This window comes from Ursus maritimus, unplaced genomic scaffold (assembly GCF_017311325.1).
Source record: "Ursus maritimus isolate PB19 unplaced genomic scaffold, ASM1731132v1 scaffold_8, whole genome shotgun sequence".
NCBI lineage: Eukaryota > Metazoa > Chordata > Mammalia > Carnivora > Ursidae > Ursus > Ursus maritimus.
In genome coordinates this window covers 64,962,150-65,250,507 of record NW_024426996.1, presented here as the reverse complement: position 1 = coordinate 65,250,507, position 288,358 = coordinate 64,962,150, and the positions used below count along the sequence as shown (strand labels likewise).

General features: G+C 41.5%; 1 protein-coding gene and 2 pseudogenes across 2 annotated transcripts; 2 read left to right on the top strand and 1 right to left on the bottom strand.

Moving 5' to 3' along the window:
- The first annotated feature begins 109,102 nt into the window (after positions 1–109,102).
- On the top strand, positions 109,103–117,276 carry LOC121101414 (annotated as a pseudogene).
- A 32,349-nt stretch (positions 117,277–149,625) lies between these two features.
- Positions 149,626–150,060, top strand: LOC121101430 (annotated as a pseudogene).
- A 12,620-nt stretch (positions 150,061–162,680) lies between these two features.
- On the bottom strand, positions 162,681–286,339 carry ADGRA3 (adhesion G protein-coupled receptor A3). 2 transcript variants are annotated; one of them, XM_040625212.1, is made up of 19 exons: positions 286,089–286,339; positions 251,980–252,051; positions 238,635–238,706; positions 232,369–232,440; positions 226,337–226,408; positions 223,910–224,070; positions 221,562–221,775; positions 217,159–217,323; positions 214,204–214,405; positions 213,139–213,294; positions 197,830–197,991; positions 195,285–195,488; positions 187,810–188,023; positions 187,391–187,599; positions 177,852–177,976; positions 176,607–176,730; positions 166,918–167,063; positions 164,390–164,485; positions 162,681–164,250 (listed from the first exon to the last, which is right to left on the bottom strand). In XM_040625212.1, exons 1-19 carry the CDS (start codon positions 286,337–286,339, stop codon positions 163,008–163,010), a joined length of 3,960 nt encoding a protein of 1,319 aa, XP_040481146.1. In that variant the 3' UTR covers positions 162,681–163,007. The 2 variants fall into 2 exon arrangements, with proteins under 2 accessions (XP_040481146.1, XP_040481147.1); XM_040625213.1 differs by lacking the exons at positions 232,369–232,440; positions 238,635–238,706; positions 251,980–252,051; positions 286,089–286,339 and having other exon boundaries at positions 187,810–187,969; positions 226,337–226,402.
- Between the last annotated feature and the right edge of the window lie 2,019 nt (positions 286,340–288,358).

Below are 288,358 nucleotides of genomic sequence, written 5' to 3'. Positions count from 1 at the left end.
GGTCTTCCAAGGAGTAGGTACATCACGTAGAAAATAGTCGTGACTATACAAAGGATGGCTACATTTGGAAGAGCTACACATTTCCACACTGCTTTTTCAACTCCTTCCATATTTTTCCTCAATTTATATTTCCTTTATCAATGAATATTTAAGTTGAATATGGCGATCTGACTTTTCTTAGTGAGTGTCTACTATGTGCCAGACACCATGTTTTCTATATCCATTTAGTCTTCCCAACAACCCCAGAAGGGAGTCATTATCATGCCTGTGTTACAGATGAGGAAATTTAAGTCCAGAGAGATTAAGTAAATGACACAAGGAGCTGGCAATGTTGGTCTTGACACAACTCAAACCTTTGTGTCTCCAAAGCTACGTCCTTTCCAATATGTCACTTCACCTCTCATGCAGCTCTGGAGATTACTCAGGACAGACAAGAAGGGGTGGCAAGGCCTTGTGTTACTCTGAGCTCCACAGAATTCAGATCATTTTCTCTTCATATTTACTTAAGATACTTATGTACAGATGTACTATTTCTTATACCACACAACTCATTGTAATCTCATCAATGCCTCTTGTGTCCATAAACTGCCATTCTTTCTTCCTTTCAAACTCACTGATTCAGGCCGTGTCTCCTCAGATCTTATCTGATTGTAGAGAAAGAATGTTAATAGTGGAAATCAAACCGAATACCCTAATATCCCATTCTGTGGAAAACTTCCACTAAAGTACTCACTATAGACCATAATAGCAAATGTATCCCCCATTATTATAAAATCCCAAAGAAAGAGACTGTGGTTTACTCGGGGGGGGGGTGTGAAAGAATGAATAAATACTTGGCTTTGTGTCATACAGATCTGAGTCTATACCCACATTTGTCACCTTCTGACATGGGACCTTAAGCTGATTACTCAAGCTTTCTAAACCACAGCACTATTCAGTCCTCTTCTTACCTGCAAGGTAAGCTTAGAACCCCCTTCATTTATAAGGAAGGCTAAATGAAATAATATATGTTCGGTGTCTAGCTAGCTCGTTAGATAGGCCTCCGATATGTCCCTTCCTCTTCTACTCTTTCTGCCAATCCCTCTCCCCCAAAATTTGCATTCACCCTGCCTGCCAAAGTCTATCTTCCAAGTAACAATTTCAAATCCTGATGGATTGAAATGCTTCTCTGCTTCTCGTGTCTTCTCTCAGTGAAGAGGTGAAATAGCATCTGTGATGTATGGGAGCAATGTGGTTGAGTTGTTTGGAAATATTTTGCTCCTAGAAGAGACTATCTCAGATGGACAACAAGTACAATATTGGAGCTGAATTTCACCATAAGTCAGAAACCATTAATCTAACACAATTCCTCTCCCCTCTACCTCACTCCTGCTTTACCTATTGATTAAAAGGAAAAAGAAACAGTCTGTTGTACTTGTACAACAAAACAGAATCATGATAAACACGGCCAAGTTAACAAGTTCCCAGTGGCATCACATCAAGCTGGGCATGAAAAATAAGAAACAGGAGATGACTATCAGTTAAAGTCCTGAACTCAACTTCATCTGGGGCACTTCATTGTTTCTGGTCGCCCTGCTGGGTTTTTTTTTGAAGGTCTGCAACATGATAACAAATTTGACAACCCTACCAAATTTACCAAAATCCTAGCAAAAGACTGGAATATAAAATCTTATCTACGCTGGTAGGTGTGAGATTGTTTGGCATTCCATTTCAGTGAAATAAGATGTGTCTGGGCTTTGAATCATGATGAAAATAAAGACATTTAACGCCTGTGGGCCCTTCCTGTTTTATGAACTCTAAGTTTTGGGGCCTAAAAACTCAGCAACACAGGAAGATTTTGGTTTAGGAGCACACAAAACTTGGAAATGGTCTTAATTCTTTATTTCATGGACTTGACTCACTTGACAGCATTATCATTTCAATTTTTTTTAAATAACATTTGCCATCTTGGCATCAGGAACTCTAACTTCAACCATCTGACCCTTAGCAGTAGTCTGGGGTACAAATTGGTAAATTTCATATTTATATATGAATATATATATATAAGTTATATATAATATATAAACGTATATAATATGTAAAATACCGATTTATATGTATTTATATATTTCCAGCGTTAATTATCTCATCTGCATCTGGCCAGATGACCCTAAAACTTCTCAGATTAAAGTTTGCTGAGAGGCATGCCCTGCTGCATGATTCCTTCACTGAAGAAACACTGGCTGATGTGATGAGCCCACTGGAAGCTCCCCTTTCCTGCATGTTGCTTTACTGGGGTTCGGCTGCTCAGAACCCGCACCGCCTGGTCCCATCCTCCCCCACTGGTGTGATGGAGTCTGGCAGCGATAACTTAAGGTTTCCTGGGGGAGAAAAGAAGCCACTTCCACTCAATGTTAAGCTCAGTCAGGGCCATCTCAGGCCCTGGAACCAGAGTACCTGCTGTTCTAGCTCCATAACCCCTGCTCCTGCAGAGCCCCATGCAGTCTCCTGGGATTTCCTGAAAGAAATCAGTCCCATTCCTTCAGCACTCTTTATGCCCAACCAAGGGTGTTCAAAGCTTGGGCTTCCCCAGGTCAAGAATTGAACTTCCATTCACACGTTCCTTATTTTTCATGGAGCGCTGCCTTGGCTCCAGGTTGCTGGAAAAAGTACTATAGCCCAGGTGGCTGATGAACAACAGAAATCTGTTTCTCACAGTCCTGGAGGTGGGAAACCCCAGGTTAGAGAGCCAAGCAGGGCTGGATTCTGGGAGGGCTCTCTCCCAGGTTGTTGAGAGCTACCCTCCTCTTACACTCTCATGTGGCTGTGAGAGGCCAAGAATGCTCTTTGGACACTAATCTCACTCATGAAGACTGCATCTTCATGACCTAATTCCTTCCCAAAGGCCTAATTAACTTTTCTAATACATCACATTGGGAGCTAGGATTTCAATATGTGAATCTGGAGGGTCTCAGAGTCATATAAATATGGGGTCAATTGCGAGCATCAGTCATAAGGAAAATCCAGTTTCAGCTGTTGAGGATCCAGTCATGAACTAGGTACCATCATTCTGCCTTTTTTCTGTTGAAGCACACCATTCATCCCAGAATGTCTGATTTGGGAAGGGCATTAATGCTCAGCTGCTTGCTGAGCCAGAACCAGCACCCCACCCCCATCTCCCCCAACAACCTAAGCCCAGGCACAGATTTAAGGCAAAGTTTCTGCACGACGAGCTTCCCCCTGAGGACTGGATGTCTTTTCCTGACAGCAAAACACCATTAGTGAACAGATTACCTGGATTCAGGTCCTAAGTCCTTGCGTACCAGCACTTTGCCTTTGGACAAGTTACTTAAATTCTCTGTGCCTCCATTTCCTCATCTGTAAAATGGAGGCAATAGCAGCACCTACCTCACAGAGTTCTTAGAAAGTGCCTATTCCACATAAAGTGTTGCATGAATGTCAATTAAATAACTAAAAAATGAAGCTTTATGTGTTAATCACTATGTAGTTATTATTCTTTTTAAATAGTTCACACATATTAAGTTACTTAATTTTGAAACACCTATGAGGCAAATTTTTATATTAGAGATGAGGAAACAGGCCAAGAAACTTAAAATAACTTGCAAAGGTCATAGAGTTGTTAAGCTCACAGTTGTTAGGTTGTGACCCTAGGCCTTCTGGATCCAAAACCAGAATTTCTCAAAACATGGATTTTTTAGAGCAATGTGTTCAGGACCTTGACATATTCTTTTTTCTAAGTTCACTGGGCTCTTATGTAAATTCTCTAGGCAGCCAAGACACAAACACAATCTCTTCTGATGTAACCCACTGGTGACTTCCAATTGGTAGTCTCCATTATGGAACAAGATTTAGGTTCCCTCTACCCACACACTCCTTGAAAGGAAGAATTCTACAATGGTTCCCAAGATTCCTGCATTCTCATGTACACACCTGTACAATTACCTCCATGTGGTTATAAGCAGGACTTGTGAATACAATGATTTCCACTCACATGATCATATCATGTTATACAGCAGAAAGGATTTTGCAGATGTAATTAAAATCCCTAGTCAGTTGACTTTGAGCTAACCAAAAAAAGAGATTATACTTGGTGGGCTTCACTTTATCATGTAAGCCCTTAAAAGATGTCAGAGTTTGGGACACCTAGCTGGCTCAGTCAGAAAAGCATGTGACTCTTGATCTCTGGGGTCATGAGTTTGAGCCCCACAGTAAGCATAGATATTACTTTAAAAAATAAAATTGAAGCATAGCAACAAAAATTTTTAAAAAAAGATGTAAGAGTTATACAAAGTGAGCAATTCTCCTTGTGGCCTTAGAGGAGCAAACTGTCATGTTGCCGAGGGAGTGATGTGGCAGGAAACACAGGTGGCCTCCAGGACCAGAGAGGAGCCCCAGTTGAGAATCAGCCAGAAAATGGAAACCTCATTCCTACAACCACAAGATGTTAAATTCTGCCAGCAAAAGGTAGTTTAGAAGGCGACTCTCAACCCCAGAAGAGAATCCAGTCTGCCTTCTGAGACATTCAGAAGAGAACCCAATAGATCCCTATTCAGACTTCTGACCTAAGAAATGGACATGGTTTTTGGCAATGATTTACTGGTTATGACACACAAAGTACAAATAGCAAAAGCAAAAATCAACAAAAATGAGACTACATCAAACTTAAAAGCTTCTGCACAGCAAAAGAAATAACCAAATGCAAAGGCAACCTACAGAATGGAAGGACATTTTTGTAAGCCTTATATCAGATAAGGGATTAATATCTAAAATATATAAAGAACTCTTACAATTCGTAACTACAAAAAAATCCAGTTTAAAAATGAGAAGAAGTGACTAGCCATTTTTCCAAAGAAGACATCCAAATGGTCAACAGGTCCATGAAAAGATGGTCAACATCACTCATCATCAGGGAAATGCAGATCAAAACCACAATAAGATATCACCTCACCCTGTTAGAATGATTATCATCAAGAAAACAAGAGGTAACAAATGCTGGGTGTGGAGAAAACCAAAGTCTTGTTCACTGATGGTGGGAATGTAAATTTGTTCAACCGCTATGGAAAAACAATATGGAGTTTCCAGAAAAAATGAAAACTAGATCTACTCTGATTCAGCAATTCTATTTCTGGTTAAATACTCAAAGGAAATGAAGACAGGATAACAAAGAGATAGCTGCACTCCCGTGTTTACTGCAGCATTATTCATAACAGCCCTATATGGAAACAACCTAAGTGCTCAACAGATGAATGGATAAAAATGTGATAAATATATACACGATGGAATATTATTTGGCTGTGAGAAAGAAGGACATCCTGCCATCTGCAACAACATGGATGGAGAGCACATTGTGCTAAATGAAACAAGTCGAAGACAAGTACTGTATGATATCACTTATGTGAGGAATCTAAAAAAGCCAATCTCACAAAAACAGAAAATCAAATGGCGGTTATCAGGGAATAAGATTGTGGGGACAGGGCAGATGTTGTTTAAGGGTACAAACTTACAATGAGTAGTAAATAAGCCCTGGAGATCTAATGCACAGTATAGTGAATATTGACAATAACATTTTATTATAATCATCAAACTTGCTAAGAGACTAGAACTTAATGATGTAACACGATAGAGGTGCTAATTATCACTACAATGGCAACATATTACAATATGTAAATGTATCAAATTAATATGTTGTACATCTAAATTTGCACAGTGTTATATGTCAAATATATTTCAATTAACAAAAAGAAAAGAAGTGGACACTGTTATAATCCACTATTTTTGTGCTAATTTGTTCTGCAGCAATAGGAAATGAAGACACACTGCTTTATACCCTGACATAGAAAAGAGTGACTCGGTTGATAATTCAATTGCATAAGAGGATTTTCCAAGACAGAAGCATCTGATCCAGTCTCTTTACTGTTCAAGTGAAGAAATAAAACTAGAGGGGAAAGAGCTCTTCACAAAGTTAACACTAGAATCTAGGTTACTCGAATCCTGTTTCATGCCTAATGTAGAACATGCTGACTGTAGAACTGAGACTTGGAGCCAGGAACTTGCATGTCTCCTCCATCCAGTGTTCTCTTCCATGCAACGTGAATTATTTTCCTGTTGAATTGCTACCAGTGTTGAGAAACATCAATGTGGCCAAGGAAAGATGTGGAAGAACCCATATGGTTATATTATTGGACTGGATGAGTGACTTTCTGTGTAGAAAGGTTCCATGAGTCCAGTGGTAAAGAAGAAATAATTAATTTCTATATGTGAGTTGGATTTAGATTATGCCCTGGAACATATGCAGCTAATATCCCAAGGCCATTTGTAGGATCAATAGAGTGAGAAATGAAAAGTTAGAGTACATAAAATAAGCCTTCCTGGATTAGTTTTCAACTAAAGACCAATATATACACAACCCCCATTTTATATTAAGAGGCTCATGCTGTGGTTGGTTACAGACAGGGGCTCTTAAGCTGGGGACCTGACTCTTTATCCTGGCTTTGAACTTGTATCTAACTTTGAACCACCATCTGGGTGTATAACCTTAAGTCGTATATCTCAATTTTCTCATCTGCATAATTGAGATAATGAATATAAGTATCTCATAGGGTCTTGTCTACATTAACCAAGTTAGTGCATGTCCAAAAACAATGTCTGAGATATGGTCAGTACTCTTAAATGTTAGCCAGGATTTCTTATGTTTCAGTCCCTAAATACTTTGTTTGAAAAACAAGTATCTAGCACAATTTGTCAGGTGGTCCTGATATTAGGATTATGACTCATAAATTCAATCATGGTATGTATTCCTTTCAGTTATACACCATCTTTTTATTTTATTTTATTTTATTTTATTTTATTTTATTTGAGAGAGAGAGCGAGAGAGTGAGCATGAGTGGGGAGGAGCAGAGGGAGAGGCAGGGCTCAATTCCATGACCCTGAGATCATGACCTGACCAAAATCAAGAGTTGGGTGCTTAATGGACTGAGCCATGCAGACACACCACCCCGCCTTCTTTTTATTTGAGAGAGAGAGAGTTACACACCATTTTAAATGTCAGAAGAGGTGTGGTGTTTCACAAGTGCCTATTGCTTAATTTAGAAAAAGGACTGTACTTGAATAAAACAAGTCCGTGATTTCAGATGGCACTCAAAGTGGATTAACAGACAATTTCATACCAACATTTTTAACCAGCATCTTCCTTGTTAAAGAACATTAGCGGATTGCACTATGTTTCATTAAGTATTGAGGGAAGGTGATGCCAAGATGATCAACACAAGAATCACTAATCATTTTCCCCAAAACTGTGTGTTCTAAAAATTCTCTAAAATTGGACTGATACGGTTCTTAACTTTTTGGAAACACAAAACTTATCTATATGGACAAAGTGAACATGTGATAATCTGTAGGTCACTGATAGTGTGTTCATAGAGCTGCAAGATTACCTAGGGACCTATTCAAAATATTTAACCCCGAAGATTATACATGTTTTTCTGTAAAGACCTACAGTGCCTACTGGTAAAATAGCAGTCCTATCTGCTAAAGCAAAGAACTCTACTCCAATTTGAACTTAACGATTGTGGCTGGGTTTTTGATGGGGACTTTGCGTTGGTTTTATGCTAAATCATGGAAAATCTATAAACACATGCCCTGGGATGCAAGATGAGGGATCAGCATGCATTTCCCGGAAGAAGGGATTTTGACAAGAAATATCACAAGTGGCCATTAGGAGGAAGTTAATTAAATTCTTAATTTGAAGTCTGAGATGGTGATTTTGAATGTTTCTAAATCCTTCTGCATGTTGGGGAGAGCCTATGTGTGTACTTCCAAATAGACATGAGCATTCTGCACCGAGGATGCTAGGAAATATGCAAATCAGACGAAATGAAGGAAGTAGCTCCATACAGAGAATCACTGGCTCTCTGCTATTACAGTGCGTAATTTCTTGCTATGCATGACAGGTGACACAGAGGAAGTGGTAGTATGCTCCTGCCAAAGGAAACAATGTCTATTTGGGACTCTGCCTGCCAATTATCCAACTGCTTTCTTCGGAAATTGTGATGTGTACAGTCTATACAGAATGAGCTCATCAGTGACTTAGGTTTTGGATAATCTCAAGTTATTTGTGAGTTTATGTTAATTGTTATATGTGTGCTAATAGGCAGAACACAAACACAATGTTTCAATCTTAAATCAACTGTTGCTAAATTTCTGCCTGTAATTCAGTGGAAAAAAACTTCCCTGAGTTGGGGAAGTATAGTAGTTAAAAGTAGGTTACAGTTATTATAAAAATACTATAGGAGAACAAGGAAGACACTTAGATCTGGATTTTCAATAACTAGAGGTTATCTCCTTTCACATCCCTTTGTCACAGAGTGGCTTTGCCAATAATGGACCTTCAGCTATTTTTGGCATGACGCAAATTTTATGATACAAAGATTATGTACTCTAAACTTAAGAAATCAGCTCATCCCCACATATTAAAACTAAACTCAAAACTAGACATTTCTAATCTTTAATCTTTGGCCTTGTAGCAAACACATTTGTTTTCTGACATCCATAAAATGGTTCTTACAAAGAAGTTGCTTATTATGAAATCCTAAGTATCAGTTTGTGGGAAGTCATTCCTGAGGGAAAAAACTAAAGCCTTACCCATGGGCTGAAGGAAATATCATCAGGGTTCTGAAAGATCTGGCAAAACCCAGAGGAACACTGAAAGTGTTTGCTGTTCCATTCTGACCCGGCAGCATCAAAATGTGTCCTCATAGTACATCTCAGAGTTTCAGAATCCTAGCATTAATGATTTGTTCACACTAGAACTTCAGGTCCATAGAGATAGAGACTTTGTCTATCTTGGTCATTGGTAATATCTTGGTGCTTAAAATAGGACCTGGTGTATACTACTCAGTTAACACTGAAACTTACTTCCTAATAGGTACTTTTAAAAGTAACTTACATTTATCAATTCATTTAATCCCCTTGACCACCCAATAAATACATGCTAGTCTCTTCTCATTTTATGGACAGGGAAACTGAGGCACAGACCATTTTCATAATGTCTCCAACATAATGCAAGTAGAAAGTAAAGAGGTGGGTGTAGAAATGATGTAAGGAGAAAGTACCAGGGGGGAGGTGGGTGGAGTGATGGGTGAAATAGGTGATGGGATTAAAGAGTACACTTATCATGATGAAAAATAATAATAAAATAAAATAAAATAAAATAAAATAAAATACAAAGTAAAGAAAGCCAGGTTTCCAATATAGCCATGCTGGCCCCAGAACTTCCACTCTGATCACTGCATGCTGATTGAATCAATCAGAGAGTAAGGGTTCACTGGAAAACATGGGCATTTACAAGAATTCTATCTAGGATCCGAACTCACAAATTATCCCCAGCTGCTTCAACCCTCTCTATCCAGCGGAAGAAGCAGGGCACAGAGCACCAAGGTTGGTCTTCAAGAATCAACAAAGTCACCACGGTGCGGTAGCAGCACTACAGTCCTGACAGCGAGCTAAATACTTAATTCCCTGCCATCTTGCCTTGCAGGCTGCCAGAGTAGACAAGATACTGAACCCAGGAACCAGGAGATGGTAACAACTACCATTTATTCAACATGCACTTCAAGCCAGCCCTAGGCTGGATGCTGTTCCTACACAATCTTCTTTCACCTTCCCACAACTCTATGGAATATAGATTTTCACCCAATTCAAAGGTGAATGAGGTAAAGGAATGTCATCACATGGTAGAAGAAGGATTTGGCCCTGTCACAGGCCATGGTCTCTTCATGGGTCATGGTCTCTTCACAGTCATGGTCTCTAAGTGGTTTTTGAGTTCAAGCCCCCCTCTGCTTTTCACCTGCAGTGCAGTGGTGTGATTTTGGTGAAGTCCCTTAGCAGCTCTCTGACCTAAGCTTGGTCATCTATGAACATGGTGATGATAAAGAACAATAATAATGGGGCCCCTGGGTGGCTGCCTTCAGTTCAGGTCATGATCCCAGCGTCCTGGGATGGAGACCTCCATCTGGCTCCCTGCTCAGCGGGAAGTCTGCTCCTCCCTCTGCCCCTCCCCCTGCTTGTGCTCTCTCTCTGTCAAATAAATAAAAATAAAATCTTTAAAAATAATAATAATATTTTATTATTCAGCCTATCCAGCTATTCTCAAGGTTGTTATAAGAAAAATATATGTAAAGTGACTGTTAGTCACTTTGAAACTTTGTGTCAAAAAAAACACCACCACCACCTTAGAGTGTCTCTTCCACTCGATTACTTCTCATCCTACATGTTCGACAAAACAAAATCGATACAAACCACAAAACCCAAAACTTAAATAAAATCTGCAATTAAAATAGACAGCATGTTGATTTTCTTAATTGCAAAATTGTGGGTAAATATGCTAAAGCCGGACGCCATGCCCATTCCATCAGACCCCACCTTTGCTGACGCTCCAAGCACAAGCTGGTGGCCTACCTGATACTCGTGCACTTGGACACGGGTTTAGAAAATGTGAAATGCTCTGGAAAGGTAAGAACTCACCTTTTGGTGTGACTGTTAGTTATCATTTTACACCTCGTTGTCTTCCCACCGAGCTCAAGAGCTCGCTACAATGATCTTGATGATCTTTCTAGCTCCATGTAGAGTCAATGCTCAGACATCCCTGCCCAGAGAAGCTTTCCCTGATTGGGCAAGGCTGAATTAGGTGCCTCTCCTCTGTGTTTCCATAGCGGTCTGTCCTTATCCTTGCCATAGCTCATTCTAAGACTTCGGGCATACGAAATAGAGAGCAATAAAAGGGAAGAATGTCCCCCTGCTAAATCACACTAGAGTTTGACTAAAGAACTGGATCAGAGTCAGTATTCCAGAACCTAGAAAAGGAAAGAAATATATGGCCAAAACCCCTGGACACCTTCCCCCACCTCTATCCCAGTAGCCAGCCGAACTGCCATGATAATGACCTGATAATGACCTTCCTGGGAGTTTGCAGCCCTCCCTCCTGGGAGTGCATTTGAAAGAGGAACTCGGTGAGCAGTGTTTGCTTAACAGCCTGGCTCTCCAGAACTCGTGTAGAAATCGATGACAGCCAAGCGCGCCTTAGCACATCCTAATGGGATGAAACCTCGCTAAAAAGGCCAAATGAGCAAAAGGACAATTCAATTTCCAGGGCAGAGCCGAGGCTGTGATAGAACACAGGCAGGAGAAACTCCCCAGGTGCGCTAAGACGGAGGCCGAGTAGACAGGAGGTCTATAGCTTTCAAACCACTACAAAATGGGCAAGAGGAAAAATCATTAGGGAGACCTGCCAGTGACCCCAGCCGCCGTCACCGAGTGCCTGCCAGGGGCTGGCGGTGAATGTCTAGGGAGGGAAAAGGAGGGGATAGAAAAAGCCATGTTTATGGGAACCCTTTTCCCCAGAAGCACTCCTGACACAGAGCAGAAGGAGGGGGAGAGGCACCCCGAGAAAAGGAATGATATCCCCAAGTCAGTGGTGGGAACTTGTGGGGTCTCTGCGGACACCAGCAGTGAGAAGGTAGAACACTTCAGGGTCTCCAGGGTGTGAAGGGGAGGGGCGCACAGGCAGGAGGANGAGCGGGGTGAGGCATTCTAACGTTTATACAATATGAGTCGTGGGAACTTACTTTTCTTATGAATGCATAATTCTTTTTTTTAATTTAATTTTATGATGTTATGTTAATCACCGTACAGTATATCATTGTTTCTGATGTAGTGAATGCATAATTCTAAGAGTCAAAGAGTATGACTAGATTCTAACCAAACCCCCCCTCTTCAAAAAGACAGTCGCCTTCTCCTGTCCCTTCTTACCCTCAATTCCTAACCTCCGGAGTCACCACCTTCCACTCCTTTGTCGTTTCTTCTGACATGTGCCACCTTGTTTCATCATAAGATACCTGTTTTGCTATCTCTTGACTTTGCAGTTGTGGACATTACCTTCATTTCCTCCTCCTAGAAGGAAGAAGGGTTTTGTTTGCTCGGTGTCCTCTTTGTGAATCAGCTCCACATTCTCAAACTCTGTCAGAGCTGCAAAACACTTCCCACCAATCTCAAACACGTTGATACCTGACCGACTTTTTTCCTTTGGGACACCTCTCCTGGTATCCAAATGGTCTGGTCCCCCCTTGGCCAGCTGCATAGGAGACATAACAGACCTCCTCTTCCTTTGCACTTCTCTCTACTCTCGGGGACCCTCTGTTTCCCGGATGTCATGCTTTATGGTTTCTTCTCTTACCTGCCCCGAGGCACTGAGTGAAGGGCCATGGCAACGAATCCACTACCATCTTCTTGCACGGCTGAAAATCTGCAATTCCACCCTCCGACTTGATTTATAGGTTTGGTTGAGGATGCAATTCCAGTTAGAACTCATTTCCTCAGGACTTCGAAGCATTTCTCTGTTGTCTTCTAACTGCCAGTGTTGTTACCGAGATGCTTGACACGCTTATAATTCCTGATCATAGGTGACCTGCAAGATTTTCCTGTCTGGAAGCTCTTAGAATTCTCTCTTTAGTGCTAATGTTCTGCATTTCTTGAGGCTTCAGTGTGGGTCTTTTTTCTTCATTGTGCTGGGCATGAAGTAGACCTTATTCATCTGGAAATTTATGGCCACCAATTAAGGGAAATTATTTGTTCATGGGCTATTAAAGGGAAAATGTCAAAAATTCTAGATTCCGATTAAAGTCTTTTGGAATCTAATCTCAGAAGTGACATCCCATCAGTTGGCTGCATTCTATTTGTTAGAGGCTGGTCAGAAAATTCAAGGCGGGGGCGGGGGATCACACAAGCATGTGAGTACCAGGAAGAGGATCATTTGGAGCCATGTTGGAGGCTGCCTACCACACCCTACTTAAAAACAGAGAAAATCATAATCTCTTCACTTCATCTGCTTCTCCTGAGAGTGAAACTATATTCCCTGGTGGCAACATAGGGCCTCAGATCTGATGTAGAAGATTTTCCTGAGATCTTCTACAGGGAGGAGAATTTCGTTGGGGAAAATACTCGATTTTCTTTTCCATATATAAAAGTTGACGACACTTTTTGTGTCAGGAAACACAGAGTCAAATACTACCTGAGTAGATATGGTGAAAATTCATAGTTTCTTTTGCTACAGAAGACTTTTTTTCCTAGAATAGCAACTACAATAATTCTCTGAGATGACCTTATCCTACTAAGAGTATCAACAAGAAAAATTACTAATAGGAAAATTAAGGTGAAGATTCAGGTAATTAATCATTCAATTAATTTGAACAAAATATTCATTTGTCTTAATAATTAAGGTGTATAAGGATAAAAGATTACTTCTCCAAAACTGTACAGATCACTGTATCAAAATTTGTTTTCACTTTGCCAACAGAGACATTCATTACAAAAGTGATTACTCAAACTCGAATACGGTTATCTCATTTCTCAAAGAAAAGCCCCCAAAGCCCAGAGAATTAAAATTGGAGTTTTTGAGGCCATTTCCATAACTCCATCACTTCCAGTAGGGAGAAAAATCAGGCATTGAACACAACCTAGTTGGTTAATTGAGTTTTTCTCACTTCTTGAATTGATTGTTGCGACCGCAGCACCCCTAGCTTTCTTTTCCCTATTTGCTGTATGATAGCCTAATTATTAAAACTTCCCAAAGTCTGGGAAAAATGGATTTGAGGCTTTGGATCCAAATGTATAATTCAACACCTGTTCTCCCCTCTAACTCTGCGTGTGCACGGGCACGTGTGCGCGCATGTGTGTGTATGTGGTATGTCATAAATGTGCTGAACTTTATATTAGTCCTCTCACACACAAAAAAATATTGTACGTTAGCATTGATTGTTCAGTGCAATATCTGAGCTATTTTGAGCTCAAAGGTGAGCAAATGTGACATTTTATTTAAGTGAGTTAGAAATTAGACGGGCATTGTGTGACACCTTCTCTCTCAGTGCCAACAGCTTACTTCCCATTATCAAATTCCACTCAAACTCACATCTGCTGAAATTAACCAGCCCTGGAAGCAGTTATATGGTACAAGAAATGTTGACCATGCTATTAAATTCAACTTTCCTTATGTGCTTTTGGAGCTTATCATTTATTGGTGTATTTTCAAACCAATGCTGAAATATTATTTCAAAATACGTGTTAGTTAAAATAACAAAATTTGCATGTTTTAAAAAACAGGCATTTTTTTAATCTCCTATTACGTGTCTGCCACCAAACTAGGCATAAGAGAAAAGAGAGAAGTAATAGAAGTTATAATCCAACAATTCACTGGTAAACCACAGCACATATAAGAGAATTTCACGGTAGAAATTTGATGTTATTTGATATGGTCCCTTCCAAATAGCTATTTGATGTCTATTCCTCACGCACATATCCCTTTGGACTATAAAATCTTGGAAGCACAATTCATGTTCTATTCGATATACCATTGGTATCTAACTCAGTAACTGGAACAAAAAAGATGCTTAAAAGATGGCTAATGAATGGTGAATAAGTGAATCAATAAGTAAATCTGTATATGAACCAGATGCATGATACAGAGTACTATGGGAGCCAAACAGAGGAATATATTCCTATAGGCTAGTGAGATAAGGAAATGATACATGTAAGACATGGGGTACCATAGGTTGAATGTGTCCACCCTAAAATTCATATGTTGAAACCTAACCTCCAGTATGATGGTATTAAGCACAGGGTCTCTGGGCATTGGTTAGACCTTGAGGGCACAGCCATCATGAATAGGATTGGTGCCCATATAAAAGAGACTCCAGAGAATTCTCTTCTCTCTTCTACCATGTATGGGCACAGGGGAAGGACAGATGTCTATGAACCTGAAGTAGGCATTCACCAGATACCAAGTCAGCCAGCACCTTGATCTTGGACTTCTAAACCTTCAGAACTGTGAGAAAGAAATCTGTGTTGTTTATAAGCCATCCAGGCTGTGATATCTTTATTATGTCAGCCCAGATGGACCAAGACATGGGATTTACTCAGCTATTGGAAAACTAGGGATATTTTGGGAGGATAGAAAGAAGGCAGGAGCAATGTTGGAGTTGCTTTCCTAAGTATCCTTCACCATCTTCTCCAAACACTCAGACACCAAGAGGCAGTCTCATAAAGGTTACATGGGCTGGGTTGAAATCCTGCCTTCTCATTCCTCCATTCTCATTAAATCAGTGTAAACAACTGATCTAACTTCTCTACTCCAATTGTCATCAATATTCTAGGAAAGCTAACCAAACTTAATGAAATGTGATGATTTAATGGTATATGAAATGAAAGTGCTCAGAGCAGTACTCAGCACATAGTGAGGATTAAATAGATGGTAGCTGTTTTGACAGAGACCAGCCAGCTCTCCACCAAAGTCTGTCACCCCTTTCCAATTACACAGTGTTGTGACTAGAAAGAGACTGTGTCATCAGAGACTTTTCCCAGCCTGTCTACATGTAGGTGTGACCAAGTCACTAGTTCTCAGACATAGAATGTGAGCAGAAATGATACTGTCCCTTTAAGAAAAGGACATTAAAAAAAGCACATCTGGTGCCTGGGTGGCGCAGTCAGTTAAGTGTCCAACTCTTGGTTTTGGCTCAGGTTGTGATCTCAGGGTCATGAGACTGAGTCCCACGTTGCGGGTCTGCACTCAGAGTGGAGTCTGCTTAAGACTCTCTCTCCCTCTCCCTCCCCCACTATGTACATGTGTGTGCCCATGCTCTCTCTCTTTAAAATAAATAAGTAAATCTTTAAAAAAAAAAAAAAAACCCATCTCTTCTCTGGGCTCCCTTTTATTCCTTCTTCTCTCAACTGACTGGGCCCTATAACAATTTATTAAAATATTCATTATGTAATGAGACCTAGAATAATTTATCACTGATAAGAATTAGTGAAAACATACCTTGCCATTCTAATTAGAGACTTTTTTCCTGAGTTTTCATCATGATTACCTTTACCTTCAGTTGGAAACAGCTAGTAGGACAAAGCCTAGGTATCTTTTGGCTTTGCTTTCTTCCAAAGCAAGGAACACAAAAGCCACATGCATAAGTCTTCAAGTCAACCCAATTACAGAAACATGTTCAGTGATCATGTCAAGACAGCAGGAATTGTAGATCTTTTTCATGAAAAGAAGCCTTGCTTTGAAAAGTCGAACTTTACCAAAATCTGCATTTGCTTTAATCAAAACACCTAATTTTGAAGCATCCTCCAAGAATGCTTGCCACATTGCCAATCAAAGAAAGCCTCACATGATTGGCAAGATATTATAGAATCCATGTGTATTAGTTTGCTGGGGCTGCCATAATAAAGTGCCCCAGACCAGGTGACTTAAACAACAAAAATTTATTTTCTAACAAGTCTGGTGACTAGAAGTCCGAGACCAAGGTGTCAGCAGGGTTGGTTTCGTACTGAAATCTCTCTCCTTGGCTTGTGGATGGCCATCGTCTCCTTGCCTCCGCATGGTCTTCCCTCTGTAAATGTCTGTGTCCTAACTCATCTTCTTATAAGGACACCAGGCATATTGGATTAGGACTCACCCTAATGACCTCACTTTAATTCAATTATACCTTTTAAACATCCTATCTCCAAAGGCGGTCATATTCTGGGGCACTCGGGGTTAGAACTTCAAGATATGAGTTTTGGCAGCACACAATTCAGTCCATAAAACCATATGATTTAGAAATGGCCAAATTCAAAAAACTGAAGTCCTGCCTCTATCAAAAATATTATCCTCCCCAAAACTGCCAGTATCCCTTCTTATATGTTTCAGGTAGTAATGCGCCTTATTTTTCTCCTTTAGCATTAACTGGATGGAACCACCATGGACCCTCTCAGTGGTTCCAGTACCTAAACTTATTTTCTACTTACTATATCTATGCAAAAATGACTTTTTAATCCCCTTTGAAAACTGTGGATACAAATGAGAACTCAAAAGAGTGAAGAGTTTATTTGCCAAGGACAACTCTGGCACACAAATTCTTGGTGTTTTCTACGGATGCATCACCTGTCACACATGACATTAATATATTTTTCTGCTTTAATGAAGAAGGGAGCTGTACACATCATGGGGTTTCTTTACTGCAACCTGAAATCACAGACAACCTATAGTCCCAGGGGTGTTGTCTGCTGCCCTGAAATCGGGCTCTTTCGTCTAAGCTAGGCCTTGAATCACAGCCTCTTCATGTGGTTTTGGCTCAGAGGAGACAGAATACAAAGATATCTTCTACACAGATGTACCCTGGCTTACAAGAGTCTTGAAGGACTTGATTGAAATTTGGGCAGCAGTTACATGTTTTTATGAGAAAAGTAAGTCATATTCCCAGAACAGTTGGAAGGGGTGGAGTTCATTTATGTCTTGGCGCAGCTGACAGCTGTCTGGGCACTTAAGAAGGAATTAAATCATTTCACTGGAAACACTGGAGTCACCTTTATGGACGCTGCTGCCGGACAACTGTGGATTCCATTGGCCAATTTGCCACATTGGAAGAGGAGATGAGAATCACAAATTTGTGAAAACTTTCCAATACTGGAGGAAGAGTTTCATCAGGCTAAAGTTGAAAATGATAAAATCTAGTCAATTTGTCAGAAGTCTGCAGACACTCAAAAATACTACAAAAGTCTGCTGAAAATTACTTCTGTTGAGATTGAAAAAGGACTCGCGACTCTTTTCTAGCAAACATATATAGCGTCAATGATGAAACTTCAGGAAAGATACCCTCATTGATTTGAGGATGAAGGAAATGAAATCATGAATTCAACCTCAAAAGAAAGGGTCTTGGAAATATCTAGTGTTTCATAAGACAAACCTCCCTCATATAACAAAGACCATAATAAAGCATAATGAAAATGAATACTCAGCTTGCCTCTTATTCCTTTATAATTTAGGGTTTTCAGCACTATTCCTGTGAAAATAAAAGTCAAAATCAGGGGCGCCTGGGTGTCTCAGTCAGTTGAGCATCTGACTCTCCATTTAGGCTCAGGTCATGATCTCAGGGACATGAGATCGAGCCCTGCATTGGGCTCCACACTGGGGCATGGAGAGTGCTTAAGAGCCTCTCTCTCTCTTTCTCCCTCCACCCTTCGCACTGCACTCTTCTCTCAAAATAAATAAATCTTAAAAAATAATCAAAATCAAATGGATATCAAAGATACCTACACATTGTTACTTCAATATGCTCTCTACAATCTTACCACCTCATTATAACCAAACCAAACCAAACTGATATTAGTATAATTTTGATCTCTGTCAACCTTTTTTTGGAAAGCAGAGATAATTTTTGCATGAAAAAAGAACAAAAAATCTTAATTCTTAAAAAAGATTATTTCTATTCTTCATCATTAAATAAATTTCCAATCAACTGCTTTCATTGCACTAATAGAAGCTTTGCTTTAGGAAGCAGAACCAGGCCCTAATTAAACTGGAGGCTTGCATCCCTCTGGATTTCAGAGCTACCAGGGACCCATGACTTGCTATGTGTCTCTTACCTCGAAACCAGAGTTTTTTGCACTTGTCCTATCTGTACCAGCAGCACTGTATCATGGGTGTGTCAGGGGCACACGGCTTGCCCTTAGTGCCAAGATTTTTAGCTTAAAAGAACCTACAGCCAAGAAACCAAATCTGTGGAGCCTCATCTACACATACACCTGACTTAAAGGATAATATGCTCCTTAACCTGGAGCCTGAACCTCAGGCCCAGTGGATGGACTCTTGCAGGGGTTTGGGGAGAAGTGAGCATATTTTACAAGTGGAAGGATCAAAATACTTTGTGGCCAAAGGGCAGAATAGGGTGGTTTCCAAACATGCCAACATTTGTTCACCTTTTTCCCATGGGAGGAACCATGCCTGGTTCTCTGGGGACATTCACTCCGAGGGAAGCCAGCTACCATGCTAGAAGTCCAGTATCCTGGGACTGAATGTCAAGGTGAAAGGTAGGCAATCTGGAGGGCAACCTCGCTGGACTCTCTGCCAACAGCCAGCAACAATGACCAGTCACATAAGGAAGTCCTCTTGGAAGTCCAACTCTCTTAGGCATTCCAGTGAATGACTGCAACTACATGAAAGGCTCCGAGTCAAAATGACCCATCTGAGCCACCCTCAAATTCCTGATGCCCCCAAATCAGGAATTAAATAATTATTTTAAGGCACTTAGTTTGGAGTAACTTTGAACAAAGCAGTAGAAACTAGAACAACAAACAGAAAATGGGCTAATTTCAAAGAAAAATAAGTTTATTGAAATAATAAATGTGGCTCATAGAGTCAAATGGGCAGAAGCCAAGGCATATTCTTGGAGGCAGGTATCAGCAACTACTTAACAATCTCATCTGGGTCCTTCAGCCAGAGTGAATGTGTTTGGCTCAGGCTGCTATAACAAAATAGCCTAGACTGGGTGGCTCAGACAATACACATTCATTTCTCACAGTTCTGGAGGCTAGAAGTTCAAAGTCAGTGTGCTAACACAGCCAGTCCAATAAGGGACTGCTGCTTTTTTTAAAGATGGCTGTCATTTCATTGCATCCTCACAGGAAGGAGAGCAGAGAGAGAAGCAAGTTCTCTAGTGTCTCTTCTACAAAAGGTACTAATCTCATCATGAAGGCTCCACCCTCACCATTCAATTACCTCCCAGAGGCCCCATTTCCAAATGCCATCATTTTGGGGATTAGAGATTCAATACATGAATTTGGGGAGGGGACAAAAATATGCAGTCTGTAACAGAATGATTACAAAAATAATTTTTCTCCCTATTTTTCATCACCTGACTCAAGATTTAAAGTCCTCCACTGGCCCAGTTTTTGGCCATTGTCAATATCTTGGACAGAACAAGGACGTAGTATTGTATTTGTAATTCCACTGTGTCAGTTACCTATTGCCATTATAACGCTATATAATAATGACAATAAACACTCATGGGTCTCAGTGGCATATGGCAATGGGTGTTTATTACACAAGCATCTAGGGTTAGCTCAGGGTCAGTTAGGAAGCTCTTCTTATGAACTGAAATTGTTCATATGTCTACCATTAGCCCACTGTTAGGCGAACTCCAGTGGCCTCAGCTTTATATGTCCCTTTTCTATATGTCTCTCATTTTCCATCAGGCTAGCCCAAACATTTCCTCACGTTCACACAGACACAGGAGAAAAGGCAGAAATACTCGAGGTCTCTTTATGAAGGTGGTACGCCTTCACTCCCACCATATTCTGGAGGGAAAACTCATATTGAAGGGATGGGGAACATATACTCCATCTTTTCTGTGACAGGAACTGCTGAGTCACATGTCACATGGCAAACGGCATGGATGGGAGGCGGGGAATACTGGGACCATCAGAGCAACCTCTATCAAGGCTACACATGGTGGGGGAAAAAGAACTCACCAGAAGGAATCCAAACTGCCAAAAGGAGGTTTAGGTTAATTCTGAGAAGCCATTTATAACAATAAATTTCATACAAAATACTGCATGCGTGTGTTTAGATTTCTTTTACTCGGGGTGGCTCAGCCAGTTAAGCATCTGCCTCCAGCTCAGGTCATGCTCCCAAAGTCCTGGGATTGAGCCCTGCATCAGGCTCCCTGCTTAGGGAGCCTGCTTCTCCCTCTCCTGCTCCCCCTGCTTATGTGCACACACTCTCTGTCAAATAAATAAATAAAATATTAAAAAAATAAAAATAGATTTCTTTTATTAAGTGGTCTAAAGTTTTCATCAGACTCTCACATCAGTTTTAGAGTCAAAAGAACAACATACCGGGGTGCCTGGGGGGCTCAGTCAGTTAAGCATCCAGCTCTTGGTTTTGGCTCCAGTCATGATCTCAGCGTCCTGAGATGGAGCCCCATCAGGTCCCATGCTCAGGGGGGAGTCTGCCTGAGATTCTCTCTCTCCCTCTCCCCCGCCCCATCATGCTCTAAATAAATAAATAAAATCTTTTAAAAAGAGAGAGAGAACAACACATGCATAATCAGAACACATGGTGGCAGTTCTCCCAATACCTGAGCTGTAAAACTTCCACATAGCTCTGCACCATCGGCCTCCAACTCTTTGTAAGCTGTAGGCATTGCTTCGCTACTTGAGCAGGGTTTCCCATTATTTGTCCATTCTTAGAAGGCCCCGTGGACATATCGTTGACTGAGATATTAGTGTTCAGTCCTCATATATTCAAAAACTCAGAGTAGCCAGATTAAAAGGGCAAACACCAAACCTGAGACCAGGTGATTAAACCCTGCCTTGGCCATTTACTAGTTGTGTGAGTTGGGCAATTCACTTAACCTCTCTGTACTCCAGTTTTCCTTGTCTATAAAATGGGAACACTAATAGCAGTCTGGGCCCCTCCAGTTGTTGAAAGGCAGAAATCACGGCCACTGCTGGAACTTTTCGTCCTAGTAACATATCATGGCTGCCATCCAGAGACAGGTCGCCAGCACCCTAATGCTAGGATCTTGTCATGCCCTTCACCCTCCTCTCGTCACCCCTCCGATGCTGGTGACTCTGTATCAGAACACTGCTGTGTGAAGACCACTATCGTGGCTGCGCTTGATGATGGAACGGAGCAGCTATGGGCAGATGACCTCGGCCACACTTCACCTTCCACATCTCAGGTGAGTGCATCAGACTGGTGGAAATAAATTATGTTCACAACAGCAGCTGCAAAGGAGCCTATAAAATGCAGAGTTCTTTTTCTGCCTTTACAACCTCTGGGTAGACAAAGGCAGCAACCCCCGGAAGACACCGCGCGCATTTGATCAGATTGCCCAAGGAAAGGAGAGGGAGGCAGAAGCTTATTTGGCTAGCGTGCTGATTGGAGAAGCCGTGAAGGCAAGGGGAGGGTGAAATTTCCTCAGAGGAGAGGATGGCTTTCTGAGGCTCCCACACAGAAGCAACCCTACCACCACCACCACCGCTGCCGCCTTGGAAAATAGATGCGTAGACGCCACTCACGTAGACGTCACTCACGTAGACGCCACCTCGTCTCCAAGAGACATTAAGCATATTTAACCTCAGGACAAACCTATTACTAAGATCTTAGTACCATCCTCAAAGACACTGGTGAGAAATTCATGAGATGATGGGTAGGAAGGCAGTTATTGCAATAAATGGCAAAGATACTGAATTCCATGGAGGATTCTTCTAATTGCCAAGGGCAGGGAATGCGCCCTGTTCCCTGTCATTCTCACGCATGGTACCTGACCCAGGATCAGATGTCAACGCTATTTATAGATTGTACCAACCAGAAAGGACAATTTTACTGCGAATGATGATGCCTAGAAGTCTAGGGATTGAGAAAGAGAAGAAAGTAAAGGGAAAAAAAAGGTTCCTTTACCAAAACCAGAGCAGAGAGAACATCTATTCTGCCTCTGTGGAGAACTGGACTTCAATCCTAACTAGAAGGATTTAGCAGTCATTCCAATGAAGAGTGAATTCTAAAGAAACAAGATATTATTGCCTTTTTAGATTCAATCACTATTGAAAACACTTAGGCTTCTTATTCTATGTCTACTTAGGCATTCACTTATTGCATAAATTTCTGAACCCCATCTTCAAAAATGACAACCTTCAGAATTAACAGGACAGGTAAATGGGACTCATTTGCTGCTTTAAAAGCTATTATTTTATCGACTTTGGAAAGATACTAAAGAATATTATTACAGTCAAGGTAATTCCCCTATTTTTATGTGGTTTTTACCCCCCTAGAGTCAGACAATGTGCCAAGTACAGGACAGTAAAGGTAAGAAAGCCAACATTTCCTGAACCTCTACTCCGCTGCTCACTCTGCTGGGCTCTATACACAAGACATCTTTGAAGAGACAGACTCTACATCAATGGACCTGTGTTCATGCCACACTATCACAATGACAGTTGTCACCCATGCTCCTGAACACTTCCATAGGGCTCTTGTGATAATATATGCAAAAGCAAAATATGAAAAGCATGAAGTGCTTACCACATTGAGAGGTTATTAATACTGAGCAATTTGTAGAGTTTTAATTATTGAAATAGTCAGTTGATATTCTAAGACATAAATATTTCTAAAATACAAATTTGAATATCCGAAAATGACTTCCAGTTTGATGAATTTTCAAATATTTAACATGGGAGATATCATTGACACGCCAGAGGACACAAAAGGAAATGAGAATGAAAAAAGTAAAATCAAAAATTAGAAACCTGTCTAGAATTTATACTTGAAGTCCAACAGTCAAGCTACAAATACCTTTTAAAATTAGCAATAGTTTCTAACAGTCTCTTTAAAAGTACAGGATTCTTCACAATAACTTCTATGGAAATTTTCGCTTTGCTTAAGCTGATAAAGACTCATATCAGATAGATAAAATATCTCTAGAGAAAGAAAATCAAATTACATGCCTTATAAACTTCAGACTTGCAGACGGCAAATCAAATCTGGCTTGTCTACAACAATTACAAATCGAGGAGTGGAATTTTGAATTACCAAGTTTTGACTTTAGTGTCTCCTGAAAGTATTGCTTAAAAACAAACAAACAAACAAACAAAGAAAAATCCAACAGTTGCTCACAACAAATTATTCTGCCAAGTATAACGTGCCAATCTCTGAATGCCAGACTCCATATTGATTTTATCCAACAAATGTTCCTAGGTTATGATGCTTGCAGAAGAACTAATGTCATTTACATGTCCAGGGTAGGTGTTCTCTTAGACACAAAAGCAATGACTTTATTGTGAAAGAGAAACAGACAAAGAGGTTTGCTTACCATAACTCCAAGAACAACTGGTGATGGAAAAGCAAATGATTATTTTAGTGAGAACTTCTAACCATGGTCTAGAATATCAGAGAGGAAAGCTGAATGTAAGAATTAGTGCCGCTGGGGGGTTACTGTTTCACCTCTGTTTTATTTTTATTTTGTCATAATTAATAATTCCACATGACTGCCTAGTTTCTCTCCTCTTAAAATCTTCCTTTATCAGTTCCATCATGTGAGATTTTCCTACCCCAAGAGTGTTGGTGAAACAGAATATAATCTTCCAAGGCCTCCCTTTCTTTCTGTCTCTTTGTTTAAAGCATCTGCCACCGTAAGGGAAATTAAAATACACATGGGGATATGATAAAGCTTTGAAATCCATGGTCCCAGTTCCCCTTGAGCAGACATGCATGGTTCCCACTTCTTCTGGTGGCCTGGCTCATCCCTCCAACTCTAGGGTTGGCAGCGGCTTCCCACAATTGCAATTTTGAGGTTCCCTTGTCTTCTGGTTGCACTTCCTAATGCTTCCACAAATACATGTAATAGATTCATTTTTTTTTTAATTAGCTAATATTGCTTCTGCTGGGAGGTCAAATCCTCTCTGATAAGGCAGGATATGCTGGTGATTCTTTCTTCATCAAAGGCCTCAAACAAGGTCACTGACCTACATGATAGCAACATTTTTCCATACCTCCGGTTCTGGCGAAAGAACAAATTTCAGAAAAACCCTAAGGACGTCAGTGAGGGGGTTACTTCCAGGAAGACCATTGGAGCTTCAAATTTCCCTCTGCACTGCTGCTATCAAAGAATGGCTTAGTTAACCCAACTCTCCAATAGCCAATTACTCTGTGATGTGTACAGTTTTATTCTCTCAATTTCCTATAGTGTGGTCAGAAAAGTAGTTCCAAGCTTCTCCTCCATCCCTAGAATGGGAGACCATGGTCTCTAAATTCTTCCTGCACAGCAATTCTGGAGAATCCTCCACATTTGGTTGGGGAACGAGGCAACTATGTCACTGTTGGGGGAGCTTTAGAGTTAGCCTTTCCCCAAAACCTGTCTCTTTGGGAGCTTCTCTATTGAAATCCATGGCAATTCAATCCTAGTCTTTCCTCAGTTCTGAATCCCTAGTATCATCCGCAATGCTCTCTTTCTGCCATACCCTACATCTAACCCATCAGCAAATCTTCTTGACAAGATTGCTCACATCCCGCCTGTCCCAGCATAATCCAAACCGCCATCATCTTCTGCCTGGAAGATTGCAATAGACTCCCAAGGGATACTCTGTCCTGTCCAGAATCCTGGTGCTTTATCTCAATCTCTCTAAGTTTCAGCTTCTCCACTTTCATCCCTCACTCCCACTTAAGTTCGACTCTCTGTCTGAATCTCAACTTGGCCTGTAGACGCTGTCTTTCATAACTCCCTTTGCTCCATAATTTGCTTCCTGAGGGCAGATCACACTGCCACCCTCATGCCCAATTCCAGCCCTATAAATAACAATCTATTTTTTTTAAGATTTGTATTTATTTTTTTGAGAGAGAGTGAGAGTGAGAGAGATCACAAAGGGAGACAGAGAGGGAGAAGCAGACTCGCCGCCGACTGGAGAGCCCAATGCAAGGGCTCGATCCCAGGACCCTGAGATCATGACCCGAGCCGAAGGCAGATGCTTAATCGACTGAGCCACACAGGCACCCCCAATAACAGATTTTAATTAGTAGTCTAAGCCCCCACTTTTTGAACAGAGATGACTAGGCCATCGAAGAGCCAAAAGAAAGAGAACAAAGAAAAATATCAATACAGGCCCGTATTGGAAATGATCACAGGATTGTGTTTCCAAATCTCTTCAGCTTGAATTAAGTTCCATGGAGACACAACATTATATGCCCATACCCCATGTCTTAAGCACTTTAAAAACTATTTCTGAAGTCATTGGAATGGGGTAACATTTGAGCCCTCTGGGCCAAAAGAAAAAGAAAGCAGGGAAATCATAATGAAATAGACGTATTTATTTCCTGTGTGACACAAGAACTTAATATAAACACAGATAGCATGGAGGTCAATGAAAAAGATGTGTATTTGTGAAATCTGGGTCTCTAGAAAAGAGGCACACAAAAGGCAAGAAGTTCTTTTCACATCCTCCTCTCCTAGCCTGTTAGCAAGGAGGCCAACCTATGAACCGCCGGGATTCCCATCCCCATCGCTCTTGCTCTCCTCCCGACAGAGGCTGTAGTCATGTTAGTTAAATTGGGGAAACAGGATAAAGTCTGGGTTCTTCCCTCTTATTTAACGAGTAAGTACTCCTGAATATAAGGCATGATGTGGTACATTTAACAAAATCTCAGAAAACAGAACTGGGTATAGTCACAAAGGTGGCTCATAGACCAGTTGGGTTCTCCATCCCTCTCAATGATTTGGACTCAAGTAAATAAGCCACAGTGCCCTGTATCTCAGAAGAGAAGGTAAAGAGGGTCAGAAAAGGAAAAATGGAGTCAAGGAGACTTACTTCATTTTTTCTCAGCATAGAAGCCTGGATGGAGTCTCCACATTTAGTATAAGCTGGTAGAGGAGGGAAAAAAACGAAAGGGAGGAAGGAAAATGGAGAGAAAAGAGAAGATGAAAGAAAGAAAAAAGAATAATAACAGAGGGAGAGATGGAGGATGAAACACAGTGAGGAGGTAGGAGACCTATCTTTTTATACCACAGACCCTTTATAAGGCTACAGAGCCTTTCTTAGAAGAATATTTTTAAATGCATGAAATGACATACATAAGGTTGTAAAGCAATCTAATTATATTGTAAATACACTTACCAAATATTAAAGCAACAAATTTATGATACAAAATATATATGCTTCTTTGTTATTCCATTAAATAACAATATACAACAATAGGCATGATAATGATCATAGTTTCAAAGTAGTAAGAGACAGGTCTGCCTGGCTGGCTCAGTTGGCAGAACACGTGACTCTTAATCTCAGGGTTGTGAGTTCAAGCCCCACGCTGGATGTGGAGCCTACTTAAAAAAAAAAAAAAAGCAAAGTAGTGAGAGACAAAGTCTTTCAGAACCTCAACAGCTGTAATGTAACGTGAAAATAGCTGTGATTTCTATTGATGACAAGGTCATATTAATGTTAATATGTGATAATAATGTCATATTAATATTAGATGACAAAGTCAGCTAATATGACTGAAGGATATTGGCTAAATTTATAATGAAAGACCAGTTTGATTTTAGTCAGAGATCAATGAAATTAAAGGTACAATATTTTCCCCACCCAAGTTCATAGTACCACAGCATTCTGTTCAAGAATCCTTTGGGAGACCATGGACCCCTAATCAGAGCCCCTGTAAGAAATATATAAACCAAGGAACAAAAGAAAATTTCTTTTTTTTAAAAAATTTTATTTATTCATTCGACAGAGAGAGAGACAGCCAGCGAGAGAGGGAACACAAGCAGGGGGAGTGGGAGAGGGATATGCAGGCTTCCCACTGAGCAGGGAGCCTGATGCGGGGTGATCCCAGGACCCTGGGATCACGCCCTGAGCAGAAGGCAGATGCTTAACAACTGAGCCACCCAGGCACCCCCAAAAGAAAATTTCTTATGTATGTCTCACGCTGAAACTAACTGGAAAAAATGTCAGTGAAGCCTTTTGCTTCAGGAGTTTCCTTTATGTTACTAGGCCCAATGTTCAGAAACTCCACTCTTCCCTAGAAAGAAAAGAAACACAGCTGTGCTACTTGATGGACAGCCCAGTTCAGTTACTTTGAGGATCGCCGTTACAAGTCTATGTTCTGGATTTCACTACCCAGCACTTGTCGTTTTGAGTGGTTTGACTTTGGTTCTTATGGGTTTGCTGCAATCTGTGGAATGGGAACAAGATACCTGCCTCTCAGGGGTGCTTGTTGCTCGTGACACAGAGTAAATGACTACTCACCAAAGCCCCTTCCCTTCCCTTTTCACGCCTTGAGCACCAGTGAGATCTCTGGACCAGCCCGGTTTCTAACAAAACTTCTGCACCCTAGTCAGAGGATGAAAATGTGAGAACTGATTGAAAGAGCTCCATCTTCAGTACTTAACAAAAATTAAAGCATGAGGCTCTCGCAATCTCTGATCGCATTGGACATTGAATTCCTAAATGCTGACATTTTATCTTATTGGAGGAGTAAGTTTTTATAGGGTTCATTTTTTTCTGGATAGAAAATTATGTTTGGATTTTTAATATGACTTACTTATATCCAAAGAGATCTTTAAAAATGCTGACAAGAGATTCTAGAAACACTTAAATTCCAAGGCTGAACCAGTTCCAGCATGCATTAAAATAATGGTGGAAGGAGATGAACTGAGAGGACCACTTTTTTTCTGTCTGGAATTATGCACAATCCTTTAAAAGTCAGGAATGGGGGATAAGCTCAGGGGCTTAAGGATAATTCTCAATTTGGCAAGGGAATTTCCTTGAAGCAGGAAACACTAGCCCAAAGTGTATTAATGTATTTATGAAAGTAGTTACATCATCGTGGTTTGGGGAATGATTTTAAAGCTTAGCAAAATGTGGAATTAATTTTTGATGTCTTTGTTCCAGACTCTTCTTCAAATCCCTGCTCTGCTCATTTAACAGATATATATTCCTTTTGTTGGAAGCATGTTCTTTTTTTCTGAATATTTGTTTGTTGTTCATATTTAAATTCATTCTTCCAAATATGTATCAAGTCTCTCTCATGTATCGGACACTGTGCTAGGAACTTGGAATACAAAGTGGAATAAGAGATGGTCATTCCCACCAATGGATTTAATAAGGCAGATGGCTCGCCTTAAAATGAATCGCAATAGGTCCCTAGATGTATCAGAGAGATAACTGTACTCCCATGTTTATTGAAGCATTATTCATAACAGCCAAGACATGGAAACAACCTATGTGTCCGTCAAGAGATAAATGGATAATGATGTGGCATACACACACACACACACACACACACACACACACACAAACACACAATAGAATGTTAGTCGGTCATGAGAAAGAAAATCCTGTCATTTGCAACATCATAGATGGGCCTTGAGGGCATTATGCTAAGTGAGAAAAGCCAGAGAAAGACAAGCACTGTATTATATCACTTCAAATGTGGAATCTAAAAAAGGGAATTTTATAAAATCAGGGAGTAGAATGGTGGTACCAGAGATTGGGGTTTGGGGGATTGGAGAGTGGTTAGAAATTTGCAAGGGTATCAACTTGCAACTGGTAGATAAGTAAGTCCTGGGGATAAATTCAAAGAATAGTGATTGTAGTTAACAAGACTGCATTATAAACTTCAAAGCTATGAAGAGACTGGATCTTAATAGTTCTCATCACAGAAAAAGAATAATTATGTGACAGAGGTGTTAGCTAATGCTACAGTGGTAACAAATTGTAATATATAAATGTATCAAACCCACCTACTATACTCCTTAAACTTACATGTTACACATATACCTAAATGTTGTATGTCAATTATATCTCCATAAATGAATATTAATTATTAACAAAAGTGTTTACCTAAAAAAAATAGATACATGGACTGGTGAGTGGATAAAGAAAATGTGATATATACATGCAATGAAATATTAAATATTAAATTAATTATTAATATTATAAATTAAATATTAATATTAAAAAGAAGACAATCCTGTCATATGTTACAACATGGATGACCCTTGAGGACATTATGCTAAGTGAAATAAGCCAGCCACAAAGTGACAAATACTCAAATATTGCATGATACCACTTACACGAAGCATCCAAACCAGGCAAACTCATAGAAACAGAAAAGGGAATGGTGGCTGCAGGGGCTGCGGGAAGGGGAGGTGGGGAGTTGTCGGTCAATGGGTGGAGAGTTTCACTTATACAGGACAGGAGGGTCTGTGTGTCTGTTGCACAACAACGTGCATGGGATTGATCTTGTACTGCACACTTGGGTAGTGTTGGGTGATTTTGTGTCGTGTTTTTTTCCTGCTACAATAAAAAATAAGAAGCCCTTGCAATAGAGCAGGTAGCACCACCAGAGAAATCTTGAAGATGTAGACTGAAGTGTCAGCCCAGTGGAGGGAGCAGGAGGGGCCACCCGGAAGTCAATCAGGGACAGCTCCCCGGAGGATGAAAACTTAGGATGACTGATTAGTAGGTGACTGATTAGGATGACTGATTAGTAGAAGCTTGCCAGGCACGCAGATGGGAGGGGAAAGGGCCCAGGGAAAGTCAAAGAAGCATGAGGCAGTGAGGACCTTGAGGACCCTACAAGGAGCTCTAGGGGGTTGGTGTGGGGTACGGTGCTGCTAAAGAGGGGGTCTGCTGTGTTGGAGAGGAGGCGGGTGTGGGGCCAGGTGTACTGAGCGTAGACATTCTCACTGGAAACATTACGCATGAGAGAGCTCAAACCGTGGTGTCTTAGCTCAGGCTGCTGTCACAAAATACCACAGACCAGGAGACTGACACAATAGACATTTGTTGTTCGTAGTTCTGGAGGCTAGGAAGTCTAAGATCAAGATGTCTGCAGAGTGAGGGCCCCCTTCCTGGCTTGTTGGGGGAAGGCCCCCTTCTCCCTGTGTGCTCACATGGCAGAGAGAACAGGATTCTGTTTCTCTCCTCCTCTTCTTCTAAGGACACTCATCCCATCATGGGGGCCCCATCCTCATAACCTCTTCGGAAGCTAACTAACTCCCAAAGGCCGCACCTCCAAATGCATCACATTGAGGGTTAGGCCTTCAACATATGAATTTGTGGGGCAGAGGGACACAAACATTCAGTCTGTGATCCTTGGCTTCATAGACAGCAAGCAGCCGATGCAGTAAATCTACAAGAAAGGCCACGAACCACACACTTCAGAAGAGCAGCAGAACGTTACTCCCAGATCTGTGTGACACAGAGTGCAGGACTAGAAGGGTACCTGAGATACTAGTTAGGAGTTTGGGCTCTAGATTCTGACTGAGGCAGGGTCAAATCCTGGCTCTCTGACTCCTGGCAGTTGTGTGGCCTTAAGCACTTCACGTCATGCCTCTGACCCTCTGGATCCTCATCAGCGAAATGGGGATGAAAGTCACAGTACCTACCTCATAAAAATTTTGGAAGACCTAAATAAGGAATGCTCAGCCCAGCACCTGGTGGAACATAAACACTCAATAATCATCACTATGGTTGTTTTTATTATTATCTGACCCAGGAATTGCAAGCCACTCATGGAAAACCACCAAAGAAGGTTAGGTCCCAAACTGACCTTGTAAGTAGGATAGATACTTGGTACCAATCACGTTTCTGAAGCTATCGATGAAGAAAACCCAGACAAGGCATCTGAACACACCCAAACACCCCAAAACAAACTTCTGAGTAGAAAAATGAAGTAAATCCACCCTAGGGTGAACTGCCTTAATAAAGTGCTTATTTGCATAGATTTTCACAGTTATGCTAACAGCTGTACTGAAGAAGATACCCAACAAAATGTTAAGACAACACACAAAATAAGTGTCATCATTGTTTAGATCTTTTAAATATTTAGTAGTTCATCAAGTTCATTTTGGTTTGTTTTTTAACTGGCACAGTTTTATTTCCCCCTTGTTACATAAAACCTATCCAAGAAATGCATTACCCAAAGTAATTTCATTACTGGAAGAATAGTCATTAAAATGTTTGTGAAGTCCCATGGTTTTATATAATTTGCAGTTGGTTCAAAACCTTTCAGGACTAAAGCATCTCCAATTTGAGAGTGGTAAACACCCTAAAACCCGTCCCCATCTGCGCTTCTTTCGGATGAGGAATGCTTCTCGATGGGCAAGAAGTCTATCATCCCAGCCCGGTTTTAGATCCAGTCAAGCTGGGCTCCCCCAAACTGATCAAAAGCCGACCCCATGCTTCAGAGGCAAAGTATAATGTGAAGACGGAGTTTGGGATAAAGAGGAGCAAGAGCTTTATTGCTTTGCTGGGCAAGAAGGCTCAGAAGGCTCTGGCCTTTGAAAACTGCAAAAGCCCTCCCCTCCCCCCCCCTCCTCTCCCGCCACCGCCCTCCCCCAGGAAGGGACGGGGCTGTTACAGGGACATACAGGATCCAGCTGGTTTTGACAGGGAGTCTGTACTTGCTGCCGGCTTCCTTGTCTTGTCTTCAGGGTAGTACTAAGCTCCTGGTAAAAACGCTAAGAAGGGAGGACGGGAGGCTTGCAGAAGAGAGAAAAGAGTTACTTTAAAATCTAACTTCACTGATGCATTAGTGCAGCCATTTTGATTTTTGTTTAACTCTGTTTTAAGTGGTTTCAGTCTCCCCGCTTTCATGCCTGCACATCTATGAAAAGGAGGGTGTTGTACTCTTCTGGCTGCTTCCTGCTGGTGGGGGGCGAAGTCAAGGGATTTTTACTATGGAAGGCTTATTCTTGCTTTTCCCAGATGATGCTTTCTGGCTCTTAAGGTGGATAGAGTGTGTTTACAGACATAATGTACACAACAAAAGATGACCTTTAGCAGTACATACACTACCGGGACCAGTAACAAAAGGGCTGGAAGAAAACAACAAAATGCCCAAGAAGATGGGTTTAAGTCCATCTGGGATCCATGAGAAGAGCTGAGAACCTGTCCCTGAGACCTGTGTGCATTCCCTCCAAAATAGAAGTTTGATGACATAGAGATTGTTGCAACCGGGTACTCTGTGGTCTAATTTTTTTCCACACTAGTTTCAAATTGGCAAGAAATATTTATATATGCACAGTAGGATGTATTTGCAATGGCACAGACAGCCCCTTGCTGGGCCAATATATAATCTAAGGCCATGCAATTCCGAATCACTTTATGAGGATAATGGATTATTCTGACCCTACACCTCACCACTTGGGATTGGGGAAACCTCAGTAGCAGCATCCATTAGGGACTTGGGAAAAATTCTTTACTGGATGTATGACTGGGTCACGGTGATCTAGCATAGACTTTGCTCTTGGAAGGCAAACCCAACACTCAACGGCCTGTGTGGATGAGGCCAAGGTCTGAGCAATGTGAACTAGGAAATTATCTCTCCATCCTACAGAGAAGGCAGGTAGAAGGCAAAGTGTAAATAATACTGCACACTCATTTTTCTTTTTTCTTAAATAAGTATCTCAAATCTCCCAACGGTTGACTTTCCCACTGGGACTGGTTATCTGACTTAATATTTGGTGTAGGACACTGTCAATTTGAGGGACAGTGTGGGTCATCAGAAGAACATTGTAGGGTCCTTTCTACCTCTTTTTTAGCTGGTAACAAATCATTTGACACTGTTCCTATCAACAGGTGGAGTCTACGTTCCCTCCCTTGGAGGCTGGGAAGGCTGAGGTCTGCTTCCATCACTAGAGTCCCATGGAAGGGACACCATATGTTTTTCCAGACCATTTCATAAAAGGCTATATAGTTTCTACCTCCTTCCCTGATCACTGAGTGCCATATGAGAAGGCATCATGTGGGAGAGGCTTTGTAGAAACACTCTGGATGACAGCCTTAGCTGTGCCAAACCTTCAAGCCAACCATCCATCCCTGTCAAGAAGCCAAATATATGAATGAAGAGACCATCTTAAAAACAGATCTCCAGTTTCAGCCCTTTCAGCCCCCAGATATTTGAGTCTTAGCTGATGCTCCAGACATTGCAGGTGGAGAAAAGTCATGCGCACTGTGACGTGTCTGAGTTCTTGACTCCCACAACCTATGAGCATAATAAAATGGTTGTTAGTTTACACCACTAAAATTGGGGAAGGTTTGTTAGGTAACATTAGTAAGAGGGACAAATAGCACCTACTATTATCAGTGGATTAAAGGTGTTAAAATTGGTGAAACACTCAGAATAGTGCCTGGAATATCGCAACCCCTCAATAACATAAAATTATAGTAAGATTGATACTTCGTCTTTTTCTCTCAGCTCTCCTTTTTTGCCTTTTCCTCCTTGCCCTGGGTCTCATGGTTCCTTGCCTCCGATTTAACATTGCTACCACCAGCATCTGTTGGGTTTCTTTTCCCTCAAAATTGGCTGTAGAGTTGGATATAATCCCTTTACTTTGCTGTCACCCCAATTTCCTTCTCAAAGCAAGGACATGTGTCTTTATGATTATTTTTATTGCTAATCACTATGAGGAATATACAAAGGAAAAACAAAACAACAAATATGTAGAAAGGTACAATGTTTTCTGAATTTCACAAAGATTTGAAAGCTATTGTCTCATCAAGAGACTTGGACCTCTTTCTGAGATCATCGGTGGGAGTTTGGTCTACTTTGTGCTCTCTGTCCTTATTCCTAAAGTAAATTCATCACATCCTCATCCGCATCTGCAGTTGTCAGGAGGAGAACATGGTGACCCACTCCTCCTTGAAGGTCGTTGAGTCAGAACTACACCTGAAGGATATTTGGTGGAATTGGAAGAAAGATGGACAATCAAATCAGCCTCTGAGAATTTTTAGAGAAGTATGCTGGTAACCTCAAAGGGTTTCTAGATTGGAATGGTCACATTCCAGCATTTCCGTAAGCAAACATTAATTCTTCACTTAATTTACTTTACTCACTATTTCTCCTTTAAGCAGTGTAATTCCTCCTCAGACTTCCGTCTTCTCTCCCTCTTTTTCTCCTTAGCAGGAGCTCAGTCTGACCTCTCCTGCTCTGGGGGTGAATCACTTAATCTCATTTCCTCCATCAAAAGCCAACTCTGAACACAAGCAAAATCAAAGGCCTTGGTTTGCCTTTTTTTGGCCAGGGGTCTTATCCAGACAGAATGGAGTAGGTGGAAGTCTGCTGAAGGTCAGATGGCCTCTGGTCATATGAAAGCATTTCTGAGAAAGAGAAGTACCCAACCAAGTTAAGGAAAGAGAAGAGAAGAACCCAACCCAGGCCAGAGGAGAGTAGGAGTCACCTCAGGCCAGTTGCTGGGAAGCATTTTTGTTCCACTTTGTCAAGTATTTGTACATGAAGGTAAGGAAAGGAAGTGGAACTCTCTGCTGCATTTGACAACATAGATGATTCCACCCTTGAAACTCCATTTCTCATCTTCCAGGGTCTTCTCTCCCTGTTCTTCCCCTGCCCCACACCCTCCCTTCTCTTCCTGATTTGCAGTTCTCCTTCTATCCACCCTCAAAATATTGAGGCTTTGGAGTTTTACTCTCACCCTGCTTTTCGTATCACATATCCCCTCTGGTTGATACCATTCATTCCATGGTTTTAAATTCCTATTCCAGAAGACTGCCAAATGTCTGTACCATGTCCACATCTGGCACAACTGACCTGTGGTGGATGGTTTATTGCCAAGCAATAAGCTACCTCTATCCTTGTATTTACACAACAGCATGCGTACCTATAGAAAATGGTCTTTAAATAATGAACCTCCACCAAAAAACTATTAGGAGAAATGAAGTCAATAAAATTTCAGGTTACAAAACCAACATACAGAAATCTGTTCTGTTTCTATACACTAATAATGAACTATCAGAATTATAAAATGAATTGTAGAAAATATATATATATACACATATGTATATATATATATGACAATACATACTTACAAAGCATACTACTAAGAACACAGGGACGCCTGGGTGGCACAGTCAATTAAGCCTCTGATTCTTAGTTTCCACTCAGGTCATGATCTCAGGGCTGTGAGATCAAGCCCCACACTGGGCTCTGTGCTCAGTGCAGAGTCTGCTTGAGATTTTCTCTCCCTCTCCCTCTAACCCTCTCACTCATGCATGCTCTCTTTCTCTCTCTCTCGAAAATAAATAAATACATCTTAAAAAAAAAAAAACCCCAAAAACACAAACTCTAGAGCCAGAGCGCTGGTGTCTGCCCAGCTCTTCTACTGACCTTGAGGCCACAAACACATCTGTGAAACTCTCCACATCCAGTTTCCTCATAAAATGGCATTGCAAATTATAGTTTTCTTACAGAACTTTTGTGAGTATTAAATGAGTGAATATATACAAAGTTCTGAGAAGAGTCTCTTAAGCATTTACTAGCTTACTTAAGCATTGTTACTATTATCATTATTATTTTTACAATAATTATTCTTTACAATTTATAATTTTACAATAATTATTCCTCATTTTTTGCTTTTGCTTCCCCCAACTACTATAAATATCTTTTATTCTCCAGCAACTAGGACAGAAATAGGCTTTATCATAGATACTCTGTGATATTTAATGAGTGAAAGAGCAAATGGATGTAAAAAACAAAATAAAAGAACTGGAAGGTTAAGGTGGATGACTGAAAAGAGGAGGAAGGGGAGAGGAAGAAAGAACAAGATTTGGATTAAGAAAAATGAGTTTTATAGGCCAGCAAATTCTGACAGGAAGATAATCTGAATGAAAAATTACTAGAAGGGAATCATTCTTCAGAATTATTGTGTCCTCTGGCATTGCATTTGATGAGAAATTCCGTTTTGCACTTTCATCCCCAAAGAAATTTCATCTGGCCCTCATGAATCAGTTTCAAAGATGGGCTGAAGCATGGGTTTGGCTGTTGCCAAAGAGCAGAGCCTGTCTCTCTCCCACCAACTGGAGAGCACACGGCATTTTTCTCATAAGGTTGTCCTCTTGGCCTCTAAGAACCAAGAACGCCTCAGCATCCTGCTTGTCAGAGAAGCCCTTGGGATCCCTGCCTGAGGGTAGAATGAGCAACAGCAAGAGATGAAGCTTTTGACACATGATAACTTCACCCTCTCAACCGGAAAGCAGGGAGTGATCTCAGGGCAAAGGCAACAATTCCTGTGAAAATGTGCGGAGATCTTCTTAAAGAGGGAGCTCTCTCTTTGTGAAATCTTGTTTTTTGTTTCTTGTTAAGGAGTCTCCTTTCCAAAGTTCTTTTCTGCTGCTTTAGGATTAAAATTAGCATGGACTAATGAGAAAGAACATAAAATAAACCCTTCCTCAAAAGAATATGAAAGAAACTAAAAACTAAATTGAAAAACTTGTGTCTAAAAAGGACCCATTTATATCTCCTCTCTTCAAGTTATGGTTTTCTTTACCCAACCCCCATTTCATCAACTGTATGTTAGAGCCAGAGCATTGTGCTTTTTCTGAAATTGGAAACCTGAGCATGTCACTTCTGTATTTCAAACTCCTCACCCACTGTCTCTTGGACTTGATCCTGACAGTACAAAGCAATCTTGGCCCAACCTACGTGGTCTAAACTACCTCTCTCTCAACACTCTCGTGTCCAACTCTGGACTCCATGCTTACCCAAACTTGCAATTCCCCTACAGAGCATCCTCCACGTTTGCTAGATTTAGGATGTAAAAAACATCGGATACCCAGTTAGATCTGAGTTAGATCTTGTTTATATAAGATTTAAATTTAACTGGGCATCCTGTATTTTATCTGGCAGACTTGGCTCCATTCTACCCTACAGCCCACCCTTCAGGACACAACTTAGTGAACACACCTTCCTCTTCCCCATCCACCTAAGGCTGAGCTGTATGGCTTCCCTGACGGGCTTTAGCATCCCCCCCCCCGCCCCCGCTGACCCAGGTTCACCCTTTTTGTAGAACTTACTACACTATTTACAATTGCTTGTTTACTTCTAAAGCTCAGTTATTAGATTATAAATTCTATAAGGATAGGGCTTATGTCACATTGATCACTGCATCCCCAAAGCCTAAAAAGGTAGCCACAGTATAACAGTTGTTCGATATTTACTTATTAAACGAATAGAAATTCACTGTTTACAAAGCACCTTCACAACTCAGCAAATTATCTATTTCTATAGTTTATGAATGGAAATTTGCTTTCTGTCCCAGAGTAATCCAGGAGGACCATTTTAAGCATTGGCCATCAGAGCACTTTTTGCTCTTGATGAAATCTTCCAATGGCTTGCCACCATCCTTAGAAAAAAAAAAAAAAAACCCAAGTCCTCTATGGCTCACAAGTCCCTGCACCATCCAACACCTGGCTGTTACCTCCAGCTCATCTGGTATCAGTCTTATCCTTGCTTGTTTTTCACCAAGCACGTGCATCCTTGATATCCTTGTCTTTGATGCTTCCACCCAAGGCTCAACCACAGGGCCTTTGTACTTGCACTTCCCTCTGCCTGAAATCATTTCCGCAGGTATATGTAGGGTTCCCTGCCTCACTTCCTTCAGGCCAGACAGTCTACTCATAGGAAAAGCTTCCCCGACCACCCTTTCTAAAATAGGCCCCTTGCCACTCTCCAGGCCTTCACTCCACCTAAGTCTTCTTCAAAGCACTCATCACTATATGATACCTTATTGTGTATTTTTTTATTGGTTTGCAAGCTGGTTTTCCCACTACAGTGTAAGTTCTGATGGCAGGGACATCATCTGTCCTCTCCCTTGTATTCTTATACTTCGAACAAAGCCTGGAATGTAGAGATGCTTAATAACTATCTGTGGAGGGGAGGAAGGGAGGGAAGGAAGAACAAAAGAAAAAAGACTTCTACATGTTCTTTGGAGCCTATTCCCATCTAAGATGAAGGTTTATTTTTTTTAAGATTTTATTTATTTATTCATGAGAGGAAGAGAGAGACAGAGACAGAGGGAGAAGCAGGCTCCCCACGGAACAGGGACCCCGAAGCGGTACTCAATCCCAGGACCCTGGGATCATGACCTAAGCTGAAGCAGATGCTCAACTGACTGAGCCACCCAGGTGCCCTAAGATGAATATTTAAATATATATGTTCCATGGAAAAGTATATACTGCCTTAAACTTACTGTAAGGTACACATGAGTAAAATTAGAGCCATTTCAGAAGTAAAATATTTAAGGATGATGGAAGAGGTGCTTTTTACCCAAGGGCTAGGTTAGGGAGAAATACAGGAATAAGAGCCATGAATGGAAGAGAATGTTGAAGAAGTAGGTGACCACAAATGTTGGAGAGGATGTGGAGAATGGAGAACCCTCTTATACTGCTGTGGGAATGCAAGCTGGTACAGCCACTCTGGAAAGCAGTATGGAGGATTCTCAAGACATTAAAAATAGAGCTATCCTATGATCCAGCAATTGCATTACTGGGTATTTACCCCAAAGATACAGATGTAGTGATCCGAAGGGGCACATGCACCCCAATGTTTATAGCAGCAATGTCCACAATAGCCAAACAGTGGGAAGAGCTGTGATGTCTATTGACAGATGAATCGATAAAGAAGATGTAGTTCATATATACAATAGAATATTACTTAGCCATCAGAAAAGATGAATACTTGTCATTTACATCGATGTGGATAGAACTGGAGGGTATTATGCTGAGCAAAATAAGTCAATCAGAGAAAGACAATTATCATATGGTTTCACTCATATGTGGAATGTAAGAAACAGCACAGAGGATCATAAGGGAAGGGACAGAAAATTGAATGGGAAGAAATCAGAGAGGGAGACAAACCATGAGAGACTTTAAACCAAAGAAAACAAACTGAGGGCTGCTGGAGGGGGCAGGGAGGATAGGGTAACTGGGTGATGGATATTAAGGAGGGCATTTGATGTAACGAGCACTAGGTGCTATAAGCAACTGATGAACTGCTGAACCCTACGTCTGAAACTAACAATACACTATGTTGGCTAATTGAATTTAAAAAAATGAAAGAAAAAAAAAGAAGTAGGTGATGATTAAGAGAGATACCACGCTTCTGCAAAGTTTAGTTCACTTTCAACCTTGTCGTCTTTTTTTTTTTTTAAGATTTTATTTATTTATTTGACAGAGAGAGAGAGAGAGAGCACAAGCAGGCGAACAGCAGAGGGAGAGGGAGCGGGAGGAGCAGGCTCCCTGCTCAGCCTGACACAGGGCTCCATCCCAGGATGCTGGGATCATGACTTGAGCCAAAGGCAGACACTTAACCAACTGAGCCACCCAGGTGCCTCTCAACCTGTCGTCTTTATCCCCGCATCACCTCCAACCTCCATCACCAACATTGTGACAGTCATTTTTAATTTCCTATCCAACATCCATTCCCGCTTTCTCTCTTGCCAACAAAACCCATTTTTGTTTGCAACAATAATGATTCCATGGGGTGCCTGCGTGGCTCAGCCATTGGGCTTCTGCCTTCGGCTCGGGTCATGATCCCAGGGTTGGGATTGAGCCCCGCATGGGGCTCCCTGCTCCATGGGAAGCCTGCTTTTCCCTCTCACACTCCCCTTGCTTGTGTTCCCTCTCTCTCTGTCTCTCTCTGTCAAATAAATAGATAAAATCTTTAAAAAAAAAAAAAACAGAAAAACAAAACAAAAAAAGCCCAATGATTCCAGCCTTAGTCTATGAATCATTATTTGATCTAAACCAGGGATTGGTAAACTTTTTTTCTGAAGGACCCAATGATAAATATATTAGGATTTGCAGATCGTAGGGTTGCCATCACAACTACTCAGCTCTGCTGCTATAGTGTGAATGCAGCCATAGAAAATAGGTTAGTGCATGATTGTAGTTCTGTTCAACAAAACTTTGCTTACAAAAACAGGCAATGGGCAGATCAGCCTAGGAACCATAGTTTGCCAATCCCTGATCTAAGCTATCCTGATCCCCATATTCACCATTTCACACACGACTAAAATCAGGTGACTCTATACCAAAAATGAGACTGTGAATCTAACGGCTAGTTGTGGGGGAGAGACACAGGATCGTTGCATGAATAGCTTTTGCTTTTATAACAAAGAGAAGGGACAACACCTCTCTATCTTTTTTCACCATTAATATGGCTAGAGCTCCAGTGTCATTGCGGAACCATAATGGAAAGGACAAGAGAATTGCTGAGTCTTAGTCCTGGCACCACTGGATCCTTGAACCAACAACAGCCTACCCAGAGTCCCTGAAATGTGAGAAAAGTGAACACTGACTTACTAAACTCTACCCTAGCTTGGTTTTCTTTTACTAACAGCCAGACGTATTCGCAATTGACACAAAATACACACGCACGTGCATACACATACAGAGAGACACACACCGGAACACAACAGTTACAGGAGTGTGCTCGCCCAAGCAATAACACTAACTTCTTGCCCCAGTATCTGGAGGACTTCTCTTTTACTTTTCTGTTCTGCATTATTGTTATAATCATAAAAAACTATGAGCATTTTTTTCATCTTAGGAAAAACAAATTTTTTTTTTTAAGATTTTATTTATTTGTCAGAGAGAGAAAGAGCATGCACACAGCACGGGGGGTGGAAGACAGGGAGAAGCAGGCTCCCTGCTTGGGAAGCTGCTCACTCGGACCTTGGAAGAGCAACAGTCAGAACCCCCCTACACTTCGTCCATCTCCATCCCTATTCCTTCTCCAGAAGACATTTGGGGCTTGTTTCAAGGGCCGATTTTTGCATATTAGCATCTGTTATGGTTTGACTTGTGCTTCCCACTTTCCCACTGTGTCCACAAAAGATATGTTGAAGTACTGCTCTCCAGCACCTCACAATGTAAACTTCTTTGGAAATAAGGTTATTGCAGATTATTTAAGTTGAGATCAGAGTAGAGCAACTTGGCCTCCAATCCAATAGGTCTGGTATCCGTATAAGAAGACAGCCGTAGGAAGACACAGAGACACACGAGGAAATGCCACGTTACCAATGTAGGCAGAGATTGCAGAGTGATGTCAGAGGAGGCCCTGCATTGCCCATAAAGCACCAGAAGCTAAGAGAAGCCAAGAAGAAGGATTCCCCTATGGGCTTCAAAGGGAGCATGGCCTTGCCGATGCCTTGATTTCAGAGTTCTGGCCTCCAGAACCATGAGACAAGAATTTTCTGTCTTTTAAAGCCACCCAGGCTGTGGTACTTGCTCGAAGAAACTAATAGAGCATCTTTGTTTTTGTTTCTTTCCTCAAAGATAAAAACAATTGCTAAGGAACTTTTGAAAACACTCATGAACTTACTTCATTTTCCAAACAACCTGTGGAATACGCGAAACGGGGTGTGTGGGTGTGTGTGTCTGCATATATTGTTTTAATGAGAAAATTAAAGACAAAAGGGTTCTCGACAACCTCAGCCCCTTCTATGTCACAACACTCCTGGGACGTGTCTTTATCGGTTTACAAAATTCTGTCTCACGAGGGAAAGGGTGTATTGGTCTAGTTACTGCTGATCTTTACTTCCTGCTACTGGGCCTACCGCACGGTTCCCAACACACATTTATTCAGTGAACAACTGAAATGATTTGTCCAAGAAAGAAGGGAAGAAAGCAAGCTCACATCTACTGAACATATTCTCTGCATCAAGTCTTTACCTTTTGAACGTCTTACATTTTACCCCCCTCCTGTCTGAGAAAGGAACTCATAATTTACATGTAGAGAATCAGCGCCCAAAGGGTATCCCTGGTTTGGCAAGAATTACACAGCCAGGAAATGGCAAAGCAAAACAAAACAGAAAACAAGTCAGTCCTCATCAAGAGCTGGTGTGCTCTCAAAAATTGCTCATGGAATTGCAAGATGTATAACCTTCACAGAGAAGAATTTGGAAAAATCTACCAAAATTACTTGTACATTTACCTTTGACCCAGCAGCCTCATATCCTAAATGTACACAAGCAAGTAAGAGGAAGGCACAGGACCCATTGCATTTGTAATATATTCGTAATAACAAAAGATTGGAAATTACCCCAGCATCCAACAAAAGGGGACAGGTTGAATAAATCTAGTATAAATAAATTACGGAATATCATGTAGCTATAAAAAGGGATGAGAAGGATCTCTATATACTGCCATGGAATGATCTCCAGGGCAATTTAAGCTAAAAAAGGGAGGATGAATGGTGTGCTAAATGGCTAATTTTTATTTAGGTAAGGAAAACTATAAATATATGTATATATATTTTTATATATACGTGAGTGTATATATATATATATATATGTATGTATACACACACACATTTGTATTTTCTGAATTAAAAATTGAATAACCTGGGGACACCTGGGTTGTTCAGTCAGTTAAGGGTCCAACTCTTGATTTTGGCTCAGGTCATGGTCTCAGGGTCATGAGATGGAGCCCCGAGTTGGCTCCCTGCTCTGTGGGGACTCTGTTTGAGATTCTCTTTCCCTCCCTCCCTCGCTCCCTCACATACTCTCTCTTTCTTAAAAAAAAAAAAAAATAGAAGGACCTGGAACTAAGAAGTAATAAAAAGGTTACCTATGGAGGAAAGGCAGTGAAGATCAGGAAAGTAAATAGGAAGGTAGAACTCTCAGAATGCCCCTTGTTTTATTTATACTTTTTACTCTGAAATTATACAAATATTTACACATTTAAAAACAAAATTTTAAAACAACAAAAAACCCTCCAAAAGTAAAAAGAAAACAACAATAAAAATAAATGCATTTAACTATAAGAAATCAGTGATATAACCCCTTAGTGAAGAATACTTTGACACTTCGAAATACAATATGTTTACTGTACTTCCCTAAAGGAATAAATTCTAAGAACAACAACTACTACAAACAGCAAAGACCTCTTAAAGCAAATTCAGCAATCTTAAAGCAAATTCAGCAATCTTAAACCAAAGTCAGTAATATTTGCATTGTTAGATAATAGAGAAAACAATAAATTACATTAGTACCATTAGAAAACAAGATGTTTAACAGAGATTCAAGTACAAAAATCAACGCATGAATCATGTACTGCAATCTTTGAATTAGAAATTTAATATAAACTCGTGATTTTTTTTTTTTATTTCTAAGAAACAAATACTACATCCTAGCTCTGTCTACTGAGTTGGCCTTAGAGCAATGACAAGAACACCCCAAGCACCCAGATTGCGGTCCTTAAAAGTTCCACCCCCAAAACACAAAGGATTCTTGGGGAAATGTACAATGCAATGCCTGGGGCATAAAATATACGAGATGAACACCAGGTAATTTGTAATGCCAGAAAGAATGCCATCATAAATAATGAGGCCTTAACAAAAAGACAGGAGGATTGAACTTGAAAGGCTTTCCAAGGGCCACAAATGGGACTGTTCAAGCACCAAAAAGAAATTAATGACAGCAATGTGGTCAAAACACACAGATAAATAACACTTCATGAATTCATAGTAATACCAACAACAACAACCAAGAAAAGCCTAATGGGTCACCTTCAATTGTAGCAAAACCGCCCTCTTCTTATTCTGAAACCTAATGACGAGAGAAGACTCTGGCATTTATCCTGCTTTTCATATACCAAATTTCTTCAGCGAAACGAAATTATTGATGAAGTTCTTCCTTAGAGAAGAATTCCAGCTAATGAATGCAGAAGGAATGCTAGAAAAATCAGCGTTTTGTAACCACGAATGACAACAGATCAGAACAACAATCGTCAACAGCTGCTGAGGCCGCTGGGCGAGAGTCCCCGAGAAGGTTCTGGGTCCCACTCACAACACCTGCAACCACTTGTATTATTTTTCTATTGCTGTCCTAACAAACACCGTCTAGCAGCTTAAAACAACACACATTGTGTACCTCACCGTTCTGCAGGGAAAAGTGGGCTCGGCTGGTCCCGCGGCTGCAGATCTTAGAAGGCCAGAGGCGAGGTGTCAGCCAGCCTGGGCTCTAATCGGAAGGCTCTGGGAAGACTTGGTTTCCTGGTTCCTTCAAGCTGTTGGCCAAATAAGCTTTGGATCTGGTGCTGCTCTTGGCTCCAGAGGCCTTGCTCAGGACCCCATGTGCCACGGCCAGCGAGGGCACACACGCCTCTCCTGCCGGCTGTCTCTGCCGCTTCCCTCCTACCTCCTTCTGCATCTTCCTCTTGCTTCTTCCGACTTCTGCTGGGAAGAGTTCCTGCCTTTAAGGCTCATGTGACGCAACTGAACTCACCTGGGCAATCCCCCTCCTTCTATTGGAAGGCCTGTTACCTTAATTACATCTACAAAGTCCCCTTTGCTGGGGAGCATAGCCGATTGCCACGTTCCAGGATCAGGGCGCGGACGTGTTTGGAAAGTGGGGGTATATTTGGCCTACGACACCACTGACCGAGTTTAACCTCACTAGAGTGAGAACTGTTCAACCTCCCTCAAGTGGCCATCATATATCCGCCCGTGCTGTGAGAGGCTTTCATTCAAAAATGGAACTGGAGGATAGGAAATGGAGGATTTCTTGCACGCGCCCTCAGGAAAATGAAATTTAACAGACTGACAGACTGGTTTCCCCCTCATTCCTGATTTGTAGAAAACGGAAACATTCCTCAGCCAATGATTGCTACCAGGAACTTTCCCTCTCCCCAAGCCAATGAACTTGCTGCTTGAGCTCTAGCTAAACTCCCCTCTCTTTGCACTCCTGCCCATAAAAATAGCTTACCCCAAACCCTCCAAGACTCCCCTGTAGCTTGCCACAGTTTGTGTGACCTGAAATGCAATTCTTCTGCTATCCCTGAATAAATTCAACTTCTGGTCATTCGAACCTGCCTCAGTTTACCTCTTTATTTAGGTTGGCAATGCAATGATAGAGACAGTACATGGCATCATCTATGACTTATTCTGGTGTCTAGATCTAGCTAACAGTTTTACATAAATTGGGAGGATAAAGAAACATTTTTCAAATGCCACGTGGTTCAGTCAGCCAAACAGAGTATAGGGGAAATTCTACAGAGCAAATGACTCAGGATTCTCCACAACAACAAAATGGCAGAGAAAAATAAAAGGATGGCTAAATTCAGAACGCTGACAACACCAAATACCCACGAGAATGTGAACAACAGGAATTCTTATTTCTTGCTAGCGGGAATTCAAAATGGTACAGCCACTTTGGAAGATGGTTTGGCAATTTCTCAAAAGTAGATATACTCTTACCATATGGTGAGCAATCATACTCTTTGGTATTCACCCAAAGGAGTTGCAAACTTCTGTCCATAAAAAACCCCTAAATATGGGCATTTATAGCTGCTTTATTCATAAATGCCAAAACTTGGAAGCAACCAGGATGTCCTTCAGTAGGTGAATGAACTAAATAAACTGTGGCACATCCACGATTTAGTTAACAGAATATTTTTCAGCCCTAAAAAGATACGATCTATCAAGCCATGAAACGGCATGGACGAACCTTGTGAACACATTGCTAAATGAAAGAAGCCAATTTGAAAAGGCTTCCTACTATATGACTCTGACTATATGACATTCTGGAAAAGGCCAAACTATGGAGATGGTAAAAAAGATCTGTGGTTGCCAGAGATTGGGGTAGTGGAGAAGGTTGAATACACAGAACAAAGATGATTTTTAAGGCAGTGAAAATACTCTCTATGAAACCATAATGATGGATACATGCCATTATACATTTGACCAAGCTAACAGACAGTACAACACCAAGAGTGAACCCTAAGGTAAACATGTTCTTTGAGTGACTACGATGTGTCAACGTAGGTTCATTTACTATGACAAATGTACCATCTTACTAGGGGTGGAGATAATGGGGGAGGCCATGCCTGTGTGGGGCCCAGGGGGTATATGAGAAATCTCTGTACCACCTTCTCAGTTTTCCTATAAAACTGCCCCCCCAAAAATTCAGTCTCAGTCTTATCATAAAAGCATAAAATAAAATAAAACCAAAAAAATTCTAAACATAAATAAATAAAAGGGTGGGAGGAGGTAGGCGGTTATAGATTAAGGAGATTTATGTGACAAATTAACCAAATGCAATGGGTGGACCTTCTCTGGATCCTGATTTGATCAAACTAACTGTAAAATTACATTTTTGAAAAATATTAAACTTGAAGGCACATTGATTTGAGATGGTAATAAACAATATTTTTTACTTTGGTTAATATTGTGGGGTTTTTGTGTGTGTGATATTGTGGGTTTTGGTGAGGTTTTTGTTTTGTTTTGTTTTGTTGTTTAAGTTCTGGTTTGTTGAAGACACATACAAAAGTATTGATGGGTGAAATGATGTGATGTCTAGGGTTTGTCTGAATGCCCAGAACGAGAAAAAAAGAGTTGTAGGAAGACATAAGCAAAACACAATTGGTGAAATCTTTTTTATTATTAATATTGAGGTATAATTAACATATAAAATTAATTTCAGGTATACAACTTAATGATTTGATATTTATACACTGTGAAATGATCACCACTGAAAGTCTAGGTACCAAACGTCACCATACAAAGTTACAAAAAAATTTTTTTTTCTTGTGATGCGAACTTTCAGGATTTACTCTCTTGGCAACTTCCAAGTATGCACTACAGTATTATTGACTATAGTCACCATTACATCTGCTGACTTATATATTTTATAATTTTTACCTCTTGTCCTCCTTCACCCATTGCATCCACAACAAAATCTTCATACTTGTTCAATCTGAGTGGTGGGTACACAGTTGACTTTACTATTCACTTTACCTTTATGCATGTTTGCAGATCTTCTAAATAAAATGTCCACTATATTTTGTCATTCCCAAAGGCACACATATGACTCGAGTTCTACAGCAGAAAAGCCATATCAAATTCGTTGGTTCTACTTAATACAACATCTCAAAGAAAACCATTTCTCACCACAACCATGTACGTCCTAAATTACTGTAATACTCATCTGCTAGTATTTCCTTTACTCTTCACTGTTTCCGTAGAACAGCTGGAATGATCTTTTTTTTTTTTTTAAGATTTTATTTATTTGAGAGAGAGAGAGAGAGCATGAATGGGGGGAGGAGCAGAAGGAGAGGGACAAGCAGACTCCATGCTGAGTGTGGAGCCCAACGGGGGGCTCGATCCCACGACCCTGAGATCATGGCCTGAGCCAAAATCAAAAGTCAGACACTTAACCAACTGAGCCATCCAAGCAGCCCTGGAGTGATCTTTCTAAGACATAAATCACATCATGTCATTCCTCTGCTCAAGCTCTCCAATGGCTTTCTACTACACATCAATAAAAGGGAAAGTCTTACCATGGCCTATAAGGCCCCATGTAATATAGCCCTCTAGCTTTCTCCGAAATTTATTTATCTATCATCCCTGCTTTCTTGGCTTAATCCTCTTTAGCTACCTGCCCTCCTTATTTGTTCCTCAAATAAATCAAGTTCACTCCTGCCCCAGGATCCTTGCACATACTATTCTCTCTTCCAGGAGCATTCTTCCCCCAAATTCATGTCTTGTTCTCTCACTTCTTTCAAGACTTATTTCAAATATTAACCCCTCAGGGAGTTCTTCTTTGACCATTCTCTCTCTCTCCTTTTTTTTTTTTTTTAAGATTTTGTTTTTTTGACAGAGACAGAGACAGCCAGCGAGAGAGGGAACCCAGGCAGGGGGAGTGGGAGAGGAAGAAGCAGACTCCCAGCAGAGGAGGCTGATGTGGGGCTCGATCCCAGGACTCCGGGATCACGCCCTGAGCTGAAGGCAGACACTTAACAACTGAGCCACCCAGGTGCCCCTGACCACTCTCTCTAAAAGAAAACTCAACACCCTTTTTAATCCCCCTGCCTTACTTGATTTTTCATCATAGCAATCACTATGTGATGCTATTTTTTTGAGTCTCCCTTACATGATAAATATAAGCTTCCTGAAGGCAAGAACAATATTTGGTTCAAAATTCTGTCCCTGGAACCGAGGATGGAGCCCAATGCTCAAATATTAACTCTTTGAATGAATATTGACCGAATGAGAATTAGAATATAGGTCCTTTTATTCACAGCTACAGTGCCCAGTCATTTTTCTTCTTCCTGTCTTTAGTCTTTCATTTACTAATATTCAAGGAACCTAGCAAATTCTCAGTGCCTAAAAGCAATGACTACAATGTTAAGACACATACAACTTCCTAAATGAACTTAATATCTTTCTAGAGTTATAGAACCAGAGAGGAAATAACTCATTGCCTGGAAAATTCTCAAAAGGTGGCTTTCTTGTAGATATGATTTCAAATTCTTTGGCGAGAGCATGAAGCTGCAGAAAGTCAAGCTTTCCTTCTTATTGTGAGGCCAAGCACCCAAGGTTTACTTAACTGGACTATTATAGTCCAATGCAATATTAAGGCTTAATTGCTCGGAGAAGGAAGCACCTCTTTCTCCCCTTGGCTCACAACCTTAGGCCGAGTCCCAATTTACCTTAAAATGCACAAACAGCCCATGGTTCACTTTTCACCTACCTGTCCCTGAGCTTTGTGTTCTCGCTTTGTACTTTCCCTTTGTAAAAACCCTCTGCTTATTTTTATCCACAGGCTTGTTACCCGGCTTTTAGCTTTTAGCAGAGACATTTTAAGGTAAACCTGAAATTAAGCTGTACATTGGCACTGAATTTGGCAGACTTGAGATCTAAAGAATTGTATCCCAGATTCGTTAATGCCTTCATTTTTACTGCTCTGCAAGCTACCCAGTGTGAGCATACAAATTCTAATGCAAATGCATGTATTTTCATTAGTTTAGTATTCTCCATGACTTGTGATCGCTGAATGTCAAGGAAGCACCTACAGTAAGTCCTACGCTAAAGCAAAGGTTGCTAGAGAAACTGCAGGTTTTCGGAGATACTACTCTGGAGTAGGGTTGCCACCTGTAAAGTTTACAAAATATTTTCCTTCTAGTCTATTATTTCTTTTGTCCCTCACCTCCACCTTCCAAGGAAAATTATTACACAGATGAAGACCAAGTTCAGAGAGAAATGACCTAATTAATATTAGAGGGGGTCATTGAGAGAATGTGGCCACTGGTTGACCCACAAGCTGGACCTGGCAATGGGAGGCACCTCACCCCCTCTCCTGTCCTTGGAATTACCTTCTGCCCACAGTTCCCACAGTAGTAGCTGTTTTCAAGGATGCAGCCTTGAGAGAGTAAGATGTTCTTGAGAACATCTGGACTGTGTACATGCAGTTAAGGTCTCTATAAACTTTAGAGATGTAGGTGGGTGGGTGTGGCGATCTATACATCTTGCAGCCATCCAAGACAAGACTTTTATGTAAGTTCTCTTGCTTATTAAGCCTACTGCCTACAATGTTCCGTTCCCAGGTATTTTCAATGGGATTTACCCTACCCTCCTTTTTACCCAATCCCAAGGGTTAGAGGAACATGACGTTGGCCAAGCTACTGACAACTTTCCATTCTCCTGACCAAAGTGATTACTCTGGGGACCCAAATTTGGTGGATCTTATGGAAACATGGTCTCTTTCTCCGAGATCACAAGCTGTAGGGAAAACAATGCCAAAGTTATCTCTGGCGAATCTCCTGGGTCAAATTTGGATGAGATCTTTCAACATGAGAAAGCCGCCAACAGAACCAGAGTCAGAGGGAGAATGAGATTGCATTTATTTGCTGATGCAAACTGGAGCTGAATTTCTGGCCAAAGTTTCTGGTATCATTAGACTAGACTCAAATCCAGGTCCTCCAAGAACCAATTCTCCCCTGTTACTCCAGCCAAGCAATCCTAGCCTTGTCGGATCATAAGAGTCCATGTTTCAGGCTTTTTTGTCACTCAGAGGTTTTACCTCTAGACTTTGGTGTCACAAACAGCTGGTTTCAAGGGCTGCTGCATCACTGACCAGGCCTATGCTCTGGGACAATTTACTTGACCCAAGACTCAAAAGCATCATCACTATAATGAGAATATACATAATAGGAGAACCTATCTCATAAAGTTGTTACTGTCTGTCCAACATTTAATTGGCACATGGTAAACACCCAGGAAATTGTAGCTTCCATAATTATTATTCACTATGGAATGAGAGCCCTTTAATGAGATAAGGCAGAGAAACATGAACTTTTCAGACACTAATCTACCAATATATAAAAATAATTCAGTAGAATGCACAGATGACCTTTAGCAGTGTATGTCGCATGGATTTGCAGGAAAGGGGATGGAGAGGGGAAGGAGAAGACCAGGAATTCTGGGTTTTATTGGAAAACCTATTCAGTGCTTCTGATACTAACAACTTGTACTGAACCATGGGCTGTTTGTGCATTTTAAGGATAATGAAAGAAAATTAATATTTACTGAGCATTAGCCAGATGTCAAGCTTGTCCTAAGCACTATCATAAACAATACATCATTTAATCTCTACAGATAGCCTATAAGGAAGTAGGCATTATTATACCAATTTTATGGACCCAAAAACTAAAGTTCTGAATGTAATGAATGGAAACATACTGCTAGTAAGTAGAACTAGGATTTACAAGCAGTAATATCCCGTCTCAGATCCGTGTTCTTTTTCCATAGTGTCCCACTCACAATGGACCAATATAGCGACCCCTATGTATTTGGAAAACACTTAAGTTCTCCTATAGATGTGGAGAGGTAAACATTCTTCCCAGATCGTAAACTCCTAAAGGTATGCCTAGTGTTTCACCTCTAAGAGAAGGGGACCCAGCACCTTAAGTCATGGAACCAAGAGAAATCTTATGCCTATTGTATCCCCCATTCCAGATACCCCACCTTCTCCCTTCAATTCCTACTTGACTCTTCACTCTGAACCCCCAGTGAATTGAATCATTGTCTACTAGAGCCAAAATAGAGTCACCATCAAAATGTCTGGACTGTTTCCAAATTTTTCACTTATCAGCTGTGTGATTGTGAATTTTCTCCACCTCTCTATGAAATAGGAATAATACTTGCATATTCACATTTATCGAGGTAGTGTTTGTAAAAAAGCCCCAGAGAGAACCAACCATACAACAAAATAAAACCTGCATACATGGTTACTTGCGTTGCTCCATTGTGTTCATTGCCTTTTCCTTCATCCTCTCAACATAAATTCCTAGGGAAGCAAGCTGTATCTCTCCTTTTTCAATTCCACTCCCTGGCCCCGTGCTGTATGCACAATTGGAATCTATTGATTTATGAACCTTTCACTAAATCCTAGAATACCACTTCTTTCCAGTTCCTTGGGCTCCAACACCAACCTCTTAAGATTGGGGAAGCAGTTATAAATGAGGCTTTGTAACAACCTAAAAATAACTTCACAGCATCCACAGAGACTCTTCATTGGTTACCACATTTTCTGCCACCCTTTCACTGTGCAGAAATGACCATATCAAAAATCTCTATCGTGAAAGGCTGTGGGTGTGATGAAGCTCACAGTATTTTCAGCACACGCCCTGTTCCAACTGCAAAATATCTTCGAATGTTCGTGGAATTCGTAGCTGTCTTGGACTGGACTGCGTCAAGTAGAGTTCACTGTCATTATTCTTACTATAGTCCCCCTCCAAACCTTCAGCTTCTTCACCATGCAAGGGAGTCTTGGCCTTAGCTATTCGCAAACACTGTAAAATAAAAACAGCTGCTTTCTCTGTTTATTAAATTCTCCGGGGCATTGTTTTCTGGGGCTATGTCCCAAGAAATAAAAATAAAAGCAAAATCGAAAACACGTTTGGTGGTCAAATAAATTTTGGAAATGTTGCACTTTTAAGAACCTTCTTGGAAAGTCACTATGTGTTCATTTGCATATTTAAAATTCATAATAGACCTGCTCTAAAAGGAGACTTTTAATTTAATTTAACATAATTCTTCCCTTGATGGACCTTGTGCAGGTAATACTAGATAACAGTAAAGAATTACTGTTCATTTTGTGAAGCATAACAATGTCTGTAGTGGGTGCTACGATGAGCCACCCTGATTCCCCCTTCAGAAGTTCAAGATTATTCCCTATGCCGCCCAGGTTATACCCACTTCCTGCGAATAACCTGGTCAATATGCAAGTGTGACAGGAGCATGAAGGCCCAACTTTCTCCCCAAGACTCCGGACAACTGAGAAACGCTCAGCTCTGTAGCTTTCCATGGGGGCCATGGGATCCTTTACAGAGCCTGTCTATCAGCTCGTTCGGCTCCCTTTCCGTTCCTCCTACAGATGCTAATCCTGAAAAACTAGTAAGCTTTCTGCTGGCTACTCCTCATCTCAGTTTGCTTTCCAGGGAACCCAACCCGCAACAATGGCACGGGCGAAATTTTGTACCCATCGGAGATAAACCCGAAGGAATTTAAGAAGGAGATGATATGATGCCTCACAATGGCAAAGGGAAAAAAATGTGTGGAAATCGATGGCAAAAGATTGGCAAAATGTTAATAATTGTTGAGACTGAGAGCAACGAGCACATACAGGTTCTTTGTAACAACTGTTTTTTGTATGTGTTTGAAATTCTCTATTATACTGTGTTTCTAAGATATTATTACTGAAGCTTCCAGCGAATCCTCTTTTCAAATAACACTGCTATCATCTTGAGACAGATATGATGCTCTTTGGTCTTAACTAGGACCTACGTAAGCCCGGGAAGTTTCTCGATTACTTCCTACGGCATGGAATAATTCCACTGGCTCCGGGTCTGAGTTCTTCGGAACGGCCTCATTAATGTTCATGGAAAGGTCACAGATGCTAATGAACTGCCAGTTCCCTGCAACCAACTGCAGTAGCCAGAGAGAAATCAATTGTTCCTGATGATAGACCCACCCTTCAAGGTTACCTAAATGTGCAGAGCGGGCTGGACTCGAAATGCCCTCAGAGGTAGGAAGGGAGTGGAATGATGTAGAAAGCCTCAGGACACCAGCCCAAGATAGCAGAACCAATTAAGCATCTGAGCTGCCACTTGGACAGTTGGAAACCCAGAGTGTAATTACTTCTCATCTGGAACATTAGCGTTTCCTTGAAATCCTGGGAAATGATCTGGGGGCAGCTCCAGGGGACTTTGTACATAAGAAGTAGAACGCGGAGCTTTGCCTCTCGGACCTGAATAGCCCAGGACGGATGTGCTAGCATCTCGTAAACGGAAGAATAATACTATTAATGATGGAAGGCAAACCAGGCGGCTATTAGGGTTTTTTTTCATCTCCTTAATTAAGACTCCCTTTCTTGGAGTAGCCTAAAGTGTTCAGCTCCTGTTCACCAAGCCATCTGCTCTGCCTGCAGTTTCTCTCCCCTCGTTTCCTCCCAGAGGAATCTTTGGAGCTTCAAGACGCGAGGAGACCTGCCCGGAGCTGGATTTGCATCTCTAACTGAATCTATTTTAAGGTTTCTTTTGTGAACCTAATGGCTACCTCCTGTCATTTCCTACTTTCAGGGACTGACTGTGTCTCCTCTGAAGACGGAGGAGGGCCCAATTCTCCCCCAGGGTTTCTGTTTGACGTCCACAGACACTCGCCACCATAGAAACCGCCTGGCACGGCAACGTGTGATAAAACCTTCACCTTCATCCTTCAGGGTCAGGAGGAAACACGTTGCTCCAGAGCCTTCTCTGCAACCGTTTCACAGACAAGTCCTTCATTCAAGAGCACCCTTGGGCCAAGAGCTGCATAGTCCCTGCCTCGTCCACACTGCGCCTCTGCTTTATCAGACCCTCTGTGACCCAGAGCCTCCCTCCTTCCTAAGCCAGCTCCTAAACATGCCAGTCACATCGCCTCCCTTCTCTGCACTTTGCACTTCTGCTCCCTTTCCCTGAAACGTTCTTCTCCGGGTCACTGTTGCATGGTCGGCTCCTTCTTGTCATTTACATCTAGACGGGATGTCACCTCCTCAGAGAAACCTTCCCTGACTGCTCAGACCGAAGTGGCTACCTCATCACTGTCTAGCACATCACCCCATTTTTTAATATATATATATTTTTAAAGATTTTATTTATTTATTTATTTATTTATTTATTTATTTGAGAGAAGAGAGCACAAGCAGGGGGGAGGGGCAGAGGGAGAGGGAGAAGCAGGCTCCCCATGGAGCAGGGAACCCCAGGTGGGGCTCTATCTCAGGACCCCGGGATCATGACCTGAGCCAAAGGCAGACACTTAACTGACTAAGCCACCCAGGCGCCCCACAACACCCCATCGTAATGGTCTACACAGCACTGATATTTTCATTTGTTTCTTTGCTGTCTCCCTCCCTCTCAACCAGTATGGCAGCTTCACAGGACAAGAGACTTTATTCTGCTGGCTGGCTGCTTGTCCACAGTGCCTGCAACTGGGTCTGGCATGTTGTGGGAGCGTCACAAATAATTGCTGGATTAATTAATTATTAATTGATCCTGTTTTTTATTTCATCTTCCTAACAACACTAAAGGTGCCCCTGATTATTCCCTTTACCAAAGGAGTAAAGGGAGGTTTAAAAATTAAGTAGCACGGACAAGGTCACTTAGATCTCGGGAGGAACGGGTTCAGGATTCCAGTCCACGGCTGATTCTACCTTCCAGAGCAGTCAGGTCTGTGAGGCCTCCAGTGAGATGTGAGAACAGGTCAAACGTGTGTCTGCCACATCTACGGATATCATTTTGCTTTGCTCCTGGGATGTGTGACCTACAGCGATTGTTAGGGACCAGTTCGTTTTGTGCCACTCATCGTGCTAGGGAATACGCCAACCGACGAAGGGAGAGTGACTGGCCCAAGGCAAACCCACAGCAGCCAGAAGCGAACCCCAAACTGGGTCCCCCTGACTCCTCACTCAATGCCACAAGCCACCATATATGGCTGCACAGGTCAGACCCGCCCGGAGATGATGAAGGACAGCTGGGCGGAGGCCGGACTCCAGGGGCACTCAGGGTGCCCTGCCAAGAGCCCACATGGGCCTCTATGCACCTTCCCAGAGGGGACGCCATTTTCCATTTTATACACTATTAAACTGCCCACCATCTCTTTGTTTACTCGCCTCCTCAGAGAATTCAGATGTCTAGAAGTCAACTCTTTCCAGCCTCTTGGACACTAGAAGTTCTTGGAAAAGTAGTTGAAGGCCCTGAAGTTATTCATCTCAGAGGGATGAGCCGTTAGTGCTCAATCAGTTGCTGACTCATCACTTCCCTCCCTGATGAATAGATGAATCTAAAGGTGCAGTATTGGAACTAAGCAGCACTCTGGGAGTTCACAACGACGAAACGCTATTATAGAGAGTGTGCCCAGGTTTATGTTTCTTCTGTGTCCAACGTTTTTCTCTCTTTCTCTCTCTTCCCCTTAGGACAGTCTTACCAAACAATAAAATCCCACTTGGGAAGCCACAATATTTGATGAGTAAGGTATAATGAGAATAGGCCAGGAATCTTCCAAGTCTAAAACATGCTTAAAAAAAAAAAAGAAGTCTACAAGGAGATGTAGCAATATATGTACAATGTTTATCTTTAGGGGTGGGGCTAGGAAAGAATTCTTTTTCCCTTTGCATCTTTCTATAGCAATTTCCTATAGGAAGCACGTGTAACGTTTATAGTGAAGAAGAAAACACCGTATCTATGAAAAGACCGTGAAATAGGAAAGTTAGGCTGTAGCTAACAGCTCCAGGCTAGGATTTGGAGCCACAGGCAGAGCTGGTTTCAGCCAAATGAGCAGCACAAGGTACTACAATGTAACGTTTTTGCCATTTACAGCAGGAATAAAACCACGTGTCCTTCCCTGGTGACAGCAGAAAGGTAGCAAAACCTGGAGCTGGGAGGGGGTAAAAAACCAGACCCCAAAGAGGGAATTATTTTTAAAAGCACCTTTGATTTGGATGGCAGGCACAGCGCTCTGTCTTTAAGGCAGTGTCACTGGGCCCAGCCTCACTACCTTCAGGCAGGTGGCCAAAGCCAGCAGGCTTCTCACAGGCCATTTGGTGCTGTTTGTTTCCTTTGTGCTGACTTCCCCTGCCTCCTATAAAATAGTTAGCAGGGAAGGAGGCCCAGGAAGGGTTCAGAAATGAATCCCGAAGAAAAGAGTGTGACATCAGAAAGCCTAGAAAAAACCAGGCAAGAGAGGAGAGAAAATGTTCTCTGCACTCTTAAAGAAGTGGGAAAAGCAATAGTTGAAAGAAAAGCACTGCAACCCTTTTGCATTTCTATTTGTAAATATTTTCTTCCCCTATGCCCTCCTCCCACCACCCTCCAAGAAAGTCTGGAAACAAAACTTTTATCGAACTGTGTTCCCAAGACCTGCTCTGACTTCTCCTAAGCCAGCACACTGGCTGGGAGTGGATGTAAGAAGCTGTCAGCTAACTTGGGTTTCACGGCCCCCGTAATGCAGTCTTAGACCTGGGGACTTTCCTGGGGCATCCAGCAACAGAGAAAGCACGTAGGTTTGTTGATGAAGGCATGCTAAGGGTGTTGGAGAGAAGGAAGCTGGGGGACAGAATTCTAAATAAAAAACACAAGCCCCCAGCTAGAAGTGAGAAGCCAAAGGAAAGAAAGTAGGAAAATCCAGGACTTTTCCTCAGAACAGGATGCAGTTACATGGTTCTGCCTCTACTTGGGTGGTGGCGCTGTGATGTGTGGTTGGCTCTGCCGGGGCTAAAAATTGGTCCAGGGACTAATTCAGGCTCAGCAACTTTGCAGGAGGCTCATGTGTCTTACAGTCCTCAGCAAAAGGACCCTATGAGAGGGGAAGACAGCCAGGCCAAAGAGAAGGTAGGCTTTCTGAGACTCATTTATTCATTTCCTTTGACTAATTTGTATTTGTGACTTTGGGACCTTGGGCCAGGTGCTGGGAATACAAGAGGGATCAGAAGCACAGGTGTGCTCACCCCTTAACTCCCCGTGGAACTTCCTAACTAATTGAGAAGACAGATATTAATCATATACACATCATATACAAGAAGACAGAATTAAAACTACAGTTAAGCGATATGAAGCACTGTGGCTTTGGAAGGCAAATCCATTAAAGCTCGATCCTCACTACCTGAATCCTGAACTGTTGAAAAATACAGAGGATTCAGGCAGGTAGAGACTGACAAAAAGCTGGCCTGCAGTGTGGGGTCAGGCGTGAGGCAATATGACTGCCTGGCTACAGCATGCCTGAGGTTTGAGCTACGGGAAGACACACTTACCTAGCAGGACTGCACTGAACAGATGTGGAAACAGGGCCTAGAAAGGCTGCACCGGTTATTATGAGACACCAACGGGACCACTCACCCCACTGTCTGAGGGGATCAGGGTAAGGCTAGAGGCCAGGACTGTTTAAGGAAAATTTCCCCTCTTGGGTTGCAGGAGTGGGAATAAGTATCCCTCCCCTACATTGCCTGTATTTTGTTCTCTTAAACCATGGTCAGACAGGGTTGTGTGGCCATGAACCTTGGGAGGGCTCAGAAAACTGTACCATCCTGCTCCGACCTTCAAAAGTCTAGAACCCAATACCATCTCTGCTTATTTGAGTATCTTCCTGGGTGCCTTGAGGACACTTTGCCCTCAGAAGATCTTTAGATGGCTTTGAAGAATATAGTAATAAAACTGTCCCATTTACTATTCTATTTTCCATCCAAATTGTATCAGCTATTAACAAATATATGGCCTCTTGAGGGTGATGCCACCGTGTGAGTGTTATTACAGTACAAGACCTTGGCCACAGCTAATGCAGTTGACATAGCCAGAGCCAAACTCAGATCACGTGTTGGGGAGTGACCTCTAAGATCTTGTGGATAAGGCTCATTGTCCATACAGATTATCACAAATCCAACAGTAGTGGTTTCCTAACTTGTTCCTCAATGTTATTCTAAATAACAGCCTCACCTAGGCCATACTCAAATGATTTACAACTAGAAGCTCTCACACCCAAACTCTCTGGAGCATACACGGTGCTTAGTTGTATTTTGAACCCCTGACTTGCAGATTTGGCAGAAAAACCACATAAATGCTAAAATAACTGCTCTATCCACTAGATTCTTAGACATATGAACTTAGATGGTGTTGGGAAAACTGGACAGCAACATGCAAAAGAATGAAACTGGACCACTTTCTTACACCATACACAAAAATAAATTCAAAATGGATTAAAGGCTTAAATGTGATACAGGAAACCATTAAAGTCCTAGAGGAGAACACAGGGAGTAACCTCTTTGATGTTGGCTGTAGCAACTTCTTACTGGATATGTCTCCAGAGGCAAGGGAAACAAAAGCAAAAATAAACCTTTGGGACTTCATCAAAATAGGAAACTTCTGCACAGCAAAGGAAACAATCAACAAAACTAAGAGGCAACCTACTGAATAGGAGAAGATATGTGATAATAGAAGAAGACATATGTGATAAAGTGTTAGTATCCACATATATAAAGAACTTACAAAACTCAACACCCAGAAAATAAATAATACAGTTTAGAAATGGGCAGGAGACACGAATAGACACTTTTCCAGAGAAGGCATACAGATGGCCAACAAACCCATGAAAAGATGTTCAACATCACTCAACATCAGGGAAATACAAATCAAAATCACAATGAGATATCACCTCACACCAGTCAGAATGGCTAAAATTAACAACACAGGAAACAACAGATGTTGTTGGGGATGAGGAGAAAAGGGAGCCCTCTCACACTGTTGGTGGAAATGCAAACTAGGGCAGCCACTCTGGAAAACAGTAAGGAGGATCCTTAATAAAGTTAAAAATAGAACTACCCTATGATCCAATACATTGCACTACTAGGTATTTACCCAAAGGATACAAAAATACTAATTTGAAGGGATACATGCACTCCGATGTTCTAGCAGCATTGTCTACAACAGCCAAATTATGGAAACAGCCCAAGTGTCCATCAACTGATAAATGGGTAAAGAAGATGTGGCATATATATATATATATATATATATATACATACACACACAATGAAATAATACACAGCCTTAAGAAAGAATGAATTTGCAACGACATGGATGGAGCTAAAGAGTATTATGCTAACTGAAATAAGTCAGTCTGAGAAAGACCAATACCATATGATTCACTCATATGTGGAATTTAAGAAACAAAACAAACAAACATGGGTGAGGGGGGAAGAGGAAAACCAAGAAACAGACTCTTAACTATAGAGAACAAACTGATGATCACCAGAGGGGAGGTGGGCAGGGGAATGAGTGAAATAGGTGAGGGGGATTAAGGAGGGCACTTGTGATGAGCACTAGATAATGTATGGAAGTGTTGAGTAACTTAATTCAACTAACATACATTGTAGGTTAACTCCCTGAAATTTAAATAAAAACTTGGAGGAAAAAAGAAAGTGTGAACTTGGAAAGATTCTATCTTCTTATTATCAATTTTTTAAAAGAGCTGTGCCCTCCCTTGAGACCTGCACATATAAAAATGCTAAACCCAGGCTCACTAAACTATGTCCCGTGCGGATCACCACACAATGTAATAGTGTAAATTGCACTTGGTGTGAGCTAACACCCAGTGTAGAATTGTGAACCACCTGCAGTGTGAGCTAATATCCAGTAGTGTAATGTGAGGTATACACAGAACTAACACACAACAGAGCAATGCAAACTGCTAAAGAGTGTGAAGTGATTCAGTGTATAGTGTGAATTAGCACATGGTATATTATAGTCTAGTGTGAACTAGCACACGGTATATTATAGTATAGGGTGAACTATAGTTCACACAGTGTCTAGTGTGAACGAGCACACAGTATATTATGGTATAGAGTGAACTATAGTTCACACAGTGTATAGTGTGAACGAGCACACAGTATATTATAGTATAGGGTGAACTATAGTTCACACAGTGTATAGTGTGAACCAGCACACAGTTAATATTTGACCCTTGAGCAACATGGTGATGAGGGGCACCAACAGCCTGCACAATCAAAAATCCACGTGTAATGTCTGACTCCTCTAAAACTTAACCATTAATAGACCACTGTTGATCAGAATCCTTATTGATAACATAGGCAATTCACACATATTTTGTATATGTATTATATACTGTATTGATAGAATACAGTAAGCTAGGGAAAATATTATTAAGAAAATCATAAGAAAAAATACATTTAGTAAAAAAAAAAGGACACATTTACTTAAAAGAAATACATTCACTGTACTGTATTTCACACCAAAAAATCCATGTGTAAGTGGACCCACACAGTTCAAACCTATGTTATTCAAAGGCCAACTATATAGGAGTGTAAACTGTTAGACAGTGTGCACTAATACACAGAGTAGTAGTAGGAATGGATAAACCCTGTGGACAATGACACAGTGTAATTGTGTGTACCCTACAGTGGGAATGACCATACCAAGTAGTAATAGGAACCATCACACACACACACTAATATTCAGTACCATGGTGTTAACTACCACACAGTATCTTTCTATGCAGGTGACACGATCTTTGAAACTTTTCCAGAAATCTAGGATGACTCCAAAATAACAGTTTATGCTCAAGAAAGCTTTCACTAAGTTCTACTGTCCTCATAGTTTTCAGACGTCCTCCTCTTCCAGCAGCCTATTACAATAACACGACCTAAAGATTCCAAAGTAATTATTGTAGTTTCACTGGAAATTTGATTGGGAGCATTCTTATGAACAGTAGGATGAAGCAACCTAAATAGTGACAGTAATTCTTTGGAATACATCATGGATAAAAGGAGTGTGCTAGGCTGAGGATATCTCCAACAAGCACATTAAAGAACAATACATAGAGCATGATTCTGGTTACTGAAAGAAACAAATCTGGGAAAAATAAAACAAGATGAAACCAGAGAGGGACACAAATCATAAGAGACTCTTAATCATAGGAAACCAAACTGAGAGCTGCTGGAGGGGAGGGGGATGGGGGAATGGGGCAAGTGGGTGATGAGCATTAAGGAGGGCACGTGAGGAATGAGCACTGGGTGTTATATAAGACTGATGAGTCACTGACCTCTACCTCTGAAACTAATCATACACTAAATGTTAATTAATTGACTTTAAATTTTAAAAATGAAACCAAAAAAAAAATCGTGAGACAAGCAATTACAAAATTCTTAATATTGGAAGGAATGCAACTTACCAGTTCCTTAGCACAAGCATAAGCTTTTCCCAGAAAAAATCATCTCAAGTGAGACTTTATTAATGGGACACCCAAGTGCTATGGAAGGCAATGTTCTCAGAGGCAAATGCAATGAGAAGTTTCAAAGGGTCTTTGAAGTGACTTTCTATAGATGTTGAAGGTAAAGCTGCACGAGAATTCTAGGAAGGCAATTCCCAAAAGGCTAAATGAGCTAATGCTACGCGTGTGACATTCTGGAGGCACGGCCGACTGATGACAGAATGCAGATTGCCTGGGAGGGAGACAGGATGCATATTCCATACCCCATACCCTACAAGTTCGCCCTCCTTGGGGAAGGCTTCTGTTTAGGGCTGGGAAGCAGAGAGCTCAAGGTTGGCTCTGATGCAGCCTAGGATATAAAGATTCTGAGTAGCTGGCTGGAGACATCTCACTTGAGGTAATACATAGTGATTAAATGAAGAGACAGGGTTACAGGATTGTATTTAAGAGGGAAATACTTCTTGAGTTTCAAAGTAATTGATAAGACAATGGACAAGTTACTTAGTCTCTTTAAATGGGAACAACAGTAACTGCCTTGCTGTTACTACCACCCAGAAATTCACCTGGCCAATAATAATAACGGATGATAACACTAACAGATAACAACAATAGTAACAACCGCTGTCATTTAGAGTCCTTGCATTATGCTTACACATACATACTAAGCCCTATAGACATATCATCTTCCTTAGCCCCTGTAATAACCCAATATTGTCAATATTTCTTCAGAAGAAGAAACAGATCCAGAAAGTTCAAACAACTTACTGAGGGCACAAAGCTGGTACTTGTCACAGCCAAGTCTGAATTCAAATGCCAGCTCCAACACCAACTACCTATGTGACCTTGGGTAGGTTACTCAAATTCCACATGCCTCAGTTTCTATATCTGTGAAATGGGATAATAACAATCCTTCCTTCATGGGGTTGTTGTAGGATTACATGAAATAAAAGACATAACATGTTTAACACACAGTAAATCCTCAATGAATGACAGGTTTTCATATTATGTAAACATCACATGGAAAGCAGTTAAGGCTGACACTCTGTAAAAATGGGAGCAAGCACTTGACCAGAATCTTCACTTGGATCAAAGGCTACCTGAGCTTTCGCTGAGAAGCAAATTTCAGTGAAACTAGACTTTTCCTCAGAAAGCAATATGAAGAAAGAAAGAAAGAAAGAAAGAAAGAAAGAAAGAAAGAAAGAAAGAAAGAAAGAAGCAATATATCTGATGTAACGTATTTAATGCACTTTCTAACGTTTTATGAATCATAATCGCCATTACCAATGTAATTTTTTGGGCCCTAATTGAATAGTACAGCATTCATCAAGGCACATTAGGCCATAGAAGGAAGTCTTATACCAAGGGTCCTCCATTTGCAAGGTTAATGTAAGTGATGAAGGTCCCATTTCTCTCTAAATATTACAAGAATGCTCATGTACCATTTCCATTATTTCTGCCATATAAGCAGGTAACATGTTTTAATGTTATAAATTTTCTCCAAGTTGAAACACTTTTTTACTAATTCAGGTTCTACTGAACTACTAAAAAGGAGTACCATCCATAATGAATATCCGTCTCTGTGGACCATGACCTTAAGAAAATCAAGATGATACTAAAATGGGGAGTTAAAGAAAAACCAAGCAGCAGGCTTACATTTTAAAGACACCGTTGAACGTTGAACGAGGCATTGAAATGGATTTGGATTCCAAACACTGTTGGAAACCCTTCTATACTTTCCTTCAAGTGATCAGCTTTAACCACTACTGGGACCGAAAAGCCATGACCTCCCAGAGCCAAACATTTTATCTTTGTACTGAAATTCACTATGAGGCCGATAGTGTGTCCGCTCAGTGTAATAGCCTTGTTGTGTCTAACTCAGCGCAATTTTCTTGCCTCATACTTACAAAATCTAAGCTGTTATTATATACACTTATTTCTGAAATGCGACAAAAGTCAGGAAAACATAAATTAAAACCACAATGCAAAATTACTATACACCTAACAGAATGGCTAAATTTTAAGAAGACGGACAATATCAAATGTTGGTAAAATACAGAAAACTATATTGTCGTAACTGCCATAGCAACTAAGTTTGTACATGTGCCCTGTATAGAATGTCTGGCAGTATCTATCAAGCTAAACCCATGTCTGTCGTATGACCCAGCAATTCCATTCCTAGTTAAACACCCAACACAACCGGGTTTCTATGCTCACAAAAATGAAAACAACCTAAGTATTCATCAATGGTAGATAACGCATGTAATGCATAATTAAACTGTAGTATATTCACCTTGGGAAAGCTACACAACTATGAGAGTGACCGGTCTACATATACTCATAACAGGATACATGCATCTCACAGACATAATATTGGGAGAGAGTGGCCAACACAAGTGGGTTTTACTCTTTTATTCCACTTGTCTAAATTCAATAACAAATTCTACAGATACAAAGAATATCTCTGTTTCTGACATTGCATATTTACCACCTTATTTCAGAAGGTTCTGACCCTAATGATTTTCTATAAATGTATTATTTCATTTGCTCATATTTGACACACATTGAATCATAATTTAAGTGAATTTAAAGTATGGTGTACTGGTTGAAATTGGTAAATAAAACAAACCTTTCTCTAAGTTATATATATATGTACTTTTTGTTATTGGTATCTCTAGTCTCTCTTTGTTTTTTGTTTTGTTTTGTTTTGTTTTAGAAAGAAGAGAATGGTAGTTGATTTTTTTTTTAAAGATTTTATTTATTTATTTGACAGAGAGAGAGAGAGAGAGCCAGCGAGAGAGGGAACACAAGCAGGGGGAGTGGGAGAGGAAGAAGCAGGCTCCCAGCGGAAGAGCCTGATGCGGGGCTCGATCCCAGAACACCAGGATCACACCCTGAGCCGAAGGTAGACGCTTAATGACTGAGCCACCCCGGCGCCCCTCCAGTCTCTCTTTGGACAAAATTCCACTGTTCTCAAATCTAAACTATGTTCTGTTATTTAAAAAAATAGCTTTATCTGAAATATTTAAGTCTCTATTTTTAAAAAAATAATAATTTAGTGCAGGGATGGCAAATATGTAACACACAGTCCCCACACCCTCCACTGTAATGCTCACAGCTAACACCACAAACCAGCCACAAATTCTACTCCATTGTGTTGTGCTTGACTGCGCCTCTGTCTTCTCATCAAACAGCACTTCAGGAAGGCACGAGGTATAGAGTAAAGTTAACAGAATAAATGGGAATACCTTCATTTTCCATCCCCCTTTTTAGGACCCAAACCCGTCTTTATGCTACCCATTTGCCCTCCGGTTCTGCTGCCCGTCTGCTCTCGTCCAGTCTGTCAGGGCGGGGTGAGCAATCCAAGCTGCCAAGGGGGCCGATGCACCTTTTCGAGTTCAAGGTCCTTTCCCAGCAGCATTGCCAGAGTGGACCATGCGATCGAACACGGATGTGCCGCTACATGATTTATTTCCTACCCTGGCTTCGATCAGGGTCAGCGAGAGAAGGAAAAGGCCAGCTGCACATGGGGGCTTTCTCCAGAGCTCCGCACCAAAAAGTCCTTTCATACCAACCCAAATTCTTCCCCTTTCTCTGGTTGTGACCAAACTCTTTTCAACTCCTCTCCAGACCTTCCCTGCGGGACGACTAACAAGACCACATGTGGACCAACCTCTAATGACACCTCACTTCTCTTGGGGATGTCCTTTCTCGTTATAATGCTCTGATAGTCAGCTGATATCTCTTAAAACCAGGGCCACAGGGGGGCTGTGGCCAAGCCCTTTGACCCACTTTAGTCACAGGCTTTCTGTGCTCTCAGCTACTCTCAACCACACGCTTATAACATGCAAACTATTCCATAGGTCTAACCTGAACGTTTGCTAGTAAACTTTCCAAATTAATCTTGATGCTTTCCCCCCTCTCCACATGTCAGCATTCCTCCGAGCAAGGCCTCGCATGCACCACAAAGAGCCCGCATGGGAAGAGGCTGCTGGCCTCTTACCCCAGCTTATTGCCCACATTCAACAGCCTTTCACCTTGCGACCCCCTCACTTCCTGCTGCTTCGTCTCTTCACTCCTGTGCACCTGCGGGGTTCAGATTCACCCCTCCGATGAGCCAACCTGATTTTGCTCCTGTGGTACCAGTCATGCTGCTCTTCCACGACAACAGCATGCGTTTGCCCACAGGACTGTGCAGACGGGTGGTTCGTCGGCATAATAATTGCAGAAGGAATAATATAGAAAAGGAAATGCTGCGAGCATGAGGCAAAGACGCCTGGCTTTTAAGCAAGAGCCGGCAGACCTCTCCAGCTATCTGGGCCTTCCAATCCCTAAAAGTCCTGCTCACCTAGTAGTTTCATCCTGGCTCACTCAGCTCCAGCTACAGGAGCCTCTTCATAGCTTCCAGAACATGTCAGCCCCTCTGGGAGTTTGCACTTACAACTTCTTCTACCTCAGGCATCGGCGTGGCTTCCTCCTTCATGTCTTTATTCAAACATCCCCTTCTCAGTAAGGTGGTCTCTGATGACCCCATCTGAGATATGTGATTCCATTCCCCCTGCTTCCCATCCCCTTTTCCTGCTTTACTTGCCTCCCTAGTATTTATTGCTATTTGTAATGATATATATTTTAGTAAGATCTATTGATCTTACTTATCCAACTGTCTCTGCTTTTGGAATGTAAGCCCCATGAGCAGAAGAATTTTGCCCCCTTTCTTCATTGCCATGAAGAGCAGAGCCTGACATGATGGGCACTCAGTACATATTTGTTGGCTGAATGAATAAATGACCTGATAATCAAATGCCAGAACAGGAAGGAAAAACCTATGAGAATGGATCCTGGTCAGCTTGGGCTGCTGTGACAAAATACCTTGAACTGGCTGGCTTCAATAGCAGACCCTTATTTCTCCCAGCTCTGGATGTCTGGAAATCCAAGCTCAAGGTGCTAGCACATTCAGTTCCCCATGAGGGTCTACTTCCTGACGAGTCGGCAGCTCTTCTCTTGCTGTCGCTCCCACTGCCTTTCCTCTGTGAGTATAAGCGAAGAGATCGCTCTCTTTTCTTCTTCTTATAGTGTCGTAACCCCATCATGGGGATGCCACCCTCATGACCTCATCTAATCCTAATTACATCCCTGAGGCCCCACCTCAAATACCATTACACTGAGGGGTCTAGGGCTTCAACATAGGAATGGGGGAGGGGGATGCAAACATTCAGTCAGTAACAGAATACAAGCCTGACAGCAGGGATTTTTGAGAAATTGTAATGGAACTGCTGAGCTAAAATACAATGGCCCTCACCAAATCACAGGCGGGACGTTCATATGAAGGATCAGATTTTTATTCTCCAAGCATCATAGGGAGTCTATCAGGACTATCAGTTAGGCTGTTGGGTTTTATGCCGTTAACAGAGGCCCAAGTAAACTGTGGTCTAAACTAGAGGGCCAAACATCACGAAGTAGATAGATGTGTGTTTCTCTCTTGCACAATAATCCAACTTGTAGAGCAGTTCCATTCTGCCAAGTCCTCAGAGGTCAGGACAGTTGCTATTTTGTTGCTCTCTCATCTTTAAGGTGTGGCCTGTGCCTCTCGTCTGAGATGCCTTCCTTTCCTGGTCTGCAACATGGACAAGGGGAAGGGGAAAGGGAAGGAGCTGCTGCTTCCGTCACAGGGCACCCCTGCAAGTTATACCTAGTTATACCCATCGAGGGCACACCTAGAAGTTGTGCTGGTATCCCATTGACTAGAAATGAATCATACACATCTAGCTATAACTTAGGACGGGAAATGTAGTCTCTCTTTTGAGCTATAAATCTGGGCTTTTATTATGATAGAAGTAGAGGTGAATAGATCTGGGGGAGAACTAGCAGTCTATGCCACAGCATACAGTTTAAAATGACTATGTAGAATTAAGATATACTTTGTAGAATTAATTATTAAAGCTAGATCACGCATACAGTTTCACTGCACTATTTTCTCTACCAATGTTTATGTTTGAAAATTTCATAGTCAAGATTTCTAAAAATTAATTGCATCAGCATATATTATGGGATTTGGTTGGAGTTTGAGTTAAGAAGGAGGAATTGTCAAGGTTCAGTAAGAAAACAGTAAGCGAACAGGCTTAAAAGTGCTTGCTTTGGGCGGGGAGGGGCTCAGTTGGTTAAGTATCTGCCTTCGGCTCAGGTCATGATCCCTGGGGTCCTGGGATCGGGCCCCACTTCAGGCTCCCTGCTCAGTGGGGAATCTCCTTCTCCCTCTCCCTGCCCCCCACTTGTGCTCTCTCTCTCTCAAATAAATAAAGAAAATCTTAAAAAAAAAAAAAAGTGCTTGCTCATAGGGGCTTTCCCTCTCTTGCTGCACTTGCTGTATTTGAACCCCCGGGGGTGTACCTGAGCTAGGCCCCTGCAGGGTGAGAGTCTATACTGCTAACCTTCAAAATAAAACTGTCCGTTATTTTACCAACAAAAATGGGTTTATTCAGGAACAGCAGAGAATTGCAATTCAAGACAAGCAAGCTATGGCAAAACTATAGGCAAGTTCAATGAAAAATGGAGAGGCTGCTTGGCGGGAAGGCTGCTTCTCCCTCTCCTACTCCCCTTGCTTGTGTTCCCTCTCTCGCTGTCTCTCTCTGTCGAATAAATAAAATCTTTAAAAAAAAAATGGAGAGGAACAGTATTTTATGGAGAAGAAGGAGGAAATTGGGAAGGGTATTTGAACAAAAGTCCACTGGAGAAAAGCAAGAGGTTAAGATGATAGTAGTTTCTCATTGGCTGTGTTGCATAGGTAGTCAATTTCCTGTAGAAGGTGCAATGTGCATCTTTTCCCTTTTGGGACCTGTACTTGACAACTCTTCCTTCAGTTGACATCAAGTGGCATGGCTCCCCTTCTAGGCTCCCAACTCCACATCAGTGAGGTTTCCTTCTATTAATTTTCACAGTAAGGAGGCGAATGGAGGTCCCTCAGCTGACAGCTTGTCACCCATCTGATGTGTGAGGGAAGCCATTCTAGATCACCCAGCTGAATCCACAATACTAGCCAATCAGAGAGCCATGACAGACATCATCAGAGAGAAGCTGAACTGGCCTGGATGTCATCCAAGGATAGAGAGGGGTTAGGATAGGTTAGGGGTTTTGCAAGATTCCTGAGGAGTTGGAAAACCTGTGTGATACCGACTAAGCTTCATCTGAGCCAGCCGCCAACAAAAAGCAGAAACAAACAAAAAACTGACCTGACCTGATAATTCCTTGAGATATCTCCATCTCTATGTTTTCTGGTGACTCCCCAGAGGACCAAGTACCTGGAGCGAGGATTCTCTTTCTAAAAGATAGTTTTTGACTCAGGCTCTTGCAAGCAATGTCCATCCCATCCCAATCGTGCTCTAGCGGCCTGCCAGGGGCCACCACGCATGCCTGCTGCTCCCACTGGTTCTGCTCCAACCTCCAGAAAAGAAAAGTGGGTGTTTCTGGGCATTTTTTTTTTCAAGAACATCGTATACAACTTAATAAATCTGGCATTTCATTTTGTAATTATCCCTTTGCTCTTGCAAGTTTTAAACTCATTCCTAACCTGAAGTCTAAAAATGGTATACCTGCCCTCATGCAAATGAGATTTTTGCATTTGGGATCCTACATGGGGCATGACTTCTCAGAGAACAACTCAGTAGCTCTGAGGGCTAATGCCAACTCTCCCACTCAGAAGCTTTGAAACCTTAGCAACTTGAGGAAACTGAGGCCCATTTCCTTCGTGTAAGCAGTGAAGATAATAACAAGGCCTCTAAAAGCAGTCCTAGTGAAAAATGCATCAAAACATAAGTGAAAGTGATCTTTAACTCTACGCATAAGTTTTTTTTTCAAGTTCTTATTTCTCCTTAAGCTTAATGTTTGTAGGGATTGAGGGACAATTTTCCTTAAGTTCTAGAAAATTCTTCCTGGCCTCAACATGCTGGTGATAAAATGAGGGTTGCATTTAGAGTTTCACACTGTCTTCTCCTGACTCTGCATCCAACCACGAATGCAAGGCTGCCAGTTCCCCTTATTGAATATTGTATTCTTTTTTTTTTTTTTTTAAGATTTTATTTATTTATTTGACAGAGATAGAGACAGCCAGCGAGAGAGGGAACACAAGCAGGGGGAGTGGGAGAGGAAGAAGCAGGCTCATAGCAGAAGAGCCTGATGTGGGGCTCGATCCCACAACACCGGGATCACGCCCTGAGCCGAAGGCAGACGCCCAACCACTGTGCCACCCAGGCGCCCCTGAATATTGTATTCTTATAAACTCTTGGGAGTTCTCCGAGGTTCTCCCTGAGTGCTTACCATTTTAGTCTTTTCACATACAAGGTGGCTTTTGCCATGGTTATTACAGCTCCTTCCCTAATAATCTGCAAGGACTCAGAGGCTCACCAAGCCATCATCACAAGTAGGGACACGTCTCTAAGAGAACAACAATGGCCCAAAACAACATGGAAGATGTTGCTGACTCACAATTTCTGCTCCTGCCCTTTGGTCCTGCTTCCCAATTTTTTTTTCCTCTTACCTAGTATATATTATTGTCTCAAGACACCCATCTTCGCTGAGAGTGTTGTCAGCTGTCATCTCCATAATGAAGGGCAGACAGGCTCTCACCGCCTCCGTGTTACACGCAACTCTGTCGGTCTTGGCACCAGGCCCCTGGAGCTCCCACTTCTTAGTGAGGATTTGATGAGCTTGCCCTTCTGACTCCTTTGTAGCCCTTTCTTCAGAACACTCAAATACGAGTCCCTGACCCTGGGCTGGGAGATAACTTGCGAGAAAGACATTGTACCCCAAATCTCCTTCCTCTCTGATTCTGAAGCATTGTTCTTGAATCAGGCTAGTGTTTCTCACTTCTTCCTCCCCTCATCAAAATTCTGCATAGGGATGTGCTTCTGCCCTTCATGCCCGTGGATTCACTCCATCTCTCCCTGTGCCCAGGCGCTTATGAATTCTAGCAACGACACAGCCCTGGCCGAATCTAAAGCAGCCACCACACTTTTTGGGGGGGCTCCGTCTCACTTGTAGAAAGGGGCTATCCCTTCTCACAACCTTACATGAAGGATGAAATTCCATGGGTTTGTGAACTAGTGAAACCATTTAAGTTAGTCGAGTTTGTCATTTGCCAATACCTACGGATTATTACTAGGTACACAGTGAGCACAATTGGGATTTGGTACAGGTACCATGTAAACTCTGAACTTGAAAAATGTCACCATGTAATCATCTTTCATGGGAGAGAAAATAAGAATATTGTGATTAGCTCTATGTTCTCCTTTCTCATAATATTTCTTGCTTCTTTTCTTCCTGATTCTCTGTCTTATTTCTGGATCTTAATAAACTCAAAACAGACTGTTTACTGCTTAAAATTTCTTTGTTTTATGCCTTGAGCTACACCAAGGAAAAAAACATTACCAGTCAATCAAACATACCAAGTCTTTGCTATAAAAAGGAGAGGAAAATATTCAGGATGTTCCAGACATAAAACTATTCCATTTTTTAATCCTGTTTTATAGAAATTGGAGACTTGGCTCTAAATTTAGCTGAATCTGACCTGCTTCACCTAGACTCACTTACCATTAACAACGAGAAAGAATTTTAAAACTCCCCAATTCCTGTCAGTTCCTGTTATTAATTAAAAAAGCATTTCCTTAATCCTTCATCCAAGAGCAGTTTCATTATAGTTTCAAAGTTCATGGGGAGAATTCTGCTCAAAATGTTATCATTTTTAAAGAAAATTTGATTTTAAAAGAAGTGGAAATTAAGCAGCTTGATAACACTGTGTTTATGAACTATTTACTTTTTTAAAAGAAAATTCAAAGAGATGGGATGCTCATCTCATGAATTTCTCCTAAAAATTGTAACTGTTTCTTTAAAGTCTTGTGGAGTAATTAAAAAAAAAAAAGTCTTGTGGAGTAGCAGGTGGTCAGAAAGTCATCTTTATTAAACTTAAAAGCTTTTGACCTTGAGTCACCAGCCTTTCAATTTTCCTTTGGAGAAGGAAAGAGTTAATTTATATTATTTCCATTTTTTTTTTCCCATGAAGGAGAGACTCTAGGCTCTGAATCTCTGAGCTCGATGCCAAGGCTGCACAAAATAATGAGAACCATATTATAGATCATTTCATCAACATCTCAAAGGGCTTCATAGCTGTTAAAATACCACTGTATACTTCCTCTGTAGATAAGTATGCGGTTTGGTGTGAAAGCAAGAAATTAAATCTGTCTGCAAATGCCTTTTGCTATTTGTTTAACTCTGCCTTAATTTCTTAGCAAACCTTTCAGTACCACAAATTAAGAGGCTGGACCCTCAGGCACTTAGCTGCTCTGGCCATGCCACTCCAAGTAGAGAGAGCTTCCTGACACATTAGCTAAAGAAAGGTATAGCAGAGCCCCCATGAGCAACTTAGGGGACTGTCTCCCATGGGCCTCTTTTGACCAAGAATTTGGTCCTCAGGCAGTATGCACGGCACTCATATCACTTTGATAATAAATCTTCATCCTTTGAGGAGAGGGACTGAGCACAGGGAATGTGGCAAATTCATTGTGAACCAAGAGTTCAGGGTAACCTGATGCAGGGTACTTTTGGTAATGGGACCACATTGGCAAGAGCTGGTTCCCAAGGAGAGATCTGTGTTGGGGAAATATTATTGGAAATAAGTCCAATTCCTACAGTGATCGTAAAAAAGGATAACAGATATTTGGAGATATAAGTTATAAGATATAAGATATAAGATATAAGATATAAGTTTTTTTACATCTTTCTGTTTTATAATCATAACTCCATGTTTGAAACCAGAGTTTTTCAGAGGTCTGTACCTAAGCATCTTAAGGCCAACTTTCATTCTAAACCTGATAATTGTATGAGATCATATGCAGTATGGCTCTTAGCCCTAAATGTATTTCCCTATCTCTGAGTCCACTCATATATTCATTTCAACCTTTACTATTATATTCTTATTTGCCTTAAATTATCTTAGCATGAGAGAAGTTGGCATGTACCTAAAGAAAGAGAACACAGCTGAATAAATAAGCGGAGTCAGATACTACAAAAGGAGTAGGGGCCACAAAGAGCAATGAGGCACTGTCCTTGCTCTTGAAGAACTTACAGACTAATGAAAGAAAAACAGTAACAGAGAAACATCGTTTCACTACAATACGGCAAGTGCTATAGAAAGATATGCCCCAGATGCACTGAGGGCTCAACATTGGAGCATTTAGTCCATCCTAGAAGTTCAAGATCGACCTCTTGGAAGAGATAATGTTTAAGCTAAGTCTTAAAATCTCAAGTTGGGGAGAAACACTTTCACTGCAGAGTAAGGACCTCCAAAACTCCATGCTTCTACAAAAGCAATAAGAAAACTGACAAACTATTTTCAAAAGCAAATTTTGTATTTATTTTTATTTTTTTAAAAGATTTTATTTAGTTATTTGGAGAGAGAGAGAGAGCACAAGCAGGGGAGTCGCAGACAGGGGAGAAGCAGGCTCCCTGCTGAGCAAGGAGCCCACTGTGGGACTCAACTCCAGGGCCTTAAGATCATGACCTGAGCCGAAGACAGACGCTTAACTGACTGAGCCACCCAGGCGTCCCCAAAAGCAACTTTTTCAGAATGCTGGAGGTTAACTAAAGGCTTTTAACAACATGAGGAGTGTTTATTAAGTAAAAACAGTTGAATCACAAAAAGAAAAGTGAGATTTCCTGTCCCATACCCCTCTTACAAGCTCTGCAGTTGCCTTGAAAACTGCCATTGTCACATCATGATAGCCGTGACAAACAGCAGTCTAGCAGACACTGGAGGTGACAGAATGGATTTGAAGCAAAATGCCCCACCCCCAGAGAATTGTCACTATTTCACCTCCCTGGTGGTCCCTGTAAATGCCCCAGTCACAGGACTTGTCCTCAGATGACCTGACCCAGCTCTGACTCTATGGGAAAATTCCAATCCCAGGGCATTTGTCGAAAGTAATCAGCAGCAATTGTTTAATATCATAGTTGCCTGAGCTAAGGATACAAAATGGGACGTAAGAGGCTTCCCAAAAAACTTAAACGAAAAGCCTAGGGAATGAAATGTCTATGGAGGGTTTTGAAAATCTCTGGCATATTCCTGGGGATCCAGAAGGCCATGTGCGTGCCAACAAAGATCTGAGAAGACCTTAAGCTTCACCCCTGGCTAACCTTGAGGCCCTTTGCAAGTAGTAAGAGAAAGATAAAGTGGAGTTGTAAATTGCCAAAGCATCGAAGGCATGCCACCACAAAGTATACGGAGTCCCTTGGCAAAGAGTGACAACTTATTGCTCAAGGCATTTAAGGGAATTTCTTTCCAATCATTAGTTGACCAGTAAGCTAATTGAGCAGAGACTTCAGTGACCACACACAACACAGGATACAGACACTACAAAATTAGTTCAGAAAATCATTAAACAAACAACAAACAGCAAAACAACAAACTCTAGGTGGGGGAGAGGATCTGATTTCCAAGGTTATTGTTAAGAAGATAACTCAAAAAATATATAATAGAAAAATCACAAGGAAATTAAAAGTCGAACACTAGAAAATACCTAACACAACAGAAGACAGTAGTGGAGAAATAGAGAAACAAAACACAAATCATATAGAAAAGTAACAGCAAAATGAGAGATGTAAATTCTATCTTATCAGGAACTACATTAAATGTAAGTAGAATAAACACTCCAATCAAAAAGCAGTTTGGCAGAATGGATACAAAGACATGATCCAGCTCTTGACTGCCTAGAAGAGACACACGTCAGATTCAAAAACACAAATAGGTTGAAAGTAAAAGAACAGCATGTAAACAATAACCAAAAGAGAGTCAAATGACAATACTAGTATCAGACAAAAAAGACTTTAAGATAAAAATTATTTCAGGGCGCCTGGGTGACTCAGTTGGTTAAACACCCGACTTCAGTTCAGGTCGTAATCTCAGGGTCCTGGAATCGAGCCCCACATCAGGCTCTGTGTTCAGCGGGGAGTCTGCTTCTCCCTCTCCTTCTGCCCCTCTCCCTGCTTGTGTGTTCTCTCTCTCAAATACATATATAAAATCTTTTAAAATTTGTTTCCAGAGACAAAGAATAGGTTGTAGTGATAAAAGGATCAGTCCTTCTGGAAGCTAAAATAATTAAAACATAAACCTTTTGTCCCTTTTCATTCAGTTCCACAACAGAAAAAAAAAAGGTATATAAAGGAAAAAAATATACACATATATCCCAAATGTATACTCAGTGTGGAATAAAATAAAAATATTCACCTAAGGAAAAAATCTAATTAAAAAGTGTTATTGGTGGGGAGTAGAAGGACTGGCTTACTATACGAGCTTGACTCTCTATACTCTGAAATTCTAAGAGCATAGTCATGCCTTTGGCTAGAGATTTAGTTTATTCACCCTTGAGGGGAGGAGAAAATACACACAAACACGCACACATACAACATATACACACACAGACATGACTAGCTCAGAATTCCAATTTTTACTTTATGCCTATCAAGCGTCCAAAGAGTTAAACGAAACTTCCAACCTTCGGGCAAGCTCAGGCTCTTAACTCCCTGCAGAGGCTGCTCAGCGATGTTGTGCTGACCTTCAGAAGAAAAGCCTAGAAGGAGGTCCACGGAAGGCAACATCAGAAAACCATGTCATTTCACAAATGCTTTTATGTCTGTCTCGAGAAATCCTCACTCATTCAGAAATTCTAGTTAATTCAGTGCATAAATATAATTTTACATGATTTTACAATGAACACAAAGGTGATTTCTTTGTAATTTTGTTTTTCAATAAAATTTGATGCTGTGAAAAAAAGAAAACCGGATGGAATGAAATACTGTCAGGAAAATTGCTGATATGTCTTGTTTTTGCTGTTAATTTTAATTATCTTAATTAATCTGGGCTCTCCTGGACCCGTCTTCTGGTTCTGTCATTAATCAGTGATTTAACCTTATGCAAGTCATTCTTTCTCTTTTCCTAATGATGAAGTTGAACTAGAAAACCTTCAAAGTTTCCTTTCAGCTCCAGTAATATTTGTGTTTCTGAAATATGGATTAAAGTTAAGTTATAATCTACTTACTTGTTAAATTTCCCTTGCTCCACCATAGTAGCCACAGTAACAAAACCACTGATCAGCTCAACATTAGAGAAAATGTTTCAGTTAAGTTCAGGAAGGGAGGTTAGTGGGGAGTTAATATCTTCATTGATTAAGTATGGGTTTCACCATTGCCTATTTTTCTATTATTGCCAAAAAGTCCAAGGTATAGTGTCTAGTTATAGCCACATTGCCTTCAAGACCACTTTTGGAACTGTAGGAGGTTTAACAAGTACTTAATTCTTCCATTTTTAAACTGCTTGCTTCAGAAAATTTTATAGAATAACTAATAGAAATGGGTTTTCAAAGAAAAGTAGGTGTATTTCTCTAAATCTAAAATGGCTCTGCATATATTTCTTAGGCCTGTGGAAACATGGAGATGTATGCCATGTTGTACAAGGGACTCCTAGATTATATAACCCTGTTTCTGAGCACACCCTCCATACCATAACTATTCTGCAATAGATGTGTGACAAATATTATTATTATCTCCATTAAGTTATTCAGTTGGAGGTTATACTTTCATTGCTATGCAACTATGTTTAAACAATGACCTATTTGCAAATATGTATGTCTATACCTACAAGAGTAGATAATACCAATATTACATTTCCTCTGACTTCAGCCAAGCATAAATGCAACAAATGGGTTTATTGCTCCACTGTGTTCAGCTCAAATCAGAGATTTAAATTTGAATAGTCCTAAATAGCTCCCTACCTGGGTAGCACTCCCTTGACCATCTGCCAATATGCACATTTCCTAATACAGAACACTGTTCCCACGGGCAAATTCATTTCCTCAATTTTCTAGAAGCTACAGAAAAGCTCAGCATAGGCACAGGCTCAGGCTTTCCCTTAAAAATGGTAAATACCTCAAACAATGAAAATCATCCATTTCCTTGAAAAATTAAAATACAATTTGGCATGCATACTTTCTCTGGGCACAACCTTCCCTTAGTAACACGCTTGGTGGTTGACTAGTTATTTATTTGAATCATTTAGGAGTTACTTGAAGACAGATGAGCTTAAATCACATCTTTAAACAAAGCAAAATAGATTTAGACTTCCACAAACATCTGTTAATTTTTCATACGCACTGAATCCATTAAGATAATTCACCTTATGGAATAACTCACAACAAGGAGCTCCTTCCACAACACTGAAGAAAGGAACATTCAGTTATGCAAATGATTTCCATTTAAACTCAGTGCTCAGTGAACAACAGAAAGGGTGAGTGATTCAAACTGTCTGTTAATCACCTTCACATCTACAGAGCTCTAGGAAAGCCAAGGCCAACAAGATCAAAATTTCAGCAAGAATCTAGAATTACAATATCCAGAGGGTAGAAGACTTCTCAGATCTTCCATGATGGAGAACCAATCCGGGCTACTAGGAGTTTCCTCCACTTGAATCTACTCCATGAATGACTTTTTCCTTTGCTGATATATTAGAATGATTTGGGGTAATGAAATAATACCTGGTGATCTTCCTCAAACTTTTCAACTTGGACCAAATTAAAAAGTGGTTGTAATTACCTTGCAACTGTGGCTAAAGCCACCATTAGTCCTTGGTAACTGAGGGGGAGATACTGGCTGCCACTATTTGTCAGTAGCCCAAAAAAGCTCTCAGTTGAGAGAAATCACTCCTAACTTCTCATGAGATTTGAGAGTCCATTGAGCATGACCAAGAAGAAGATTCTGCAGCTGAAAACTTTGGCCAGGGGTCATACTGTATTTGGGACATCTGCAAGGGTCTGGTGTGCTTAGAGTAGCAAATTCTGGCACAGAAGTCTGTGTCCTTCAGATATCTCAAGGACTGGTTTTAATGCATTACCAAAAAAAAAAGGTATTTCTACCATTCCTTCTCATTCCCACGGGCTTTCTATTTAGAGTAATTTTTAAGTATTGAAAACTTACTTCTGGGCTAGACACTGTACTAAACAGTGTGTAATTCCACCTAATCCTAAGGACAATATTATAAGATAGGAAATGTTATATTCATTCTACATTTGAGGAATCTTTGGGTCAGGGAGTTTAAGCTATTTATACCAAAAGCAAGGACAGAGCTAGGATTTGGACCCTGGTCTGAATGACTTCCAAAGGCCATGCTGATAACAATATGCTACTCTATGCCTGCATAGCATGAGTTATGATCACCCTGACCTCCAAGGCCAGAGGGTTCCTTCCTCCACTCCTAGGTGTGATTTGAAGTGTCAATCTAGAGTTCAAAACTCACTTGCCCAAATCTTTCCTCAAAAGATTCTAATTCCAAGGGTCTGGGAGCCAGGCAGGTACAGTTTTTAGAAGTTCCCCAGTTGATTCTGATGCACACTTTCCATCAAGAACCACTGGTCATATGACTTAGTGATTCTATAACATGCGAATCCATCTATGCATTCTCAGACATTCTCGGAGATAGACAAGAAAATTTTTTAATTATTCTCAAAATTAATTCTGGATCTGGATAACCAAGCCCTGCCAGCACAATTTATTCCTCTCTGTTTGTTTCAGTTTTGCATTGTAGTCCCTCATTTATTCACTCAACAAATACATATAGGTTCCTAATATGTATTATTCAGTACACTGGTAAATAAGATGATAAACACATTTCCTCATTTACAAAATGGTGTTAAAATAGTGACAACCTCACTGGGTTGCTGTGAAATCCAATGCAATAATATATAAAGTGCTTCAAAGGGGGTCTAGCATTTAGTAAACACTCAGTGAATGCTATGTATGGATGTTGTCACTGTTCTTTTTCATTTTTTCTAGTAAACAAAAAATTTTAATTTCATATAGTACTACATGCTATAAACAAAACTAAAGCAGGGTAAAGTGATAAATAGCAGCAGGTGATGGGTGTAAGATGAAGGTGCTGATCGGTGATCTGGGAAATGTTCTTCATTTCAGTGATATTTCATAAGTGGCCTGAGGGAAGTGATGGAGCCAGCCACATGGCCATGTAGGGAAGAACATTCTAGTCAAGGAAAGAGTCAGTGCAAACATTCTTAGACAGAAATTAACTCAGGTGTTCATATTCATGCACTCATTTAGCTACAGGTGGTCATGTAAGAGACAGAATGTAACTACCAATGGAATGTTTCTCAAAAGGCTAAAGATCTTGTTATGGGATGAATTATAGCCCACACCCTATTCATATGTTGAAGTCCTAACCCCCAGGACCTCAGAATGTGACTGTGTTTAAAGACAGGGTCTTTACATACGTAATTAAGTTATAATGAGGTCATTAGGATGGGTCTTAAGGCAATATGACTGGAGATTTGGACACAGATGTGTACAGAAGGAAGACAACATGAAGACACAGGGAGAAGATGGCCATCTATAAGCCAAAGAGAGTGGCCTAGAACGGACTTTCCCCAGGGACCTCAAAAGAAACCAACCCTGCCAACACTTTGATCTTAGACTTTCAGCCTTCAGAACTGTAAGTAAATTAATTTCTGCTGTTTAAGCCACCCGGTCTGTGGTATTTTGGTAGGGTGGTCCTAGCAAATGAATACAGACCTCATTCTCAAGAATAAAAAGGAATTTTTCCCTTCAGATGGGTCTATTTATTATTCAAATTTGAAAGTTCATTCTGAAAAGATTTTGACCTATTCAAAAGGATAATAAGTGTTAATTCAGATTAGGTCTCCCAGGACTTTTGCCAAGTGGGTTGGTCAAACAGGAAGCAGTCCAAAAGCAAACTAGTTCTCTAGGAGGTATCTGGACTGGTTGAAGCTCAGTTGACATCTCCCACAGCATCCTTACCAACATAGGATTGTTAACTTTTCTTATGGATGGATATAATGGCAGGAATTAAGATTCTGGGGAAAGAGTACACAACAGTCATCTGGTAAACTACCAAGCACTTGAATTCCCTTTACCATCATGGGGTCCCAAGCCTTCTGGTTGGGGGCAACATGCTAAAAGTCAGACAATGTCCGAGTCTAACCTCCAGACTGTGTGCTCAGTAGGAATTATCCAGGTATTGTATCCAAGAATAAGAAGTAACAGGGTTGTAAACGAGAGGAGCTTGGTGACTAGACTGTTCTTTTACCCTTAGAAGTTCCTGGCCAGCCAGAGAGAGCTGGGGCTGAGAAAACTGAGCCATGTTGTGTTCATCAGGATTGGAGGAACATAAGTAGGAAAAGGAGTCAGAGATGAGAATGATTGAGGGGTAGGGATCAGCGGAAGGAAGTGAGGACTGAAGCCAGACCTAAAACCTCCATCACAGAGGTCTGCATGGGTATCCCTTTAAAGGAAGAGAAAGTGCACTCTATTGCATGGAAGATGAGTGCTTAAAGGGGGTGAACTACCCCTGAAAATAGACACATTGGAGGGCAAAGACTTCACTGCAATTGAACGAAAGTGGTGCCAAGCAACTAGGAAGAAAGAAAACACTTTAATCAAGAATAAGATGCACCAGCAGGCAATGTTGCCATGACATTTCGAAGTGCTGGTTGCACCAGAATCTTGGCTGTAAATTGAAATGGAGCCATAATCAGGTGGCATTCAAACTCAGACATGTTATAATTAAGTAATTTTTTGAACCAATGGTTTTATTAATTTCTCTCCACAAAAGGAAGCACTTCTCTTCAATTTCTGCCGCATTCATGATATTTAGCTCCTACTTGAGATTTCCTAATAGAAAGGCTAAATATCCAGCTTCCTATACTTGTTTACAAATGATAATACAACGATTTAAGCTAAGATATTGGAAGTGTATCCCTTACTAAAATATACTCCAATCTCTTAAAGTGAATTGGTCACATATAAGGAAAAATTATAATTTCAGCACCACATACATGCTATGAAGACAACACAACTGGTTGAAGGGATGGAAAATAACTCAGGGATTATCTACTTGCTTCTCTGAGACAAGAACATTTGAGCAGAGACTAGAATGATAAGAAGAAAGCAGCCATGATAAGATCTGAAAGGAAATCATTCCAACCAGGAGTTGGACGTGCAAAAGCCCTAAGGTAGGAATGAACCTGACATAATTGAGTGACGATAACAAGAGCAGTAAGACTAAAATGTAGTGTGTGAGGGGGCAAATGGGGGAGATGAGATTGGAGAGTCAGGCAGGGGAAAGATTATGTAAGACCCCGTGGGGTAAAGTAAGGAATCTGGATTTTATTCTAGTTGCAATCAGACACTCTTAAAGACCTTTAGCAGAAGAGTGATATTATCTGATTTATCTTTCCCAAAGATCCTAGGGGCTTCTCTGAGGAGGACTGCAAAGGAAACAACAAGATCACCTAAGAGACAATTTCAAACCAAATGATGAAGGTGGCTTATTTATAGTTTGGTTAGTGGTGATGGTAAGGTAAATTGTTGACTGATTAAGGGGTAGGAGAAAAAGAAATTATAGAAGAGTCAAAAAGGGATCCTAGGTGTAGGGCCTGAGGACAGTGATGCCATTTATAACGATGGGAAACCTTGGGGAATAATAAATATGATAGGAGGGACTATCAATATTTCTGCTTTGTTTGTGTTAAGTTTGGGATACCAAATGGGCCTTCACATAGAGATATTAAGTAGCAGCTAAATATATAAAACTTGGGCTCAGGTTTGAGTGTTGAAATAAACCTATAGATTTGGGTTCCACTGTCATAAAAATGGCACACTTTAGAGGCATAATGTAGACGAGATCAAGTAGGGTGTGATTTAGGGAGCTGCGAGAAGAAGCTCGGAGTCACTCTTACATGTGGAAATCTGGTGAAGGGTTGAAGTCAGCAAGGAAGGCGGAGAAAAAAAATGACCAATATGGTAGGAAGAAAACCAAAGAAAAGGGCATGGTCAACCATTACAAATGCTGCTAGGAATTCAAATTAAATAAGAACAAAGAATTGACCACTGGGTTTGGAATTAACTCCCTCAAATGGAATTAATGGAATTAATGGAATTAAGGAGGTGGAGACTTTGAATGAAGAAGACGACTCATGAAGTTGTTCTTTGAATAGAGAACAACAAGATGGGCTTGAAGAGACTCTGAGGCCAAGAGACAGATTATTTTCTAGTCGGATGATATTTATGAGTATATGGTAAGCCAAATGAGAATAATCCAATGGAGAGAAGTTGATTGATTGTATTAATTATATTAAGCTAAGTTGTTCTGCAATAAGAAATGAAAAACAAAATCTCATTTGAACAGAATAAAATTGAATTGCTCATTTTCAACCATTGTTACTGGTGGAAGGAGTACTGGGGTGGGGGTGCATTTCTCTGTCCTGGTTTCTGTGGTCATTCAAAGGGGCTCCTTCCACCTCAATACGAACCCCCTAAGTTCCTTTAAAAGAGAGAGAGGTTTATGCAGGGGGTGCGGGGATATGGAAAGGTCTAGAAGTGGCATAGTATATGTCACTTTTCACCCACATTTTATTGGCCAGAACTCAGTCATACAGCTCCATTAATACAATGGGAGAATGAGCAATATGATCTTCCAATGTAGTCAGCAAAATATGAATTGGGTTTGATAAATACCTATCATTGTCACTGCAAATGTCCCTACTTAATAGTTTCTAAATATGCATTTCATTCTTTCTCACACACATAGAACATCCTAACCCCTTCTCCAGGGAGGCAACCCAGAGATCCGATCTGCACTGAAACTAGCTCCAAGTCCAGAATTTCTGAGTGATCTCTCCATTTCTGGATGTGGTTTTCATTGTACAATAGTCTATAAGCTAAAAAAAAAAAAAGTTACCTTCTTCCACCTCCACATAAAATTTGCAGTGGTGGGACAGGGACAGAATAACCAGGTAGACACCTCCAGTCAGAAAAAGGAAAATTGGGAGATGCTTAGTAGCCACTGGTCTGTAGCAATTCTAAAATACCACTGGACAGACTTTGTGAAGGCCTACCATGATAGAGGTGAGAACTCCTTGAATAGACCCCAATTCTTCTCTCTGAAAAAGAAACTCATTTGCCCTTTGTTCTTTATAATTCTGGATTTCACTCGAGGATATCCTTTCTGATTTTTTAACCCATGTTGGCCACATCTAATGTGGGTGTTGAAGAGTGTGCCCTTGTCGAGAACTAAACAGTTCACATGGCCCACGTCCTGCACAAGGGCTGTTGTAAAACTCTCTGAACAATTAGGTTTTCTTTTAGGTAAGGCTCAAGAACCCTTTGGCAGCAAACTCCCTCAAATAATCATTATGCTTCTGATTTCCTTGCTTCTAGTAAGATCCATGAGCTGTTAACTATATTCAAGGTTACTTTGTAGATTTAGATCACAGATTTCTCTATTTCTTTACTTCCTTACCTCAGGCCTGCCTCTCTCTCTACCTTGAGGCTGTAAAGCTTGAGTAGACAGGCCATTTCTTTGACTCAAAGCTGATCTCTGACTTAAAGCTTAGTCACTCCATTCAACTAAGAAGTCTCACTGCGTCTTCATCTCTCAAAGCCTTTTAAAATCGCGTCTCTTCCTTTGAGTCTACAGGCAGTTGACTTTTCCAATTCGGTAGGACCCTGACTTTGTAGACCTTATTCCCTTTCATTTTTGCATGTAACTGCCCAATTCTTTCCTGAGCTCATCTTTTTTTTGCACCATATTTTATTGATTATAAGATGCCCGTTCATTTCTCATGTTAATCTCTTTGAGACTGGCTACCTTTCATAACTGATGCAATAAAAAGTCATTACAGGAGAGCTTAATTAAGTTTATTTTTCCCTTTCTGAGTAGTACATAAAATAAAGGTGTAATCTATAACATAACCTACTCTATGAACTAAAGAAATAACTTACAAAATGTAGTTAATAACAACCAACATAAACCTATTAACATTACCTTTCAATCCCTTCCTTAAGAACTGTACACTTAGCATGTAGGTAGCTCTCCGAGTGACCAGAGGTATCAGTTTTACCAGAGTTTTGCCACCACATATATAGATCTCCCCCCATCTGGATTTCTATTCTTGTTTTCTCAACACTTGCCACTCAACTGCTAAGCAAATATCCTGGTATCACTCCCTGGGCGGGCACAGTAGTTTTCTCTGCCACCTCTGTGAAGAAGCTATACACATGCTTGCACAGTTTGTTCTGGCCTTTTGCTCCTCCCTTCCCATGAGAACAGCATGTCTCAAGTAAATCTGACCCTTCAGTCTAAGTCTCAAGATATACAGGGCAGAGATGAGCAGATGAGAAATACCATGAAATCCAAAAGATATTAAGTTTAGGTGATTTTTAGAGATGATTTCTAGTAACCATTCAAGGAACAAATAATCCTTGTTTTATACAAACTGCATCGCAGAATATTAAAAAAAAAGAAAGCTACAAACTCATTTTATGAGGTTAATGTAACATTGATATCAAAACTAGAGAAGAACAGCACAAGAAAAAATATTTAAGCCAATCTCACTTTAAAATATAGAGGCAAAATTTGAAGAGACTGTCTTTTTTCCATTGGATATTTTTTCCTGATTTGTCAAAGATTAGTTGACCATAGAGTCATCAGTCTATGTGTCTGTTTTTGTGCCAATTGGACAGCTACATATAGAAGAATGAAACTGGACCATTCCCTTACATCATACACAAAGATAAACTCAAAATGGATGAAAGACCTCAATGTGAGACAGGAATCCATCAAAATCCTAGAGGAGAAGGTAGACATCATCCACAGTAACTTCTTTCAAGACATGTCTCCAAAGGCAAGGGAAACAAAAGCAAAAATGAACTTTTAGGACTTGATAATGATAAAAAAGCTTCTGCACAGCAAAGGAAACAATCAACAAAACTAAGAGGCAGCCCATGGAATAGGAGAAAATATTTGCAAATGACATTACAGATAAAGGGCTGATATCCAAGACCTATAAAGAACTTCTCAAACTCAACACTCAAAAAACAAATACCCCAGTCAAAAAATGGGCAGAAGACATGAACAGACACTTCTCCAAAGAAGACATGCAAATGGCAAACAGACACATGAAAAAATGCTCAACATCATTAGCCATCAGGGAAATAAAAACCAAAACCACAATGAGATACCACCTTACACCAATTAGAATGGCAAAAATTAACAAAACAGGAAAAAAACAAATGTTGGCAAGGATGTGGAGAAAGGGGAACCCTCTTACACTGTCGGTGGGAATGCAGGCTGGTACAGCCACTCCGGAAAACAGTATGGAGGTTGCTTAAGATGTTAAGAATAGCACTACCCTATGACCCAGCATTATACTAGGTATTTACCCCAAAGATACAGGTGTAGTGAAAAGAAGGGGCACGTGCACCCCAATGTTCATAGCAGCAATGTCCACAATAGAAAAACTGTGGAAGGAGCCAAGATGCCCTTCAACAGATGAACGGATAAAGAAGATGTGGTACATATATACAATGGAATATTATTCAGCCATCAGAAAGGATGAATACGCACCATTTGTATCAACATGGATGGAACTGGAGGGGATTACACTAGGTGAAGTAAGTCAAGCAGAGAAAGACAATTATCATATGGTTTCACTCATATGTGGACCATAAGCAATAGCACGGAGGACCATAGGGGAAGGGAGGGAAATCTGAAGGGGGAGAACCATGAGAGACTATGGACCCCGGGAAACAAACTGAGGGTTTCAGAGGGGAGGGAGGGGGTAACAGGGTGATAGGTATTAAGGAGGGCACATGTTGTGATGTGCACTGCGTGTTATACATAACTAATGAATCATTGAACACTACATCAAAAACTAATGATGTGCTATACAGTGGCTAACTGAACATAATTATATATACGTATGTATATATAGGCAAAATTTGAAACACAAGTATAATAAATTTAGTAGTCTGTTAAAAGTATAATAATTAAAATGGGTTAATCCCAGGAAAGCAAAAATAATCCTACATTAAAAAATTTATTACTATAATCACCAGAGTAACATATTAAGGGAAAAAACATATAATTATCTCAATCAATGAAGAAATCACTAAATCCTACTTCTGAAACCAATATTACCCTATATGTTAACTAGAATGTAAATAAAAACTTGAAAAAAAGGAAAATCACCTGACAAAAACAATTTCATGAAGAAAACCTCTAAACAAAGAAATAAGGAAAATATTTTTCTTAATAAAAATTATATATGAAAAGAACCACACTAAGTCTTTCCTTACAACCAAACATTAAAGGAATTTCTTAGAACAAAGTGCAAAACAAGTATACAACTAAGATCATTTACATTCAGCAATGTACCAAGCCCTAGTCAAAATCAAGAAAAAAGATATAAGAATTGAGAATAGGTCCAGGGGCACCTGGGTGGCTCAGCTGTTAAGCGTCTGCCTTCCACTCAGGTCATGATCCCAGGGTCCTGGGATCCAGCCCTGCATCTGGCTCCCTGCTCTGCAGGGAGTCTGCTTCTCCCTCTCACACTCCCCTTGCTTGTGTTCCCTCTCTCACTGTCTCTCTCTGTCAAATAAATAAATCAAAACCTTAAAAAAAAAAGAAAGAGGGGCGCCTGGGTGGCATAGCGGTTAGGCGTCTGCCTTCGGCTCAGGGCGTGATCCCGGTGTTATGGGATCGAGCCCCACATCAGGCTCCTCCGCTATGAGCCTGCTTCTTCCTCTCCCACTACCCCTGCTTGTGTTCCCTCTCTCGCTGGCTGTCTCTATCCGTCAAATAAATAAATAAAATCTTTTAAAAAAATAAATAAATAAATAAAATGGTAAATTTTAAAAAAAAAAGAAAGAAATTATGTCCAGATTTGCAAACAACATAATTATAAGAATTCCTGGATGATCTGCCAACAAATTATCAAAACAACTAAGACAATCCAGCAAAGTTTCTAGATGAACTTCACCAAGAAAAATGAGCAGCCTTCCTTCCATGGTTAATAATCAATTAGAAAATGTAATAGAAAAATATATGAAATATTTTGAAATATTTGAAATATATTTGAAACATATGAAATACTACCAACAGAAAATTTAAGGTATGAGGAATAAATTTAACAAAAGATTTTCAAGACCTTGATGAAAAGAATTATAAGCCATTACTAAAAGGAGAAAAATTCAAAGAAGCAGCCGCCCCAAATAAGTGAAGATATATACCATGTCCATGAATAGGAAGAATCGATATCTTAAAATGTTAAGTAACCCCCAAATCATTTATTGACTACAATGTCATTTCAATCAAAATTTAACAGGGCTTTGATTTGTTGCTTTGCAACATTATGCTTTTGTGGAATATGGCCAGCCAACTATAAATTTTGTATGGAAGATAAAAGACTTTGTAAGAAGATAAGAGAGTTGCTCTAACTGATATCAGGAATCATTACTAAGCTATAGTAACTGACACAGTCTGCTATCCACACAGGAATAGATGGAGAGGCCACTAGACAGGACTAAAAAGACAGAAACAAACATTTGTCTATATGACAACCAGACAGGGTATTAGTTTTCTCTCAATACCATACCACCAACTTGATGGCTTAAACAACACAAATGTATTTATGTTACATCTCAATAGTTTAGAAATCCAACCTGGGTCCCATTGGACCAACAGAAATGCATCAGCAGGACTATGTTTCCAGCATCTCTCATCAGCTCCTTTGTCTTTTCCCACTTCTAGAAGCCGCCTACATTCCTTGGCGTGTTGCCCCCACCTTCATCTTCAAAAGCCAGCAATGTTGCATCTCTCACCATTCTCTGGAGTCATACTTCTTCTGCCTTCCTCTTCCTCTTTTGAGGAATATGGAGATTACACTGGGTCTACCTGGGTCATCTAGGATAATCTCCATATCTTAAAGTCAGCTGGTTAGCAACCTTAACTCCATCTGCAACCCAATTCCCTTTGGCCATGTTACCTCACATGTGTACTTGTCCTGCTGATTAGGATGTGGACCTCTTTGTAGGGCTGTTATTCTGCCTACCACAGACAGCATTAAAAAAAAAAAATCAATGGGCACCCGATGAACTCACGTTTGGTGAAGCCTGAAACTTATTTAGAACAGGTGCTCTCTTTAAGAAAAAGAATACACAAATATTTTTGGAAGATTTATAGAAATATATGACTATGTGACCACAGTGCTAAAACTCTTTCTGGGGTCTTAGAAGGGTCTGGTAAAAGTGAAGATGCCTCAAGCTTATGTTGCATTAGCTTTGTAGCAGTTCTGTCCCTGAGCAAAAGAGGACTATTTAATATAAGTAAGCTGGAATCCTTTGTTAGCTCTATGCACGAAGATAAAAATAAATGCCTTACGTTACCTCTACCAAAACCAAAAAAAATCCCAGTAGAATAAAAAGTTAAATACAAAACAAAACTTCAAAACATTTAGATGAAAATATAGAAAAATATTTTTATAACCTCGGGATAGAGAGGGATTTTTTTAAGTACATATCCTAAAGAAAAAATGGGGATTTTAACTACGTGAATATTTAAATCTTATGTTAAAACTTCAAACTCTCTGGTTTCCCTTTGACACCCACTCAGCTGAATCTGCATTCAGTCCTTGCCTCCCCCAGCCCCGAGCCTGACTTCTCTGTTGCTGCAGAAGTGGGAGGGTTACATGGCATGCTGTCCTGTTAGAAGTAATAACTTCAGGGTTGGCTGTACCGTAGAGACAGATGGCCCCTTGCACAGGAGATGGACAGCCTGCAGTTCGGTGTAACACTGTCCAACATCCTCTCCGATGGAAGGAGCTCGAAATCTCACTGCGTAATCATTGAATGCTGGAGCATGCTGGGCCGTGTCTGTTCCACGTAGCATATTCTCCATGAAAGAACTGCCTTGCCTGATCTTGTGAAAATCTTCCTAACTATGACATTTTTTTCCTTAGGGAAGAAAGGGGTTTGGATGAGGATTGGAAAGCAGGGATATTCGGAATTAGAGGGAAAAACGGTGTGGGAAGGAAAGATGCCCATTGTCATCGACCTTTTCCATCAGGCTGCTCTGCACTAAACGAAGTTTTCCATAACCACTTTATGTTCAGATTGAAGCCCCTGTTTATAAACAGAAATGAAGCTAAAATACAAAAACTAGGACCCAAAGATTCATACATTTGAAATCTTGTGAGAAATGCAGAAGCCAGATTTCAAGCCTGTGGAGGCACCTGAGTGCTTATGTTGAACCAAGTCCTACTTCCTCGTCTCTGGCTCCTCTTCTGCTCCAGGGAGAAAAGATTTAACTAAGACACCTGCAGTCACCTTTCCAGCCCTGCCTGTGCTGCTCTGAATCCTGAGACAGCCCAGAGAAAAAGCAATGAAGACCGGTCCCCAATGCTCCTTTGACTGCCATTGCTTCCAAGTGCCAAAGGGAGCCAGGGAGCTCGAAGGCTGTCACAGACACTCTCTTGAAAAGAAATAGCATGTCAAGTGCCTCCAAGATCTCCTGCTTTCAGCCAATTCCTTTGGCAGCCAGCACAAGTGCTACTGTCATTTGAATTTCTCTGACGGAAGCAAGGAAAGGGCCAACTAGGTTTTCTTGAAACCATGTCCTTGCACAAACACTGCCACGTCTCCACGCTTCTGCCATTGGATCTGATAGCTGTTCAAGCCACAACAGCCAGCCCCAATTTTTGTTAGGTTGTTTTTGTCATTCCTTTAGTTCTCACAACATGGGGAGGAAGTCGCAGTTAAGGACGAAAGGACATGCATCTGATTTATTCTGCTACTTATTCTTTTCTCCAGGACTTTCTGTCTCTCTCTTTCTTGGTTTAAGAAACCAGTGCTAAAACCAGCAGGAAGTGGGTCAACATCTCCACAGAAGCATTTCCTGCCATGTTCTTTTCACGACAATTACTATGTGCTGAGAACAGTTATCTCATTTCCCCTTGTTTTCCTTTTCTTTCTTAAGATTTTATTTATTTATTTGAGAGAGAGTGCACGAGCAGAACAGAGGGAGAGGGAGAAGCAGACTCCCTGCTGAGCAGGAAGCCCGATGTGGGGACTTGATTCCAGGACCCTGAGATCATGACCTGAGCCAAAGGCAGAGGCTTAACCGACTGAACCACTCAAGTGCTCCTCGTTTTCCCTTTCTTACAGCATATAAACCCCACAGCACCACTTCATTCATCCAACAAATATATCTTAAGCAACCTGCCAGGGCTTTGCACTAGTGACTAGAGATACAAAGGTGGGTAGACTATGGTTTCCTGCCAAGTGGGAGCCTCTGATTCATGAACGGGATAGTGCAGAAACACTAATGATAGAATGCTAGGCAGTGTGTGGGAGCACAGAGGTGGGGCACCCAGCCCGTCTTGGAGGGATCAGAAAGAGCTTCCTCGAGGAGATGACCCCTCAGCTGGGTCTTCTGTGAGTCAGAGACACCCAGCTAAGAGGGGAAGAAGGACAGGAACAGACCAGGCAGAGAGAATGATAAGCACTAAGGCAGGGCTTCTCAGTCTCAGAACTACCGGCATGTGGGGGCAGATAATTCTTTCCTGCAGGGGAGGAGGGCTGCATTACACAATGTTTAACAGCAATCTGTTCCTTAGATGACAATAGCAGCCCCTTCCTCAGTTGTGGCCATCCTCAATATCTCTGGACATCGTCAAATTTTACCCTTCGGGGACAAAACTGCCCCTCTTTGAGAACCACTGTGCTAAGCACGGAAGAACCAGAAGCAGGTTGGCATAGCTACGGTGTAAACCATGAGACAGAGAGCAACTAGTGTTGGAGGTGGAGAAGGAAGCAAACGCCGGATCTCCCAAGGCTTGTCAACTTCAGGAAAGAGTGCCCCCTCTTTTGAAAAATGGGGATAGTGATACTTTCCCCAGAGGAAGGTGATGAGGGCTAAATCAGATCACATATGTAAAGAATGTAGCACAGATCTTGCTACACATAAAAAGAGATTTGTTCCCTCCTTCCTGCTCTGTCACACCATCTAGTTTGGGAGTTGGGGGGCTGCAAGGGAGGGCAGTCCAAGGGCAGAGTGAGCGGTGGGCAAGGCCCCTGAGGGAGGATCAATGAAGCCACAGGCAGAGCTGATGAAGGCAGAGCTGATGAATGCAGAGCTGGACCTGCTCCTGCCTGGCGAATGGAAGCTTGAAATCCTCTGCGACTTTGCCTTTACCCACTTCTGAGCTTATCTTTCCAGAACACCTGGCTCACATGTGTTAGACACACTTCTTTGTCTCATGCTAATCTCAACCCAGCAAACAGCTACCCTGTTCCTTATATAGACATACGAGGTCATGGAAAAGGGGGAGTAGACACAATAATAAATAGAAAATCTGGGCTTCAGGACCTCCGTATAAAGGGTGAGGAAAATAGCACCCCTGCTCCTTCTATCAGAAAAGCCTCCCTCTCTCTAAGCCAAGAAGTTCAGGTCCCGGCTCAGGCATCAGTGCCTCTCAGAAACCAGTGCTGGTGGCCTCCCTGTCCCCATCAGGGCTCGAGCTTTACTTCTCCAAGCGACTCACAGCATGTATATCTCCCCTGTCTCGCGGCCATCTGCATGCTACATTATAACTGATTTGTTGGTTGGCTTGATCACTAACCAATGACTTAAGCAACTTGAAGCAAGCATCCCCTATTTCTCAGACACTGATTGAATTAATGTGCCTAGACACACAGCTCCAGGACAGACAGCATTTTAACTGCCTGAATACGAGCAAGCAGAGACACTTGCCTCTCCCCGTGCCAATGCTGGCGTGTGAATTACACCGTAGCTGGCGTGTGAATTACACCGTAGCTAGCATGCACCTTGTTTTCAGTTCTGTGTCTCAGATGTTCTGCCCTCCCATCTTAGTTCCTAGGGCTGCTGTTAACATGCCATAAATTAAAACAACCCTGGTGGCTTAGATCAACAGAAATGGATCCTCTCACAACTCCAGAGGCCAGAAGTCTGAGATCAGTATCACAGGCCCCAGATCAAATTGTTGGCAGGGCCATGATGCACTCAGAGGCTCCAGAGAACATTCTTCCAGATTCTGATGGCTGTGGGCATTTCTCGGCATTTTACGGTGGCCCGACTTCAATCTCCTCTTCTGTGGTCACACTGTGTCCTCCTCTTCTGTGTCTGTCCTCTGTGTATCTAAGGACACTTGTCATTAGACTTAGGACCTGGATAATCTAGGATAGTCCCTTTTTCTCAAGATCCTTAATTTAATTACATCTACAATGACCCCTTTTCCAAAAAGTTTCACACTTGTGTATTCTGGGGATTAGTCAAGGACATATCTTTTTGGAGGCCACCTGTCAAGCCACTATTCCATCCTTCATCCAAGATGCATTGTTTAGAAACCCAACTGGGTATGGTTACTTCCTCCAAGATTTTAGCCTGTTGGAATTCAGGTTTATAAAGTCAGAATTAAACGGAGCATGTGGGCACTTTTGAGCTCTACGTAGCTATATTAGGTAACATGTGTTCTTTAGAAGTATTTTCCTTTCCTCTAGCAGAAAGACCTCTGTGCTCAGCATTAAGCATAGAAGGATAGAGTCCCAGGTTTGCACCTTGAAAACAAGTTAGCTTCAGTTTCCTTATTTGCAATCGAGGGCCTTGGACAAGTTCATGGGTTTCTTTCCCTCATGACCCATACTGGCTTTCATTTGCTCTTCATAAAAAGCCTTCAAGGTGGGAACTATTGCAATACTGATTCTTAAAAATCAGGAAACTATGTTTAATACGATAAGCAATTGCCCATTATCACAACGTGTGTCAGTCTGAGGCCTGGTCTGACTCCAAAATCTCTCCTTCCCCCAAAACCATGCTACCCGTCTCTTCCACCATAGCTGGGACAGGATGCTCTCCATTTTATCCTAAATTACTCAACTGTAGGATTTCATCAGAGATCCAGATTCAAAATACCACACACACACACACACACACACACACACACACACACACACGTTCTCCATTCACAAAAGATTCTATAAATAATTGAAAATCAGTTTTCATCTGCTTGACACTCAGTGCTGACAGGGCCCTGAACACGGCCCCCAGTGCTGACAGGGCCCTGAACACGGCCCTATGTCAGCATTCTTCAGAGGCTTTGCCGGTGTTTGAAAACCGCTTGCAGTGAAACAAACTCACTGTCAAACAGGCTAGGTTTGCTATAAGAGTTTCTGCAAAGCAAAAATCTCTTCTTTTGGATTGTCAACCCAACCTCGAGGTAGTGACCCTATTATGACGATTTTCTTGTCGGCGCTGGCTTTTAGCCTGACTTTGTGGTTTGGCGGACAAATAGCCAACTTAGTTGAAGGCCAAACCTGTAGCAGGAGAAGAAAGAGGAGGCAATAAAAGCTGTAGACTGAAAAGGAAGCTTCCTCATATGGTAAACAGGCCTTTCCTCCAAGGAACATGTATTTTGAAATATTTGGTCCTCCATATTGCATTTGCAAAGTAATAATCCATCCTATGTTTTTGTTAATTGCAGGCCCAGGTAAATGCCAATCAGAGATTCTTTTTTTTTTTTTTAAGATTTTGTTTACTTATTTGAGAGAGAGAGGTAAGATCGAGAGATTGAGAGAATGAGTCGGGGGAGGGGCAGAGGGAGAAGCAGACTCCCTGTGGAGCAGGGAGCCTGATGTGGGACTAGATCTCAGGACCCCGGGAGCATGACCTGAGCCGAAGGCAGACACTTAACCGACTGAGCCACCCAGCTGCCCAATCAGAGATTCTGATTAGAAGTTTATTAGCATTTTCATTCTGAGTTACTGTAATTATATGAAAAGTTACAACTCCTAGCAGCAAGACTTAATACTGTCCTAGGTCTTAACATCTGATGTTAAGGATGAGAAAATCAGAACACTGGGGAATGGAAAGGGGTTGATGAGGTGAGGAAGGGGTAGGAAGAGGACATCTTTCATTCTCTCTAGAGGCTGGAGTGGTGAGCCCTCACATCTGGGGCTCACAGACAGAAAACCGCCATATTAGGCAGAGCGGACGTCATCCTGGAGCAGGGCCCATACTAATGGCTCATGCTGACTGCAGGATTTATGAGCTCTCAGGAGGAAGCTTGTGACCACCCAAAGGCAAAGCTACTGTCACAAAGCTACTCTGAGAAATGACAGGTTACACCTTCAGTTTTCTCAAGAGTCTGATGAGGCCAAGGTTATGGCACCAACCTACAGATAGATCATTTAGCTTTGACTTCACCCATGACAACAGGTTCACCCTTAGTGTCCTAGACCAGGCACCTGGGATCACCCAGCTTCCTCTTCACAATGACCATCATTGCACCTATACACACATGGCTCAATCCCTCCCACCTTCAAGTCTTTGCTTAACTAGCACCTTCTCAAGAACACGTGTGCCAATCACTCTATTTTAAATGACCATCCCCCACCAAGGCACATCTGATGTCTCTTATTAGCCTTTTCCTTTATCTATAGTAATGCCCACTTTCTAATAAACCCTATAGTTTACTTATATGTTCTATCTCTTTTCTATTTCCTATCTCCCCTGGTAGAATACAAGCTCCATAAGATCCATGAGGACAGAGATCTTTGTCAGTTTCATTCATGATGGAATCCAAGCACTTACAACAGTGTCTGGGACACTGTGAGCTCTCAGTAAAATACTTAATGAAAATGAATGCAAACATCAGCACAAAATGCCAACTATAAAAGATCTTGATATAGAGAGATGGTGAATGGTAGAATTGTGATCTTTTTGTTTGTTCAGGGTAAAATATCTTTCATTTGTCTCTTTATTGTCTTAGAAATGACCACCAGTAGCTCTGGGGAGCCAGATACATGGGTTGCAAAACATCAGGAAATGCTCCCCGGCAATGCCAACGCATACCCCACTTCTGGAGACGTCTGATTTACAGCCCAAACCTTGGAGTCAGCTTCCAAAGGCTCAAGCTCTGAGTCTACCACTTTCTTTACTGTACATGATAACTAAACTCTTTAGGCCTCAGTAAACTATAAAACGAAGGTTGTAGTAATACCAGGTTTAAGTAAGATAATCCACGGAAAAACCTAGAACACTGCCCAGTAATTTCCATTATCATTATATACTTACATTTCCATTATCATTATATACTTAAATATAAATTAAATTATACACTTAAATTTCCATTATCATTATACACTTAAATTCAATCCTAAAACACTTTTAGTTTATCTCGACTTGATAAACTTTCAGCCAATAGAACATAACCATGTATCTCTCAATAAATAAAACCAACCCCAACCATCTACACATACTCGTAGCGATTTCTTAGAATCTCCCTAAATTATAGCCAACCAGTTTCCGAAAATCCGTCCCACCAGGGTCCCAGTTCACAAATCTAATTTCTTTTTTTCTTTTCTTTTTTCCTTTTTTGGAGAGATGGCAACAGAGAGAGCATGAGCAGAGGGGAAAAGGAGAAGCAGGCTCTCCTCTGAGCAGGAAGCCCAATGCAGGGCTCGATTCCAGGACCCTGGGATCATGACTTGAGCTGAAGGCAGATACTTAACTGACTGAGCCACCAGGCGCCCCCACAAATCTTCAATTTCTTATTGATGATCTCATTCTCTCACTTTGGTTTTCCTAGCTTCTCATGCTGCCTCAGGAAATCTACCACAGATGAACTTCATCAACTCTTCCAACTTAGATCAAGAAAGTGGGATATGTAGCCAAAACAGTACATCAAGATCTGATCTGCAAGCTGCTCAGCTTACCCCTGGTCTGACCAACTGATTCTCCTTGACCAAAGGACTTAAACGTCCTCAAGCATAAAACTTGACTGTTGAATCCATCAATTATTTTCTTTGATGTTCTACAAGATATTTACTCATTCATTCATACATTCAGTGTTCACTGAGCATTGGTCTATGTTTATGTACTGACATTAATGCCAGGATAAAATAATTTAATCTACAAAACCAAAATATACTGTGTAAATTATCCCTAAGATTTACAATATATTCCATGACATGTAATACATTTTCTCGCATAGTCAATAGAAACTGGGTGACGATACATCTTGTTACCTGTGAATCATTGTAATAAACTATCAAGGCAAAAGGCAGATATACCAATTCAGATCAATAGAGCTTAATGTCGCTGCAAACTTATTAAATGCCATGCCACCACTGCCTTTCTCGTGAAGGATGAATTGCCTAAGGAATATTAATAAATTTCCAAAATGAAAAATCTTATATAAGGCCATACCTAACTGAGACATACATCATTCCTTTTACAATTCAGATTTTCAAATACATAAATGGGACAATAAATTTTGAGGGAAGCTATTCAACAGGCAGTGGCTTGGGTTCTTGCTCCTAGCATTCTCTGTTAGTGACAGTACCATCCATGTTAGTCCCAAGAATGGAGCTCTGTTTTGATCTTCGGGAAAATCCAAATCTAATACCGCAAAAATGAATTACTCTTTCCTTTTACCATTACCGTTACCATCCGGTCATGGTAAATGCTCTATCTTTGGTTTGATGTGATTACATTATAATCCCTTGTTTTGTTATTACTCTCACTCTCCTCAGATTTTGCTAAAGGACTTATTCTTTGTGTGGCGCCAGCCACGGGCATGTTGCTTGGTGCATAGACAGCCTTACGAGAGGTGCTCCTTTCAGCACTCAGATGACATACGGTGGCATGGACAAGACTCCAGAGGCCAATGACAGAGTCTGCAGGCTTGGAGGGAAAGACATTTAATTATAGTTTGAGTTCTGAGCCTGAATTTCTTGGGGCACATCCAAGGCTTCTACCTCAGTGTGGACATCTATAAAACAGGTAAGGCACGGCTCATCGTCTATCTTCTCACAAGAAAATTAACACCCGCGTCAATTTCCTATTCAGAACTCTGGCTCTGGCAAGGCCAGTGAGATTGGGACAATGATCTTTAAAACACAGTGTGAGAGCTGCTGTGAAACTGGCCAAATGAAACCATCATGGTGATTAACTACAGAGAAAAGGCAATAGAAGGAAGACAAGAATAGTACCGTGCACCATTTACTGGGCACGTGGCAGATGCCAGGCTGTCTGCAGGTGACTTCACATCCCTCATTGCAGATCGTCCCTGCCACCTTGGCAAGTAAGTATTCTTATTCCCATCTTTTCGCACAGAAGAACCCATGGAGATTTATAGACATCAGATAGTTTGGCCAAGTGCCCGCATATAACAAGTAGCAGAGCCTGCAATTAAATTAATTCCAGCTTCACCTGTGATGCCCAGAAACAAGCTGTAGCTATGCGATTGTCATGGGATGCAGAAGCATTTAGGGGGGAGGGGTGGGCTTTCATACACTTTCCAGGTATCTCAACATCTCCAGGGATGGGGAGTGTGGGTCCCTCTGTCTATTTGCAAAACGCCGACTCCCATGCTTCCTTCTTCTCCTTTTTTTGCCATTTCCTAAATCACAGCAAATCTTTAGCCATCTTCGGGATTTTCTGCAAAACAGTGTGACTTAGTCCACTGGCCTCGTTGTGTCACTGCTGGTAACAGCTCACGTTGTATAGGCAACAGGGATTATCACTACTCTTCTGTGTCACTGTTCCAGAGTCTCTGGTAGCCCCAACTCTCCAAAAGCAATGGAAATAGCCATGTTTGAAGGCCTCGTGTCCATATCTGATTTTTTTTAACTTCTAGTGAGAATTTACTATTGGAGAATGAACAATCTGACAGCTAAGCAACCTGTCCACTCGACACACTGCACTCCTTGCTATCTCTAGGACTTGGTCCATGCTGTTTTCTCTACCTTAAATGTCTTTCCCTTCTATCTCTGGTGCAATTGTATCGATGGTGTTCATTCTTCATGGCCCAGGTCGAATATCGCAGCTTCTAGAAAGCTTTCTCTAAAACTGCCAGACAAAATTAATCTCTTTTCTGTGTTTCTATTCATATTTTATACTTTACTATGAACATTTAGCATCTATTTGAATAGAATCAGTTGTGTTTATCTCCCCTATTGTACCTCATCCCTATATTCCCTGCATCTAATATGGGGCTTGGAACATAACAGCAGCTCAAAAACCATTCACTGGGTTGCGTTGACAAATGAGCTCCTCTTTGCAAATTTTTAGAAACTAGAGAGATGGCATGTCAAGGATCATCCTGGATACACCAAAAATGTACTACCTTGGGAAGTAAATACTGAATTATATTTAACTTTCAACTTCTGTGTAAGGATTTTCTGAGATAAAATTCATTCTGAAAATACTGAAGAAAGAAACAGAAGACTGAGCCGGGTGGGGGCATGAGCACAGGGAAAGCAGTGAGGCAAAGACGGACGTCCCAAGGAAGCATGTTTCCTTGGGATCGTAGCTCCTATTTGTAGCCTTGACTCCACATCTGTGAAATGCTGGGCTGTTCACAGAATGTTTCTTAAAAAGAGTTATCTGATGCAAGAAGCATGATCCCTCTTTGATGGCAAGGAACTGAGCCTCAGAAAATTGCTCAAAGGTCACACTGAAGATCATAAAATTCGTTGGAGGCTGAGACGAAACTAGGACCTAGGTGGGGTTCTGGGGGGTTTTGTTTTGTTTTGCTTTATTCCACTCCGTGCTCTTCACCTTACAGCACACACTGCATCAATCAACAACTTTCAATTGGCAGTTGTCCTCAGCTCAGTCTTCTCCTTCATTATCCCTTTTTATCCCTTTTTTTTTTCCAATTCCCTTCACTTTTCTCCCCGAAACCTCTGCACAGACTTTTAGATTGTCACTGTGAAGAAAGAGCCCTGTAAACAATGCCAGGTGCTCTGCCTCGCCTTAAATCATTAAACCCCGAGTCTGCAGCAGGAAAGTGACTATTGGCAGCAAATTGGTCTTTTCAGATACACCTGTTCATACAGAGAACTGTCACTCCTGGGAGAACCATCCTAAAATATTGACTGTTCTACTTTCAGAGTTCTCCAAGGTACTGCCATTTAATGCACTTGGAAAAAAAAAAAAGGTGCTGTTTGGTAATAGTATTTCATGTCTATTGCTCTATAGCTGCCCAAATTTCAAGTCAACAAAAGTATATTGAGCATTTAATACAGGTCATGCCCTGTTCTGGACACTGCAGATTCTCTGAGTTAAATGAAACATGGTCCCTGCCACCACTGTGGTCTCAAGAATAGTGAGTTATAACACAGTAACCGGGTAGAATACAATAGGGTGAAGTTATGCATCACGAACTGAGTAGAATGGTCCCACTACCAGTCTATGGCTTCCTTCGGCCCTTTCAAAGCTACTAACCTGTCCAGGCACCTCTCTGCCTCTTTCTAGGCAACATTCCTTCCTTCCTATTGTCCACAACGGTTCATACCTTCACCACCCCTCACCACTCTCTTACCTAACACCTGGATCCTTGCACTTAGCCAAAACACTGTCGGTCATCTCTTAGAGAAAGTCTGAGAAGTTCTTTCATCTTCTGAGCACTGTTGTCCCATCTACTGTGGCAGCACGGGCTTCTCTGCACCCTCTTCCCTCTCTGTGCCTTGATCTCCCATCTCCATGGAAGTGATGTTTCTACTCCCACTGGCACCCCATATCCTTTTGCTTCTCCAAGACCTCACAACACTAAACAGCCTCTACCTGTCCTGTCTGGCCAATATTTTGCACCATCCCTGTTCAGACAGATACACAAGTCTCTCTCATCCTCCTGGTGCCCAAGTCTGAAATCTAATAGTCATCCTTAACTCTTCTCCCTTACTTTGCATCTAATCAGTCACCATATGCAGAGGGTCAAACTCCTAAAGACCTCTTCCGTCCACCCCAGTCTGTGCTCATTGCCACTGCCTCAGTTAGAGCCAGAATCCTTTCTTACAATGGTCATTCCAGTAGCCTCTTGATTAATTCTCTCTTGTTCTCATCTTCATTCTCTCCAATCTAATGAATGCCATGCTTCCAGAGAGCTTTCTAATACCTGCAACTAACCATGCTCCTACTCTGCTTAGCATCTTTTCATGGCTCCCTCTTGCCGGTGGAGTAAAATTAGACTCGCTTACATAATGCACAATGCTTTCCCGGATCTGCCTCCTACCTGCCTGGCCAGCCATTCTGCTCTCCCACCGGCATTCCAGCCTTGTTTCCTCCCACGTCTTTATCCTCTTGTTCATCTTCCCCCTCTGCCTAAAACACAGCGCCCGTTCCATAGTCTAGCCTTGACAAGTCCTTGTCCTTCACAGATCCTTCAGGAAGATTTCCCTGACTTCTGAGAGGTCCCTCCTGTGGGCTCACACACACATTGACGGTGTGGTCAGTAATGTCAAACGTTTAGAGAAACCAGAAAAGGAGAGTCATTTTGCCTGTTAAAATACTGTTTGTCTTAGGGACTTTATCTAATCCGATTTATCTAAACAGCCCATGTATTATTTGGGGCTCTGCTTCTTTGAAAATCGAGTGCTAAATTATTACGACCTCACTCATTTTCCTTTTTCGATTCGAAACTCGTTTTTATAGAACATAATTTTCATGTCAGAAGGAATCGCTTCGGAAATTCCAGTTGCAAAGCACAGCAGACGCAGACGGCTCTGGGAGAACAGTCAGAGGCAGTTAATCACGAGTGCCTGCTTTTCGGTAAGCAAAGCCAGATGCTACCGTCATAGGTCAGTGACAGGTAAACTGCAAATAAAGTAAATTATCACATAGGCCACAACACGTATCAAAGCTTTTATTGAGGTTGAGGTTCTTGATTCTTCAGGAGAAAACATGCACTTGTTTTCCACCAGGAGTGAATAAGACATCACTCCGCCATCTGGATCATCAAAAAGATCACCCAATTATATATAATCAGCCCATTGGTAGGCCCTGTCCTGAGGACAGGTTCCGACTATTACAGAGATGAGCCAACCATGGTGCCCTGTGCAGCTTCTGGCCTCGGGAATCCTTTTGCCTGGGTTTAAGCCCTGGCTTGGCCATTTAGTGGCTGCGAGGCTTGAGCCTGTTCCTTGACCCCTCAGTGCTCCAGTCTGCTCCTCTACAAGAGAGGATTAATAAAGATAATAAAATGTACCTCACAGAACTGCTGCAAAGATTAAGTAACATATGCAAAATTCCCGACACCTGTTCAATGTCCAATAAGTGGCATTAACATATCTCAGTGTTAAATGACAAAGTCTAACAGAATCCATTAAAAGGAAAATGCTCTTCTTCCACGAGTTTTGCTCATGTTTCACTCCGCCTCCTAAACTTTACCTTTAACCATCGTTCTTTTGATAGCACAGTGCAGCTGCACTTGGGGACCGTGGTTGAATAACGATTTGGACTGATGTAGACAATTTTACCATCGAGACCTTAATTCCAATATTTTTGCAATGATTTTCATTTCAAGAGAGAAATCTCGAGTCCCTGACTCTATATTTCAGGAAAAGATCCCTGCCCAAGATTTGGTTTGCTCTCTCAGTCTTCCTCTTACAAGGTGGCTGGTCAAGAGCACACTGACGTATCATGCCATCATACTGGGTACTTAGGTCACAGAGGAATCCCTCTACAGAAATTCATGTTGCCCAGCCTGTGACTAAAGAAAAATGCCCCACGCTTGCCAGATATAGAGGTCAGCAGAACTTCCCTTGGTGCTTTCTTTAAAAACTTCATTGTGGCCCTTAGTAACTAAAGCAAAATTTTAAGTTCATCAAAACTTCAGAAGATATTCCAAAGTAACAGGAAAAAACTACTCTGGTATTTATTTTGATCATTTCAAGGTCATTTCAAGATGAAAGAAAGAAAGAAAGAAAGAAAGAAAGAAAGAAAGAAAGAAAGAAAGAAGGAGGAAGGGAGGAAAGAAGGGAGGGAGGGAGGAAAGGAACAGAGAGAGGGACAGAGGGAGAAAGGAAGAAGGAGGAGGAAATTATTTCAACTTTTTGTTTTATAAAACCTCACTTTTTCCTTATTTACATATCAATGCAAAAAATATATCATTAATTAAAATATATGGACAAATATGGACAGATGCAGTCTGAGCTAGGGATGAGAGATAGACGTAGATATATACTGCATATACACACATGCAAATACAGTATTTAAGATAGGACAAAAATGGAGGATTTTCTCATTCCTTTTTGCAAGAATTTGAGTGGTTTTCAAGCATGTACAATCCATTTTGTTACACTGTGTTTTGTATCTCCTGCTCTTTTGTTTTTCTCAAATTTGTTTCATGATAGTCCCTTGAGAAAGAGTAGCCTATGAGTTCACGAATTAAAGGAAAATTGTCAAAAGGGGGAGCAATTTCTTGTGTCGGAACCGGGGACTGGGTTCCATGCCTCCCGACTGATGCTCGCATAAGGGGCCTTGCCGTTCTCCCCCCCCCCCCCAGTTTCACAGATACCAATGAAGAGACAGCGGGCAGACGCACCTTTCCCTTCACAGAACTGCCTCACCCTGTAACATTCTTCTCTCTAAATTTTGCAGTATCAACTCTTACTCTTTTTTTCTTGGCACTTATTTTCCATTGTTTCCTTAATGAGTTGGAATGTTTTCCTGAGACCTTCCGAGAGCCTTCAGCTCTACCCTGCAGGTCTCTCTGTCTCTTATATGCAAGAGTGCGCGCGCGCACACACACACACACACACACACACACACACACACACACACACGTTTGACAATAGACTTAGATTTCCTCATTCATTCAACAATTATATATTGGACACACCTGGTCTGCTTCAGGCTCCAGTCCGGACATGCAGGACACAAGAAGCCTATTGGAAGCTTGCGTTCTGCAGGGTAACAGATATTAAGAAATGCATCAAACAAAAAAATCACTGATTATGGTCGTAATGAATGCTAGAGTAGAACAGAGAGTATGAAATGACAGCTCCTAACATGGGGATCTAACCCAAATGGAAAAGAAAACCACACTAAAATATCATTTTTATTAAGAACATAGGGCACTGGTCTCTCTGTGGGCAGATCCACTGGCTTCCTGAGGGTGTGAACTAGCTCCCCTCCCCCCGGCTTTCTCACTGCCTGAAGCAACTGGACATTTTTGCGCCATGATACCTCGTCCCCATACCAGACCAAAGGTTACAAAACTCTCGAGCAGAGAAAGACAATGATCATATGGTTTCACTCATATGTGGAACATAAGGAATAGCATGGAGGAGGGGGAGGGCTAGCCCAGTGAAGGGTATTAAGGGGGGCATGCATTGCATGGAGCACTGGGTGTTATACGCAAACACTGAATCATGGAACGCTACATCAAAAACTAATGATGTACTGTATGGTGACTAACATAACATAATAAAAAAATTTTTTTAATAAATAAATAAATAAATAAACAAAATCTCAGAGCTTCTCAGGGGTCAACAGGTGCCTGGATTCTGATTGTTGTAATGCATTCTCCCATGCTAATTTTTTTTTTTTTAAAGATTTTATTTATTTATGTGACAGAGAGACAGCAGCGAGAGAGGGAACACAGCAGGCGAGTGAGAGAGGAAGAAGCAGGCTCCCAGCGGAGGAGCCCGATGTGGGACTCGATCCCGGAATGCCGGGATCACGCCCTGAGCCGAAGGCAGACGCTTTAACGACTGCGCTACCCAGGTGCCCCTCCCATGCTAATTTTTTAACCTATGTATGCCGTAGCTTCAATTTTCAACCTATGGATATGTGTCTTTGGATTTGACATTTTATCTCAGGTATCGTTCTGTCCCTTGGTGACTCTGACTTGTTGAAGACACACTAAAACAATTGACCTAGGAGGGTTTTTACTGGTACTTTGCTTAGCTCTTCTGGATTCATTCTTTCAATCAGAAAATGTATATTGGACACCGACCCCATGCCAGGCATTGTGTTACCTACTGAACGCACAGTTGGGAACAGAGCAGGCATGACCCCAGCCCTCACGGAGCTTACCAAGTAGGCTGATTCTCTGTGGCTATACGATTCCTCAAATACTTCCTAAAATGTTTAAAAAGGCTTAGCGCTGTCGGAAGATGCACTTGCTGCAGAAAACAATATCTTCTGGCCCTGCAGAATTTAAGCTCTTATGAGGGAGACAAAACCTAGCACACAAAACAATACATGAGACTATATTGTTGTTAAAGGAAATGGAGATAGATTCGAGTGTCCAGGGAAGACTTGCTTGAGGAGATGAGGTTTGAAAAGTGCCTTGAAGAAAAAACGATCTTGGATAAGTAATGAGAAAAGAGAGGAGGTCATCCAGGGTGGAAATGACAGAGGACTAGCTAAAAAGTTTGGAGCAAAGACAGCAAAGAGACAGGGTTATCTAGAATGCAAGCTTACAAAAAAAAAAAAAAAAAAGGAAGGTGGGGTGTTAAGTGCTAAGATAAGTTACTGAGAATTGTTTTGACAGATCACATGAAGCTTTTCTTTTCCTGGTAAGTGAGGAGCTCTTGGATCCCCTTCTGGTCATGTTAATGCTGCAAATATTATTTTTGAAAATGTATCTGGATATCAAGGACAAAGAACTAAGAGGCAGGGAGGCAGATGAGAACATTGTTGATTTGATTTAGGTGTGATGACATCTATACAATTGTGTATCCAATGGAACTGGAAGAAATGAATCCAAGAGATAATGTATAAGCCTGTGCTGTAGTCTGAATGGAAGGGATGAGCGAATGATGGAGGGGAATACAGGCCAGGGAATGTGGGAGGTGAAGGAGTGAAAGACAGACATGAAAGGAGAGCAGAAGAATCTTGGTGAAGTTGGGGTTTGTTGAATTTTATTTGGTAGTGGAAATTTGCATGAAATGTCCTGTGTTTGTTTAAAGCCATGGGCCTGGTGCCTGGGTCAGAAGTCCAGCCTAGAAATCAGGAGATCATTGGAACAGGAGGGATGTACAATTCTGAAAACAGATGAGCTCTATGGATGGAGGGTAAACAGAGACAAACCCAAACTTTCAGAAGCCAAAAAAAAGTTAGCAGTAACTATCTACTAGAAATAAGAAAACAGAATAATTAGCCTTCAGATGATAAGAATGTCTATGCCATTGACATCAGACATTTATTATGCTTACAAATTTCTTGGGAAAATGTAAATGCTAATTTAGAAAAAAAAAAAAAAACCTCCTCTTCATTAAGTTGCCCACATTCTAATTTTTTGGTTTCTAAGAAGTGTGGTCAACACAGTTGGCTTGGAAGAGGCCAGCTTCCATAATCACCTGACAAATACTAATGATTTGTGGGAAAATGGTAAACTCCCCATAAAGACAATGAGAAGATGGAAGCTGATTTATCCAGGAGCTGCATAAATCATAAGAAAACTTGAAAAATTTAATTAAGGACAGAAATGGCCCCCAGACAATTTAGTAAAGGTAGGGTATTTTTTCCCCCAGATTCTTGTCACTGTTAGCTCAAGGCCCCCTATGTTAAAAGCTTTAGTGACGATAACAAGCTTTTATTTCCGAGACTCTTGCAAACGATTTGTGATCTTGTCATTGCATATGTTCCACATATACCACCGTATTTGCCAGTGAACTCTCATGACCCCTCTTCCCAATCACACAGAGGAAACCCACAAAAGTATTTAAATTTTAAATTGCAATTTCACTTTTAAAAATACCAGACAGTGAAGGTATAATTGGAAAGACATAATCCATGTGATAATTTCTGAATGTAGACACCGGTTCTGATATTCAAAAGTTTTAAAAAATCAAAACATGTTCCTAGTGTTAGTATTCAGTCTTAGCCTGGCTGCCTTGAGTGAAGCATATTTCAGTCCATACTATGCCCGCTTTCAGGAAGTTATTCCCAACTGGAATATTAACCATGGTATTGCTAGGTCCTTATTTTTAAGTGTCTATCTCACTAGGCAATTTAGGAAGAAATAATACCTTACAGTTTTAAAGTCTCACTCCATCATCTTGGTCTGATAAGCTCTCACTTAGTTCCAAAGTCCTTTTCCTTCTGAAATCATTCATTCATTTACTAAGAAGAAGAAGGAGGAGGAGGAGGAGGAGGAGGAGGAGGAAGAGGGGGAGGAGGAAAAAAAGAAATGGCGCCTGGCTGGCTCAGTTGGTAGAGCACGGAACTCGTGATCTTGACCTTGAGCCCCAAGTTGGGCATAGAGATTACTTAAGAAAAAATAAAATCATTCATTCATCCATTCAACAACCATCTAGCGATAAGTGCTGGGTTAGATAGGTATGACAAGACAGAAGAGGTCCTTGATCTTACAAAGCCTACACCTGTGTGTGTGTGTGTGTGTGTGTGTGTGTGTGTGTGTGTGTCTATGTGTGTGTGTGGAGCACCAGGGTGAAGGGCGACTGGGAGGAAAAGACAAACAAAAGAGAGGCCAGGACAATTTCGGATATTGGCAAGTGCTGTGAAGAAGGAAATAAGGAGTGAGTTGCTAGAGGGTGAGGAGAGGACTCCTGAGCTCAGGTTTGCAAGAAAACAAGGAGCCATCCCCTGGCATACCTGGGGAGAGGGAGTTCAATGCAGCAAGTCTGAGGTGAGAACAAGCTAGACAAATGTAGAAACAGGAGAAAGGTTGAGATACACAGGGCTGTGTTAATGTAACTTACAGCCCCTAGGATGGTGCACTGTCGTACATTTCACAGCTCTGTGTGGAGCCCAGAGGAAAGGGGAAGAGATGCGGAAGGCGTGGGACAGATCATGTTGGGTCTTGTAGGTCTTAGTCAGGGGGCTGGGTTTCATTTGAAGCATAACAGGAAGCTCCTGAAGGGCTTCAGACAGAACATGATTTGCTCTGTATTTTTTAAAACCCCACTTACAGCTGTGCAGAGAATGCACTGCAGCGTAGTAAGAACGGAAGTGGGGAGACCAGTGCAACCAGTGGCTGAAGAGGACCTGGGGAAAGTGGATGGCGGTCTGAATTTGGGAGGAAAGAGTGGGGATGGAGGTGAACTGGAGGCTTAAGATGCAATTTAGGCGAAGGGTTTCGTCGGACCAGCGGATGGACTGAATGTGGGAGGTCAAGGAAAGGGCCAATTCATGGGTGTTGCCTACACTTTTGGCATCATGTGCTGAGAACGCTAAGAGGAACGGAGTTGTTTGGGGGAGTTGGAGCAGGAAACCAAGAGATCACCGCCCAACGCTTTTCTTATGGGTTTTCTTACCTTAAATACACCTTGTTGCTGTGTGTGCCATGTTTTATTGTGACTTGTATTTTAATAGATTTCGAGTACCTGGAAAGGCTCCTGTTTTATTCATATCCCAGATACTACTGAAGTGTCCAGCACATAGTAGGTGTTCAATAATCCATGAATTGAAGTAAAATTGAATCACTTGTCTCTCTGGAAAAGCAGTGTTTGCATAATTGAATATTTCCTTTTACTTTGACTTATGAACTATTTTATTCATGCTGGAAAATGCATGCCACATAATAAAAAAGAGCTATGACTGTGATTTAGATGTGCCGTAATTAAAAGAAGCCCCTATTTATATGTAAAGCAGGTCATACTTTATGTAGAGCGGAAATCACATAAGTTGTTGGTAAGCAAGAAATCTTTGCAGTCCCTACAGGACTTGGGTTAGTCCTTCCAAATTTAGTAGGGTTTCAATACATATTTATTTAATAAATGGAATTGAAAGTAACAGAGTATTTTACCTAAAAGCCTTCATTGGTCTATAAAAATTATATATGAGCAGAGTCCTTCAGAATAAACTATGAAAATCTTGGGAGGGTTTAAATTTGCTATCTTGGAAAAGAGAGCCATTGATATTTAAAGGCCCAGTCAGGAATCAAACCGGCACTTTTCATGGGAATTGACCCCTGGAGATTATACTTTGTGAGGGCTGCACAGCATGCTGGCTCAGTACCGTGTTCATTGCGTGTAACTTACTGTTTTTGTTGTGGCTGCTTCCCTATATCTCATACTTATAGGAAAATGAAATGTTTAAACCACAAACAGAATCCCAGGTGGTTCAGCCGGCAGGTATAAAAAGCAATGCGATACAGAAATAAAACATTGTCAGTTTTTGATTAATGGGAGGGGAAGTTTTGATATAGCACGCGGGCTTGAGTTTTTTCTCCTTTCCTAAGCCGAGTGTTCTCTAAAATCTCCACCTACACAACCACCATCAAAAAGCACAGAGAAAAATCATTGTCTGGGTGCAATAAGGAACACATTGGGAAGAAATGCTGGTCTTCCTTCAGTGTAGCTAATACATAAGAAATTACAGGGACACAAGAATTCAGATGGAGAAATGGGGGTCACGAGGACTCCGTGGTGCATAACTGGAAACTGAAGCCACGGCAAGGCATATATTCTGCAGGATGTCACCAATCTGTCATGGGGTGTGTGGGGGGGAACACAGAAAATAAACAAAAGTATTACTTATTAGGTCTTCTAGTAAGCAATCTCTGTGGCTCACACGTTGCCACAGGTTTGTATTTATTGGCCCTAAGTCCACGGTCATCACATGAGGCAGACTTGTTACCCCACTTCTAGCAGAAGAGATGGCAATTCAGAAATGATAGAGAAACTTACTCAAAACAATATTTCAGTAAGAAACAGGTCAGAATCCAAACCCAGCGACACTGGATCTAAAACATCACCCCGAACTAGGGAGTGATGCAGAAACAGGTGACATCAGAGGGCCAAGGCACGAAGTAGCATAGAACAACTCCCTTAGCCACATCTGCGACCAGGTGCTAGGGAGAAAGCCTTGCTCTAACCCAGAAAGTATACCGTACTGACACTCAGTCCCTCAACTTTGATGGAGTACGCACTGTCTTTCATGAATTTATTTAGTAACTACAGCTTCTAAGTATAGTTTCAGTTGTTCTCAACTAATCCTTGCTATCTTCAAAACATACCAAGTAACCCCCCCCCCCCGTGGGGTATTATTGAGGAAATGGACCTCAAATGACCTAACCCACCTGATCACGGCGGTCAGGGTTTTCATTCGCAGAGGGGAAAACCCGGTAAGCAGAACGGCCCAAGAAGGTATTACCTGAATGGACCATTGCTACCTGAGTGTGCCACGTGACACAACAGGTGGAAACGTTCTTCAGTCTCCCCCCAAAACCCTTAAATGTCTGCAGCATTTAGCAGGTGTGTGTACACGATTGCGCCAAAATAGTTTCGGTGGGATTGCATTTAGTAAATATATCGCTGGCCCATGTTCCAGGTGCTCTGTGATTGTAAGCTACTGGACATCATGAAGGTCAGCATTGATTGTGGTTCAATTGCCATACTTTCTGAAGCCCTTTTAGCTCTTACAGTTTATGATCATCAATAACCAATTCTGTGTCCAGTAACTTTGTAGGTACGCTGGGGTTGATGATAAGCTTTTCTTAGGGGCACAATGCTGTTAGTCAATTTCAAAGATAAGAGAAAGGAGGAAGAAAAACTCAATTCTTCAACAACAAGAATGAAATTCAAGAGTTCACAGAAAGGAAGGAAGGAGCTGGAATTAGCCAGAAAGAAAGGATTTGTAAAGCAGTGAAGATGCATTTGTCTGTGGCAGATGTGTAGGGATTGGTGATGTCACCAGGATATCAATGCTACTGTGTACGCAGCAACATTCTGGACACCTCATGCAATTTCCCATGGGCAAATTTCTTCCATTTTACAGACGATGACGTGGAAGTTGCAAGAGAATATATTACCTTGGCCAATGGTCATATAACAAATGAAAGGCACTCCAATATTCAAACTCAGATCTGAATATGTCAAGATTCTGGGCCACTCCATTCCCCGTCTCCAGAAGAGGGACCATTATTTCATGGCCGGGGTTATAACCTGAGTAAACCTGGAGGTCCTCCCTGTTCTCAGGTATGCCAGACTTTGCAATGTGTCCTTTGCTAGGAAAGTCTTCTTCCTACTTCTCCCTTGGTTAATGCCTAACTTGGCCTTCAAGTTTCTGTTAAAAATCAGCTCATCAAGAAGTGAAGCATGGAAAAAGGGGGGAGAGTCAGAAGATCCCCTGAACCTCCAAAGTGGAGGGATGCCCCAGTCTCACAGCTACCTGTACCTTCACACCTGTATTAGGATTAGGCTTAGCGACAAGTCCTGAGCTTTGATTCCCTGGTCTTAGAGACCTGCCTCTTCTCTCACCCCTCAGCTTTCCAGGTGAAGACGCAAAGTCCATGTGAAAAATGAGGCATGATAGAGAAGATGGCATCCCAGATCCGAGTTCTGCGACAGACCAGGGATTTCAACAGGAGGTCTGTGGGAAACGTTTGGTGCCGCGGTCTTGCTAAGTAGCTTCTTTAGAACCACCTGCCCATTTGGGGTGCAGAATGCTACTGTACCTCCAATAACCTACCTCTCTGGCATTCAGTTGAAGCTGCAGGAAGGAGCCTCCTTCTCCGCTTACCCTCGGCTAGCCTCCGTCCATCCTCCTCACAGGACTTTGCTGAAACAAGCAGTGAGCACACATACCCACATTCTGAACATGTTCATTGCCCCCCAAGTTACAGGCTTAGTAGGCATGTGGTTGCTTTGCAGAGGTGTCTCGGGTTGAAAGTCACACTGCCTCTTTGGCCACAGCGTACAAGTGTCACCCTCTTTCCAGCCTGTGCACCTGTGTCTTTGCCACTTACCACCTAACAGGGAAGCTCGTATCACGTTTTTAGGTTAAGTCCAGGAACATAGTTGAAAAGGTGAAATTTTAAATGAGAAGTATCTTGGGGGGGAAAGTATAGTGGAAATCAATTAAACCAAGTTTCTTACCTCCAATCTGTTATAAATTATTGAGAATCACTTCAATTTAAAGCACTTTGTGAGGGACACTGGGGTGGCTCAGTCAGTTAAGCGTCTGCCTTCAGCTCAGGTCATGATCCCAGGGTCCTGGGATGGAGCCCCACATCGGGCTCCCTGCTCAGTGGCGAGCCTGCTTCTCTCTCTCCCTCTGGGCTCTCTCGTTCTCCCTCTGTCAAATAAATAAAATCTTTAAAAAAAAATGAAGTGCTTTGTGCAATATAGTCCTCGAGAATGATGAAAACTGCAATTCAGCACATTTTTTCATGATCTTTCAACATCATATCTTATTATTGAAAGTCTCCATACATTACCTATATTTTCCCCAAACGGCCTTAGATTGTGAACACCTAGCTCTTTCCCTGCNTAACAACTCACAGCAACCCCTGGCAGATGAGGCTGTGAAAAGTCTCCATTCCGGAATGCTGCCCTAACTCCCGGGGTTCACAGCTCCAATCCGAGCTCTTCTGCATTGCCCCCCAAGCCCTCCACTTAACCTGTATTTGAAGCCTTGAGTTTAAAGCCAAATTAGTTAAAACTCTTAACTTTCCACTGGCTCTCGGAAGTGGCCTCAGGTCTTAGTGAACGTGTGTGTGTGTCTGCTAGTCTAACGGAAAGTGACAATATCCTTGTATGTGTGTGTCTGTGTACTTGTTGACAAAAACGAATGAATCTCTTATCTCTTAGTTACAGTCTGGAGGACAAAGGGACAGACTTCAAGATTCCGCCTACTTCTTCTCCTTCCAGACAAGGCGGGTTGACTTTTCCTTTTCGTGGGTAGGTAAGGAGATAGATGGGTAATTGACAGATGGAACTGATAGATATATGGATGGATGAGAGAGAGAGAGAGAGAGGCATGTGCATGTGGCTGATCCAACAGACTCTAAATCTAGGTTTGGGTCATACTGAATGAAAACCTATTTTGGGGCTCCCGAGGCTCCTGAGAATGTTTCTTCTCTCACCTCTCACTCTCTTTGAGCTGTGCACTCTTGTCTGCTTTCTTTCTTTCACTTCAAAGCCGTGGGCCACAGTAGCAGCTCCTCTGGAAATCTTGGCCTGCTGTTTCGTGGACTCATTTTTCCTGTCTTCTGCTTTTGACCCCAGCTGCTTCCCCCACCCCGTGCGTCTGACTCACTGGCCGTAACAGCAAAGGCCCAGGGCATTCTGTGAAGTTTTCTTTCAGAAGGCCATGCCGGGCTCCTGAGTTCACGGAGGGGGTGTCTTCAGCTTTGGCGAGCCCTGGAGATAGCAAACCGCCAATGCCAGCTGACAAATGAGGGTTCTGTGCAAAGCCTGCCCTATTCAGCCCTTCCCGCCACCAATTGTGTTCCATCACAGCAAAAAACAAAAACAAAAAACCACCAGAGGTCCTGAAGCTCCCGAACCTCTGGATTCTAGAGTCAGCAAAGGGAAAATGTGGTGAACAACAAGCTAAGGACCCTGACCCCAGAGCCAAGGCTCAGGGGAAGGCAACAGTTCCAGAACTCCATTCCTTCCAGGACTTGATGCCACATCAATTAAAGATTTATTCCTATTGACAAGCACCTTAGTGAGAACTAAATTAGATTGGTTTCATCTTAACACATAGCCATTCCCATCATCATGGAAGCAAGAAATATTATCTAAGAAGGAGAGAGAGGAAAAAAAAAAAACGACTGAGGGATATAGGATACTTGAGGAAGAAAGCTGGAGAAGTCCTGGGTACGACTAATACGGTGCCTGATCAGGGGATGTGGGAAATATGAACCTAGACCATCTGAGTCTTGGTGCAAAGGCTCTAACCCTTGGAGAGGGTGACGAGAGGGGGGGGCTGTGGTGTCCTTTCACTACCCATAGTGTGTGGGAGGGGCAGTTCGAAATCAAATAAACCTCATTTCTCATTTCTCGTTATTTCACTTCAGGTTGTCCTTCACACACTCCACTCAGGCCCCTGTGGCCCCTCCTGACATTCCTCCACCATCCCAGACATGTCACCTCTGTGTGCAACAGAGCGGACCTTCTTCATGTCATCCCACCTCAGAAAGTTCCCTAAGCCCCTTTCCTGACTGCCTTCTCTCTTTATGACTTACTGCCAGCTAGCAGGTTTTACACACTTTGCTGATGTAGGAACACACTTCCATCTGTTTTGTTCCCCCGCTGTAGCTCCCCTGTAGTTAGAGAAGGGCCTGGAGGGCCAGAGCAGACCCCCATTCAGTATTTTTGCCACTTTGCATGAATGAATGAACAAATGAGAGCCTGGATGCTCATGGAGCCCGTTTCAGGATCTGACTTGCTCTCTCCTTTCAGACACTGTGGTTTGACTTCCTCTTTTATGTTCATCAGAGCAAAAGTCCACAGCCTGACCATCTACTCAGGAGAATCTCAAATTATACAAGCCACACCAAGTGAAGGGAAGGTTGGATCTACAGTTTTTGTTTTTTGTTTTGACCTTAGTAGTCTCCAATGGAGGGCTTGAACTCATAACCCTGAGATCAAGACCTGGGCTGAAGAGTCAGCTGCTTAACCGACTGAGCCACCCAGGGGCCCCCTCCCCAATATTTCTTTAGCTTAAAGAAGAGCCTATTTTCCCGTGTGCTGCGTGTGTTAAGAAAACCTGTAACTGTAGCAGAAACGCTGCTAAGAAGAAATGTCAGGCTTTCCAACATTTGGCTATGAACTCAGTGCCCAGGAAAGTGGGTTAGACCACATACACCATTCTTTTCCCAGGAAAAGACATCCTCATTTCCAAACAATAAGGTCACGAAATACATTTTGAAGTGAAATTGGCTTATAATTTGGGACTTACCTAGAATACTAGAGATTTAAAATTTGTAACCCAAGGCCAACAAATCACAGATCATACTGGCAAAGACGTGTTCTGACAAGTATACTGGGCAATTGGTGAACAGTTTACACTGGTTGTACTGAAATCTGGGCAGAAGATAGGGCTAAGAGCTTGTGTTACCCAATGCGTAGTAAGAGCGTGAGCAATAGCACTGTATTTCAAGAATGACAAAGGCCAAAGGCTGTGGTTAATGTCTGATGTGGAAAAACCAACACACCGCAGTCATGGTTTTAGAAACCGNNNNTCATAAAGATTTCAGATTGTTGCCCCTTTCAGTTATGTAGGTGTAAGTAGGTATTTTTCTTCTATGCTTTCAGCGTCCTTTTTGGCCCTAAACACGATCTCCTGCAAATCTGTGTGCATTTCTGAAGGAACTCCATGCCAAGGGACTCTGGGGGTGCCCAATCCCTCTTTCCAGGTGTGTCAGTTACATTAGAGGACAAGTGTCTTCTCCACAGTCTCGGAGCCCTCGGCCATCATCAACTCATCAGATCTTGCCCTTGCAGCCCAGCCCTGGAGGCTGAGGCACCCACATTGGAAATGAGCAGGCGCAGAACAAGAATTAGTAGTTTGACTATGAGCTGACCTCCTTTCTCACTCCTGCTTCCTGAAAATACAGTTTTACTTGACATAAATCATATTGACCCATAAATCGGGTTCTCTCTCTTTATTATTTTCCACTCAATAATACCACTTTCAAGATGTACATAGTTGTTGTAGGCAGCACCCTGATTATTGCTTCTTAATGCTAAATAATAGGTCCTTGTGTGCACCTGTCTTATTTTACTTACTCTTTCTCCAGCAAAGGTTTCCTCCAGTTTCTCACTACCACCAGGAGTGATGCAAACAGGGATCCTTAGACATGCTGAAGAGGAGTCTATGAGCAAGAACAGGGTTGTGGGAGTGTTAGGGGATACACATATATAATGCCGTTCGTACTGCCAGATTTCTCTCCTCCATGTTTCTGCCAGTTTATACTTTCTCCAGCAGAAAATGAGAATTCCCATTTCATTCCCATCACAAGTGTTTGCTATTTTCCTAATTATCAATCTCAGAAGTATAAAGGATTATATCAGTCTTGTATTACCAATCTGAAGAGTATAAAGGATTATATCATTACTGTTTTGATTTACATTTCTCTGATTATTAGCAAGCATAAGAATCTCTGATACTTAAAAGCAATTAGGTTCCCCTGTTTGCGAATTGCCAATTCACGTCTGTTCATTATTTTCTACTTCGTGTTGTTTTAATTGCAGATCAACAGACATTTCTATTATGTCCGAGATAATAATCCCTCGGCTTTTAATGTCGCAAATACAGTTCCCGGTTCCAAATTTGTAAGTTGTTTTGTTACCTTCACTGTCCTTTACAGCCAAAAATCTTTAATTTTGTTGTAGCCATTATCCAATTATCCAACCCACTCTTTTTTTGAGATCTTAAAAACATTTATTTATTTATTTATTTATTTATTTATTTATTTATTTATTTTAGAGAAAGAGAGAGAGTGTGAGTGGCAAGGGGCCGAGGGAGAGGGAGAGAGAGAGAGAAAATCTTAAGCAGGCACCACGTCCAGCATAGAGGCCAATGTGTGGCTTGATCCCACAACCCTGAGGTCATGACCTGAGTTGAAATCAAGAGTTGGATGCTTAACTGAGCCACCCAGGTGCCCCCCAATTTTTTTTTTTTTACATTTATACATTTACTTCATGGAAACATGTCTGCAACATATTGTTAAAGGAAAAACAATGAGTTCTAAATTAGCTGGTATACTATGATCCTACTTATATACAATGATTCACAAGATTAGTAACAAGTATGTCCCCCTCATTGGTTTGAATACAAAGTAAAGCTGTATTTCTTTTACTGTTCAAATTATAATAACCCAGGTTCTATTTTGCTCAGTTTAATAGAAAATATCACTTCCTTTCTTGGCTCCCCTGTCCCAAGGTTCCTCAATGTCAGTTTTCTTTTCGTAGAAACAACTCTTGATTTTGTTGATTTTTTTTCCTACTGTTTTCCTATTCTCTATTTCATTTATATCTGCTTTAATGTTTATTATTTTCTTCGTTCTGCTAACTTTACTCAATCCCCATTTGTCTTTTAGGACATGTACATTAGTGTTCTGTCTAAAAAGTCACATTTTTAAAGTTCAGCTTTCTAATTGGTGTAGATTTAAATTTTTCTCACAAAAAAAGTAAATTTCTTCAACAATATCAACTAAAGAATCCTTCTTTCCCCATGATTTGTGGTGTAATTTGTATCATTTAATAGGGAGTAGATTCTGAGTTCCTCTTTATAGTTCATTGTCCCTTTTGAAATCACGTATTCTAGTACCCATTAATTAAAACAAATACTTATTGAGCACCTGCTATAACCGAGACATTATTTTACGTGCTGGGAAAACAGACTAAAGTTCCTGACTACCAAAGAGCTCATCTGAGGGTAGGTAGGTCATGTAGAGCCTTCAAGGTCACCGGAAGAACTTCAGCATTTACTGAAACAACAGCTGGCGCCTATATTGCACTACTGTGCACCAGGCACTGTTCCAAGGGCATTACACATATTAATTTACCTAATCCTCTCAACAACCCTGTGATACACTTATTACTATGATTCCCCACCTTACCGATAAAGAAACCACAGCACAAATAGCTTAAGTAACTTGCCTATGGTCATACAACTAGAGAGTGACAAATCCAATCAGTCTGATTCTGGAGCCTGGGCTCTAACACGCGGCCTTGTACTGTCTCTGACTGCGATGGGAACCCACTGTGCGAATACCATGAATGATCCAGATATTAGGCTTACTTAGGATACTGTGTTGAAAGTAGGCTGCAGGTGGGCAAGAGTAGAAAAAGAAGTCCCATCAGGGACAATTTCAGGAGGCTCAGCAAGAGATGATGGTGATCAGGACTAATTAGCAGCAATGGAGGAGATAAGAGGAGTCACATTCTTGATTTGTAGACAACTGGGCAGTGGAGTATTGAAGAGAGAGAAGAGTCAGTGATGATTTCAAGGTTTTTGTTTTGAAGGACTTGAAGGATGGAGTTGTCATCTACTAACTGGGGAAGACTGCCTGAAGAACAAATTAAGGGAAGAAAACTCCCTTAACCATTTAGATGCCATTATATAAAGGGATCAAAAAGGTCCCATTTAGATGTCATCGGACACAGAGATTTGAATAGGCAGTTGTATATGTGAATCTGGACTTTAGAGGCAAGATCCAAGACATATAAATGAGTAACATTACCATACCGACTTAAAAGACCAGAAGAAATCACCAAGGAAGAGAGAGTAGGAGGAGAAAAAGGTCCAAAGACTGATGTTGGCATATTACAACATTAAGAAGGCACGAAGATGCAGAGGAAATGAAAAAAGGTTAAGATGAGCAGCCAGTGAAGGTGGTATAAATCTAAGGGGCTACAATTTTAGAGAAGCCAAGTGAATCGAGTGTTTGGAGGAGAAAGTATCTACCTTATCATATACCCATGATAGGTGATTCAGTACCTCTGTTTGTTTTTGTAAACTCATGTCTCAGCAACCCAGCTACAAGATCTTATTAGTTATAATAATTTGTTTATTTCTTGTTGGCTTATGAAAAAACTCATAAATCCACAAAGAAGGGCAGTTTTGTGTCTTGTCTCCTTTTCCTATTAATATGGTTCTGTGGTAGTCCTTAGAAATGTCCACCAACATTTCCATAGCTTCCTCTTTCGGGGTCCATATTAGGATTTCACTTCCTGTCTCTCCTGTCCGCGGGTGGGGCCATGCGGCTTTTTCTGGCCACTTGAGTTTTGAGCCAAGTGCCACGTACCGCTTTGGAACCACAGCATTTAACTGTGGATGCCAGGCCTGCCCAAGCTGTCATTTTCCCTTAGACCTAATGACTGGCAGTGTTCGAGATGATGGCTCTTCCCTCAGTCTGCCTCTCTGAGCGCTAATGAGCCCAACCTCTCTGCCAAGCCAGAAGGAACATTGAGTAAGAGCAAGCAAGAAAGTCTTGTTGGGGGCGGGTTAGTGGTGGCTGCAGGCGACGGCAAAGGCCACGCATCCCAGGCGGACCGCGTCCCCTGCCTGCCGCCCAGCGCTCGCCAGGCCTGCGTCACAGTGTGAGGGAGGGCGCGGCGCGTTGGCCGGGAGGATGCCCAGGCCGTCCTGCCCTCACCCTTCCCGTCCCAGAGCGACCACAGGCAAGCTCTCAGCCCCCTCCCGTCTGGAGATGAGGTCTAAGGGAAATCGCCGCCCGTGCTCTTGCCAAATCGGCGGTAGGCCCCCCGGACCGACCCCAAATCCGCCTTCTAGTGTCTTCAAAGAGATCTGCCAAGAAGGCCTTCGGGCTCCCCTACTTCACCTACCGCCACGAGGGCTTCCTCAGCCTGGGGCGCGGGGGCTCGGGGTGCCCTACACCGCCCCCCAGCGGAGCGCGCACGGGGAGCCCGCCTCCTCGCCGGCGCCCCGGCTGCAGACACTGCGGCTTCACGGATCTACCCGCCGCCGACCGTCAGAGCCGGGATGGCCGTGACCCCAAAGGAAATGTACAGCAGCACCTTTCCCGTCTTCAGCCGCATCTCCCGAGAAGGGGGCCGGAAGACCCTCTACCACGGATTCCCGCCCACCCACCGTGCTGGGGGTCAGAGCCGACGCCGGGCTGAGCTTCCTCCCGCTGGAGACGCTCAAGAGCCTGCCCCCAGCCCGGCCCTCTGCGCGCAGGGTCGGCGCGATCTGCGCGGGTCTCAGCCGGCGCTCGGCCTAGTACCGGCCCGGGTGGTGCGGCGGCCCCGCAGACAGCCGGGGTCACCCGCCTCCGTCGCCTGCCAGCGAGCGGCAGGAGGGCGCCGCGCACCGCTCAGGAACTGCTTCAAGCGCCAGATCGCCGTGGCCATCAGCTTCACCATCTTCATCCTCACGCGGGGCCCTCTGCCGCACCTGCAGAGCCAGGGGCCCCGCGGGCCAGCCGCTATTGAGACCGAGAGCCGAGCTTCGACGCGCGGGGAACTACTGACCCCTTTTGTTTCTGAGCCGGTGGAGTGAGGGTGGGCTTGGCTCCACTCTGGGAGTCACGTCGCAGCACCTTGTAGAACAAGCTGGGGGGCCTGTACTTGGTCCCAGAGGTCCAAAAGTAAAGTCAGCAGCCCTTGAAATGCAATGGAGCTGGTGGGCCGGGCGTGGGCGCACTATCTCTCACACGCATAAATAAATAAAATCTTTAAAAAGGGGGGGGGGGGTCTGAGGACATGTTTGCCCCCCCCACATTCCCAGTCATGGCTTTCATTTGTCCCCTTTGTTCTGTCCCGTCTCTGTTCTTGCCTTGGCCCTACAGTTGTGAAGACCCCTCTCTGTCCCTCCTTGCATGTGTCCGCCGGCCGGCTCCAGCCTCCTCCCCAGGGTCCCAGGCAGCCTGTGATGGCTGTCCTGTTGGGTGGACTTCCCACATCCTCTCCCGGCCTTGCCCAGAGCCCAGGCTGGGCAGGAGAGGCAGGGACCACTAACAGGGAGATGGGGTGGGGACCCAAGCGCCTCCAGGTGAGAGAAAGTAGCAGGGGCTGGGGGTCCACTCCAGGCAGGTGAGACCAAATGAATGGTGGGGTCGCACTCCACACTGAGCTGCAGGCTGGGCATCAGAGGGGAGGGCCCCCGGGTCCTGCTGGCCCTGTTTGCCTCCCCAAGGTGGCTCTCAGCAGACTGGACTGGGCAGCACCCCCCACCCCCAGCCCTACACACTGCTGGAATGGGGTGGTGCCCTCCCACGGGTGTCGTCCTGATCTGGAGTTACCTCTTGATGTCATGAAGACACTTTTGTTTATATATTTTAAAGATCTGTGCCTAAAGTATACTTAATTTAAAAATGACCAAAAAAAAAAAAAAACCTCTTGCGGTTTTTTAAGATTTTATTTGTCAGAGAAAGAGACAGGGAGAGCGAGCACAGAACAGAGGGGAGGAGCAGAGGGAGAGGGAGAAGCAGGCTCCCCACTGAGCAAGAAGCCTGATGCTTCAAGGACTTGATCCCAGGACCTCCCACCACCCGCCCTCCGTCATGACCTGCGCTGAAGGCAGAGGCTTAACTGACTGAGCCACCCAGGCGTCCTCTCTTGTGTTTTTTAAGCAATTAAAACGTTTAGGTTTTATGAAGTGTAGCATAATCTCAACCAGCCTGATTTGATATGTCTCATTTTTTTTTATCTTGTTGCTTTGGTCAGGACCTCTAATACCATGATGAAGAGTAATGGTGGGAGTGGTGACCCTCATTAAATGGCATTACATAATGTTTGTAGTGGATTTTAATCAAGTTAAGTAATTTTCCTTTTATTTCTAGTTGTCCAGATGTTTTTTTTCAATCACAAATAGGAGCTAGATACTATCAAATGCACTTTCTGCATCTATTCCGTTAACATGTGATTTTTCTCCTTTAATCTATTTGGTGTAGTAAATCTGTTATAAACCATACTTGGATTCCTGAGATAAACCCTACTTAATCATGACACATTGTTACACTGTAGGATTTAATTAATATCTCATTTGCATTTAGTCACTTATATTTGCAAGTGAAAAGGGTCTATAATTTTCTTTCTCATATCTTTGTGTTTGGAAGAATGGGTTTTCTAGTCTCATAAAACGAATTGGGTTTAAACAAAACCATCATGCTCTACACTTTAAACCTATACAGTGATGTTTGTCAACTATTTAATAGAACTGAGGAAAAAATGAATTGGGCATGTCTTTCTGTTTTCTGGAAATAATTCAGTATGGTGGGAATTATCTGTTCCTTGGTAATTTGATGAAACTCAATGCAAAAATTGATCTTATTTGTTTTAATATTTTTAAGTAATTTAATTATTTTAATTTTTGATTTAATATTCTGTATTACTTTTACTCAATTTCATTGATCCCTGCATTTATCTTTATTACTGTGGATCAAGCGAATTAAGCATCAATAACAATGCCTGGGGCAATAAATGCTATAAATGTTAACTTATTGTCATAATTTGAGTTTTATTTCTTATTTGGGTTTAACATTGTACGTTGTTAATTCTTTTTTATTTTTGTTAAACAACCAGATCATTCGACTTCAGTTTTTGCTGTGGTAAATGTTTTTAAAGCTATACACTTTCCACTGAATACTGCCTTAGCCACATTACATAAATTCTGTCATGATAATTTTGTAAATCCATTCCAATTGTTTCATCAGTTTATCATTATTTGTCCTTTTTCCCAAGGGTTGTTTAATATTATGATTTTAGTTTCCAAAACTGCACCCGTTTTCTAGCTTTCCTTTTGTTACTGATTTCTAATTTGATCGAATTTTCCTGTTACGTTGATTCTTTTATTGGTTAAAACTTTACTGGGGCGCCTGGGTGGCTCAGTTGGTTGGGTGTCCAGCTCTTGATTGCAGCTCCGGTCATGATCTCAGAGTCCTGGGATCCAGCCCCATGTCGGGCTCCATGTTCAGTGGGGAGTCGCTGGGGATTCTCTCTCCCTTTCCTTCTGCCCCTCCCCCCACTTGTGCAGGCTCGCATGTGCGCTCTGATTCTCTCTCAAATAAATAAATCTTTAAGGGAGGTGGGTGGTGGGAATGGGGTAATTGGGTGATGGGCATTAAGGAGGGCACTTGTTGTAATGAGCACTGGGCATTACATGCCACTGATGAATCACTAAATTCTACCTCTGAAACTAATAAAAAATAAAAATAAAAAAATAAATCTTTAAAAAGAAAGCAACAAAAAAACCCTTTATTGTCACATTGCATCTTTACAGTTTCTAAGTGTTTCATGAGCATTCAGCCATGCCAAAAATTTTCTATGCATATTTTGTATTTGTATTTCCGTATAAGTCTATTATCCTGAGCATATTAGTCATGTTACCCTAATTTTCTACATTTAATTTTTGTCTGTTTGCTAAGTTTCCAAGAAACATGTGCTAACACCACCCCACTGTCTTCTTATGAGCAGTGTAGCTGGACTCAGTCCCTCTGCCTGGTTCTAACGTTGGATGCTCCTTAATATAGGCTAAATGGCAGCACCATTTGTGTGGCCAAGGCTGAGCTGGATCTGTGGGTTTGGGGCCTCACTGCGGCTCAGGCATAAACAACAAACCACCAAGGAAAAAAAGAGTACACATTTAAAAGATTCCGCAACCTCTTCCCCGTGCGTGTTACTCTGTACTCTTATATCTCCCAGCAGAGACTTACAGTGTGACGTGAGCTTCTCAGTTCCCAGTACAATGTATGTTCCACAAAACTTACCGTTCAGTGGGTCACAGTTAAATCCCAATAAGCATAGGAAGGCCTGAAAGGTGATTAACCAACGTACTGAAGACATTTCTCTAGTACCTACTCACCTCTGCAGCATCCCCAGATCTGGGATCAGGGTAGGAAGCCGCGGTGCGGGCAGGTTTACCATTTTGCCAGCTAAGACACTCAGGAAGTCTTTGCTCCTTTTCACCCACTTGACTGTAGCAGGTGTCTCTGTCCCAGTCCCATGATGCTTCTCTGCCCCGTGCCCTTGCTGCAACACTTAGCCCCCTGTGCTCTTTGCATCATAATTCTCTCTACTGGCTTCATCTCTCTGGCCTAAAAGCATGCTCAGTATCCTTCTATCCACCTTTTGTTTCTTTCCTTCCCTCTGGGACTTCATGAAGTTATTTTTGAAAGACTGCCTCTACCATGTTACTCTTGGTACCCTGTATTTGGACGAGAGCCAGAAGACAAGGCAAAGGCAAAACGAGGATGGACTCGCCTTGGAACATGCCACTTCAATAGTCCAGGTGGAAACGGAAGTGAGCCTGGACAGATGCGGAATAGTGGGAGTTGAGGAAAAGACTAGAAAGGCAGGAGAAAGTGCTTAGACAAAACAGAAAATGTATAAAATACCTATTCAGGAAAGTTAGTAAAGAAAGTTAATAGGCTTGTTCAGCAGTGCCACGTGGCCACCTGAGTTTGATGAACAGGATTTATCAACACACTTGCCCCGTTGTGGGATTTCCTCTAACAAATCTCAGATGCATGCATACTGCCAATCATGAAATTAGGAAAGGGTTGGTGAACCCCTGATGTGCTAGCCGTCTTCTCTAGATTAATCTTCTTAACTCAGCATTGGGTTTACTTGACTTCTCTGCAGTAACGTGTGCACTGGCTATCCACCACCTCCATAATAAAATTTAAGGGGGCGCCTGGATGGCTCAGGTCATAATCCCAGGGTCACAGGATGGATGGAGCCCCGCATCGGGCTCCCTGATCAGCAGGGGGTCTGCTTCTCCCTCTCCCTCTACCCCTTCTCCCTGCTCATGCTCTCTCTCAAATAAATAAAATCTTAATAAATAAATAAATAAATAAATAAATAAATAAATAAATAAATTTTAAATATTTCTTAGGAAGGCAGTCAAGGTCTCTCCATAATGTGGCCCAAATCAAACTTCTCAGCTTTACCTTCTCTATCTCATTTTCTTCCTGTCATATTGAACTATTGGCCCTTCTCAGAATACATTCTATTTTGCTTTCTATGGCTTTAACACTGCCTTTCCATTTACTGAAGAAGACTTCTGCCTTCTCTTTATGTCCCCCAGCCTTACCTCTCAAATGTGTCCTTAAAATCCAATGCTAATCCCAACTCCTCCTTCAAGCCCTCCTTCTTTGACTGCGCACATGGTTCAGGCACCTTCACGTGCTTCCTTTATTTTAGTTGTCTGGGTCCTTGACTTGGTCAGTCAACACATCACCTGGTAAGATAGGGGCAAGAGATCTGATGTTTTGCTTCCTTTTCTCCCAGAGTCCATCAACTCCCTTTCCTCTGGCAACTGCACTTAGATGTTCCTTTAGGAAACCTCTCCTACACTTTTAATCCATACAATTTTGGGAGGGGCGCCCTTAGGCAAGGGAGGCATAAATAACCCAGGCCCACACGCAGTAACTGGCTCAAGAGGCAGATACATCACTGAAGCTGTGAAAATTCGAATCCATGACCATCAGGTCCTGGAAGTGCTTCTAGAAACATGGAGGTGGAGGAGCTCCTTACTGGTGGTGTGAAGCTGGCAGAATGTGCTGCTGAAGCTGTTAGGGGCAATCTGGCCCACGGGAAGAGGACTTTGCTGAGAATTAAGCCAACAGAAGAAAGGAAATCCAGGAGAACGAAGGACAGATATCATTGATGTCATCGTCAGATGAACCCGTGCGTTCATCAGGTATGCCACCAATGAGTGTCCTTTGTCCATGCAGTTGGAGTTAGAGTTTTGGATCCTTCAAGTCCTGTCACTTCTACAAATAGCCACACACAACACTCTCTCCCAGCTCCAGGCCTCTGAGGCCCCTACTGTGTAGAGCGCGAATTCCATATTTAGGACAAAGTGAGTTATGTGGTCATTGACATGGTTAATGCCATTTCCTGCCTCTCCACCTAACAGCAGATTATGTGGGGGCAGTTTTCTGCAGACGCTGATGCCACACTTCCCGGGGCTTGAAGGCCGGCTCCACCACTCACCTGCCGACTGACACTGAGCAAAGCACTCCACCTGCTTGGGCTTCTGATTCATCGTCCATAAGATGGGAGTTAAAATGGTTAACAACTGAAAACAAAAACAGAAAGAATGGTACCATCTCGGAGAGCTCTTGTGAGGAGTTAATATATGTAAAGCCCTTAGAAAAGTGTCTGGCACATACTACGCACCACACCAGTAAGCCCTATGTAAGTGTAAGCTATTTTTATTACTGTTATTATCACAACGATGCTGATTATCATTATTATTATTTGTAACCCCACTGCCTACTGCAGTGCCCCTCAATTATAAAGAGTGAATCACTTTTAACTATTATGTAAGAGAATTTTAATATAGTACTTGTTTGCCTGGTCCTACAGTTTTAACATGGATCACACCACCAAAGCATTAAAAGGCAGCCCCTGCCATCTCAGCTCAGAATACGGCAAAAGTCCCAAATCTTCCTGTCTCATTTCTGCGCCTTCCTTCCTCTTCCCCTTCATCCCTGCCTGAGCTCACTGCTTGCCCTATTAGCTTCCTCCCTCAAGTCCAGCATCCAACAGGTCCTAGAACTTGACAGATTTCTTCTTGTTCGTTTTTGGGTATCAATTCTCTTCTCTTCATCTGTGTCTCCATCTTATAGTGGTTCTTCTGCATTACTGCACACTGCCTTCTATCCTGGGGGATCAGCTAAGTTCATACGAGAGCATCTACTCCACTGTAAGGCTCTAGAATATACTCTAATCGGAATTTAAAATGCAACAGCCAAGATACAGGAAGCAACTAAGTATTTCAAAAGGACCAACCAAGAATGAAAACATATCTTTTCTTCAACCAGAATCCTGTCTCCCTTCCCCCCTGTCTGTTTCCCTCCAAGTTCAAGGAGAATTTCTAGGTGAGGTTGTGCCACTGCATGTCAACAGTCGTCAGTCACCTCAACAGGATTAGGATGCTGACAGGGTCACATTAATCACTTACAATCTAATCATTTACAATCTCAGACTGGAGGCAAGAGGGGCCAGTTAGTTTGTAAATCATGAGCACTACTGAGCTCTGTTTAAAGTCTATTTATTATGACCTGGCCAGGTTGAGAGTCGAACACCATCACCAGTCTGGATGCAGAAGAAACTGCCATCATTCAGAACGGTACCTGAAGCAAAGTGGGAGATAAAGTTAGCAAAAGGCACACGCCCATAAAAATATCTATGATTTAAACATGAGACATTTCCAGTGCGCTAAATTTGGAATGATTTGCTTACCCGTGGTCCTGCTGGAAGGAGTAAAATGCGCAGCCTGGGAAATGAAGTAAGAAAACACATCAATGTTTTGCTCATAATGCTGAAAGAAACGGAATTGTCTGAAACATGTGAATTCAAAATGTACCCATTTTTAAAAAGCATGTTGGCTATATTTGGAATACAACTTAAGAACTTAGACTTTCAAACTCCTAAAAAATTCAATAGTGGAATTTTTAAGGCAATTTCTAGTTTCCATACAACGAATACACATAAGCTGCAGTTTTACACATGAACACACTCAGCAGAAAACTTTTCTGCATGGCTTGCTACAAAAAGTATCAAAGGTCAAATCAAATCTCATGAAAAGTCCTCTAGTAATAGAAGGCATCCTGATAGGACACTGCGTGTAATGTTGGTCATTGATTCTTTCCCACCTAAAATGAATTACAAAGGCACACATACCATGTTAAACAGTGAAAAGAGCATACTCATTAGATTTTAATGTATATTTTTTCCTAGGTCAACTTCCCCAGAAGCAGGTCCTGAGATGAAGGTTCACATGCAAGAGATTCATCAAGGAAATGCTCATCAGTAAAACCAACAAAAGGCTGAAGGAGGAAGGACAGAGAAGGGCAGGAAGTCAAATAAGAGTATGATCTCAAGCAAAATCCCACATAGCCTAATCCCACAGGAGACTTGGAAGAAGAAATTATCACCTAAGAGTTGTTCTAACCTGAGTCAAGGAAGAAGGGCTTTAAAACTCCACTGGCAAAGAGCATTGCAAAGGGTCAACCCAGGGGGGACATAAATTCCCATGTGTTCAAGGAAGGCTCCAGTAGACCAAAGAAAGTCCTCCCCAAAATCACTATAGCTTATGAATGATGGGAATAAAAAGCACCCAGAAGTCTGGAGACACAAAGGAACAGTGAAAATAGATATTACAGAATCTGGATAGAGTACTGACATTATTTACTATCTGGTTCTTTAATGATGTTTATTCATATAAGTAATGCCTTATACTATTATTAACTTTACTATTTGAAAATACTGGATAGATACACTTGCATAATTCAAACACTGGATATATCTTCCCAGTATGAGTGGATATGTTTAACTGCCTATACAGATCAACTCAAACCAAGAAGAATTTATTCTGTGATCCACCATTTTTATTTATCCAATCACTCAAAAGTATTCATTGATTGGCCACTATGGAGAGTCCATTTAACAATATTAATGACCTTGGAATCACAAAGAACTTGTTTTGAATCCCATCTCTACTGGTTACTAACTATATGATTTGGAGCAAATGACTAAATTCTCTAATCCCTGTTTGCACATGTATAAAATGGGGACAAACATATAAATTAAATGAGATGGTAAATGTAATTGACTTTGCATTAGTGTATAGCCCATGAGTGCTCAATAAATGTTAATAACAATGAAAATTATGATAATCTTCAAGGCAGGGTGATAGCTTCTGTGTATGCTATAGTATGCTTAAAAGAAAAACAAGATGTACTCCCTGCCTTAAACAGTTTATCTTGGAGGGCAAGGCATAAATAAACATTTAGCATAGAAAAGATAAGTAATCCAAGAAAGCGACGTATGACCGATGCTGAATGAGATACATAAAAAAATTAACAGATATCCTACCACCAATCTCTCCTTCCCACTAATGTGCTCTCCACACTGACACCGGAGTTCTTTTTCTAAAACATAACTCTAATAGTGACACTCTTGTGTCCGTAAGTTGTCATGGCTCCCTTGTATTATCTACATAAAACAGTCCAGGTTCCAGAGCCTTCACCCGTGATGTATGAGCTCCCCGTCCCCAGCAATCCACTAGAGTTCACGTCTTCTGCTTCATCCCAGTGACAGTTCTTCATCCCAGGACAGTTAAGAATAATATCTTTCTACTTTTGTGTCACTACTCAAGCAGTTCATCCATGTGGAATCTCTTGTCCACTTCTAACTGTTGAAATTTCTCCATCCCTAGACATCCATCCCAAGTGTCATCTCCTGTATAAATCTTGCCCATCTCCTCCATGCAGATGACTTCCCCCGTGTCCATGCTCCTATAGGACATTGCTCTACTGCTTAATGGGTACTGCCTGGCTTGACACTGGGGTACTAATAGATGCATAGAATTAAATGGCTGGGGAGAAGAGGTCCGTGCACTGAAACTGGGCCAGTCACTTAGCAATGTCTGCCAAAATGTTGGACTTGGCACTAGACTGTAAGTTTCTTGAGGCCAAGGATGACCCCTAAGATATCATAGGTGAATTACAAAGAAGGGAAATTAGCATAATGCCATACTGTGGAAATTAAGGGAAGATAATTTCAAGAAAGTAGACGGAGGATTTGGTGTCAAATACTTCTGAGAAGTCCAGGAAAACAATGAATGAGATTTGTATAGACAAGGTCATTGGTGATTTTGGAAAATGCAAATAAAAGCTATGAGACACGGTGGCTGGTGGTGGGAGGTTGAGGAGATTTATGTCATGAGAAAGTAATTTGCAAGATTTTTTTAAAAAACTGTTTTTGTTAAAGGATAAAGGCAAATGATTCATTTAAAGAGGGACATATTAAAAATGCTAGAGAGAAGAATTATTTGAGAAGAAACTGGCTTTTTTAAACTATACTCAACACTTTACTCTGTAATTAAATAATGTGGTTGTGTAATTCCTGTAATTCCAGAATGTGGAAATTAAAACCACCCAAACTCTAGCTTGACCTTTTTGCAATTTAGCATTTTCCCATTACCATTACATAGCTAGATTCACGTATTTGAATTCCAACAGCAACTGTTTGCCTACTGCTCCATTCTTAGGGAAATTCCCCACTAGTTCTATACAGTTCTACTTTGGTCTACAAGGTCGAGGTTCTCCCTTCAAGCTCTCAAACCCACTCAGAATGACCAGATCCTCCAGCCTGTTGGCAGAAGCTTCTAGGTGTGCAGGACTGGGAGGTCAACGTTGGCAGGTGTCTGCATTGCATAGTGTGCTTATCATGAAACATTTCCAAATGAAGGGCCTTTCCTCTCCCTCCTACTTTGGCGATTCCTAGTCCCTTTTCCAGTTCTCTCCTTCCAGAGGCACCGCTCTGCCTTTCCTTTTCTCTTTCTCCAGCTCCAAGCCCTCAACCTTATGTTCTATGAGAAAACAAACAAAAACAAAAACAGACCCAAGAAACTTTGTTTAGAATTCAAGTCAATAGTCTGAATCTTTTTTTTCAGCACTGTGTGCGGTGAGGGAGGAAAAAACCCTCAAGAGATACAGAAAACAGATTGGTGGTTATTAGAAGTGGGGAGTATAATAAGGTGGGCAAAATGGGTGAAGGGGTCAAAAGCTACACATTTCCAGTTCTAAAATGAGTTAAGTCATGGGGCCGTAACGTACAGCACAGTGACTATAATTAATTATAGGATACTGCATATTTGAAAGTAGCCGGGGAAGTGGATCTTGAAACAAGTTCTCACGACAAGAAAAAAATTTGCGACTATGCATGGTGATGCATGTTAACTAGACTTACTGTGGTGATCCTTTTGCAATAGATACAAATATCCAATTATTATGTTGTACACCTGAAACCAATATGTCAATTATTTCTCAATTAAAAAAAAAAACCCTCAAGATTCCAGTGAGAGCAAAAAGGAGTAGAAAAATATACCAAACACAGATGAATGACCTGAGGCATAATTCTGGCATGTTATGAAACAGATTAATAATAATAATGGCCAACTTTGAGTGCTTATTATCTAGCAGACATTGGTCTCAGCCTTTATGTATACAACTTATGTAATCATCACACAAACCAACGAGAGAGGTGCAATTATTTTTGCCAGTCTACAGATAAGAAACGGAAGCACAGAGCGGTTAAATATTTTGCCCGAGGGAACTCAGCTCAGAAGTGGTAGGATTCTGAGTGGAATTCTGATTCTGGACTGTCCGGTTCCAGACAGTGCACACTTGTAATCATCACACCATCCTTCTGGGATATCAAGTTCTTCCCTTGCTGAAATACCATTTCTCCAAAATAAAACACCACCGCTTTTGGATAATGTTTCAAAAAAAATAGGTATTATTTTTATATTACTACCCTGTAGAGAAAGATCACGTCATGCAAATCAACATTCTTTGGTCCCTATGCTGGTCCAGCTATAAAAGTACAAAGTATAGTTGTGGACGCCTAGTGAATGCAATATTAGATTATTATCTGTTAGACTGGAAGCAGAGTGAGTAACTAGTTACATTTATTACTAATTTACATGGATGGTTTATAAAACCACATGTAACTTGCTCTGAGAGTATGTAGGTGGTGGTCAGGATATATAGAGAAATGTGGGAACTGACAAAATAGATTTGTCTCAGTTGTATGATTTCAATTAAGTTTTTATATAACTACTTTACACATTGCTGGAGTGATGTGAAAATCATCTTCAGATATAAAGCATGGTTATGTCATATGGGTTCTGAGGTAGCTACTTACAGTTATCTCCAGAAACATCCTATAAATATTCTCACCATCCAAATGAAGCCTTCCTGGAGAATCATCTACAGACACAAATCGAAGCACTACTGAGGAAATATAAAAAACCTGTAATTATCTTTTGGTTTCCCACTGAATTTCTATATAGAATTCATTCCCCTTAATGTTGACAATATCTAAAACAGTAGTTTTCACTCATTCCAAGCGGCTAATTGTGTCTCTGAAATGTAGATTCCTGGACATCCCCAGAAATTCTGATTCATTAGGTCTGGGCATGGCCCCAAAATCTGTGTTTTTAAGCAAGTTCCTCTGGGAATTCTGATACAGATGATTAGCCCACGACACTTTGAGAAACACAGATCGGCGACGAAGAAACTCAGGGCAATGTATGGCTGTGTCCTGAAGACACACATACTTTGCTCCGTAGCACCTGGAGAGGAAGCCATTTTCCTGGTCTGGTCCACAGCCATTGGCTACCCAATTTGTGGGTACCCACACCAGTTTGTGACTGCCCAGTTGAGGTATCACCCTTAACCACTGCTGAAGGATTCAGTGACTTGGGATTTCAAAAACCAACACAAGGATTAGTTGAAATGGAACCTGGAATATAGAATGAACTTGCTATTTACTCAATATCAATTTACTGCTTGCGTTAAGCAAACATGTAGACAGCAAAGTTTCAGGAGCAGTTATTAATATCTAATCCGTTCTCATCTAAGGACTAATAAAAATTATATCCAGATGAGATTAGGGGTAATGTTTTTGTCCTTATTACTGCATGAGTCATCCCTTCTTGTTGTCTTAGTTTAACGGAATCTGCTGACCCCCTCCTTCTCTCAGGTGTTAACACGGCTTCTGCCATCCACTAATTTAAAAATATTCTTATACTATCTGTAATCACTCTTGAAGGTCTTTGCCAAATATGCATCTGTAACTGTGGCGGTTCCTACTTTTCTTAGCTACTGCCCAGATCTGGGTAGAATTAAAATCTGTTTCTCCTCTGACTCGGCAAACATGTTCCCATGTCCAGTTATGACAGTATGGGGACAAATACCATCTTTGTTATGACAAAGTGAAGATGACAGAGACAGCCTCGCCTTTTCACAAGATAAGAGGGGCTGCCAAACCGAGTGATGTCTGAAACGGTTTCCAACAATGGGCAGAAGGTTTTACTTTTTCAGTAAGCGTTACATAATCCAACGCCCCAATGGATGCTGCTATTTAAACATACCGTTCCCTCTTCTGTGTGGGTTTTACGAGCTTAGTTTATGTTACCATGTTGGTTTTTGTGTGACACAGAGTTGCATCAAGATCCACTTGCTGGGGTTGCAGTTTGTAGTGGAAAATACATTTTTAGTATCTTCGGAAAGCTTGGAATTTTACAGACTAGTTTTTTTAAGCGGGTTTAGGAAAAGAAGAGATCTTCAACATGCCAAGACCTATAAAGAGACAGTTGATAATTGTTTTCAATCCATTTTTCCAGTGACAATTTCCTAGGAAAACCACAGGATGAAATCTTTCTTTATATCCTTCACTGTATAGCTTTTAATTCTAAAAACTCGTAAGTCGTAAACAGTGCTACAAGGAAGAGTCAGGTACTCTTGTGCTTCTGAGACAAGGACCTCTTGTCTCGGTTAAGTGGCACCCTGACGAGAATCCTTATGTAATATGCACCATGGAAACTGCAGTCCAGGTGGGTCCATGGCCCATGTGGGGAGCCAAGGGGCTCAAGGTCAAGCATCTGGACCCAAAGGTATGTCTGGGAAGCTTTGGAAGCCAATCACAAAGAATTTCTATATTTTAGTTCCCTGAAAAAGTAGGGGAAGACATCTGGTTATCCTAAGTACAAAGAAAGCAAAGTAAAATCTGGCTTTCCCATTACGGTCATGTGCTTTAACAAAAAACAAACCAAACCAAACAAGCAAGGATGGCAGCAACGCTGAGTTTGGTTAACCTTAAGTTCATTCTAGTTACATTCTGATCAATAACAGAGCTTCAGAAGTAGCTGTCTTGTTTTCTATCCCCCCTCAGATACGTATCCTATTTCTTGAATTCTACATTACTCACCATTTTGAGGTATCTATCCATTCTCAAGGCTCTAAAGCTTTTGTTCTGCTCACTTGTGTGAAATTGCGGGGGGATGGGGTGGGGATGGGGGGGTTAATTTTTGTTTTTTCCTTGAAATTTCTTTGCTCAGTTAAAAGTCTCAGAACCAACATTTGTATTTTTGATGGTTATTTCAGAGCAAATAAACACTTCAGGTTGATTAAGCTAGAGACAAAATAGTCATTTTTTTCCTAAAAAAAAAGAAAAGGTTCAAAAGCTCAGTGGAATATTGGTTCATTAGTTGTGATAAATATACCACAGTAAAGTAAGATATTAATGTGAAGGAAAACTGGCTGTGGGTACAAAGAAACTCTCTGTACTTTCCTTGCAACTTTTCTATAAATCTAAAATTATTCCAAAAATATATATACAAGCTTTTAAAAAAGCTCAATGGGTACAAAGAGCAGAGATAAGTGAGGTAAGAATTGTGTGATTTTTAGCCCATCTTTAAAGATGATTTAGCCCAACCAACTGCTGAGCATTGAAATCTTTTTGTCAACGTCACCCAGAAAGTGTCATCCAGGCTAGATACACTTGAATTGTAGGCAGAAAAAACTCAAAGCCAAGGCAACCCAATAAGCCTATTTCTGGGAGACTCATTACAAAGTTCTTCCTGTGATCAAGTCCAAAGCTGTCTCCCTGCAGATTCCATTTTGGAGCTATTACTTGGAGTCCTCGTCAGAAGGGGGCTCCTCCAGCTCGTCCCCCAGTGTCAGTACTTTTTGAATACAAAACAAATGTCACATCTTCTGTTCATTTGCTAGCGCCGCCATAACAGAATACAACTAGACCTCTGTCCTTGGTTTACAGATGACACCTTCTCAGCATGTCCTCACGTGGTCTTTTCCCTGTGTGCGTGCACACCAGTACCTCTTCTTATGAGGACGTCAGTCCTACTGGATTAGACCCCCGCCTTATAATCTCATTTCATTTTAATTACCTGTTTAAAGGCCTTATTTCCAAATATTGTCACATTGGGGGTTGGGGCTTCGACATGTGAATGGGGGGAACACAATTCAGTCCATAATACCCCTTGTAAGCATTAAAGCCCTTCAAATATTGGAAAATTGCAGTGAGATTTTACAGTACTAGTAAGGAGTGTGGACCTGGGGGTTAGTCCTGGGTTCAAATCCCAGCTCAGGCACTAGTTAGCAAGATGTCTAAGGGTAGCCATTGAACGTATGGAATCTTCATTGTCGCATATGGAAAATGAGGAGAATACTGGTAATTACTTGATATAGTATTATGAGGCTTTAATTCATAATTCATGTAAAGCACTTAACAGGATATCTAGCACATAGTAGGGCTTTACTTAATACGACTGATAATGATCCATCTTGATTCTCCTCTAGCCTAAGAAACCCTTACTTCTTTGAAGTAGTTTCAGTCCCTTGAACCTACATTGTGTGTCCTCAAAGTGACTGTCCAGGTGTGTCCCTTCACGTGGGTTACACTAAGCCGACCGCTCCCATGGGGTTGGAAACATACATCCTAATACTTCTGGCTCTCAGATCACAATACCTTCACATCAAGCTATCTAGTAAAACCCCTGAGTCTTTTTTGACTCATGAGTCTTCTTCTTTGGAGATTTTTGCTAAGCCAGGTCCCATTCTCACCTAATGGGAAGGTCAGTTTCCTAGAACAAAAGTCATGATTACACATTCATTTACAGCAAATTTCACCTTGTTAGCATCACATCTCCCGCCCATTCTCTTTTCAGATGTTCACAAGTCATCTTCTTCCTCATCAATGATCTGTTTAAGAGTTTGGTTTAGATCCATCCAAGTTTACTGATGAACACAGGGGAACAGCTCCAGCCTGACGACCGTGCCGGTATCCGTATAAACAAAGCTTGAACTGGAGCTTATCCAAGTCCTGGCGGAACACCACCCTGGAGCGCAGAGAGGGTGGGCGGCCTCTAAAGAGCTGTGAGGAAGCCATCTCCACCCACTTCTCTATCTCCCTGCGAGGATGTTATGAGACAGTTTCTCATCATCTCCTGGGTTCTGAGGAAGGACAGGCAACTCAGCACCAGGGCATTCCACAACTAGTCTTGCCATCATTGCCCTTTGTTTGGGTCTCATCCTTTTTGGTGTGTAGGACACGGAGCTCGCCCCTCTGATTTACTCTTCTTCCTGCTATTTGTAATGAACTGTCTAAATCTAAAAGTGGCTCATTGTATCTCTATGGGTTGACCAGTCAGGCCTTGGCTTTGCCTTATCTTCTAAGTGTGGGTGAGCCTGGCAGTATAGGAAGCTTCTCATTCTTTAAAATCAGAAATAGGTTTACCCAACTCCAATCCTTCCAGAGTTTTCTATTCCTCAGAATTGAGGACAGCTATGACTTAGAGCAGCTGTTTGTTGCTCGTTGCCTTATAATCTTTCCACCAATTTGTACTTCCTTTCACTCTTATCCAAGTTCATTTCATACTTCATAGCCTTTTTGTGCATGCAAACTTCAGCCACCGTGACACATCACCACACCAATGCCTTGGCTCTAGAAATCGCAACCTCTGACCCCGGGATGGCTGTTTTACATGGAGGCACACAGTTGTTCTTTTATTCGGGCACTTAGCAAGCAGTGACTAACAAGGAGCACTAGTATTCTTATTGTTAATACTTCTCAACGGTCCTTAGCACGTGTATGTTCTTTGTACAAACCTTTTTGATCCTCACGACAGCCTTATTTAGAATGTTCCACACTACGGTGTCCATCCTATAGATGAGTACAACTGCAAAAGGTTAAGTAAATTCTGGTTACCGCGAGATGAACAAGGCATGACCCCAGAGGTCCAAGGGCTCCCAGTTCACTACCTCTGAGTCTGTGACGTCCAAGTCATTGGTCCTGAAACTGTAACTGATACGCCAAGGAAGGGCTTCCTGAATCTGGGGCTAACCAGAAGTAAAGCGCATGGTGGCAACAGGTAGAAATGAAAGAAGATCATGAACGATAGAAGAAGGGAATGAGAAATGTACCAGTGAACAAAGGGCAACTTGATTAGAATGGGCCCTGGTAACCCAGTACACATTTTGTGTCCTTTAAGAAGAGAAAGCACGGAATGAGGAAGGAGAGCTCCATGTGAAGACAGACACACAGGGAAAAGAACGCCACGTGAAGATGGAGGCGGAGACCACAGGAGTTATGTGGCCATGAGCCAAGGAATGCCTACAGCTGCCAGAAGTTCACAAAGCCAGGAAGGGTCTTCTGGAAGCTTCAGAGGGAGCACTGCCTTGATGACACCTTGATTTTCCGGTGTCTAGCCCCCAAAACTGCAAGGGAGTTATTAACAACATAAGCTAATGGCAACTTTCCACACCTCTGCCCCCTCCCCATGCCACCTGAATGGGCCCAAGGTGAAAAAGGACTCCAATGGGACCATTGTAGACACAATTTGATGCATTCCAAAACCATACAGAAGTAATTTTTGCATTATTTTTTATTTGCTTCCTGAAACATTGCCCATTTCTCTCTAAAACTGAATTAACCACTATTAATACTATGCTTATTAAAACCGCCATTTGGAGAATTATAGTATAATTACGAATATCTCTTCTCCCTCATTAAGATATTAACTCCCCAAGGATAAAAGCATTATTTTATAACTCATTTAGAGAGAACGAGGAAAAGGCTCACACCGTTGTAGAGCCCAAGAAGTCCCGGGGTCTAGACAGCCAGCAAGCTGAAGACAGGGCAGAGTCGATGGTATAGTTCCAATCAGAGTCCAGAGGCCTGACAACCCGGTAAGCTGATGGTCTAAGTTCCAGTCAAAGACTGAGTCCCAAAGTAGGACAAAGCTGGTGTCCTAGCTTGAAGACAGAGAGAGTGATTTCTCTCTCCTCTTGCCTTTTTGTTCTAGTCAGGCCTTCAATGGATTGGATGAACTCCACCCACCCTCACCTTGGGAAAAACAATCTGCTTTCCTCAGGCTACTGATTCAAATATTAATCTTATCCAAAAACACCCTCACAGACACACTCAGAATGACAGTTAACCAAATATCTGGGCACCCCCTGGCCCTGTCAAGCTGACACACAAAATTAACCATTGCAGCACCACCAAGCCATCATTACAATTCGGGGCAAGGGGAAAAAGAACATGTTTTAAACCATGTGTCTCTGATGTCATATATATCCCTTCTGTTCCTATTCCACTGACCAGAAATTAGTCACATATCCAGGGAAATATCCAAGCTTTGTGGAGTCTGAGATTTAAAAGACATAACATTTAATATTTACTTAGAATGAACAAAATATACAGATCTTTTTAAAGCTGTCAATTTCCATAAATATGACAAAATCCAGAAAAATAATGGTATTAAATGCCACCAAACCTTCATAATACTATTTTCCTATATTTTTGATCCTATATTTTGATTACTTCTTCACACAATATTCTATCATTATCATTTTCTATAGTGAGAATAGAAAAATAATTTCCTTTAATATGAATTATCAAAATTTGTATCTTACTATTGATGGTTTAGAAAAGTTCCTTCAGCTTCACAATCCATTGTTGGTAATTTTGATGTGAGGCAACATCTGAGACTCTGAAATGTATAAAACACGTAATTTAAGATACAAATATTCTATTGGTAGAACGGCTAAAGATTTATGTACCACAAACATAGAAATTCTGATCAGTTCCATGTGATGCAATTCTCATCAAAGTAAAAAAAATGTGTAGCATGTTTATAATTGTACGCTTTGAATAAATATACCCAAGATGGGAAGGAACTTCCATTTGGACTAGGCATCAACGAAAACTGAAACCTCTGACTCCAATCTGATCCCTGAAAGACCTTTCCAGAGTCTAGCTTCTGGCTCTGCACACTTCAAACCTTCTTTCCCCTCCAGTACCCACAGACTTAGAGGTGCTTGGAGGCCACCCCTACACGGGGCCGGCTAATGATAATGTAACTCTCCAAGGAAGTGACTGCAAACTACACAAATGTATCACACTCAATGAAAAATAAATGGACACCAACTCCTCTAACCCCTATGTCTCCAAAAAACTCCCGTGACCACTCCATCATAGCCAATACAAAGTGTAATAAAGTAAAAGCTGGAAGGCAAAGAGATAGTAGTCTTAACCTATGGTGATCACAATATCTTACTCTTACAAATGTTCAAAACTAAAACAAAAAACAAAAACAAAATAAAACACCAAAACTTAAGATCAGGTGAACACGTTGGGAGGGTCCCTCCTGGGTTTGGGAACGGACTTTTGCAATTAAGGATCCTGAAGCTTACGTGTCACTGGTTTTGTTGTAAGTCTTCAGGAAAGGCCAGAAAATGTAGTTACCACATGAGCAGGCATGGACCCATGTCAAGGCATAGGTTCTGCTGCTAAAAGCAAGAATGAGAGAATGGATATAGGAACGCCATTAGCAATCCCTAATCTCTAGCTAATCTCTAGTCAGCTTCTTTCGGTGATAATCTCTGTCCAGGGAGAGAAGAGTTGAGAAAATAGGCAAATGTTTACTAATGCCACTCATATTTTCACGGCTTACATCATGACTGTGGAAAAACTCACAGTAGTGGTTGGTTTGTTTCAAATATTTAGAATAATGGAGATTGTATCTTGAACCAAGCTTTGTGTGAACACGACCTCATGCTCATCTAGGAGGCAAAAAAACAAAAACAAAACAAAAAGGAAGAGACATCTCAGAGTCATGGCTCTCCCCACATCTTCCTATTGTTTGAGAAGCACATATCCTCACACTCACTAACCTTCATGGATAGCTTGTATTTGTTAGCTCTTGCTGCATAACAAATCACCCAAAACTTAATAGCCTATTATTATTTCTCATGATTCTCTGGGTTTGTTCGGGAGTTCCTCGGTTCTCTGCTGGGACAGCTGAGTCTGCGTGGCCAAATGGCCTCATTCACAGACCTAGTTGTTGGCAGGCTGGTGCGTGTGCCAGGATCTCAGCCAGGACAACTTGCATCTGGTCCACATGATCTCAACTCCTCCATATGCTAGCCTGTGCTTCTCTCCATATGGTCTAGGGTTCCAAAGAGGGGCAAGAACAAGTAGCTTTTAAACTTCTGGTTGTGTCACTTTTGCTAATTTCTTCTGGCCAAATCAAGTTAAACGGTTAAGCTTAAATTCAAGAGGGGAAGAAATAGACTCCATCTTTTGATGTGAAGAGCTTCAAAATATTATGATGACTTTTGCAATCTACCACCATCTATACTCGAGCCAGAATCACTTCAAATCTTCCCAAATGGGAAATATGCAAACCCACAACCCTGGGGCCCTGAAGTCTCATTCAATTATGGTTTAAGACTCAAAGCCCATGATCCCATGATCTGTATCAGGTCCAGATGCAGATGAGGCTGCTTGTACTCAAATCATCAAGAACAGCTTCTCTGGGTCCAGAGACCTGGTGAACTAAGAATACAAACTATCTATCTACCTCCCTTCAATGAAAACACACTGGTGAGACCAGAACAGGATAACCAGAGTGGACACTCCCATTCAAAAAAAAAAGGAAAAGCAGAAAGCTGGAAATATTCCTTGGCTGGAGTCTAGATCTTCTCCCTGAGAATGGTTACTCTTTGTGCCACTTTCTGATCTCATCTCCCTCTAAAACATCCTTCCTTTTTAATAAGAAATGCCCCATGTTTCCAGAAGATAATGTTTCTGAGGCTTCTTCCTAGCCATGCAAGTTGGAATCCTAGAGGTCTTTTCTCATTTTCAACTGTCTCTGCCCTTTTTGGTCCAAGCTGGAATTACTTTTCCTAGCATAATTTTCTTAAAAATTATGTGCACGTCCTATGTTAATTAGCTGGGTTCGTTTCATACTCCAAACACCACACCCATAATTCTTCCAGAGAGATTTCTCTGTACTGGACTGCATATTAGGTAACTGAATAATTGGACAATGTTAAACCAGACTCTTGGCTGAATTTGTTTCTGGTTCTGGTTCTGATGCTTACTGTTTCTGGATGATTGTGTCCACACCAGTGGCAGCAGTGTAAAAGGGGGGTGGGGGTGGAGGCTATTATTATGGTCAGTTCCTTAAGAGACTTCTATTGGGTATCAGATGTCAGGAATGGTGGCAACTGGTTGGTTCAGTCAGTTAAGCGTCTGCCTTCAGCTCAGGTCAGGATCCCAGGGTCCTGGGATTGAGCCCCACGTCGGGCTCCCTGCTCAGTGGGGAGTCTGTTTATCTCCTCTCCCTCTGCCTCTCTACCTGCTCCTGCTCTCTCTCTCTCTCAAATAAATAAATAAAATCTTGAAAAAAAAGAAAAGATGTCAGGAATGGGTATGACAGTAAATGTAGAATCTGGTATATTTAGCCTTTTCTTCAGCTTGTATTTGTTTTTTATCTGCAACAATAAGGGCTCCTTTAACTCTAAAGATTCTTCTTCCTTCTCCAAAAACTCTAGCCTTTTGTATTTTCACTTATAAGGGGTCCAATATTGTCAAACTCCATGAAAATAGGATTTCTATACTAAATATGAAAAGAAACAGAATTTCTGGCAGGCTCTTTGAGTTCTCTAAATAAATGAATTAATTCCAAATCAATGTCCCTGCAGGGTTTTTAAATAAGGCTAAAGAAAGAAGAGAGGACAAATCTGTATCACTTCAAATTAGAAAAATTGATCCAGAAAAATAAGGCTTTCTACAAGGCATGTAAACCAAGAATTAATGGTTCTACAAAATATAATCGAGTTCGGCCTTTAAAAAATGATGGAAATCAATGACACTATTACAAGGTATATGGACAATGAAAAAAATAGTTCTGCCGAATTCAGAAGAGAACAAAATTGCAGGGATGCACAACAATGCTCCCTCAACCGATCTAATGGTCTTAATTATACGGTTTTGTCTCTTTAACTGAGAAACATTCTTAATAGCTACTAACAACTCCATTTCTACCTTAAGAGCTGTAACTTTATCACAATTAGCTCTTCTAATTTTCTAAAGAGTTGATAAAATTTGCATTTCATGAATAGAAAATATATTTGGAGCAAACAGTTTGATATACCTTGATCCCCTCTACAGGGAATGAACAAACGACATTATAAGTAGTCTTAAAATCTAACGGCGTAGGGGGCTTCACTTCGGGCAATGCTACAGTACCTGAGATCAGATTTGTCCACACACAGTAAAGAAGTAGGGAAATGGACAAAACATGAGAAAGTGTTTGTGGACATTAGAGAACATGCAGCAAAGGACAATCCCCAAAGGAAGAGCAACATCTAGGAGGGTGATACAGTCACCCCAGCTTTCTGCCTGGAAGCACTTTCTCAACTGTGCTGGAAAAGAGAACCCCAAGCAGAACCCCAAGCAGAGCACAGGAGTGTCACTGAGTCCAGGAAGGAAAGACTGGCCCTCAGCCACATGGCTGTACTTGTGGAAAAGAACCAGGAATGAGAAAACCATACAAAGAAAGAGCCCCAGGAATCTGCATGGGGATCTGCTCCAGACTATAACTTAATACTAAGTTGTGCATGCATCAGGTGAAATTTCACCAAGTCAGGAAAGAGCAACAGAAAAACTGCAAGAACTCTTACAAGGAACTGAGAGATGTTTGAGTTTTAACCAGGCAGGACAGGGAGGCCACAGTACCCACCCAGAATAGACACCTGAGGGTTACTGCTAAGTTGTAGGGGTAAACCAGCCTCATGGGGAAGTCCACACTACACACCCCTGAAATACCAGCCTCTAGAGGATCAAGCAAATTCGCAAGTATCTTAACTGTCTTCCAGAAGAAAAAAACTCTAGTGCTTAAGACAACAAAATCTAACACTCAGCAACACAGGAATCACAATGTGATTCCTTCAATTAAAATCAATAGACTGAGAAGCTGGAAAATGCCACCCAGGAATGAGGGGGAAAAAGTCAACAATAGAAAACACTAGAAATGACCCAAAATGATAGTATCAGACAAGGACTTAAAAGAGAGCTATCGTAAATATGTTCAATATTTTACTTAAAGGAAAAACACACACATAATGAAAAATACAAAGAAAGGCCAAATTAAGTCCTAGAGATGAAATATACACTATCTGAAGTGAAAAACTGGATGGGCTTAATACAGATTAGATACTTTAGAAGAAAAGATTGGTGAACTTGAAGATACAAGAATAGAAACTATGCAAACTGAATAACAGAGCAAAAAAGAGACAAAAAATGAACAGAACTCCAGTGATTTTTGGACAATGTCATACTAATTTATGTGTAAGAAAAAGAAAAATCAAAAGAACAGCCTGCAGATTTCACAAATTTGATAAAGACAATAAACACAAAGATCCAAGAAATATATACACAACGAAAACCATACCAAATACATAATTAAGTTGCTGAAAACCAATGATAGAGAGAAATCTTAAAAGTAGCCAGACAGGAAGACAAATATTTTAATAAAAAAATCACCAATTCCTCAAAAGGCATGACAGTTCTAAGTTTATACAGGCAATTAATTACAGAGCTTCAAATATATGAAGAAAAACATGACAGGATAGAAAGTAGACAGACTGAATATTGTCACTAGAGATTTCAATATCCCTCTCTGAACAAGTAATAGAATGAGTGGACCAAAATCAGTAAGAACCTAGACATCCTTAATAACACTGTCAATCTAACTAATCTAACTTACATTTATAGAACATTCTATCCAACTACAGTAAAATGTACATCCTTTACACATGTTCATCAGACATTCAACAAGAGAGATCACACGCTGGACATAAAACTAGTCTCAAATTGATAAGGCCTAAAGACTTAGGAAGCATGTTTTCTGATAACAAAGGAATTAAATTAGGGAATCCATAAGAATAATCACATCTGGAAAATCTTCCAGCATACTTCCAAACACTACATGGGTCAAAGAAATGATGAAGAAAATTAGAAAATATTTCAAGATGATTGAAAATGAAAATAAAAATTAAGGGGATCAAGCTAATACAGAATTTAAAAGATAAATTTATAGCTCTAAATGCTTACACTAGGAAAGAAGAAATGATATCTAACAACGGTGAACAAAGTTTCCATTTTAAGAATAAAAAAGAATAGCTTTGAGTTAATAAAAGGTATCTATGAAAACCCTATACCTAACTCATATTTAATGGCGGAAGAATTGGTAATGACCTCAAGACTGGAGATGACCTCAAGAAAATGAAATAAAACACCTATAGATTAGAAAGAATTAAAACTGTTTTTACTTGCACATAACATGATCACATATATAGAAAATCCTAAAGAATCTATTAGAAAGTTACCATAATTGCCACATAAATTTAGTAAATTTGGAAGATCAGTACTTAAAGAGGTATTGTTTTTCTATATACATCAATAAACAATTAGATGCTGTTACTTTTTTCCCTTACTGTTAATCCTGTTTTGCTTGGTTCCATTGCCAATTCCCAACTGTTAATTTGTCATCCAGCCTTTTCACGTACTATATTCAAAACAAAACTGTTAACCATAGCCCTGGAAGAGCCTCCTCCCATTACCTGTAGATTACAAAAATGGCCACAAACTCTTCCCATCTCGTATGCATACTCCTCTGAAGTATGACTTTGTAGCTCTTCCCATCAGGAGACAGTCTGTTCTCTAGGTCCTTGAATTTGGGCTTGCCCACATGACTTAGGTGTTTAGTGGAACCTTAGCAAATGCGTCAGAAGCAAAGACATGAAAAGTGCTTGGGCATTGGAGTTTACTTTCTCTTCGTGCTCTTTGGAGCCCTGTGACTCCTGCTGTATGAGGAATCCAGAGCTAGCCTCCTGATGGATGGAGAACCCACAGAGCCAAGAGACGATGCCAACAGAAGCCCTCCTGCACCTTCCAGCTACAGCCAGGCTGACAGCTGACCACTGAGAGAAGCCAAGCTGTCTCAGACCAAATGGCATGAGCACCCAACCCCCGGGATCATGAGGAAAAATGCTTGCACGAAACCACTAAATTCTGGGGTGATTTATTACACAGTAATATCTAACTGGTACAGGTCACTCCTGTTCTCGTTTCAGTAGTGAAAGCAAATCACGTGCCCACAACTCACTTCCATGTCCAGTGTCCCCAGCAGGTGTGGGAAGTAAGCTCCTAATGGACAGTAATGCTCTATGCTCAGGGGTTAGGCTGCAGATCGTCTTTGCTCTTTAGAGATATATGTGGATACATTTAGAAGCAAAAATGACATGATGTCTAAGTTTTCATGTAAAATAGTCCTTAAAGGAAAGGAGGGAGAGGAGGAAGAAGGCAGAGGAATAGAGGAAGTGTGGCTGACGAGTGGTAATTACTGGACATGGGATGGGAGAGAGTGCATTCATCTGTTTGGGCCGTCATAATAGAATACCACAGGTGGCTGGTTTAAACAAGAGCTCTTTCTTTTCTCACAGTCCTGGAGTCCGGAAGTCTGACATGAGGGTGCTGTCATGGTTGACTGCTGGTGAGAGCCTTCCTCCTCACTGCAGCGGGTCATCTGGGTCCTCACGTGGCCTTCCTGTGTGCATGCGTGTGGCGAGAGACCTCTCTCTTCATCTTCTTACACTCCCGAGAGATTCAGACTTCACCCTTATGATCTCGTTTAACCTTAGTTACCTCCAAAAAGCCCTATTTCTAAACAGAGTCTAAACAGGGCCTCAACAGATGAATTTGGGGTGGGGACATGATTCAGTCCATAGCAGGGGGATTTATTATGCTATCATTTCTAACTGTTTACGTTTGAAAACTTCCATAAGATTTAGAAGATGTAACTGTATTTTGGCTCCTGTGTGTTTCTACTTGATTTAGTGAGAAACAGAAAACGCTGGAAGGTTCTATGGTCCTGTTATACCGATAAACACCTCTTGACGAGGTAATTAGAAATGCTTGTTCAAGAGAATAAAGCTGTGAATTTGCTTTAATATCCAATCTCCTACCTCCTTCCAGGTTGCTGGTACTACTAGAGTTCCACGTTGCCACAGAAAGAGAGAGAGGGCGGCCAGCTTCCCCATCCACCTACAAGTGGCTTTAGCTTCGATTAGAAGGGACATGCTGGGAGAAGAGGGTAAGAAAGGTGTTACTGGAACAGGAACTGTCGCATGCTGGCCCTGAGCTCCCTGGGCCCAGCGCTGCTGCAGCTTCCTTGAAACAGATGGATGCATATGGTCACTTGGAATTCCTTCCTTAACCACAGAAAGTCGATGGCCCACTTCCAGACTCCTCTGGCGGAGACTCTCTGCTCCCACAGAGAGCAGTCCTGGACAGGCCTCATGGAAACCTTCTGCCAGCAATCTCCCCTGTGAGGCCCATATCTGATCCATAGAAAACACTCACCCTTCCTTTTCCCCCCAGTCTGTGCCTGTCAACCTAGATCACAGCAGCGGCACTCAGCTCTGTCCCCAAGGCAGCAACCTGTGTCTTAGTTTCCAATTGCACAGCAACACAGCATCACAAATTGATTATTTTACAGTTCAGGAGAGGAGATGTCCAAAATCAGTTTCACTGAGCTCAAAATCGAGGAGCCACTAGGGTGGCATTACTTCTTAGGGTTCTGAAGAAACGGAGAGAACCCATTCCTTGCCTTTTCCACCTTCTAGAGGCTTCCTGTAATCCTTGGTTCATGCCACACTGCTCTGATCTTTACTTCCATTTTGATGTCACCTCTGGCTGACCATCTCATCTCCTTCTCCAAAGGATTCTTGTGATGCCACGGGGCCTACCTGGTTATCCAGAATCATCTCACCACCTCAAAATCCTAGCCGCTTTTGCAAAGTCCTGTTTGCCAAGTAGGGTAACATATTCACTAGTTCCAGGGATTATGATGTAGATACCTTTGGGGGACCTTGTGCTTACAACATCCTGTCTTCTATATTTCTTGGGGATTGGGGTGAGTTGGACTCCAATTCATTATGCCTCTGCTTCAAAGAACACACAGCAGCCTTCCCTGGTTTCCTCATGGAAATCCCTCCCACCAGGCTCGAACTAAAGAAGGTAGCACTCCACTCCTTCCCCAGGGAAGCACTTTCTTCTCCTGTCCCCACACAAAGGGCTATCTGGCCTCTTCTCTGATCCTTCTTCGTCTGTCAGACAGCTACTGAGTTGTGAAATAGTACCTTCACATTTCTTTTACAGAATTTGTATGCAGTGCTTTCACTCCACTTGGTATCTTGATATTCATAGAATCAGCACCTTAGCTGAAACTGAGGTGTGGAATGTTCCCCTCTAACATCCTGTACATAACTATCTCCCTAAAACAGAAACATGAAATTATAAATAGATCCTCATGAAATGTTAAATTCTTAAAGCTTGTCTTCTATTTGGTGACAGAATGTATTTAATGAGTCAAAGGAATTTCAATATTCAAAGGTGAATATTAAATGAATAACATTCTATAGAACACAAAAATACTTTTAGGAGAGTAGTTTTGCTTCTGAAAAGCTTTTTACTGTTTCTTCTTGAATTAAGAACTATCACTCACTATGGACTCTGAGAAACAAACTGAGGGCCTCAGAGGGAGGGGGATGGGGGAATGGGATAGACCGGTGATGGGTAGTAAGGAGGGCAAGTATTGCATGGTGCACTGGGTGTTATACGCAACTAATGAATCATCGAGCTTTGCTTCGGAAACCGGGGATGTACTGTATGGTGACTAACATAATATAATAAAAAATCATTAAAAAAAAAAAAAAGAACTATCACTCAACCAATCTTCTGTTCATATGAAAAAAGAGTAATTTGGGCTGGAGAGCAAACTTCACCTGCAAAACAGTAAATGTGATATGTGATGTTGGCATATTCTATTTTGCCTCAAGAAATGTATTTTTTTCATTCTTAAACCTTTCTCTCATAGTGTGATAGCTAAAACATTCATGAAATCCGTAAAATAATGGTGCCATAATTTATATATATACATTATTAGGCATTTCTCCTCAAATGATGAGAATGAATAGAGTGTTTATGCAAAAATGAAACTGTAGCATTTGATTGTCAGATCAGAATATTTCTTCCATCAAATATTTCATCAAAACATAGATCTTGAATCTCTAAGAACACACAAAAAAAATGAGATGGAGGCCCTATTGGTATATTAGTTTGAACTCTTCTGGGATGCCAGTAACAAATTAAGTACAGTTTCAGCCAAAAAAAAGGGGGGGGGACGCAACGATAGAATGTATTGCACAGAGCTCACAGGCCGGGAACGCAGCTGGACTGGAGGAAATTTCTAAACTGTTTCTTATCTCCACTCCCTCTGGTTTTCTGCATTGTTCTCTCTGGCGGCAGGGTGACATGAGAGAATATATGACAGCCAAAATCCTAAGTCTTTACCCATCAAGTGACTAGAAGAGATTTCTTTTTATTTCTTTTTCATTTTTTTAAGGTTTTATTTATTTATTTGAGAGACAGAGAGAGTGAGAGAGAGCATGAGAGGGGGGAGGGGCAGAGGGAGAAGCTGACTCCCCGCTGAGCAGGAAGCCTGATGTGGGACTCGATCCTGGGACTCCGGGATCATGACCTGAGCCGAAGGCAGACGCTTAACCAACTGAGCCATCCAGGCACCCAAGAGATTTCTTTTTAGTTCAAATTCCCAAGGAAGAGATGGCCGACCCTGGCTGGGGTCATGTACCCATTCCTGCAGTAATTAACTATGGCCAGGAGATCACACTGCGTGAAGACAGCATCCACTACAGATGAGCGTGAGATGGACAGGTGCAAGAAAGACAACTGTAACAAGTCACTCCAAAGTGCTGGGATAGCATAATGCTGAATACCTAAGGGACGGTTCACATCTGGACTCATAAATCCTATAGGTCTCTGAGAGTGTGCACTTCCAGTCCTGTATTATGTTTGCTTCTTCCATCCATGGAAGTGTCATCGAGCAAGGCCATATTTATTTTACCATCACTGATGGGGGATATTCATAGAAGGATGCAGGCAGTAAAAATTTAAATACCAACCCATGTGGTTATAACCTCACAGAGGAGGTAAACCAGAGCCCAGGCCAGGACTGATAAACTCCCCTGTTTTCTATCTCTAAAAGTGGGTTGAGTTTATCCTGTGACTGTAGCCCCTGAGGGACTCAATTTTGTGTGGTAATCTTGGCTGCAAATTCCTGTCTCTGTAGGTATCAAGGCCTTCTGTCAACAAAACCAGTCAAACCTTCCAGGCCCGCCATGGTGTCAGTTTGCCAACGGAACCCTGACGTCAGTAGGATGTATGGAAATCTCGTACAAACACAACTTATCAAACATAGTTTGCATTCAATGCTAAGAACTTTTAAGTTGTAATGAAAAGTCTGATTCAAACCATTCCCTCTTTCAAAATTTCCATGTTTAACTATAATAATTCTAAAGGTACAGGGTTTTCTTCACTTCTTCATAAAGCTAAACTATTTCAGGGAATAATCTCGGTGAGAAAATCATCTACATGTCTCCTGAATCACAGTTAGAACTGTTCTACAGCAAGATACTCTCTTCGGGTTTTGCCTACACCGAGGAGTCTCTCAGGCAATGTACCCTCAAATGGAAGCACATTCTGGCATCTTTACCTCATGCCATTCACCCGAGAAACACCTAATGGCATGGCAAAAGAAGAAAACCCTGTCAAAAGAAAACCCTGTCAAAATAAGGAGTTATGAAACTTAAGCAGGTAAGGGGATCCTTTGTGGGAGAGTTAAAAACAGAAATGATGAATAGACTTTAAAAAACAGTTTCTCACTACACTCTATGGTAAGCAGAAGTAGCCTATTATTTTACTTAAAAGAAAAAGAAAACATGAAGATATTTACACAAAGTTTACAAGGGTTCAATTGCTAAAACCTATGGTCCTCATTATTTCCAAACAACATTCACAGAGAAATACATAGCTCTAATTGCAGATTTTTTAAAAATGGAAATGTTAAGAACCCTTTTCCAAAAGCCAGAGAAAGGGGTGCCTGGGTGGCTTATCTCACGGTCATGAGTTCAAGCCCCGTGTTGGGCTCCATGATGGGTGTGGAGTCTACAATCAACCAATCAATCAATAGCCAGAGAAAGAAGAGCAATGCAAACCACAAAAACAGGAGAAGGAATAATGATGAACAAAAGGCCACAGCAGGAGAAAGCAAACATTAAATAGACAAAGTGCGCAATACCAGAGCTGGTTTTCTGAAAAGATTAATACAAGTGTCAGACCTCTAAGACTGAACTTTTTAAATGGAGAAAACCCAAGTAGCATTATCAGGAATGAGATAGGTGAAATTAGTATACACTTTAAAGGATCAGAAGAAATTAGAAAGATCTTTATGACAATAAATTTGTCAACTTTTGATGAAATGGCCAGATTCTTTAAGAAAATAATACATCTTACACAACTGAACAAGAAAATACAGAAAAATTTTAATAGTTCAAGATCTTTCAGAAAATTGACTCTTGGGGTGCCTGGGTCACGCAGTCGTTAAGCGGCTGCCTTTGGCTCAGGGCGTGATCCCGGCGTTCCCGGATCGAGTCCCACATCGGGCTCCTCCGATGAGAGCCTGCTTCTTCCTCTCCCACTCCCCCTGCTGTGTTCCCTCTCTCGCTGGCTGTCTGTCACAGAAATAAATAACATCTTTAAAAAAAAAAAAAAAAGAAAAGAAAATTGACTCTGTAACTGAAAAACTACACATGAAAAAAAAACTTGAGGCCCAGATAACTCCGCTTGAAAATGCTTTTAAATACTTAAGGAAAAACTAACCAATCTTACAAAAACTCCTTCCGCGAACAGAGAAGAATCAAGTATCACAATTCATATTAAGAGGCCAGGATAACATTCATCTAAAATCCTTTAAAAAGGATATTAAAAGAAAAGTATAGACCAATTTCTCTAATAAATGTAGATGCAAAAATCCAAAAGGTACATATGCAAATCAAATCCAGTTTTATAGAGAAAGGGTAATATATGATATGACCAAATAGCATTTATTCCAGGAATGCAAAGTTGGTTTAACATTAAAAATTCAGTCAAGTACTTGACTACAGTAACAGAATAAAGGAGAAAACCATGCATTTCAACAAATACAACAAAAGCACTTGATAAAATCCAAATCCCATCCATGGTAAAAACTCAGCTAACTAAGCATTAAAAACACTTTCTTAATATCATGGAGGGTAGCTACAGAACACCTATTTCAATACCATATAAAAAAGATGAAAGACTATGATTATCAGTGCAAAAATCCTCAACAAAATACTAGCAACGAAAAAGCACATTGAAAGGATAATACAACATGGCCAAGCAAGATTTATTCCTGGAATGAAAGGATGATTCAACATATGAAAAATCAATCAGTGTTAATATGCCACATTGACAGAAGGAAGAGGGAAAGACATGATCATCTCGATGCAGAAAACGCATTTGACAAAATTAACTGAAACAAACAAACAAACAAAAAACTAGGAACAGAAGGAAATTACTTCAACATAATCAAGGCCACCTCTGAAAAGCCCATAACTAAAATCATACTCAGTGGTGAAGAAAATCTTTTTCCTCTAAGATCAGGAACAAAACAGAGATGCTAACTTTTATCACTTCTATTCGATATAGTACTAGAAGTCCTAGCCAAAAGCAATTAGACAAGAAATAGAAACAAAAGGCACCCAAATTAGAAAGGAAGTTAAATTATCTCTGTTTCCAGATGACAAGATATTATATACAGAAAACCCTAAAGATTCTGGGGAAAAAACAAAAACAAAAACAAAACCCTGGTAGAATAAACAAAATCAGCAAAGTTGCAGGATACAATAATATCAAGACACAAAAGTCAGTTGTTTCTACACACTAACAATGAACAATCCAAAAATAAGCTGAAGAAGACAATCCCATTTACAAGAGCATTAAAAAGAATACAATACTTAGGAATATATTTAACGAAGGAAGTGAAAGACTCGTACGCTGAAAACTACAAAATACTGCCGGAAGAAATTTAAAGACGACACAAATTGATGGAAAGACATTCTGTGTTCATGGTTTGGACGGCTCAGTATTGTTAGGAATGTTAGGATCAATACCATTCAAAGTGATCTACAGATTTAATACATTCCTTATCAAAATCCAAAAAGTATTTTCTGCAGAAATAGAAAATTCCACCCTAAAAAATATTATGGACTCTCAAGGGGTCCCAAATAGTCAAAATAATTTTTGCTGAATTATGTACCCCCAAAATTCCTATGTTGAAGCTCTATCCTCTCCCAGCCCAAATACCCTTCCGTAAGCTCAGAGTGTAACTCTATTTGGAGACAGGATCTTTAAAGAGGTGATTAAATTAAAATTAGGGCCTTTGGATGGGCCCTAATCCAATCTGACAGATGTCCTTCTAAGAGGAAATTTAGACACAGAGACACCAGGGATATGCACAGAGAGGAAGGCCATGTGAGAATAGACCAAGAATGGGACCATTTGAAAGCCAAGAAGAGAGGCCACTTAAGAAACCAAACCTGCAGACACTGTGACCTTAAACTTCTAGCCTTCAGAACTCTGAGAAAATAAGTCGGCTGTGTAAGTACCCAGTCTGTGCTTTGTTACAGTCACCCTAGCTAATACAGCAATCCTGAAAAACCAAACTTAGAGGCCTCACAGTTTCGGATTTCAAAACTTATTACAAAGCTCCAGTAATCAGGAGTGTGGTACTAGCATAAAGACAGACATACAGACCAATGGAGTACACGAGGCAGCTCAAAAATAAACCCTCAGATACAGGGTCAAATGACTGTCAACAAGGGTGCCAAGACCATTCCATGGGGAAAGGACTGTCTCTTCCACAGATTGGGTAGGAAAAAATAAATATCCACACGCAAAAAAATGAAAGTTGGATCCTTACCGTAAATCACACAAAAATGGCTCTTTCATCTGCCACCATGCCATGCAGACTGAGGAAGACCCAGAAACTTTCATGCCACAAAAGCCGGGTGTTTCAGCAAACACCGGAAGGACCCAGGAAGCCGGGGTCATGCTGGTGGCATGCACTGCTACACTATCAACTTTGACAAACACCACCCAGGTTTGCTTTGGAAAAGTCGGTGTGAGGCATCATCACGTAAGGAGGAACCTGAGCTTCTGCCCAACTGTCAACGTTAATAAACTGTGGACCTGGGTCAGCAAACAGACACAGGTAAACACTGCCAGAAAGAAGACCAGAGCTGCTCCTATCACTGATGTGGCGCGATCAGGGTACTACAAAGTTTTGGGGCAAGGAGCTCCCAAAACAGCCCACCATCATGAAGGGCAAATTCTCCATCAGAAGAGCTGGGGAGAAGCTTAAGCACTGGGGGTCCTGTGTCCTGGTAGCTTGAAGCCACGTGGAGGGAGGTCCATTCAATGCTAATGAGTGGGAAAAAAAATATAAAAATGAATTTAAAGTGGATCAAAGACCTAATTGTAAGACCTTAAACTATAAAAGTCTTAGAAGAAAACAGGGGAAAAGCTTCATCACATTGGGTTGGCAAATATTTCCTGGATATAACACCAAAAGCATAAGCAACACGAGTAAAAACTGATAAATAGGACATCAAATTAAAAACTTCTGTGCATCAAAAGATACAATCAACATAATGAAAAGACAACCTACACCATGGAAGAAAATATGTGCAAATCATACATCTTCTAAGGGGTTACTATCTAGCATATTAAAGCACCTCCAGCTCCACAACAAAAAAGCCTAATAACTCAATGAAAAAACAGACAAAGGATCTCCATAATTCTCCAAAGATCCACAAAATGGCCAACGACAATCTGAAAAGATGTTCACCATCACTTATCATTAGCAAAATGCAAATCAAAACCCAAATGAGCTACCGCCTCATACCCATTGGGAAGACCACTAAGAAACAAAATAGAAATCAAGTGTTGGTGAGGATATGGAGAAATCGAAACCCCTGGACAAATGTTGAGAATGTAAGATGGGGCAGGCTCCAGGAAAAATACTAGGGTGGTTTCTCAAAAAACTAAGAATAAAAGTGCCATACGATATGGCAACTCCACTTCTGGGTATAAATCCAAAAGAATTGGGGGCGCCTGGGTGGCACAGCGGTTAAGCGTCTGCCTTCAGCTCAGGGCGTGATCCCGGCGTTATGGGATCGAGCCCCACATCAGGCTCCTCCACTAGGAACCTGCTTCTTCCTCTCCCACTCCCCCTGCTTGTGTTCCCTCTCTCACTGGCTGTCTCTATCTCTGTCGAATAAAATAAAATAAAATCTTTAAAAAAAAAATCCAAAAGAATTGAAAACAGGGTCTCAAAGAGGTATTTGTAGTACACTGACTTTCACAGCAGCAGTACTCACAAGAGTGAAAAGATGGAAGCAATCCAAATAAAATGTGTGGGAGGGGGACGCCTGGGTGGCTCAGTGGGTTAAGCGTCTGCCTTTGGCTTGGGTCATGATCCCAGGGTCCTGGGATCGAGCCCTTCATCGGGGTCCTTGCTCAGCAGAGAACCTGCTTCTCCCTCTGCCCCTCCCCCCACAGCCACTCATGTGCACTTTCTCTCTCACTCTCTTTCTCGCAAATAAATAAATAAAATCTTTAAAAAAAAAGAAAAAGAAGAAAATGTGGAAGGTACAAACAAAGGGATATTATTCAGCCTTAAAAAGGAAGGAATTCTGATGCATGCCACAACGTGGATGAATCTTGAGGGCATTATGCTGAGTGAAATAAACCAGTCACAAAGAGACAACTATGTATGATTCCACTTACAAGAGGTACCTAGAGTAATCAAATTTATAGAAACAAAGTTAGGACGGTAGTTGCCAAGGGCTGGGCAGAAGGGAAAATGGGGAGTTGTTTAACGGGTATAGAGGTTCAGTTCTGCAAGACCAGAAAGTTCTGGAAATTGATTACCTAACAACTGTGAATATATTTCACCTTCAGCAAATGACCCTTGCAATATAATCGCTGTTAAATAAGAATATTAAGGACATAGATCGGGATGGATACTGAATTTCCATGTATTTGCAAACTGACATGATATCCAACATTTCTGTTTGGAACTCATAATGGATCAGGGCTTTTTTTGAAAGTAAGGTTTTTAACAGGTAAGACGAGTAGATGAGAATAGAGCTCACTGTTGTCCATCCTGGGAATCTATCCCTCTGGCTGTTTGGTTATTTGTTCACCAAACCATCTTTCCTTCCTTCTTGGGCACATAGCTTGACTTGGTTTCCCATTCTGCAGTTAGGTGTGGCCACAACTGTACTCTGACTAATATGACATGACATATGGCATCTCCAGGCCTGATCCAAAGAACCCTCCCATGTGCTACTGTTCATCTGCTGAGGAAGGGCCTAGAAAGTGCAGAGCTGGGGTTAGAACCCCGGGGGAAGCTGCCAGGCTGGTGACATACACACCAGACCACTGCTTCAGCAAGAAATTCTTGCTGCGATCAGCCCTTAAAATGATGCATTTTTTTAAAATATGAAGTTTAAAAGAAAATACTTAACTAAGCAGTAAAAAATGTTAATCATGGTTGTCCACTAAACATTTTTACTCAGCGTTACATAGGATGGACACCAATCACAAAACAAACACCTTGGAGGTCCATTACTTTCACATGGAGTATCTTCCTAGACCCGGTCTTCACCGAGTTGGGGACCCATGACTACTCCTGGCTTTGTGAGCAATCACATCCTCTGTATCTATTTGCTCATGGGAACACTCCAATTTAGCTGTACAAACCAACCTTCCTCAATATTATATGCAAAGACACCAAACACAATGATCGCGACATTCAAGATGGGATTAGCTGGATTCTTTCCATGGTGAATGCATCTCAAGGACCCTCTAGAAAGATTTTGAACTTTTAAAAAATGCATGGAACATTCTGATAAAAATTATCATCAGCACCTTCTCAAACTAGAGGACAGCAGCAGTAATGGATTAAACACATACACTCACACACACTTTCCTTCTACCATATTGTAGACATAACACAATTAGAAGGACAATATGTGTTTCAGACAATATAAAGCAAAAGTTGGCTGGAAAGGATCTAACAAGATTTTGGCCAGGAATTCTTTCTAAGCATCCAACTCTATAAGCGTAGGTAGTGGTCCATCACTGACTATAATAAGGATCCTGTAAGTTCACACTCGGTGTCCACCTCTAAGCCACTGGCACCTCCAGTGAGAAGAAGCTGAACGAAAGCTATGACGAAAGGCTGCTAGTGACATACACCACCAGGTTTACCAAGGAAGGTGGAAAGACAGGAGGGGTCAGCCGAGAGTGACACAAAATAAACCGTCACGAATTTCTCCCAGAGGAGTTGGCTTCATCGATACAAATAAATCTATTGGATTTATCATCACTTGTATTTCACTGAAAAAAAAGTGAGTTGACCCTTATGACAGCATTAATATAAATGTTAGAGAAAATATGACAAAATTGGCAAGAGTGATGAACGACCCAAGGTTGGGGAACACTATCCTAAGGGCTATAAATAATCAAATCATCTCTCAGATAAAAGCACTGGAGTGAATATTAAAATAACTAAATGATTCTGGGAATCTGAAAAAGAGAATTAACATTTGTTTTAAATTTTGGATTGCTGTTGGAGGACTCACTTTTCTTGATGAGTTAGTTTAATTCCTGGCTGAAATGTTTTCAGTTAATTTTTTTTACTTCCTCATTTTTATGGTGTCAACCAACTTCAGCTTGGACATTCTGAACTCAATGCCTGAAACACGTAGGTCTGCATGTTTTAACTTTCTTATTTTTCAATAATGAGCAAAATGTAAGCCTCAACATCTATATATAAGTTGCCATCTGTTCATAAGATTACATTTATATAAATATTATTGAACATGGATACAGAGTTACGTTAAGTTGCATGTGCAAAAAATTCCAAAATTTTGAGATTAATTAGTTACGAACTATTCTGACCTGAAATATTAATATACATTTGCACACATATATAAATCTAGTCACACAAATACTCAAGCACAAACCTGATTTTTAATTGTTGCCTAAAAATACAGGCTAGCATTTAACACCAGCAAATAACATCAAGTTATCATGTTATATTACGTAGTGTGTGACAACAGGATTATAAAACCTTTTGTGGAATAAAACAATAAATCATACCATTTCCTTGAGCAGAACATGACCAATTATAACTCATTATGAAAGTAAAACTCAAACAAAATAAGTGGGATGAGAAGAAGGTTTGGTTAAACTATAGACCATAAATACCATGAAGAGGACGAGTCACTGCCTCCCGGGAAGCAAGGCCATGTGCTCCACAGCTTGGTGACCACAGTTATCAGAAACGGGTCCCTGCTCCTAGATAGAGTGTAACTGGCCAGCACATTCAGCAAGTCAGAAATTCTTTGAGCCTCAGCGGCCAACATTTTTAAATGGGGAAAATGAATGAGCCAATCTCTGAGAAAACCGAATCACCTCTTCACAGTTTATGCTTCTACGAAAGAGAGAAACCTCAACCAGCCACAAGCCATAAATCACAAATGACAAAGGTAGGGGGATACAATGTGTTCTTCATATCCAATACACTAACATCACATTCTGACTCAGTCAAATAGAGTGGAATGCATAGTCATTCCTCATCACTTTCTACGCTTTGAATATCAACACACTCCAAATATTTGTAGTGGAATCTTCATTTTACCCAAGTATTTGATTTTTTTCTGTCCTCCACGCCTCTCCTAGGCCTAGGCTTCTTGTCTTCTGTTACCTACATGAAGTTATATTTAAGTTAATAGATACTTACTGAATGGCCAATGTGCCCAGGAAGGGAAATTCCTCACTTACTGGGAAGAGGTAGGAAAGAGCAGAGGAACGAAGTTCTTTCCTTATGTAGAGTCGACCTATGGGTCAGGGAAAGAGGTCAACCATTGTAAAGATGCTTTGCAAAATATAAGAGCAAAATTAAAATAGCAATAAAGAAATAGGCATTATTCACTCCATCTCTTATTAGTTTATCTTTGGTTATCCCTCAACATTATCCTGCACATAGACATCAACTTACTAGGAGATCCTGGGCCAGGCAGTGGTTCAGAGTGCAAGTGTCAAATCTATCCATTTGGTTTCCTTGTTTCCCCCACCAAAAGAGAGTCTCTAAAACTAACATCTGACAATAGGCTTAAATAGAACCACTAGTTTTATTATTGCAAAGCAAAATAATGTCTGATGCAGTAACCCAATGACAAGTGAACATTTACACTCTAATAAGTGATCTTGTGTCTCTGAGAGAGAATTACTCTATATAAGTGAAACAGTACATCTCTCAGATTTGAGATTGATCAGGCTAAACTTGACTCTCAGCATTTCTTGAATGTATACTTTTGAGCTGATTGGAACCTTTCGTCAGCTGCCACTGTAGCTGTACCTCACTTCTCAAGCGTTGTCTTGCCTACCTGAGGGCCTGGACACACAAAGGAGTCAGGGCAGACCCAATCTGACCTTCAAAGCAGTTCCAAGAATGAACTTCCAGGGAAGATGGTGGTGTGGGAGGACCCCAAACACCCTATCCCATGGACCCAACTCAATAACAGCCAGGTCAGTGTAAATAACCCAGAAAACAACCCAAAGACAGATAGGACAGACCCTCCACAGCCAAATGTAGAGAAGAGGCCACACTGAAGAGGGGAGGAAGGGCACAGACAAGGTAGGGAGCTAAACGGACCTGCAGGACTGCCCACAGGAGGGAGGGGCACCACGGGTGTAGAGAGCGGAGAGAAGCAGATTCTCAACCCAGGGAGCCTGCATGGGAAAGATGAACCCCCATAATGTTTGACTTTGAAAACCAAGGTTCTTACAATCAGCAGGGCCTAACACCCAGAACTTTAAAAATCAGCAGGCTCCGTTCCAGGAGAGCAGAGGGTGGAATTCCTACCCTTAAGGAGACAGCACAGCAAACGGCCCCACAGAGATAGAGCATAGAAGCAGCAGTTGGAAAAATTCCTGCGGCATACAGGAGAGAGATTGGTTTACTGATCTCAGAGCATGTGCTGGAGGACCTGGGATCTTTGGGAGACCTCTCCAGGAACAAAGGAGCTGGCAGATGCCACTTCCCTCCCCTGCACCTCAGTCCAGATACATGGACACCTGCGAGAACCAGCATAGAGGCAACATTCTCTACCTAACTTGCTAACACCACACCCCACCCCCATGTTCTCCTGTGGACACACACCCTCCAGCCAGGCCTGGAACAGGTCAACTCCTGCAGCAGACCCACACAACACTTGCTAACACCACAAGCCCACCCCGTACTCCCCCCCACCTGCTACATTTCTGCAGATCCACTCCCTCCACCCGACCTGCCTCAATCCCTTCCCACAGGGGACCACACAGACCTTACTGGTACAACACGCCCCATCACCGTGTTCTTCTGCCAATAAACCCCCTCCACTTACTCCTGTCTAGAGCCCACATGAAGGAGTGCCACAAGCCTGGCAGTGTGCCAGCAGCCCTCACGGGGGTCAGCACCACTCCAAAGTGACCCCTACCCAAGGGAGAGAGAGGAGATAACCACACACACCGGTCTGAGTGCAGCCCCAGCAGTGGGGGTCTGACGGCAGGCGCTGTTCAACAATGAACACTTCCCAGGGGACAAGACAGGGAAAGCACCCAGTAGTTCAGTGCTACTGTATCTCTGGCAAATACTTGGTCTGACTCAACTTAAGCCCAAGATGGCCCCACAATGGCCTATTAACACAGGGACCAAACCCTGCCCACAACAGGCAGAGAACCATTGCAGATGATTGAAGTGCCAGGTTCTGGAGAACAGGGGACACTGCACTAGAGGACACTATTCAGAACTCTTCTTCATAAGGCCACTACTTTCAAGAGCAGGAGACATAGCTTTCCTTACAGAGTTAAAATGAGGAGACAAAGGAGTGTGTTAAAAATGAAAGAATAGGATAAAATGACAGCAAAAGAGCTAAACAAAATGGAGATAATATGCCTCACAGAGAATTTAAGGTAATGGTCATAAAGATACTCACTACACTTAAGATTGTATTACCTCAGTGAGACTATAAAGAAAAACAAAATCAGATATGAAGAACTTAATAGCTGAAATGAGTAATACTCTAGATGGAACATGTTGTAGACTAGAGGAAGCAGAATGGACCAGTGACCTGGAGGACAGAGTAATGGAAAGCAATCAAAGCTGAACAGAAGACAAAGAAACTCAGCAACACCACCAAGCATAATAATATTTGTATTATAGGGATTTCAGAAGGAGAAAAGAGAGAAAAGGGGGTGGAAAATTTATTTGAAGTACTAATAGCTAAAAACTTCCAAATTTGGGGAAGGAAACAGAAACCCAGATCCAGAATGTAGAGAGAGCCCCCAACAAAATTAACCCAAGGAGGTCTACACCAAGATACATAGTAATTAAAATGGCCAAAAGTAGTAACAAAGAGAAAAATTTTAAAGCAGCAAGAGAAAAGAAAGCAGTTACATACAAGGGAAACCCCATAAGACTATCAGTTGATTTCTCAGCAGAAATTTTGCAGGCCAGAAGAGAGTGGCATGATATACTCAAAGCGCTGAAAGTAAAAAACCTATAGCCAAGAATACTGTATCCAGTAAGGCTATCATTCAGAATAGAAGGAGATAAAGAGTTTCCCAGACAAACAAAACTTAAAGGAATTCATCAGCACCAAACCAGCTCTACAAAAAAACGTTAAAGGGGACTCTTTGAGTGAAAGGGAAAGACCATTAGTAGGAGTAAGAAAAGTAGGAAGCCAAAGCAGTAAAAATAAGTATATCTACAAAAATCAGTCAAGGGATTCACAAAATAAAAGGATGTGAAGTATGACACCAATACCTAAAACATGGGAGGGGAAAGAAGTAAAAATACGGGTTCAAACCTAAGTGACCTTCAACTTAATATAGATTACTATGTGCATTTTATACACAAACCTAACGGTAACCACAAATCAAAAACCGGTAACACAGCTGCAAAAAACAAACATACAACAACAAAACAAACAAGAAGTGAGAGAAGGAGAAAGGAATCTAAGTCAATCACTAAAGAAAGACAGCAAACCATGAGAGAAGAGTGCAAGAGAAAAGAACAACAAAAGCAACCATAAAACAAATAACAAAGTGGCAGTAAGTACCTATCTATCAAGAATTACTTTGAATGTAATGGACTAAATGCTCCAATCAAAAGACATAGGGTGATGGAATGGATTAAAAAAACAAGACCCATATATATGCTGCCTACAAGGGACTCATTTCAGGCCTAAAGACACCTGCAAATTGGAAGTGAAGGGATGGAGAAACATTTATCATGCAAATGGTGTGAAAAGAAAGACAGGGTAGCAATTCCTAAACAAAACAGACTTTAAAACAAAGTAACAAGAGACAAAGAAGGGCACCATATAATAATAAAGGGGACAATCCAACAAGAGGATATAACAATTGTAAATGTTTGGACCTAACATGGGAGCACCCCAGTACATAAAACAGCTATTACAAACATAAAGTAATAGACAGTAATACAATAATAGTAGGGGACTTAACACCACACTCACATCAATGGATAGATCATCCAAACAGAAAATCAATAAGGAAACAATGGCTCTGAATGACACGTTGGACCAGATGGATCTAACAAATATATTCAGAACATTCCACCCTAAAATAGCAGAATACACATTCCTTTCAAGTGCACATGGTACATTCTCCAGAATGCATCACATATTAAGCCACAAAACAAGTCTCAACATATTCAAAAAGATCGAAGTCATACCATGCATCTTTTTTGATCACGATGCTAAGACACCAAAAATTAACCATGAGGAAAAATCTGGAAAGAACACAAGTATATGGAGGTTAAATAACATGCTACCAAATAATGAATGGGTCAATCGAGAAATCAAAGACTAAATCAAAACATACATGGAAACAAATTAAAAAGAAAACATAATGCTCCAACATCTTTGGGATGCATCAAAAACTGTTCTAAGAGGGAAGTTTATAGCAACAGAGGGAAGTTTACAGGCCTACCTCAAGAAGTAAGAAAAACCTCAATTTAACCTTACACCTTAAGGAGTTAGAAAGAGAAGAAAAAACAAAACACCCAAAACCAGTAGAAGGAAGGAAATAATAAAGATTAGAGCAGAAATAAACTAAATAGAAACTAAAAAAACAACAGAACAGATCATTGACGCCACAAGCTGGTTCTTTGAAAAGATCGACAAAATTGATAAATCTTTAGCCAGAATTGTAAGAAAAAAGAAAAGGATTCAAATGAACAAAATTAGAAAGAGGAAAAATAACACCACCACAGAAATACAAAGGATTATAAGAGAATATAATGAAAAATTATATGCCGACAAATTGGACAGCCTAGAAGAAACGGATAAAACCTAAAACTGAACCAGGAAGAAATACAAAATTTGAACAGAACAACTACCAGCAATAACACTGAATCAGTCATCAAAAAACTCCCAACAAACAAAAGCCCAGGACCAGACAGTTTCACAGGTAAATTCTACCAAACATTTAAAGTGTTAATAGCTATTCTCAAAGCTTTCCAAAAAACAAAAGCGGAACGAAAGCTTCCAAATTCATTCTGAGGCCAGCATAACCCTGATAGCAAAATCAGATAAAGACACCACATAAAAAGAGAACTACAGACCAATATCTCTGATAAACACAGATGCAAGAATCTTCAACAAAATATTAGCAAACCCAATGCAAGAATACATTTAAAAAAATCATTCACCACGATCAAGTGGGGTTTATTCCTGAGATGCAAGCACGGTTCAATATTCACAAACTGATCAACATGACAAATCACATCAACAGGAGAAAGGATAAACACCATATGATCAGTACAACAGATAGTACAATACCCATTCATGATGAAAACTCTCAAAACAAAGGTTTACATGGAACATACCTCAACATAACATGGTCCATATGTGAAAAACCCACAGCTAACATCATACTCAATGAGGAAAAGGAGAGCTTTTCCCTTAAGGTCAGGAACAAGACAAAAATAAGAATGTTCACTCTCACCACTTTTATTCAACACAGACTTGAAAGTACCAGCCACAGCAATCAGACAACAGAAAGAAGTAACAGGTATCCAAACTGGTAAGGAAGAGGTAAAACTTTCACTATTTGCAGATAACATGATACTAGATAAAGAAAATTCTTAAGACTCCATCAAAAAACTACTAGAACTGATAAATGAATTCAGTCAGGTCACAGGACACAAAATCAATATACAGAAATCCACTGCATTTCTATACACTAAAAACGAAGAAGTAGTTGAAAGAGAAATTAAGAAAACAATCCCAGGGGCGCGTAGGTGGCTCAGCTGGTTAAGTGTCCGTCTTTGGCTCAAGTCATGATCCTGGGGTTACTGGGATCAAGCCCCGTGTCAGTCTCCCTACTCAGCAAGGAGCCTGCTTTTCCCTCTTCCTCTGCCACTGCCCCTGCTTGTGCTCGCTCTCTCTCTCAAATAAATAAATAAATAAATAAAATCTTTTAAAAAATTACAATTGTACCAAAAGTAATAACATACCTAGGCATAAAGTTAACCAAGGAGGCAAAAGATCTGTAGTCTGAAAACTATAAAACACTGATGACAGAAACTGAAGATGACACAAACAAATGGAAAGATAGCCCATGCTCATGGACTGGAAGAACAAATACTATTAAAATGTCCATATTACCCAAAGCAATCTATAGATTAACAATCCCTATCAAAATACCAACACCATTTTTTTCACAGAACTAGAACAAAGAATCCTATAATTTGTATGGAACCACCAAAGATCCCAAATAGCAAAAACAATCTTGGAAAGGAAGCACAAAACTGGAGGTATCACAATCCCAGATTTCAAGAAACACTACAAAGCTGTAGTAATTAAAACAGTATAGCGCAGGCACAAAAACAGACACGGAGATCAATGGAACAGAACAGAAAGCACAGAAATAAATGCACAATTATATGGTTGATTAATCTTCAACAAAGAAGACAAGAATACGCAATGGGAAAAAGACCACTTCTTCAACAAATAGTGTCTGGAAAACTGGGCCACTTTCTTACACCACACACAAAAATGAACTCACTGGATTAAGGACCTAAATGTGAGTCCTGGAACCATAAAAATCCTAGAAGGAGCATAGACAATAATTTCTCCAACATCAGTCATAACAATGTGTTTCTAGATATTTCTCCTGAGTCAAAGGTCACTAAAGCAAAAATAAACTACTGGGACTACATCAAAACAAAAAGCTTATGCACAGCAAAGGAAACAATCAATAAAACTAAAAGACAACCTACTGAATGGGAGAAGATATTTGCAAATGACATATCCAATAAAGGGTAGTATCCAAAATATATGAAGAACTGACACAACTCAACACCAAACTACAAAGAATACAATTAAAAAATGGGCAGCAGACATGAACAGACATTTGTTCGAAGAATATATGCAGATGGCCAACAGACACATGAAAAGATGCTCAACATCACTCATCAGGGAAATGCAAATCAAAACCACCATGAGGTATCACCTCACACCAGAGCGGCTAAAATAAAAACCCAAGAAACAACTAGTATGGGTGAGGATGTGGAGAGAAAGGAACATTTGTGCACTGTTGGTGGGAATACAAACTGGTGCAGCCACTGTGGAAAACAGGATGGAGATCCTCAAAAAATTAAAAATAGAATCACCATGTGAACCAGTAATTCCAGAACAGGGTATTTATCCAAAGAATATGAAAACACTAATTCAAAAAGATATATACACCCTTCTGTTCATTGCAACATTATTTACAATAGCTAAATTATGGAGGCAGCCCAAGTGCCCATCAATAGATGAATGGATAAAGAAGAGGTGGTGTGTATACACACACACACACACACACACACAGGAATATTACTCAACCATAAGAAAAAAATGAAATCTTGCTGTTTCCAACAACATGGATGGATCTAGAGTATTATGCGAAGTGAAGTCAGTCAGAGAAAGACAAATACCATGTGATTTCACTCATATGTGGAATTTAAGGAACAAAACAAGAGAACATAGAAAAAAAAAAAAAGACAAACCAAGAAACAGACTCTTAACTACAGAGAATAAACTGATGGTTACTAGAGGGGAGGGGGCGGGGGGTTGGGGGAAACAGGTGAAGGGGATTGAGAGCACACTTACTATGACATAAGCTGAGTAACATATACTAATGTAAACTAATATAACACTGCACATTAACTATACTGGAATTAAAATTGTTTTAAAAACGCAATGTATTAAATAACAACAACAACAACAACAAAACCAGAGTTGCAGGAATGGACTCCAGTGAGACGAGGGGCCAGGGATGGTTAATAACTGTAGTGCATCAATGACCGATGACAACATTTGGCTCAGAGCAGTTTTTGCCCTCAGAATGGGATTTAAGAATGAGTCCTTCGGCACAAACCTGAAGAACTTTATCTGTTTGAGAACAAAGTAACAGCCAACATAACAGCCAGTCCTGAAGAACTCAGAATGAGTGAGCGAGACCCTTACTTATACAGTAGCTCCTCGTTTCCGTTCAAGAATAATGTATGTGCTGGGGGGGAGGGGAACGAATAACAAAATTAAACCGAATTGTTAATCACTGAAAAGCCACAAAGGTGACAAAACAATATTAATAGGACTGAAGTGATACGGCAAAGTAATGCAATTAAGAAAGAGCTTTTTAGGCATTTTGATTTTCAAAAAAAACATCCCATGAGATCTTTTAAAAACCTTGTAGCATTTAAAACTGTACTTATAAAACACATCCATCCAAAAGAGCTTTGATTTATGTGTCATCATCAGCGGAGTTAATTATGTGAAAGTCTGATAATTGATTTACGTATAATTCTCATTAAGATACCCCATGTATAAACACAATTAAAACAGAAAGACATGCTTCTCTTATAAAACATAAAAATGTAAGACTGACACAATGACAAACACCTATTTATTGTATTAAATACAAGCCTGACATGTTAAGTAGATAGAACAGGTTCCAAAAATTACATTTCAGATTCTCCAAGTCCTGCTGGTGCTTTACAACTAAAACAATGCTTTGGAGGGCTTTTTTTTTTTAATTCATAAAAAAAGCAACAATCGGGGGATAAAAAAAAATACGTAAAATCCCAAACGTAGAAGTTTATTCAAAATTGTGGCGAATCCCTAAGGTGGCCGTAAACAGTTCGCACGCATTCGTAAAGGAATGTGAACCTCACAGTTTATGTGGGTCCCTGCCTCGGAAGCCCCCCCCCCCACCGCTACACGGCGGTTTCGTGTTTCCACAGCCCGGTCCTAACGTTGCCCGTGCTCTCTGTACCCAGCAAGGGGCCATCTGGCCCGTTGGTTTTGATTGGTCCATTCTGGACGGCCAAGTTGAGTCCGTAAGACTTCTGCTGGCTTTCAAGTTCAACTCCAGTTGGCTTCCTTAATGCATCTTTCTTACTACTATTCGAGATGGGCTTGTCGAAATTTCTGCTGCTCTGGGGGAGGGTGCTACAGCCGTCGCTGCTATCCTGTTGGGGTGGGTTGTACTGTCTCTCTCTGTAGGCTAAATACGCTCTCCTGCTCCTCGAGTGTCCTTCGTTACTGCCCGGCCGGCTTTTAGGGAAGCCGTTCTGCACACTGCCCTCCACGCTTGTGGGGACATCATAGGCATATTCTCTGAGCACCGTGAGCCGGCTTGCCCGGTGTCCTTTACTTCTGTTTTTATGATGGCGGCCTGGGTGCACGTTTGTGCGAAACTGGACTTCTAAAGGCGCCACGTGCATCTTGATATCATTGTCCATCGAATGTTCTGTCAAACTGTTGTCGAGCTGAGGCGTGGAGTTCAAGGGCAGAGAGTTGGTGTGGCACTGAGCTGCGGCGGCCTGCAAGTTCGTCAGTTTGCAGCCCTGGGAGGAGTTCTTGAAGCTCGACGTGCTCTTGTTGGTGCACGAGGATTCTGCGCTGCTGTTGGTGCACTTCGGGGCCTCTCCGTGCGTGCCGCCGGAGTTGGGGGGCTGCACATTAACCTGCACGGAGTACGAGCTCCGGCCGGGGCAGCAGGTCATGATCCACGCGAGTCTAACATCCTCCCTATTTACACAGTGGTGAACCACGATGAAGGCACTGAGGCTTAGACACGTGGCTCCAAAGAAGAAGCTAAACACCAAGTCCAGAGGGTAATGCGAGGAAACAGCCAAGGCCCCAAACATCCACAAAGCAACGTATAACAGCAAGGTCAGACTGGCCCCCAAAAGCTGAGAATGAAAAGTGTGTTCATTTTCCAGCGCTGACGTGGAGGTCAGAGACAGGGACAGGGAGTCCTGATGATTCACTTCGCCGTTTTCGTTGGCCGCCAGCCGCTGCTGTTCCTCGGTCGGTTCCTTCAGCTCGTACTTGCGCTCCGGGTGCCTTTTCAACTGAATAAATATGCTTAGAAAGTACATACAGTTTACGAAAGTGATGAAGCTGGCAGGCCCGTAGAAGGCTCCCAAGGAGGGCTCCCAGGCCATCCAGCAACTAGAAAAGAAAATGATACTCCGGGTCAGATGCTATGCGTCAACAAACTGTTCCAGATACTGCAATAAAGTTAGGGCCTGGGAATCATTAGAGAGAGAAACAATCGGGGTCAGGTGCACAGAGAACACAAAACACTCACTAGGGTGCATGTGGCCGGCTGCCGTAATTCTTGATGTTTGCCGCGGCTGTTATGCCGCAAACTATGATGGGTATGCCCCCTCCGATCAGGTAAAACCTGCAAGGAGGAACAGGGCAAGTATCAGCTCATCGTTCCAAGTTATCAAGGTGCACACATCCCAGTATCTCGGTCCAGCAAAAGTCCTTCCTTCATGACTAATTATTATTCCTATCCCAGTAATAAACTGGAGATTAACTTTTGGAGGCTACTTTGTGAACAATAACTTTTTGAAATTTTTTAAAATTTGTGTTTGGATATCTTTTTTTAAAAAGACTACCAAGTTTCTGACTAGAGCAAAGCTGGTCGGCTTCTGCCACCCTGTGGACAGGCAAGGCTACTGCAGGTAGGGTTTTCTGCCTTCCTCTAAATGCAGCTGGTGAACCAGAAAGTCAGCCCATTCCCGGGTGGACTTAAAAGTCTCGCTGTGCTGTTGTTCAGACAGAATGCGTAGTGACATTAATTGTTATCAATGTCTGGCTAAGCCTGCATGTTCCGGGACACCCTACCGATGTGTGTGCTTATCCCTAGTCACTCAGGCAAGGCAGGTGCCCGGTCCCAGCAGCTTCACGCAGTGCGCGGGCCCTTCCTGACCCCCTTCCTGGAGAAATGATGGTGCCTAAGAACAGAGGGAGACAGACTGGTGGCGGGTCCTGCAAGAGAAACTTCTTTTCTCGGCCACAGCTTCTCTGAACTCTCTGAAAAGAGAAAAGAGGAACTCTGTGCCCTGGCCAGGTCTTCCTGGGAACAGTCACAATCCTAATTTGCATCTGCTGCTTCTAGAGACAGGGCCCAAGTCCTGAGCTGGCTGCATGCAGACGTATTCAGCACTTAACACCTTGTGCCCAGTGTTTTGTTTTGTTTTTCTCAGAACCTAACAGGAAGGAGAATGGAATCCCCAAATCTCTTCTTCAAACACCATCTCTCCATTCTTTTAAGGCCAGGGACAGAGGTCTCAAATCGCATCCTGTAATCTCTATGGCCGAGCACTCCTACTGCCCCTCATTGTCCATGGACCACTCACCCTCCCCCCAATCTTCTATGTTCTCAGGTGTTCTCTTTCAATTCTTTCCTTTATTGGCTATGGCCCATCTACTAATTGTCAACATGGCCCCAGGACCATGCTTTTAACTAAATTCTGCCTGGGGCATCTGGTTCATGACCACACATGAGAACGTCTCCTGTGCTATCTGCAAAATGCCGAGCACATCTTCCCTGCTGAGCACCTGGTTTCCAAAAATGTTAATTACTCACAAAAAGTACGAGTGAGCCTACCTCCTCTGTGCGTACCCTCCCTGCCCCCATTCTCTGTTTCCTATATTCTCCGCTGATGGAAGCGCCGTGTGCTGAGGTGCCCTCACTAAGCTGGAGTAATCTGACACCATCTTGGAATTTCTCTCCCTCCCACAATTTTGCGTCTAACTGGTCATCCTTCCTGGAGAAGCTGCCTCAAGTGTCTTGAACACGTGCCCTCTCTATTCTCTATGACACTGTTCTGGTTTCAGTCCTCACAGGGACCACCCGAATGACCTCGGCAGAATTCCTTACCCTCAGGCTCTCCAATGTACACGGCATACTAATGCAAGGCTGTCCTAAAAAGATACCTCTTCGGGCCACTCCCTCAGGAAAGTCTTCAACATCTGCCCACATTTCATGGCTCCCAGAGGCCTGACCCAGAGCTTTCAACCCAAATTCTTGCCATCTCCACCGTATGCTGTAGATTCCGGCCAAAGTGCATTTCTCAAAGTTCCCTCAGCTCCCCACAGAATCCTGTACCTGGAGTGTCGCCTCTCGCCTTCGCCCTCATCACTCAGGAAGGTCATCCCTAGTGGTCAATACTTCCCAACACCCACCATCCCCCCAAGTTAATGGCGCCTTTGTTTGCACTTTCAAAAGAACATTATCTCCACTAGAGTTCTCACACCGCCCACAGCTGGTTCTTCATGGTCTCCTCAGGCAACTGTAAACGCCTCAGAGGCGGGACAGCTTCAGTGCCTGGTCCAGTGCCAGCTACACAGCCAGCGCTCAATCCACGAGGTCGCACTGGCCAGTTTTTACTCACCCAGCCCAGTAAGCCATTATTTTTTATATAATTGGGAAGAAGGGTGTAACTCCAAAACCGTGTTGTGTTTTGTAGAGAATAATCAAATTGAAACATACGTAAGTAGATTAAAATCTCTGACGTGACCCCAAGGAAATGAAAACAGCTAACATTTGCTTAGAGCCTGTTAGGCGGCCAGTCCCACCTGAGGCACTTACTTATTCCCACGTCGCTGATGAGCGAGGGAGGCCGGGAGAGGGCAGAGAACGTCACGAAGGGCTCCCAGCCGGAAGGCTACGCAGCCAGTATTCAAACCCAGGAAGCCCAGCGTACAAGTCCGTTATGTACTTTCCAAAATTTACTCGGCACTGTTGTGTCATGTTTAAAACAGCTTCACCTCAACCGTTTAAGGAACGTTTAATATAATACAGTAAACGAAGACACTAGGTACCTGAGCATTGGTCTTGGTGGAGGTGGCAGTTCATCGGGATCTTGGCATCTTTTCGCCTTTTTAGTGACTTGTTTATAGATATTTCGAGCTGTCACTCCCACCCACAGTACTGTAGCAAGAGTGGAATAATGAAGAATTATTCCAACCTAGAAAGAAGATTGAAGAATATATAAATTAAAAGGAAAAAAAAATTCCGCAGGAATAACAGCTGCCTCCAAGGTTTACCAAAAGTAACTGGTAAGTAACTTTCTCGAAAACAGGACTCAAACACAGTACGAAGGTATATTCCAAAGATCGCTTCCTCTGCCCGCTAAGAAACAAAGCATTCTAAAGTACACACGTATCACAGAGGATGATGTCCTCTCACTGACAAAGCCAACACTTGGATCTAGGAGGCCCGCAGACCACAAACAATGTATATCCACGATACCCCTTCAGACACCATGGAATTGACTCTTAGACAACATTAAACCAAAGGTGTGTTTCTCCCAGACGCCATGAGATAAATTAGAGTTTGGTTTCTGAGGCCCATTTTAAGGAGGAAGGTAGACGGCAAGAGAATAAGCTTGTGTGACGGACCTGAATTGTCCTAATTCAGAGCTTTCGAATATGGTGACGGTAGGTCAGCAATATAAAAATTGGTGGGCAAGAGGCTGAGGTCTAGAATTAAAACGTTTACCTGGTTTTAAAACCAGGATCCACCCCTTATCTGCCGTGATACCTCAGCAAAGGCACGTAACATCTCGAGCACCGGTTTCCTCGTTCATAAGCAGAGAGGGAGACGAAAGTACTGTGAGACTAAGAGAATCTACAAAGAGCATCTAGCACGTTGCCTGGTGCATGATAAGCAATCAAGAAACCTGATATCTGTATTTTTATTATTACTTATTAGGAGTGTGGCTTTAAGTAAATAATGTCACCTCTCTAAATTAATTTTCCTCATTAGAAGAGTGGGAAAATTATCAATAACCATCTCGATCTAGCGTTTCTGTAGGAACTGTATGGACACAATATTTGAGACATAACAGGTTACCGAATAAATAGTGGAAACCTGCAGGATATGTCATGGTCACACTGATTAAGTTTCTTCCCCAAGGGGGTGATGGAGGGCATGTTTACCGTGTGACCAGTGTGTGAAGGAACTCTATTTGGAGATAAAATTCTAGATGAAGATATACATGGGCCTAAGAAAGGTTTAAATCCACTTTAAGAAAAGTAAGTGTGTCATTGGAGCATCAAGGACACTATTCAGCTTTCTTATCTGACTAATTACTTCCTATCTGCTTGATCATTTCTTTTTATATAATTATCACAGGCAAAATCCTATTAATGAAAATCTTCAAGACAAATTTTTTTGTCCTAAAAGGATGGCTCTCCGATCTCAAGAAAATCAAGCTGATGCCGTTACCAAACAGAAGGCAGTAATAAAAGCATTTAGATTTCATTTTCACGAGAATCAGTGTGCAGCCAAAATGTGGCAAATGAAAACCCAAGTCTTATTTTGCAGGACAAAAATGAGGACAGTCACTGCCCAGTGTAAATCTTGCTCTGACTCAGCAAGTGCTTGGCACGGTGGGTCCAGGTTGGCCAAACTAGAAAATTCAGTTATTTTCTTTGTAAGGAGAAAAGTGGCTCCTTGGTTTCCATTAGTTTTACTGTCTGTATGGTAAGAGCAAAATTTACAGAGAAAAGCGGAACAAAAAGCATTAAATAAACCTTAGGTTATCTGGAGTCACACCCAATACTTGAAGTAAAAATAGTGCAAATGAATTTGGTACATAGACACGGAAACATTCAAGACAAATCACTGATATTGACTCGAAACCAATGGTAGGTTCCACTGTTGCTGGAGGTTTCTCAGATGCTGAGGTCAGAAGAACGAGACCGAGTGGTGAAGTGAGTTTAAAAAATAGGAATAAAAACATTTTCAACACAGGAGGTGCAAGATGGAGCATTTTCCTGTTTGAGATCTAAGAGGGAAAACTCAACCTTTAGATTTTGAAGTGTTTCCTATGGCATTTCAAAATTTCCAGAGTGTTCACACTTGAAAGATACTCAAGACTTCAGTCAAACAAAATTATTTGCAATGGTAGAATTTTAGGGGTCTGATGTCACCTAGTAATCATCACATAAGCAAATCCTCAGATATTCCATGAGAACCAGAATAAAGGGGGGGCAGAGAAGTGGCAGAGAGGGCATTGCTTTTGGAATGGGATACTTCCTACTGTATTCTCCATCAGACATTTGTCTGTCAAATTTCTTTCACATAAATCAGAAATACATGTGGAAAGTTTGTAGTTTGGGAATAAGTAATCTAATTCATAGAGCCTGTGAATGATTAATTAAATGCAACAGATGATTACTTGAGAAAGTCACCGACCTCTCAGGACATCAATGTCCAAAGCTGTAAAGTAAAATAATTGTCCTGAAGAGTTGTACTTTATTTGTTATCAAACCATAAAGCTCTCACAAACTAGAGACTGGACATTATAACGATTGTATTTTTAACCACCAATAACCCTAAGAGAATACAGCACGTATAGTGAGTGTGCAAAAAGAATGATCTTTAATATTCATAGAATCATGTATGAATACACGTAAAATAGTAACAGCTTCCACTACTGAATGCCCACTGTGTGCCCCAGAATGTATGAAGACAATCTGTATGTGCTTCCATTTTATCCTCCTAATGTCACCACTCGGTGAAGGGTACGAACCTTGAACTACAGCCAAGGAGACCACATCTGAAAGGGATGCAATCACCCAGTAGAGGTCACTGGGTCAGTGGCAGGGCTGCAACCCAAACCCACGCCTGCTGGTTTCCAAAACCCGTGCCCCTTCTATTATGCCATGCTGGTCCTCACTGAATAGTGAAGCACAGTCCACCTAATAGCCCTACTGATTTGGGACAAGCTGTTTCAATTCCCATAAGACTCAATTTCTGCATTGATAAAATATAAGAGTAAGAAGTAGCTCCCAGGGTTAATATGAATGTTAAGGTAACACAGCTACAGTAGTTGGCAAGTAAAATGTCTTAAAGTTCACTCATTAAATTTCCCCACTGCATTTCATGGGCATGGCAGAAGAACTCTCGAGAAGAGACACAAAAGGACACCGGAGAAGGTTAGCTGACGCCGTATTTAATAAATTAAATCACGCAGTGGTAGAGCAACAAGGTGACTGAAGTAAGATCCGGCCAAATCTTTTCACCGCAGAGCTAAGGAAATGAAGGACCAGAAAATTAATTATCACACAATTATGTGGCAGCACTTCATGACCCAGAACCCAGGACCCTTCCCACCTGGGGTCCACGGCCTTGGCTACTCTGTCCCTCGGCTGCTTAGCTCTCCTTCAGCTCCTCCCGCAAAAGAGAGTCTGAGCCTACAGAAATGCGCCCACAGTACCACCCAGAACTTAAGACTCAGAGAGGGAAGGAGCTGGCTCGTGCCTAATGATGCCTGCAACAACCTCAACCCATCATCGTGGGGAGGAAAGCATCGTAGAAGCCGTTCTCACCGGCCATAAAGTATACGAGCTCCGAAAGGGAAAGAAGAAACATAAAACCAGACCGATTACGTGCGCATATAAAAATGCATATAAGGTATGCACACGTTAGGATTCTCGTAGGTGCACTTAGGGCTCAGCTGGAAGAACCTTAGTGATCATTTAAGCTAACTAGCCCAACCCATTATCTTATAGAAGAAACATTAAGCCCTTACTAGGTTAAGCGACTAGTCATACTGATGTGGGAAACAAAGGAAGAAGAAAAATTATTTAATTTCCTTACTACCTACAGCCCATTGCCAAGTCCCTGAAACAGGCAGAGAGACACTCCTCTAGGGACTCAGCGGCCTTGATGTTAGTACTTTGCTAAAGGCTAAAGGCAAGCTTAGCCCAACCCTCACAATCCTGTAAGTCTACTTTAACATATAGAAATTCCTTTAGAAACTCCCTTTATCTCTACCCCTCAAGATACATGTTGGCAATCAACCCCCAAGCATATGACCCACCGATCCACATCTGAAGGATTACATGAGCAAAGGGGCGCCTGGGGGGCTCAGTCGGTTAAGCATCTGCCTTCGGCTCAGGTCATGATCCCAGGGTCCTGGGATCGAGCCACATCGGGCTCCCTGCTCAGCAGGGAGTCTGCTTCTCCCTCTGCCTGCTGTTGCCCCTGCTTGTGCTCTCAACCTCTCTCTCTGACAAATAAATAAATAAATAAATAAAATCTTAAAAAAAAATTCTTTAAAAAAAAATAAATAAAGGATTTCATGAGCAAAGGGGCACCTGGGTGGCTCAGTCAGTTAAGCATCTGCCTTCAGCTCAGGTCATGATCTCAGGGTCCTGGGATCGAGCCTCACATCGGGCTTCCTGCTCTGCAGGGAGTCTGCTTCTCCTTCTCCCTCTGCTGCCCGCACCCCGCCGGCCACTCATGCATGAATGAATCTCTCAAATAAATAAAAATTAAAAAAAAAAAAAAAGGATCTCATGACTAAGGCTTTACTAGATAGTAATAAATGACCTTTTCCAACAATAGCTAGTTCCCTCAAGGTTCTGGAAACCTTGCTTCCAAAATTCCTTAGAGACTTTTGCTATCCCTAGCCCCCTCCCAACTTGGAAGTATATAATGGGCTACTCCTCATGACCCTGGTGCAGCTCCTTCTGCCCACAGGTCCTGACCCCGTGCTTTATTTAATAAAACCACCTTCTTGCACCAAACACGTCTCAAGAATTCTTTCTTGGACATTGGCTTCGAACCCTAACGTCTTTCCTACATCAATACCAGTTATCCTGGCAGACGCAGAATTAGAACCTACCTACTCGTGTCTGGAAGCCCAGGCCAGTCCCGCTGGCTTTCCACTGACTCCCCTCTCGGCTGGCCCCTAACTGAACTAGCACAACAGCGAAGAGAAGCCAGTCGTGTCTGAGTCAGAAACAGCAACAGTGTTAGGTTTTTCATAGGAGGTAGAATATTGTAAAAACAGAAGAAAACGACATGTGAAAACATCTCTTTAGACTTGCTTTCCCTTAAAAAAAACCAAACAAACATCTTTAAGCCATGGATGTTCAATGTAGAGGCCCTGAACACTTCCTGCAAATTCCTCTCCTTTTCTCTCTAGAAAAGGTATAAAATATCATTCAGGACAATGAAAGGCAGTCATCTTCACAATGGCCTCTTTCTAGTCACTTCCTTAGTGAAATCAATGTGTCTGCTTTGTGAAAACAATGAATACTTTCACACAAACCCGAGACTACCATTATCACCCTGTGTGCTGAGCACTCTCCCTGTAGCCCCCCCTCGAGATGGCTCCAGGGTCGAATGGCTTCCACTGTTTGCAAACTGAGGCCTTTTTTGTTCATTCGCCCAGTAAATATTTGCTAAGCATCTAGTATCACCTACTCTGGGTCAGGTCCTGTGCAGATCCTTGGATAAACACGGGTCAATCAGAGCAACGGGATTCCTGCCCCGTGTCGGGTCCAGAGACAGACAACAAGTAAACACCAGTCCACTGCGGAGGGTTGTAGGCATCATGGAAATTTACTAAGCACCGCAGGATAATGAGGGGAGGGGAGGGACGGTATCTCTCAAACAGTAGCAATAAACCGAGATGAGTAGGAATCAGAAGGGGTGGGGGACTGAGAAAACAGATTATCTTCTGTGCATGGATTCAGCTGACCCGAGACCCATTATCTGACCTCTCCTCCACTCCAATCAAGTCTGCTTCCCAGTGTATACCAATGGCCTACAACAGAAATACTCTGCACAGCACAGAGGTAATTTTGTCGATAGTGACAGTACCAGTCACAGCTGCTCTCTATCGAGTACTTACTGTATACCAGGAACTCTCCAGCGCCTTAATCCTCTCCACGATTCTTATACACACTCACATTTTATACACACTCACATTTTAAGCTGGATGTCAGCTATACAATATTGGATTAGTTGTCAACCTAAGGTCTGTGACCCATTCTAGTGACTGGACCAAGCACATCCTGCTTTTATGTAATTAGTTATTATTCCCAAGTGTCTAAGAATTTATCAGCAAGACAAAAGGCAAGACCTTGACCAAAACCTGTATCAAAAAATATAATCCCCTTCCCCCAAGGTAATCATTACTCCGTATCTTATATTTATCATCCTTTTGCCTTCCTTTGACAGTTTTATTGGACCTACATATTTTCATTAAAAGTGAGCGGTTTCATTTTAGTTACTTCCTGCTTTTATAAAAAAAGACAGCAGGGTGGAGGTAATTTATGGGACTTAATTTTTTCACATATATTCCTAAGACTTACTCATATTGTTACACGTTGTTGTAATTCATTAGTTCGGACTGTTGCATAATATCACAGTTTATTCACTCATTCTGTCACTGATGGGCATTTGGGCTGCTTCCAGGTTTTCTCTGCGGGGCACAGTGCTGCTATGAATATTCATACGCACGTGTATACTCCTACACACGCGTCTGGTACGTAGGGGCGAGCGTACTCTCGGAGTCCGGAGCGGGGCTGCTGGGCCCCACGGTCTGTACACGCTTAACCTCAGGCCACAAAACCTCCCAGAACCATCCGCTTCACATTCCCACCCACGACGTAGAAAACATGTGGTCCCACATGTTCTTCACGACGTGGCATCATCAGGCTTGACTTTTTGCTCACAGAAAAGGCCTAAATGCTACCTTGTTGTCTTAATTTGCATCCCCATGACCACCAAACATGCTGGGCACCTCTTCCCGCGGATACGGACTCGGGGTAAGCTCTTCTCTGAAAAGCCCGTCCCCTCTCGCCACCTCTTCTCCTGGGCTGTTTGTGGCATTCCCGTTGATTATAGTTCTTAGTGTATTTTTATTCCAATGCCCTTTCCGTGTTAAGCAATTTGTTGGCTTATCTTTCCACTTTCGTTAAGGAATCTTAATCAACACAAGCTCTTATTTTTAATTTGGTTAAAATTATCTCTCTTCTGGTCAATGCCTTTTAGTGTCCTATTTAAGAAATTCCTATTCCAAGGATTGTGATATTTTCTCATATGAATTTTAACATTTTGGCTTGGCCATGATAGTTTTTTAGTCCACACAGAGTTGACATTTTTATAAGGCATGACTACAGACGCCCTTTAATGTTTTTCCACGTGGATTTTCCCCAGCTCCTTTTTTTTTTTTTTTAAAGATTTTATTTATTTATTCGACAGAGATAGAGACAGCCAGCGAGAGAGGGAACACAAGCAGGGGGAGTGGGAGAGGAAGAAGCAGGCTCATAGCGGAGGAGCCTGATGTGGGGCTCGATCCCATAATGCTGGGATCACGCCCTGAGCCGAAGGCAGACGCTTAACTGCTGTGCCACCCAGGCGCCCCCCCCCCTTTTTTTAAAGATTTTTATTTATTTATTTGACAGAGAGAGAGACGGCCAGTGAGAGAGGGAACACAGGGGTTGTGGGAGAGGAAGAAGCAGGCTTCCAGCGGAGCATGGAGCCCGATGCGGGGCTCGATCCCAGGGACCTGGGATCACGCCCTGAGGAGAAGGCAGACGCTTAAGGACTGAGCCACCCAGGCGCCCCTCCCCAGCTCCTTTTTACTGCACAGAGGTCTCTCTTCCCCACAACTGATGAGCACGCAAACCTCGGTCTCACATCAAGGTTCCACATGAGTCTGCTTCTGAGTCTGTATTCTACTGCACTGGTCTGTGTCTCTCTCCCTACACCAAATGCCGCAGTGTTAATGACCAGAGCCTCCTAAGTTCTGAGGATTAGGAGGACAGTTACCTTGCCCTACCCTTCCTTTGCTGAAGTGCCCTGGCTATCTTCACCTTCAGTCCTTTGCTTTTAATGTAAATTTAAAAATCATTTTATTGCGTCTTGTGAAAAATTCTCTTCTTATGTATATATTAATTTCAGAGGAACTGCCATCTTTCTGCTATTAACACTTCCTGTCCTTGGGCCTAGTATAACTTTCCATTTATTTAGGTCTTAAATACCTGTTACAATTTTACCTCTAAATCGTGAACATCTTTTATTCTTTCTTGGTACCTGATATTCTTTGATACTATATAAATGGCATTTTCACATTAATTATGTTTTCTCATAGTTACATTTCTGCATCAAACTTCTGTATGTTAAACTTCTATTCACTCTTGGCTAAACCTTCCCATTATTTTATACCATTTATCTGTAAATTACTGTAGGATTTTTTTATATATATATAAATAATCACGTCATCTGACAACAACTCAAATATTAGTCCCAACTTTATGGGTGAGAAAGCTGAGACACAGAAAAGTTAAACACTGAAATCACAGAACCTCAAAGAGATATCTGCACCCCCATGTTCACTGTAGCATTATTCACAGCAGCCAAGAAATAGAAGCAACCTAAGTGTCCATGAACAGATAAACGGATAAAGAGAAGGTGGTGTATCCATACAATGGAATATTATTCAGCCATTAAAAGGGAAGGGAATCCTGTCCCATGCTACAACACGGATGAACCTTGAGGACATTATGCTAAGTGAAATGAGCCAGTTGCAGAATGATAAACGCTGCATGATTCCAACTGGACGAGGTATCTAAGTAAAGAAGCTACAGAAATTAACACAGTGGTCGCCCAGAGCTGGGAGGACAGGGGAATGGGAAGTTGCTATTTAACAAGTACGGTGTTTCAGTCATGCAAGATGAAAATGTTCTAGAAATCTGCTGTACAACATTGTACTTCTATTTTACATTAAATTGTACATTTAAAAGTTTGTGAAGAGGGTAAACCTTTTGTTAGGTTTTACTGGTGATTAAAACAAAAGTTAAATAAATTGCCCATAAAAACAGCAAAGTAGACCTGAGACCCAAACCCAGGCAGTCCTAACTCAATTACTACATGGTACCATTTCCTATCATGCATATGGAAAACAATATACAAATATAAGAAATAGGTACAATTTTTGATGTCTATTCATATGTTGAACAGTTTTGATTTTTTTAGACATATTCCAGAAGAATACTGTTCACTAAGGCTACATATATAATAATTTATTTGAAATTAAAAGTTGAATTTTTTTTAATTTTTTCATGCTTACCACATGAGAAGTTTCTGATTTTTATATCTTACAGTTAAATCATTTTAAATTCCTGTTGTTTCCATAAATAGATGAAATAATTTTTAAGACCCTACTACTGGGGCACCTGGATGGCTCAGTTGGTTAAACGTTTGCTTTCGGCTCAGGTCATGATCCCAGATCCTGGGATCCAGCCCAGCATCGGGCTCCCTGCTCAGTGGGGAGCCTGCTTCTCCCTCTCCCGCTGCTTGTGCTCTCTCTCTCACTCATACTCTCTCAAATACATAAATAAAATCTTTAAACAAATAAGTAAATAAATAAAACCCTACTTTCAGAAAATATCACTTTTCTTTTAGCCCAAGCCAGGGTTTTACAAATATTTTAAATTAAATGTTCAGCACTATAAAAGACGTAACAAGTAGCAGTGAATTCCCAAGGATAAAGAGACAAGCTCCCTAAGTCGTATGTTTGGCTGTGAAATAATAGTTCAAAACTTAGAGCACACCAGTTAAAAACGTGTGAGTGACACATACTCAGTTTAACTTTAAAGAAAAACAACTTTAAAAAACATGCTTCCTTTTACAGTTAATAAAACATGAAATTACTTTCTAATGCCATTTTTCCCCCCCATTTCAGGTTTTCCCTCTGACCTACCGCCTGGCAGACGCTGGCATTTCTGGTTTGGGTTATTCCTCCCACGAAGACCACACAGGTCAGGAAAATATGCAGGCACAAGTTCACAAGCATATGCCAGCCCTTGAGACTGATTCTAATCAAACTGTGAAAAGGAAAAATATTAATATTCAGGCTAGTTCATGTGAGGCAGGACACTCTGCTCTTCATCCGCAAGTTAGCCATTCCAGCTGCATAAGAGGCCGAATGTAAATGTTTTATGCTTCAACGTTTTACTTAAAATGCATGTAGTGTCAGACACACACACACACACACACACACACACACACACACACACACAGAATTTGAGACCTCATTTAACTCAATACAGTTTCTTAACATTTCACTCTATGGACTAAAAAAGACAAGTCATGTAGGGAACTATTGCACCCTCTAAAGGCTAAACAAATTCTCCATAATAAGAAATATCTGGGCTTCTGTTAGTTACCACGTCTTATGACAGCTGGAGTACTTGTTTGCTTCCAAGAGGTTTCTGCAAGGTGCCAATCTCTGCTTTTCCTGACCTACTAGGATAACACGGTCTAAACGCCCAGTACATTTCCTCCTGGCCTTTCATAACAAAATGTTGAAGTCTTTCTTTCTTTCTTTTAATATCAAAATCTCCTTTTGTTTCTTAACTAAATGTCAAGAAATGCCATATAAGTCTAGCTTAAATAGGAAAATACATCCTAGCAAAACTTCTTGTAAAGTGAATTTCTGCTTAGCAAATCCTTCTAGTTTGTTATTTCCTGCCATAAAATAAGTTTCTGTAGCTTTGCCTCCAATTAACAGAAACCATATTCATGCTTAAATGCCACAAACTGTCTTACAAGTGCCATCTATAAAATTAAGACGATCACAACATGCACAGTCATAAAACAGAAGTAACACCACGGTCGGCTTCTGGAAGACACCTCCACAGGACAAGTCTCCAGCTCACCTCACCCACTGTTGCCCCCATGCCCCACCTCCCAGCCTCCAACACATACCTCCCATATTCTTTCCCAGATACAAACAGATTGAACGCTATAAAAGGTGAATTTACCATCTCCTGGACTCATTACTTATGTCTCGAATTGCATGAACTGAAGGAGGCTTGTATGTATTCTAAAGTAACCGCTCTTCCTTCAGGAGGATAGCGTGGTGTTGACCTCAGTTTTATCCTAATTCAACGTGAAATAAACTCCCTCCACTCGAAGTCCCCCACCGCCAAGTTGCCTTTCTTACCTGTGATGGTATATGTAACTGATGATGACCGCCAGGAGGCTTAAGAGGAGAATGACGGCGGTAGTGTAAGCCACAGGGTGCAGCAGACTGGAGGCCTGGGCGTAGAGTTCGGACCCTGTCAAGTCCTGAGGGAAAAGAGAAAGCCCCGTTCCAGCAGCACGTTTCTGGACATGCGGAGATTTTTCTCCAGGGGTGAACACGCTCTGACCCGCACATCTCCTTGTTTTTGTTTTGTTTTGTTTTGAAAGATTTTATGTATTCATTTGAGAGAGAGAGAGAGAGAGCACAAGCAGAGGGAGAGGCAGACTCCCCGCTGAGCTGGGAGCCCAACTCGATCCCAGGACCCGGAGATCATGACCTGAGCCGAAAGCAGACGCTCAACCATCTGAGCCACCCAGGTGCCCCACATCTCTGTTTTACTCAAGGACCAATGTTTCATGTTATCTTCTTCACACCTTATTCTGCCTTCCTAACTTCCACTGTGTAAGCTACTTACGGCACATGTACGTATGATGTGTGTGTATACGTAAATACACACCTGCATACGTACGTACGTACACACACACACACACACACACACACACCCTTGCTCTACATCTGAGATGTAGATAAATCTGAGTACTGACTTTGCTACAAGGATCATGGAGAGACAGCAGCAGCCTTGTGATAAGGTACAGCACAGTGGTACCTCCAAGTCAACCAAGCCTAGATGGGCCTTGCTCACCATTTGCACAGTCAAGTTCAACACCAAGTTCAACAAACACTAGCGGACCGACCACTGTGTAAAGCACTGAGGACATAATGGTAAGACGTGGTTCCTGCACTTGAAGAACTGCCCGTCACAGGGGAGAGAGATTCACAATCAGATCACAACAACATCTGACGATGATAAAGGCAACACGGCTTTGGAAGTGAAGAACTCAAAAATCTATACTGTAAATAACAGCAAAGCACTTCTATAGCATTTATCATAATCCAGGCACCGGGCCAGCACTTTACATCGAGTAACCCTACGAGCTAGGTATACTACCAGCCCCGCTGTAAGGGCTGAGCGAGCGAGGCACAAAGAGGGTAAGTGCCACGATGATGAGGTCCAAGGGAACGCGGTTGCCAGTCTGTGCTCCCAAACACAATGCAGACAGTGCCCGACTAAAATGAAAACTGTTGACACCATTAGGCTTCCTTCCTTATAAAGGACGAAAGCTGGCTGGGCAGGTGCCTCCACCCTGGCCACGATTGCCACACCAGAAAATAGGGGTTGTAGAGTCACCAGATCCTGTCCCGAAATTATCTTTCTCAACTGACTCTGGTAGCTACAATATGACAGCTGGATGGACGCAGGAAGCTGTTCACAGTAAATGCACTTTTAATCCGGAGATGCCTGACTTATCTAGAAAACCTACGTGGAAAACCTACATTTCCTAAAGAATCGGAAGTCGACAATACACAAATTATAGATCTAAAAAGACCGTAACAAGCCCCTCACTGTAACAAATGATGAACAGAGGCCCACGGAGCCTGACAAAAATCACAGCTAATAGGAAACTGGAGATACAACGTGGGAAATTGAATTCTAGTCTGAGAGCTCCACTACGCCGTGATGAGTCTCAAACCTGCAATTCATCTATTTATTTGACAAATGTTAATTGGGTACCCACCACGGCCAGGCACTGTGCCAAGCACTGGATACTCAGCGAAACACAGAACATAGTCCCAGCCCTCGAGAGCTGACAGGCTGTAAACTGAGTACCGACAGAGGGAAAAACAAGAGAAAAAGCCTAGCACCATGAAGTCTGCACAATCTGCCCCTGTGAGATGCTCACGCGATTCGTCTATCGCCCAGGGTCTCCATGCGCTCACATTTCGCCAGAAGCCCAGAATATTCACGGGAAAACTCAAAAAAACACTGGGGCAATGAGAACCAGTTAGATGCTAGTAAAAGCAGACACACTTCCTCTCAATTTCTACAAGAAGCTACTAGTCCAGTGCAGAATTAATAACTGAAGATAAACTTTCAATATCTGGGATTTGGCCTCTAGACTCCTTCCACGCACCACGTACTTGACTTTCCTCTAGGAGATGTTCAATAACACGTCACCACTCACTTGCTGGCCACCTGAGCCTGGAGCAGTTGCCTCCCTGTACAGTGAAGACACCACCAATCCCCGGGTCTGGGTAGGGGCCCGAGGGAGGGCACGCCAATGTGCCCTCCACAGGCCTCGTCAGAGAGCTAACAAACACAGGCAGCCACGTAATATCTAATGAAACATCAAAGTGCCAACTCAGTTCTCAAAATATATTGTATATACTATTTACATTTAAAAGCAATTAGTACTTTTCAAAAGTCAAGTGAAGAGAACACAGTATAAGAAAGAAAGTGGAGGGTGAAATAAAGGGCAAGGACTCTTATAATTCCGAGTCACAACTGGAGGAAGGCACAGGTGCTCTGGTCACTGGTCCCGTGGGGCGTGCTTCCTCTGGGACATTTTGGATTGTCACCACAAACTGACCTGCCCAAATGGAAGAGAACCCCCACCGACAGACTGACCTAAGGAAAGGGGTACAGTGCCAGACAGTAAGTACTTTAGGCTTTGAGGGCCAAGAAGGAAATTGAGGCTACTACGCAGGTCTTATTAACCACTGAAAGCAGCTCATGGGACGGAGCCTGTGGGTCAAATGTTCACCATTGGTTACAGACCTGAGACATAAAGAAAACAAATTAAGCTAAGAAAATCTTTTTTTTTTTTTTTTTAAGATTTATTTATTTATTTGAGAGAGAGACAGAAAGTGAGTGTGTATGGGAGCAGGAGAAGAGGCAGAAGGAAAGGCAGACAAGCAATCCTAAGCATACTCCATGCTGAGCATGGGGCCAGACGCAGGGCTTGAGCTCATGACCCTGAGACCATGACCTGAGCTGAAAACAAGAGTCAGACACTCAAAATGACTGAGCCACCCAGGTGCCCCAGAAAACCTATCTTGACGGCACTAAAATATGAGAATAGAAGATTACTTGAGACAACTGAGAAGATTTAGATGGTAGAGAAGTTAAAGATCTAAACAACAAAGCAGAAATCCGAAACATAATTATTTTTCAATTATACTAGTAAACACATAAGCTCTGTGATACTATAACAAAAATATCACTAAATAGAAAATCACTAAATAGAAAATCACTAAAAAGAAAATAATGGAGACAGGAAGGGAAAAGTACAGTTTTTCACATTAGTTAACTTCACCAATGCAGAGAGTATCTAAACACCTGGAAGTATGTTTAAAAAAAAAAAAAAAAATCACAAAGATGGTGAGGTCCCAAATGGAAGAAGAGTTTTTGAAAATCTCTGTTAAACTGATAAAGAAACATTCACATGTTTACATGTTACTTCTAACCCAAGATTTACTAAATATAAAACCACTGGCAATTTTATTTTTTTTAAGTTTTATTTAAATTCAATTAATTAATATACAGTATCTTATTAGTTTCAGAGGTAGAATTCAGTGATTCATTAGTTGTATATAACACCCAGTGCTCATCACATCAAGTGCCCTCTTTAATGTCCATCATCCGGTTACCCCTCATTGACAGTTTTAAATAATCAATTCATCATCATTATATTAATAATAAGGAAAATTATAAATCAGTAATTATCTAAACTTGCCAGGATCTGTACAATGGAAGGAAATACAAAGAAATCCCCTCTGTTTGTCAGAGTTCAGAGAAATATTAAGAAGTTTACCAATAAAATAAAATTTAAAAATAGATCTGAAATCAGGAAAAAAAAAAAAAAAGACTATGACTTCTATACTACTTTTAATTTTTCCCTTAAGGGAAAAAGAAGAAGAATCTCAAGATTTTGCTCCCCTACCTCACACCATATACAAAGGTCAATTCTAGCCGAATCATGGACTTAAATGTAAAAGATAAAAAACAACAAAGCTTTTAAAGAAAACAGAATATCTCCGTAATCTTGAAGTAGAGAAAGATTTTTTTAAACAAGATATAAAAAGCAAAACTTGAGAAAAATTAAGAAACTCTGTTCATAAAAAGACAACCTTAAGAGAAAAAGGAAAAAGCACTTTTATAGACTAAAATGTTTGTGTCCCTTCAAAATCCATTTGTTGAAATAGTAATCCCCAATCTGATGGTATTAAGAGGTGGGGTCTATTGGGAGGTGATCAGGACAGGAGAGTGGCCTCATAAGAGGATTAGCACCTTATAAGGGACCCTGGAGAGCTCCCTTGCCCTTTCCACCATGGGAGGACACAGGGAAAAGACGCCATCTATAAGCCAAGAAGTAAGCCCTCACCAGACACCGAATCTGCTAGCCCCTTGATCTTGGACTTCCAGCCTCCAGAACTGTAAGAAATACATTTCTGTTCTTTATAAACCACCCTGCCGACAGTACTCTGTTACAGCCGCTCAAACTCGTTAAGACAGGCATGGACTAAGAGAGATACTTGAACACATAAATCCAACAAGGAACTCCTATTCACCACTCATACCAAGAATTCCTATACGTCAGTAAGAAAACAAGAGATAACCAAATTACAAACAGGCAAGACTTATATGCAGAATCTTAACAACAAACAAAACAAAACAAACGAGAGAGAGAGAGAAAGAGAGATCATTTTTGTGGTTACCAGAGGCAGGGGATGGGGGAGGGGGAACTGGATGAAGGTGGTGAAAAGGCACAAACTCCCAGTTATAAGATAACACTACTGTAGGGGATATTTGAGACTTGCTGAGAGCGTAGAGCCTACAACTTTTCTTTCTTTCTTTTTTCGGTATCTGTATAGATAACAGATGCTAACTAAATTTATTGTGGTGATCATTTCATAATATGTGGAAGTCAAGGCATTACGCTGTATAACTTAAACTTACACAGGGCTGCATGTCAGTCTCTATAAAACTGAAAGAAAAAAAAAACTGAAAGTCAAAGATAATGAAAACAGGCAAGATCTGAGCAAGAACTTCACAAAAGGGGATACCCACATTGACAATAAGAAAATGGAGAAGGGATCAGCATCATTAGTCAACAGAGAACAACAAATTAAAACCACAATTACATATCATAAAACCACCACCAAAGACTAAAATTAAAGACTTATGCTACCAAGCATTGGCAAGGATATGGAAAAAGTAAAACTGTCATTACTGTTGAAACTATAACCAAAACAACCACGTTGGTCAACGTATGGCATAAGCTACCAAAAGCTAAATATATGGATAGCCTACCATCCAGTAATTCCACTCCGGAGTGCCCGTGTCCGTCAAAAACCATGTACATGAATACTCAGAGCAGCTTTCTCTTGATAGCCGGAACCTAGCAACAGCCCAAATGCCCATCAAAAGTGCAACACACCAATTCTAGTATTTTCCCACAATGAACTGTGTAGCAATGAAAAAGAATACACCAATGCCACATGCAAAAACAAAGATAAATCTCACAGACGTAATGATGGGAAAGAAACCAGACACAAAAGAGTATATACTGTAAAATTCCAATTTTATGAAAATTTAAGAATAGGCAAAACTGATCTATGGTGATAGACACAGGCGGTGGGGACATCTCATGAGATGGTGGTGGGATTAACCAGAAAGAAGCATAGGAGAGCTAACAAGCGCTCAGGCCAAAATCTTGATCTTGATGGTAGTCAAAGGTGCATATTCATATAAAAATATCATTACACCTAAGATCTATCTGTGCACTTTGCTCAATACCTCCACTGAACAAAATCGGTCCCCCTTGAAGACCACTTCAGAAAACCAATCCTGCAGATTTTCTATTAAATATGTGAAATAATATTGTACAAGGCAATTACTGGAAACAGAGGAATATCTAAATAAATCATGGTAGGAGCATAAAATAATAGTGGTGAAAAAGAATGAAGCTGGGGCGCCTGGGTGGCTCAGTGGGTTGGGTGTCAGACTTTTGGTTTTGGCCTGGGTCCTGATCTCATGGGTCATGGGATTGAGCAGGGATTCTCACCCTCTGCCCCTCCCCCAACTCGCTCTTGTGCCCTCTCTCTTGCTCTCTCTAGAATAAATATATCTTAAAAAAAAAAAAAAGAATGAGGAAGATATAGGAAGATTTCAGAGAGGAGATTTAGTGGAGTGATTAAAAACATTGATTTCTGGAGTCTGAATTCAGCTGAATTCAAATCTCGATTCCAACACTAACTTTGCAAATCTGGGCACAGTGCTTAACCTCACTATGCCCCAGTTTCTCTACCTGTAAACTGGGGGTAATGATAATAGCACTAGACCTCATAAAGTAGCTACAATGACCAAAGAAGGTAATGCATGTAAAGACTTCAGGAGAATGCCTAGAACATAAGTACTTAATGAAAATTAGCCAGCAGCATCATATCATCCTAAGTATCATAAGATATATTATTCAAAGGACACCATCACTGTCATAAGATACACTGTTTCGTGGGGGGGGGGGAGCACAGTTGAAACAATGTTTGCAGCATGCAGCCCTCATGCAAAAATGGAAGATGACAGGACTAGATATTCTGTTTCAGTATACATGAAAATCCCTTCAACAACAGGCAAGAAACTTCTATTAGTGACAGGTTACCTACTTTGTACAGATAATGACCGTGATGGGAGAGAGGGGTGGAGGTCAAATTTTCACTATATGCTAATGTGTAGAAATAATTAAGACATTTGATCCCTGTGAATGTAGTACCTACATAAGAATTATATTAAAACAATGTTGCTAGCATTCATGTTTAATTATAGCCTAGGTGAAGCTGAAGTTTGCTTTCATTCAGCAAGTTTTATACAAACAAAATTTCAAAGCTGCACTAGAGGGATGTAATAACAAATGAGAGCTCTCTAGTTTCCTGTATTTCTGTGTGAACACAGTAACAAAAGGGGAAATCACGGTACAGGGGCTATTTTATCTTTCCTACTATCACCGACTGAGTATCAAGTAATACAAATAGTCTGACCCTACACGTTACCTCCTTACTACTCAGGTTTCTTTTATCTCCTACTGACCCCAGCTTCCAGAAATCTTTCTGCCTCAGTTCCTACTACTTCTGACCATTTATTTCAAACAAACTCAATTTGCACTTAAGTTTTTTCTTGGCTCCCATGGTGACCTGGGATATACATAACTGGTTACAGCAGGACATGTACTGAACCAAACCATGGTATCTATTCCGGATTTACAAACAAATATATTCTATCTCATTGTTTTAATACAAAGTTCTTTAAAACCCGATCAGGAAAAGGTTTTTATCTGCCAGAATAGGAATCTAGATTTGCTACAGAAAGCCATGTACTAAGACAATTTTCAAGAAAAATAGGATTTTATCAATTATTCAAAATAGTGTCAGGTAAGGAAAAAAGATGCTGATTTCCAATACTTAGAAGATACCTTTTTTATCTCAGACATAGGTTTATTCAAGAGTAGGCGTAATTTCATTAGCTCCGCATTCATGTTTAATTAGCAATTCTAAAAATTCCAGATACTAACTTTGTTGTAATTTTAACAGTTTCAGATACATTTCACTTTGCTACCTCTAGGTGGCACAGTTACATTTTAAAAGAGCAAAGGATATTCTTTGAAAATAGAAAAATATCTCAGTACTGTATTTTAGCTTTAAAGAATTGTGTATTACATTTTTTAAAAGATTAAAAGCATGAAAGATAAAATAGCTTATTCTTTCTAGAAAAGGATTATGCCAATTTAAATAGTTTAGAAGAACATCTAGGAAGTTCAAAAATAGACGCTTTTAACTAGTATTAAATAAAAATAAAAGTTTCACATGTGCAGTATCATGTCATTAACAATGAAGCTTATAAAATGCCTTTTGTCTGTGTCTTGTTTCATTTATTGTGCCCATTTTCTCTAGTTATTAATATAAAGTTCAGACACTGCTGTATCTCTATTATTTCTCCTCCAGTACTTCCTAATTTTGGGTTATTTTATAATCAAAACCTGAACGATAAAACACTTTTAAAAGTGAAAGAAAATGCTTCCTACTTTATTGCTTCATGCTTGAATGTGAAAGGTCACTACAAAATAATAAAATGTGAACTTAGAGAAACCAGACTCAAATGTAACAGATATCAAACACCTTCTATTTGGGAGAAGCCTAAACTTATCAACAAGAACTATACACAAGAAAAGGATAAATGACTTAAACAAGTAGTCTGCCTGGTGTGGTCTCCACCCACTGTCAGCCGACCTAAAAAACAGACATATTCACGGAGGTCACTGAAAGACAATCCTCCCGCCCTGCTAACAGTCTGTTCCCTCCTCTGCCTGTCGGACCAGATGCTGGGTATGGTATATACTTAACTGAGGTGCAAAGAGAAAACCAAAAAAGGAGTTCAGGAAAATCTATTCTACTTCAGGCTTGCTTCAAAATCACTTCTAGTGGTAAATATACTTTTTGGGTTTTGTTTTTGGTTTTTTTTTTAAGATTATTTATTTATGAGAAAGAGAGAAAGTGTACAAGTGAACTCAAGCAGGCAGAGGGGCAGAGGGAGAGAGAGAATCCCAAACAAGACTCTCCGCTGAGCCCGGAGCCAGACCGGGAGCTCGATCCCACAACCCTGAGATCATGATCTGAGCTGAACTCAAGAGTCAGACGCTTCACCAACTGAGCCACCCAGGAGCCCCATGCTTTTGTTTTGTTAAGAAAAGAAGAACTTATAAAAAGATATATCATGTTTCAAGATTATTTAGTGCTTTGATAAAATAACATCTAGATAACAGATTCAGAGCTAGAGGCAGGAACAGAAACATAAGCGTCCTCGCTCCCAGGCTGGCCTCATGCCATTTCTCAAAACCGCCTTTCAGGTTCCTAAGTAATTCCTTCCCCTGTTCTCCAAATGCAGGTCTACGTACTCCATATATATACTGTCATATAAAATATCAACTAGTATGTCTAATTTCACACCTACCAGCTCAGGAATCAGACACACTTAAGTCACCCATACATTCATATACACATTTATATACATCTACACATTTTAGTTTCCCTGAGACTAAAGAAACTACCACAGACTAACAGGTATGAATAGGTAAATAACAGAAAACAACATTAGCTCAATTAGCATTAACAGTGAAAAGACATGACCTGGGGCATACTGTCACTTACCGTGACTAAATTGAAATTGCCATAATTACTCTAAATTCAAGAGTCTAAAACTTATGCTGTATAGTGCGAGAAAAAGGCTAGATGGCAAAGAAGGAAAATCTCTCATTATTCACTGTGTATCTTTGGGCAAATGTATGGACCCAAAATGTCTTCAAATTTCAGAAAGTCAAAGTTTAGTGGAACTGATTGACTTATAAAGTTTACTGAAAATCTCTATAACCAAGTTCAATCCCATACATTGCACTTGGTCGTCACTTAATTTCCCTTTAAATTCGGAATTACCCCAAATATCACCTCTTAAAAAAAGGTAACAATTTATATTAAAAGTTCAAAAAAAGAATCTTCACCGGAGCTTAACTACGCTTAGGGAAAAAATGAGGAAATTCAGTGTTTATGCATAAAGTTAACAACTGCCATACCATTAAAACTGCATAGTTACTAAGGGAGTAGCACTGAATGGTGGTGATATTTTCATCCGAGTAGAGTATATGGCACCCATCTGACTTCCAGCCTCCTTGTCCGTTCAGCAAATCGAAATCCCACTGGGCGGCCACGGCATCTGCTCCATGCGCGATTCGACGCAGCGTCACATTAACAGGGATGTGGTGGGTATCCACGTTCACACCATCTGGAGAAAATGGGAAATGAAAATATTTCTGAAACAAACTTCAGAAACAATTAAACGTCGACTTACACACTAATGGGTACTCTGCGGTATCTTTTTTCACTAGGGACTCATTAAAATGAGAAGGGACAAAAATAAGCATTTTTGAGGTACGGGCTCTCATAAAGTCCCACTGTCCAGTCACTACGGGAGACCAGAAACCACGTAACAAACCTATTTTGGTGAGAATCACGGGGGTAACCACCGAACGCCGTTTTCCATCGTCAGCCAAATTTGTTGAATTCCCGGTGGCTGGGAAAAGCTTTCCGTTGCGGAAGGCGAGGAGCTGAAGCTTATAGAGAGAGTCATCAGTGGGTCTGACTTCCCTTTTTTGCTTTGGTGAGAAAAGGGAAGGAGGAAACTGAATAGAAGCCTCGACGATAGTATTCTGAATATACATAAAAAACAAAATCAGAGAAAGGTTGCCATATTAGCGTGCAGGAACCAGAAAGAATAGTTCAGATGGTCACGAGTGTTTTCTAACTGCATGCTACTGAACAGCTTTCTAAGTGGATGTATACGAAATTTAATAGAACAATTTATGAGGGACGTGAAATATCTGAACTCCACACCAAAGCACAGAAGAAGCATAAAATAAAGAGAAATGCAAACTCTATTTCAAAGAGTTAAAGTCATAAACAAGGAATTATTTCAGACAATAAAGTGAATTTTCCCATGGTAACAAATACTGCTGACGTCAAAAGCATTAAACAGATCAGGGATCTCGGTGATCACTCTTTCTATCAATTGTGCAACGACCAATTATAGAATAAGCACTTATGCAGCTTACTGCCAATGTGAGTTTAATTAATTTGGACTTATGGAACTCTAAGGGGTTTTAGGATGGATTCAAACTGTCAACAAAAAGAAATTCTACAGACTTAATAGAAACTTAGAGTCAAGCAAACTCTGATTTTAGCAGAAGTGCCCCTGAGACTAAGAAACATGTTAGAAATCAAGTTAGAAAAACATAGTAACAAACAGAACAGCTGGAAATGCTGGCTGATCACTGAATGTTTGACATACTTCTTTATTAGGGATTGTTAAACTATACCTTATTCAGCAGTCGATAAAAAATAAATCTGTATACCAAGGAGGCAAATAATTAACCACTTAAAAAAATTCCCTGTTTTAAGAATTGATCACAAAGTTTTTCTCTTGACATCAATCTCTCTCCCATCCAATGTCCACATTGCCAACAGAATTTCCTCCTAAGAAACACATTTGATCTTATATTCATTTAAAGAACACCCCAGTTCTCCAACGTTTAGAGAATACTGCCCCCTCAATCCTAAGTACATCATATGATTTGGCTAAAATCTACATCTCAACTTCTTCTCTAACATTCCCTATACCACCACCTGTAACCTGGCCACCCTGAATGTATCAAGCCTTGAGATTTCCTACATTTTTTATGCCACTTGTGAGCGCTGCACACGCCAGGACCCCTTGCTGAAATGCTCTACTGTTCTTTTGTCTGGCAAACTCTTGAACGGGGTAGATCTGATTTCTAGCAAGATAATTCTGCAGGCAATGTTAAAGATGGATCAGAGTAAGAGCGGGGGACAGCCAGGAGAAAGACATCCTTAACGTGGGGCTTTTTTGGATGATTAATTACATGACTCCTCAGTACACTGCTTTTCCAGTGAGCTGCTCCCTCGTCTGGCCTCAAGTGGTATTCTGCACACATCTGTAGCGCAACTAATACGTGCAATATCACAGTGCAACTCGCTGTCTGCCCCTTGAACTACAGTGGCAGGATTTTTGAGTGCAGATCATCTCACTTATTTTTCCGGACCCCCTATGTTAATAATTGTTCCTGGCACATGTATTTGATAAAAGTAACCCACTGTTTGTTAAACTAATGAAAGTCTGTATGGCATGATCATATTTTTAAAAAGGTTCTATTTAAGCAAGTGATTAACTTTAAAATGAGTTTTTAACAGCTGTGCTTAGAACAATGCTGGAACACACTGGACATACACAAATATCTGCTGAATAAAGTATTTTGATAGTTTGAGTATTGGAAGTTTGAATACTTCTTTTAAATTGGAGATGCCAAGAAGATAGTTGGTAGAAATATTTTGCCTAAGAAACATTCACAAAAAGGTTTCTACTATTCTCACTTAGAAACATAATTAATAACCTGATGGAGACACAAAGTCTGTTATAAATTCATCCAGTAAATTTCTATTCTGTATATAAATTTATCTGAAGTGTGAAATGAGGTATGCAAAAAAGGAAAAACATCAACAGATCAACTCGGTCAAAATCCTGATAAAGCGTTACATACTAGACATTTATTAAAACTTAAGAACTATGAGATTCAATAAAATAACTTTATCGTGAACACAAAATGACTCAAAAGCAAAGCACAACTCTCTGGGAAAGTGTTACGGGTTATCAAATTAATTTTAAAAAGAAGACATACTGGCATTTTCTAAAAGAGCTGGAAGAGGAAATGACATCTATGATTTCTAGAAGTCAGAAAATATTTTCTACCAAAGTTTAAACTTGTAAAACCATCCAAACAACAACAAATTATAAAAAGTCAGAGGAGTATGAACAGATCACCGAGAGATGAAAGCTACATACTTTGGCTTCTAAAATACCCTCTGAAGTCCAATATGGAATATGCCTCAATAATAATTACAGGGGCTCTGGGATGGACAGAGGATGGCTAGGAGCGCTGGAAAAACTGAATCAATGATGAATGATGTCTGGATTTTTATAGTAAGAATATAATATTTGTATATTTCATTTCTTTAAAAGAAGTGATTGTTTATTATGGAAAAGTTGTGAATCTCATGAACCAAATCACCGAGGAACACCCATTTGTTACATTTATCATGATTTTACCTTTTGCCACTTGACCTCTAGGCAAGGAACCAGTCTGTCATTTTATTTAACCATCTATTCATTCTAAAATGTAATAATCACTGCAATGGAAACAGACGTGGCAATTACAGCTAATGAATCAGAAAAAGGCACTCTTAAAACCCTTTGGGAAATATATGTTTTTGGGGTCTCATGTTCATTATTGCAGGTCATATGCCACCCCTAGGAAAGGAACATAAGATCTGAAACAAGAAACCAGGATGTGGGTCCCAGCCTCAGCACTTCGTGGCCCCTAACATGGCACAATTTTGCTTACGCTCTCTGGGTCTCCTCTGTCACAGGCATGGAATGATCATTCTAACAAATGGCTGTGAGGACCACAGGGGATCATGACCGTGACAAGCACAAGAGACTACATAACCGTGGGTGGTACTTTTATGACTATTACTGCCTCAGTGTGACGGGTGGTTATCTGGAGGCTGGGGAGACAGAAAATGCCTTCAAATAACGGACTTACCAACAATCACCTAGAACCTCAACATATTTTGACTTCCACACTTCACTTTAAGTCTTAATTTCAATACTAAAAATCGACAAGGTATGAACACACATGAAATGGATGTTACCATAGAGCTTTTATTATTTTATTTGCAAAATTCATGTATATTTCCCTACTTACAATGACATTAAACCAGGAAGAAAATACACATCATAAAGGATATTAATTCAAATACTTCCACTAGATTTTAACACCTTTCCTTCTGAAGCAATGTGAACTTCTGCTACTGTGGAATTAATAAATTAAAATTTCCTGAAATCCTAATTTTGCTCACTTCTATAGAATTCTAACAGTAAAACTGGAACGAGTCAAAGAGGCACCTGCCTTAAAACAGTAAAATACTAAAACAAATAATAAAAATACTAATGTAATCATGTTGTCTTAACTTGATTTTAAACAGATAGATACAATACGTCCTAATTTTCTTGTGTATAATTAGTTATTAAGTGCATACCCCTTTTTGATTATCTCACTGCTAAAAATTAACAGGGATTACGTTTGCCTTCAGAATCAAGTTTTTAACTAACTTTCCTTGCTAATTAAAGCTTTGGCTGTTAAATTTTATCCAGCAGTATTTATTGGATGTTTCGTTGTTCTGTGCTAGGCACTCTGGAGATACACGATGAGTAAGCCATGGTCCCTGCCTCAAACATTCATAATCTAACAAGGGAGAGACAACAACAATAAAACAATACTGAGAACATCTATTAAGTGCTTTTTCTGTGCTGGACACTATTATGAATGTCTACACATTTGTCTCATTTAATCATCTCAATAACCCTTTGAGCTATGTACTATTTCATGATGCCTATGTAACCAATGAGGAACTGAGATTCAGAGAGGTTAAGGTATTTTCCCAAGTTTGCACAGCCGTTAAGTGGGGGAGAAGAAGAGACCACATTCTCTGTCACCATATCCCATGGCTTCTCACTATAACTCAACCTACCATGATACCTTCTAATCAGCTATCCATAATAGCTTCTAATTATTCTGGAGGATGAACAAGGCACTATGAAACTAACAAGCAGTGATGAATTCTCAGGAAGAGAAGGAAGGTACTATTTGAATGGAGTCTTAGAAACACAGCAGCAAGGCTTTTACCAGGCAGGGGTGTGGGACCGAGGGCAGGAGAAGAGGCAAAAAGGAGGGAGGGGGCATGAAGACATAAATGACTGGTCTGGAAAGTTAAAGAACTTTAGTTGGGCTAAAACCCTAGGGGTTGAGAATGAGGGAAATAGGGAATGCATAGAGAAACACTGATTTTTACATTACAGTCAAGAAAACATTAAAGAACCAGTCTTTTAGGCTATATTACAGCTGAACTCAAAACACCAGCGAGTTCTAAAAGCTCTTAGTTATGTATCTAAAACAGGTACTGTCTGGTGATGCTAGCATAGTCTGTTATGGTACTAACGGGGGAAGGAAGCACTCGGTGAAGACAACAGCAGAAATTCGGTGCTGTAAGAGTCAGCTGACAGCTACTTCAGTCTCGCCGTGGCCCCCCGACTGAGGCCAGGCACTGGAACTCACTGCTGACTCAAGCCCTAGCTCTGCCCTCAAGCGATCCTCGGTCTGGTGAAGGAGCCACAAAACCCATTTGGCTACTGTGTATCACGTGCAATGACAAAGAGAGGAGAAGAGTATTACAGGCAAAGTATGCAAGAGAAATAAAGGAGATGAGGGTAGGAGAGGACGGACAGGGTCGTATTCAGTCACAGTTTCTTGAAGGTGACATTTCTGCACACAGCCAAATTGCCCGGGAAAGGGAAGAGGAGGAGCTGGGAATTCTAGAAGAATTAACATGAGACCGGCCGACGGTTGGAAGAGAAGCCAAAGGATGTCTGCTGTTACTGGACCGAAGAAAGAGGGCAGGAAGAGTTGTGTGGCAGGAGTGCAGATAAATGCCAAATGAGAAGGCTACCCACGGCCAGCCTCCAGACAGACACAGAGTATCTATCAGGGAATGAGCAAGGTCAATTTCCATGCTGGGTAGATCCAGGATAATGCTAACAATAGGAACCACCTGAAATGATGCAGATACGGACAACCTACACGGCTTCTGCAAATGGGAAGGCTCCTGGAGGCCCTCAGTTGCTAAAGGGTGGACGGACTGGTGCTCCTCGGAGGACCAGCTGGGGAGGCACTCAGGAACTGGCACAGCAGCTAATTTTGCTAGAGGGTAAGGAAGTATTTCAGTATCTTACTGACTATCCTGGTTGCATTGGTACATGCTGGTCGAACACCAGGTAGGCCTAGGTAGACCAATCTGTATGAGAAGGATGGATTTTAAGGAAGAGCCTAGAGACCCAAAGACTAAATGGGAAGTCACAATGGTTCGGGTAATACAGAATTCCAAACCAGACTGTGATGGTACAAAGACAGAAGGGCAGAGATCGAAGAAATACATAGGGAGCAATTCAAGTGAGGCTCCTATTGCTAACAGAACTGCCTTTTTAGAGGTTTAACTTCATATGTTAGCATATTCTCCCATTCAAGGGTAATATCATCAATTAGGAGGTGTTAGCGATATCTACTTAGTATATGCAAGGCATTAAAAAGAAAAAAACACATGCAAAGAGAGTAAAAATTGCCCTAATATAATAAAGTTAAAAATGTAAAGTAAGTTTTCTATTAAAGTGTTAAAGCATTTTGCTCTGTTGATGTTATAATTTTTAACTAATTTTATGTCATGAAGGATATATTCCATTCTCACTTGGTTTAATCATGTCCATCAATGAAGCATGAATAATAGTGTAATGTGTCCTTGGTTTCTGGCCACAGATGATCTTAAAAGGATAGACTAGTATGAAATTGACAAATCTGAGTGTGTTCATTTAAAGCTCTCTACTCTGGCAGGTAGAAACTCTCCTTACCCAGAAGGGTAGCTTGTGAAATTGATGAAATGTAGGGTTTCATCATTTGTAATCCCTTTCTACCAACTATGATCATCTAAGATAGAAGGGTTCATCAATTTTAAGTGCTCCTCAAAGACACATGCCTCTCTCTCTTGGGCTGGTGTGCGATGCTGTTTCTCTGCCTTCTGTGGTATGTTCTTACTGGCGAACAACACAATAAGGAAAACAGCAGGTTTGCAGGAGTATGGCTGGGTGCGTTAAGTACCCTCCCAGAGCGAAGAGTCACAAATAAATCTTGCCAATTTTCCTCTGAGTATGTTATATCAAGTAAATATATTATCAATAGACATTCCGACCTAGCTGAGACTGTCTTGGGGTGGGGGGGTGGACTATTTCTAAATTTGGCAAACCAGCTCTCCTTATGGAGGTCACCCACAGCAAAGTATAACAAAATAATGTTAATTTTCATTCATTCATTCATCATGTGGATCCATCCATCCATCCATCCATCCATCCATCCATTCAATATTTACTGAGTGCCCACATCCATCCAGCCAGCCAGCCAGCCATTCAATATTTACTGAGTCCCCACAAAGTACTAGGACACCTAACACCTGTTTGATCAATTAGCATGAAGCCTTTAAAGTGAATGCAATACTGGTTGTGATATAATTCAGGGACAACCCACAAACAAAGAACGTACTATGTAATTAAAATCCACAGAGAACATAGTTACACATGGCCACACAAAGCTAAATGAGAAAATGTAGGTTCCATTAGGGTGTCGGAATTGTACCTTCAATGTAGTTTAATGAAACACATCTATACCCCAAATGTTAAAACTCAATAAAAATGCTTTTCATTTTGCTTGCTGCAATAAAACACACATTTTCTGAAGACAGATCACATGTTTGCACTTCTTTGCCAAAAATCTTGATCCACAGCTTGCCTGATTAAATGCCCGATCTCAAGGCTGGCTTTTCCATTAGGTCCAGTGGGCACAGAGCCAAGAGCACACAATACTTTGAGGAGGTCTACGAAAATGTTTTCATGTCTTTAAAATCAGGAGCATAAAAATGAACTTTCAGGTCAAAGAAAATGTTCTAATATGTATTAATATATTCATCTTTTTACCACTTGCAATCATAAAATGTGATTTTGATATTTTTGTGTGGAGAATGGGGTCCAAAGGGCAAAAGTGTGTAGGCCCATGAAAATCATAGCATGTCCCTTCCTCGTCTGAATTTCTTTTCAAACAACAGCCAAATAATACCAATACCCACCCCACCGCCAAATAGCTTCTGATAAGGTTATTTTGCAAAGCAAACCATTTTGAGTATTCTAATCTGACAGTACTAACAGTAAAGGGTCTTAAATGCTTCTAGAATATAACATACCTTTAGTGCCAGACTTGAAAACGTATTTGAGACATTGCACTTAAAGCTCAGCTGCTTGTCCAGGTTTCCATCCGGGTCCCGCCTCCCATACTCGGAAAGTCCTGTCCGGTCAGCGGCCGCCACCTTCTGGAACACGGTGCACGTCATCCCAGCGAAGCCCGCGGCCTTGATGACATAAGCTTCCAGAGCAATATTGGGTGAATACTTCAAAAGTCAAACAGGAGTTATGAAAGATTTACAGCATGAGGGAAAAGCACTTTCCAAGAGTTTTCAAACACAAAACACTGTACATAAGCTAGAGGCAAAAGCTCACCTCCTAATTTAACAAAGACACTGTGCAGGTAACTGGCACATAAAAAAGATGCTGAAAACAAAAGGATATTCTAAACTAGACACATACCAAGTGAGGAGACAAGGCGTAAAGTATGGAGGATCTGAGATAAGTGAGAAATCTATTAAAAATCATTTAAAGAGCACTCTGTAGGAAACTATAAGCTAAAAATGAAAGTGTCTTACAAAAAAAAAAAAAACGAACTAGAGAAATCAGGGGACTCCCTTAATAATAATACAAGAGGAGTACTAGGGTTTGAGAAATACAGTGGTTTTTCTTTTTAGATTTTATTTATTTATTTGACAGAGACAAAGAGAGTAGGGGAAGCAGCAGCCAGAGGAAAAGGGAGAAGCAGGCTCCCCACTTAGCAGGGAGCCCAATGTGGGGCTTGATCTCACGACCCTGGGATCATGACCTAAACTGAAGGCAGACACTTAACCGACTGAACCACCCAGGCACCCCTGAGAAATACACTTTTAACAGTCGCCTCGTTCTGGGGCACTTGGCTGGCTCAGCTGGCAAAGCACGCGACTCTTGATCTTGGGGTCATGAGTTGGAGTCACGTTGAGTGTGGAGATTACTTAGATAAAAATTTAAAAAGTAAAATTAAAAAACAAAAAACAAAAAAAATAAAACTCTCCTTGTTCCAACACTTCATGTCACATTCACTCTTTTCTGTTAAGGGGAGATCGAGTTCACTCTTTGCAGGCAGACAGTATCTCCGTCCTTTCTTTAAGGATGACTAAGTGAAGCTTACTGTATAGGCAAGGCACCATTCTAAGTAACTATATAGACAGTGTCCTCTTTTTCAAATTTTTTAAGCATAAAATTTCTGTGTAAGGTGTGTAAAATCTATTAGGAAGATAAGATACAAATTAAAAAATATAAAAGGCCACAAAGAATCTGCCAAGCACCATACGCATGGTAGAAAAGAACTGGTGGTTCCCCCAAATATTCAAGATTAACAAGTCTTAGCCTTAGCTTCTGTCGCACGGATGACACACTGTGAAAAATCTTACTAACTTCAATTGTATTTGTTAACAAATGACATTCCATTCTTTCGCTGAGCAGAGATACACAGAATTATGACAAATATGTCAAAAGAAAGAAAACTGCAGTTTTCAGGTACCCTGGAAGCTGTATCCTATTATAGATGCATAATTTTTACACTTTGAAGTGGAGTGTAGACACCTACAATGCACTTTTATCATATCCTTGAGTTCTCTGAAGAACCCATGAGGGTCAGAGAAAGGAAGAAGTTCTTGGAGCTGAGTAGTTAGGCAAAAGCATGGGGTTTAAAATGGATCTAAATGACCAGGTAGGACCAAATGTGGCCATAAAAATGGCAAGCTGGTTTCAAGTAAGGTCACTACCTGAGAGAGAAAACCCTGAACTACATTGTTAGGACAGCAGTCACAGTAGCCCTCCTCCATTCCATTTACTACTCAAGGAGGTAATCCTAAACTTCATTGAGCAAAAGGAACAATAAAACACGGTATCATCAAAAAGATCCCAACGATCTTTGGGAAAACAGTAATCTTTAATTGTATAAAATCACAGGAGGAAGTCTAGAATATTCTATGAACTCACTGAAATAATTAGGAAATGAAAACCATGGACCAGATCAGAGTGAGTCATAAGGGAATGACACATTATTTACATTTCACCACATTTTTAGAAAAAGTCAGTAGGACACCAGCTCAATTTAGCACAAATAAAATTTAATACTATTTAACTGAGTGATTATTAAATATAAAAACCCGTCATTCCAAGAGCGAGACCGACTGGAAATGCCAAGAGTTCACAGGGGTTGGAGGGCCTCCCAGTTCTCTTTTGAAATTGGAACCTGGGCAAGCAATCAGACACTCTCTCAAAGCATCCCTCAGGGCCAGAACAGAACACTCGCTGGGCTGGACGGTAGGTCGATGACAGACAGTAAGCAAACCTACCGTGTGCTGATTTGGTTTTAGATTAAATGGTGAGAACCATTCAAATGGCAAATTAAGAAAGTATTTTCCAGGTACCAAAAAAATAGATTATTCAAAAGCAAAATGAGCTTTTAAACTGTTAAGACAACAGAAAATTCTGCAATAATCGGCAGTAATGGAAAATACCCTCCCTACCATGAAGAAAAAAAAAAATCTATGCTTCTTAAGTTCAAGTTGACTTTCAACGAATTTTTTTCTTGGAATTTTAGAACAATGTTACACTTACTGTTGAATAAACATGAGCTCCGTTTGCTAATCGGTAGGTCGCGATGCGCTGCAGACACTGAACAATTCTACTGCAGGCCCTCGCTTCTCTCTGTGCCAGCCACAGGACACGCTCATCAGCCAACATGATATTACTTGCAATGTCAACCATCACATCGCCTAGCTAGCAGGTGTGCAGGAGGGAAAAGACAGACTCTTAAAACCAATGCAGGATGTTTTACACATTATCAAAATCACAATGAGACACCCAGATTGGCCTTCAGGCTCCATGTTCACGTGAAAATCCAACGGCCACTTTATTTTTTCTCACTGAAACGTTTTCAGATAGGCATAGCACATTCGGTTAGGACCATTTGGTAACATTTAGCTCCCAACAGTAAATAATCACCAACTCATTGGCGAAGGATGGCAGGTGGTAACCCATTTGACAAGCGGGAAAAAAAAGCAATTAAATTAATCAAGGAGAAGGGAAAGACGGCCCATGGTTCCCAGACTAAAGAGATCTCAACTCTTTGTCTGGGAAAACATTTATAAACACCCCTTTCTGTGTAAGTGGTTTTTTGTTTTTTTTTTAAGATTTTATTTATTTGACAGAGAAAGACAGCCAGCGAGAGAGGGAACACAAGCAGGGGGAGTGGGAGAGGAAGAAGCAGGCTCCTAGCAGAGGAGCCTGATGTGGGGCTCGATCCCAGAACACCGGGATCACGCCCTGAGCCGAAGGCAGACGCTTAACGACTGCACCACCCAGGCGCCCCTCTGTGTAAGTGTTAACTCAGTATGACTATTAAGAAATACACATGGCCACCTCTTTTAGTATCCTGTCAGGTCCAAAACTCTAGGTGTGTCCAGCTACTATGAGCTCCCCCCATGGGCTGGGACACTGGATGGTTCTTCGCACATACGGTTTCCACTACCTCGAATGAACTTCTTCCATTCCTCCCAGCTTGATGAATGCTTTCAGATCCAGGGCCACGAAATAAACGGATCCTAAGAGGGGCTCACTTTTCCAGCACTTGTTTTATTTACTGAATTCCTTTTATTAAGTTCAGTTCCTCACTCACAGATGTAAACATCTGTCAGACAATGCCAGCAAAGTGTCCATTAACTCTTGTTGACACTGACTTGTATGTCCCATGTCAGAGAAATGCAAGGAACAGTCCAGGCTAACGAGACACACTGGTGTCAGGGGGTTTGGTATCGAGCATAATGTTCATGAGAGGGAGATCGATGGCAGAAAGAACTACAAAAGCATTCCAGAGGCAGGATCAGAGGATTTACAAGCTGCCTGGTCCTCTAATCAAGAAGCAAATACCAAAGGTGTTAAGCCCCAAAGGCAAGCAAGAAAGCCAAGGCCCTTTCAGCAGATGTCTTTTGATCATCCCAGAAGATCCCAGATGAGTTTTTCAACCCTGTTCTGCATCCAATACTCTTCCCAAGATGTATAATATGAGGCTGAGGTGGAACTAGAAAATGTTGGGTCCATCCCACCCATGGTTCACTTCACAAAAGAGACAAGAAATCCACCAGATCGCAACACTGGAACGCAGTGGGATGGGGCAACTGGGTGAGGACAGGGCTGAAGAACACAACTTCAAATCCTGACCGCGCTGGCTGAGCTGGACACTTCAGCTCTTGTGCCTTCCTTTATTTGTAAAAAGGGGGGTAATAAAAATCCTATCTTTTCTGAATGTTGTGAAGATTAAGTTCCTATAATAAATACTAGTTTCCTCATTATTTTATTGCTCCTTTTTTTTTTTTAACATTTCAATTCCAGCCCAGTCCTTTCTTTGAAGATAGTTCTAGAAGGAGTGTTAACAGGGGTGGTGCATTTATATCCAAAAATAGGTAAGAACTCATATAACTCAACAGCAGAAAAACCAATCTGATTTAACAGTCAGGTAGAGGATCTGAAAGGACATTTTTCCAAGGAAGACACACAGGAGACCAACAGGTACATGAAACGGTGCCCAACATGGCTAAGCATCAGGGAAATGCTAATTAAAACCACAGTGAGAGGTCACCTCACACCTGTGAAAATGGCTATCGAGAAGGTAAGAGGTAACAAGAACTGACGAGGACGTGGAGACAGGGGAGCCCTGTGCACTGCTGGTGGGAATGTAAATTGGTGCAGCCACTTACTTATGGAAAACAGTACAGAGGTTTCTCAAAGGATTAAAAACAGAACTACCATACGTTCCAGCAATTCCACTTCCAAGTATTTATCCAAGGAAAATGAAAACACTAATTTGAAAAGACATAAGCACCTCATGTTCATACCAGCATTATTTATAATAGCCAAGATATGGAAACAACCTAAGTGTCTATCAATGGATGACTGGATAAAAAAGATGTGATGTGTGCGCACGGCTGCCCGCACACGCACACACACTGGAATATTACACAGCCATAAGAGAGGACATCCTGCTGTTTGGACAACGTGGTTGGAACTTAACGTGAGGTATTATGCTAAGTGAAATAAGTCAGACAGAGAAACACAAATACCATAGAATCTCACTTACACGTGGAATCTTGAGAAAACAACAAAAAACCAAAATGAAACAAAAAACCACCAAGAGAACAGACTGGTGTTTCCCAAAGGTGGGAGTGGGCAAAACAGGTGAAGGGAATCAAAAGGTACAAATTTCCAGTTATAAATAAGTCATGGGGATGTAAAGTACAGCATGGTGACTACAGTTAATAATCCTGTATTACATATTTGAATGATACTGTATTGCATATTTGAAAGTTGCTAAGAGAGATCTTTCTCATGACAAGAAAAAAATGTTGTAACTCTACGGTGATGGATGTTAACTAGACTTATTTTGGTGATCGTTTCACAATACACACGGACACTGAATCATTATGTTGTACACCTAAAACTAATATAATGTTATCTGTCAATTACACCTCAGTAAAAAACAAAAAATTAAATTGAATTTAAAGAGAGGGGTGCCTTTTTAAAGTCTGTGTTCATATATAAATAGGACCAATGCATCCAGCAAAACTGCCTTTCTCTACTCTCTAAAGTGCTGCCACTTCATTCAATTAAAAACAGTTTACTGACTTCTTAATGCCCCTAACATAGTATATCACAATTCTTTCCTTACTTTATTTCCAAAGTAAACATCTCGAGGACAGAGACAACACAATGTCTCACTTATATTTATACCCTTACTCAGTAGTAAAACTCCTACTGTAGAAGCCAATAGCTACACAGTTCCATTAACTCACTGACTATTTATTGAGGACCAAGGTAAGCCAGACACTGTCCAGAGCAATGGAGATACAACAGTAAGAGAAACATACAAGATCTATCTGGGGGCTTATAATCTTTGAGGAAAATACAAAACAAGCCAGTAAACGCATTTTTTATAAGTGACTACGGGTTATGATAACTACACTGAACAAACGTACCAGAGTGATATCTGATGAAGAGTAATGGGATTTAATCCAAACACCCTATTTTAATAGACTCAGACATTCTCAAAGGGCATTTCCCTCAAACCCGAGACATTAACAAGATCAACTGAGAATTAGAAAGGCCGATATATAATCAACCTCAATGCAGTCCAGAGCCTATTCATTTTATACAACTCATGGATTATTAGCATCCTAGGATATATTCTACATATCCCTAAGAAACAGGAATGGGGGTGAATTTCATTCTAACAGAAGCCCTCTGGGGCACCTGGGTGGCTCAGTCGATGAAGTGTCTGCCTTCAGCTCAGGTCATGATCCCGGGGTCCTGGGATCAAGCCCCGCATCAGGCTCCCTGCTCAGCAGGGAGTCTGCTTCTCCCTCTTCCCTTCTCGAACCCTGCTCATGCTCTCTCTCTCTAATAAATAAAATCTTACAAAAAGAAAAAAAAGAAGAAGAAACCCTTATTTCTGGAGTTATAAAGAAAGGCAGTCATTCCCCAAATGGCAGGTGCTGAATATGTCCTTCAGCCCATTTACTCAACAATTGGAAAAAGAACTGCCAACTCTTAACAGGAATTTAGAGTAGCTGGAATAACTTGGCTAAGTGTCTATTATTACCTATTGCTATTTCAAATTGTTATGCAAAAATAAATAGGTAAAAGAGATGCTGTGGTTAAAATATGCTCTACAGCTACCAAAGAAATTCCCATTGGCTGCATACACCGAAAAGATAATATATAAGAATATCCGGACTCTAAGGCACTGGAGAAATAAATATATAAGGTGTTTATAAATTAGCGCAATTACAATTCCACTTGTCTCATGTTTTTTTTTTTTGAAGTTTTAAACGTATGGACATTATAAAGATCCAACATGAGACCTGACAAATACATCATTTCTACTGCAAAACTGTAATTATTACCTGATCACAGAGCTATGGCTGAGGCCCACTAGGTAATGCCAGTCTTGCACTTTCACATGTGTTAATAACTGTAAAGAAAAGAATTCTCTCTACGAGGGTACACAACTAGCCAAGAGTGATTGCTTTTGCTGAGAACAAGCTATCTTTCTCATTATTTCATTCCAAATGGCTAAGAACTTAGGAAAGGGATTTGTTGCCAAAATATGCCCTGGAGCAGGTAATCATAAAATGCTGTATGCTTCTGGAGCTTGTTTACAAAAGCAGCTCTGCATCTGTCCCAGGGGCAAAAAAGGACACAAAAAGGATAACAGCGCATGAAAAATTACATTGGATTAAAAAAGTATTCCTACGATCTGACACACACAGATAGTTTGGCAACCGCAAGGAGCATCAGAAAGCATTGTGTTTCTCCTTGACCTCATTTCCCAAAGGCCGCTCCAGCCACAAAAGGGTCAGAAGGAATCATGCACCTGTTCTTCCACTTGTCACACTAAATGGTTGAGGTTCAAATAAAAACACGTGCAAAGCACTTTTATCAAAGATAAAAGGGTAAAGAAATGGAAATGTCCCATGAGCAACAAGGAAAGTGTGAGTGTCATTTGCTATAAGAATATTTCATGTTCCTCAATATGCATGTTTGGAAAATTCTGATCAAAATGAGATCCACATCATCTGTAAATTTCATGAACTTTCTGATATGTCAGCATGAAACACACAAGGTAATACGTAAACTAAACTTGGTATTTAATTTTGATGGAGGAGTAGAGTATAACCCCAAAGACAGAATATTTTTGTGCCTTAGAGTTAAATACTCCTGGGTTAAGACTTCAACTCTGTCACCTGCCAGTGAAATGCCCATGAATCAATCATTGAGTCTCTCCAAGCCTCAGTTTGTTTGCTCATTTGTGAAATGAGTCCAAGAATCCTAAAAGAATTGCTTGGAAGGCTGCATTCCACAGTAAAGTAAGAAAACAAAACTAAAGACAAATATCCTCCTGAGGCAATTCATGCCATTTTCGAGAAAAGCCAAGGTATCTAGGCTCCTCCCCAGTTTGCATTTTCGAGCACAAAGCAGCAGGGGGTAGCCCCCCAACCCACCCCCATTAAATCTAATAACCAGAAAAGCAAGAATTAGACTTGTGTGGGACTGGGCAGTTGTTTGAGGACAGGTAAGGTGGTGACGGGTTGTACAGGAACGACATGCAGTCCAAACTTGACTAGATAATAGTAATAATAATAATAATAATAATAATAATAGCTGCAGCTGGTATTATTATTAAGTTCAGGCAATCCTCATGATTTTCTCCTAGATACAAATTACATATAATACTGAGATCATACCTATCTCAAAATGTTATTGCCCTGCTTGCTTTTAATGAAGGACTTGCCCCACTGTGAAGCCAAGTTCTAAAAGTGTATTTATGTCCGTCTTCACTAGCTTCAATGTCCTGAGTGCCTCGGGATCCCACCGTAGGCTTCTCGGCTCGCTTAGTTAAGCAGTCAATATTCAGTGAGAGTCTCACTGTGATAATCACCAGGGCCTGTGGCAAAGATTAAAGACCTGATTTTATTGTGGTCTAGGAGCAAAGCTGTTAATGAGGAGAAGGACGATGAGGACCATGGGGGATCCAGGCAAACAGGTGAGGGGTGGGGGGGAGTGAGGTTGAGAATAATGCTGTGTGGAATAAATGTCACATTTATGGCCCATTTCCTCCCAAAAAGGATTTAAAGTAGCTTAGCAAAATAAAAAGGATTATTCTTTTTAATTAAGAAAACAAAGAGTGGGAAATACAGACTTATAAGAAACAAGAGACACAGGTAAAAATATGCATCAGTGCAGAGCTTCTAGGACTCAGGGAAAATGGTGAAGACGATAACGCAATTATCGACAGAAAGGAGAATATTTTGGGGCACCTCGGTGGCTTACTTGGTTAAGGGGTACCCACTCTTGGTTTCAGCTCAGGTCATGATCTCAGAGTCGTGGGATCGAGCCCCACATCGGGCTCTGCACTTAGCCAGGAGTCTGCTTGAGATTCTCTCTTGCTCTCTCTCTGTCTCAAATAAATAGATAAACCTAAAAGGAAGGAAGGGAGGAAGGAAAACATCTCCTCCAGGTCAACAAAGCCACTTTCGTGATAAATTCTTGGGACATATGAGGAACACTACTCCAGAGAGGCAGAATTTGGGGGGCGGTCCCCTGCACCCTCAGCCAGACCCTCACAATGAATGGAAGAGCTTAACTCCAGAGAGTCCTTCAATTCTCCTGAGGGAAGCAGATTTTGTTTTTTCTGATTAAAGACACCTATGTGCATCTCCCTTTCTGGGAGCACGGAGAACTAGGTACTCAGGATGATTCTTCTGCTACACGTGAAAAATGCTAAGTGAAAAGAAGTGAGAGGAAAAACTGCACCACTGACCAGTCAGAACATAAAGACTGCTCCAGAGGCCAAGAGCAAAACAGCAATAGGAATCCAAGGAGTCCTGAGGTTGAACTCTGACAGCCATGACCTGTGATCTGCCTTCCAGGCAGGGCCCGGGGCCCCACCAACGCAGCTCTACAAGGAGGTTACTGCATTGAGCTGACAACAAAAAGGGGATACCTCCAGGGTCAGTGCGAACCAGCAAGCAAACATGCCAAGGTCAAGACAGTTTCACAAGGTAGGAGGTGAAAAATCTCTTCCCTGACAATTTGTAAACACAGCTGATCTTCACATAGGACTAAGGTCAGACATCACATTATTTCTGAGGTCTGAAAAACCTCAAGCTGAGAACTAATTTCAAAGCGAACCCCTTACCTTGTATTGCCCCCCAGACACTAGACAGAAGCAAACAAACATCACATTTAATAAGGATACATTCGATTATTCCCATTAAGACTTCTTATCAACATTAATCAATATTGTTCTAGAGGGTCTCACTAATGTATAACCAGAAAAAAGAAAAATAAGAAAAAAAAAAGGATACAATTTAAATAGGAACAAATATACCAAGTGTTATTTACTGGTGACATCTGTCTAGAAAATCCCATATAACCAACTGCAAAATTATGTGAATCAAAGTGCACATTTTTAAAAACCATAATCAAGGAAAATTGAACAAGGACTGGATATTTGATGATATTAAGGAATCAGAGCTCATTTGAGTGACATAATAACAGTATCATGGTTCTATTTTAAAGCTTCTGATATTTCAGGAAAATCATGGATGAAATAAGACATCTGGAATTTGCTATCAAATGTTCCTGCACTGAAAAAGGAAAACAAGAAAGAAAGAAGAAAGAAAGAAAAAGAGAAAGGAAAAAAATAGAGAGAGAGAAGAGAGTGGAGGGAATGGGGACAAAGGAAGTGGACAGATAAAACAAGATTTCAAGCCTGGTGAAAGGTAAGACGTAGATATTAATGATAATACTCTTTTTCCTACCTTTCTGGAATTTTCCAATAAAAAAAGTTTCTGGGGCACCTGAGTGATTCACTTGGTTAAATATCTGTCTGCCTTCAGCTCAGATCATGATCTCAGGGTCCTGGGATCAAGTCTTGCATCAGGCTTCCTGCCCAGCGGGGAGTCTGCTTCTCCCCCTCCCTCTGTGCTTTCTTTCCCTCTCTGGCTCTCTTTCAAATAAAATCTTTTTTTAAAAACAGTTTCTGAAAAGTATTTAGGAAGTTAAGCCCAAAGAATACTTTTTTTAAGAAGCAGGTCAGGGATTGAAAGCAAAGTTACTACGGTGGTTCTCGAAGCCGGTGCAAAATCATGCACCCAGTATCACCTCAGTCTAAATGCAAATTCTCAGACCTCTCCGCAGACACACTGAATCAGAAACTCAGGATGCGGGGATGTACTGTATGGTGACTAACATAATATAATAAAAAAAATTAAAAAAAACAAAACAAAACAAAGAAACTCAGGATGCGGGCCCACCAATCCGTTTAACAAACATTCCAGGGGATTCGGATACACACTCAAGCTTTAGAAACCGTGTTCTAGAAAGGATAACAAAGCCAGGTGTGCGGGATCTCAGACCAGCTTAACAATACAGAAAAGTCTGACAAAATCAAGGGGAAAAAAAAAAATTAGCGCTACTGAAAAACAAAAGAAAACATAACTGTTAATACAGAAGTGATTATGTTTTAAGATAAGTACGTGAAGAAGTTTACATTTTGAAAACTCTACATAAAAATGTGCCAAGTGAACTTTGTGGTCAACTCGCACTAAGGCTCAGGCCTCACTCAGAGATTTACAAACTACAGCAAGAGGGTGCATAACCAAGTCTGCTCTTTAGATCTATTCTCATCTTCTCAAACGCATATATATTGTTTTGCTAAGAGAGATCACCATGGTAAATATGGAGCAGACACTGAAATTGCCTGACAGACAACCTTCAGCAGTTTTTAAAAGACCCCACTAAATAACACCAATCACAGGGTAAAAAGCAGTTGCCTCACAACATTGTGCGTATGAATTACTCATAGCAGAGTCACTTTTTGGACATATTGCAAAAAATCAATTTAATTACTTGTCCAACTAAGCCGTACGCATTTTAGGATACCCTGGAATGATTTCATGGTAATTAACATAAAATGAAGCCCTTAAACCCCATGATTTCTTTTTACTATTCTAATAAATGGTGAAAGCGATGGCCTATTACTTTAACTTTCCCAAGAATCTGATAGGATGTCTGTCACTGCACCACGTGATAACATTACATTTGTACTTCAATTATGCAATCTTGAATATTTTCCCTCTGTTTCTCCTATTAATGCTTAATACTTTGCCATCATTTGTTTCCAAAGTTAATTCAAACTTTACCTCCTATGTCACCATGCAAGGGACAGCAACCTCCTCCACACTACATTTTTAGTTAGATAATTAAAGCACTCCAGCAATTTTTTTTTAAAGGACCTCCTTCTTAGCTTCTGAGATGAGAATGTTAAGAAGGGCAAATATCATTCTCGTTTTAAAAATAAAGGGCCCAATGTGAATAACTCATGAAACGAGCTCTACCTCCAGTCCTCAACAAGATGCTTCTACCTGAGCGCACACCAAAATAGCGGCCCACTGCCCGCACACAGTAGTAAACACGGTGAGATGTACACTTGTGGGCACCACCCTGCTCTTCACTAGCTGGGAGATGCACAAAGCTGCAAAGCTACCTCACGTCCAAACAGCGCAGCGTGGGAATACATTGGCATTATAGGATGGCAAACTATTTTTCCACGTCCACATTCCAGATGATATTCCAATTATTCGAGTGACTCAAACCATCCCACTTCCACGCATAACGTCTAATCATGTGGCAGCTAACCTGTGATTATACTGCATAATGGACAGCAGCACTACCACAGAGCCGGAATCCAGGCGGCTTCTCCCACCGCTGGGAAAATCTGCCACCGGAAGCAGGCTGTGGCCCAGAGAGACAGCCAAGCACCAAGACCGTTCTTGAGAAAACTGCGGTCTGAAGTTCAGATAGCAACTGAATGTTATCTCATTATCAAGTGGTCCCGTTGACCTGGGTCCCATGTAAAGACATGTAACTATTTTCCGTCCTTTAGTAACTACATCCTATTAAAGAAAGCACCTAGGGTACTGGGGCTATAGCTCCAAGTCCCCAAACTTATCACCAAAATGCAAGCTATTAATAGTCCACCAAAAAAAAAAATTCCTTGGTTTAAATGATTTAGAAAAACAAGGCATAGTATTTACCTGTGAACATTACTAACGAATCTGAGATGTCCTACATAAAGAAATATATTAGACTTTGTTCACTCCAGTGTTTCCCCCACAGCTGTATGCTGAGTTCTTCCAGAATATCACGACAGGGCAACACTATCAGAAAGTAAGCATGATACAGCAGAAAGCCTCTGGATTACACACACAGGACTCTTGAGCTCCGTGTTCAGTCCTGCTCTAACCTTGCTATATAGACACTCAGACAAATCATTTATTTGTGTTTGGGCTTCTGTTCATGGCTTGATCTAGATTTGGTCTATCTCTAAAATCCATTTTTGCTTAAGTGACTCTATCACATAAGAAACAGTTATCTATCAAATTCTCAGGTAGCTTGAAACTTACAGTTTAAGAATACATTAATCTGCATCAAAAATCTGACTCAAAACATTATTTTCTGCTCATTCATTCTTAAAATGGTGGTTGTCAATGTTTTCACCTAAAGGATATCATAGTTTTAAGAACATGGTCCTGTTAAAATATATTCATTTTCAAAGTCACTAAATTTTCCTAATTTGCATATTACAATCATTTGGAATTTCAAAAAGTTCCTAAAAAGTGGTTTCATTTTCCAGGACATTACAAAAGAAATGAAGCCATTCAATATAAGGTCTGGGTGACTAAAGCTCACATTAGGGATGGCTGTCCTGCCAAGGCACAGGAGCTAACCCACAGCCCCATTTACTCCTGAACAAGGTCTCCAACCCCAACCGTATCTAGTAAGTCTGACAGAGAATTCAGAAAAACACAAAGCCCATCCCAGAGCCTCACCTGGAGCAGAGAACCAAGCCAGCAGTTCTCAGCCAGGGGCACAAGCCCCCATGCCCATCCTCAGAGCTCTAACAAGTTCCCTTGCCCACAAATAGATGGTAATAGCAGGTCCTACCTGCCCAAGGACACTACCTGTAGACACACCCAGAAACCCAAACAGAGGTGACTGGTGAAAAAACAAACCTGTGAAGGCTAGGAGAGGAGCCCCATTACTCAAATGCACAGATACCAACATAAGGAATCAAGGATCATGGAAAGTCACATAATTGTGACACCACCAAAGGAAACTAATAAAGTTCCAATAACTAACTCTAAAATAATGGAGAATCCATGACCTGTCAGACAAAGAATGTAGAATAATCCTGTTAAGGAAGTTTAGTAAGCTACAAGAAAACAGAGATAACTACACAAAACTGGAGAAACAATGCATGAACAAAACAATAAGTCTGACAAGGAAACAGCAGCCATTCAAAAACAAACAGAAATCTTGGAGTTGAAAAATATAATAACTGAAGAATTTAACAGAGTTTCAAAAGTAGACTCGACCATGCAGAAAAAAGAATCAACAACTAGAGAGGATAGGACATTAGATGTTAGAGTCAGAAGAGCAAAAAGGAAATGAAACAGAATGAAAAAAGTCTACAGGGGTTATGGGACACAATGGGACAACAAAACAAAACTAAGCAAAATATTCACACTATGGGAATTCCAAAAGGAGAAAAGAAAGAGAAAAGAACAGAAAATATATTTAAAGCAAAAATAGCTGAAAACTCTCCAAACCTGAGAAGAGAAATGGACACCCAGATCCATGAGGCCCAAAAGACCCTAAAAAGGTTGACCCTGAATAGGACTACGCTGAGAAACATTACAATTAAAAAGTCAAAGACAAATAATTTAAGAGCAGTAAGAGAAAAGAGGCAAGTTACATACAAGGGAGACCCCATAAGATTCTTGGTAGATTTCTCAAAAGAAACATTTCAATCAAGGAGAGAAGAGGATGACATGTTCAAAATACTGACAAAAAATAACTGTCAACCAGGAATTCTACAACCAGAAAACGTGTCCTTCAGAAACAAAGAAGGACCTTCCCAAACCAACAAAAGCTGAGTGAGTTCATTACCACCAGATCTGCCTTACAAGAAATGCTAATGGATGTTCTTGGAGTAGAAGTAAAAGAGCACTAACATCGTAAAAACATAAAAAGGTAATGCAAATCTCACTGGTAATGGTAAATATATAGGCATATTATCTTCTGCAATATGACAACAGTGGTGTATAATTCACTTAAAACTCTAGTTTAAAAGTTAAGAGTGTACTTAAAACAACCGTAATGACAATAATCTGTTACAATTTACATGGTACTTTTTTTTACATTTTTTTTATGTAAACTCTATGCCACACACAGGGCTCCAACCCATAATCCAAGATCAAAAGTCACATGCTCTACAGACTGGGCCAGCCAGGCGCGCCCACATGTTTTTTACATTGTATAAATAATAACAGCAGTAACCTAAAACGTGACGAAGAGGAGAAGGAAAAGTGTAAAGTTTACAAACTCTACTAAAATTGTTATCAGTTTAAAATACGTGTTGTAAGTTTTAAGATATTTTATGTAAGCCACATGGCAACGACACAGAAAAATCCTGTACTAATTACACAAAAGAAAACAAGTCAAAACATACTGATACCAAAAGACATCAAAAAACAAAAAAGCAGGATAAGAATCAGAGAATAATGGATCGACAAAACAACCAGAATACAATGAACAAAATTACAAAAGTCCTTAGTAAGGACTATCAATCAATAATTACTTTAAATGTAAGAAAATGATATTCTCCAATTAAAAGACACAGACTGCTTCAAAAGATAAAAACAAACAAACAAAAACCCAATAACTTAAAAAAAAAACACAAAAAACAAGATCTAACAATATTGCTGCTTATAGACTTACTTTAGCCTTAAAAACACACCTAGACTGAGCATGAAAGGATGGAAAAAGACATTTCAAGCAAATGGTAACCAAAACCAAAAAAAACCAAAGAGGGTAGCTATATTTGTATTGGACAAAATGGACTTTAAAAGTGGTAAAAAACAAAAAAACAAAAAAAACCAGAGATCACTATACAATGGTAAAGAGGTCAATGTAAAAAGATTAACAACTGTAAATGTTCATCACCCAACACTGGCACATGTAAATACACAAAGCAAAAACAGAACTAAAAGGAGAGACGAACAGTATAACAATAGTAGCTGCCATCTTTGACATCCCACTCTCAATAACAGATAGATTAGCCAGAGAATCAAAAGGAAACAGTGGATCTGAACAACACTATGATGAAACGGGCCTAACAGACATACACAGAGCATTCTACCCAACAACAGCAGAATACACATTCTTCTCAAGCACACACAGTACATTTCCTAGAATGGACCATACGTTAGGCCACAAAACAAGTCTTAACAAATTCAAGGAGACCGAGATCATCTTTTCTGCCCACAATGGCATGAAACTAGAAATCAGTAGCAAGAGGGAAACTAGAAAATTCACTCACAAACACATGGAAATTAAACAATACTCTACTCAATAACCAATGGATCAAAGAAGAAATTAAAGGAAATTAAAAAGGGCTCCTGAGGAGCACATGGCTGGCTGGCTCAGTTGGTAGAGCATGTGACTCTTGATCTTCGGGTTGTAAATTCGAGCCCAAACTTAGCGTAGATTACTTAAAAATAAAATCTTAAAAAAAAAAATTTTTTAAAAAAGGTCCTTGACGCAAACAAAAATGGAGATACAACATACCAAAACTTGTGAGATCCAGCAAAAGCAGTTCTAAAAGCAAAGTTCACAACAATAAACACCTATTTTAGAAAAAGGAAGAGGCCAAATAACCTAATTCTATGCCTTTAGGATCTAGAAAGAGAAGAGCAAACTGAGCTCAAAGGTAGCAGAAGACAATATTTGACAAGGGAGCCAAGAATACTCAACGGAGAAAAGACAGTGCAAACCATTCATCTGGTAAGGGGTTAGTATGCAAAATATATAAAGAACTTATATAACTCAATAGCCAAAAAGCAAAACCACAATTAAAAAATGGGCAAAGGACCTGAAGATATGTCTCCAAAGAACATATATGAAAGGCCAACAGGTATGTGAAAAGGTCTTCAACATCACTAGTCATCAGGGAAATACAAATTAAAAGCACAATGAGGCACCACCTCACACTTGGTAGAATGGCTATCACCAAAAAGACGAGAAAATACTGGCAAAAATATGAAGAAAGGGGACCCTTTGTGCACTTGGTAGAAATGTAAATTTGTATAACCACTATGCAAAACAATATGGAGGACCCTAAAAAAATTAAAAATAGAACTACCACATGATCCCAAAATTCCACTTCTGGAAATATATCCAAAGGAAATGAAGACCCTAACTTGAAACATACCTGCATCCCCATATTTATAGCAGCATTATTTATAATAGCCAAGACATGGACACAACCTAAGTATCCATCGATGGAAGAAAGGAAAGAAATTATGATATACACATGCACGTGCGCACGCACACACACACACAGGAATACTATTCAGCCATAAAAAAAAAAAAAAAAGAGGAAATCCTATCACTTGTTCCAACATGGAGGGACCTTGAAGCCATTATGCTAAGTGAGGTAAATCAGACAAAGACAAATTCTGTCTGATCTCACTTACAGGTGGGCAAAAAGAAACCTCACAGAACAAGAACAAACTTGCGTCTACCAGGGGCAGAGGGTGGGGGGAGGGGAAAGACGAGGAAGGTGGTCAGAAGGAGCAAATTTCCAGACACAACGTAAGTACTGGGGATATAAAGTAGAAATGGCGACCCAGCTAACACGGTTGTGTGAGTATATAGGAAAGTTGTTAGAGTAAATCCTAACAGTCCCCATCACACAAAGAAATTTGTTTTCCTTTCTCTTCCCTTTTCATTTCTTTTCTTTTTATTGGATCTATATGGAAAGATGGATGTTAGCCTGACTTACTGCAGTGATCATCTCACGATATTTGTAAACCAAACTATCATGCTATACACCTTAAACTTACACGGTGTTGAATGTCAAGTATTCCTCAAAAAAACTGGGAGAGAGAGAGAGCGCATGCGTGCACAAGAGAAGATGAACACATGGCTGTGTGGAGAAGAGAAATTCCAGAATGCCCGAAAGAAGCAGCTGTAGCCAACCCACAGTGTTGCTCTCTCACAGGCTGGCTCGGCTCTATCATGATACCTCAGTTTATAAGAACTGATTATTGACCTCTATTCCTTCCCACAACAGATGAGTATAATAAATGGAGCATAAATTTCTCCACGACAATTCTGGAAATTAAAAAGCACATTTAATTAAAAGATAGCAAACATGAATAGGCTTTAAAAATAGAGATTCAGCTCTACCACGTGAACGGATGTTGACACGCTGTGTGCTACCAAGGTGAACCAGAGAAATACCTCTTTGGACTTTTCCTCTTTGGTAAATCTTCCAAATTTTTCTATCATTTCAGCCACAAATATAACATCCATCTTGTCAGAAAAATTGGCGGCTTCCACGGTGTAAGCCAGTAACTGTCGGGCTGTGGCCACAGCATTAGTAAGATTGAGAGGCATCTGTATTAAAAAGGCAAAAATGATCAACGAATTTTGACATTGTGTCTTGCATTTCGAAACATGAAAATGAATTCACTCTTTTTTCATTTATCACCAGGACCTTCTTAAAACGCTTTTTCAAACCTGAGGAGACTGGAACCATAATGGTAACTAACCTGAAGGAATTTTTTTTTTAACTTTGAAATATAAGAATACAGAAAACACATCTGGTAAACACGCTGCACCACCTCTCCCTCTCTACTTATCCGAATTCTACACATACTCAATGCCAATCGCTTAGTAAAGCCTTTCCTGAGTATTCCAACTGGGAGGGATCGATAACTCCCCTGGAGCCCCTACGCGGGGGAGGAGGAAGCATTTATCTATCCTGCCATGCACTGCCAGGAATGGTCTACGTTTGCTTATTTACTGACTTAAACACAACTCGGCACCAGCTGTAATAGGTACCAAGGAGCACAGGAAAACGTGTAACACAGAAACCATCTTCCAGCTGCTTATAATCCGGTCAGGTTTAACACCGAGGCATAGGAGCACAGACAAGAAAAGGCGCCTGAGGAATACAGGTGTGACAAGGGATCACTCGTGACAAAGGGATTCTAAAAGGAGCCCAAGAGGCGGCTTCCCAGATGGATTTGAAGGAGGGGTGGGATTTGGTCCAGTGGATACAGATGATAAAGATATTCAAACAAAGGCAGCGACCGGAAAGGAAAATGGACACCACGGAGGGCACTGAATACTGGGGCAGGTGACCTGGCCTGATGCCGAAGACACATCAACTGAATACAAACACCAGATCCTTATGCTTTACTAGTATTTAAAACACACACACACACACACACACACACACACACACCTGGTATTTCAACTAAAACACATTAACGTGAGCAAATGAGAAGACTTTGCAGTCACCTGATTAAACATATAGAGCACCCTAGTGACATCGTTCGCGTACTGGCAGCGAGAATAATCATCATCTGCCCAGAAGCCGCCCCGATCACATCTGCGCCAAGCCTTCCTCTCATCCTGTGGGTTTCCGGGGTAGATTCCACTGCCGTGCGAATTCCGAGAGCACTGCAGGTAGGCGGTGATGCCTGCTAACGTTCTAGGCCATCTAGACAGAGGAAGACAAGACGGGATAAGAAAACCTATGTGGCCGCAAATAACAGTGGAGGCACATCGAGGATTAGGACAGGTCATGGATAAGCACAGAGAAAAATCAAGAAACAGATTCCTTTCAGAATAAACAGTTAAGAAAAAAATTCAAAGGTTAGCATGGGCTGAGCTGTTTTAAACTATCAGCCACATTTATTTTAATACCATAGGGTATTTTCTTCAGATGTTCTCAATGTTGCTATAAACACACAGGAAAACGGTCTTACACCAAGTTAAAAAAAAAAAAAAAGACAGTTCAACAGCTGGCACAGAAACGGCGTTCCCAGATGTACAGACAAGTCACTGCAGCAGGTGCAGAACTGCTGTCCTTAGCAAGGCCTGCCTGCCATCCTGGCCCTTCAGTGGCACCTAGGAATTCGGGACTCGGGGGGATTCTCCCATGAACAGTTAACTGGTAAGGGCTGTTCACCAAGCCTGGACTGTTGGGACAAGCAGTACAGTTTATGCTGAAACTCGCTTTCTTCCTGGGAGTCTGAAATTTTGGTACACGCTAGACAGAGGGTGCCTACACGACCAGCAGTAAGAACTCTGGATACTGAGTCTCCAATGGGCTTCCCTGGGCAGCAACACCGTATAGAGGTTGCTGCCCTTCCCTGGCTGCAAGAGGAATAGAAGGAAGCCTGCACTTGGATCTCTCCAGAACGCACCTATGTCTTTCTCCTTGTTACCCAGCTACATGTCTTACTCTATCACTATAGTTTATCTTAGCTGTGACTACAATGACATGCTGAGTCCTGTGAGTCTTCCTGGCAAATTTCTGCACTTGGTGGCGCTCTAGCAGACCTCCAACACAGAATCCAACTGAATTTATCTGGGAGAAGGTACCCCCTGTGCAAGTGACTACATAAATCTGTCACTGGAAGTTGGGAGAAATCTTTGTCATTTGAGCTCCATTTCTCCAAAACTGGGAATGAATTCAATATATTTAATAAAAGTTACAGTTGACCTATAACATAGGAACTGATAAATTAGAATAGCAGTCATACCAAAATATAATTCACTACCAAAATCTGCATAAACAGATCAAGCAACACTAAACTAAATCTTATTAATGCAGGGAGAGTTCAACTGCATAATATACTAAGGAGTGTCAAAAGCTAATTCATTAATCAGTCAAATAATCAGATCCTTCTTCTATTTTTAAAAATGTAAAATAGTCAAATTATGAGCAAAAATAGAAAATCTACCATAAATGGAAAACATTGTGATTACTTAATAAAAGATGCAGAATATAAGAAAATTCACAAATGTTATCTATTTTGTTTTAAAGTATACAGTATAAATATTATCTATTAACAGTTCATCTACATAAATAACTTATCCATGGGCAATAATAAATGCTAATTTCCATATACTTGGGTCAGGGAGAATTTTTTTTTTTAAAGGACAAAAGATGGTTTTTTAAAAAAAGCAGTGAAGAACTAAGCTAAGCTAAAGATGTTGCTACTGCTTCATCACCTTGGATTTATTTTTTTTATTTATTTACTTATTCTTTAAAATTTATTTAAATTCAGTTCATTAACATAAAGTATATTATTAGTTTCAGTAGAGTTCAGTGATTCATCAGTCTTATGTAACACCCAATGCTCGTTACATCATGTGCCCTCCTTAATGTCCATCACCCAGGTCTCAATCCCTCCACCCCGCCTCCCCTCCAGCAACCTTCAGTTTGTTTCCTATGATTAAGAGTCTCCTCTGGTTTGTCTCCCTCTCTGATTTCGTCTTGTTTTATTTTTCCCTCCCTTCCCCTATGCCCCTCTGTTTTGTTTCTTAAATTCCACATATGAGTGAAATCATTCACCTTGGATTTAAAAGATTAATACCAGAGGGTTTTCTTAGTCTTTAAAACTTGGGCAGTAGGAGTACCAATCACAGGCAGTACAAACTAGGTATTCAACAAACTTTATGCTGCTTTAAAGAGCAACATATTTCCCTTCATTTACACCAACTATAAAGTCATTATTAAAATCCTGAACATAAAAAAAATTAAATAAGTAATATACTTAAAGATGTTTTTTAAACAACCTTGAAAGTAAGGCGAGTCTAAGGCAAAAGTTGTTACCTCTCACAAAGTCTACATTTTCTACTTAAAAAAACTGTAATATTTCACTCATTCTGCTTATCTCAACGCAAAGAGTCCAACACCAATGGTACCCAAAGTTTCAGGCCATCCAAAAGCTTTCATTTCCCAAAGTCCTTCTTCCTTAGAACCAAATTGGGGAGGATAATGAACATGGCTTTCTCCTAATTATCATGTCTGCTTAACTGCCAAGAATTAAAAGTATCTTAAACCTTCCAAAGCTCATCCATAAAAAAGCCCTTAAAAAAAACAGGACACACCATTAGCCTTTCTGAATTCTGCAATTTTAGTAGAATTTCCAGAATGTTCCCCTAAAGTAGTGTTCCTTAACTTTTACAACAAACCGTTAAACACGAAACACTCTGCCTGCAGAGACTGTTAAATCAACATATCTGAGATAAAGTCCAGGCACCTTTTCTTCTTGATCTTCATACATGACTCTGACATTACTGTTCTGAAGGGCAGTCCTTAGATATATAAGGATATATACGTGAATACATAGGTATTTCTCGAATTCTCTTCTCGAGGATAGTAGACCAATTATGCAAAGCCTTTAAGAATAAAAATGGATGTGGGCAAATCATTTGCCCAGCACTCTCCATGTCACTGACCTGAAGTCCCCTTTATTGTTTACCACTCTCTCGGGAGGACAGTACTGCGCAGAGCTTTCTAATACCACGATATCGACGGTTCTCGTATTGTTCCCGCGTTTAGTCTGGACGTGACAGCCCCAATTTCCAGTTGATCCAGCCTGAATATTAGAAATGGTTAGGGCACTGCATGGAGAAAGATTTGAAAGAGAGAGAAAAAATGGTCAGACAAAAAAGGGAGACAACCCAGACTTGTATCTTTCATTTAGCAAGTACGTCTGAATGCACAGTGTGGGCAAAGCACTTGCTAGATACAAACGAATTTGAAAAATGACCTGTCTGTTTTAGTACTTCAGCAGCAAGTCAAGACAAGCAGGTGAAGAGCTACTTAAAACACTATGGGAAGAGCGATGCCCGAAGTATGAACGAAATGCAGGGGTACATCATGCCTCACGCTTCTGCCAGAAAGAGGACAGGAGGACGCAGCCAGGAGGGGGGACAGCAAATGCAAAGACAGAAACGTCCCAGCACGTCCTTCAGCAAAGCTAATGGAGACGTTTCCAAGTTACATCTACCTTTTCACTGATTCGGAGGGAAATATTCAAGCATGAAGGAAGGCGATTAATATTATGAAGAGAATAGTTAATAAAATATTTAAGGTAAAATATTTCGTGGAGGAACTCATTAAGTCTCCACAAAGATTTAACAAATTACCAATTAATGCTTCCACAAAAGGAGTTTTCCATGTAAAGGTATACTTCAATTTACAAAACAGCTGTATTTCTAAATAGCTGTCACTAAATTCAATTTTCAAGATGAACTCATAATTCTCTAATATAAAGCCTATTAATTAAAGAGCAAATGTCAGAACCTTCAATTAACCTTTCTCCCCACCACATGACCCACCATGCTATGCGTTTATGTAAATAGAAAAAGAAGAGATAATTAGACACAAAGGATATATCATTTTAATTAATTTACAAAGTTATGCCTTGAAGTTAAGACACATTTTTCCAGCCTCTTAAATCATTAATGGCTACACAACATCATATATTCTAATAAAGACTCTGAGGCACTGTTACTTTGAATCAAAGAAAATGTTTATCATCTTTGTTAATTAAGTCAGTGAATAAACCAATATGCTGTAATAAATATAGTCAAGATAAAGTGACACAAAAAGTATTTTACACTAAATTTAAATAACCTGATTCCAAAATAAGCAATCATTCTCAAATCCACAGGTTCCCAAACTTTCCTGGTTCACAGCACCTTCACTGCCCAGAAAACTGTTTCACAGAGCCCCGAACCCAAAAGAAATAGTTCCAATGGTCCAATTACTAATTAAATCCCAGAACTGCGTAGCTATGTCCTACTAACTTCACAGTCATTTGAAAAAATAACGCACATCAATTTGAGACAAATATTTCATTCTTAAATAACCCAGCTTCCTGATGGGTTGTGTTTGTCTGTTGAGCACTCCAAAATTAAACTAATGTCAGATACAGAACAGACAGGGAGACCCTTATTTCACGTTCCACAATGACTTTCACACAGCACTTGCTCTGCACCGTCATAATCCCCAAGAACTCAGCACCCTCAAGTACGGTACCAGCAAAGGAACACAGCGCAATCGAATGACACCTAACTGTCCCAACAAACGTCAAGCATTACCATGCTTCTTCCAAAACTTAAAATACCCCACAGCGGCTCTGTACGTGAACTCACAGTGATGTCCCAGGGCACACTGGCACACCCAGTGGGAGCTAAGGTCCTAATATACTTTGCCAACATGTTTTTAAAGATGACCTTTAGCAATACCTTCAATGTCTGAAACCAATGATCAGAATACAATTTTCGGGAATCCTCAAAGCAGGGTGTTCAGAGATTTAAGGAGGAAGAGGCAGCTTCAATATCATCTTTGAGGAAAACTACAAACTCTGATTCTTACTAATGAAGGCTCGATGACATAAGGAAACCAATGCAGAATCAACAACATCTCAGGTTAACCAATTCAATAACCATAGTTCCTTTTTCTGCAACTTCTTTATTATATGGAGGCAAATTCTGGGTAAAGGACTTCAGTCTTCATATGAAAGATTTTCACAGGAGTCAAGTGTGTCCCCACCCAAAAAAAACTATTAGGATGCTAACCTCAGAATTCATTTTTTGTACTGCTATAAAGAATTTAAAGTATGACTTATAGAAATAAATTTATAAAGCCAATCTAATTACTTTACAGTTGCAAAATTTAAGAGTTCTAAATTAGAGAGAGAGAGAGAGAGCATGAGCACAAGCAGGTGGCGGGGAGGGCAAGAGACAGAGAGAAAGGGAGAGAAAGAATCTTAAGCAGGCTCCACGCCCAGCATGGAGTCTGATGTGGCGCTCAATCTCAGGACCCTGAGATAATGACCTGAGCCTAAATCAAGAGTTGGACAACTTAACTGACTGAGCCACCCAGGTGCTCCAGGGTTCTCTATATTTTTAAAGCTTTACTGTTGTATCATATGTCAATTATTATCTGTTCATATAATAAACTGCTTAAAGCACACATCTTAAGGAGTTTTAACACATGTATACACTTATGAAATGATCACCACAATACAAGTAAGGTAACAACTAAGAGTTTTCTCACTGGGACCTAATAAACTGTTTCTAACAATCTTATCCCCTAATAAAGGAATAACAGCAGACCAGCTTCCATGAAACTACTCTCCCTATAGTTCAGTACTATTTATAAAAGCTCTGGACAAACTACAAAATGACAACTATCTGAACACATGGCCAGTGATCCAAGAACAAGCAGAAACCACAGAAAGGATCAGCACTGGGAGTAAGACCAGGAAATGGTTTTCAGCGGCTTTTGCGCAAAGATAGGCCCTACTCAAACAGAAGTTCACAGTCTTACTTGTTGAAAGATCAGAGCACAGAGGTAGAAAGGAACCCGCCTGAAAACCCAAACTTCTACATGTAAAATCGACGCGGATCTCTAACTGGCCCTGGTCCCCACAGGGAAGACACCAAGCAGATTTCAGCTGCTGCCTTCACAGAAAAGACCGAACTAGGAGTTTGAGTTTAGCCAAACTAACTGCTTGAGGGAACAAAAACCAGCTAACTTCAAGCAAATGGAAGAGAATCCAGAGTCAGGGATTTGCAAAAAGTGGTTTTCTTTAAAGGCCACACAGTAATTATTTGAGGTTTTTCTGGCCAAGAAGCAACATCGAAGATATTATATCGGTACTTACATAACCATTTGAAATGTAACCATTTACAAATGTAAAAAATATTCTTATCCCCTAGGCCCATCAGGCCAAATGTGGCCCATAGGCTGTATTTGGCCAGTTTCTCCATAGTGAATCATTCATACTGTCCAGGATAGAATCCAACATTACTAGACACATAAACAATATTTTTTTAAATTGGAAAATATAAAATATATACAAAAGCAAAGTAGTCAGTGGTGATGATCCCAAGATGACCCAGATGATGCAAATAGCAGGCAAGGATTTAAAAGCATCTACTATAAATATGTTAGAAGACACGAAGGAAAATATGCTTCTAATAAATAAGACAGGGAATCTCAGGAGAGAAACAGAAATTATAAAATAGAATATTCTACCCCCAAAATTCCCAGACATGATTCTCAACTCAGAGGGCCTTTATTTTCTAGATAGATATAAACATAGATTTTTTTTTTTTAATGGCAATTCTGTGAATCTGCAATGATATTACCCTAAGACGCACTGGCAGAGTGAGGAAACTACAGAATATTATTAAATATTAATATTAAATATTCAAGGTGAGTTCTGTCTTTAAGAAATTGGTAGGAAGGAAAAAAGACAGAGACACAGAAACAGAGAGAAGAAAAAGGAAATTCAATGCCTACAGATTAAGATTTTACCAAAACAAAATATAAAGTGATGGTAATACATATATTTTTACTTTGTTTTTTACACTTTATAAAGTTCATTTGAATTAATGATTTTGGTGATCATACCAGGCATGGGGTTAACAAGACAGGTGTTATATTCTTTTACACTAGTGGAGTAGAGAAAGGAAGTATCTTAAAATGTAGCATTAACCAAGAGAGTGAAAATTAGGTGAGTGCTAAAAGTGAAAATCTGAGTTTAGCAGCAGTAAATGGTAGGAAATTAAGTTTGGCATTAAAAGTTTACATTTTTCCTCCTAAAACTTTAAACAAAATGTTTAACAGTGTTTCCCTTAATCCCATGCTTTTTTTCATCACAAATGGATGGAAAAGGTAGCTATTCAACTTCTGGAGATGAGTAACAATCAGGAAAAGGAAAACCAAAGGTTTGCATTTTTAAATGCAGGAAGATAAAATATTAATTTAAATTCTAACAAAACAGGACAATGCTGAAATACATAAAATCCACAGAGACAATTCCTCATCTAAAAAAGTTTACCTTGCAATCAACGAGCAGTTGTGAATCATGTTCTTTTCAACAAAGATACCTTGTGATTCATCAGTTTCAACTATCCGTCCATCCTGATACCACAACACCTGCATGTCCTGATCAATATAGGAAGCCATGCACTGGAAGGGAAGGCTGTCTCCTTCAAACACAACTTGACGATGAGACGGAGTCATGTAGAAAGATGGTAATTCCAGGGGCGGATCTACAGGCCACAAAACAAGGACTCAGTAAACAAATACAATACGATATCCACATTCTCGAAGTCAAAGGTATAGAGGGGTAGCCTGGGTGGCTCAGTCGGTTAAGCATCTGCCTTCGGCTCAGGTCATGATCCCAGGGTCCTGGGATCGAGCCCCATGGCAGGCTCCCTGCTCAGCGGGAAGTCTGCTTCTTTCTCTCTCCCTCTGCCCCTCCCCCCTGCTCTCTCTCTCTTTCTCTAATAAATAAAATCTTTAAAAAAAATTATAGAAATTCTAATTAAATTTTTTTTTAAATGGAGAAACAAATTTTCCTCAGTAACCAGCATTTTAATGCTAGCACCAACAAGGCTCCTACTGAGATAAATGGGTCCTAGATGAAAACAAAATTAGTAAAATTGAAATGAAACCATTTCATAATCAGTTCTGACATTTAAAGTTGTTCCTTTTTGGTCGTATCTAAGCAATTACTAAAAAAACAACACATTGTAAAATGATACTTAAACCTGGAGAATGGAACTGTGATAAGTAAATACTGACATATATATATAATTTTAGAATACATTCAGGAGACAGTATTACCTTTGATTAAATCACTGGTTTCTGCTTATATAAGTAATGCATAGTCACTGAGAAATTTCAGAACACTTAAAGCAAAGGGAAAGGAAAATCTTTAAGATCCCATATGTTATCATCATCACTGTTAAAAAGCTGATATGCTTCCTTCCAGTCATACAAATAAAAGGGAGGAATCCTAAATATATGTGCAAAAATACAGACAAACACCATGGGCGCATTCAAGGCCTTTAGATATTTAGCCCATGGTCCACTGCTTTTAGCAGCAGTCTGTTCTAAAGAATAATAGCACACATGCAAACATGCACACAAAGAAATCAATCCTTGCAATTATTTATGGAGAAATTATTAACAACCTAAAGAGATATAACAACAACATCTGTATCATGGATTGGTACGCATCTATTTGGTATGAGGAGGAAATGGGCTTATGTTATCCCAGGTTTTAAAAAGTTACAAAATATCATTAGAGTTATAATGACACTTTGGTAAAAGTACAGGAAAAAGATGAAGAAAATATACTAGTTATCTTGGACAACAGCTACCTTTGAGTGATAAGAATGAAACATGGGCTTTGTTCGGTTTACTTCTTTTAGTTTCTTTTCTCTTCCAGCTTTACTGAGGTATAACGGACAAATAAAATTATAAGATATTTGTTTCTTTTATTCTCCCCTCCCCCATTCAAAATCGTAAGATATTTTAAGTGTACATCGTGATGATTCGATACACGCATATGTTGTTTCTTTTCACAAATCTTAATTTTCATCCAATAGCATACTTTACTTGTGAAACTATAACAATAATAATAATAAAGAGAAAATGTAAAAAAGTACAGAACTGCTTATTTCCAGATACAAAGACTAAACTGGACTCTCCCTTGATCATTTTAAGGACTGTTTTTGGTTTATGTGGTTTTTCTTTTTCATTTAATAAATGTATTTTATTTCCCTCAAGTCTTCAGATACTACTCAAAATCATGATTTTCAATAGCTGCATATTACAAACGGATGGGTCAGAAGTCATTCAACCAATCCCCTATTTTTGAGAATCGAAGATATGCTTATACTTAAATACTAACATACAATGCTGACCATCTCCTAGGATTTAAACCCTCATGTAGAATTACCGGATCAAACTGCATCAAATTTTTAAGAACACTGATACACTCTGCCAAACTCTGTTTCAAAAAGCCTCTATTAATTTACACTCCCACCAACAAATAATGATTGCATCCTCAGTTTTGGGGTTTTTTTTTTTACTATCAACAAATTCCTGGTTTGCCAACTGATGGAAAATCCGAAGATCCACGCTATTCTCTGAAAATGTTTTTCATAAAGAAAGCTGTTCGGAACCCAAGAACCTTAAACACCAATTCAAAAAACGATTTTTTATCCAGCTGACTTAACTGTTCGCATAAACTAAATATGTATTATCAGATCCGTGAAGATTAATGGTTGTAATCAATTCCAGCCCGGTATAAAGAGAATTTTACAGATAGTCAAGAAAAAGAGAGTAGCAAGTAAAATATGGCGAACACTTCCCCTGCGTTTCCTTCTCCCTTACCGCATGTCAGCAACTCCTGCTTCACCCCCGTGACTGGCTGGGCCTGAAGAGACTTGGGGTAAACACACCGCGTGTCACGGACGGTGATGTTTCTCTCCTTCACCCAGCGATGCATCCACAGTATGTTACAATCACACAGAAGATATTCAGTCTGAAATTCTCTGTAGCATACAAAATACAAACTAGTGAGTACGGTGAATAAAATTAAATTGCGTGTTTGCTTTACATTGGCTTCTGCTTTGGGTGACAAGCACACCTTGGCTCACTGTCAGCGGCCTTTGGCACACAACACCAACTGGTTCTCTTCTCCTTTCCAGTGAGAAGACAGGCGGAAGGGCCGACCCCAGCATGCCTCCCTGCTAATTCAGGGACTACCTGCTTTAGATCAGAGCTGGTAGGCGAACGCAAATCTCTAGGTCATCCCTCGTCTATGCAACAAGCTCCTGAATCCCAGGGTCTGGAATACCAAATCTCCCATCTTTTGTGTCTATGGAATTTCTACCCGTTCATTCATTAAGCATGGTGGCACCAATGCTGGCCCCTGACAATTCCCCAAGTGTTCCAACATCATTGCCACGTTCTTGCCTTAAATGCCTATAAACTGTTAATTTCGGCAACATAAAGGAATATGTGACCGTTCACCGTGGCTCTATTCTATCTGACTAGAGTCTACGTTTATCAAGACTGGAGACTCTGACACTTCTCCGTGTCACCACGGAGACACCATGTGATACCAAGATACTTACACACTTAAGGGGCACAGACTCAACCAACCGAAAACAGAAGAATACTTCATACTTGATATGAAAGAAAATACAGAATTATTTTTATATGAGGCAAGAAGTTTTACAATTTGGCGCCTGGGTATAAGAAACAGAGGATAATAGATATAGCTTGGATAAAAGCACAATAATTTGTCGAATACTTGGTTTTACAAAGTGCTATTTATGTGCTGCAGGGTATGCTAAGTCCAGCTAATAACAATAAATACAGATACTGTCCCCTGTCAACCCGGAGGACATTCTATAATAGTGGAACAAAACAAATACGACCAATACAGAATGTAATATGCTCTATACAAATAAAAGTGCAAAGAGCGAACATAACGTGTGCTCCTAACAGAGACAGTGCTTCACCTTATTAGTTCTGGCAAAAAAAAAAAAAAAAAGGGCAGGGGGTGGGAGTTGGGATGAGACAAACAAAGAGAAAGTAAATTAAAAAAAAAAAAACAACATAGGATGACTGGACTGACTTCTAACTCCTAAGCACCACCTTCTGGTCAGTTTCCAGCACTATCGGGTAAAAAACACTGGCCATTTTACCCAGTTTTTGGATGAAAATACTTTCTATATTCCTGCTACCCAGGGTCTCAAAAGCCAGATTATTCTTTGTAGTCTTCTTTATCTTCTTAACGTCACAAAAATGGCTGACTTGAGCCCACTAAATACGCCAAAAAGAGATGTTTTCACTAAAAAACAGTAATGGCAACAAAAAGACCAGAGTTTAATCCAACACGGCTCCAGAAGCGTGTACATGGGTCCGCCATAATGCTAGGAGCCAGATGAATGCCTAAGTATTAGCTACATCTCACTGAAAACTATAAATGGTAGGTCTAGAAAATCAAGGAGAGCACAGAAAGGGTGGGGAGTGGGAGGGATGGTAGGAAAGAAGTCCGCAAACACCGAACAGCATCTGCTAGAGAAGAAGACATTTTTTCCTTGGAAAAAGTCAATCCCACAAATTATACACAATAAAAATTTAAAAAGCATTATACTTAATTGTTTTTCCAATACAAATTAGTATACCTTATAGTTTGAATATATTATGGTTTAGCTGGAAATACCATTACTGTCAAAAGGACCTCCCGTACAATCTCAATTAACAAAACTGTTCAGGGAGGAAAAAAAAAAAAATCCGCCAATTCTAAAGCTACAGAGAACTGTGCCAATATGATCTTGCATTGATTTCATAAAGCAAGCATTCTATACAAACATTCCTTGCAACGTCAGTAATAAGTTGTGAATTCAGTTTGGGGAAAGGGTTTTTAATCCCCAAAACATAAAATATTCTTAACTATAGATTCTTCATAGGGAGGAATATTTTATACTTTGAGGATTCAACTGGTCAAACAGTAAAATATTTTCTAACTTGAAAGTCAAGTGAAAGAGAATGAAGTGCCAACTTATTTACTCTAAAGATAGAGAGCTATGGTATTCTAAGGAGAAAATGGTCGTCCCAGTCTGAAACACATTATTTGGGTTTACAGTATGTTTTTCAATGAGAATGCATGCTCTCGAGTGAGGGTCTAGCTTTTGTAAAATCATCAGATTTTCCCCATGAAGTCTCTTAAACAATTTAATAACTATTTTTAATTTTTAAAAACCAAGATATATTTATCAAAACAAGAAAAAAAAATTTCTTACTTACAAAGACCGTAATGAGCCAAGATAATCAAAAGTTCCTTGAGATAATGAAGAAAACAAATTCCCTGAAAGGTTTCTAGAAAAAAAAAAAAAAGGAAATAATTTCATTTTAAAAATATACATAATTATATATCAATTTATACAATTTCCTAATGTGTCCTATAATCACTGAATAAGGTTATAAAGAATTTATGAAAGTTGTTTTAAATCTTATAAAAAGGGAACAACTAGTAAATATTTTATCCAAGGATGAAAAAATTTGTTTTCAACCTACATAAAGTAATAAAATTATTTTTAAGTTATTACTATCAGATAAGGATTTTCTACCAAATACCAGGTGAACCGGAAAGCCACCTCACCGAGCCAGAACTTCAGTGACGCTCTCATTATAAGTGAATTACTCTTCGTGTGTTAACTTGGCATCATTTAAGAAAACAGAAATTTAAAAACAAGAAAAGGACAGGGATGACCAGAATTGATCAGCAGAAACAACCCACAGGAACTGAGCAAAATGTCAACAGAGTGCTATGAGTCCAGGGTTTAGAGGGATGTAATTCAGTGTTGGTCTTGGGCAAATACTTAACCTATCTCATTTCCCGTTGTATCAGATGACTTTAATAAAAATCTAAACCCTTGCAGAGTTTTATATGAATTAAACCCAGAACACCCTATGCTACAATTTGAGGTGGTTTGTTATACCCATAATGATCCCACACTTGACCGACCCTAAGCTCCAAGAGCAGAGGGACTTGTGGGTCTTATTTACCAGGGTACCCCTGGCAGCTAGTAACAAGCTGGGGTACACAGTAGGTGCTCAATAGTTGCGGCTGACTATTCAGGATATAGGCTCCACCTTCAGGAAGGTTCTAATACTACAACAGGAATGAGGACTCTGGGAAGATGGCAGGATGGTCTAACCACCACAAGCTCTGTTCTGTGCCTGGTGTGGTACCAAGAATAGATACAACTTAAACCCAGAATTCTCAAGGAAGATGTCCTGAGACCTAGGAAGAGGTCTGCCTCTCCTCTGGAGTCTGGGCTGAATCCCTCCCGTGTAGGAGAAAGTGACAGTCAACAGATGGATTCTGCAGCAGTTTCTCCTGGATGGGAAGACTCAGAATTACACATACGCCAATCCTTCACAAATTAATATACAATGAAATTCAGGAAAAACATCCCTGGATTGGCTTTTAAATGCAGCGTACAATTTTTGGTAGAAAAAGTCTGGATAAAAGGATTCTGATCTTCACAGGAAAACTGCCTGGGAACTTAGGCAAACAAAAAAAGGATATCTGTCAATTGAAAGAACAATGAAGGAGATGCCCTTCTCTTTTTTGTCCTATCAGAGGGGATACTGAATGTAGATTTTGAAAGGGTTATTGCTGATGGAAGTGTAAATCGCTGTTACATTTTTTAAAAGTAATCAAGATGCAATTAGAACAAACAGTACTTTCATGAAGCTATCCCTATGTGGAATTACATGATTACTCAGATTTGCTTAAAATAATGTAGGCAGGAAGACAGAGATGGAGATAAGGACTAACACAGGCTGCCTATGAAGTTGCTAAGTGTCGAAACTGGGGGAAGGGTACATGGAGATGCCCCACACAACTGTCTCTATGATGTTTTTCTTTTACAAGTTTGCAAGATTCCGTAATAGTTAAGCTGGAAATAAAACTCTGTCATACAAACACAGGATTTAAGTATACTCAAAATAATGGCATCTTCCAGGGATCATTAGATTCTAATTATTAGGTAATTTCATTCTAATCATTAGATAGTATTAGCTTTTTCCTCTTAAAAATCACAGAGAAAGGAATCACATTGCAGTGAGACATGCCATCCTCTCAGTAAAATCCCAACACAAACCAATTTTTCCCTCAGTGTTGGAACAGGCTGGCTAAACATCAGAGTAACCGGCTTTGGTTTGGGGACCATAAAAATTTAGACACATTTTAAAACACTAGAATCACACTCCAGCTCTGAGATACTTACACAGAAAAGTAAAGGGGAACCGAGAATGACAACCAGCAAAGTCATTGCTCCCATGTCCTATCAGCTCCCTGAAGAGAATAGCATCTCCACTCCCACCCCTTTACGCTGTGGTTCTTAATATCTTCATTTTTCTTTATTTGCTTAGTTTTTGCTTAACAGATACATGTGAATCCCTGTAAGTTAAATATGTACGATGCATCACCTTCGTATATACAAGGGATGTTTACCAGGGCCAATTTGTTAAAGGAGGGGAAAATGCAATCAAATGGAATCTCCTTCAACAGAAGAGTAACTGACTGAATTATAATCAGTTCTATACTTGGGATATTCTGTAATTATTAACAAACACGAACTGTATCAACATGTACCCTCTTGAAAAGATATTAATGACATGCCGGTAACTTTTTTAAGTAAATTGCTGAGTACAGCACATACTTAAAGCCCAGTATGGGGGCGCCTGGGTGGCTCACTCGTTAAGTGTCTGCCTTCGGCTCAGGGCGTGATCCTGGCGTCCTGGGATCGAGCCCCATATCAGGCTCCTACGCTGGGAGCCTGCTTCTTCCTCTCCCACTCCCTCTGCTTGTGTTCCCTCTCTTGCTGGCTCGCTCTCTCTCTCTGTCAAATAAATAAATAAATCTTTTTTAAAATAAATAAATAAAATAAAGCCCGGTATGTATGCCTGTACTTTTGTAGGGGCAACAGAAAATCTGAAAATAGTACACCAGATAGTGAGTAATGCTACCTCACAGTGATTCGTATGAAGTGATAGAAGGGAGGTTTAACTTTCCTTCAAATCTCTATGTGGTTTTAATACTTAATGACATCAGTAAGTGTTTGATTGCATAAAGGAAGTTCTTATAAATATCACTCACTGATTCTTTTTTTTTAACTTTATTTATTCAAGAGAGCGCACAAGCAGGGGGAGGGGCAAAGGGAGAGGGAGAAGCAGGTTCCGCACTGAGCCTAATAACACAACAGGGGCACCTGGGTGGCTCAGTTGGTTAAGCGTCTGCCTTCAGCTCGAAGGCAGACACTTAACCAACTGAGCCACCCAGGCACCCTCACTCACCAATTTTTTCTGATAGAAAAATATTAAAGGTATAATTCTTAGGAAAAAAAATACAAGATTTAAACTGATAAAATTCATAAAAAAGGGGGGGAAAAAAGAAAGATTTTGATCTGTTGAGCTCCTGACAACTCCTCTGGAAATTAACACCCTAAGTAAAGGACAGAGACTTCACAGAAGTTCATTTCTGGCTCCCCATCTTTGGTTTGCCAGTTATTTCCACTGTGGAGAGGGATGGGGCAGGAACCTATGGGAGTATGTCTTCAGTTCTCTGAGACAGTTCTCCCCAGAAATTCTCCATCAACAAAGGCAGAGATCCATACACAGCATTAATCAATTCGACTCCCCACACCCATCTCCACTGAAGCTCAGACATATTTAAGGTTATTTTTAAATTCTTTTTTTTTTTTTTTTTTTGAGATTTTATTTATTTGACAGAGAGAGACTAAGAGAGAGAAAGAATGCAAGCACAAGCTGGGGGAGAAGGGGAGGGAGAAGCTGGGCTGGAGCCAGGACCCTGGGATCATGACCTGAGCTGAAGGCAGACACTCAACCAACTGAGCCTCCCAGGTGCCCAGTTGTTTTTGAATTCTTAACCTACAACTCCAAAGCCATGATTTGCTTCAAAACGATGAGAAGTATGGGTGAGAAGGCTACTGTCTGTCTGCCAAGGTCTCACCCAGACCGTGGGGGGCCTCCACTCCAGCCTCCTTGGCTAAGAGGCCCCACCGGTCCCAGATCCCAGGTTCCAAGGCAACCCAGAAAATCCAGCTAAAGAAGCAGTAAAGGAAATATCTATAAAGAGTGATCCACTCTGGATTCCCTTCTTCTATACACCTGCTCTTCTGGGTGGGAGTCAGACTTTATGTAAGAATGCACTACATCCCCAACTGCTAATCAAATTCCCTTTTCCACGTGTTCAACTGAGAAGATGCTTTTCTTCCCGGTGGGAAACACAGATTGTTAACACCCTTCACAACCAGCAAGCATACAGGCTGGCGCAGAAAGCCTAGAAATCTGCAGGTTGCTGCTGTCCATACAGCACACTTGTCCAAAGTTTCTTGGCCCATGACTCTAGACCTGTGTCAACCCAAATTATTATAAGCATCTCCAGTGCAATGCATTCCTGACGTTGAAAAGCTACCTCAATTGGCAATTTTTCTTAGAACAGTCTTTAAAGGATATAAAGCCAGGTTTATTCCTGTATATGCCACAGACTGTTGCATTTGAAAGAGCCACAGTGACCTATTACATGGGCTACAAAATCACTCAACCAAACCTCAAGGTAACAAACTTGGCTGTGCTATTCTTCTGTTCTAATGATTCACCTGGATAAATGTCCTGTAAATTCTCACAACAGGTATCACAGAATTAATAAAAATGTAAGAGACGGACCCAAGCTTTAAGACTTCCAAAACCTTCGGCTTTTGAGGCAGGAGGCAAAAAAAAAAAGTGAGGAAATAGTAAGTAAAATGTAAAGACTGTCCCTTCTAGCTCTTTTGCCTAAAGAACATTTGCTGATGGGTCAAGAATCCCTGGGCCAAAGTTACAAATTCATCTGGAACTGAAGTTGAAACAATAAACTCCAGACTCTTTTTCATTGCTTGAGTCACAGCTATCCAAAAATATAATAGATTTTTCCTTCATAAATGCCTCATTTTGCCAATTCTTATGCAGTCCTCAAAACCAAAAATACAAGACTCTCAGGAAGAGATAATAGAAGCACCGAAATAAAATTGCTGCAATCCAGCCACAAAAAAAGAAAAATGCAATTGGTTTAATTAATTTCAAGTTATGAGCAAAGCTGTACACCAAATCAATCTTATACTTAAACACTTAAGTTTGGCCATATATCTCTCCTCCCAAATTAAAGAGCTCACTGAAAAATACTGCAAGCTTGCTAAGGGGCAGGAGTACCCAGTAGTATCCTAACGAGTGATCTGAAGTCCCCTCACTTTACTGCAGAAATGAAATGACCCCACTATTAAAGCCCCTGAGAGCTTTCGCAAAGTTAACATGAATGAAGTTGCAGGAACATTCTGAAAAGCCACAGAAAGAATGAGGCACAGACAAGCCTTAAAGCTAGACCTTTGACCCTCAATCCCAAATTTCATCCTGCACCCTATTCCCAGACAACTATTCTGTAAAACAGGATTTTATGCCACTTTCCCAACGTAAATGTCCTTCAGTGGCTTCCTATGGTTAAATCAGTTCTAAGCCCCTGTCTGCCTTTCATATGTTCCCATATAAAGTTCTACTAAAGATAATCAGCCTTCCTTCTAAGTTACTCCCAAACAGAGCCTTCTCATTTTAAAAAGAAAATAAAAATGTATTTGATGGCTTATACAAAGTTCTTCTGCATTTATATTATATATAAATTATAAGAGCTACAGATCATTCAAATTTTAATTAATCCTTGTAACTTTGAAGTATGATAAACCGACTTTAACAGATGAAAAAAACAGAGAAGCTCAGAAAAGTGAATTCACCCCAAATCACAAAGTCAGAGAGAGGCATGATTCCAATGGTGGTTTTGCTCTTCACACCAACAGCTCTCCCCCTGACACTGGCTTTGCTCTCACCTTCCACCTTCACGCATCATCAGCTCTGCTTCTTTTCCTTTCTAACTAATCAAAGCTTTGCAATCTCTGGACCATCCGCTCAGGTTTCACCCCTTCCAGGAAATGTATCCAGACCAGCAAAGCTTCTGACCATCTCTCTCAACATGAACATATTCTCTGAGGCATATATCCCATTGAGGGGCTCTGTGTGTATATGCGTGTGTGCCCATGATACATAATATTATGTTCTGATGACACTGTATCCCCAGGACTGAATTTCCAGCTCCTTATCTCTTTCTCCTTCTATAATCCTGACAGCTGCTACTTTACTATCAGACATGTCATAGGTGTCTATAAATATTTGGGTACCAGTTCACATGCTTTCTTATACTTTAATAGAGAAGACGTACTTACAGCCTAACCAGATTGGTGAGCCCTCGAAATATGTCTGCGTTCAGACATCCTATTCGATTATTTGTCAGATCCCTAAAGAGAAAGGGGAAAAAAGTGTCTTCGATTAGTTCTCTTGGTTAATGAAGGTTTCATACGTTCAATATTCAAGAACAGCACCCACGTATCATGAAAGACCTTTCTTCTCAGCATCCCTGAGAAGTTTACCTACTTCAAGTGAGTTAAGGGGAGCACGGAGAGAAAAAAATAATCCTTGCTTTCACCTACTTAGCGCATACAGACTAAACGCTGTCTAATTATAGTGCCCTTTATATTTCAAGCATTTGCTCCTGTAAAATGACTCACGATAGAACTGGAGTGGTAAAAATGAGACTAAATCTATCTTACTGTCTGTGAGAGAATTCCTTAGATGACCTACACCGTTCTTAATGCTGCAGAAGTTAGGGACAGAGCCCAGTCTCAGAGAACACCAGACAGACAAAAGATAAAGGGGAAAATTACCAAAATGCTTAAATAGTCAGACGTTTTGACTGTAATGAAAACTGAGTTTGCTTATACCTCACAGATCTATCGTTTAGTCTCCAAGCCAAATTACTTTAGCTTTATCTAAATAATGGTCTAGTTATTTTTTTCCCATCACTCTTAAATTCTTCTTTTTAAAGATTTATTTATTTTAGAGAAAGAGAGGGCGGGGGAGAAGGGAGGAGGGAGAGAGGGAGAGACAGAAGTCCAAGCAGATGCCCCACTGAGCGTGGAGCCTGAGGAGGGGCTCAATCTCATGACTCCAAGATCATGACCTGAGCCAAAATCAAGAGTTGGACACTTAACCAGCTAAGTCACGTGGACACCCCACTCTAAACTTTTTTTTAAAAGATTTTATTTATTTATTTATTTATTTATTTGAGAAAGCAAGAGCACACACACAAGGGGTGGAGGGGCAGAGGGAGTAGCAGACTCCCTGTTGAGCGTGGAGCCCCACATGGAGCTCACTGCCAGAACCCTGAGATTATGACCTGAGCTGAAGTCAGACAACTAACTGACTGAGCCACCCAGGTGTCCCACCCCACTCTTCACTTCTTATAGTTCCCATCAAATGTTACTTCCTAAATATTTTTTTTTCTCCTCAATCCATGAAACTTTTTACCTACGTAAAATGTGTAGTAGATATTGTGTTCTTTCTGCACTATTTTTTTCCACACCACAGACAGCAAACACAATTTTAAATTTTAATCAAGAGACTACATTCTTACTGGGAGATAATAAATGACAATTTCTGTAACCTTCAAGTAAGATAGCATGGCTTTCAGCATTTTTTCCATCGCTACACTTGCTAAACTATATGCAAGAAAACCTAAAACAGTGAATCTTAATTTTTATCAGTTCCTACTTAGGAATTATTCACCCCTTGGATTTCGATAAAAGAATTAGGATAAGATTCTAAACCAAACTTTCAAAAATATTTCTATCACCTTTTCTTCAATGTCCATATTATTCTTTGCAGTGGAAAAGTACCTGTTCTTTGAGTCATGCTCTGAGTTACTCTCTAGAGAAGCATCTTGTTCCACCCATCTCTGAACTAAAATTGTTGGGTTCTAAATTGTATATAACACCAGAAACTGTATCAGCTGTATTAGAACCCAGAAATGATAAGGGCCCGGCATCTCAATCAGGTACCTAGGCACTAAGTTTCTCCCCTAGATATTCTGAAACCTAGTTTAGGTAATCCTGAGTTGCCCTAATTTCACAGCTCCGCCTTCCCTATCTTATGGCAACATTTTTTTTTTTAAGATTTTATTTATCTATTTGAGAGACAGAGACAGAGCGTGAGCAGGGGGGGAGGAGGCAGAGGGAGAGGAAGAAGCAGACTCCCCGCTGAGCAGGGACCCAGGAACCTGAGATCATGACCTGAGCCGAAGGCAGACTCTTAACCGACTGACCGTCCAGGTGCCCCTTATGGTAATTTTTGATTTTAAAAAAAAAAATCTTAAGCAATACAAAACTTTATCTGCGCCTGATCTGCTCCAGGCTCCTGCTCCTCAGAATACTAAAGCAAAGTATTTAATCCGATGGGACTTTTTTTTATTCCAGCTGATTTTCCTTTTATTTCTGGGTTTTACTGTTTAAGAAAATTAGGCATCATTTTGTGAATTGCTGCTTAAACAAGCATTTCTGGGCTCTATTCATTATCTTGTCTCACTTCTGAGCTTTAACTGGTGTAATTACCACTGATTCTTTGGAAACAATTTCATTATAGCTATACCTACTTAAAATGGTATTTAGGTATTGATAATGGGTTTTTATTTAGATTGAGAATCAGCTTGAATTTGTTGATAAAGCAAAAGAGAAACTGAATGGGTCTAGGTTTTACCTACTTTTGGTAGTTTATCCTTCAGAAAGCCACTTAATCTTCCTGATTCAAATTATCTATAAAATAAAGGCAAAGCCATGGGACGCTTACAGAAACGCTTTATGTGTGTCGAGTGAGAGGCACAATTGAAATGAATGATTTAGAGCCTCCTAAGAAAGAGCGCCTGTATCCACAAGCAACCGGCAAACATTACCACCACAGAATATCTTTGTATCTCATTGAGTTTACATATACGACTCTCTCAGCTTGCAAGTCGTATACCATAAGTTCCATTACACGTCAGCTGTTTGAAATTAAGAATGTATTTTCTACTGGGAAGAATATTATAAATGGCAATTACCTTTCTAGGCAAGAACACAAGAGACTACTTACTGTGTAATGCAATGGAAAAATGCCCAGGCAGTGCCAGGGACGGTATCAGTAGTTAAATGCTACTGAACAAGAAATTTATTTATTTATTTTGGATGGAAGTACTTGAGACATTATTTACTGAAGGATAAAGAGCCGGATAGAGAATCTAAGATATTCTGCATTATCCTTAAAACATCCTGATGAAACCGCTTTTTATTAGCAGTCAAGTTCCCTTCAACCTGTGTCTCAACATGAAGATATTATTAGCATGCATCTTCCTAAAAAGAGCTTCCCTCTCAAAAAGCTGGGAATAAAGTGGGGCCAATCACAAAGGGAGAGAATAAGTTGTCTGTCTTGTCTGGCAATATGACATCATATCCCCCCATAGGAGGGGGGGAGGGAAAAGCCTGGAGGGAAAGATATTCTAGATATTTCCAAACTCAGAATTTCCAGGAGGAACAAATAAAACAAAGATGGTTCGGCCTCAGCCCCAGTTTCTGATACGGTGGGTCTCACACCCACACTCCCGCTTCCTACTTGAGGCCTTCTGTTCCTACCCCTGATTCAAAGTGACCCATCCAAACACAGTGTCTGTGTGCACCTGGTGAGAAGCACAAAGAAAGTGACTCACTGTCAGCAACCAAGCTTACTGACCTGCTCTTCCCTGACTGGTGCACGCAGCCTATCTGGGGCCCTGTTCCACACCCTTGCCTGCCTCAGAATGGCTGAGTCCTAGCAGCTCTCAGCAGCTACGCTCTAGCTACGGCTCCCTCTCTCTATAAGTAGGCTCCTGGCTGGTGCACAGGACTCCACTAGACTGCCAAGCCCTCGAGGGGTTCCTGAATTACCCCTGTACCTCTGGAGCCAGGCACACTGCTGGGCACCCACCACAGACTCAATTTTTGTTCAGCGGAACTGACGCTGCTCTCTGTCTCACCACCTGTTCCCACCGGTGGACCCAGTTACTACTGTTACTGGGCTGTAAACCAAACTCTACCCCTTGATCCACTGCAACTCCAATGCCCACGTAATGCCCACTCGCCTCCAACACTTATCTTCCCTAGCCAGAACTCCAGTCTCCATTAACACCACTGACCTACTAGAGACGGGCCAGTTTTTCTGACTTGCCTCATTAAAAAGCCTTAACTGGGAAATAATGGAGAGCAAAGTGCACAAGGAAGAAAAGGATCAAGGGCAAGACGTCCAGCAGACATCCCAGGGTGTCCTGAGCGCAGAGAAGTATGATAAAAACAATGAACCGCCATCCAACGCCCTCGACAAAATCCATGGTAATATCGTTCCCTCCCACAGAGTCTCACTGAAATTTCAAACAGTGTTACACAATGAAGAGAGAACCCTTTAACTCCTACTACACCTCGTCTTCTAGAATTCTGAACACTACAACTCACCAAGACAGGGGACGGAGAGGAGAGAGCTTCAGAGGATACGTTTTAGATGAAAAAAAAAATTATATTTGCACAAGTGATTTTTTTTTTTTAAATCAGCAAAAACAGCACAGCCAACTCTTACAACTGGATCTGACTGTAAAAAGGAACGAGTTTGGAATGAGAGAATAATAGATACAAAACGTCAAAAGTATCAGGAGGGAAGGTCCTTGTCAGCATTTCAGTACGTCCTGGCATGATTCAACTCGGAGCAAACATAGCTTATTTTATTATACAAATAACATGGGAAACAAAGAAAAAGTTAAAAAAAAAAAAAAGGACCCAGACACCCCCAATACTTTATAAACGTTAAATAGTAAAAGAGCACAAGAGAGAGGCACCTGGCTGGCTCAGTCAGTAGAGCAGACGACTCCTGATCTCAGGGTTGTGAGTTCGAGCCCCATGTCGGGTGTAGAGATTACTTAAAAATAAAATCTTTAAATAAATAAAAGAACATGATAGAACCAAACAAATAAAATAAAAGGAGAGAGAAAGAGAGAGAGACAGGGACAGAGGAAGGGCCTCCTATTAGGAAGAACGAAAGCATCGTCCATCGCTTCATCCCCAACATCCTCTGTCCCCAGTTCTCCGCACTGAAGCGGTTTCTCCTTCCTGCCATCAAGAATATTCTGAAACACAAATCTGATGTCAGCTCCGGATTCAATAAGTCCTGCTGGCCCCACACTGTCTGAAAAGAGACAAAGTTCTTTAACATGGCAGGTCATCTTAGCCCTAGGAAAGCCTAATCTCTCCATGACCCACTTAAACCCCTCTTCCCCCCCTTTGTCCTCCATGCTCTGGCTCCACATGGACGCCCACTCTGCTTAGAACGCCGGTTTTGTTATTTGGCAATAGGCAGTGCCCATCCCTCGGGAGCAAGGGCAGATCTGAAGGTCTGCTGCTGGGGCAGGCCGTTCCCCTCCCAGCCGGCCCCTCCTTTCCTCGGCACATTCTTCCTATGACTTTAGCTCTGACGTGCGCGCGTGGGAGGGCGTATCTTCGTTATCTAGTTGCCCTCAAGGGTCTGTGCGCTCTTCCCAAGAAGTCAGCCCATGGTAGGCAGCCAGCACTTAATAGTAAGAAATATCTTTGGAAGGACTAAGGGATGGTGGGACAGTCCACAGGGCCCGCGTGTAGGGTTACGTCCCCAATACGAGCACGCGCACACGACAGCTGTGAAAACCGCATAGTAAGGAGTGAAGGGGAGCTGCTGAGCTTCAGAAGTAGTAGGGGCGCCTGGGTGGCTCAGTCGTTAAGCCTCTGCCTTCCGCTCAGGGCGTGATCCCGGCGTTCTGGGATAGAGCCCCACATCAGGCTCCAACGCTGGGAGCCTGCTTCCCCCTCTCCCACTCCCCCTGCCTGTGTTCCCTCTCTTGCTGGCTGTCTCTCTGTCAAATAAATAATAAAAACTTAAAAAAAAAAAAAAAAAGAAGTAGTAAAAACTGCACTGTAGGTTTTGAAATAATAATACACAGATAAAATATACATGCAATAGCAAAGACTTTAAACCATTAGTAGAAAGGGGCGTCAATTGAATGCATATACAACAGATACGAGTTTGCATTCAGAACTTCAAAACCCTCTACGCATTACATATGATGATCACTGGCAAAGCCAGTACAGTCGTCATTTTATTAGCCTAAGAAGGACACAGCCATCTACCATCAAATCAAATTACTGCACAAATTAACCACTTTCTATGCTACTTATATTAAATATTCTTTTTGTTTCTATCATGGACTTAGCCAATAAACTAAAAATTGTTTAAAACCCATTTTTTTAATCATGTTAACGCTTGAAGTAGATTAATGGTTACTACAGAAGAACAATTCGGGGCGCCTGGGCGGCTCATTCGGTTTTAAGTGTCCCACTCTTGACTTTGGTCATGATCTCAAGGTCGTGAGATGGAGACCCCTGTCCTACGCTCAGCACAGAGTTTGCTTGTCCCTCTCCCTCTGCTCCTCCCCCCACGCTCGCGCGCTCTCTCTCTCTCTCTCTCTCTCGTGCGCCCTCTATCTAGCTGTAAAATAAAATCTTTAAAAAAAAAAAAGAAAGAAAAAGAAGAGAACAGTTCAAACTCGTAAGCAAGCAATTCAAATACTTACAATCTTTTTAGCGATGACAGTCCCCAAAAGGCACCTGGATCTATACTACTAATAAGATTATTTCGGAGGTCTCTGTTAAAAAACAGAATAAAAGTTATCACTTAGAGTGCTGGTAAGTGATATTTAGGCAAACTACAGTTACCTGCTATACAGAAAACAACAATAATGGGAGGAAAGTAACGCCAAAAAGGTTAACCCCTATAGTAAGTGGCAGAGCCAAAATTCAAATTCAAGAAATCTGGTTCCAAAGCCACTTGTTTTGGTCAATATAATAAAGGCATCTACCAAAAAAGATATATACGTCCCTATATTATTCAAATTCAAAGTCATGCCCAAACTACAATCCTAAACATTCTACAATTTCCTCCTCAGTATGCTACACTTGAGTTTTGTCAAAATAAATCAGATTATGTTTGTGAACATAATTAAACTGAATTTTTAAAAACCATCTTCTAAAATATACTCTAAAATTCATGTCACTGAGTTTTTCATATTTTTCCCTCCCTGAGCTTTTGCGGTTAGGATTCCTATAAAATAACAATGCGATCATTCACAACATGTAGCTCAAGGCAAAGATCCAGCAGCCCCCAAGGCTCTGGCATCTGAGGGCAGTCTCCATTTACTCCCACTCTCATGCGCAGCCCTGCCATGTCAGCACACCGCCACCAGGGGCCAGTGGTGAGCGCCACAGCCACGGCCCTCCACCAGTGAGGATCTGGGCCACCTGCTAAGGCTGCTGCTCTCTGGTGGGTACCTGGGCCCAGCTGGGGACTCAAGTCGTCCCCATGCAAATGTTCACACAGACCTCAAAGACAGCAGACATTCAACTGCAGGAGCACTTAGAAGCCCCTTTTCCCTGACCACATTCCTGCCCGTGGCTGGCCCACACTTGAGCTTTGTCAGACCCTTGAGCCGGACTCCCTCATAACCTTGCCCACTGAAGTCACGAGTAGTTTCCAGTCATCTCTCAAGGCACCTGACATCACACTATGAGCAGAAGAAACTCTGCTACTTCTCTTGTCCTTCCCTTCTCCCTTCCTTCCCTAAGAATGGCAACCCTGCCCCTCATCCATAGGGATGCACACAGAGTTGGTGAGAAAATATAGAAATGCAGAGCAACACCCACTACAAACCACCTCACCAGGTCCTTTAGTCTCTTACTTACTGGAGATTTAAAAGGGCTTCGTAGAAGTGTATTTTGGGCCACTGGTGTCGCCTGTTATGACATTGAGGTGACAAGTCTCTGGGATCCTTTATATCTATTGCTCCATCATGGGATTATAGCCTGACCCCACACAGTCTATAAGCTAGAGAAAAATCTGGTGTTTACCCCTTTTCAAACCACTCCAACTCAGAAAGTGTCTGACTTCACCCGTCTACCTGTGCTGAAGAGAAGAACCCCACGGAAGTCTTACTGCAATGAGCACCGATCCATCCAGTGAAGGGAGGCACGTTCAATTTTACTGACCCTTCAGCTAATGAAAACTATCTGATGTATACGGCCTGCTTCATAATGTGCTATTTTCTTCTAACAGTTCAAACTATCGATATATACCAGTGACAACGCTAGGGTTAGTTTCTGACAGGTTTCCTGGAAATTTCACAAAAACATCGTGAGGAGACTGGCCGTCTGCCCATCATGGTGGCAATCATTCATTTACTCTAAGTCTGGCATTCTTTCTTTTTTTTTTTTTTAAGATTTTATTTATTTATTTGACAGAGAGAGAGAGAGAGCACAAGCAGGGGGAGAGGCAGAGGGAGAGGGAGAAGCAGGCTCCCCAACTGAGCAGGGAGCCCGACGCGGGGCTTGATCCCAGGACCATGGCCTGAGCCCAAGGCAGATGCTTAACTGACTGAGCCACCCAGACGCCCCAAGTCCAGCATTCTCGCTGTGTCACTGACATTGGCTTCCCACACTAGCCTTGCTGTTTAATACATGGTGATAAGACACCGGTCAGAACGTCTCATAACACTTCTCTGGAAGTGCAGTCTGTAATGCCAGGAGCACAACGCTCGCCAGCAAATACCACTCCGCCTTTCTGGAGTCTTACTCCCAGTGTCACACACCAGGCGTTCTTGGGGGCGGGGGGGTAGAACTGCCATTCCACCCTCCTCCCCAAATCAGAGCCCGATGCGTCTAAATAAAACTGAACCCCCAGTACGTTGTAACTCTTTTTTTAAGAAAAGAAATAACCGGGGCGCTTGGGTGGCTCCGGTGGTTATGTACCTGCCTTCAGCTCAGGTCATGATCCTGGAGTCCTAGGATCGAGCCCCACATCGGGCTCCTTGCTCAGCGGGGAGCCTGCTACTCCTCCCGCTTGTGTGCTCTCTCTCTCTCTCTCAAATAAATAAATAAAATCTTAAAAAAAAAAGAAATACCCATTAAACATAAAATCTATGCTCTGATTACCATTACTAAATAAGGATTTCATTGATCAGAACTCAGATTCTATATTCCACAAGAAAACAGCTTTGTCAATGCTGGCAGCTGACCTAAATTTTGGGATTTTTTGGTTTTTTTTTTTTTTTTTTTTTTTGCACCACAGCCTCTAAGATATTTTTTTTTTAAATAAAGTAAATGAAAATATCTGAAAAGGCCAGGTAGCTTCACAAAATGGAACTGGATGGTAATAAAAGTCTCAAAAGACATTCAGGTAAACTCTCAAATCCTACCCTTCTTTCCGAACTTCCAATCAGCTTTTAACTAAGGAGTAAAAAAAAAAAAAAAAAAAAAAAAGATGTCCTTGGTGTAGCAACCTCAACAGGAAAAGAAAATCATGCGGAGACTAACTTCCCTGCTACAGAGCCATGGCCTCCGCCTCCCTCATCCCCAGACACCTGCCGGGGGCCCAAATGGCTAGTGAGGCAGATTTTGAGAGCACAGCCCAGGCTGGCTGCTCCCCTGCCTGCCACTATGCCCTGCAGCCTTTCTCTTGGCCACTCCAGAAAGTCAGAGGTGAAGGGCGTTTAAGTGGCCCTGAGAAGAGCCATCACCCCATGAGAGAGGGGAGCAGGTTCAGGCCGGCCTCCAGGGTGAGGAGGAGGAGGAGGAGGAGGAAGCGTGCTCCACACAGGCACCCAACGGTCCAGGCCCAGCTGCCTGCCACAGGAGCCTCTGCTCACAAAGGCACCACACACCGGCTTCCTTCCCTCCCCTCTCATCGTCCACTCCCTGATATGTGAGATTTCTCGGACCACCTCTCAGATGAACCACCTGAACCCAGAATTTCATCTCAGGACCTGCTTCTGGGAAAACTCAGGTCCAGATACTGGCCCACTAACGTGAAATCCACCCGCACCAGGACAAGCGTTCACACTCAGGGCAGAGACCTAAGGAGACTCTATCCACCCACTCCATTTTCAGGGCAAGAGCAGAAACGGGAAGACTACTAGTCATTCAAAAATTCAAAACCTTAAAAGAAGAAAAAAATAAAATTTATTCCTAAGGAAAAAAAAAATTCAAAAACTTTAGAGTAGGTGGAGGTGAGGAAGGAGAGCACATATGAAAGGTTCCAGAATTTAACAATGGTACTCAAACTATGACTGCTATCAATCATTTCATGTCACTGTGCTAAACATTTTTTTTTTGTTTTTTGCTGCCTTCTCCCGTGCACTGGGGAGGAGCACCCTTACTTCTCTCACAGACCGTACATACAGACAGTGCCTCAGAATCCCCAACACCACCCCTCCAGGTACAGCACTCGATCAACCTCCATTCAGATTTTCCAAACACCGTCGTCTTGGTAAGTTGGCAGGATTACATGTCCCTGGTCCAACTAAACCTAGGGCCTGGGGTGGTGGGGAGGAGGCAGATGGGGACAAGGATTGGCCATTTCCATTGGTTTGATTAGATAACCCCAGGACCCTCTGCTACCATGATATAAGAGCCTGTTTATGGGGCATCTGGCTGGCTCAGTAGGTAAAGCATGTAATTCTTGACCTCAGGGCCATGAGTTTAAGCCCCATGGGTGTGCAGAGCTTACTTAAAAAAATATATAAATAAATAAATAAATAAATAAATAAATAAATAAGAGCCTGTCTAATGAAGCAAAAGATAGGAAAAGAGAATTAATGCTGAGCCTCTGGATCCAGCCAAGCCTGAAGTCCAGCTCTAACTCTCTGGGCTCCTCAGTTACACGAATCACTAATTTTAGTGAGTTGGTGTCTGCCGCCTACCATCCCATTAAGATCTACAATCAATCCTAGGAGACACAACTCCTGCTACAGATAAAGAACTCACGTGCAAAAAGATTATGAAATTTGGCCAAGTTCTGAGTGGCCGAGCCAGAAGTCAGGATTTCAACACATCTTCCTGACTGACACAGTGGAGATTTACTAAAGGAACCAAGTCAATTTATACCTAGGGCAAGAGGAAGATAGATACAGCAAATGTGCCAAGAAACTGGCAAGGTGCTAGATACCATTCTTTCAAATTCTCTGCATGTTTGATACATTTTATTCATTGGAAAAAGTTACTATATGTGCTATTGTCCAGCCTTCCAACTTGGTGTCAAAGGCATCCACCTCTCCCTCCTCGCTGTCATCACCCCCACACGGTGCTGGCTGGTGTCCTTGCTTCTCCCAGCTATGCTCCATTGAAAGTGATCTTCCTGGGGCACCTGGGTGGCTTGGTCCACTGAGCATCTGCCTTCGGCTCAGGTCCTGATCTCAGGGTGCCAGGATCGAGACACATGCTGGGCTCCCTGCTCAGCGGGGAGCCTGCTTCTCCCTCTGACCCTCCCCCCTGCTTGTGCTCCAGCTCACACTCTCCTTCTCTCAAATTAATAAATTAAAAAAAAAATCTTAAAAAAAAAAATCAAGTGATCTTCCTAAGCATATTTCTGAATGTGTCTGTGCTAGTTAAAACCTCCAAGAGCTCCAGGTCCCTCAGAATTAACTCCAAACTCTTTAAACTAACTTACAAGCGCCACCATGGCCCCGGCCCTAACTCTGATTCCCATTCTGCTCCATACCTTTCTTTGACACTAAGTCAGCCTTTCTCTCTTCATATTACTAGTCATATTTCAAGATGTTTCTAGAAGGAGTCCTACTTCTCTCACGTCCAGACCTTGGCAGAGGGTTGCTCTGCCCTTGACCCACCTCCCCCAGGATCTATCCTCACCTGCATCCTCGTTTTTCACGCCTGAGTAACTCCCACTCATCCTTTACATCTTGAACAGCATTCCTTTTTCCAAAAAAAATATCTCTGGACAATAATGCCCTGTACTTTCCCTGCTGTGGCCCTCATCACCCTCTACTCACTGCTTAAACCACCTTCACTGAGAGACCAAAAGTTCCACACGGGCAGGGTCCACGTCCACCGATTCAGCGAGATGGACAGACACACATTACAGAGTGCGATGGACACTGCTACGGTCTGGATGTTTGTGTCTTCCCAAAATTCATATTGAAATCCTAACTCCCAAAGTGATGGAATTAGGAGGTGGGGCTTCTGAGAGGTGATTAGGTCATGAGAGCGGAGACCTAATGAATGAGGTCGATGCCCTTATAAAAGAGACCCCGAAGTTTCCTCATCCCCTTCCACCACGAGAGGTTACAGCCAACTAAGAAGCGGTCTCTCACTGAACAATGAATCTGCCGGCACCTTGATCTCGAGCTTCCCAGCCTCCCAAACTCAATGTCTGTTGAAAAATAAATGTTTGTTGTTTGCAAGCTACCCTGTTTATGGTATCTTGTGATAGCAGCCAGAATGGATGAAGACAGATGATAAATGCATAAGAAAGTACACCACGGCCGGGAGACAGAATTATGTTACCTGACCCTCACTACAAAAATCTCTTTGGTAAATTACAGTTAGCTACAAAATCATGATGATATTCATAAACTCAGGCAACACAGAGACAGCGGCATCTCATTCATAACCACTTACATTTCTCAATAAAGGCAGAGGGTCAGGATGCCTGCAACTGACCTTCAAGGAATTCAGCAAACGTGTGTATGTGCAGGCATGTTCCAATATGAAGAGAAAAATGACAGCAAATCACAACTAATTATTGCAGCTGGGTAGTTACACTGGTGATAGGGGAGGTTACTACATTAATTCTTTACATTTATCTGTATGTTTAAAAATTTTCATAATACAAATTATTTTTTATCCCCAACTTTTTAAGTCCTAGGGAGTATAATTAATCACCAGGCCCAACTTATTAGTCCCTATCCTCCCCCTGGCCCAAACGACCCCAATCCTACACCTCGAAGAGAAATGATATTTTAGGAGAAAATTCAGTCGGTGTATTTTTGACTCGTGTTGGATAAGCAAAAAAGCGCTGCAAACAGAAATATATGTCAGTTTCGTTTTTTTAAAACCTATGTTTCCCTTTTCAGATTTTAAACCGCATCTACAACAAGTACTGATTTAGCTAAAGCAGTCCATAAATTTGTTGCCGATGACGTACAGCATGTGTTGCTACATTATATCTCTCGTGAAAAACTGAGGACTGCGACATGATTTAAAGATACACTTCTCCTTTAATGATAAAAACTCCTTGACATATTATATAATACTTAATAACAGCCATATTAATCAGGCCTTGCCAAAAGATATTTATAGTCAGATTCTCTCATTTAACATCTCTCCTTCCCTTACCAATCACAGCTTCCCTAGGGAACAGGAGTCTAACTTTAGGGTCTATCGCTTATTTAAACATAAACATAAATAAATAAACATAAATGTTTATTAAAACATAAATGAAAAAGTGCACAAGAATTGCTGAGACAAAATTAAAGGAGTGTGTGAATAGTTCTTGGAAAGAACGCCAAGTGTAGCAGAAAAGATGCTTTTTCACTGCAAGTATCAGAAACTTCTACTCAAAAAGGTTTCAGCAATAAAGGAAATTCTCTGGCATTAAGGGAAATCAAGACATAGGACAGCCTAAGGGGTTTCTCCACCCTTCTCAGAATGTCAACTTGGCCTTCAGGCTGACCCTCAATCGTGAGGCGATGCCAAGGTCCACAAACCACCTCCAAGCACAAAGTCACGACAAAGAGTGGATGCTTCTATCCCTGTAACTCCTTAGGAGCCAGGACATCTTTCTCAAAGCCCCACAGCTAAATACCCCTCGTCACTCTTACTGGCTCCGGCTGGCTCTGGCAATAGCTAGAAAGAGGTGCTACGGTGACCCGCACCCATCATCTGGGATGGAGTAGAAGCTAGGGAGTCAAACACATTGCTAGTATGTCATCTTAGTGTCAGTAATTAGACTACAGAGGAGTGTCACTAGATACTAACAGATACGTAACAAGAATCACAATACTCTAGGGGCACTTGGTTGGCTCAGTAGGTTGAGAGTCCGACTCTTGGTTTCAGCTCAGGTCATGATCTCAGGGTCATGAGATCGAGCCCCGCGTTGGGCTCTGCGCTCAGTGGGGAATCTGTTTAAAGATTCTCTCCCTCTGACCCTCCCCCCACTCACATGCTCGCTTGCTCTTTCTCTCTCAAATCAATCTTTAAAATTAAAAAAGAGAGAGAGAGAGAGAGAGAATCACAATACTCTAAAATGAAGGATATGGGCACCCAGGCTTGTTTTATTAGAGAGAGAGAGAGAGAGAATGAATCCCCTTCAGAAGCTATTCGTCAAATCAAAAGAACTGACAGGAGCAGCTTGACCCGCAGATTTCCTTAAACTCTGAGGCATATTTGTTAGTTAATTCAACCAGCCAGGCCTTAATGAGAAGGAAGCCCATACAAAGGGCATAGTGAGGAGACCTCCAGTCACCTGGGGAACCGTGGAAGAGAGCATAGTGCATGCCGCAGGGTCACCCCCCCACCCCGTCCCACCCCGAGAGGTGAGGTGGTCAGGTGGTTGTCCACCATCGGCTCTCGGTTCTTGGTTGAGGGATCCCTGGGCAGAGGGGAGTGGCTTTCAGCCCAGCGCTGGAGCACGAAAAGCTCTCAGGTTCACGTGTGGAAGACCTAAGCAGAGATACACAGGAATGACCAGCAATGAAGGAAAAAATCAGCTACGGTGTTTTCTCAAGTAATTGGGAAAAATCTAAAACTGATGTCATTTACAAAGACCTATGCGGCTAGCTAGGTCTTCAGTCCAGAACTCAGCGTGAGTAGCCCAGATCCTAAGTCACCTACTGCCAACCAGCAGTCTCCTGCAGAAAGAGCACTAGCTTTTTGCAAACAACCCCATCTCTTAGCTCAGCAAGGGCCATTCTGCTGTTCCCCTGGAAACTCGACTAGACTGTCCTAGTCCAGGTGCCTCAATGGCTATGTGACCAGTTCTTCTGCTCCTATATTGCACTGGGCCCTGGGAATTTGAGGGTTTGCTTCTTCTCCAGGAAAGAGGACTCAGAGACCCTCTGTCCTTAGATCCAGAACCATGTATTGGCTTTATTACATGGTCTTTTTCCCTGTCCATCCCCTAAACCCGGTAGGGATGGGGAAGCAAAGACGAGACCCTTCTTAGGGACCCACCAGCATATAAGCTCTTTCTACATTCCCTCTAACTCCCCAGTGAGCCCATAGAATGTGTATCTAGAAAAGGAAGAAGTTTCTCTTATGTTACTTTTTCTCGAATCTCTTTTCTATATTGGACTAGGTAGGACTTTTGGAACTCAATAGCCAAAAACTGAGTCCTTTTTTCTGTTCTTTCATCCCTTCCAAGGCAGAGTAATTAGGAACAGCAGGGAAAACACACATTAGTAAATCTACAAAAATGTTACAGCATTGTCATAGGATGAATTGTGCCCTCCAAAATTCCATGTTGAAGTCCTAACCCCTCTTCCCCCAAAATGGGACTGTATTTGGAGATGGGTTCTTTAAAGAGGTAATCAACATAAAATGAGGACATTGGAGTGGGCCCTAATCCAAAGTGACCAGTGTTCTTATAAGAAGAGAACATGTGGGGCGCCTGGGAGGCTCAGTCGGTTAAGCGTCTACCTTCGGCTCAGGTCATGATCCCAGAGTCCTGGGATCAAGCCCCTCATGGGGCTCCCTGCTCAGTGGGGGAGTCTGCTTCTCCCTCTCCCTCTGCCCTTGCTTGTATGCTCTCTCTCTCCCTCACTCTCTCTCTCTCTAATAAATGAATCAAAAAAAAAAAAAAAGAGGAAATGTGGACACACACACAGAGGAAACACCACGGAAAGACACAGGGAAAAGACGGCCTGGAAACAGGCCTAGAAGAGATCCTTCCCTCATGGCCCTAGAAGAAACCAACCCTGCCAGAGCCTGGATCTTGAACTGCCAGCCCCCAGAACTAGGAGGAAATCAAGGTCTGTTGTTTAAGCCACTCAGTCACCCTGCCTTCACACAGTTTGTGTCTGATACACAGAAAGCCCAAGACAGAGTCCTCAAGTCTCTGCAGTCTTGGAAGAGAAGATCCCTAAGATATTTCACAGACAGTATAATGAGATCCTGAAGCAAACCAGAGTCCATGAGAGGAATCCTACAGTGAAGAAAATCACAGAAGAATACAAAGAATACAACTCAAAGAATAGCGTTGATGGACATAAGGGAAGGACAAGATAGTCTTTGGATTCGGTCACAGGAAGGGGACAGTGGTACACAGAGGCTGAGAAGGTTAGTTAGATGACCTGGTAGAGAGGGAAAATGAGAAGAGCTATGAAAACAGCAGAAAGAATCAAGAGCTTATTCAAGGGCTGGTATGGAAATTACAAAATCTATAGAGATTTTAGCTTTAAGATCACAACAGCAAATCAGAGAAGAGCAAGACAGTAGAAAATGTAACTGTGAGAAAAATAGTTCTGGGCTCCTGGGGAAGAAAAGCCCCCAGTACCCCCCAAGCCTCCCTCCCCATCACTCTGCACCAACACCCACCTCCCACGCCCACAGAGGATGAATGGGGCTGCATAGGAAAGGCCTGAGAAGACATTCATCAGTGTTTGGTCATGAACTCCTGGCAAAAGGGTCAAACCACTGGCTATGGGATCTCTTTGGTCTATCTTGTGCTCTGAAATTAGGTAAAACGAAGACCAGGGTCTTTCCACAAGGGCCAGCCACCCTCAGCTCTCGGGGAGCCTTTCCAGCCACTGGTCCCAGCAGAACCTGGAGGAAGAAGGAGCTCTGTCTGAGCTCATGCTCACAGACAAAGGCTCTATTGACAGGACACTTCCTCTGGAACTCTTGCCGGCCCTCCCCTCCCATCCCCATCCTTCCTTCTCAAGGCCAGAACAGTAAGAGCCTTGCCATATCATCTCTTTTTCTTTTTTTTAATTAAAGATCTTATTTATTTATTTGACAGAGAGAGAAAGAGCACACAAGCAGGGGGAGCAGCAGGCAGAGGGAGAGGGAGAAGCAGACTCCCCACTGAGCAGGGAGCCTGACATGGGACTCGAGCCCAGGACCCTGGGATCATGACCAGGGCTGAAGACAGATGCTTAAACAACTAAGCCTCTCAGGCGCCCCTCTCTTTTTTTCCGAAGTGTGCTGTTCTCCCACGGAGACAGCACGGGGGGCAGGTCCCACCCAGGCATGCATGGCCTCCCTCACGCAGCGGCAGTGAGGCCGAGACTCAGGTTTGGGCTTTGAAGGGTCTGTGTGAAATGCTGAGCTTAGGTAAAAATGCTTCCAAACAGAGATGGCCCGGGTCCCAAAGTCATTACTGGGATCTTAATCCCTGCGTATGTGTGTGTGTATGTATGTATGTGTGTGTGTGTACACACACGCTCTCATATATATATACATATATGTAATATATGTATGTATATGTACGTGTGTCTGTCTGCCTGCCTATCTATCCATATGTGGTCCCTCTGTGTGTGTGTGTGTGTGTGTGTGTGTGTATACTCATATATATACACATATGCATGTATCTGTGGTCTATCTATCTGTCTATATCTGCATCTGTGGTCCTACAAAAGGGATGGGACATCCTGGGATTCAGGTATAAACAGGCCCTTAGCTAAAAACAATCACAGCAGCATCTTCATGTCACCTACTATGTTTGCAGCAACCTAGTATGTCTTTATCATGCATAGAGATTTATCATCAAGAAATGACGGAAAATAGGTCAAAGACCAAAATGAAATTAAAAAGTTAATGTAAAAAGGGTAGAATTCACAGCATAGCACAGACCAGTAGCTAAGCTGCCCATACTTTTTATGATGCACATGAACAACCCCAGCAACCCGAGGGCCCCAAAATAAAACATGTTTATAAACACAACAGACACCATTCATAACCTAGGCATCCCTGTCATCCTTCCTTGGGAAAGAAAAGATCCCACTGATCCTCCCATTATTACCCACGCACCTACTCAGTGCCTGACAACGTGCTACACGCTAAGGCTCTCTGTCAAGCACAGTGACTTTTCTTACAAGAAACAGCCGAACGGGAACAGACTGCCCCCCACAACTGTAACTAACAGTCCAGGGACGGCCCTGCTTCAGCAAGGTCCCTCCAGCCTCCCCCTGCTGACCACGACGGGCCCTCCTCCCTGCTCTTCAGTGTGTCCGCTCCGGCCCAAGCCCGTGGCAAGACAGCCTCCAGACCGTACAATCATCCGTCCTAATGACAGTAAGGAAATTCCTTTCCCAAAAAGCCCTGAGCAAATTCTGACTCGGTTACACTGGCCAGTGCCCACTGCTCATCCTGGGCCCATGGAATGTGAGTAAAGGACTGTCCTCCGCCTAGTCAGGCCTGGCACTGGTATGACCAGCCTCCTCTGAGACACGTGGCCTATGTGGAACAGGACAGGAATAGTTGAATGAAAACAGAAATAAGAAAATCTGAGAATTAAGCACTGCTGTGCCAAGAACATTTTACATATGTGTATGTGCACACACATACGTATACAGACACGTCTATGTATAAATATGAATGTACTGCTACTTTATACGTAAATGTGCTATTTTCATGTGCTTATATAAATGTAAAAACCTAACTTTAAGACTTTTGATTTAAGGGGCGCCTGGGTGGCGCAGTCGTTAAGGCGTCTGCCTTCGGCTCAGGGCGTGATCCCGGCGTTCCGGGATCGAGTCCCACATCGGGCTCCTCCGCTGGGAGCCTGCTTCTTCCTCTCTCACTCGCTTGCTGTGTTCCCTCTCTCGCTGGCTGTCTCTCTGTCACATAAATAAATAAAATCTTTAAAAAAAAAAAAAAAGACTTTTGATTTAAGGGACACTTGGGTGGCCAGTTGGTTAAGTGTCTGACTCTTGATCTCAGCTCAGGTCTTGATCTCAGGGTCATGAGTTCAAGCCCCGTGTAGGGTTCCACACTGCACATGGAGCCTACTTAAAAAAAAAAGACTTTTGATTTAAGACATGTGATCAATGAAAACAAGAGACATATATAAAAGGATAAATAAAAACTCTATGTACATGCTTACATAACACATCTGTGATCAAAGCAATAATGTCATGTGGGAGTTTGTAGAAACTACTGGGTAAAATGGTCAAGGGAAGACCACATAGAAAGAGAGAAAGTGAAGCAAAGAGAAATCAGGAAAAAAAGGGAAATCTGTAATTCAACAGAAATGAGGAGGCTCACAGTAGAACTTCCTTATATTAACTATACCTTATATACCCCTGAAATGTTTTTGTAGGGGCGCCAGGCTGGCTCAGCCCACAGAGCATGTGACTCCTGATCTCAGGGTCATGAGTTCAAGCACAACGTTGGGCATGGAGCCAACTCAAAAAAAAAAAAAAAAAAAAAAAAAAAAAAAGAATGTCCTGAAATGTTATCCTAAATGTATGAGTAATAAAGGGAATCTGAAACATGATCCTGGACTATCACTCATAACAGAAGCCAATCAAATATCCACTGTGTAAAATCCAAGGCAAAAAAACAAGCATTATTAATAATATATCTGATCATAAAAACTAGACCTAATTTCTAAGCAAAACACAATATTTACATTCAAAGACATCTGAATAAAATATCGAAGTTTATCCAGAAGTTTCCCTCCTTGATGTGTTCAAATTCTACTTGACTATTTTATAAAGGCCCACACTTCATAACCGAACTTCGAAACAGCATCTATGCTCCAAAAGCCGGTCACCAGCAAACCCTGATCCCCAGCCTGCTTTGCAAATAACATCACCTCCACATCAATTCATTTATTTATTGTCGATTGTGACAGAGACCATATGGCCTACAAAGCCCAAATTATTTATTATCTGGCCCTTTACAGAAAGTTTGCCAACATCTAATTAACTAATTGTTTCCTGAAATTAAATTCTTGGAAGTTTTTCATAATAAAATGTTGGGAAAACTCATTTTTATTTTGAAAAGTCGGGAGTTTGGTAACAGACTTACAATAAAAATGCAGCTAAGTATTATCTTTCACTCTAAAGCTCATAATAAACAAAAAAAATGCAGTAAGTAAAATAACAATAAGATATAATAAAAAATACTCACAATCTTTCAAGGAGACTTAACCCAGAAAATGAGCCATTCTTCAGCTCGGATATTTTATTGTTACTCAGAATCCTAAAAACGACAGGATAAAAAAAGAAAGGTAAGTTGCAGAATATTTGTACACCATCAATATTAAAATAATTTAGGTCCTTAATTTCTAAACCTATGAGGAATTCTAAGAAGTCACTTATTAGCCAAACAGTTTTTGAGACACCTGACAAAAACAGGGCCTTCTTTCTCTTTCTTTGAGAAGCCACCTAAAATAGCTCGCTCACTCATCTTGTCACCTCTTAAATTGTTCCTATCACATCCGACTAAAAATTTTAAGGTAAAAAAGGAGAGAAGTGAACAGAAAATAGCTCTTGTGTTCAATATAAGAAGAATGCCACATACATTTATATAATTAGTCAACTTATATAAGTCGAATACTTATTTAGAAACTTAATGGGAAAATGTGTAACATGTTCTCTAAAATACTGATCCTACAAAGAAATAAAACATCCTCTCGATAAGTCAATGCTGAATATTATTTGTAACTCAACAGTATACGAATCTACTGTCTTGTATGTGTGAAAATAAGCTTTTGCACACCCTCACATACAGACGGCACAAGCAGCTGTGTCACAGAACTCTACCTCATGCATCAGGACAACTTTCTTAAAGATACGACGTGACAATAAGAATTTATTGAAAGAAGTCCTAGTGGAGCCACCCCCATGATAGGACTTCCCTGAGAAGACACTCTGTGTACACGATCTTGCTCCCGTTCTAGGCACTGTAGCCACATACCTTCTGCAGCTAAAGTACCAACAAAGATTTTCCATAAAGAAAGTGAAAATGCTAAAGCCACCTGATTTGGAGGAGGGAGGACATCGAGATAAGAAAATGAGAAAACCAAGGCAGAGAAGAATTAATTAGGTTAACAGCCCAAGGTTACAGCAGCAAATGCTAGAACCAAAGCACGAACCCAGAAAATCTCTACCCCAAACCTCACGTTCAACATACGTCAACGTAGGTCCAGAGACACACTCCTGGCCACGTGGGCAGAAAGTTCTCCATCACACACCATGGTGCCCTTCAGGGGCGCCCTTCACACGGGGTACAAAGTTGCACGGTGCCCCCCTCCCCTCCAAACGGTGCAACACAGCAATCCTATGTACATACAAATAACAGAGTGCCCCTGGGTCCGAAGAGTTCAGGCATTCATTTTTATTTTATCTACTTTTATTATTCTAAAAGAAGAACCTCTAATTATTTATCTTCAAACAAAAATAGCCATTTGGCACCTGATTTTCTTTTGATATTAAGTGGAGTTAAAAAACAAAATCCCTATTCATGCAGATCCACGTTTCAGAACTTTTTTGTGGGATGATTATTAGGAGCTTCTCGAGTCAAGGATACCCGTGTTTGAAGCTCAGCTCTCTTGCTTTCAAGTTCCATTGATCTTGGCCAGTCACTCCACCTCTGTAAGAGTTCCCTCATTCATAAAACAGGAAGAATAATATCTACCTCATAAACACTAGAGAAAAATTAGGAAATGCATGACACACTCAATGAGTAGCCATCAAATTTCAGATTCTGTGTCCTTGGTTCTAAGACACACATCCTCCCTCATTTTAATGTTTCCTGCAATCCAAGTATATGACCGTGTAATATCTTGCCTCTCCCCCAAGCTGTTGCTAAAGCAAGGGCAGGGCGTCATCAACCATTGGGACCAAGAAAACGTGGTGTTCGAAAACACTGCAATTAAAATACAATACCATTTTCTCTAATCAAAATTGCAAAGGTTTTTTCAAGTGAGGTGGTCGGCTCGGGCAAAAGCAAACTCAGCCTCGCTCACGGCCACCAAGGTCACGGAAATATGCTTTCTCTAGCAGCCCCATGGTGCCTCCTTGAGAGCCTCCCACCTTGCTGCCCAAAACATCACTCCTGAACAACTCACCAAAGCTGACAAGGAGAGCCCGTGACCTTATTTCAGCATTATGTAAGAGGAAGAGTAAAGCAGTGGTACATTCAGACAAAACTTCATGCATCCACTAAAAACGGATTCTTCCAGAGGAAACTTGATAAAAAGGAAAATGCTTGCACTCAGTTCAGAAGGAAACAAAATTGGTATCCCTGATTGAAAAGAATCTATGCAGAGATCAAACAAAGAAAAAAAAAAAAAAACCCAACCAAAAAAGACTAGGAAAAAACACACCCTATTAGATCAATACCTTAGTGATGAGGCACTTCTATTAGTTTCTCTCTTACTCTCTATAATCTTGTAGTATCTTCTGAAATATCAAGCAGACAACTCTCACTAAATATTTTTTTCTCCTGATGATAAACATGAGACTCTTCATAACTAGGGAGAGTTTAAAATGGAGATAATTTTGCATATAATTCTATCTTAGAAATAAACACTGAAGGAATACTTTAAGCTCTGAGATTAAAGACTCAGGTTTATTTATTCATATTTAAGAAATATTTATGCAGCGACAGTTTGCAACTTAACAGGCACTATGCGTAGACACTAAAAGAAGAGGACCGAACAATGGAGTGGAGATCCAGAGCCCAGGGTTTTAACGGAGACCCCCCACCCCCACCCCAGCGAGATAGCATTTAGGTCACCTCTCTAGTTCGACTTCAATTTCATCACCTTTAAGATGGAAAAAAATCAGACCAGAATGACCACCAAGATCCCTTCTAGCTTCTTTCACTTTTCTGTAGCCACGTTTTCATGAGCAAAGCCGCCGAACTTGACGGTGACTGAGAATTTAAAACCGATAAACCGAGAACTAGAGAAACAAAGGAAAACGACGCGGTCTAACAGGTAACAGGCTCCGTGGCTTGAGCACCCTGTGTCTGGGTGAAGAATGATCCCCAAATATGGAAGGAGCTTATGAAAAACTGTCAGGGCGCTGGCTGAATTACATCAGCACTACTGCAGAAAAGGACTGTCATTTGCTCAGCCATAAAGGCTTTAGTACAATAAATGATAGATTTTATTGAGAAGAGTAAAAAGGAAGACATTTCATCACACTTAAAAAGTTATAACTGTAACCTTAAAAATACAGTTTACAACCTCATGTTAATATATTCAGTCTATCCATTACTCGGTGTGTTTAAGGATTTTGTGCAAGAAAACAGGATCGGTATGAATAAATCTCCTCTGCAGACAGTTTTTATACTCAATTTTGAGACTGGGGACGGTGGAGTGAGCAAATGCATAATCTCATGTATCATTATAAACCTAAAACCCATTCTAATCAATATTTTTGCTGACATCTTTGAAATTTCAAACTTTCCAGGCGGTAGCTAAATGAAAAGTATAAAACTTGACCAAAGTTATAAAGCTTATGTATACCCATTTCTGTTCTATACTAACGATGTTATACTACCACCTGATCTATAGACAATGCTTAGGAACAGATTCTGGGCTCCTGCCTCTTGAATTGAAACACTGTAAGAAGACTGTGATGTCCACTGTTACATTTAACACAGTAGCAAGTTAGTTCAATATATCAATTAGGCTGAAACATGAAAAAAGGAGTAAGACCTAATGTAGACATGTTTTTAAAAAAAAAATCAAGTTTATGGAGAAGAAAAAAATAAAAATTAAGTATTACAAGTTCTTGGTCGCTTGCTCTTGCAAGTTCCAGAATGGAATGCTATATGCAGAGCTCCCACACTCTGTATGGCAGAAGGCACAGAATAATTTTCCTTTTGAGAGGAACTGAAAATATATTTCAGGGTCTTTAAATATTCAGATCAAACGTCAGGAATATAATTCTTGAAGTCGACCCCTGGAGGGGAAAATCAGAAAAACAAATCAAATTGAGCTCTTACAGTGGGTGGAAGAGTGGCCCTCCAAAGGATAGGCCCACCCAGGACCCATGGCTATGACCTTAACAAGAAAAGGATGTTTGCAGATGTAATGAAGTTGAAAGTTTCGAGATGAGATCATCCTCAACGAGTGTGGGCCCTAAATTCAACAACAAGTATCCTTAGAAATGAAAGGAGGAAGACTAAGAGAATGTCATATTTAAAACAAGGGCAGTCTCATACAGACCAAAAAAAAAAAAAAAAAAAGAGAGAGAGAGAGAAAATGAAAGGCAGACAGATTTAGAAGCCACAATAAAGATTTTCTAGAACTAAGAAAATAAACATTTTTAAAAGTTTGATATTTTTAAAATCATAAGCAATGTTAAAAGATAAACAACAAATACTTATGACTACTACCAAAAACAAAGGCCTCATTTCCCAAATATATAAAGAGCTCTTAAAAAAAAAATCCCCAACAGAAAAACTAGCAAAGGCCATAAAAAGACAGTTCAGTGACAGTAAATACAAATGGATCATAATCATATGAAGGGATATACAACCACAATCATGAGAGAAATGTAAATTAAAACTAAAACAAGATACCATAATTCACTTAAGGAGTGCAAGAAAATGTGATAACACACTTTGTATTCAGAGGGAAACAACCACTCGTATCTTGCTATCAATCAGTACAATCATTACGGAAGGCGAAAGTACAAACGCATTTACAACATTTGATCCATTAATTCCCCTTCTGGAAATTTATCCTAAAGACAAATTTGCAGTTGTGCAATATACATGTTATATACTAAATTATGCAATTATATATTTATACAACAAAATTATTGATTGCACTATGATTTGTAAAAATTAACGACTGGGTATTTAGGTTGATTCCAGGAATACAGGATTGGTCCTGATGGAATACAGGACCCACAAAATGGGATATCATGCAGATGAGGGGCTGCAGAATGGAAGAGAGATGCTTTTCAGGTATTCACACAGAAAGATCAAAGACATACTAAGGACTGAAGGTATGTATTTACGTATTACAAATTCTCCATCCCTTGACATCTCCGATTTGCTCAAGCAATACAAACTGTAGTACCACAAACTGATTCTGTATTAGATTTATTATGTAGAGTAATACTTGTTATTGCTACATCTTTATCAAATACAAGAAGAACAGATAATGTGGCTACGCTAAGCTTTTGAGTCACTAACTTCAATAGGCACATGTTCTAAGAATTTAGGACCACCTGTGAGAAGCTAAAATCAGATATGCTAACTCCTCTAAAGTCAATTTTAGTGCTTTGCTTCATTTATTCCACTAATGAAAACTGCTTACTCCCACGAAGTTTGTCGAAGTTCTAGTCCAGGGGGTGGCCAAATCCAACCCGCCACCTGTTTGGACAGCCTGTGGGCTTCTAAGAATGGTTTTTATATTTTTAATGGTTGGGGGGAAAAAAATCAAAAGAACGGTATTTTATGATACATGAAAGTTCTATGAAATATAAATTTCAATGTTTTTAAAATTTTATTGGAACACGACCATGCCCATTTGTTCACATACTGTCAGTGGCAGCTTTCCTGCGATGACGGCAGAGTTGAGTAGTGTCAACAGAGACTTTCGTGGCCAGGAAAAGCCTAAAATATTTACTATCTGGCCCTTTACAGAAAAAGAAAAAGTCTGTCAAGCCCAGTTTTAGCACACTCTGTCCCAGTTTGTTCTTTGGTTTCAGGCGAATGAAAATCAAGTGCTCTTTTCTAAATTAATTCTCGCTAGCAAGTAAGAGTAAGTATCTACTGGATGGCAAAACTCCTCATCAATCTGAGTAACCTTTATATTAAAACCGCATTTAATTCAGTTCGCCATCGGCGATATACACATTGAGTCTGAAGTATTATGTTTGTTTGTCAATGTGTCCCCCGAACTTGATGCCTCCGTCCAGTCAGTTCTGCAGAGAAAATTCTGGGTGGTAGGCTTTAGTGCCAGTGTGTCAAAAATGATTCGTGCTCACCTCTGCTGCATCACCTTGTTTTAACGAGGAGTCTACATTTTGTGAAATCACTGTTCAGGGACTTGTGTATTTGCCGGGTCTCCCAGGACTGGGTGAAACCTGCCTCGGGAGCTTTTCGAAAGGGACCATCTCTGCATCCCCACAGAAGTGGACCTAACAGTGAACACGTGAGTCCATCATGCAGCCCCTCTTTATATGCGTGTACTCAGTTACTCTTCATAAACACCCTACGATGTCAGTATTATTTTCTCTAAAGCCACAATTTGCTGGACGCCTGGGTGGCTCAGTCGGTTAAGCGTCTGCCTTGGGCTCAGGTCCTGATCCTGGGGTCCTGCGATGGGGTTCTGCAATGGAGTCCCATGTTGGACTCCCTGCTCAGTGGGGAGCCAGCTTCTCCCTCTGCCCCTCCCCCTGCTCGTGTGTGCTTGCTCTCTAATAAATAAATAAAATATTTAAAAATAAATAAATAAATGAAATAAAACTTAAGAGTTCGGTAGCTTGTCCAGGTTCAGATTCAAACCAAGTGGCAGAGTTAAGATTCGAACAACTCCCGGTACATAATAAGAGACTCTCATGGCTATGGAGGTGCGCTTCTCAGATCCTCCTTCAAGAGGGACCCTGCACGGGAGGGCAGTTGGCAGCAAGCCTCGACCAGCAGCTGTCCAGGCGATCTGCCTCAGTTTCCAAGCAGAGTCCATCCACCCTGTAGGCAATGCCGGCCAAGGACTCAGCACAGCGGGGATGACAGGGCTCTCCACTCCTGGCCAGCACAGACTGCCCAAGGGGTTATCTCTGCACCAGCGCTGGCCCAGACTTCTGCACAACTGTCCTATCCAACTGTCTTTCCCTTCCCCACTCCCTTCACAGAGGCCAGTCTGTATCCCAGTCTGAAGGCTTCATTTCTTTCACCGTCCAGATGTATTTCCATCAGTACCAATCTTGTACTTCTAACCCCTTCTAAACACTTGGCATGTGCTTCCCAGAAGATCCGACTGGCAAGATGCCCAGAGTATCTGTTCAATAAATGAATAAAATAAAAATATGGCTGGGTTGAAGGTTCTGCATTCAAAGATCCCTCTTAAGGAATTAATAACACAGCATCTACAAAGTACCCGCTTCCAGGGGTATAGATGAGAAGTATAAAGTTCAGTGCTGTTCACGTTACTTCTTCTCTCTGACGCTTATGGAATTTCTTTTTTTGGGGGAGGGGGGTGGGAAATAAAAAATTCTACCAGAACATACCTAGTTCACGTCTCATACTATTGCAATAGAAGTGTCCTAAGCTACTGTTTTCCACATTTTCACCCTTGTAAAATTAGGACCATCTTAAAATTGGTATCAAGAGAAATTTCCAGCTGCTAGGAAGAGGAGTAAGTGAAGAATTTATCAGTAGTTGTCATTGTTGGCACACACACAAACTGTGGTTGAATTTTAAGTCTGGATCCTTAATTACGGCTTAATGTTTACACATTAAGGTTTCACTATGATACAGCACTGAAATAAAAAGTTGTGTAATAGAAGATTGCATATTATATGGCAGTCAGCGTAATTAAAGGCAGTAGAAATGCTAAATCTCTCAGAATTTAACATTTAGGAGAGGTTGGTGGGATTCATTCATGTGTCATGGGGAACGATCACTCACGCAGCTCACAGCTCTCACGAGCTGCCAGCTCATTTATAAGGGAAGCAGTTAAACTTCCAGTGATACATGATTAAATTAAATGGGGGGGGGCCTTTTTAACTTCACTGAGTAAAAAGTGCAAACAAAACCCTATCTTCATCCATATTCACATGATATTACCAAGACTAAAGATGGAAAAAAGTCAAAAACACCTTAATAAAAAGATCAGCGGGTTACAATGTGTGCATTATACTGCCAAATGATTTAAAATACATTTATCACAAACGGAAAGAAAAAGCAACTGATGAAGGGGTAAATGTTATTAACAGCAAAAGCTCCAGGTCAACCTGGGTCATTTCTTGCTTATGCATCTGAAAATCATAAGCAAAACTAACCTAGTTCCCGCAAATGATATGAGGTAACCCTTAACCAATTAGTCTACATTTAAGAAAACTCTTAATATTAGTATCAGTCACTGCAAAGAACACTCACTGCCTTCACACTGCTAGAAGCTACTTTGCAGCTTCATTCCATGTTTGGGTTTGAGTGCTCCTGGTTTGCAAACAATCTTTCGGTGTATACACAGTAAACTTTGATTAATTACTACTTTGGTGATTCACTGGTTTTCTGTTCTTTATAAACTTTGGACACAAGTCATTAGAAGCAGACTTCTAGATCGTTCCCACATTCTCTCTGGCTACTGGGTCCTCTGAAGTGGTCGTGGTTTCCTTGGTCTCACCACGGCCCCCTTCGCAGCTGTGTTCGGCTCAAACCCCTCACTGCTCTTCCAGCAGCCTGAGCTGGTGAGTGGTGGTGTGAGGGCTCAGCAGCGGTCTCAGCTCAGGCCGGCCGGCCACACAGGCACTAGCAAAGGTCACCTGAGGAGTTCAGTGAGATCAGACCCCCATGTGTAGAAACTGAGCTAACAGATTTATGTGGTTGGGGAAAGACGAAATATTTTTGGCCTCCGAATTTAGAAAATAGGTATCTTCCCAGCAGAGATTTACAGAGTCAATGTCTCCTAAGAGAAAGGCGTGGTTTTCTGGGAAGGGGCCAAGGGAAAGAAAGGAACTCTTTGAACTTGACTCCTATCACCAAAACAGTTTTGTTACCCTGAGCAAGTTCTTGGCATATCATGGTGGGGTTTAGAGTAGAAAGAGTACCTCTGAGATCCACCAGCACAGGGCAGATCTCTCATTTATGTCAAGTTTCATTTCACCCTGATGATTTATAGGAATCGCTGGGAGTAGCTTACCAGGCAGTTCTTCCTCCCCATCAGTGTTACTATCTTGAGAATCTGAAGGCTGAGAGCTCCCTCTTCTTGGACAATTAGGTTGTTTGCAGGCAAAGTCCTTGTTTTCATTGTCCCTTTTGCTTACAGTCTTGACAAGTATCCTTGTCAACAGGGGCAGGTACAAAGTTAGTTCTAAAGTGTGGTCAACACCCCTGTAGTTGCTGTAATTGTAGGGTCATGAGGTTATTTGCTTGATAACCCTTTTTCTGTTCTAAAACTCTTTCGAAATGCTCAGCAAGATGTTATAGCTCAGAAAGGGGAGTGATCTCCCGTTTTAATTTGTTTCTTTAATAAATCATGAACCTCAGGGAGAAGCCCATTAACAAAACGAGCAGACAAGGCACCATCAGCTTCGCGGTCCCAGAGGCCAAAATGCTCTCTAAATATTTCTTCTAAGCAAAATCAAAAGTCTGCAACTGATTCATCCCTCTTTTGTTTACAGGACTGTATCATGGCCCAATCAATTCTCACAGGAAAAACCCTGGGTACAGCTTCAAGCAGTGACTGACCTACTTTTCTCACTTGTTTAATTGTTGTTGTCCTTTTGAGGCTAGTTTGGTGGGATCCTCAAAGACTCTTTAGAGGGGTCTTTCCGATCGTCTGATTGGAGCCATCCCCGGGCACCTCCTGGACTCCTTACCCCATGTAAATGAACTGGTATAAAGCAGGAAATCCAGGGTCATACACTCCAACAAGAATCTTGAAGTCTACAAATTTAGTTTGATCCGTCTTTAGCCTGGGCAGTCCTTCACAAATAGGAGCTCTGGTCAAGACCAGGGTTTACATTTTGCTGCGGCTGAGATCTGCGGTTCACAGCATGGTCTTACTCTCAAGGACATCAGGAGCTTAGAAGGTTCGAGGAGGTGGGGGCAGATTGAATGGAACTTGAGCATCAGGACAGTCGGGTGCAGGGGGTTAGCTGGAGGGTCAAGTCTTCAACCTCAGTCAGAGCTTTTGTCATCAGTGTTTTGTCTCCTTGTAATGACTGTTTTTATAAAGGCTGAGAGCCATGCTGCCTTCTGGAGGCCTCTGTTAACCAACCAAAGAATACATTTCATTGTTTTTGAGAGATTTGGGATCCTCTTTTCAAAGGTGCCCCTAAATTGGATCATCTTTTCTAAACTGTAGGTTCCCCAAAGTGATGGCTAGAATTCCAAATTATGCTTTTGTAAGGTCCACCCATTTTTCCAGAAAGGCACAAGATCCTGGTCGATTGTGGGTTCACATATAAGAGGCAGGAGTCTTTAAGGGAGGCAAAGATTGAGACCAGTTGGAACCCATCTCTGCCTTCAGATTCCTTAAAACAAACCATGGGCAACAGGATAATCCCACCACTGCCTAAAACCCAGGGTATCACAGGTTCTTCCCCTTACAGACAGGAAGGTCACTTACCAAAGGAGCTTCAACAAACAGAAAGCAAGTGTGCACAGCAAAGCTGGACAGCTCAGAACACACAGCAAAGCCGAGATCCTAGAAAGTGACCCAGGAAACTTCACAGTCAGTGAGAGAAAACAGTGAGCACAAAGGGCTTGGTGGGAACCGGCACCTGGTTTGCTTACAGGCCACAAGGTCAAAGGGGATCATCATCATCATCATCATCGTCTAAGGATCCCACCTCTGACACCATTGTGCACACACCAAAAAAGACTACAAACCCACAGCACTCACACCAAACATGGAATGAGGCTCTGAGACGTACTGTTCTAAAGCTGTTTATCCAGCAGGAAGGCAGTGAGCATTTACTCTCTGTAGTGACTGGTTACAGTGTTAGAATTTTCTTAAATGAAAGGGAATCGGTTAGTCGTTACCGCTTATCAATTTGGGGGAACTATTTTAGTTTTGGTTATGATTTTCAGAGGCAGAAGCAAGAAGTGACCCAGGTCAAGTTAACCTCACTTGTCTTGCAAAATAAGCTAAATTAAGCTTTGCTTGTATGACTAACTGGTTTTGTCTGTTCAAAGCATTTTCAAGTACAGTCTCCATTTGTTTGATTTTAACATGGAACTATCAGACGGGAATTAAAATACTACTACACAAGAAGAAAGAAGAAGGGAGAAGTCAGACAACCTACAGAGATGTAACAACAGCATATAAAATTTAAATTTTTTGGAACATGGCTTGACTTATTTAATGTACAATCCTACTCTTATCACTGAGCCGTAACATACATAAAATAAAACGTACAGAAGTATTCAGTTTGATGACTTGACAACTGTATACACCTTTGTAATCACCACCCCAACAAGACAGAGAAACAGAACATCGTTGTCCTCTCAGAAAGTTCCTCCCTGCTCCTTCCTGCTCTTCCCTGTGTGATGCCCCCCAGCCTGGGGAAACCACGTTCTGACTTCTATCATCATAAATTAGGTTGGCCTTTGGGAGGCGGGGGGACATTTATCACAGTTTGTATGGGCACGCCGTCTTTTGTTTAACATATTTTTTTTAGATTCATCTGTACTGTGGTATTCTAATTTGTTCCTTTTAATTTCTGAATAGTATTCTACTCTACGAATATACTTCCATTTGTGTACTATTCCCAGGTTGATCAATATTTGGGTTTCCAGTTTCTGATTATGGTAAGACTGCTATGTGTGTCCTTCTGTGAACATAAGTCTTTTTCTCTTGAACAAATCTGTAGGATTGGAATTCCCGGGCCACAGGGTAGTATATGCGTAAGAACTCAAAGTGCTTGTACCCTCTTACAGCCCCCCCGGCAGTGTGTGATGGTTCCAGTGGCTCCATAACCTCTCCAAAATGTGATGGTCGATTTGATTTTGGCCTTTCTAGTAGGTCTGAAACAGTATCTCATTTGTACTTTTGTCAGTATAAATGCAGACCTTCTCTTGATGTGCTTACTGATCGTTCCTACACATCCTTTTGTAAGGTGTCCATTTAAATGTCTTGCTCATTTTTTGAGTCTGGAAGAGGTAAACACGTAGGTAACTGAATAAAAGGCAACAAAGGCTTTAGAGCACACAAAATGCTCTTTGGCACGTGCGGGGGGCAGGGAAACCAGGAAAGCTACAAGATCATTTCTATTTGTAACAACTGGAGTGTTATAGGTGCTCACTCATCATCCTAACCCTTTTTTTTTTTTAAACGTATTTGAGATTCATCCGTGTTGCACGAGTCAGTAGTTTGTTCCTTTCTCTCGCTGAGTAGTAGTCTCTGGTAGGGATGGACCACGGTCTAGCATTCCCCAGTTCAAGGACATTTAGATTGCTTCCAAATTTGGGGGATATGAATAAAGCAGCTATAAATACCTGAATAGAGGTTTTGGAGTGAGCATATGTCTGTGTTTCTTTCAGTAATTTTCTAGAAGTCTGATTGCTGGCTCATATGGTAAGTGCATGTTTAACTTTATAAGAAGCTACCAAACTGTTTTCCCAAAGGAACTGCACCACCCTGCACTCCCACTAGCATCATATGAGGGCTGCCGCACTTCCTCCCCAGCACTTGGGACTGTCAGAATTTTTTTTATTTAAAGCCATTCAACGTGCAGTGGTATCTAACTGTGGTTTTAATATGCATTTTCCTAAGAAATAATGACTTTGAGTGTCTTTTTTTTTTCATCATGATTAAGTGTATTCCTTAATCTCCATCACCTGTTTCCCCCATCGCCCCACCTCCCTCCTCTCTGGTGACCATCAGTTTGTTCTCTGTAGTTAAGAGTCTGTTCCGTTTGTCTCTTTTTTCCTCCCCCTTTGCTCGTTTGTTTTGTTTCTTAAATTCCACATATGAGTGAGATCATATGGCTTGACTTTTTTAATTCAGTAGATAAAAGACACTACTGGGAGGCACATCATGAAATCTGGAGTATACGAAAATTACAGGGGCTCCAGGGGGATTAAAAAAAAAAGGAACAGGCAGTGGGGTGCCTGGCTGGCTCAGCTGGTGGAGCATGAGACTGGATCTCAGGGTTGTGAGATCAAGCCCCACGCTGGGTGTAGAGATAACTTAAAATAAAAATAAAAATAAAATAAAATGGAACTGGTAGGAAAATGGCTACAATTAAATAAAAGGAAATGTCCTCTGCAGAAAGTAGAAGAGAGGTCAGCAGGGTGCAGGGGGCAGGGGAGGAGGGTTTAGGGAATTATGATGTAGTCGGGACAGGGTTTCCATTGGAGATGGGATTAAATGCTGTGGGTATAGATAGTGACAGTGTATATACATAACACTGCAAAGGTCTTTAATGCCACTGAATTATACACTTACAAATGGTGAAAAATGATGTTATGTGTCTTTTACCACAATAAAAAAAGTAATGTCTAATAAGCGTGTATATAAAACAAAACAAAACAAAAAGACATGTCTCCAGTTTGAAGACTTAAAAAAAACCAACCATATGTCAGGCAAACTAATTTAAAAACAAAAAACAAAACAAAACAAAAGCCATGTGCACCCAGGCATATTCTAATAAAATGTTTGAATTCCATGATGAAGGGAAAAAAACCCTCCAAGTTGCCAAACAGACATGAAAACATGTGGGTATTTTTATCATTTGGTTTTAATATCTTTTCCACAGATCTGGCGAATTAGGGAAGAAGTGCGGTATACTCCGTCTGCCTTCTTGAAGCTGTATGCAAAAGTACTTCCAACTTTAATCTCTGTGAGGTGGATAATTATTAAAATGAGACAGCAAGTCAAAGACATCAACTGCTAACATACTATTGCGGGGTCACAATACAATTTATCATCAAACAGACACCTGAGAGTAACACAAAGTGCCATTAATAATTACACTACGACAACAGGTGGCAACCTGGACACACGGTCACGCTGAACTATTCAAATGGTTTGTTCAATAACCTTTCAAGTTTCCACGCATTTTTAATCAAAGACCTGACATTTTTTTAAGGCCTGTTCTTTCTTATAATTATTTCAGATTCTTTATTCAGCAGTTTCATAAACAAAAAGGAAATAATCTGTTTTTCTGCTCTGACATTAAACAGTAAGTCTATGTATATTTAAGTAGCATTTGGTTAAGAAAAATGAAACGGTTTTTTATGCCATGCTAGCCATATGTCTGAAATGCCTAAAAATGAGAAACTCTTTATTAAAGAACACTTCATCTTATCTTATGAACACACCAGCCCCATGAGAAAAGGGAGCCCCATTTTTCAAGGTTTCTATACATCATAAAGAACACTGGACACTTAATATTTATGATACAAGAAAAAGCAAGTGATTCGGCATTTTAATCAAATAGAGAATGCTCTCTAGGGACCACACTGAGGTCTTTTCAGAATTTTGAATCTTTGATTTTTAAGCTAAAATTCATGATGGACCTACTACATGTTAATTGAGAACATATTTAAGCACCTACTGTGTGCTAGGAGCGACACAAAGGATACATAGATTCCTGCGTAGTATTAGTCCTTGAGGTCTAAGTGTAAAGTGCTACATGTGGGATGCATGACTGATCCAAACAAAATAGACGTTCATTTGTTTTCCTTTTTTTTAGGATTTATTTTAGAGAGCACACGCACATGCAGGCCCAAGCTGGGGGAGGGGCAGCGGGAGAGACTCTCAGGCAGACTCCCCTCTGACCACGGAGCCCCATGCGGAGCTCACCTCATGACCCACGAAATCATGACCTGTGCAGAAACCAAGAGTAGGACGCTTAACCGAATGAGCCACCCAGGCGCCCCAACACTAGAGTTTAAATGTTGCTGAAATGCAGAATGATTAAGGGAAAGGTTTCTGAACTTTGTTTAAAAAATAAATACATAAAATGAGTAGGGATTCAAAGGGCAGACAAGAAGGGGGAGATCCTTTTAAACAGAGAAAACCCCTCAAAGGTCTGTATTAGTTTGCTATTGCTGCATAACCGATTACACAAACTGAGCGCTTTACATCGACACCTGTAATCCGGCGCACAGCTACACGGGTCAGAAGTCCAGGCACAGGGTACCTGCCCACCAACAGGACAGATGCTTCAGTTAATGAATGGAGCGGAGGCAGGGAGGGATTCCAGTGCACACATCTATGAAGTATCCTCACCAAAGTCACACTTGAATCTAAGTAGTGAAAAGCAGCACCTCAAACTTTTCATTTGCATTTCCAATCGTGAACGTGTATTCCCTTCCTGGAAACCTTCCTTGACCATTACAACACACTGGTTACAAGTATGAACTCTAGGGGCGCCTGGGTGGCACAGCGGTTAAGCGCCTGCCTTCGGCTCAGGGCGTGATCCCGGCGTTCCGGGATCGAGCCCCACATCGGGCTCCTCTGCTGTGAGCCTGCTTCTTCCTCTCCCACTCCCCCTGCTTGTGTTCCCTCTCTCGCTGGCTGTCTCTATCTCTGTCAAGTAAATAAATAAAATCTTTAAAAAAAAAAAAAAAAACAAGTATGAACTCTGGAGTCAGACTGTCTGGGCTCAAATCCTAGTTCCATTACTTACTGGCTAGTGACCTTGGGGAAATGAATAAGCCTCCGTGCCCCACATCCTCAGACACAAAAGAGGGATCATAATAATAATGATCTCACTAGGGAACTGTATGAATTAACTAATACAACACTTAAAACACGTAGGACAGGATCTGGCGCGCTCAGCAGACATTACCTCTTATTACTGGCCCATATTTCTAATAGAGCACATATTTCTTTTTTACTAATTTGCAGGAGTTCCTCATGTACAGGACCCACCATTTTCCTCCAATACAATCTTCCAAACATTCTTAGGCAGCTGGTCCAAATGCTAGGAGCCACTCTATTAGAAGATAGTTGGAAAGCACATTTTAGAAATTATCACAGAGGAGTAAAATCAATATTTTTGACAAGGATAGAGCTTACTACTAAGTATAGAATCTAAATAATTCTCCTGGTAAGAAATCTCTCAAGACCTTTTGTAAATTTGGTGGTTAAGCAACTCTTTTAAAGTAGCTGTTGAAACTCTCTCAAACAGTAAAGAACACTGATATACACAAAAAGCCATATGCTCCCAAGATTATCAAACCAAAGAAACGATTAATGTAGTCATTAACAGAGTCCTGGGCTTCCGGGGCCAATGGCAAACAATGGCACGTGTCCCGCCACCTCCTCGTCCCGTGCCCAGGGCAGATCATGAGTCAGTCCTAGCCCTTTCCTGATAAGCTCACACAACACTCCTGATGGCTAGACCCCATTCACCGGTGCAGACATTCCAGAAACCTATTTGCCATCCAGGTTCTAGTGCAGAAGTAGGGGTCACAGTCAACTAGGACCCCCCCAACTGTACTTGTATAATTGGCGGAGGGATCATGACCAGGAACTGGCCGGCCTCCTAGAGAGGAGCTGGGTAGTAAGGGTCAGCAGGGAACGGTGTGAGATCGCATCAGCCGAAACGCGGGCACTGAAAGATTTGTAGTAAATAATGCAGTAATACCGGCAAAGCCGTCAGCGGCAGGAGCACACCATCAAGAAAAACAATTGTGTGACACTCAATCTGCAAGATCTCCATTAAGTCTGGAGATAAAAGGGAAAAACACGTGTCTGCATGTATGAAGTTATGAAGGGTATCTTCGCCATGCTGAAGAGAAAAAGTCTACATTTCCAAATGCTAGGGACGCCCTCTAAATTCCTTTGAGACTCAGAAATTGAGATAAACAAGCTGGCCAACTCACTAAGCCCGGATTCCTGTAACAGAGGAAGGAATAGGGTTATACGAAGAGACAGCCAGAGTTCAGATGCTAAAAAAGCCTACCAAGATCTTAAAGACGGAACTCAGAGACAAAACAGAAATCCAATTAACAGGAGCACAAGGTCCCAATGTAGGGGGTAGCCCTAGGGAATGAGGGCTGGTCTCAGCCTGTAAGTGAGGGGCAATTAGTCCCAGGAGTGGTGAACAAAAGCATGCAACCTCAGGAATCAGCCAGACACTAAGGACTGAACAGACTCAACACACACCCCTCCACCAAGAAAAGAGCCCCTGCACTTACTATTACCGTGCAATGAATCAATTCTAATAAATCAATTTCAGCTTCATTAAATGTGCATATAATCCCTGGATTTTTAAATATACCTCTGTGATCTTATCAGGTGTGGTTTGCTTTAGTGGGATATATAAAATCATAGAACTTTAGCAGTTCAGAAGCCCTGAAAGATCATCTGCTTCAAAACCCTATTTTACCATTCAGGAAAGGGAGGGCCGGGACCATGATGACCGGCTAAGTAAGGGTCACAATTCTACTTGGAAACAGTAGCTAACTCGAGGCCCCTGTATCCATTCAGCCTCATAGTTATTTCCTCTGTACACTCCTTTCTGGTTGTCTTTATCAAATAATAAGAATGCCAGTTCCCTGCTTACCCAGCACAACTGTGACATGTAGGTGTGAACCCTTCCTAAAAACGGAAACCTACCCAAAAGGCAACTACTTCCCTATGCTGCTATGATTCCTTCCATCTTAACATGGCAGCTAAGCTTGAGATGGGGGCAATTACTAGTCCAGGATAAAGTTTTCAACCTCGAGAACGCAGACAAGAAAAGGACGGATTATTTAATCGTCAATAATACCACACTGCAGTCCTAGGTGTGACTGCCCCAGTCACTCCCAAACCATTCGATAGTAAAATGGGAGGTTCAAATTCTTTCCTTCAACAGCTCCTTAGACATAACACGCAGCAGGTGAGGATTCTCCGTTACCTTGTTATCCCATCAGCCAGCCATCACTAAAGAAGTGGTTCAACGCAAACAAGTCCCAGATCTTTTGTTCCACAAAGACTTAACCCCCACCCCACTGCCAAAGAGAGCACTTAAGTTGTCGGTTAAGTCTTTTAGGGACATAATACTGAGAATTATAGGCCTAGAGATCACAGTCCAGGGCCAGAAGCCTACAGAAGAGGTAACTCGAGAGGATCAATTTACCTGTCCATGCTTCAGTGGGCGCACCTGTCGGACAGAGACAATACCAACCTCATGAAGTGGTTTTAATGAGCTGTGGTATGTGAAGGATTTGGCACAGGACCTGGCACACGAGAAATATCTGAATGTTGGCTGTCATTACAACTTTTAAATCAGTTAAAGGTTGTTATAGATAAAGTTAGTTCTATAAGCCAAAGAGCAGTATAGACAGCTTTAAAGTTCTCTCGGCATTGTATTTCCATGTAATGACCATACTGGTTTTGGGAGAAAGTTAAACTAGCAATAGAAACAGTTTGTAACCATGTAACTCAATCATGACTCCTGCAGCTTACATCAAAACTGGAAACAGCAGGTCTATCAAATTAATTTCCTCAGAAGGCTAAGCAGTGTTTTCTGAGTCCCATGCTCTTGAAAGAGAACAATAAGACCAGAATCTTTCCATTGATTTTATTATCCTGCAACATGCCAACAGAAAAATCAATGCATTCCTAAAAATAACCCAACCTAAACTGAAATAAACCAAAAATAACCACTCAGGGTCAGAATAAAATATAACCATGAAGGCTTACCCGTAGTTTCATAGACTAGCAAACAAAGAAATATAAAAGAGCAAGCGAGAGCCTGATTGGGGCCATATGACGTTCACCTCCCAGCAATATTTTCCAGGCACAAGGGAAGCCTGGTATTCACCGACGGCAGGTCCCCACACTTTCCATTGGAAAGCTGCCACCATCTACTACCACTGAACATACTAAGACCACGTAGAGTGCCTCCGTCATCCCCCCTCACCTGTGCTCACACAGTGACAGCAGGACCCCCACAATTTAAAAGGTTTTATAATCACGCAAATGGGAAAAGATGGTAACGCTAACGCAAGGACCTGAGAACATGAGAAAGCTGAAACAAGGGAAAGTCTGACAAAGTTTTTATACTCACGGTCCTAATGTGTGGTTGCTAACTTCTAGCTGAGCTGATGGACAAGTTTTTCAACTTTACCCCTGAGAGAAGAGCTTTTTTTTTTTTTTTTTTAATAAGGAGCCCTGAAAAATCTAGTCACAGAACAGTTGTCTAGGGTTCTTTAAACAGGCAATAATCTCAAGTGGACAATCTCTATTTCTCAGGGGTTTCAAACCGGATGACACCCATTTTCGGTACTTCAGAAGGCATTCATCAGGACGTAGGGCTCTTCGTGGTCTATCCTGGCAGGGAAGCCACACAGCCAAGCCAGCCGTCTCCCGCTAAGAGCTTCCTGGTCCAAACCACGTGAACTGCCAAGATTCGATAACGAGGCAAGCCTGATAACAGAGATGGGGGCCATCATGCAAAAGGACCAGAAGATGATCCATGGGGCAGTGAATGGAACATGCTTGTGTCTAGACAGATTTCAGGCTGGGCACAGTACAGAAGCTAGACAGCAATGGGTTGAACCTGAAATGAAAAGTAAAGAAATGAAGACAATGGATTGTGAAGGAAGAGAGTGACCCCTCCAACATGGCGTGACCAGGGGGTATTTTGGGGAGAGGAGGAAAGGCATGGCTATGTACACCCAGGACAAACATCACAAACCAGGGGAGAAACTCAAAACACAGGAAAAACAAGTGATGGTTTCTCAAGAGAGAGGAGGGAACGGGATCAAGAAAAGGCCGGGGGAGGGAGGGGTGGTAGGCAAACTCATCTGGGTAAGACGCTGTCCATTATCAAATGAAAAGTGGGAGTGTAAGCCTTGACCTTACAGGTTGGGTATTCTTTGAAGAACCTCAAGCTTATCCATGATAGATTCATTCCTCATTAAGAATGATGCAAGATTCTTCCCCCAGTCCTCCTTGAGAAAAAAAACAACAACAGTGGAGAAAATGAGACTTCTTTACACGAAGAGTTACTGAGTGCTTATGCACTAGACCCTGAAGATACAGAGATAAATATCACCGTCAAGAGCTCACAATCTGGTAAGAGAGGGAGGATTATAAATAGCTCAAACTGTATGAAGCCTGCCTTGTTGCAAGGGAACAAGAGGCAGGACCCAGTCACAAGGAATGAAGAGTCAGCCTAGCATTGTCAAGGTGGACTGCAAGTCCCACGGTATTGTAATGACTTTAGAATTCTAGTCGAGCTTGGCCATTAAGGGAGAGTTTATGCTTGGTCTTGAGAAAACACAAACAAAAGGCAGGTTTAAAAAAAAAAAAAAGATTAATCTAATAGAAAGCACATTTGTCTTAAACATGGTCCTAGAGATGAATACAGCACTCGTCAATTTCTCTTTGCCTCTTTGTGAGAAAAGAGCTGGGGAGCATTGCACAATAAAACAAAGGATGCTTTTAAGTCTTATCTTGATGGGAAATGAATCAATTTAATTAGACTTAGATTCAAGCCAACTTAAAGAAAGAAAAGCTTAACAGTTACATTAAAGAATCTGTATTACACTTGCACCTCTAAGGCCGCCCTAAGCTTCCTTTGATTAAACTGAAGGAGGGTTTAGACTGAAGTGTCATCCCCAACACAATCTACAACCCCCTTTCTGTACAGCCCCCACTATGAGGACATCACAGAAGTGCCCTTAAATACGCGTCACTGTTCCAGGTGCCACGGTTGCAAGAGGGAGCAAAACAAGAGTCTCTAACCTCAGTGGAACGGACATTCTGGAGGAGGCCAGGTCACATATTTGGAACTATATAATTCAGAAATATCTTCATATAGGGAGTGAATTTAATTCACAATCACATACTGTGCATTACTCCCTGACTAGGGATGGGGGGGCTAGGGGAGCTCTGATGACCCCAGGAATCCCCTACAGCTCCCCAGTCTCTGTAGGGGGCATGCTTATTCCTCTCCTGTGGAGACATTTTGGCCTGCAAATACCATTCTTAAATAGGGAGGAAGCAGTGCTTTTTCATGTAGAGCTAGCAATTTCGCCAAAAGATTTCCTTTATGCTCAGGGCATTGTCATCTAAAAAGTTTGAACAAAAATTCTAAAAACATTCTAAAGGTCTGGATAATTTAGCTTTCTTTGTATAGAATATATAATTCTGTAGATCTGCTCCCGTCAGGATTACTCAGGAACAACCACCACCAAAAAAAAAAAAAAGATTTCAAATATGCACAATTCAAACACTATGTAATTTAAACTTAAGGCAAAATAAGGGAGAAGTTGGGGGGGGGACAAAAGTAGTTTTTTATTTTTATTTAAACTAAGAACGAGGAATGTCCATCATCTGAATTGTTAATCAGCTAAAAGCAACTAGCAGAGGCCCACTGCCTGAGAGGATTCAGGCTCACAGCATAGAAAAGAGAAAATCTCCTATCCTGGTTTGTACAACGTGTCTGTCACTTACAAGGTCAAGAATATGACAAGGATGCCCCTGCTCTGGCCTCCTTCGTCCCAACCAAAGCAGCAAAAAAATAATTTTAAAAATGTTACCAGATGATTAGCCTCAAAAAATCTCGAGAATATCGACTGGGGGGATAAAAAGTACTAGAAAATAAAAATGTACAGAGAAGGTGGTCAAATACAAACAACCCTTTTGTAAACATGCCAAATTATATTAAACTTCACTAATAATCAACAATGCAAACTAAAATAAGATTTTTTTTTTTTTACTAGTAAAGACCACCTCTCCCAAAAAAAAACCCAATCCCCAAAGCAGGCATATACTTGGGAAATTGGGCCTCTCGTACTTTCTCCATCCTTTTATACTAATAATGCATTATGACCAGGAAATGTTTATTTTTTTAAAAAAAGATTATTTATTCATTTTAGAGACAGAGTGTACAGGGGGAGAGGGAGAGAGAGAAAATTCCAAGCAGACTCCCCGCTGAGCACCGAGTCTGTCTCGGGGCTCCATCGCACGACCCATGAGATCATGACCTCAGCCGAAATCATGAGTCAGAAGCTCCACCGACTGAGCCACCCAGGTGCCCCAGGAAATCTCGATTTTAAATCTAAATTAACGGATTTAAGGTACACTAAGTGTTTCGTGGCCTGCTCCACCTGAGTACCAGGCCCTCAGATACTGGTTCGGACAAACGCTTGCTGCTGTCGGGCTTTCCCTTCCCTCGGTGCCACCACACAGGCTAAAACCTGAGTGTCCCTAACCCCATGACTGGATATTAAATCCACCTTCGCAAATCGCCCCCCACCTGACAAATGCGCATTTTTCTTGTCTCCTATGAATAAGACCCCCCCTTAAGCTCTCAGCAACCTGTACCAAAAATGTCTCTCGGTTTCCATCAATCTTTGCACCACTTAAAACAGTCCCTCCCTCCCAGGTGAGGCAGCTGCCCCCAATTTGTTCCTCTGTTCTTCCTTCTACTTTTGCTGCAGTGGAGGACAGCTGGTCCAAATGGTTAACCCTCAGGTCACTAAGCTGCTAGACAACAGGTTCTCAATCCAGGTGACATCAAAATCACCTGCAGAGCTCTGAAAAATACCAGCATCCAGGCCTCATTCTGGAACAATCAAACAAGAGCGTGAGGTCTGTAGCCCAGGCATCTGAGCTTTTCATGCTCCCAGGTGACTGCATGCAAGGTTGAAAACCTCAACAACAAATTCACCACCCGGGTTACAGGAAGGTGGAGACAGCTGCTCCCCTCGACCCCCCTGGGGCTGGGATGCAGGGCCTGGGGCATGATTCACACAAACATCATCACTGCCCATAAAGGTCGTGGCATCAAAGTTCTCAGAAAGAACAGCCATAAATTATGGAAGTGATTATGTACTATAAGAGATCTGAGACACACGAGGTTAGGAATAGGTTTTGTGCCTGGAAGGTGGATGGAAGGGGAAAGCAGGTCACTGAACAAAAAGGTCTATCAGCTCCTTTAGCAAGGTCTTCTTAAGCCAGTCTTGCAAATTTCCCTTCAGAAATGCCTATAAAAATTTCTACAAATCCACCCATTACCCCTCTGTCATCTCTAGCTCTCTTAGCCAAGTGCAGCAACAGAGCAAGATGCTGGTTAAATCACAAAGAGCCAGACAGTCAAGTCTAACTAGGGAAAAGTAGGATAGATACTGCACAGTTTAAAGGCAAGAAGTGGAGTTCCAGAAAGGGATACAAGCATACGAGACTAGGATAAAACTGGTCTAATGGCCAAAGAGAAAGTCATGCCCAGAAATAAAAAGTCACATAAGCCCACCTAAGTCTACAACAAGCAGAATAGGCAGTAACTTTGTTGAATGAATGCAAAAGCAAGCAATTTTTAAAAGTAGGATAGATTATCAAAAATGCCACTAGAGCTAAACAACACACTACAGAACCACCAGTGGGTGAACGATGAAATCAAAGAAGAAATCAAAAAACCGCTGAAGACAAATGAAAATGGAAACACAGTAGTCCAAAAACTTTGGGACACAGCAAAAGTGGTTCTAATAGGGAAGTTTACAAGGACATAGGCCCACCTCAAGAAACAAGAAAAATCTCAGATAAATCCAAACCCACATCTAAAGGAACTAGAGAAGAAAAAACAAAAACAAACCAAAAAAATGCCTGAAGTTAGAAGAAAGGAAATAATGAAGATCAGAGTAGAAATAAATTAAAGAATCTTAAAATATATATATATAGAGAGAGAGAGATCAATGAAACCAAGAGCCTAGTTCTCTGAGAAGATAAAATGGATAAACCTTTAGCAAGACTCATCTAGAAAAAAGAGGACTCAAGTAAAATCAGAAATCAAAGAGGACAACTGACCTCACAGAAATATAAAGGACTACAAAAAAAGCACTACAAAAAATTATATGCCAACAAACTGGACAACCTAGGAGAGATGGATAAATTCCTAGAAACACACAATCTTCCAAGACTGAATCAGGAAGAAACAGAAAATCTAAACAGAGTACTAGTAACAACAAAAGTCAATATGTAATCAAAAAACTTCCAACAAACCAAAGTCCCAGGCCCTGCCAGGTACACAGATGAATTCTACCAAACATCTGAAGAGTTAATATCTATACTTCTCAAACTGTTCCCAAAATTAAAAGAGGAAGGAAAGCTTCAAAATTCATTCCACAAGTCCAGCATTATCCTGGTACCAAAGCCAAATAAAGACATTACAAAAAAAAAGAAGGAGGAGGAGGAGGAGGACGACGACGACGAGGAAGAAGAAAAGTACAGGCCAATATCCTTGATGAACATATGTGCAAAAATCCTCAACAAATTCAGAATTAGCAAATTGAATTCAACAATTCACTAAAAGGATCATTCATGGCAATCAAGTAAGATATATTCCAGGAACGCAAGGATAGTTCAATATCTACAAGCCCAATCAACATGATCACCATATTAACAAAATGATAAAAATCATATTATCACCTCCGTAGATGAGAAAAAGCATTTGCAAAATACAACAGCCATTCATGATAAAAATTAAGAAAGGGGGTTTAGAGGGAACATATCTCAATGTAATAGAGGCCATGAACAACAAACCCACAGCTAACATCATACTCAATGGTGAACTGAAAGCTTTTCCTCTAAAATCGGGAACAAGGGCGCCTGGGTGGCTCAGTCAGTTAAGCATCCAACTCTTGGTTTCTGCTCAAGTCATGATCTCAGGTCGTGAGACGGAACCCCACATCAGACTCTGTGCTCAGCAGAGAGTCTGCTTGAGATTCTCTCTCTCTCTCTTTCTCTTTCTCTGCCCCTCCCCTGCTCATGCACACACGCATGCACGCACACGCACATGCACACACACACACTCTCTCTCTGTAAAATACATAAATCTTAAAACTACATACTACTTTACCATGATGTGCAGTAATTTATAGAACTGTTGAATCACTATATTGTATACCCAAAACTAATATAACACTGTACTTTAATTATACTGGAATTAAATTTAAAAAAAAACTACACTGCAAAGCTATGGCAATCAGAACAATATGATACTGACACAAAAATACACATAAATCAATGGTAGAGAATAGAGAGCCCAGAAATAAACCCATGTTTATATGATCAATTAATCTACAACAAAGGTGGCAAAAATACACAATGGGGAGAAGACAGTCTTTTCAATAAATGGTGCTGGGAAAACTGGATAGCTACATGCAGAAGAATGAAACTGCACCGCTTTCTTACACCACACGCAAAGATAAACTCCAAATGGATGATAAATCTAAATGTAGGACCTGAAACCATAAAACTCCTAAAAACAAAGCATGGACTGCAATGTCTCAGACAATGGCCTTAGTAACATTTTCCTGGATATGTCTCCTCAGACAAAGGAAGTAGAAGTGAAAATAAACTACTGGCACTAAATCAAACTAAAAGGTTTTGTGCAGCAAAGGAAACCATCTAGGAAGTGAAAAGGCACCCTACTGAGTGGGAGAAACATTTGCAAATTAGATATCCAATAAAGGGTTAACATCCAAAATATATAAAGAACTCACAAAATTCAACACCAAAAAAAACCCAAACAAACAAACAAAAATCTAATAATTCAATTAAAAATGAGCAGAGGGACCTGAATAGGCATTTTTCCAAAGAAAACACAGAGACGGCCAACACATGAAAAGATGCTCAACATCACTCATCATCCGGGAAATGCAATCAGAACCACGATGAGCTATCACCCCACACCTGTCAGGATGGCTAGTTATCAAAAGACAAGAAATAGTAAGTGTTGGCAAGGATGTGGAGAAAAGAGAACCCTTCTGCACAGTTGGTAGGAATGTAATTTGGTACGGCCACTGTGGAGAATAGTAAGAAGGCTGGTCAAAAAATTAGAAACAGAAAATACCATATGACCCAGTAATTCCACTGCTGGGTATTTACCCAAAGAAAATAAAAACACAAATTCAGAAAGATATATGCATCCCTATGTTTACTGTAGCATTATTTACAACAGCCAAAACATGGAAGCAACTAAGTGTCCATCGACAGATGAATGGATAAAGAAGATGTGGTGTATACATACAACAAAGTATTACTCAACCATAAGAAAGAATATAATTTTGCCATTTGCAACAACATGGATGGACCTACAGAGTATTACACTAAGTGAAATAAGTCAGAGAAAGACAAATACGGTATGATTTCATTTCTATGTGGAATCAAAAAAAACAAACCAACAAAAAACAGAAACTGACTCAAATACAGAGAACAAACTGGTGGTTGCCAAAGGAGAGATGGATGAAACAGGTGAAGGGGATTAAGAGGTACAAACTTCCAGTTATAAAATGTTACATGGATGAAAAGTACAGCACAGGGAACAGAGTCACCATGCTGTCACGAGTTTGAATGGTGACAGATGGTAACTACACTTAGTGTGCTGAGCAGTGCATAACATATAAAACTGTCTAATCACTATGTTGTATACCTGAAACTAATATAATATTGTATATAAACTATACATCAATTTTTTTAAAATACACCACTTCAGCAAATACCAAATACTTTTCCATTCTATGTCTCTTCAAAACAAGATCATTTGAAAGACTGCATGTTTTTCTTTTTCTTTCCTGGTTTTAACCTCAAGGAATCCTTTAAAACTTTCCCTTTTATTAAGGATTTAGAAGATTACAGCTCATTGGGGAACACAATTTCTTCCTATGGACAATTTACATTGTTTTCTTTGTATTTTTAAACCAATGAAATGAATAATGAAACCCAAATATTCGCTGCTATAAGAGAATGTGGTAAATTTATTAAAGTTGGATACCAGAATCATTAAAAAAAAAAAAAAAGAAAAGAAAAAGAATGCCACTAGAGAACAGTAAATATCAAAAGTGGATTCTGGTGTTTGGACAGACCCTGCTGTATGTGGGAAAGCACAGATTTAAGCCTGGGCTTACAGCTTACAAAGAGGAAAAAGAAGACCAGGGGTGGGGTGGAGGGGGTTGTTGTGAATAATTCTTAGAACACCAATCCCTTAAACTTTCCTTTTGTTCCCTTTAGACCCTGAACAGGAGGGATCTGAGGGCGAGAAATGATTCCCTGGATTGACAAGCCCAATGTCTGCCGTGTCCTCAGCTTGGGACTAAAAGCCACACACATGGGGCGCCTGGGTGGCTCAGTCGTTAAGCGGCTGCCTTCAGTTCATGTCATGATCCCAGGGTCCTGGGATCGAGCCCCGTGCTGGGCTCCCTGCTCAGCAGGAGGCCTGCTTCTCCCTCTCTCACTCCCCCTGCTGCTGTTCCCTCTCTCGCTGTGTCTCTCTCTGTCCAATAAATAAATAAAATCTTTAAAAACATAAAAAAAAAAAAATAAAAGCCACACACGTGTCTTCTGTGAGATGCCCTCTACATCTCTGTTTCCCCGGCTCCGACATGAAGGCAATTCCCTTACAAGACACACAAACTTTCTAAAAAGTTTAGTCATGAAGAAACAAGAAAAAAAGGAAAAAAAAAAAAGAAAAAACAGAAAGAAACCCCAGCTTGGGAGATGATGCTTGCTCTCTTGAAAACTCCCTCCTCAGACTAAAACCGTCTGCATTTGAACAGAATTGCGAGCGACACCACACATAAAGCATTAAAATTACATTAAGTTTTAAAATAAATTTAGTCAGGCAACAATTAAAACCTCCTTGAGCAAGTATGCACCTATCACTTCCTTATCCTTGCAAAAACTGACTTAATAAAGCTACTAAAATTTAAAGGACTCTGTATCCTAATTTTTGCCTGTTTACCAAAAAAATGTTGACAACAATAAATGAGCTGTATTCCCTGGATTTTGGATTCCTTCACAGGAATACAGCCAATAGAGAAAACAATGGCTTTCAGGGGCGCCTGGGTGGCTCAGTCATTTAAGCGTCTGCCTTCGTCTGCCTTCGGCTCAGAGTGTGATCCCGGAGTTCTGGGATCAAGCCCCACATCAGGCTCCTTCGCTGGGAGCCTGCTTCTTCCTCTCCCACTCCCCCTGCTTGTGTTCCCTCTCTCGCTGGCTGTCTCTCTCTCAGTCAAATAAATAAATAAAATCTTTAAAAAAAAAGAGGGAGAAAACAATGGCTTTCAGACGTGCAGCTAAATATGAAAAGAAAAAATCACTGATGACACTAAAACTTAGCACCGTCATTTTCTGACTTTCTTTCAAGAGCTTTTACTTCTGGTTTTGGGGCGTTTTTTGTCTGTTTTGTAAAACCATGTTTACAGGCTCCCGGGAAAAGCAGCTGAACCGGGGCAAGGATCTCCAAACGTTCCTGTGTTCTTTTGTTCTTGGTATTTTAATTTCTGGTTCCTTGCCAAACCCACCAACTTCCCTCACACACTCCTGATGATGCTGGAACACTCCACAGGCAAGAAGCAACAAGATTCAGAGGCTGGGTCACGTAACACCTTCTCACCATATTGGAAAAAAACCTTAAGATCTGCATTCATGGACCAAATGCCTGAGTCTGCCCAAAATTCTGTGATATTTCTGAACAACTTGCCACCACACTCTTCTGTGCGGAGTCACCAAACCCGAGAGATTACTTGCATCAAATGTAAACAGGGGCACGTGGCTGGCTTAGTAGGTGAAGTGGCCAACTCTTGATTTTGGCTCAGGTCAGGATCTCAGAGTCCCGCATGGAGCTCCACCCTTAGTGGGGAGTCCGCTTGAGACTCTCTCTCTCTCCCTCTCTTTGCACCCTCCCCCCACTCGTGCACATGCATTCACTGTCTCTTTTCTAAACTAAATACATCTTGGGATTCCTGGGTGGCTCAGTCAGTTAGGTGTCTGCCTTCAACTCATGTCATGATCCCAAGGGTCCTGGAATCCAGTCCCGCATGGGGCTCCCTGCCAGCGGTGAGTCTGCTTCTCCCTCCGCCTGCCACTCCCTCTGCTTGTACACGCATGCTCACGCGCTCTCTCTCTGACAAATAAATAAATAAACATTTAAAATAAATAAATCTTTTTTTTTAAAAGTGTAACTGTAAACGGATTTAACATACCCTTCTTGAAGTGGGGGCCCTACAGCCATGAAATGCTGACTTAAATAAATAATTGTTCTCAATTTGCCGTAATAGAGTAAAAATCTGAATTCACATCCCTCTTCCATCCCTGCACTTGTCCTTTTGTCTCACCGTACAGTATTATATTTGTTAGTATGACTCTTGTCAATAAGGAACAATTACGTTCTCACCCGTATTCCAGGCACTGGGCTAAGACAGGTTTCCCAGTCCTTCCCTTCAAGGGTATGTGCTTTAGGAGAGCAATATCAAGTGTCACATAAAGTGACACGGCAAACAGTAAGCATTACCTGGGTTCAGAGAAGGGATGGATCAAAAGCCAGAAGGTGAGAGAAAAGCTCGCAGGAGTTGAGCTGGATTGTGAAGAACCCAGAATTTACCAGGACAGGGATTCCAGGCAAGAGTGACAGACTAACCTGAGACACACAGGAAACCAAGTCCAAACTCTGCTCAGGGGACAATGAGAGGCACACTTAGATGAAGCAGAGGCTTTGTGTATAGGACTGATCCTTAGATGAAAGGATTATTTTTCTTAGATCCATCTTATGTACGTCTTACTTTTCTCCCCGAACAGCCTTCGCACTCAGCACAGTGCCTACAGTATTCATAGTGCCTCAACCAATGTGCATGGAAAGAAAACAGAACTTGTACTGGGAGTATTGGGAAACGAGGCTAGAAAGGTAAGGAAGACTTTGAATTCAAAGTTAAAAACCTAACTTTGACCCGTAAGAATTCAGGCCACAGCTTGCACCTCTCGCTCTGCGGCACTCCCCTGGCCAGGAGCTGCCAGGCCAATCCCAACTAGTCACACCTCGGGCTGAATCGGCTGGCAAAGAACTGAGCGGACCATCTCCGTCCCTTCGAATTTGATCACAAGGCAGAAACGGACACAAGCCCCACCGTGCTCACGCTCCCAGTTCCCCAAAGGACCGCCTCACTCCTGTGTCTCCTTCCTCTCCACACTACCTGCTGCCCCTTCCTCCCTCACCCTGCCTCCCCATCTTCTTTGGGAAGATAAAAGCAATGGGGTAGGAACTCCACCCATCTGCACTCCCAAGGCCTCCTGCCTCACCACCACCTTCTCTCCTAATGCAGGGATGAAACGTGCCTTCTGCCAGCAAAACCTGCACCTGTCCGTGGCTCCCACCCATCTCACCTTCCAGCATCCATTTCTCCCACTGCCGAGTTATTCCCCAGTTTACTCCGCTGTGCTGTCATACCTAAATTCTTCCTCATCTACATGCTACTACCACCATCCTCCCGTTTCTCCCTTCAAGCCGCCCCAACCTGCCCTCATGGCCTCCAGGCAAGAGAGGGCGCCAAAGCGCCAGGCTGGCCAAGCCAGTGCCCAGCGACTCCACTCTCCGGGTCCTGATCTCTCAGCATCTCTCAACTGGGGCACCCGCTCCTTCCTTCAAACCTGAATGTGCCCTGGCTTCTACAACCACGGGCTCCCCTCCGTGTCCCCCACCTCACCAGCTGCGCCTTCTCAGGCTCCTCTACTGATCCCTGGAGCTTCAGCCTGAGCCACCGCCCCCTCCCACCTGCATATGCTCCCCTAAGTGACCTTCCACCACACCTGGGTTTTAAACACCCAGCGCAGTCCACGTCTCCCAACACCACCTCTGGGCTGGAGAGAACCACTCGGTCCCCACCTCCACCCGGATCTCCGGAATGCCCGCACTCAGTCCAATCTTTCCCTTCCCTCAGGCCATGCTCAAGTCCAAACTTCTCCAGGAAAACAGAAAATCTACCAGAGCTTCTATAGCCCCACTGATCTCCCCTCTTTTCAGGCTTCCTAAAGCATTTAAACAGTCGGCACTACAGGATTTATTACTTAATTACAGACATTCTGGAATTGTTCCCTAAATGCTGCTTTTGGGCAAAACCTTTCTTCCAACTAGCTTTAGGTTTCTAAACAATACAAGCATTCCCTTTTGTCTAACTGACACTAAGCTGGGTGCCCTGGTTGATCTCTGATTATCAGGTCTTTGATGGCAAAAACAAGCATAACGTTCTACAAAAAACCAAAACTCACACATTATTTTACTTTGCTGAGCAGTCTGAGAAAAATATGGACTTTGTCCCTAAGTTACTTGACAAATCATAAATTAAAAAAAAAAAGAAAGAAAGAAAGAAAAAAACCCTTTACCTAGAATCACTGTGTAGCATTATGGAAAAAGAAACATCTGAAAAGCAGGGCTAAATTGTAAAACTTGCTGTCACTGAAGTCCTCATAACTTTTTAAAACTTAAAATATTGAGCATTTCAAATAAAACACAGAAATAGAGTAATTTATATTTCCAACAAAAACATTGAAAATTTAAATTTTTATTCAATCTGGGTGTAAACAATAGGGCAGGAATTAAAGAATTTAATTCTTTAATACAAAAGACGACATGATACAGGAAACTAGAGTGGTCAGGCTCTCCATACACACAGCTAAATAAGAAAATAAGTGTTGATCACTAAGGTAGCTGAAGGGTCCAAGCTCTTTGCTACGTTGAAGTCCAGTTCACCCACGAGGTAGAAATCACCTTATCTTCCATTATAGAAAATAAGAAATAAAAAAAGGAAGGAAGGAAGAAAAAGAAAGAAAGGAAAGAAAAGAAAAGAAAAATTTATCCTATCAATTTTCTTTGCAGCAACCACATCACAGCTCAGCTGAACAGGGTTCACCATACCTAAGGGATGAAAACTCAAACCAAAGAGATTGCCTGTCCTTGACCTGGCCCTTACAGGCTCCTCTCTGACCACTCCAGGCAGCGGACACTTGCCCTTGACATCCAACATCAACTGCACAGCACAACAAGCAACACTGCCCCCTCCAAGCCTGTGGGCACGCCTGGGGGCAGGGGAGAAGGGGCAGGGATCTCACACTGACCATCCCCCTCATTTCCTCCCCCTCCTCCCATCCCCTCACTATTTTGTTCACAATTATCCATCTCATCCTACTCAAATTGGCTCAGGATCCTGAGATCCAGGGAGGAAGGAGGGGAGGGGTATCCCACTGACCATCCTTCTCATTCCTCACTATTTTGTTCACAATTATCCATCTCATCCTTCTCTAATTGGCTCGGGATCCTGAGATCCTGGATCCCACCAACTATGTCCCAAGGGAGCTTTGATTGCCCTCCGGAGTTCCTTTTGCTACATGTGCACCCCAGTATTAGAGCATTTACCATACTGTTCTGAATTCATTAATCTTTCTCTCCCAATACTTGTAAGTTCATGAAGAAAGACCTTGTTTAATTTACATTCTGTAGTGAGTTAAATAGTATGCCCTCAAAAGGGGTCCAAAGTTCTCACCCCTGGTTACCTCTGCAAGTGACCTTATGGGATATAGGGTTTTTGCAGATGTAATTAAGTTACGCATCCTTAGAAGAGATCATCCTGGGTTTAGGGTCAGCCTGAAGCTCAATGACTGGTGTCCTTAGAAGAGAAAAAACAATATCTGAAACACAGAGACACATGGGAAGAAGCGACCTTAAGACACAGGCAGAGACTGGCACTGGGGTACCACAATCCAAGGCAGGTCAGAAGATGAAAGGCCCTTCGGAGAAAGCACGGCTCTGGCGACCCCTTGATTTTCCAAGTTCTGGCTTCCAGAGTCGTGAGAAAAGAAATTTGTTGTTGTATGCCACCAAATGCGTGGTAATTTGCCACACCCCGAGAAAACTAACACCTAGTCTAAACCTCAATGTGCTGCCTACTACCTAGGAAACACACACACACACACAGACACACACACACACACACACCAACTGTTGAACTAAGAAGAAAGATGAAGGTCGGGGGAAAGATGAGAAGGCATGTGAACTGCACAGCAGGAATCTGGGACATGCACCTTGCCGCTCAATTTCTATGGGAACTTGGGCAAGTCACTAACCCGCCATGACTCTCTGATTTAGTCCCTAGTAAAATGAGGGGACTGGCCCAGAAGACCCTCTACCAGGTCCCATATACCTTCACCCAACTTAATCCAGAACATCAGCTGATCCTTACATCAATTATAAGTTCTTCCCACTCACTAAATTGTATTAATTTTATTTTCATCTAAAGAGGTTTCAGGTGCAAAAAATATTGGATTAATATGACATTTCAAAGGCACTTATATTTTAATCAGCTTATAAAAAATTCACTGAAATAGTTTAACTGATAATACGCTGAAGAGTGATTTTCTATACCACCTAAAAATCGGCAAAGCAAAAACAACTTACAAATAGACGATTTAATGCTGCTGAAACCGTTGACATTCTGAAAAACTCGACCTAAACTTGAATCAGCTGGAGTGCCAATGATCCAGAACCCAAATGTATGATGACTAATTTCCGCCAAGTTATAAAGGGGTATCTCCAACACAGGGGTTTTCTCCACTTGACTCAAGACTGTAATTAAAGGTCCCATACCCAAAATTTCCACTTCAAAGAATCTGGTTAAGAAATAAATAAATACAGCTGCTACCACTAGCAAATGGTCAAGCATCAGTAAAGGAGTCAAAGAAAAACTCTTTTACCCATTTTCATGCCTCCAGTTTTCCCGTGTTAAACCTTTCGTAATTCAAACAAATGAAAACGGGAGAACAAAGGTGTAATGTGATTTATACTTATCTTACCCATACATCCTGCTTGATTTGGGTTAAATTAAAAACCATATTTTAAGCTTTTCATAGGTCGTGCTGCTCCCCTTGCCTTCATGTTTTTATAGTGGTAGCCTTGATTCTTCTCCAGGAAACCAACCAAAAGAACATAGAAGCGCTCATACTTCACTTCGACAAAATATCCATTAGAAACACTTAAACTTTGCCAAACCAATTCATCGTTCAGAAAATAAAATCCAGATTCCAAGTGTCCAACTAGAATGGGCAGCATCACACCTGCAAAACTGGACCGTGAATCTGAGCACAAACGTTGTTACGAGACCAAAAACTTTTCCTTCCAGGTGGGAAACTCAAATATCAAGTCCCTCGAGATGGAAGTCTCAACAAACCCAGTTTTCAATCCCAAAGTTCTCGGGATTTTAAATATGCGGGCTCAAACACATGAAAACCCGGCTGGAAAGTGCACGACTCACCTCAACTGTATTTCTCGCCCTTAATAACCACTCCATTGTAAAAGGTGATCTTTTACCGTGATAAAACTAAGAGAGAGAAAGGCAAGGGGGTTTGGGAATTATACACACAGGCGTTCCAAGTCGCGGCGTTGTTTGGTATTCCGCAAACTATTCATGCAAACTTCTCGGCAGTGTAAGTTACTGTGCACGGAAGCTCAAGGTCCGTGTTTTCTGGGAGCCCAAGCACAGAATGAACCAGCTACAGCTCCGCCGACTGCATGTTTACTTGCATCCTCACGTGGCACCGCGCAGCCACAGAAGCGCTGCGCCCTGACTGTGCAGGGCGAGCCGAGGAACCCGAAAACTTTTACTTTGCAAACTAGCGGAACTAGAAAGCGGCTCCGGGGCAGATTCACTTGCCTTCCCCCGAGACGCGCCCCTACCAAGTCAACCACCCCAGCACCACCCCTGCCTGCAGCTTCATTCACACAAAGGCGCGTGGGTGCCGACAGGACCCCTCTCCAAAGTTGCGCAGAAAGAAAGCGGCGCGACCAGAAAGCGCCCCAGGGAGGGGACCCAGCGCGAGGACTACTCACAGGGTGACCGTGCGGTTGGGCAGCGTATCAGGGGGCAGGACCTGCGCAAGCTCCAGGCTGCTGCACACCACCTTGCCCTCGGCGGCGCCCGCTGTCCTGCCGGCCCCTCGGGGCCGCCCGTCGTGCTTGCAGCCGGGGGGCAGCGCCGCGGCGCCGCCGCCGCCGCCGCCGCCTCCCAGCAGCGCGAGCAGCGCGAACTGCAGCAGCAGCGGCGGCGGCGTGCGGCCCCGCCGGCGCCCGGGCGGCTCCATGCGGCGGGCCGGGGCCTGCGGGCCGAACGGCGGCAGGCTGGCCTAGCGGGTCGGTCCGGCGCCCGGGCGGGCGGGGGCGCGGCGCGGGCCCGGCGGCGCCCGGAGCCTCATGGCGGCCGGAGGACGGGCCCTCCTCGGCGCCAACATGCTCCTTTGTCCGCTGCGGCCGCGCTCGGCCTCCGGGGAGCCGCGGGGTCACGGCCGCGCGGGTCCCAGCGCCGCTCTCTGGCCCGGCGGGAGCGCCGCCTCCTCCTCCTCCTCCTCCACAGTCGCTGCTGCCGCCTCCCTCGGCCACTGCCCGCGGCGGCTCCTCCCCGCCCGCGGCCGCCACCGCCCCTTCCCTTCCTCCCCTCCTCCTCCTCCTCCTTCTCTCCTTTCCCCACGCCTCCCGCCGCCCGCGGCTCCGGTTAGGACGAGCGCGCTCCCGGACCTTCGCAGCCCGCGAGGGCCGGGGGCCCGAACCACAACGCGGTGCTCGCAGACCCCGGCCTCGGCCTCGGGCCAGCAGTTGTGAGGGCCCCGCCGGAGTTCGGTAACTCGTGGAGAGGGCGGGAGAAAGTTCTAGTCCAAACTCCAGCCACGGTGGCCACTCTCCTTGGCTTCCCTGTGCTGCCCTGCAGACAAAGCCGCCCTGTGCGCCCCTGCGGGGCTCCCATTCTGCCCATGGAGACCTGGCCTGGAATTTGGAGTGAGGGAGAAGATCAGGAATGAATTTACTCGGAGAAAGCAAGGAAAGGGAAAGTGCTCCAAACCAACTGTACCTTCCCATCTCACCCCCGCGCCCCCACAAGGGATTTCATGCCTTCTCTTGGAACACGGTCTTCTCATTTGTCCCAAATGCACCAGAGCATGGAACGGGCCCCTCTCTCCGGAACGGGGACTCTCAAGAAGTTGTTTCTGGCCTTCAGCAGCTCCAGCTGTGAACCCTGGAAAGGATGCACTGGGGTCCCGCTCGACCAGCAAGCAGGCTTTTGAAATAAATTTTCCTCTGACATCCACGAATACCTGAGATGGTACCAGTTAGAGCAATAACGACCAAACTAGCCGAGAAACCCCAGCTGATTCCATCACTCTTCAATGTAGGGCTGCCAGGGATGAGGACTGACATACTCCGTATTTAAATATTTACAGGAAATATGTCAAGCTAACCAATAAAAGATATTCTGTTTTCTTACCTTGAGAAACGTACCTTCCTAACAACCCCCAAGGCCAGGTGTGTCTGCAGAGATCTCTGTGCCTCGCAGCTTCACCCTGAAACTGGCAGGGAGCAAAAAGCCAGACCCCCGCCCTTGGCCTACACACTTCCACCCCTTTTGCTTCCTGTGCCAGCTCCCTTCCTGAAGGAGAGGGCCTTTGTGCACGTGTATGGATACCTGGATACCAAACTCTGACCTCAAACAGCCACCCTTGGCCTAGCAGGGCACACATCAGTTGTTTGGTCTTCCCTTGGGAGGACAATTCTGGAAAGGGGCCTGCGCAGGACCCAGAAGTAGCCTTGGGAATTTTATTTTTTTTTAAGATGTATGCATTTATTTGAGAGAGAGCTCTCATGCCCATAGGGCTTGCAAGTGGGGAAGGGGCAGAGAAAGAGAATCTTGAAGGGGACTCCCCAGATGAGGGAATCAGGGGCTCCATCTCATGACCCTGAGATCATGACCTGAGGGGAAACCAAGAGTCAGATGCTTAGCCACTTAACCGACTGAACCACCCAGGCAACCCCAGGAGTTTTTGATCGGTGAATTACTGGGTCCTGGGTACCTTGGATTAGGTCTAGAAGCAGGAAAGGGACATAAGCTCTTGGGGAACACATCCCTTGTCCATGTAGAATTTTTCCTCTTGGGGAGGGGAGCTAAGATGGTGCCCTCTAAAATGCAGAGCCCAGGGCAGGGTTTTTCTTGCATGGGTCTAAGGCACCAGCAGAGTTTATCCAAGGTATCAATTCCCAGGAATCTATGACTAGAATTTTCTCAATAGTAAATAAACGATCTCCATCAATGTACACTCTTGCATTAATATTTA

Excerpts from the sequence above, each read along its gene's own strand:
- ADGRA3 (XM_040625212.1), bottom strand. The coding sequence starts at position 286,339 with ATGGAGCCGCCCGGGCGCCGGCGGGGCCGCACGCCGCCGCCGCTGCTG. Across the intron at positions 217,324-221,561 it reads AACTGCTCGTTGATTGCAAG|TGCCCTAACCATTTCTAATA; the intron begins GTAAACTTTTTT and ends TTCTCCATGCAG. Across the intron at positions 195,489-197,829 it reads GAGCTCATGTTTATTCAACA|TATTCACCCAATATTGCTCT; the intron begins GTAAGTGTAACA and ends TGACTTTTGAAG.